General features: G+C 42.5%; 1 protein-coding gene and 2 pseudogenes across 3 annotated transcripts; 2 read left to right on the top strand and 1 right to left on the bottom strand.

Annotated features, from left to right (window-relative positions):
• Nucleotides 1-53,031: 53,031 nt before the first annotated feature.
• Nucleotides 53,032-228,997, top strand: PHLPP1 (PH domain and leucine rich repeat protein phosphatase 1). The gene is made up of 17 exons (XM_081150244.1): nt 53,032-54,761; nt 138,943-139,139; nt 144,912-145,037; nt 161,071-161,237; nt 184,355-184,501; nt 185,119-185,349; nt 190,593-190,795; nt 192,528-192,588; nt 195,107-195,202; nt 199,113-199,268; nt 207,661-207,861; nt 210,588-210,750; nt 213,922-214,052; nt 218,486-218,590; nt 221,532-221,726; nt 224,210-224,438; nt 226,845-228,997. The coding sequence occupies exons 1-17, from the start codon at nt 53,249-53,251 to the stop codon at nt 227,991-227,993; spliced, it is 5,070 nt and encodes a 1,689-aa protein (XP_081006370.1). The 5' UTR covers nt 53,032-53,248; the 3' UTR covers nt 227,994-228,997.
• Nucleotides 86,467-86,849, bottom strand: LOC308563302 (centrosomal protein 15 pseudogene; annotated as a pseudogene). Its single transcript has one exon. The product of its transcript is annotated as a centrosomal protein 15 pseudogene (transcript).
• LOC308562754 (cytochrome c pseudogene) lies at nt 129,411-129,723 on the top strand (annotated as a pseudogene). The gene has a single exon. The product of its transcript is annotated as a cytochrome c pseudogene (transcript).
• Nucleotides 228,998-288,358: the final 59,361 nt, after the last annotated feature.

The following is a 288,358-nucleotide window of genomic DNA, read 5'->3' as shown; positions in this document are numbered from 1 at the left end:
GAGAGCAAAGAGACAAGAAGAGGAAAAGAAAGGAGACCAGCAGAGAGCACCCCAAAGGTGAGTCAGAGGGAAGTGGGGGCCCTCAGGTGAGGGAGAGAAATTCCAGGGAGAAAAAGGGGAAATGAAGTGACAGTGGGGTGCTCGGTGCATGGACGGGGCTGATGGCCACAGTTGAGCTTTGTCTTAGTCCATTCGGGCTGTTAGAAGAAAATACCACAGACTGGGTGGCTTATAAACAACAGAAATTCATTTCTCTAGGAGGCTGGAAGTCAAAGATGAGAAAGCCAGCATGGGTGGGTTCTGGGGGGGCCCTCTTCTGGATTGTAGATAGCCGGCTGGCTTTTGGCTCCGAACTCACATGGTGGAAGGAAGGGGCAGGGGAGCTCGCTAGGTCTCCTCTTAGGAGGGCACTAATCCCATTCACAGGGCCTCCATCCTCATGACCTAGACACCCCCTAAAGGCCCCGCCTCCTAGAAACATCATATTGGGGGTTCGGATCTCAACGTTGGATTTTACGTCCCAGAAATCTCTACCGGAGACCCTGACTGAGAGTACGGCTCACTTGTTCAGCATATCCACTGAGCTGCTGCGTCGGCCGGACAAGACAGTGTCCTGGGCAAGGGAACACAGAAGTAAGACAAGTAAGGCTCCTGCTGTCATGGAAAAATCATTCTATGAAGGGGGGTTTTCAGTAGAGAGAGTCAGGATCGACTGCAAAACTTCACATTTATAGCTAGGCCCAGAACCCACGCGAGTCAGTGACTTCATTCTAAACCCTGCCAGATCACAACCCATGTTTTGCCTTTACCATACTTGGCTCAAGGACAAGATGGAGCTGTGTCTATGGGCAGAAGAGCATCTCTGGACACAGCTGAGAAAACTGGGACGAAGCCTCGTGGGCCTGTGCACACTCGTGTGCACAGCAGCATTATATATAGTAGTCAAAAGGAAGAAACAACCCAAATGGTATCAATGGATGGATGATAAATAATAAGAGTGGAATATTATTCAGTCTTAAAAAGGAAGGAGATTTTGACACGTGCTACAATATGAATGAACCTTGGGGATGTTAATCTAATTGGTAACATTAAAATGAGCTTAAAGCTGGCTTCCCCAGCTGCTCCTGGTGCAATGGGTTCTTTCCACGGACTAGTAAATGCTGCCCCGTGCCTGCTTACTTAGCCCTGAGGTTCCCAAAGTGTGGTCTGTGGGCCAGGAGCAGCAGCGTCACCTGGGTCCTAATTAGAGAACCAGAATCTCAGGCTCCACCCCAGACCTGCTGCATCAGATGCTCTGGGGGTGGGGCCCAGCAATCTGCTCTGACAGCCCTTGGGTAGTTCTAATTCACCCTGAAGTCTGAGAACCATGAGCGAGGTCTTTTGACAGCTCCTATTTTGCCGATGTGCTGATGTGCTGATGACTAAACCAGAGCTTTGGGACTATCGGATATGTCGTTTCCCTGTGCATGAGACCGACTACTGCAGAAAAGCATGATTTATTCTCTTCTTTGATGTTGGCCTGGACATGTGATTTGTATATTACTGGCGTTGGAAAAGTTAATGAAAAAAATTAGAAATACTCTGACCCCAGAGGCCATACGTAGCATAATTCCTAGAAACTTCAAGGAGGCAAATTTTGGCTTAGTAAAAGGAAAAACTTTCATCTGGTTGGAGGGCTCCGGCCACGGGAAGAGTTTTCTTGGACTGCAGTGATTGACCCTCACTGGAGATGTCCCATCTGGATGCCCTGAGTTTCCTAAGAATGAGCTGAACTGGGCTGAACTGGGCTGAGGGTTCCCACCTGCCTGTCTGACCAATGTCGAATCAGAGCCACCGGGGTTACTAAAAACAGATCCCAGAGTCCCACTCACAAACATGCTGACTTGCCGCAGCTGGGTGGGACTCCAGCATGGCGCTGACTCCTGGGTGGTTCTGAAATGCTGGCTCCGAGGATCACTAAACCAGGTATAGTTGATGTCGCTTTCCAATCCTACGACCATGTAAAGGGGATGGAAGGGTGAGCTTCTAAAGGTTGGAAAAGGAGAGAAGATACCAGGATTTTCTCCTTCAGGTAAGAAGTCTGCTTGAACAAGTAATATGGGTGGCGGTGTTTGCATCTCTACCAGGGGTACCCATAAGAAACAAACCTAAACTACAGAAAGGATTCAGTTTAAAGGAAGAAGAACTTCTTAGCCATGAGGACAAAGAAACATTGGGGTCAACTAAAGGAGCTGATTGTGGAAGATTCTTCTCGAGAGATTTCTCAAACCAGGGAGGCTTCTCATCTATCTGGAACGATGCCTGGGATGGTTTTAAACTCTCTTCCAGCCCTGATGCTGATGATCCAATTCACACCACAGCATAGAAAACGGATACATACTGTGTTCCTCACGCTCACAGAAGAGCCGTAATGAAAGCGTCCCGCATTATTAGGTTGCTAATAACACAACCAGCACGCGGTGAACAGGTAAAATATTCCTACGCTAATAAGACATGGTTTGAATGGGAGCCCAACCCAATTTCTTGCGGACCAAACTGGCACCTAATCCCCTGTGGAATGATTTTCAGGGGCATTGGCTTTTGTCTGAGCTTCCATCCATGAGCACTACGTGTCCGACATAGAAAATAGGAAAGAAACTTCTACCAGACCGCACCTTTCTGTGGTTCTGCCGTTGAGGTACAGTTGGAGTCAGACCTCAAGGCCAAGTGCTGGAAGGGATCTTAAAGTGAAAACGATGGCAGGAAGGAAGTCTCTGAACAAACACAGATAGAAATAGCCACTGGAGCGTGCAGGCTCCACCTTGGATGCAACATGAGGCGCTGACACCGAGCAGGGGCAGGGGACATGGGACCCTAAGGTGGCCCTGGCTGGGGGGCCAGGCCAGAGGAGATGCAGCCATTCACTGCATGTAAATCTCTTAAGTATTTCTGCTTCAGGGAAGAGTCCTAGGGAGGCCCTGGTATTTTTTCTCTCCCCTTGAGTTGGAGGCATAACCCAAACTGATGTAGCGCTTATGAAACCCTTCCAAGTTGTCCCGAAAGTCAGAAGAGCCGCTCTGTCCGGGACACGTCCAGGAAGCTCCGCGCAGTGGTTTACGACGCTGGCCCTGGAGCCAGGAGCCACGAGACCTGGATTAAAACCTCCCTCTCCCACTTGACCACGGACAAGTTTCTTAACACTTCCAGGCCTCAGTTTCCTTATTTGTAACACAAAGGCCATAGACAGACCCCCCCCAACCCCAGGCCGACGCCTGGCAGGGATGGGAAATGAGGACAACGACACGCGCGTGCACGTTGGCGTCCGGCTGCCTGTGAATTCTCTTCCTCTCGAGTGCAGGCCGCCCTTGGCTTCAGGCAGTAATGCGCATAACCGAGGGTCCTTTCAGCGTCCTGTTCCTTGCAGCTTTAAGTTCACGCTTATTTATTTATTTTCTGGTCTGAGAACCGCTCTTCTAAACGGCGTGAGGGCCTAGAAAGGGGTGGGGGGCTCTCACTCGGCCAACTGCCTGACGCTCGGGGGCATGAACTTGGAGCGGGCAGGTGCCCCTCTGCTTCTCGGACCAACGCAGGCCTCTCCTCATATTCTCATGGTCTTCCTCCCCTCGCCCCCGTTCCTCGCCTAATTTCTCCCTCTCTCTGAGCCTGTTCCTGGCCTTACTCTCTCTCTTGCCTTTGCTTCAGCCCCTGAAGGGCAGCAGAATATGCTCCCTGCCTCCGAAACATGCCCCTTGGCCCAGGATCATTTTGAGCTGAAGGCAACTGAGAAGCAGCAGATGCAAGGAAAGTCCCCTGCGACACTCGCCCCCATGCACCTAAAAGCAGGACATACGTTTGTAAAGGTGTCCCCCTCCCCCTACCAGAAAGCTCAGACGTTAATTGCAGGAGGTAAGGCTGGGCCCTCACTGAGACCTGCCACAGGAGCCTGGGGAACAGGCTTTACTAACCAGCCCTGCCCTGCCCTTAGCTCCCTGCTGTAGCTCCACCCTGGAAGCTCACAGACGGGTCCCTTTGTCCTGTTACTGCTGCCAACGGTTCTTTTTCTTTTTGTTAAGATGCTGTCTGAGCCCAAGTCCACCCGCCCCTTGAACCCCTCCTCGCTGGGCGCTCCCAGGTGCAGGCGCGGCGCACATGGAATAAACTCCCGTTTGAGCTTGTTCCTCTTGCTTAATCTTTTTGTCCGTCTAAATTACGGGGTTCAGCCAGTGGGCCAGGAGGGTAGGGGAGAAGACGTTATGTTTCCCTCTCCTACACTCTTTAGGCTGTTTCTCCCCTGCTCTTCCCTGGCCTTCTCCCTCCCCCCTGCCTCCTCCCGCTCACACGCTTCATGCCTGGTCCTGGTCCTGGTCCTGGTGCTGGTCCTGTTCCCGAGGTTTTCCTAGCCACAGGCGCTGCGCCCCCACGCGTGACTGTGCTGGAGGACACGCAGGGGCTGTGCGCGACGGGCAGACTGTGCCTGTCCCTTCCAGGTGGAGGTCGTGCTGGGAACGGGACAAACGAGGCGCTCCAGATTGATCTTCCCATCCTCAGGCAGTGACATGTCATTAATTGAGAAGCTCCCTCTTAGCACCAGAGTTTGGATCACTGCCCAGATCCCTTCCAACAACAGGGATACACTCTGGGCAACGAATCTGAGGGGGAGAGGCCGGGCTCTGCGCAGACTCTGAGCATCAGAGCTGAGGGACAGGTACAAATCCATGATTTTAGCAGCTCCCTGGACATGTGGGGGAGCCACGTCTCCTCTCTAGAGAGCCAGCCTGGCCAGTGAGTCCTGGTTTGAGACTTCCCTGGGTTCACACTGAAGGCCCCACATTCTGGGAAGCCCCTGGCTCACGGGGATTGTTGGTCCCCTTAGAGCCAGTCGTGACCAACCCTCTACTGGATTATTTGTCATTCAGCCCGAGTAGGTCTTATTCAGAGAATGAAACCAATCAGAAGAGATTAGGATCATTTAACCGAGAGAAGGCGACGGGGGCGGGGGTGGTTGGCTATTTTGGTGACATCCTTCACGAGTGTCCGGGTGAGCTAGAGTGTCCAGCTGCTGTCCCTCCATCTCCACCCAAGCTCAGAGCCTGAGGAAATGTGTGTGAGTGGAGCCTGAACTTACTCACCACGCCAAACTTCCTGACGGTGAGTATCTTAGACACTAGAATGAGTTTCTAAGACAGATGAGGTATTGTGCTCGGAGGTCTGCAGCCCCCTAAGTTCCTTAGGGCTTTCCGAGGTTAGGCGTGGCCCAAGAGCTGAGGGGATGGATGAAACACATTTCCAAGGCTCCTTCCAACCCTGGGGCTCTGTTTCCATCTACCCATCTGCTACGGCTCTGATTATTTTTCATGTCCTCTTTTGCCTGTAGTTAAACCTTATGACGACCAAGAAAAAGTGCTTGGATTATAGCCTCCTGTGGAGGCAGCCAAGCTTCCCCAAAGCGTGATGGAAAGGAAAGATTAGCATGCCTGTTTGTTTTCCCAAAGGACACTTAAATTTAGAAAAGGTTATTTATTGGTCAAATAACTTTGCAACAATATTAGAAATTTAAAACAGGAATAACAATTCCCTGTGATCCTACTACTCTACCAAGCTGAGTGACCCGGCTTCTCTGTCCTGAGAGTCCCCCAGGGTCTCACTAATGTTTAACCCAGCCTCCAACCTTACCAACTTAGGATTCTCACACATCATGGCAACTGAACCTTATTGAGTGAATAAAGTAAGAGAGTAAAACAAACTAAAAAAAATACCAAACCTATAGAATCTGAATTATTTCCAATTTTCAAAATCAGCTTATGTTCCTTCATGGAATCGTCTCACATTCTGGGAAATCAAGTTGAGCCATCTGGTGAATCGTTGTGGTTAAAAGCAGGGCTTTGGGGTTGTTGGTGGGTTCTTGTTGTTTTAGGGATGTTTTCTGCTTCATATAAACAGTTCTGTTAGTTGGAAATTGAGCACCGCCTACGCGAAATCTGAGCATCTTTTGCCAGGATGCTGTTCTGAAGTCATTGTTACTTATCACTGATCCCAACTCGCCAACCCTGAAGTCAGAAGCTGATGGCATAAACTCTTTGGCTTATATATATATTTTTCATCAGCTCCTTAGGGGATTTCCTTGGTCTATTAGGGTTTACTAGAGAAACAGAACCAATAGCATATGTGGAGAGAGGTTTATTTTAAGGAATTGGCTGGCAAGTGCAAAATCTGCAGGGTGGGCTGTCAGGTTAAAGAGCCAGTGTTGTGGTTCATGTACAAAGGCTGTCAGGCTGAAGAATTCTTATGCTCTGGGAGGTCAGTCCTTCAACTGATTGGATGTGGCCCACCCACATTATGGAGGGCAATCTGCTGCACTTAAAGCCCACTGATTTAAATGTTAATTTCATCTGAAAATATTCTCATGAAACATTCAGAATAATGTTTGACCGGATATGTGGGCACCATGGCCCAGCCACATCGACAAAATTAACCATCACGCTGGATTCCGTCTGCCCATGTGCTCAGTCCCCTGAAAAAATCATCTTGAGGTTTTGATTAAAATTGCATTGATTTGCAGATTAACTTAGGGGAAATTAACATCTATTCAGTGCTAGCTTGGCCAATCCATAAATATGGAACATATCTCCCTGTTTATTTAGTGGGCTTTATTAGAGTTTTAATTTCCCCCCATAATTTTATGTGATTTTTTTGGGTTAGGTTAATTCATAGATACTTTACAGTTTTTGATACTTTTTCAACAATATTGAACAATGTTATCTTTTTTCTCTGTATTTCACCAGACTTTAAATGTCATGGATGTGGCCTAATGAAATTGTTGAAATGTTGTAGTGAGGCTCTGGATCTGAGGAAAAAGCCTGTTGTCCAGGGTTATAACAATACTAATATTTGAGCTGACATCACTCATCATGCCTTCTAAAATGCACCAAATGATTAGTTTCCAAGCGAAACCAGTGTGTTGAAGTATTCACCCAAGAGATTTTAATAGACTTTTCTCTCCTGATAATGCAGGAGGTCAGTTCCCAGCACAACACACAAAGGCAGAAGGTCATGAACTGCTCTCTCCGAAACCTCTATTTCAACAGCTCCCGAGTGCTGGAGAGAATTAATTGCTGGACTGTAAAAACTGGGTCTCAGAGAAGTTTCAAAGCCAGCCAGATGGGAGAGACTTTCATGGCACACGTGGTCTTATACCCTAGCAACAAAAAGCTGGACGGGGGGAGGGAGCTTACATTTCCACCGTCAGCACAATGTCTATAATTTTCCTTTTTTGGGGGGATAGAAAGTGAGAGAGATGAAGGACAAAACATATATAGCTGAATTTTCATAATGCTGGATGCTACGGAGTATCATTACTTGCTCAGAAAAAAATTATAACCGCTTGTCATTTTTACATAGAAAAAAGAAAAAAAGAGAGAATATAATGAAACTTTTGAGAACCATGTTTAGGCAACTTGGGAATACTTTGTCTTATGGATGCACAGATGTGTTTAGCAGAATGACTACCTGGTTGGGAGAAGATGCCACATGCATTTTTTAAGACTTTCCCCCTTATTTTTGCATTTTTTGTTTTGGTTGCTTTCTATTACACCTTTAATCCTTTTTGCAATCATTTTTAAAATATCTGGATCCAGTGTAAGTACCTCTGTGCACAAGGAGGCTGATATAGTAGAACATGGGAAGCTCAGTTCCAAGTGCCAACAGTCTACTTAGAACTTAGGCAAGAGCCACTTCCCTGAGCCCCATTTTTCCATCTGACACAGAGGGGGTTTAGGTGACTCTACACGTCCTTTCAAACTCCAAGATTCTGGATATCTTCTTGGGCTCTTGGCCTTTGGAGATAATTTTTGATGTTTCTATAAGTAAAAGTGGAAACCAGCCACCTCTTTAAAACTGGTGAGAAGCATGGGGGACACAGTCATCACCGTGTGTCTGTAATCACTGAGGAACCGAGTCGGAAACTGCCAGGCTGGTGAGGCCTCCTGGTGACAGAGAGGAGCAAAGTGCCGACTTCGTGTATCTTTCCGAAGTCCACACATCTTCTTCCAGCAAGGTCCTGAATCACCATGAAAACTGGAGTGGATGAGAATTTTGGTTTGTCAACAAGATAAAAGGCTCACAGATAAAGTGAGTTATCTGCCTTTTGTTCTGACCGAAAGGTGGCTTCATGAGAAATTATGCTGAACACCTAAGGAATTAATCTGGATGAGTGAGCTCAGGCTGACATGAAGATGCTCTAATGCCCTTCTGAGCAATGATGCTGAAATAGCAACAGCGTTAGTTTGCTGAGGCAACACCAGCTGCCAGAAAAAAGAAAACAAATAAAAACAGAGAGAAACTGGAAATCAAAGCCATTGCAAAGGTATAAGGTACCGATTCAGAGGCTATCTTCTTGAGAGGCTTATGTAAGCAATCTATCAGCCAGGATCTATTGATTGCTTACTGATCAAGACATCACGTCTCCATTCTCTGCCTTCTAGGAGGTTCTGGCTTAATTCACAGCTCCCATCTCTTCTCCAGGCCCGTGAAGCCCAGGGCCTTACTTGGCCTTACTTTCTCAGGTGTCTTTACATCATGCACCTGTGAGTTTTCAACCCCTTTCAGTCCTTGGGTCCCCACATCGGAGTCCACCCACTTGGCTTTTAGCTGCCTGCTCCTGACGGATTTGGGGCTAGCCTTTTGTCACTCTTGGAATCCACCTCGGTTGCTGCTCTGTTGACGCTTCCAGCGTCATGCTATCTTTAGCCCCTGGTTCTGCTGAACTCTGCAGCCCACGACCTTTTCCCTGTCCTTCCAGGATGACGTGGAACTCGTGGGGTCATAGGCTCCCACTTCTGCGTCCTAACTGCCCTGGCAGAGTCTCGTCTGTCGACAGGAGTCACCCTGTAGAACTGTCCTCTCCTGGAACCTGACTTTTCCTTGGACCCACAACATGCCTGCTCACAGCCGATGTGGTTTAGGTCCCCTCCCCACTCTGTCAGGTCATCACCGGGGACGTGCCCGCCGCGGTGCCCGGGGCGGCCTGCCAGGCTGAGCAGAGGAGAGCGGCCGCAGCAGCATCGCCTTGGCCTAGGAAGCCTGCTCCCCCAAAGCCCCCGCTGAGGACTCGGATCGAGACTTTCCTTGAGTTAGAGCTGTCGAGACAAGGTCTTTAGAGATAAAGGGTCCCAGAAGGGAGAGGAATTGCCTTCCTCCGGAAGTAAACCGTTTCTCTGGAAGATGGGGCATGACAAGAAGAAACGTTCCTTCTTTGATGCCCAGCCAGCAAGAGGGCACAATTCCCCAAAGCCACCATCTGTGCAGGCCTGGGCCTTACAGAGTTTAGCTCTGGTAGAGTATTAGGGCAGACGCGGTAGATCAAAATGAACATCACCTTCCTACCCCGTTACCCCCTCTCCCCAGGCGGGTGACGTCATGACGCAGACAGTCACCAGATCCGAAAACCTCCTCCTCAGCCTATTAGAATGCTGCCGAGTGTATTTGTGTCACCTCTTTGACTCCTCCTTCTGTCACCTAGTTCGGGCCCTCATTATCTATCACCCGGACCCATGCAGTAACCTCTTCACTCTGAAATTTCCAACCCGCCCAGCCAGTGTGGCTCAGCGGTTGAGCGTCGACCTAGGATGCCGGAGATCGAGGTTTGATTCCCGGTCAGGGCACATGCCGGGGTTGTGGGCTCGATCTTCAGTGGGGGGCGTGCAGATGATCAGTGACTCCTCATTGATGTTTCTATCTCTCTCTCTCCCTCTCCCTTCCTTTCTCTGAAATCAATATATGTATATATATGTATATTTTTATATGTATAAAAAATGAAATTTCCAACCCAACGTTTGCCATTCCCCTTCGTCCCTCTAACATAGTGGCTTCCTTTGCCTTAAGGAAGCTCACATTTCTTAATACAATGGTCCAAGTTCTCCACAAGTTGGCCGTCTCCCATTATCCATGGCCACACACCCTATGACTTACAGTGAAGATGGCCAGGTATCTTCCTTCACCTGACCCGGTGCAGTAACTCTCCCGCTAACTGCTGCCCTGACGCAACAAATGACCCTATATTTCCATCTCTGGCCTGAGCTCATGCTATGCTTTTGCCTGAGTGCCCCCAGCACCCCCATCTCCTCTCCAGCTGATCTCAAATATCCCTGCCATCCCACAGATCAGAACAATGCCCCCTTCTTTGTGCTTTTATGGCATGTAGCATCTTTGACCTTGTGCTGCATAGGGTGGCTTATATGTCTAGATTTCTTATCAGCTTGTAAGCTTTTTGGGTCTAGAGAAATTAATACTCCCCTTCATGGATGTCACAGTCATTGGTCATTATAGGGACTCAAGGAATGCTTGTTGAAATGAATCTGTCCAAATATGTACCCAAATGCCTAGTTCCAGAGCTTAATATATACACACAAGCACACTTGCTTAGGCTCACCTATGCACATTCATGTTCAGACACACACATGTACACTCACATATGCATACATATATGCATAAGCACACACATGCATACCTACACTTGCACAACATTTATTCATGGTTGCTCACTCACACACATGCTCACAGGCACACTCACAATATATACATATGCACATGTGCACACACTTGCACCACTCATATACTCACTCATACACATGCAAACTCACACGTATATGCACATGAGAGAACACACATGCACAATCACACTTTGTCACACCCGTGGAAGAGGAGTTTCGTCAAGGGTGTTTGGATGTGGAATGGTGAAGCACCAGAGAGTGAGGTCCATAGAGAAGCTGAGGCATCAGAGTTGTATTTTGGGGTACACTTATTCCCCACATCTGATGGTTCTTTCAGGAGGAGGGGGCTCTATTTCTGTAACACCTGGCCTGTCTCTCCCTCTGCTCAGAGAAGACGAAGTGATTTGGCTGATAGGAAATTTGGAGAAAACAAACAAATGTGATTGGCTCAGCCCCTCCGTGATTTCCTCTTGGGGAGCTACCAGAGGGCATGGGTCAGGGGTGGGCTGTGGAAGGGTGGGGCCAGGGCCGGAGGCTGCCATGGTCCAGGCTGTGTGAAAGGAGTTCTGTACTGGAGTTATTTGCTCACAGATGCTAGCTACATCTTCAGTATCGGCTTAGGAAAGGTGAGGTGGCCTCCTGCTTTATTGCTTTGTTCCTCCATTGGCTCAAGTCAGGCGGGAAGAAGAGCGCTATCTTTTAGGACCCTTCACAGACCCTAACGGAAGTTGGAAACCAAGGCAGAGCTTGAATAATTCACCACCTGTCCACTCTGACCACATGTCTTCAAACTCCCAGAAGGAAAAGAGGCTGAGAAAATAGCCTCTTGTTATCAACTGGTGTGTCTAATACTGCTTGTGATGCATGAGACACCCCTGCAGGGATTTGCCATGTGTCTTCATACATGAAACTTCTGTGAGATATGATCCATATGTGATGCTTTCCCAGGGCCTAGAATCCCATTGAACAAAGGACTCATTCATATTTAGCTCTGTTTGTTTATACCTGGTTTTGCTGGCAAGGGCCCTCCCGCTCTGTTGGCCCATCTCCCTGGGGACTTGGTCTCGAGCCCCGAATGTTCAATGTCCTCCCCCGAGGATGACATTATTGTGTTGGTTGCTCCATGCCAGGCATCTCATTCAGGGTAATAAGACACCTCTGAAGATACAGTGGAGCAGCCGTTTTTCGCTGCCTGCGTAGTTCTGGGGTCACAGGGTCCCTTGCTCAGTCCCACCAGTACATTTAGTGCTGACTTCACCTCTGTCTTCTTGGGGGTGAGACAAATTCAGAGAAGAGTCTGAGATGAGGGTTAGGGTTAGAGCTCAGTTTTCACATAGGGCCAGTGAGGAAAGGTTAAAGGGACAAAGGTTATTGGAGGGAGCAGGCTGAGGAGCAGGTTAATAACTGTGGTGTCCTGCATCTTGGGAGTTATTTTACTGACATGGTGACCAGCTAATGTCCACTTCCACTAAGAAAGGAGAGGTCAGAGCTTTAGGTGCAGTAAAGGGACTGGGTCTGAAATGGATGACACAGGGCTCATGGAATGTCTTCTCTTGATTGGCTTGACAATTCAAATAGATTTTAATTTGCCTGGAACGTTTGGCATTAAACAAGTCTCAGAAAGAAAGAATAGACTGGCTGGTGTGGCTTAGTGTTTGAGAGTCGACCCATGAACCAGGAGGTCACAGTTCCATTCCCGGGTTTCGGGTTTGATCCCCAGTAGGGGGCATGCAGGAGGCAGCTGATAGATGATTCTCTCACATCATTGATGGGTCTCTCTCTCTCTCTCTCTCCCTCTCCCTTCCTCTCTCTGAAATCAATTAAAAAAAACCCACACGTTAAAAATAGAGAAATAATAAGTATTACAGTAAACACATTTCACTAACTCCACTCTCTCTCCGAAAGAGGGTTTTGTTGTTTATTTGGTTGGTTGGTTTTGGCCTGGGGGGCCCAGCAATTATTGTAGGCTGCCTTCTCCCCAGGATCCTCTCGAGTATCAGCCGTGCTGTGGAACCCATTGATGGGAATATTATAATTACTTACGCCTCCCACCTAAGAGTGCTGCCCATCATAGACGGAGCCCTGCAATTGCCAGCTTTGGAGAGGGCTGTTATACCAAAGTAAAACAAGTGTTTCTAGAATTATGTGCCATTTTTGAGATTTTTGAAGCTGAAACAAGAATGTCGAAATATAAAGGACTATACAGGTCATGCGGTCTAGACCCATTAGACATAAAGTCCTCTGATAACACTCCTAATGAGTCACTGTGACTCCTCCCCACCCCCACCCCCACCCCCACCCAGAGAGGTGAAGCCCTGCTCCTCACACCAGCTCAGAGTTTCCAAAAATGTGACGTGTGCCACTGCTGGTGTTCGGGGCAATTTCAGTGGTACGGAAGATGACCTTTTTTTACTATAATACTTATCTATGTATTTTCTTGTACATTAGATAAAAATATCCAAAGGGTAGACATTAAAAAAAAAAATGAGGAGAGGCTGAAGATGACATAACAAGGGAACACAATTCATCATGCATTTGGTGTTTGCAGACAAGAGAGAGAAGAGTATTGAAAAAGTGTGGTGGGGGGACCAGGTTAAGATATAGGAAGAATATTAGATGGAAAATGGGGAGTCTGTCCTTGGGAACTTGAAAGCAGTAATACATGCATTCAAAGGCTTCTTAGAAATAGCAAGAACATGAGAAAATAAGATGGAATTCTGAGGTCAAGTTGCTTAACTCTCTGACCTTTTTCTTTTCTTTTTTTGCTGGGATACTAGTGATCTGTAGGTCGTGGTGGCATCACAATTAATGAAATTATCACTGGTAATTGTCATGTTTCTGGCAATAGCTGAATAGGGGTGGGGTTTTTTTTTTTTGTATCAAACTTGTTTCTGAAAAATAAAAAAGCTGGACTAAGTATAAAAACATTTTTTAAGGCTTTGGAGAACTACCAAGGTACTGAGAATTTGCAGTACCAATTTTAGGATATTTTCTCTGACCACAGTGACTTGAAGCTAAAAATGAATTTAAAATTAAGGAGAAAATCCTCATATGTTCTGATTTAAGCAATATTCTTATAATATCCATGGGTCAGAGAAGAAATCACAATGGTGCAAATATTTTGAGCCATGATTAAATTTCTACATTTTAAAACTTGGGAGGTGCAGCTAAAGCCAAGTTTAGAAGGACATTTATAGCTTTAATTTTCACATATAGAAAAAATTTTAAAAGCTGAAAAACCAGTGATCTAAGAATCTATCTAAAGAATTTAAAAAACAAGCAGAAAATCAAATCTAACAGTAGGAAAGAAATAAAGAGAAAAAAGCAGAAATTAGTAAGATAGAAAATAAACCTGTAATCAATAAAGTCAACAATACCAAAAGTTAGTACTGTAAATTTTCCTCTAAGCACTGTCTTAGTTTCACTTCACACATTTTGATATGTTGTGTTTTAATTTTCATTCATTTCAAAGTATTTTAAAATATTTCTTGATATTTCTTTATAGATATTAGACTACATTAAAATCATTAAAGTTAAGAATTTTATTTGTCTAAAGATACCATTAGAAGAGTAAAAAGATAAACCACAAAGGGGGAGAAATTGTTTATCACACATATAAGTGACAGAGGTCTTGGATCCAGAATATATAAAGAGCTCCAACAGATCAATAAGAAAAAAGACAATCCAATAAAAAAATGGGCAAAAGATTAAAAAAACAATCATTAACAACAACAAAAACCCCAGACACTTTGTAAGAGAGGATATATGACTAATACATATATGAAAAGTTGTTCAACCTCAGTGGTCATCAAACATGTGCAAATAAAGACTACAAGATACCTCGATATACTCACAATGGTTAAATATCAGTACTAAGTATTAGAAAGAATGCGGGTCAACTGGAACTCTCATAAGCTGCTGGTAGGAATGTTACCTATTACCACTTTGGAAAGTCGTTTTGCGGAATCTAAAGGTGAATATATTCACACGCTATAACTCAGCAATTTCATTCTTAGGTATACACCCCCCAAAATGCAGAATGTACCCACCAAAAGACATGTCCATGAATATACATGGCAGGTTTATCCATAATGACCTGTGGTGGGCTAAATCATGCCCCCCCCCCCCAGTCAAAGACTTCCACAGCCTAGTCCCTGAAACCTGTGAATAAATAACAACCTCCATGGCAAGGGACTTTGCAGATGTGATAAAACTAAGGATGGCGAGATTCTTCTGAATTGTCCAGGTGGGCTCAGTGTAATCGCAGGATTGAAACCAGAGAGGATGAAACCAGAGAGAAGATATAAGGGGAACAGAGGCAGAGGAGGAAAGATGCTATGTTACTGGCTTTGAAGATGGCGACAGGGACCATGAGCCAAAGGGTATATGTGGTCTCTAGAAGGTATAAAATAAGGCAAGGAAATGGATTCTCACCTAGAGGCTCCAAAAGTGACCCAACCCTGTGGACCCATCTTAGACTTCTGACCTCCAGAACTGCAAGATAATAATTCTGTGTTGTTTTAAGCCATTAAATTAGTGGCAATTTGTTCCCGTAGCAATAGAAAACTAATGCATGCTCCAAACTGGAGACAGCCCAAATGCCCACCGTGAGCAGACTGGGTAAATAAATGGTGGTATATTGCTATAATGGAAGGCTATACAGAAATTAAAATGATCAATTATAGCTTCATACAACAACATGACAAGTCTTATGAACATCACCTTGAGCAAAGAAGCCAGACACGGAAGAATATACACAGTATGGTTACATCTTTATGATGTTTCAAGCTACTGCCCCATGGCCTACTTGGGTGTCCTGCAGATAGAGGTTCTTAAAGTGAATTAAATCACACGAGGCCTCAGTCGGGATGGTTCACGGTTGCTCAGGAACCGGCCAGCACCAGCCATGGGAATCAGGTCATTTGAACAAGTACTATCTGGAAGTTCTTGTTTACATTATGCTCTTGGCTTCTCTGACAGCAGCTATATTGAGAGGCCGGCCTCCATAAAATGGAACAATAGAATAATAGGAGGAAAGGCATTCCCTCTGAGTACCTTTCAGAGGTGAAGAATGGGTAAGGAAAGTTCACTCTGCTGCTTTCTTTCTAAATTGCCAAGCAGGAAGCAGGCCCGAGGGTGGAGTCTGCACTTCCCCACATAATAGGGGCCCTCCCAAGAAAGAATTTAAGGGAGTTTTGGCTGTTTTACAAAGTGTAGGTCCTAATAATCATTCCTTAGGTTGCTGTAACAGGAGGCTTTGCAAGTTAGGGGTCTTAGAACAAATCCTGCCAGGAAGAAAGCTGGGCACTGCTCCTGAGCGGAACCACACGGCCTACCTGGCTGACAATATTCCACCTGAGTCACCCATCGGAGAGGGACAAGGTGATTAAGAACCTGCATGTTCAGTCCTAACCATTTCAGAGAAAAGCAAGCTTGGAGAATGAAAAGTCGCTGGCCAATCTGTATTGTCTCTTTCATGCCCAAGGGGCAAACTGGTAAAACCCACACACTCAAGCGATGTAGGGGTTGGGCTCCCACCAAGCAGTCTCACCGAGTCAATACTGCCCTTGGCCGCAAGAAAGCACTTAAGTGCCCTGCTCAAGGGCTCCCTCTTTTGCTGCCCAGGCCTGATGGATTCTGGATGGTTCCATCTTAGAGCAACATCCTCTAAAGAGTGGGCCAGATGTTTCTCTGGGGCACTCAGTCATCTTCTCCCCATTTATATAGTCATCCTGCGGAATGTCATGTTGTTTTACATTTTTGCATAAAGACTTCAGATTTACCTGTTGTTTTTTTAAGATTTGTTGGTGTTTCTACAATGCTGGCCCTAGACCAGATTGGGCTGTGAGCCAGAGTTTTCTCCAGAGGCCCCCAACCTGTCACCAGGGACCCTCTCCCATATTTTGGGTCTTAAGCTCTTTCCCAATATGCCTCTTAAGACCAAATCTGAAACCAAGTCATACCAAATTCCAATTGCAGTCAACGACTTTCAGCTCAACTAGTTAACGTCTATCATTTTGAAAGAGATCAGGGTCTGAAAGCAAAGGAACCACTGGGCACCTTCATATTTTAGGGAACAGGAAACAAATGAGAGAGTGTGTTACTCAAAGAAGCCCCCTTGGTGCCCCCAAAACCACAGAAAATAAACAAATGACATTTGGAATGTTGCCTGCCTCCCTGTTTTCATGTCTCAGAATTGGAAAATGGGAATTTAAAACAATACTGACCATTAATTCACCAACTGACTCAACTCCAGGTTCTAGACACGGTCAGGTCAGGTCTCCCTCAGCCCTCAATATGACAACAGGCAATTTATATACCACCTCATCTGAACATCAAATCCTTCCGTATGGGAAAAAGTTATATTTAAAAATGGAAGTGATAGTTTCATTCTTCTTAATCCTCTGAAGTGCCAACCACAGCAAGCTGAGCACTGCAAGCATTCCAGGGCTGTTTGTTAGATGAATATCAGAATATTCCCCAAGAATGGGCCCTCAGTGATTGACTGGATGTCTGTCTCAGCCACATGTCAACATTCATCAGCTGAAATGTCACACATACTTATCTGAAAGCAGAGAAGAAGATTTCGAAAAAAAGATACTCACCATTCTTTAGTAAAATTTTGAATTTTTTCAGAAGCCTCAAATGCTTGTGTACTCGGACTGATCGAAAATGCAGCACTTTTAATACCGACTGGATCTATTTATGACCAGCTGTCCAAAATCGTGTTTAACTTTATTCTTAAATTGACCTCTACATCAGCAATTTTCCCCAAGTTCTTATTTTTAGCAATGCCATCTCCCTTGTTCTTGCTGTTTGGAAATGTTAATGATAATTAATACTAATAAATCTTTATACTTGAACCATAGTGCTTTTTTTCCAGCCTTATAAAGGTCTTCATGTATACCATTGATTTCATTTTCATACATAGCCATGAAATAGCAAGAAGGACAAATAGCTGAATGTTTATGACAAAGAAAACAGTGCAGAGCATAAGCTGCTTCCCCAAGAGACCTAGTTGGTGGAGTGGGGTGGGGTGGAGACAGAGGTGATAAATGTACAGCTAGGGAGAGGCACAATGTTTTTCTTTTCCTCCACTGGAAAGATTAAAAAAAATATATTGTTCTTTGTCAGTTAAATACCCTTATGCTTTTTGAGCCAAATCTGATTTTGAAGGAAAATATTTAAGAGATGAAGCAATCACAGTAAAAAAAAATTAGTGCTTTGTTGCATACTGGGCCTCCCTAATTCTTGCCAGTCTTACCAAATCCAGGAGCTTTGAGTTTCTGTGGACTTTCAACATTCACCCCTCCTGTTGTTCACATGCCCCCCTTTCCTCTGCTTTGGACCTGGGTCAGTTACAATGGAGATCTATACAGATATATCCAGCAACACCAATCTTCAGGGTAAAAATTAAGCCTGCAGTATTTTGGAAGTTGCCTGGGAACAGATGACACATTGTCATAGGTTTGCATACATCGTACCTGCACTTTGGCAGATCCTAAGTGGATATGAATGCAACATTCCTCAGTTCATAGATAGGGTGTGGCCCTCAGAAAGCCCTACCAGAGAACTCGGGCTTAATGGACCATTTCCTGGGTTGTTATGGGGCATCCTGACAATGTGATGTACAAATTTACCACAAACTGGTAACATCCCTCAGGACAGCTCTTTAGCCGTGGTATCAAGAACCATAAAAATGTTCATTTCTTTCCAGTAATTCCATTCACTCCTGGAAATTATCTCAAGAAATATTTTGTTAATGTTGAAATATTTTCATGTAAAGATTTTTTTTGTAGTGGGATGTATAAAAAAGGATAGATGTGAAAAGGGAGACATATATATTATTCAATATTTGTAGAACAGCAATATAAATTATCCAGTAGAATTTTATGCTGCAATTGAGTGTTGTAATTATGTGACACCACAGGAGAATGTTGATAATATAATATTCATTGAAAACAACAGAATACAAAATTGTCCTGGCCTATGATTAAGATTGTGTTAAAAAAGAAAATACTAATGTCTGAAGAACAGAGCTTGGAAGACAATATAGAAAATCAGAACAGACGTATTCAGATGCTGAAATTAAAGCAGGGTTTTTTCTTTTAAAATCTTTTATGTTATTTTAATAGAGGTTTTATAATAAGCAAAAATAAAGAGATAAAATGCAACATTGGAACTACTCCGGGGAGAGTCAAAATAAGAAGACAACAGATTGTCAGTCGCAGAATTTTTTGGCTTGAGTCAGTTTTGTGACATGATTGACTATAATGCGGTTTCCGTGCCATTTGTCATCCTGAGTCCTCCAGAGTGAGGGGTACAGGACATATGTAACTGTTTGCTGCGGGGGGGGGGAGGGGTATGAGCATTCCACGCTCTTTAATAACGATGCGCTCGCCATGCTTTTCCTTCCAGACCCATACTGTTTGCTGAGGACCTTTATGCCACCTTGTGTGGATTATAGTACCATCACCCACCATCCCTTCTTTTAAAAAATCTTCACCTGAGGATATGTTTTGCATTGATTTTTAGAGAGGGGAAGGGAGAGAGAAACGTCGATCGGTTGCCTCCTGTACGCATCCCAACTAGGGATGAACCAGCAACCCAGGTATGTCCCTGACCGGGAATCGAACCTGCAACCCTCTGGTATATGGTATGACGCGCCAACCAACTGAGCCACCCGGCCAGGGCCGCCAGGCCCTTTTTAACCCTTCAACTATGAAGGAGTTCAGGACATGCCATCCCAAACTGTGCCCCTTTGGCATGCTGATTACCTGGGAAAACAGCGGGTACAAGAAGGGCGCTCTGACCCCCTTCTCCCCCTGAAACCCGGAGAGAAACTCGCATGTGGAAGGCGCCAGCTCTGCGCCGGAGGGAGGCAGGCAGTCCTGTCGCCAAAGGCGGGGGCCTGGGCCGCGAATCTGTGCAAACACACCTTGTTGAACGAGCCCTGGTGTTCCCGGTTGCTGCTCCACAGCTTACTGCCCGGCCCAGCCCCCTGTTTCTGCGGTGCCCCCGTAAGTGCACCGTTCCTCGGGGACACTGCTCCTTAGCCGGCCTGCTGGGCCTGCTGTGGGTCCCTGTTCCCCGAGGTTTCTCCCGTGTGGGGGAGCTGCACACGTTCGTGACAAGTTCCCTCTGAAAAGCTACGATGGGCAGCGAAGTCCCGCCCCCTTACAGCCACAAATGAATTTTTGTGAGGAACTATTTCCCAAGGATCTGCCAGATGACAAATACCATGCGAAGCCACAGCAGTATCGGTATGAATGACTGTGACGCGTTGGATGGTGACAGGGACCACGATGAGCCCTGGGGAAGGGGAAAGGCGAAAGTAGGAAGGAGGCGATTTGGGGAACCTTGAAGCTGGGGCAGGACTTCAACAGAGCGAGATGCAGAGAACTTCCCAGGAGGAGAAAGCTCGGGTGAGACCCAAATGCCAGGGCAGTTCAGGGCCTGGTCCTCCGGGATGAGGCGCCCAGATCACTGCTTTGAAAAGAAGGGAGAGATGTCACCTTGTCCCCTGTGGTTCACTGTGTTTAGCACAATCTGCCGTGTCGTGAGCACTCGAGAGCTGACGCTGAGTGAATTCATGAGCAAGAGCTTGCACACAGGATAGACTGGCAAAGCGTGAAAGCAGGAGTCCCGGGGAAGACTTGCAGGGCCCTGAACCAGGGCGTGGGGGTGGCAGTGGAGGGAAGGAAAAAAGTCAGGGGAATAGAACCGGTAGATGGGAGGAGGCGATGGGAAATGGCTTCAAGGCTGAAAACCTGGGAAACTGGGGAAAAGGAAGGGAGGGGGCCGCTGGCGTTGTAGCTAAAATCTCCTAAAAAGCAGGCATGATTATTTCCATCACTGAAGCCTAGGTACCCCCTCAATTCAGTCTCTCAACTCATAAAATAAAATTAAAGAAATGTAAGCACACAAAAATTTATTACAAGGTATTATCATGGCCACATGAGACCAAGAGAAAATGAGATGATGGGAGACAATATCTCCAAGGTAAATAGCTAAAGTTGTTCAGGAAGGGGAGGGAGGGATCATTTTATGGAAATGAAGGGTCCCAGGCGTTCCCAAACACCCACAAATTGTATTGAGACACAACTCATGTTGCCCTTCTCCTCCTGGTCTGTCGTCATGGGCTACGAATCCTGGAGAGAAAAGTAGCTTCGAAATGACTGATTAAATAAATTTAATTAACTTGGAAAATATAAATGGGGCCTCATGGGACTTCTTTTTGTTTGGCCAGCTTTTAAGACACTGTCATGTGACTCTTCTTCTTTCCGAGCTGACGGAGACTCTGACTGTTGTATGAATTTCCTTGCAAGGCGCATACCTGGTCCTAAAAATCCATCCTTGTGCGCCTCGAGATTTCTTAGCCTGGGGGTTGTTCTTTTTTAAAATACTGACTCAGCTGCATGAAGAAGGTAAAGGCCAGGCATGGTGCTGAGGGAGTCCTGCTTTACGGGGTGGGAACCAGTCCATTTTTGGTCTCCACACACTCCAGTGTTCTTTTCTGTATCTTTAAATTTGAATTCAAGTGAAGGTTGGCTGTTGAATAAGCAGCCAGAGACCCCAGCCATGAGCTAGACCAGTGGTTCTCAAAGCGTGGCCCTGGACTGGCAGCATGAGCCTCCTCTGGGAATGTGATTGATAGAAATGCACATTCTCAGGCCCCACGCCAGACCCACCGTGTCTGGCTCTCTGCAGCCGGGGCTCAGCGACCTGTGTGGTAACAGCCCTCAGGGGATTCTGATACGGGCTAAAGTTGGAGAAGCACCGGGTTACAGTCTAGATAACTGTATTAGTCACGGTTTTCCTGAGAAACAGAACCAATAGTCTATTTATAGATATACATAAGGGGAGATTTATTATAGGAATTGGCTCAGCGGTTATGGAGGCTGAGAATCCCACGATCTGCCTTCTGCAAGCTGGAGAACCAAGAAAGCTGGCAGTATATAAATCAGCCAGAGTCCGAAGGCCTGAGAATCAGGGGGCTGATGGTGTAAGTTCTATCTGAGTCCAAAAACCCAAGAAGCGCCCTGGCCGGTGTGGCTCAGTGGTTAGAGCGTTGTCCCACCGACTGAAGGGTCTCCGGTTCGATTCCAGTCAAGGGCACGTACCTTAGTTGCAGGCTCGGTCCCTGGCTCTGGTCAGGGCGCATGCGGGAGGCAACCAATCGCTGTGTCTCTCTCACATCGATGTTTCTCTCTCTCCCTTCCACTCTCTGAAAAGTAACCGAAAAAATATCCTCAGCTGAGGATTAAAAAAAACACATAAAAACTCCCCGAGAAGCTGGCGTGCCCGTGTCCAAGGGCAGGAGAATGTGGATGTCTCAGCTCAAGGAGAGAGAGAACAAATTCACTCTCCTCCACCTTTTTCTTTTATTCAGGCCCCCGATGGATTGGACAATGCCCATGCGCATTGGGGAGGGTGGGTCTTCTTCACTCAGTTTATCAACTCAAATGCTAACCTCTTCAGGGTCACCCTCAGAGACACTCCCAGAAATAGTGTTTAACCAGCTATCTGGGTATCCCTCAGCCCATTGAAGTTGACATATAAAATCAACCATCGCAATAACCAGAACTAGTTTTTAAGTTGAACATCAAAGAAATTGAGGCCTTTATCTTCTTTCATTCCTTCAATCACTGTTTGTTTCAGCAATATTTAATGGGGTACCTGACATATATCAGACATCGCTGTAAGTGCCGGGTTGATAAGCAGTCAAGGTTTCAGCTCTTAGGGCTGCAGATAAAATACTGGATGCCCAGTTAAATCTGAATCTCAGATAAGTATTGAAATAACTTTTTAGTGTAAGTGTATCCCAAATAATGCATGGAACATAATTATACTAAAAATTATTCTTTGCTCATCTGAAATGTGAATGTAACTGGATGCCCTGTGTTTTTGTTTGCGAAATCTGGCAATCTTGTTCTTGTGGCACTTATATTCTAGTGGAGAAAAGAGAGGGGAAAAAAGTAAACTTATTTAATGAAGCAATGATGCCCTAGCCGGCGTGGCTCAGTTAGTTGGGCAAGAGTGGGAAGCAGGGAGGCAGGTCGGGAAGGACTTGTTGAGGTCCAGACAGGAGATGCAGTTGCCTGAGTAGGGATGTTGAGCATCTTTTCATGTACCTGTTGGCCGTGTGAATGCCATCTTTTAGGGAATGTTTATTCAAGTGCTTTGACCATTTTAAAAAATGGATTATTTCCAATCTTTGAGTCTTCCTTTCAATTACAACTTACATTCAATATTATTTTGTATTAGTTCCAGGTGTACAGCATGGTGGTTAGACTCATATACTTTACAAAGTGATCCCCCTAATATTTCTAGTACCCACATGGCACCATACATAGTTATTACAATATTATTGACTATATTCCCTATGCTGTACTTTACATCCCTGTGACTAAAATAAACTCCCAATCTGTACTTCTTAATCCCTTCTCTTTTTTTTTCATTTAGTATGGATGAACCTAGAGAGTATTACACTAAGTGAAATAAGTCAGAGAAAGACAAATACTATATGATTTCACTTATAGGTGGAATCTAAAGAACAGAATACGTGAACAAACAAAATAGGACCAGATTCATAGATAAAGAAAACAGACTGATGCTTTGCCCATTAAAATATTTTTTTGTCATTGAGTTATAGTTCATTATATATTTTAAATATTAAACCCCTTACCAGACTTATTGTTTGTAAATATTTTCTCCCATTCTGTAGGTTGCCTCTCCATTCTGTGGATTGTTTCCTTTGCTGCACAGAAGCTTTTTAGCTTGATGTGGTCCCACTCGTCTATTTTTTGCTTTTGTTGCCTCTGCTTTTGGTGTCATATTCAATAAATCATTGCCAAGACCGTTTGGCTCCTTAATAATGTTAAGAGTAAGTGTGTTATTTTCCCCACAGTGCAGTATTCCTCCAAAAAGTGTATTTACATTTTCCCTACAAAATCAAATCATTTTATTTTTAATAGTGACCTTTTAAATTGAATTTATAATAGAATTAGCAGTAAGGCAGACATTTCACCTGTAACAGAAGAAGGAAGCTCTAAAGTTTACCTTGATTCCATGAATTGCCTAAAACTCTTACAACAAATAAGAGCCATTATCATTGGCTGAATTGCTTTTCTTTTCGAACCATCTGATGACACCATATCAAACCACTCTCATTAACCATGTGCAAAGTCCTGCTGCTGATGGAGCCAACGCTAATAGGGATTGCTCATTTCTCATATCTGCAAGAAAATTTGAAATAAAAAGGAACAAAATTCACTTAAGAGAACAGTTATTTGATATCAACAAAAAGTCATGTTTCCCAGAGTGATATGCAAATGACAGGTACACATGGCAAATTGTAGCCTTTGGGAACAACTTCCTAAAATAACTTCTTAAAATAAATACTAACTTGAAAGAGATGCTGATGCTTCTTCAGCAGGTTTGTGCCTTCTGGTTTTTGTGGTCAGGGATACAAGTATAGCTCCCGTGGTGGATGGTCAATGTCAACAAACATTTGACCAAGCCATTTAAAGGGCCCACTTCCAGCACTGCTATTGAGACCAATGCTTCTTACTGATATCCTCTGTGTCACCTGCTTGTCCTCTCTGACAGCTTTTAGAATCTTTTAAAAAATCTCTGGTGTCTTCAATTTTACAGTGTTATGGTTTGTTGTGGGGTTTCCTTTATTCTAGGTGCTCAGAGGACCCTTTAAAGATGGGAAGCCATGTCTTTTAGTTCTAGAGAAAAATGTTTATGTCTGCAGTTGAGATTGCCAACTGCCTACCTAATACATCTTTCCTTTATTCTTATTAACAGAATGTCTATCCACAGGATGGCAACATGCCTAACTGGAGTGTCCCAGCCATCCTTTGGGGTAGCCCATCATGTGACACAGTTCTGTCCAATGAGATGTAAATTGGAATCACAGTTGGCATGAATGATTTTACGTCTTTTCTTCCTGCAAGAAACAGAGTTGCAAGGCTGGAGATGGGAAGAGGGTGGGCAGAAGCTAACAAATTCCCTCAGGGCCACCTCATTGCACAGCTCCAGGGAGGGCCATTCACCTTGCAGTTTATGGAATGATGGTTCCCTGGACCTGCAATACAGTGACTCTGCAGAGAAACCAGTGTGCAGGTCCCTGTCTCCGGGGGTAGGATGGGAAGTAGCCTGTCATATACGACTTCTGGGAGCCTTACTTTTTAAAATAAGGCTTTGCATTCTTTTCTTCTGCTATGCTTCATGTTCCCTGGATCAGAATATCTCTGGGTCACCCTCTTCAGATAGCGAATCTGTCATCTGCTGGATGATAGAGGAGCAATGGTTCCTTCCTGTGTCGGGCAAGGAAGGAGATCTGGGGGTCTAGCTCCTTCTACAGACTACGGGGGAATCTTCTTTCAGCCTTGTCCAGGCCCCTGCATTCAGAGATGTCTGGAGCTTCCAGGTTCTCAGCCTTTCGAGGATTCTTGGTGGATTCAATTTACGTTTTGTTGGCTCTCCAGGGATAGACATACAGCGGAATGGAGAAAGCTGAAACCAGATTAGATTCTCTTTGTCCAGACACTTCACATCTTCCCAAATTTTGTTGACTATTTTTGCATTTCCTCTCCCATTTGCTCCTCTGCGGCTATCTTAGAGGGCTGCAGCGGGATGGAGGTAAAGGCACACATCCTGCCTGCAGAGCTGACCAGAAGTTGACGGCTGCTGGTGAGAAGACGAGTCTAGGCGAGTCCTTCTCAGAATCTACAACCAAGAAGCCTCAGGCTTTCTGTTCACACCCACAGCCCTGTGGACGAACAGAAAAAAGATTAGGAAGTTATGAAGACAAACACTAAGCCACTTGGCAGTTTATCTAGAGGTGCCTAAGCCTAAATAAACAAATACCCAAAATAATTGCCAAGTTTCCTCTTGAATGACCAATAAAGCAGCTGTATACAGTTTCAATAGGAACCCCTGGCCGCACTCAGCCCTGTCAGACTCCCAGCCACTGTCTCCGTTCGACCACAGCGCCTCCCCCAGCACCGCTGCTGAAGATGAAGGACATGGGGACGAGAGCGGACGCTCACATGACACTTAGCGTGCACCAAGCACTTCCAATGTTCTCATCCTCGTAACCGTCATTTCCTGCAGTTCCTATGGTCCCTGGTAGGAGAGCGAGGCACAGAGCAGTTAAGTCATTGGCACACAATCACATAACTAGACCAGTACAAATAGGATGGACGGTCAGCACCTCAGGGCCTTGAGTAACACTGTTCGGTTCAACTTCGTTTCATTATAAGATTGATGAGAGGCCTTGGGAACTTGACACTTGTTTCTATCAATTATCCTACGGTGAAATTGGTTTTGTCATACTAAGCTATTTCACTTAAGTCACAAAAGCTACTGACAATGTTATGTGAGGATTTAGTGTGGTTCAAATCCTGGATGTGAACCAAGGAAACCCTGCTCTAGAGTCCTTGTTTGTACGAATGCACTCTAGGTCAAAATATTTGAATTTATATATTACCCCACAGCTTCCAAAGCCATTTCACATGATCCCATTTGGTCCTTGCGGTCCCATTTTATAGATGAGAAAACTGTCTTCAGATAGGAAGGTAACTGACTTTCACTGGTTCATTTTGATGATTATAAGCATTCATTTACACGAAACTCCAAGAAGAGGCATTATAAAGGCAATATAAATATTCCAGTGCAAGTCGTAAACGGTTGGTTTAAACCTCAGAAGTATTTTCCCATAGAAATAACGTGAGTCATGGTGAGTAGGTGCGTAGGCAAACCCACAAATGCCAGAAATGTACTTACTGTTACCACAGTAACCGCAGCACTCCGGGGCCGGGGTGGAGAGCAGCCCAGGCAGGAAGAGGAGCGGGGGGCAGTGACAGGCCCCTCGCTGCAGGGAAGAGGCATGGAGATGGAGAGGCATCTTTGAGAGGCTAATGCAAAGGCCAAATATAAGGTGAGTCTTTGTAAAGTGGGGCATATTTTGTACATACAGCTCCCCACAATCCCATGCCACGTAAGTTCTAGGGAATAAAATTTGCCAATTAATCGAAGAGCTTTCCTGGAACAGCAAACACTCCCCATAAGGAACTTGGGAATCTGAGTTTCCATGCTTAAAGAACCCAGGGTGGAGAAGGGTCAGTGATAAGCCCAAGGTCAGCTGAGAGCTCTTTGTAGAAGGAACATTATGTCCAAATACGACCAATTTCTGGAAAGAATTCTGCTTCTTTCCCTCTAATCTTGGCCCCTAATTTTACAATTAACCTACAGACCTTGTATAGTTAGAGGCTCTTTTCATTCCAGGGTGACATGAGAAGAATCTCATATTCCTAGCTGACACAATCAGTCATCATTAATGAAGCCTTCTGAGATGTTCAGGCTTCTCAATTAGGCAGCTTTTGGGGATAAAGCCTTTGTCAGCTTGACCCAGGGTAAGAGCTGGGCATTACCATGCTTTGACTGATGAATTATAATAATTACAACCATCGTAATCATTCATTCATTCAGTTATTCATCTATCTCCTTTGCCTTTGCTCATTCTAAAAGTTCTATGAGGCAACCAAATGTGATGATGATGATGGCGATTATAGTGATGATGGCAATGATGGTAGTGATGGTGATGATGATGATCTGAGCCCATGAATTCCTAGGAGCATCTGCAATTGTAGCAGAGTGAACATTTCTATGCAGAGGGTTGATTTTTCCTGTTGCGAGCACTCAGAGATTACTTCATTTTACTCTGTATTTTTTCCTGAGAGAAATTAAACAGGTCTTACAACCCAACCTAATCTTGGCCACAAAGTATCCCTCTTTATTATCAGGAGGGATCTAGTAAGAGAGTATCCACTTTAAATTCTAGAAGCTTTGTGATGACTTGACCAGAAGCTAGGCCAGGGCCCGAGGATCAGCAGAGGCTTCAAGGCCCTGCAGCTGCAATGTTGGGAAACTGTAGTACCTTCTAAGGCCTTAGAGTAAGCAAAATCCACTTGAGATTTTATCGTATTTTTTAGCTCAAAACAAACCACAAAAAACAGTTGCAATTTATATCATCTGTTCCTTGTTCAGGAACCAGTCAAACATGTTCAGCGACAAGTCATTATTGTGGTCCGGGCCATCCATCCATCCTCACAACAACACCAAAGGGAGACAAATTCTCTTTTTATTACTTGGTTGAGAAAATTGAGGCCATTATAAAAAAAATTTTCCTTTAGCTTCATACCCTTCCCAACTATGCAATGTTCTACACCTGAAGTCACAGATGGTAGCATCACCTGTCACTGGGTTAGAAACCTGAGTGTCATTCTAAACTTCTTCTTTCATCATCAACACTGAGATGATCACTAAGTATTTCTCAAGTTGGCCCAGTTTCCCTCATCTTCATTACCAGTGTCCCAATCCAGGCATCATTCCTTCTTGGATCATTACGCCAGCATCCTCAGCAGTCTCTCTTGCTCGGTCCTATCAGCCCATACTTCTTTCCCTCAGCTGCCAAAGAGATTATCCTTAAAAGAAAATGTAATCACATCCCTCTGCTTTGGGTCCCTGGTAGCTGCCTGTCTCCTATAACTTCTTCCTTGGTCAGGCCCTTACACACCTCACTTGTTGGCATCTCCTGCCTCTGACTTTGTTAGAGCAACTTTGGACTTCAGCCATCCCAGTGCACTCGCCATGCCTTTTCTCACTTCTGTACCTGCCCACCCTCTCCCACTCCATAAGTATTACATCATCTTTGAAGCCCCCTTCGCCCCAGCTTCAAGGTCCCTACTCTGCACTCCTGGTACAAGGTGAGCCCTTTCTTGTGTTTGCACCCTCACATAGCTCTGTAGTGATCTGTTTCCATGTCTTTCTCTTTCACTAGGTAAGAAGCTCCTTTTATACCCATCACCTGGCTCCATTCCTGCCACACTGTTGATTCTCAAAGTTAATGGAATGAATAAATGATGTACATATTTCCCCCCCTTTCTGTGAGAGGATTGACAAAAAAGAAATTAGAGTCAATGACTAGAAACAACCATGAGAAATGTTTCAAATAGAAAACATGATGCTGCTGGTTAATCGGATTTTTTAAGTCATGGTATGTAAAGTATTTTTAAGAATAGCATTTGAACTTTATGGAATTCTAAATTGGGAGGGATTATCAGAGGTCATCTGTCTTAACCTCCAGTTTCTAAAGTGCAATAATAGAAAAGAAAAAAGCGAATGGTCATTTTTTTAAAAATGCCTTTAAAATTAGTTTCCTATATCTTATCTTAAACCATGCTCAGTCGATGAGCCTCCCAATATCTAGACCAGCTGAACTAAAACCATAAACTCCAATACTAAAATAAATGCTCACTTCAGCAGCACATATACTAAACTGGGATGATACAGAGAAGATTAGCATGCCCTGTGCAAGGATGACATGAAAATTCCTGAAGCGCTCTGTAATTTTTAATTAAAATGGCAATAAATAAGTACCTATCAATAATAACCTTAAATGTAAAAGGATTAAATGCTCCAATCCAAGGACATAGGGTAGCTGAGTGGATTAGAAAACATGACCCAAATATATGCTGTCTACCAGAGACCCACCTCAGAACAAAAGACTCACACAGGCTGAGAGTGAAGGGATGGAAAAAAACTTTCCATGCAAATGGAAATGAAAAAAAAGCTGGGGTGGCAATACTCATATCGAACAAAATAGACTTCACAATGAAGACCATAACCAGAGACAAGAAAGGTCACTACATAATACTAAAGGGATCCACCCAACAAGAGGATATAACCCTGGTAAACATATATGCACCCAATATGGGAGCACCTACATATATATAAAAAACTTCTGGAGGACTTGAAAGGCAAGATCAACAGCAGTACAGTCACAGTAGGAGACTTTATTTTACTTATTTATTTTTTTAAAATATATCTTTATTGATTTCAGAGAGAGGAAGGGAGAGGGAGAGAGAGAGAGATAAAAACATCAATGATGAGAGAGTCATCGACCGGCTGCCTCCTGCACGCCCCCGACTGGGGATCAAGCCTGAAACCCAGGCACGTGCCCTGACCCGAATCGAACAGCGATCTCCTGGATCCAAGGCCAACGTTCAACCGCTGAGCCACGCCCGGCCGGGCCACAGTAGGAGACTTTAACACCCCACTGACTTCACCAGATAGGTCTTTCAGACAAAAAATCAACAAGGAAGCAGTGTCTTTAAATGATATACTGCATCAGGTGGATTTAATTGACATTTACATACGATTTCACCCCAAAGCTTCAGAATATACCTTTTCCTCAAGTGCACGTGGGTTATTCTCAAAGATAGACCACATGTTAGGACACAAAACAAGTCTCTACAAGTTCAAGAAGATTGAAATCATATCAAGCATCTGCTCAGAAGACAAAGGCATGAAATTAGAAATCAAGTACAGTAAAAACACTCAGAAACTTTCAGACACAGGGAGGATCACATCATCTCACTCATATGTGGAATCTAATGAACAAAATAAACTGATGAACAAAACAGATCCAGAGACACAGAAGCATGGAACAGACTGAGGAATCTCAGAGGGAAGGCGGGGGTGGGTGGGTGGGTGGGTGGGGAGAGATTAACCAAAGAATTTATATGCATATGTGCAGAACCCAGGGACACAGACAGTAGTGTGGGGAAGGCCGGGGGTGGGGTGGGTAAGGGGTGGAGGGGATCAATGGGGGGGGAGGGGACATCTGTAATACTTTCAACAATAAAGATGAATTTAAAAAAGAAAGAAAGGAATGGAGACGGCACAATCAAGTCCTCAGCTTTTAGAACGCCAACTTCTCCCTCAGGAACAGCACGCCTCAGACAAGTAACCCATCTGACAATGAGAGATTGGAACGTTGTCAACCGTATAGCTGATACTTGTAAATTTTAACTTTTCTAACTTTTAGACAATATAAATGGAAAATAAATTGTATTCCTACTTTGAAAACTACAACATTATGTGACATTTTGGCCTATATATTGATATGCTATGTTTTGCCCAACCACTTTTTGCCATAACAATTTTTTTTTTTCAGAGAGAAGAAGGGAGAGGGAGAGAGAGAGAGATAGAAACATCAATGATGAGAGAGTCCCTGATCGGCTGCCTCCTGCACACCCCCTACTGGGGATGGAGCCCGCAACCCGGGCATGGGCCCTGACCGGGAATCGAACCTTGATCTCCTGGATCCTAGGTAGATGCTCAACTGCTGAGCCATGCCCAGCCAGGCCATAACCATTTTTAAAAGTAGGACTTCTGAAGCATGAACTCAGTTTTCTAGCAAAAGAATAGCTATGTAAAATTTATATAAGGCTATAATTCTTACATACAAAAAGAGTGCATTAACTCTTTAAGTACAGGTAAATGTGTGGAAAATTTATCTAAGGTAATGATATTTTCCACTTTATTTTATGGACACCTGCAGCATTAGCACATGTAAGAATGATTAACCTAAAACCCAGAGATACTTGATTGATTGGTACCTACTATATGCAAGTTGATGAGCCTTGCCTAAGTAAACCTGTTACATTAGCATGTAAACTTGTACAGAGAGAGGCTGGAAATTAGTTATCTGGGGGGGGGGGGGGGATGTCAGATTGTTCTGTAGCTTTATGGTATGTTGAGTTTCAATATCTGACATATTGAACCTTTCTGACTTTGAAAAATTAGCTTTCCTCTTGAAAATTGTATTTGTTCATAATCTGTGGTTTGCGTCGGGCTAGAGACAAATATTCTATGTTTTCTTCATTAGGAGTTATTTGTATAAAACTGGCTTCGGTACTTTACTGTGTTACCATTTATTGAGTACATTTAGAATCTGAGCTGAGTACTTTACATACATTATTTCATTTAATCCCCCCGACAGCCCAATGAAATCGATAGCATCAGTACCTCTTCTTTACAGACAAAGAAACAGGTTTCAAGGTCCTATGGCTAGTTTAAAATAAACTGGACTCAAACCATAAAAAAACCCCACAATACTAAAATAAGCACAAAGGACAGGAACAGAGAAGGTCTGACGTAAAGAAGAGCCGTTGCCTAGTAACGTGTGGGCAGCACCCGGGGCTTGCCCCTTCCCCCCGGCCTTCCAGGCAGCCAGGAGCAAGAAACCTGACTTTCCAGGTACTGATGTCTCTGTCACCAGGCGGGTATCAAGTTCACTTGCCCTCCTCACTCTTGCTGTTTAATTGGTTAGGAATGATTTGAAAAGGTTAGAGGTTGGGAGAATCTTTCTCATTTTGTTCACTCAAGTCCATTTCCACCGGGCAAATGTACTTGCTAAGTACTATCAAATGTCTAACAAATTGGAAGGGCTTTTACGTTATTAGAGATAAAACTCCTCTGTTACTTTTTAAAGCAGAGGGCAGAAAAAGAGAGGGAGATTAGAGACATAAATCATTTTACTCCCTAGTGGTGACAGGAAAAGGAAGAGTGATGTCTAACCTTGGATGTCTAGGGACAGCTAAGAAAGAACAACGAGACCGTGACAGGGAGAAAGAGGCATGAGTTTATTTCCTCTGGGACCGAAATGCTAAGATCCACAGATAGTATCACCTTAAGGGACCAATCTCAAAACCCGTGGTCTAGGAGCATAAGAACATTTTAACAGGAAAATTTCCTAAAAAATTATTAGAGTAAGATCATTGAAAAAAGGGTTTTAAAAATGTTTTAATATAGAAAAGACCATAAAGAGACAAGTTTTCAAAGTGCTGATGGGTAGCAGTGTGGCTTCCAGTGTCACAGGAATTCAGGTGCCCACATCCAAATACAGCTCAGGACTCTGCCTGTCCTGTTCCCTGGAGAGAAGAGGCCAACCGGAGGTGGGGGTGAGCCACATAAAGTTTAGGGACAGTGAGAGGGTTTCTGTTGCATGCCACTCAGCATCTCCCTCCTTAAATTCCCCACTAGTCATCTGTTCCCTAGTTTCTCTGCTTGGCTTCCATCTACAGAGCCTTACTCTCTCTCTGTTGACTCTCCACGCCTGCAGCCAACCAGAGACCATGGCCACCGCCTTTTGCTTTGTGACGCTAAGCAGTTTAGCTCAGTGTCAGCTCCCTCAAGCCCAGCCACCAGCTGGCCCTGGCTCACAGAAGAGCATATAACCAAAGTAGGCCATTTGCAGAGGGATTTAATCAGAAGGGTCCTGGCAGGAACAGATGGGACACTCCGGTGGGGTAATTTAAGGAGAATTTAATTGAGGGCCCATTTACAAAGGCACAGGCAGGATTTCAGGAAAACAACTTCGGGCTAGGAGGAGTAGGCTGACTTACCACCCATGGCAGGTAGGATTCTGAGATGACCTCTAATGAGTCACAATCTTGAAGAAGCTCCGGGTCGTGAATGTGTGTGGACACTGTGTTTGCTTCTAGCCAATGGAACGCAGCAGAGGTGACGGAGGCCGCTCCTAGGACTAAATTATGTTGCGTGAGAGTCCATTATAGCAGGCTGCAGGTGAAATTCTCCCTCCAGCTTTGAGGAAGTATCGAGCTGCCGTGCTGTGTAAGGGCCACAAGCAGGGAAGTGTGGGTGACCTCTAAGAGCTGACAGCCGGCAAGAAACCCTAGACCTCAGTCCTACAACCACAGGAACTGAATTCTGTCAATACATCATGAGCTTGGAAGCTACAGAAAGGAACACAGTCCAGCCCGCACCTAAACTGGAGCCTTATGAGACCCTGAGCAGAAGACGCGTCTATGCCATGCCCAGACTCCTGAATCACAGGGACTCTGTGTTATAGATTGAGTGTGTCTCCTGCAAAACTTGTATGTTGAAACCTAACCCTCAGTGTCATGGTATTAGGAAATGGGGCCTTTGGGAGGTGATTAGGTAATGAGAGTAGAACCTTCATGAGTGGGATTAGTGCCCTTATAAAAGAGACCCCAGAGAACTCTCTTGCCCTGTTTCTGCCACGTGAGGACACAATGAGAGGGTGGCCATCTGAACCTAGAAGACAATCCTCATCAGAACCCCCCCCCCCATGCTGGCACCCTGGTCTCAGACATCCAGCCTCCAGAATTGTGAGAAATAAATTTCTGTTGTTTATAAGCCACCCAGTCCACGGCGCTTTGTTTTAGCTGTCTGAATGGCCTAAGGTGTGTAATAATAAATGGACATTGTTTTAAGCCACTAAGATTGTGGTAATTTGTTACACAGTGATAGATATCTATTACATGCCCCTAAGACTCCTGAGGCCAGGGAAAGGAGCAGTTACCTGAACCCAAAGAGAGGGTAGCCTGACCAGAGCTGAGGCCTTTCATCGGCACAGCCCACCTGTGATGGCCTGAGAGGGGGGAGCTGGAGAATGGGGGCCTTGGCCTTACACTCTGCCCTCTGGCCCCCTGACATAAGGCAGCAGGGAAGGAACCAATGGATATGGTGTCATTGGTCAGCTTCTTGGGTTCCAGAGCGGGGTGGAGAAGGGTGAGGAGCAGATTTCGAGGGGCAAATGGAATACACGTCCAGCACCAGGGGTGTTCTCAGGCCAGTTACTTGAAAAAGAAGAGTTTTCCTTTCGGTTGTTACCTATATAAATGGACAGCAAAAGGCAAAATAAGTGAGAGTTCAGGTTTGGGTTTCCATGATAGAATTAGAAAATAAAAGTATTCTAAGAACTAAAATGACTTAAATCCTGACTTATCATTAAGATAATTAATGTCATTGGGAGTGGCTGGGGAGGCCCTGTTTATATATTTGCACTTTTTTTTTTGGAGTACTTGCTAAGCCACAGTTAAAAGGGGAAAATAATATATAGGATGGGGCAAAAGTAGGTGTATAGGTGTGCGTGTGTGAAACACAGTCCCCTCTTATATTCTTTTCTATTAATTGGATTCTTTTCCATACAAACACCCGTAACCCCTCTTTTGCCCCACCTTGCATTCCACTACAGTACTCATTTTTCCTTTTAACAGTGTTGGCTGCTGTGTAGGATGCTTATGTTACTATCTATTGATCTCTCTTTTTTCCCTACTAGTCATGTCCCGAAAATTGAGAATTAGGTAAGTTTTTTTCTAAGACCAACAAAACGGCATCCTAGAAGAGATTCCTCTAATGAAGCTATTGGTTTCTAAAGAAAACAAGGGAGACTTAACGGCCATTCTTGGCATACATGAGAGACCCGAAAGCTATCAGGCACGCATTTTCCTATTCTTTCCAGTGGGCTGTGTGGTCCTGGTTCCTGTAGGCCCTTGCACAGGTCAGGCTCTTCTGCCAAAGCGATGCCCTGATCGCTCAGCCCTCCACGGCCTGAGAAAACTCACAAGTGCCATATTTGGGTAACTGTCTCTCCACCGCCAGCTCCTCATCACATCTGGCCAGTCGGCCGAGCAGACAATCAAAAAGCATTCAGGCCTTTGCAGGAACCTGCTGCAAGTGTGCTAATAGCAGAGTTTTTTAATTGGCTTGGGAATGGGATAGGGGAAGGGGATTATTATTTCCTCACAAATGTGTTTCTTTAATCCAGTGCTTTAGAAAAATGAGATCTTTATTCACATTCTTTGTAGCCAAAGGAAAGAAAATAAAGAGAAGTGTTCATTAATGACAAGGCTCCCCGCTGGTCCCCAGCAAGCCTGCTTTCAAAGCAGGCTGCATCGGATTGACCCAGCCACTGTGTGCCCCAGTCACGTTTACTAGGGGTTTTTAATTTGTTTAATGATGAGCTGTCACACAATTCTTATAGGCAGTCCCTCGAAAAGCAAAGGTGCTGCAACTTTTAATTTGCAACTCCAGTTTCTCCTTCATTACAGGGAACATGGAAAAACAGAGGACAGTAGACAATGACATCTAAGGTGGACCCTCGTAATTCCTAGTTAAGCAGCTTTCAACCCCTGAACTTAAAATCAAATGTTCCTCTGAAAATGTCATCCTCTCTCTCCTTGCTTCCCTTACTCTCCCAGCTCTACAACATTAATTACATTTAAAAATGCCTATCTGTGGGTTTGGTGTGACTGACTTCTTCAACTGAGAAGTTCTTTTCTATTTCAGTAGTCACTGGATAAAGGATCTGACACTTTCCATTGCGGAAGAGACTGCATTTCGGGGCTCGTATCAGATAAACCTCCAGCAAGTAACCTTTAATAAGGAGAATATGTGTTAAATGCACCAGGATACCTGCTGAGCAAGGCTGGCTACTTGGGTTGGAAATTAACCTCTTGCCCAACACTCTACACTCCTAGTCATCCCTGAAGACCCTCCGTCAACACTGGAAAAAACATGGCTAGATTCTAGAAAAGTCTCTCATGTCTTTTATTTCCAAAGTAGACCTATGATTGAGGTCAGTGGACTGACCTCACCATTGTACTTTTTTTGCTTGTTTGTTAATACTCACCTGAGGATATTTTTCCATTGATTTTTAGAGAGAATGGAAGAGAGGGAGAGAGGGAAGGAGAGAGAAAGGGAGGGAGAAACATCCATGTGAGAGAGGCACACCGATTGGTTGCCTCCTGCACGGAGCCGGACCGGAGCCAGGGATCAAACCTGCAACCCAGGTACATGCCCTTGACCAGGAATCCAACCTGAGACCCTTCTGTGCGAGGGCTGATGCTCTAACCAAAGAGCCACACCAGCCAGGGCTCATCATTGTCCTTTTTTTTTTTTTTAAAAAAAACCAAACATTTTAATGAGTGAAAGAAGTGTAAGCTCATGTTATGAATGAATACACTGCCTGCCAATGAATGCTCATTTGATCTCCAGGACTGACTCTCAAGCATCATAAATATTTGCATATTTCTAATTAATCTGTGTCCTTTTCATCATTCTCCCACTGGTATTCAAAATCTGCATTTTGGAATGACATTTCAGCTATTCGGTGCTTTACAGAAGTGAGCTCTTGAAAGTAACTGTGGTATCGTGGGGCCTCCCGAGGCTTCACTCGGAAACTCTGACCCTGCACTTGGGAACTACCGCTCCGCCCCAAGGCTATTCATTTGGCTGACACTTCAGGGGGAAACTGCTAAATAGACTGGCACAAAAAATGGTTGCTAACCAGGCTGTTTGGGGGTGTTAATGGCTTTGCGTGAGCTTTTTGAATTCCAAATGAATACCATTCTTTTAACCACGGGTCCCTCTGATGCGTCAGGAAGGCAGGCGCAGTCCAGTGTCAGGTGGCCTCTGAGACGCGGACTCGCTGCTGGCCTGGCACCTGTTGGCGCTGTGGCCGCGCAGTGCAAATCTATACGAGAAAATCGCTCGCGGAGACATTAGGTAACATTTGCTACCAATTACGCTTTCCGTCCCGAGGCCAAGTCCTGAATTCGACTCAGCAAAATAACAGAGTGAAATCTTTCACCAAGTTGGCTTTTATCTTAAGATGAGATTTAGCACGACATTTGGTATTTTGAACACAGCCTTCGACCTGCCAGCGAGGAGAAGCAGCCTCGATCTGTTTGTTTTCTTGCGCTTCTATCTTGTTTTGGGGTGTCGATAACGCAGTGGCCTGTGACAGGCAGCTGATGGCCCGGGAAACGCAGCCAAAGGGAAGATCCCAGCCAAGCCATGACCTTTAGTTCAAATGCTCATCTCTGACACAGACAATGCCATCCCTTGTGTGGGGGAAAAAAACCCAACGACAACAAAAACCAGGGACAGAGCTTTGTATGGGCATGGTACTGACAATATGCCCTAAGATTCACTTTCCTATTAATGCAGGGTTTGTGTGGCCGCACTGTGAGAGACAACTGTGTATTTACTGAAAACAAGGTCATAGTCATTGTGTGGTGTCCTGGAAAAATACAAGACCATCCTCAAAACAAAACCTTTTTTAAATTAAGGCTCACGAAAGGGTGTGAACTTGATCCTTAGATGAGGATACCCCCTTTAGAAATTTTTCATTGTTTATTTTAATGATCCGGGCTTCTTTGACTCCCCTGCGCACTTGACCTTGGTCACCCCTTCTGTCCCCTCTCTATTTTCCTTGGTTTTCTTGACAGCCCCCTGAATGGACTCCCTTTCTCCCCTGACACTCTAAATGGCACTTACAAAATATTTGTTTTCAAGCCCTCTTCTCTTATTTCTCAACACCATTTTTACTATAGAGCTAATTCCCTTCCAATCTAAATAATTACAAAATATCCGTTCCAAACCTCATCTTACATCCTGAGCTGTGGTCTCTTATTTCTGATTGCCTGAATATGTTGCTTCTACTGCAAAAGACACTTGGTTTATAAACCTGACTTATGTCCCGCCTTCCCTCCTACCATCAAAAAGTATGGTCCTTCTGATTTTTAAAATTCAATTTTTGGTTTCATCCATGTCATACATAATGAGTCAAACTGGCAGTTCCTTGCTCCCCACTTCCTTCTCCCAAAAGGCAAATACTTTCCATCCTTTTAGCATTTCCTCTTTATCGCAAAAGTAATCTGTCTGCATGTTCCCATTTAAGGCATTATCTCTCCCCAACGCCACACCGCCGCACTCTATGTCCGTGCATCCTCTCAAAAGAGTTAATTCACAGTTTGTGGCTAGATCATTTTGCAGCTCTTTTGACTATGTAACTCCACACAGCTGAATGATGTAGTATTTTTAAAACTACTTTCCTTTCTTCTAAAACTTTGTTTTTCCTGATGTTAATAATTGCCTTGGTTTTTTTCATTCACTTGGTTATCTGTTTAATTATCATTCATTAAACTCCAACCTTTTCACTGGAAGAGCAAATATCTTCTCCTCGTGTTGGAATCGTCGCAGATATTGTATCAATTTTGTCTTGTGGGAGCACCTCCTATGGAGCCTTCAGAACTGCCCCATCCCAGGCAAGCTGCCCTCCAGGCCCGTCCCACATCTTGGAGCCTTCCTTCACCATCAACCTGGGGATTCTTCTCCCCTCTCTTACATTGGGGCCTGTTTCCTGGGTTCCCTAAATTCCTAGTTCTTGGCAATTCTTTTATTTCTTTGGAGCATATACTCCAGTAGATTCTTGAGAAAGAGAAAGTGATAAAGTTTGCAGAACTTGGCATACCTGAGAAAGTATCTTAATTTTCCCTAACTCTTTTTTGTTCTGCGCATTCATTCATTCATTCATTCTTGAGTAGAACATCTTTTTTCTAGACAATGTGAGTCCATTCTCACTCTTTGGCTCCCTTCAGATCATAACAGTCCTTCTCCTAAAATGTCTCCTTGCAGGCGGATTACCACGCAGTTGGCAAGGTTGCAGGGCACCGCAATCACTTTGATCGAGCTGGGCCGTTTTCAGGTCTCCATAGCAATATATTTAGATCTCAGTATGGGCTATTTCGATGAATGTCTACTTTCCATAATTGTTTATTTTTGGAGACTTGGTCCTCACATTCTGTGGGGGGGACCACCTAATCAGAACTGCCTGCATCCTGATGACATTTGTCATTTGTGTACCTCATAGGCTCGCTGGGAGAACTGGGAGGTGATGTACAGACATGAAGACGCTTTGTCAGTAGGAATGTGCTTTAAAGATACGAGGTATTATTTTTACAATATGTCCTATTCTCTGCTTGTAGTTGAACTTGAAAAAAGTTTGTTGGATTAGAAAATAACCTTTAATCTGGAAAACATCTATAATTTAACGGGCTTTTAGATATAAATGTGATGTAAGCAGCTCGAGTTTTATTAGTTTTTCTTCCTTTTTTTTTTTTTTTTTGCAGTGGGCTTAAGATTTTTCACTTGAAAGTGCCTGTATTTATCCCCTAAAGTTATTAATAAACCAAGTTTGGTTGTGTTCAGTCCTATGTAAAAATTATGTTTATTTTTCAACTATAACTAATTTAAAATAGAACTGATGTGGACTGCAGATACCATAACATACTATAAATTAATTCATATTTAGCCTAGAAATTCTGTGTGGTTCTCAGAGTCTTTTAATTTTGGATTATTATTTAACCTTTAAAAAAAATTTAAATAGATTGACTAAAGCTTGTTTTTTTCTCCCTGTGTTTTGGTATCACCATTAATTATAAATCTTATCAATCAACTTTGACTGTAATAGTATTTATGTACTTACATTTGGGAAAAGAGAATATCAGCTTTCCCACACTCTTATCCTTCAGTGCCCTGTGCCTGATTTAAGTCTAACAAGCGTTCATTGCACAGTTAGGTTTTTGCACTTTTAAACACAAGAAGCAAAGTAGTCATAATTCTAGAAAATGCATGTTAACATTGAAGTATCAGCTTTCAGAATACGGAGCAGGTATAATTAGGAAATGTTCATTCTTTTCAACTTTATGGGGGCAAAAAAACTCTTCTATTGTCAGATCTTGAGTTTTTCCTATTTTTAATATTAAAAACTGTACATATAATATCCCAGCCCAATGGAATAGTCAACTCCTTCCTCCCTTCTTTTCTCCTTCCCTCCTGCCTTCAGTGTCCCCACCCTTCTCTGTGTTCCCAGCTTATGTGATTCTAAAGGACAGAACTGAAGTCCAGTTTGAGTTGGTTCCTGGTGCAGACATGAGCGCATCTATTTTTATAGGAGCAATGCTGGTTGGCAGGTGGGCATTTCCCCTTCCAAAGCTACGAGACCCAAGAGGAGAGGGTCTGCGGGTGACGCAGTCATCACTGTATCCTTTGTTCTTAGCCAAGCGCCTGGCACAGAGTAGATGCTCAAAGTTTTCTGAATGAGTTAATCTGCATAACTGGACCATCAAAATTTGGATCCTGATATTGTATTGCCCAAAGTCAATCAATATAACTCATTTTAAGTCCAGATATGTAGGTTCACCTGGAGCTCAAACAAAGGGAGACAGGTCCTGGTTCATGTGCTTTTGCACAGAACATTTATTTTACAGGAAAAATGTAGAAATTCAGGCCCATGGACAAGGCTGCAAGGTGTACGCCATTCCATTCCCTCTTCCAGATTTTGCTGCCTATTTTGGCATTGTCTTTATATATTCACCCCAGCTTTGCCCTGCCCCGCACCTGCCTACTCTACCCAACACTCTACCCATCTCCTGTCTCACAAGCCCAGAGTTTTATGTAATGATCGTGTTAAATAAATCCAATGTTTCCTGTCTTAATCAAACAAAGACAAAACCTCTTATTAAAGGATTATGCATAAGGAACTCATATCACACAGATCTATAAACTTTCACACCTCTAAGCTAAAATCCAGATTTAAAAAAATAGAATATTTACCAGAAGCCTAAAGCCCCCTCTAGTTACTGCCCCAGGCCAAAGTTAACTTCTATTCTGACTTCCATCAGATTAGTTTTATCTATGCTTTTCTAGAAGTTGTGTTAAAATATGCATAACATAAAATTTACCAACTTAACCATTTTTAAGTGCTAAATACATTGACACTGTTGTGTAACCAATCTCCAGAACTCTTTTTATCTTGCAAAACTCAAAACTCTCTATCCATTAAATAATTCCCTGTTTTCTCTTCCCCCAGCCCCTGGCAACCACAATTCTACTTTCTGTCTTTATAAAATCTGACTATTCTAGGTACCTCGTATGAGTGAAATCATATGGTATTTGTCTTTTTGTGACTGGCTTATATCAGTTTATGTTAGTTTTGCCTATCTTAGACTTCATTCATATATAGAGTCATATAATCTCTGCCCTTCTGTGTCTTTTTCTGTAAACATGAAGTCTTTAAGTTTCACCCATGTTACTGCATGTTTCAGCAGCATGTCCTTTTTTACTGTTGTGCAGCATTCCCATGTATAATTATCCCCTCTCCTGTTGATGGATATTTGGGTTGTTTTTCAGTTTTGACTACTTATGAATGAAGATGCTGTGCATATTCATATTTTTGTACTTACCGTTTGGTGGACACATTCATTCATTTCTCGGTGACCATGCCTGGGAGTGGAAGACGGCGTATGTTTAGTCATAACAGATATTGTCAAACAGTTTTCCAGAGTGGAATGTGGGAGAGTTCCAGTTGCTCTATAATCTTGCCATCACTTGGTGTTGTCACTCTTAATTTAAGCCTTTCTAAGGTGTGTCGCGGTATCTTACGTAGTTGTAGTCTGCATTTTCCCGATGTGTCGTGATGGTGAGCATCTTTTCACATGCTAGCTGGCTTTCTGATATCTTCTTTTGTGAAGCGCCTGTTTGAGCGCTAAATGGTTTTGCCTGTTATTTTGGAAAGGATTGCATTTTTCTTACTGATTTGTGGGAGTTCTTTATACATTCTAAATACAGGACCTTTGTCTTTCTGTGGTCTGCGACGTGCATTTTCACTCTCTTAATGATGTCTTTGGTGAGCAGAAGTTCTCATTATGAAAGAAGTCTAATTTACCATTTTTCTTTTATATTAGAGCTGTTGTGTCTTAAGGCCTTTACCTGTCCGCAGAAGTTTTGCAATTTTATCTTTCACATTTAGATCTAAGATCCATCTCAAATTAATTTTTTTGGTATAGTGTCCACAGCTTTTTAATTTTGACTTGGGAGTGGTGAGTTCTTTCTGTTGCCTTCAAAGACCTTGGTTCTCAGATCTGTTACTTTATCTGAATGTGGTCATTTCATGTCAAGCTAGGCTAGTGGCGAAGCTGTGGGGATGTTTTGGGGAAGGAAAACCTTTCTTCTCAAGTCACATCTCTGAAGTGTTCACTTTCGCAGCTTTGAATCTATGTCCAATTCTGTCCTAGGGCAATTCTAATTTACAAGCATGATGCAAAAATTATAATTTGTTTAAAAGTTAGGAAAATATCAGAAACTAGATTATTCCTTCCAAAGCAAAGATGCGCCAAAGTAAAACAGGCAAGGAAGACTTTATTTAAGGCTATAGCAATAAGGGAGGCAGACCGGAACTCAGTCTGAGCTTCATTCCACTGCATCAGGGGGCAGCAGGGTTTTTAAAGCCTGGGTGAGCAAGGGGCAAAGTACTGAGGATGTTTTGCCATCTCTGTTAGCTAACTGGCTTTATCCAAAGGAAAAATAAACTTCTCGTGTTTTTATGATAGGAGATAGTTTTGCAATTTGGATCTAGACGCCCACTGAAATTAGGCTCCTAATCTCCCTTGGCCACTGGGAGATAGCGAATCTACCTCCTTTGATGATAATACTTCACCACCTGGCTCCCAGGTCCTTGAGAAAGACATTTTTGGGCTATAAAACTGGCAAGAGGCTTTAAAAAAACTACAAACATCTCAGAGCAGATAGAGAATAGACAGCAATGAGTTTTCCAGAGAAAATGCTCTAAGTAAAGGGAGTCAGGGCCTACAGCGAGGAAGAAGCCTGTCTAAAGTTTAGTCCAGCTGAGAGAATCCTTAGGGTTGCCTTGGTCACCTTCCTCTCTGAGACATGTAATTAATAAACTCGCACTGGAGTTGCCACCTGCTTCCTGGCCAACTCCCTTGTCTGCCTGCACGTTGGTTGCCCTTTGCAAGTGTGCCAGTTTGGCCAGGATGCCAGGGCCCTGCTGCTTTGGGGCTGATGGGACAGAAGCCGGGGTTCCCAGGGCTTCAGAAGGGGAAGTATAGCTGCTAGTTGCTGCCACAGGCTGGGTGTGAGTCTGCCACCTGCTTCCCTCTGTGTGGAAGAGAGAGCCTCTGACCCTCTTTGGTACAGAGCTAGATGCCACTGGCCAGATCTGTTTTCCCGGAGTGAGGACTGGGAGCCTCGTGGGAGGCACCGTGGAGGTCTGTGTCCTCTAGGGCCCTACTACTTACCTCAGCTGGGCTTGCCAGAGAGCCACATCCATGGGGACCCCAGGAGCATAGTCAGGGCTTGGGACTTGGTCACCTTTCCCTGTTTCAGGTCCCCTTGGTATCCTGCACGCACTCACCTCCAATACGCACTTGCCTCCAATACCCAGTCCCCTCCTACACTCACTCACCTCCGATGCCCCTCGACACCCACTGCCCTCCGACACCCACTCCTCTCCGACACTGCTCCCTCCGGCACCTCCTTATTTCAAGGCCAAGGGAAGTTTCACCTTCTGCTCAAGAGAGGTGGTCAGTCTGTTTGCCAAATGGCGTGTCTGGAAATCATCTGCGTGTGGGGAAAGGAAGCAGTAGGCCAAAGGGATCAATGAAGAGAGACCATTGTGGTCGCTCCGGGAGCCCGGTTGGTGCCACGCTGCGGGCTGGGATGTGCCCAGTGAGGAAGATGAAGAGAGCTTAACTGTCATCCCGCTTCCTCCCAGGCTCCAGAGGAGCCAGCTTTGGAAGGTTCACCTTTTGTGTTATTTATTTTAATCAGAAACACGAAAAAAAATAATAAAAAGCCCATCAGAAGACAAATGCTCAAACACTCTTGGGCTCTTCAGGAGCCAGAGTCAAAACTGCCTCATTTGACTGTGATCAGAATGTGTGATGGGGGTGGGGAGGGTGTCAGAGCTGGTCTGTGTCAATGAAAAGCCTCTTTTCCTGGGCCTCATTTTCAAATCATGTTCAGTAGCTTGGTGCTGTCACTAGGGTATAGTAAGCATGTTTCTTATTTTACTTTATTTTCCATTAATACTTGTTTTTAATGTAACAACACTTGGGAGTGATAAGCAATTTTTAAAAGAAACAACGGCAGCAAATAAAAACCCAAAACACCTCCTGTCCCTGAGGGAGAGTTGGGTCCCTGTTACTCAAGCACTAGGGGGTGGGCCACCAAATTTGGAACCCTAATCTTAGTGCCAGACAAGCTTGGGTTTCTACCCTTGCTTTGCCCCTTTCAAGCTGTGTGACCTTAGAAAAGATGCTGAACCTTTCTGAGCTCTTCTTTACAATGGGAATCATCATATTTAACTCTCAAAGGGGTCAAAGGGATTAAGTTAGAAGACATATGACAAGCGTGGCAGTTCTCCGGGACTGGGCTGCCAGATAAAATACAGGACACCTGGTTAAATTCAAATCTCAGATAAACAGCAAATGATTTTTTTCATGTAAGTATGTCCAAATAGTTCAATTACTGGGTGCCCTGTATTTTTACTTGCTAAATCTGGCCACCGTACCCTGGCATGTTAGAGGCACTTGGTAAATAAATGTTTTCCCATTTCACTTCCCCATAAGCTCATCTACGAAGGGCTTTGGCACTGCCTGACATAAATGTTGCTAAATTGTGGTTGAAGGATGGGGAGATAAGGAAGGACGACTGTAGCAATATCAGCTATAACCATTTTCTTATTACCATAAATAGAACAGTACAAAAAATAGTATCAAAACACTGAGGGCCGGCAGAGCATCTTGCCTGATCAGTAGTTCACACCTTCTGGAGAGCTTGAATAAATTAGGGTTCTCCCAGATGATGCATATTTATCTAGAAATTTAAAATTATGTTTATGGTGAGTTGTTTTTTTTTAATAACATGGAAAAGTTTTTATACAATAGTTTTGAGTGAGAAGAGAGGATAGAAAATTGTAATTACATTCTGATCTCTACTACATTAAAATGCATAGAAAAAACCTGGGAGGAAATATGTGATAGTAACTCTGGGCTATTGGGTAAACGTTTTTTGTTCCTCCCTTGCATCTTTATAGAGTTTTCAGTATTGTCTAAACTTTCTCTAATGAATATATTTCTCTTAGCATTAAGGTAATGTTTAAAGTTCTCTCTTGAATTACATTAGATTCACAATTTATCAATTGTTTTAAATTATAAATAAAATTCTAAATGAATTAAACAAGTGGTGGGATGAACAGCATAACTTTATTGACAAAACATACAGTTTGTTCAGAGTGTAACAAAGCCATACAGTCGTTTTGTTTTGTTTTTTAAACAAAAAAGCTCTTTGTTATGAAGCAAAACGCAAACAGGAGAAAGCATATAAAATACAAGAGCACAGCCCAGCTGGGCGTGGCTCAGCAGTTGCGCGTTGGCCTAGGATCCAGGAGCTTGCAGGTTCGATTCCCGATCAGGGCACATGCCGGGTTGGGGGCTGGATCCCCAGCTGGGGGCGTGCAGGTGGCAGCCGATCAATGGCTTTCTCATCATTGATGTTTCTCTCTCTCTCCCTCTCCCTTCCTCTCTCTGAAAACAATAAAGATATATTTAAAAAAAATACAACTGTACATTATTTTTAAAACAGAGACCCAGGTAAGCACCTAGGTCAAGACACAGAACCCTGTCAGTGTCCCAGAAGGCTCCCGAGTCCCCTTCCCAGTCGTAACCCACTTTCTTCTACCTCGTTGGTTTGTGTGATTTACTTCCATTTCTTTTCATTTCAATTTTACCACCTAACTTGCATCCTGAAAAAATAGAGATTAGTTTGGCTTGTCCGTGAACTTGATATAAACAGAATTACGTGGTCAGCATTCAGTTGTGTCTGGCTTCTTTCACTAAGCACGCTTTTCAGACTCACTCATATTGCCTGGCATTGTAACCGTTCATTCACTTAGCTGCCTGGTATTCCAGCCTGGCTACGCCACCGCCCATTTGTCCAGTCTGCTGCTGATGGGCATCTGGGCCGACTCCAGTTACTGGCTGGTGAGCCCCGGCTGCCATCAGCATGCCCGCCCGTGTCGCCTCATACACGCGTCCTCGCTGGGGCTGGCGTTCTAGTTTCTGGGACCTTACGCTGTGCGAAGGAGCTTTCTACCCATCCGTGACCATAAAAGGGAAAACTGTTAAAGATCCTGGAGCTTGGGAATCTTGCTGTCGTGGATTGGTTCCTATTCATGACAAATTCATATTTCAAAGGACTGGAAACCCAGCAGTTGTCTTAAATGTCAGAATAAACCTGCTGTTACTTTAAATGCATTGAAAATTCTTTTAAATGGCAAGAAGCAGTCTTAAGAGCCTTTTTATTTCAAATGAATAGCATCTAAATGTGAAGGTCTCTGCTTTGTGACTAACAGAAACTTTTGCCAATATTCCAAATTAGACAATTTTGTTTTTAGCCAGAATCAGATTTTTTTTTTTTTTTTTTGAGCTGGAAGAGATTTTAGAGACACTACCTAGTTCAACCCCTTCATTTTGTAAATTAGTAACTGAAGCCTCCTTGAGGTCAAATATCTTCCCAAGGTCAGACTCAACTGGTCTAACACCAGGACTAGGATGAGAACTTCTACCTTCCAACTTTGTATATTATTAAACTCCCCCCAAATATTACACACAGCCACCTTTTAAACTATGGAACGTGCAGAAGACTGAGAATGTTATTCTGCCATTGTCACCATCATTACATCTGACATTAATACACCAACCTGAGCCCAAGCCCTTCTCCTTGATTTTCCTGGCATTTCGGTTTTATCACCCATATGCAAGATTATACATATGTTATGGCACTGGTCAGTGGTCATTTTTTGTAATATTTTGATCCATATGGTAACCTATGGTTGTAAATTGTTAAGTTCTCAAAAGTTTCAGCTCTGTATTTACTATAACCATTGAATGGAAGAGCACTGGAGACAGCAACTCTTTGCAAGCTCCGGTCCTGTGATTCCAAAACGTCTTTCTGAAATCTGGTACTGGTTTGGGATGGTATTTTTCTTGGTCTGTGGTTATATGAGAGAGAAAAAAAAGAAAGGACAAGGGAAGAAATTTTTCATAAAGTTAACTTTGTTCATTTAAAGGGACTACCTTTGATGCTAAGACTTGTCTTTCCTATTTTTGTGTGTGTTAAAATGCACTTCCTCTCATAGAATTTTTCATGATATTTGTAGTTTAAAAATATTTTTGAGAGTAATGCTTACAATTGTTTTATTCACTATCATATACTCAGTTCTTAACAGAGTGAGTGACATATGACAGAGAATATATATTTTAATGAATGAGTAAAATGTTAATAACCCTAGTTTGGTCACTAATTTTCTGGTGGGGGGAGGCAGGGAGAGAATTTTACTAATGCCTGAAATTCTGATAAATTTCAGATTGTCACTTCTGAAGAGCAATATAAAACACCTAGTGTACTGGAGTGTCCCCTGAAAATTCACATCTACCTGGAACCTCAGGATGTGACCTTATTTGGAAATAGGGTCTTTGCAGATGCAATCAAATGAAAATGAGATCATACTGGATTAGAGGACATTGTTCCAATGACTGGTATCCTTATAAGAAGATGGATATTTGGACACAGAGATACAGGGAGAAAGCCATGCAAGGACAGATCCCAGAAGGCAGGGACTGGAGTGATGCAGCTCTAAGCCAAGGAATGCTGGCAACTGCCAGAAGCTGGATGAGGCAAGAAAGGATCCACTTTGACCACCCACCCCACCACCACAAGCCCTCCCAAAAAGCATGATCCTGCTAGCACCTTGATTTTTGGACTTCCAGCCTCCAGACCTGTGAAAGAATACATTTCTGTTGTTTTAAGCTACCCAGTTCATGGCATTTTGTTAAAACAGCCTTAAGAAATAAATAGAGTACTGTGTACCTAGAAGTACAGACCAGTGGATGTTGTGGGAAATAGAAAAGGGCAAGATTTCTAAGGACTGTGTCCACTATAACCTCTCTCTTTTGGTGAAAAAAAAAAAAAAGAGAGAGAGAGAGAATAGCCACGCTGCTTCTTTGGGGTATAATTAATGACTTTAAGTATAAGGAAGCATTTTTGGAAGGATATATTTCTATTTTTAGTCATGGAAGATTCAGGGGAAATGCTTGTAGTGATGTAGGAAGGATTTTTGTTAGATGCGAATCTTGATGGAAAGGGGTATTAGGCACTTGTTAGAAGCCAAAATGGGTTTCTAAAAAGCTGGGTATACATCAATTTTTAAAAATTAATATATTTTAAATGTAGTAAGATTTTAGGAAGCCAGTATTTAAAGTAATTGTATGATAAAGTCATATATAAGAGAATGGATAAAGAATAGCTTGGGAAGAAATATTCATACCCTAATATATAATTTATATATCTAGATTTTCATATTTCCCATTTGCCTAAAACAAGAACTGTCTATACAAAAGAAGAGAGTAGGTCAATTTTAATTAAAGATTAAAAGAAAACGAAAATGCCTGCATATAAGCTTTCTTAGGGCAGGCATTTCTGTCCATTCTGTTTCGTGGGGGTAAATGGTGCCGACACACAGAAGTTTAGTACATAGTTGTTGACTATATTTTCCACTGTAATTTACATCGTTACTGGAAGTGCTGGGACTTCATAGTCTTTATGTGTTGGTCTAATACTTCGTTGTGACTACACGTGTAACACATGTTTATTTCTATGAGGCAGGATGTGAGAAATAATAAAAAACACCCAAAGGATTACGGGATTAAAAAGGGGACACTAAAAATCTGAAAAGCTGTCAAGCTGTATCTATAAAATGGACTACCTAAGGAGGTAGTGTTTAATCTAGGCTCTTGAAGAGTTCCTCTAAGGGCGGGGTAAGGCTTTCGAGAGCTCAGGAGGTCTCATCCTGCCAGTGAGCAGAAAACATATGAATTCAGTTTGGCCACCTGGGGCTCATTTAGTGCACCAGAGCAGTAATTTGCTAAATGGATCCCTCCTAGTAAAAAAAGAATGAATAAACAGTGGGCAATTTAGTCATGGTAAACCACTAGTAGCTCAAGGGATATAAAAATGTGAAACTATAATTAGATTCCTTGTTCATAATGTACTAACTAAATGTATTACATTGTATATTGCATCTTTCTGAGTTTATTTCTGGACACAGCTGAGTCCTTAGCAATTCAGACCGAAGGCATCCCAGCTATCAATTCATGCTTCCATTAAAATTCCAACTGCTTATGATAGAAAAAAAAATTCCAAAGATAGTTTCTTTTATCTTGGATCTGAGGATGCAAACAGGATTAACCTAGATGCAAAACACAGCAAGTCAGCAATAAATCACACGGCGTAAAATAAACTGTGGCAGTAAATTGAAAATCATGTTCTCTTCTTCTCTACTTAACTGTGAAAATATTTTAACATGTTGGCATCGGGGTTTGCAAAGTTTACATCTGTTATTTCTTTTCAGGATTATCTTTTAGTATTTTAAGATGTGATTCTTTGGAAAGTGCGGCTAGTCAGAAATGTGCTATTAGATTGTACGTTTGAAACCCTTGAAAGGTTGCGGGGGCCGTCATTCAGGAGTCGCGTGGTTTCAGGTACTGGCCTATTCCCCGCTCTGCTTTTAAGTAGGAGAAGCTCTTTCATGGGTGTCTGGAAAACATTTGTCCTGCACTGAAATCCTTTTCTTATTCAGAGAGACTGTACAGTGCGTGTTGGCTCAGATGCTCTGAGTGACATTTCACAACACTAGTAGGCTCGAAGTACAAGTTTCATGCCCCTTATCAATGTACTGTTTCCACTGCCAGGTTCCAATTGATCCGGTGTTAAGGGCACTGGCTATTCTTTACGAACTCTCATTTTCTCTCTGTCTCTCCTCTCACCTCCAAGTTGAGTAACTGTATGGAAGGTTTGGTGGTGGAACGAGGAATGAATCGCACTGTGGATCCTAACTCTTCTTTCCCCTCAACTCTGATTTTCATTATTCTGAGTACAAGGGAATACGGGGACTTTCAGATTATGAACACTATGCACGCAATAGTTTCTTTATGTAGAGATTGTATTCTACATTCTTTCCCCTGCCCCACGCTCCCATCATACACTGCTTTTTAAGGCTGAACTGCATTTCCTTTTTTTTCATGTTGAGATACTTTAATAGTATTCATTAGTCCCCTCCTCCCCCCAATTTAATAATTCCTCATACCAAGTCTGGCAGGTGTGTACGAGGAATCCCCTCCCCACCCTCTTCCAATATTTTGGATACTAAATTCTCTGGACAAGGCTTTTTCTTTAAAAATTCTCCCCTTGGAGGAGGTGTTTTGCTTATAAACACCTTCAAAGAGTGAACAAAATTCCTTGCGGATAAAAAGGCTAGGTGACTGTGTAAGGCTAAACGAAAAGAACCAGAGCTAGATTAAGTACACTGCTATAATTTCTTTTTGTGGTTAGACAATCATATACTTTACAAAGTGTTCTCCCTGATATTTCTAGCGCCCACCTGGCACCATTCATAGTTATTACAGTATTATTGACTATATTCCCTATGCTGTACTCTACATCCCTGTGACTATTTCGTAACTACCAATCTGTACTTATTCTTAATCCCTTTACCTCTTTCACCCAGTCCCCCTAACCCCCTCCCCTCTGGCAAGCACCAGTCTGCCCTGTCTATAAGTCTCTTTCAATTTTGTTTGTTCATTTATTTTTTTCTTTAGAGTCCACATATAAGTGAAATCATATGGTATTTATCTTTCTCCGCCTGACTTATTTCTCTCAGCATAATACCCTCTAGGTCTATCCATGCTGTCACAAATGATAAGATTTCATGCTTTTTTATGGCTGAGTAATATTCCATTGTATATGTGTACCACTCACCTATTGATGGGAACTTGAGTTGCTTCCATGTCTTGGCTATTGTAATAACTCTGCAATGAACATAGGGGTGCATATATTCTTTCTAATTCGTGGTTTGTGTTTCTTCAATTCCCAGAAGAGGAACTGCTGGGTCATAAAGCAGTTCCATTTTTAATTTTTTAAGGAAACTCCATATTGTTTATAATTTCTTAGGACATTGGGCCAAAGGTGGCTGTATTTATGATGAAAACAAACTTCCCTTGAGTTTGTTACATTAGCTAAAGAAATATAACTCTAGAAAGCAGATATATGGGAGCTAATATATACTTCTTAATAGAACAAAAATTAGAGGTTTGTAGGAAATCAACTACGGAATCAACAAATATAAATAGTCTCAGTACTGAAATTTAACATGCTCTTTGTTTTTTAGTCTTATTAAAGAGAGGCTAATTTAAAATACCATTCTTTTTAACTAATAGTTTGTGTTAGCAGCTGCTCAAAGCAACATATAGATTAGTGTAGTTAAAATTTAACGTCAATATCATTACCTCTTTCTCTGACTCTTTGCTTTATTTCAGAGATTGATTTTTCAGCAAGTACTCAGTTTCAGTCATTACAGAAAATTTCACCCAAAGATAGGTAGGTCTCTATTGTCTGACTTCCTAGACCAGGTCAGTTCTCCTGGTTTCATTTTTGTCTCTTCCTATGGTACCTGTCTTTTCCCCTTCCCTACATCCCTCTCACTTGTTGAATATCTTTCTTTCTTATCTATAAGCTCTATGAAAGCTAGGACAACGTCTGATTTATTCAGTTGCCACAATACAGTGATTGGTAGGTATACAATGTGCTTATTTTTTTTTGTTAAATTAATTGACTATCTCCTTTCTCTTGGGAGAATCTGCATTCTCCCTAATTTTAAAAATGGAACTCTGTGCTGTTGATCGAAATGAAATGGAATAAAACTAGTCTCATGAGGCCAGGAGATAAGACCTCAAAAGAAAAACACAGAAAATCATTTTCCTGAATTTCAAGAATCAAGAGAAATATTTATTTTTGTTCTGGTAGCTTCCTTCATTCCTCTTCAATGAAACTGTGCAGATAACTTAAGTACAACTTTCCTTGCCCTTAACCGTCATTTCAGCTACAAGTTCCCATTGATTTCTTGCTCTCTCCCTCCTCCCCCCCCCCCCCCCAAGTTTAGTAACTTTATTGAAGTTAAGACCCTGGATAGTATACAGCTGAAAAAGCCTCACATATGAAAATCAAGATTTATAAAGCAATGTGGGGGAATGATAATTCAATGAAAAAGGTTTACCAAATTCTTTTAAATAAAAGCTACCATAGTCTAGTCTACAATATTGTTTTAACCGACAAGAAAGTGCAACTTTTCAGATAACTAAACACTGCAGCGGTAGAAAATATTTCCCCAATGTTGAAAGGAAAAACAAGAAAAGACGTAAGAGTGCACACACAGGACCAGCTCATCTCAGATCCCATCGAGGTCTGCATTCCCCTGGGGCTGCTTCTTTCCGCTGCTGACCGTGTCATTTACTCCAAACTCAAGGTCAAGAGGAAGAATCTGAGACCCGTGCCCTGGGCCCTTCTCCTTCTCAGGTACAGGCGTGGGAGAAGACTGGCTCCGGGGTGCACGATTTCTACAGCACCTTTAACAATCGTCCAAGTTAATAACCAGACACTGTGTCCTCTGGCCTTGAAAAAGTGGGGGAAAAGTGAGCTTGGCTTAGTTTGTGTATTTGTAGCTCATTCAATGGGTGGAGGGGAGGACCTAGCACCGGAGACCTTTGTACCGTTTAGAGTCCCTCAAAGCCCTTATTTTCAATTAGTAGGGAAAACGAAAGTCTTCTAGAGAGCGAGACTGGGGAGGGTTATACACAAATTAATGAACACGAACACTCCCGGGCATACAGTTCAACAGCAGAGGGCACAATACCCACTGTCAATGGCCAGCAGCGGGCGGCGAGGTGGGGCATAACGTAAGGATCTCTGGGGTTTGTAGTTCTGCCCTTTCCCTCGGGCCTGCCCGTCCCTACACTGGCACTACAACTCCCAGGGTGCATCGCGCGCGTCTCTTCTAGGCCACACCCTCTTAGAGACCAGAGCAGGAACCTCCCGGGAAACAGCCCCCGTCCCGCCCCCTTACGCACGCGTCAGGTTGTTTACCCTGAAGCCCCGCCTCCCCTCCGTCCCCGTCTCTTCCACTTGTCCCAGGAATGCCGTCATGCTGGTGATGCATATTCATGAGGTTCCTGTGGAGCGCCGCCCAGCCCGCCTCCCGGCTTCCCGCTCCGGGCGCGTGATTAATATTCAATGAGCCTGGCTTCCCGGCTGGTTAGCCCGCAGGAGGTGGAAGAGCGGGTGGGGCCTGCGCGGCTAAGCCCGCGACCCGGGCGGGGAGGGCGTGTGTGGGGGGGCGGTGGCTGCGAGGCGGACGGGCGGGCGCGCGGGCGCACGAGATGGAACACCGAGACACCGACGGAATGCTCCGAATTGCCACATAATCCCCTGGAACGGCCGCGCCGAACGCCATTGGCTTCTCCGGTCTCCCCGCGCCGCGGTCTCCCACCTTCGCCGCACCGCCTCCCTCTCCCCCCGCTGCCTCTGGCGCTGGGGGGGAAGCGCGAAGCCCCACTGCAATGGAGCCCGCCGCCGCGGCTACGGCGCAGCTGCTGCCAGAGGCGAGCCGGGAGGACCGGGCTCCGGCGGCGGCGGCGGCAGCGGCGGCGGCAGCAGCTCTGGCGGCGGCCGGGGGCGGCCGGAGCCCGGAGCCCGCGCTGACCCGGGCGGCCCCGAGCGGCGGGGCGCGGGAAGAGGCCCCCGGCGAGGCGCAGCCCGGGCCGCTGCCCGGCCGGGCGGGAGGCGCGGGGCGCAGGAGGCGGCGCGGCGCGCTCCAGCCCACCGCCGGCGGGGCGGCCCCGGTGTCCGGGGCCGGCAGCGGCGCCAACTCCCTCCTGCTAAGGAGAGGGCGGTTGAAGAGGAATCTGTCCGCCGCCGCCGCCGCCTCGTCGTCCTCGTCGTCGTCGTCCTCCGCCGCTGCCGCCTCGCACTCCCCCGGCGCCGCCGGCCTCTCCGCCTCCTGCTCGGCCTCGGCGTCGCTGTGCACCCGGAGCCTGGACAGGAAGACGCTGCTCATGAAGCACCGGCAGATGCTGCAGCTGCAGCCGTCGGACCGGGACTGGGTGAGGCAGCAGCTGCGGCGGGGCTGCGTGCACGTCTTCGACCGCCACACGGCCTCGACCTACCTGCGCCCGGTGCTCTGCACGCTGGACACCACGGCCGGCGAGGTGGCCGCCCGCCTGCTGCAGGTGGGCCACAAAGGCGGCGGCGTGGTGAAGGTGCTGGGCAAGGGGCCCCCCGACGCCGGCCCCCGGCTCGAGCCGGCCGAGCCGCGGGACCTGGGGCCGCCCCCCGGCAAGAGCGCGCTGGCTGCCGTCGGGGCCGTGCCGCGCGCGCCTCCCGGCGACCTGCCGCTGCCCCGAGGTCCGAGCGGGTGGGCGCACTGCGCCTCGCGCGTCAGCCCCGCGCTCTCGGATTCCAGCCCCGGCGACCTCGGCGCCCCGCTGCCCCTGGACGGCGCGGCCGCGGGCCGGGCCTCCGACACCGAGAGCTTCAGCCTGAGCCCCAGCGCCGAGAGCGTGTCCGACCGGCTGGACCCCTACAGCAGCGGCGGCGGCTCCTCGTCGTCCGAAGAGCTCGAGGCCGACCCAGCCCCAGCCCCAGCCCCAGCGGGAGCTCCGGGCCAGCCCTGCCTGCCGGACCGCTCCGCACACATCCGGCCCGGAGCGGGCGCCTGGCCGCCTTCCCCGACGGCCTCCCCGCCTCTGCAGCACCCCAAAGCCCCGAGGGCGGGCGACGGCGCCGACGGGCCCACCCGCGATCCGCCTCGGGAGGAAAAGACGGCGGCAGCCGTGGCCCCTGGCCGCCCCCAGTCGATCCCGGGTGGGACCCGGGCGATGGCCGAGCAGGCGCCCCCGCCGCCCACTCTTTACGTGCAGCTCCACGGAGAGACCACCCGGCGCCTGGAGGCGGACGAGAAGCCTTTGCAGATCCAAAATGACTACCTCTTTCAGCTGGGATTTGGGGAGTTGTGGAGGGTGCAGGAGGAAGGCATGGACTCGGAGATTGGCTGCCTCATCCGCTTCTATGCAGGTAAGGGAACCACCTGCGCTTGGACCTGTGGGGTGTCAGCACTTCCAAGTCCCGAAAAAGTCGGCGTCTGTTGGCTGTACCCCAGTGAACGCAGGTCCTCGGCGGTCTTTGTTACTTCTGTACAGCCTTCACGGGAAACCTGTGTAATACTCAGTTGAGCAATGGGTCAGCCCACGGGTTTGGCCAATTTTGAGGGCTCAGGTGGGGAAGCCCTGTGGAGGTGGTGGCAGAGCCTCCAGGACGCAGCAGCCAGCGGACTCCCCAAAGAGGCGGGGGTAGTGCATTTAACAATGAACCTGTTGGGTGTTGTGGCCGTTTGGGATTTCAGGTAAACAGAAATGCTCTAGAATACTCGCTCTGCACTGGACTGTCCGCAGTTTGCATTTCTAGGCGTCCCAGACCCCCCAGGAGCTCCTTACTTGTCAACTGGCGCAGGGTCAGCTCTCTGCCATGCTTACTTGCCCACTTACTCCTCAGAAACCTCACAGATGGCATCTTGTCAGTGATACTTTTACCCAGTGCTTTTTGCTTTATTTCCGTTTCCTCTGCAAGTTTGATTCTTGCATGGAAAGTGATTTTGCCCATTTATTTCTCTCGCTTCTTACTTCCAGCCTTTATCGCCAGAGGTGACCATGGCAGGGTGACTTGCAACAGGGATCACAGGAAGACTTTAAGTCAGGGGTGGGGAACCTTTTTTCTGCCAAGGGCCATTTGGATATTTATATCATTCGAGGGGTATACAAAATTATCAACTTAAAAATTAGCTATGAAAAGAAAAACCACAACAACCTGCTAGATTTATTGAATTTTGAGCCCCGCCTACGGTTGCCTTGGCAGGGCCAGACCAAATGATTTCGCAGGCCGGACGTTCCCCACCCCCGCTGCTTTAAGTGGTTACTTTCTCTGGAGATGTTGTCTAAAATCCTCCTCACTCTTTTTTCAGTTCTAGATTAAATGAAAAAAAAATTTTTTCCCCCCAGCTTTATTGAGACATAATTGACATACCAAGTTCTTGGCTGGGGGTGACTAATATTTCTTCTTTGGTTAGAGACTTGACCAGCAGTCAGGGAGCTGTAGATCCTGGCTGTTATATTTGAGCTTTATGAGCTTTTTGTATCTTTTTCTCCTTCTGGTGTGAAGAATTATGTTCTTAGGGATAAGGAATTTTATAAAGTTAGCCTAACAAAATTAAATCAGGAGAGTTAAATCTTCCTCGGCTTTATTATTCTGTAGCCATTTGTACTATTGAATGTTCTTGGTCCAACTTGGCGCTGTTCAGACCATTTGAATGAAGAAATCTTTACTCCCACGTTGAAATATGCAAGAACGGTATCTTTCCTGGTGAGATGTTCCTGAGTTTCATTGAAGTTTTTCTGTCGTTCAAGTGGACTTCTGATGGATTTTTGCCTAATAAGGAAAACCGTATCACAATATAATAGTGTTTGCTGTTCCTAAAGAGAATATCGCAACTGGATGACATGCCTTTAAAAGTTTATGGCCTAGAAAATAGGCGATTTTATTTTTTATGTAGGAGCAACAATCATATCCTCACCTGTAGCTCATCTGGTTTGTAAAGTTACAGAAGTGTTAAATGGTAATCACACTTATCATGAGAATATTTTGTTAACATGAGAATGATAAATACCCATATAACCAAACTAATTACATTGAAGGAAATATGTGTGTATATGCAAGGAATATATTAAATATACAGTATTGAACATATTTTGTATGGAAAGAGCTCTGCTTCCCTTGTTTTCCTCATAGTTGGATATGCTGGTCGTGATAAATGTTCATGAGAAGGTTTTGGGTTTCATGTTCATGAAATTTAAATCTTGGATTTCCCCTAGATTGTCTCTTCAAGTGTGTCTAAAATATTCTAAGTGAATGATACACAGGTTTTTTTGGTGTTTTTTTTTTTAACATCTCAATAGAAAAGTGAAAAGTTATCTTTCTGGTTAGTTTTTGTGGTTTACCTTTTCTGTTTTGTTCATGAAAAGCACTAATTTTCACTTCAATTCTGAACTTACTTTATCTCTGTATATACGCCATAAATACATATATACCTCTGTGTATATGCTTGTAAAGATAACTTATAGAAAGCCACACACAGTACCCAACCTGTTCTAGAATATGAAGCCCGTGTACAGGTATCCTAGAAAGAAGATGCCAGATTGTTATAAAGATGTCTAATTGCCTTTTTTTAATATACAAAGTTGAGCTTATTTTAAGCCTACATTAATATTCCAAACATCTCTGAGTTCACACTCATTTGCTATAGAACAAAATTTAGCAAAACTGAGTCCACTTGAACTTTTGCAAGGAAGTTTAGTTATTGACAAACAAAAGGGGCTTGTTATAAGGTGGCCTATTATATATGGGAACATTGTCAGGACTTCACATGTAGCAAAAGTTTGCACCAAGCTGGAGGAGATTCCTAGAAATTACTCCTGTGTTGCAGAGGAGTGTAGAACACCCAACTAGAAAGTGTTACATTTTGGTAGTAATTCTTTTCATTAGGAAGAAGAGAATTAGTGTTTGTTTTAGATGACACCCTTTAAGAGGGTGTTGTGTACTGCATTTGCTTTTATAATTTTCCATGTAACTTACTCTTGAATTTATTGCTGCGTAGCTTTTTGTTTATACTTGTACTTGGAATTAAGAATAGATTAGGAAGTTATCTTTGAAGCCTTTTGAACATCTTCCTATATTTAAATTGAGCATGTTATCTTCTGTCTATCTGGTTTATTTAGTCAGCTGTGTTTTTTTGAGAAATTCATGTTTAGCAGAAAGCTTTCATTCTCTTGAGGGTTATCTTTCAATTAAATTTTAGTACTTATTACCTGACTCAAGTTATTTTTAAAAGGCTTTGAAAGCCATTTCTTGTTGCTTATTTATTTGGGTAAAGTAAAATGAAAGTCTTTGAGGAGCTAGAAGGTGTTGGGCAAAAAGTACTAATTACTAGGTTGCTAATGAAAATTTAGTTTGAAAATTGTTATTGTATCAAGCAACCACGTTTTTGTTGATTTAAAATATGAAAAATTTAAGTGGCTTGATCTGAAGTTACTTAAGTATGGTAAGTACATTAACATTTAATTTCGATTTAAAATCAGCTACCTTAAATTTTACCTTAAAGAGTAATTTTAGGTTAAAAAAATTCAAGAATTTAGGTTGTTTGACATATGCTATGAACTTCAAAACATTAATGAGCTTGTGATTTGGAGTCTGAGTTTTCAATGAAGTGCTGTATTAAACTATGTTTTTTCTATTTTTTACTTTCTATCACCTTTTAGATTTAAGTAGTCTATATTTCAGTTCAAATTTTAATAGTAGGAGAGGATGTTGACAGAATGGAGAACATATCCACTGTGCAGAGTGAATCTTGGACAAGATATTTTTATGTGTGACTTCTTAGGATTGCTGAGAATGATCTCCTTACCCCTCTCCTGTTTCTTCTCTTTTTCAATTCTGGGAATGATCAAACCTTACGTGGTTTCTTACATGGAAACCAAGAAGGGGCGGTTCAGCATTAAGCAGTAATATTGACGAGCAGGCTCTTATTACTATAATTACAGCAGTATTGAGTAACGTGGTATGAACATGTGACACCAGTGTGTGTGTGCCTGAACAGTCCTTTTAATTTTAAGAACAAAAGGTTTAACTTTGGTTTTGTTTTTTATATATTTAAGTTTTATATGTGTTGTTTTTCTGTAAAGTGCGTGATATATTTTCCTTCACAACTGGTTTGATGACGTGTTAATATGTTGGGTTCTTTTCTTCAAAAACCTTAAAGGGCTTTCACATAAATTGTCTTGTTTGTCCTTTCAGAAACATTAGGAGGGAGGAGTATATGTCAGTCCTCTTTTCAGATGGAGAGACTGAAGAACAGAGAGGTTCCACTCTTGCTTGTGGTTTTTCAGTCCTTGGCAGACCTGAGAAGAGAGAGAGAGCTTGGATATTCTGTTTTGCAATTCATATCACTTTCCATGAATCAATGCTGAATGTCATTTACACTTGAATTTTCGCTTTGTTGAAAAGCAGTCAGAATCTATGCTGTTTTTGTTGGTAACGAGGCGATATTGTCCTCTAGTCCAAAGTGGTATTCATTGTGAAATGTGGAGGGTTCTATTTTTATGATGCTGCCTTTAAAAACTTAAAAGAACCAAGACTGGCAAGTAAGTAGGCAGAATAGAAGGAATACTAAATTGTTCTACATATCCTGGTTGCAGATAGTCATACTTGCATTTAAGGGTATATGAGATCAAGTTTACCTAATGGTTCTCTGTTGTTCTTAGGCCAGCGTGCCTCATTTGTCAGACTGCAAGTCTTCACTGGGTGTAGAGAATTAGCACGTCACCTGGAAAGTGGATAACTTGAGGCCGGAGGTGTAGACAGTACAGTTCCTTTAAAATAGAGCTGTACTTACAAAGTACTGGAAAAAACTATCGTGGAAGGCTTTCTTAAACCTTCTATGTTAAAATAGAATTATTTGTACGTTAGTGGTCAGTACTGCTTTATTGGTATTACTGTGCCGTTGTACAGTTTTTATAATTTACATGTCATGTAGAGGTAGAGAGCCAGCTGTTTTCTCTGAATTTCATAGTTACCTAAAATGTGGTGCCCTTGTGCTCACCGAAATGCGTGTAAATAAGTTCGTAAAGTTTCTGCTTTGAAAGTTGTATCTTTTTGTTGCCATGAGATTGTTAAATCAACCTCCTTAAGTGATTGGTTATCGAAAGATTATTATTTTTAAAGAGTAAGGTGTTTTTTAGTCTCTTTCTCTTTAGCATCCTGAATTTGGCTTATCGGTAGCATGACATTCATTGACATTGTATGTGGCCCAAGCCTAGCATAATACTTGGCATTTTAGTTTAAACATTTGTTGAGTTGAGTTTGTGGAATTTTGTTAAGCAGCTGGTGGTGCATGCCCTGATTCTTCAGCCTTCCATGCTGTTTGGGTCCCTAGGGATGTGTTAAATACACATGCACTGAGGCATTTCTCCCATGGCAGGAGATTTTTAGATGTGCCACATACTATTAATATCTTCGATTTCTTGTGAGTGAAGCTCTGTGTGGACTTTGAGACAACAGTTCTCAAAGTTTTCTTAGGGTTAACAGGTGTTCCCCACCCCCCGTTTTCAAAGGCATATCTTACTTCAACTTTGAGATGAATTTAATGAGGCATCTGTCAAATGAGGCATCTTAGATTTAATGATTTTGTTGTGTGCCAGGGTTGAACACAGTTCCTCTCTCTGGACCAGAGAAGGGTTTAATTGTACTGTGAAAGTCGAGAGATCCTGAAGCGCTCAATAGAAACGCTTTTCCTTTACAGACGCCTGACATTTTGAAAAAGAGAAAGAGATGTTATCAAAATGTCCAAAACAGTCTGGGAAAATGAAGCCTTTAAAAAAAAAAATCCCACCTTCTAAAAGCTACTCCACCCCTTTAATCCCACGCATCTGGTACAACACTGGTAATGAGGGGTTTTGAATCTGGCCTCATGTTCCTGTGCTTCTAGGGCAAACCCCTTTTTTATACTTACCTTTGGTTTTCTAAAGATAGTATAATTAAAAGAAAACCAAAAAAATCGACCATGTGGATTCTTTAGACGTATAAGGTATTTATAACCTAAGTCTGTGTGACTGCTTGTGTTTGGGTTTGTATGAAACTTCAACTGTGGGCTTTGGAAAATTTTGATTAATTGAAACTCAGGAATCTGAGAAGGATAGACTTTAGTGATACTTTGATTGAAGAACATTTGGATATTTGGTTAACTATGAAATAGCAGCTTTTTCAAGTAGTGTGATACTGTGTTTCAGAATCAAGCACAGTAACAGTTACTGGATTACTGAAGTGTTACTACACTTTGATTTAGAGATGGGATGGATTTGTTATGTATTATATCTACATATAGGATGGGGCAAAAGTAGATTTACAGTTGTGAGTAGAAAAAGAGTTTATTCTTGTATTATTATTTATTAGTTTTTGTATTAATTCCCATATAAACAACTGTAAACCTACTTTTGACCCATCCTGTGTAATAAATATGCCTGGTACCATATTTTGAGTTTGTAAATGTCAATACTTTTACCAAAACACAATAAATTAAAAAATCCAGAATTTTTGTCACATGCTTATGTGAAAGCATTCAGTTGAAGACTGAATAAAATTTGAAATGTGGAATTTATTGAAAAAAATCTGCATGTGAGTGGCCCCCCTGCAGTTCAAACCTGTGTTGTTCAAGGGTCAGTTGTAATTTGGTTTTGGAACATTTCAATGATGAGTGAAAAACCTGATTAGAAATTCGAACTTTGAAATAATTTGAATTGGTTGATTTTTCTCCCCCCGCCCCCCCCCCTCATTCTTTTCAAGCAGGAAGAGTTTTGCATTTGTTGCTCTCTATTTCTACTGATTCATACAGCTGATGAAGAGCCCTTAGAAAATGAATCTTTTCCTTTATCTGCTTCCATTAATAATATATTCATGTTTGGGCTTTCTTTTCAAATATGAGGCACGTTTTAAAATACAGCAAAATAACATATGATCTATACTTGTTTTCAATGTGTATTTAATAATTATTTGGATTTTAGAATTGGTGCACTCTGACAATGGTCTAAAGAACAAAGTTTTATGCACAGAACCATTTTTTTTTACCTTTATTGTCAATTATGAGAAATATATTCCTAAGGGAATTCTGTCTTTGTTTCCATCCATATACAGGGTGTATAGACACTTTGAATGATTATAAAGTCAGTGTTTATTAACATACAGTTCATTTTCAAAATTGAGTGTGTCGTCAGCTGTTAGTGTGTATACATTTTTTTGGACACCCTATATTTTGAGAGCTTGTCCTGCTGAATGGGTGCTACGTTACGGTTCTTGAGTTTGGCTGCCGTGTCCCAGGGTCAGGTGAAAGTAACCTTGTTCTTTTCAAAGAGCAACTTTGGGGAAGAATTTGTGCCATTTAATCTCCTACTGACAGAGAGAAAATGGTCTCATTTGAAGAGACTAGTCTGAGAGTTGGGAAATTTGGTATGACTTTGGCCATTTATTTTAACCTATGCTGGGCTTTGTTTTTCTCCTCAGTAGAATGTTATAAGCTTGAAGTAGAAGGAATCTCTTCCAACTCGTAACATCTGGGGCTCCGTTGGATAGCCTGCTTGCTCTTCAAATGAGAACGGCAATTTTCAACATTTTTCATCTCATGGCACATAAACCGATTACTAAAATTCTGCGGCACGCCAAAAAACATACTTTTTGCCTCTCTGAACAAAAAAAGGAATAATTTGTATTCATTCACACCAGATGGCTATTGTGTTGGCTGTTGTCGGTTTTGTGTGTGTTTTTTTAATTTGACAATCTAAGGGAAAAGAGGTCAGTGCCCCTGACTCAGTAGTCAGATATCACATGTTTTAAAAGTTCTTGCCGTACAGGGGTTGAAAATTGCCGAATTAGACGGACTAAAAGTTGTAGTTTTAAGTTCTGTAAGACCTGTCTGTGGGTTTAAGACAGTCAAATCTGTCCTTTCTCAGGACAAAGAAGGGTGCTTGGACTTAATATTATACCAGACAGCCTGAGGTTGCTGACCAAAGCAGGACACTTCTTTGGTGTGGATCAGGACCAGTGACAGAGTAATGTTCGATTCACCCTCCCCGCCAGCCTTTACTCCTCAAAGTAGAGTTCTGCCTGCTAGAGATGAACTTCAGGAAATGCATCCCCTTAAAGTAAGATTGTTTCCTTAAGTTGACTTATAGAGCAAGACACTTTCATAATCCAGTTTATAAAGTTTACTGTAATGCTGACTCTATTTGAGGGATCCAGATGTGTAAAACTTACTGGTTTGTTAACTTTAATTCATAGCGAGCTGTGTGCCTGTCTACTGTGCCCTAGAGTCGGTAGGAGAAAAAGCACTTAAAGAAAATGACATTTTTGTATTGTAATTTTGACTATATTAGAGAATTTAGGATCCCGTGAGATTCTAATATCTGCATATTTTGTAGATTAGGAGAAAGCAAACCCATAGAACAAGTGTCAGGTCCAAGGTCAAATCAGTCTCAGAATTAGGAATGGTGCCCAGGGTTTGGATTATCAATCCTTTGTTCTTTCTCTCTCCCACACTTGAACCTCTATACTTACTGTCTTTGGATCCTCATTATATTTAGTATTCACAGTGAAAGTTTTAAAAAATGGAGCTTGTTTCACAGATTTGTGGTTTCTCTATTCAAAGTGTTTTTAGTTTTTTCATGCTAATCAGTGCTTTTGAGGGGTTACGTGTCACTTTGACAGATTACAAAGGAGGGCTTCTAATGGAACAGTTGGGTTTTTTAAAAGAATGGAAATGTTGGAAAAAGAAATAATTGAATATTTAAAAATATTTGGGAGAAAAATTTAAGAATAGATTTTGAAAAAAAATCCCATTCAGACATATATTCATTAGAAAGATCCAGTATTCCTGATATTCTTTATTTTAATTTTTATTTAAAGGGAAAAAGGTTGTCATCTTACAATTAAATGCACATAAGATTGTTCAGGTATACATATATAGTTCTACTTTTGTGTGATATAAAAAATCAGAACAATTCAGTTCAGTAGTTTCTGGGCTTTTGTTTTCTGGGTTTGGAAGTCTTTACCATGAAATCTGCTACTTCTTTGAATGTCTGTTCTCTCTCTAAAAAAAGAAAGGGGGGTGGGGGGAGAGAAAGAAACATCCTGCTCTTATTAGCAAAAATACAGTATGTGAATTTTTTTAGGGGCGAAAGAGATTCCCTTTTATATCAAGTCCCATTTTAATTTAATCATTTACCTTAAGTGAAAATTGTAGCTTCCCTTATCTACTGAGTCAAGTCTTCAAAGATGACTGTTCATTTTTTTAAATTTAAATATAGTTGGTATACAGTGTTATATTAGTTTCAGGTGTAGTGATTCAACCTTTATGTACCTTATATTGTGGTCACCACACTAAGTCTAGCAGTCATCTGTCACCATACAACTTATCACAATACTATTGACTATATTTCCCTTTACCTCTTTCCCCCATCCCCCTACTCCACTCCCCTCTGGCAACCATCAGTTTGATCTGTTTCTTTTTTCAAAAATTTTTATTTATTGACTTTAGAGAGAGAGAAGAAGGGAGAGAGAAGAGACAAGGAGAGACAGAGACTTCAGTTTGTTGTTCCACTTATGCATTCATTGGTTGATTTTTGTATGTGCTCTGACTGGGGATTGAACCCACAGCCTTGGTGTATTGGGACGACACTCCACCCATCTGAGCTACCAGGCCAGGGCCTCAGTCTCTGTTTCTGTGAGTCTGTTTTTGTTTTATGTGTTCTTTTGTTTTTGTTTTGTTTCATTTTGTTTTAGAATCCATGCATAAGTTAAACCATATGGTATTTGTATTTTTCTGTCTGACTTATTTTGGTTAGCATAATACTCTCTAGGTCCATCCATGTTGTTGCAAACGTTAAGATTTCATTCTTTTTTAATGCTGAGTTAAATGTATGTAACATCTTCTTTACCCATCTATTGATGGAAACCTAGGTTGCTTCCATATCTTGGCTATTGTAAATAATGCTGCAATGAACATAGGGGTGTATATGTCTTTTCGTACTCGTGTTTTTGTTTTCATGGGATAAATACCCAGAAGTGGAATTGCTGGGCTGTATGGTAGATCTATTTTTAGCTTTTCGAGCAATCTCCCTACCGTTTTCAATAGTTCCTGCACCAATTTGCACTCCCACCAACAGTGCACGTGGCTTCCCTTTCCTCCACATCCTCACCAACACGTTATTTGTTGACTTTTTGATGACAGCCATTCTGATTGATGTGAGGTGGTTTTGATTTGCATTTCCCTTATGACTAGTGATGTTGAGCATCTTTTCATGTGAGATGACTGTGTATTTTTAATCTGAGGAAGGGAACTTTTTAAAGTGCAGAAGTACAAAGGGTAAAATGCATTGCATCTGGCATATAGAATATGTACTCCAGATGCTGAAGCAGAGGAGAAATTTCTCTTGATGGTCTAGAGAGGGGGTGTGGCTGGGGGCAGCTGACGTTCAGTCTTATGTAATAAGGGCCTCTCCTTTTGGGAGGAGTAAACGCTCTAATTGGAGCAGACTTGTTCTCTTCCTTACACAGACCCCACTCGCTTTATTGAGACGCCCACCTGATTGTGGTGGTCTAGAACCGGACCGGCATTCCCTCTGAGGTATACTTGTATTTGATGTGAGTCTTTGACCTTCTTGAGGCTCGTTTGTTAGAGAGCGGGGGGGGGGGGGGGGGGGGGGGAAGGTAATAAAAATATCTGTCTCAAAGAACTTGTGAGGTTCAGATTCGGTGATATATGTGGAAGTGCTTTGTAAACTGTCAGATGTTAAAGAAATGTAGTGTGGTTTTATTATTTTTAGCAATAGTGGATTGCCACAAATGTTAATTAGAGTTAATTAGGGCTCATTAGGGAAGATGGGATATACTGCTGCTCAGTGACACTGGCAGACTATCCACTTTCACTCACTTCATTCATTCATTCCTTTTTCTAGTAATTACTGTATATACTAGGTCAAAGGAGCTTTCGGTTTAGAGGTGATTAATATGAATTTTCTAGGATCCCTTGAAATACAGATTTGAGGGCATGCTTGTGGAAACAAACAAGCAAGCCAACATTTATAATAAACAGGTGGGAAATGTTCTATATAGAGGTGCACTGTTCACAGATTTCTGTAGCAGCAGTAAAGCCGAGAGTGGTCTGACTCCACTGTGTGCATCCCCACGAGGCCCTTGAACTGTTTTGAAGAACCAGAAGGGGTATCCAGAAGGTGGAGGCTGTAGCCATAGTTCTGGCAACTGAATTGTTTGAGGAGCAACCATAAATTACTAGTCCAATTCTAGTCAAACTGAGTTTAGGATTAGTAATTCCAGTTTAATGCTTTAAGGTTCACCATGTACCTTTCTACCTAGGCATCTAGGCCTTTTTATCTCCCTGAATCATCGGGCTCCATTTGCTATCATGGTCTGTGAGGATCTAAGTTCTAGGTAAGCAGATATTAATTTCACTTTTTTGAAAAGAAAACGCAAGTGCTCATATCCTCCAAGTTGCCCTGGATCCTGGCAAGGGGCATACAGTTCACTTGAAAGACGTTCTCTTAAATCATTTTTTAAGGCCTGTGAGAATTTTGCTTTCCTTGGATTTATGAGATTTATAGGAAAAGCTGTGTTTATCTCCTGGAGGCAGGTACTTTCTTTTAGTTTAGTGTCATACGTAAACCATGTTAATGTAAAATTTGGAAGTTGATGAATTGGCAATAATCCGAGGGTATTATTTTTAACTTTGCCCATCTACTGCCTGGCTCTTTGCTGATGAAGGAAAAATTTTTAAACCTCTTGTGTAGAACAGGAGAAAACACAACTCTTAAGTGTTCATATAAGCAGAAATAACTCTTTTATCTATGGCTGTAAAACCTGTACTACATTTATCGCAAGTTATGTCTTTACTAATGGCCTGTGATAATTTTTTTGTTGTTGGAAGGCAAATGTCTGACATATTGTCTCATATAGTAATGTGAATGACAAGATTGGAAAAAAATCTTCATTTTGCTTTTTATGTTAGTTTTTAAATTATGACAAACACCATGGTAGAAAACAGTTATTCATATTCTGTCTGACTAAAATAAGTCATGCTTCTAATCAAATGAAAATACTTCTAATTTAAACTAACCAACATTCAGGTTAATTACCTGCCAAAGTGTATTTTCCACTGTCATTAGCACCTTTTTGCCCTCTGTGACAAATTTTTACAGAGACCTCGGTTAACTCACTAAGAGCAGTATCAACACCAGAGAAGTCGATTTTTATGAGGATATTAACAGAGATGTTAGCATCAATATAATAATGACAGTAGTTCCTGGCCCTTGTGATAATAAAGTAGACAATCAAAATCCATTGCTCTGTAACCAAGTTATAAGAGGGACTTGGTGTTTTAACCAAAATCTGAATGATATTGTCTCATTGATAAATACATGATAACAGAAGTTCTGTAAACATAAATCTTGGAGCTGCTAAGAAAATAATGTCATTCTGAAGATACCACACAAAAGTCTACTTCTGAGAGGAGGGATCACGTAGCAGTTAGTACACTTGGGATACTTGTTTTATATCCCGAGTTGGCTTGCAGCTGCTAATGGAGTTCACTGCTTCCTGCTTTGTACAGTTTTGAGTAAGATTCCCCATCATCACCCCCACCAAACAACACAACACAACACAACACAACACAACACAACACAACACAACAACGGTTAACAGCCCTCTTAGTTCTAAGAAACTGATAGATTAACCCAAGTTGCCTTAATCTCCAGGTAATACAGCTGGATAAAGGGAGGTAGTGGTGTCCAGTTATCTTTAAGGTACTGTCATCAGCACAACTCTACTTAGCCCCTTGCACAGTTTCCTTTTTGTCTTTTAAAAATGCTTGTAATGTTGGAATTGATAACCAGAGTTGTCTGTAGGAACCTGCTAAAAGTAATAATTGAAGTAATACTTGCTAAGATGTAGCTTTGCCAGACTTTGGGTGAATGGGTGAAAACGTCATGGATATCCCAGGGAGGGCATAGGATCTGAGCAAAGGAGGGGACCAGGGGCCATCTAGACCAATTTCTTACCTAGTCTAGAAGTGCATGCTGATTCATACGTTCCTGGTGCATGGTCATCTGGCCTCTGCTTGTTGACTGCAGCATTGAGTGGATCTATGGACCTGCATCATCAGCATCTCCTTGGGAGCATGTTAGAAGGGCAGAGTCTCAGGCTCTGCTCAGACTTACTGAAGAATCTGCATTTCAGCAAGATCCCCAGGTGATTCATCTACACAGTACAGTTTAACAAGTGCTAGCTTTGGACAAGCAGGAATTGGGGCAGTTGGAATTGATGGAGGGAAACTTAAATTAGGAGCTTGTGTGGTTCAGTGAAATACTGAGGGCCTGATTAAAGCAGTGGAGGGAGAAAAGTAGACAGATTAGACGTCATCCTAGGACTCAGTAGCTAATTGGCTGTTTTGGTGATAGAAGCTCAAATATGGCAAGTTTGCAGTTTGAGTGATGGGAGAATTGTAGATTCATGAAAGTAGGAAGCAAGAGGTAGTACAGGGGATATCACTAATTAATTCAGTAAAACTTGCGGACCAGGCACTAAGGAGTTGGTGATATGAGAATGAATGAAGGCGTGTCTCCTGCTCTTGGTGTTTAGAATTATTTAGCAGTTGAGGATGGATTTTACTGAGGATGAGTTTGAAATGGTAATACATGTTAAACTGAGTGTAGCCATCCATTTAACTGGTAAATGGACCTGGTTCACCACCCAGCCTCCAGATCTCAGTGGGCCTTTTTGCTTTCTATTGCTTACCATATGTGTGGTTACTCTCAGGAAGGTGATGTAAACATTATTTATTTACTTGGTTTTCTTATAAGAGCCTTTTTTTCATACTGAGAATAAATGCTGGTGCTGGTTGTGGCCATGGATAGAAGTGAAGAGGTCTGAAAAGAATGTTTATATAAAATTTATGAAACTCTCAGGATGAATGCCTTTTGAATGTGAAGGCTTTCCTATCTGGTATGTGTGTGGGGGGAAATTTACATAAACAATTATAATAAAACTTGAAGTGCCTTAATGAAGGCATTTACAGAGTGCCAAGGGAACCCAGAAGCCCAACAAACCGACTCTCCCTGGAAGTGGAATGCTTTGGAAAGGCTTCCTGGGAAGGATTCCCTATGTGAATGGGGGACTAGCATTGCATGAACTGGGCATGAATGAAAGGGCATGGTGTGTGTAGGGAATGGTGGTAGCTCTAGTGGTGAAGTGTCAGGAGATGAAACTTAGAAGGAAGTTGGATCCAGCTGATGAAAGACCTCATGTGGTAAGGACTTGATTTGATAAGCAGTGGGAGCTACTGAGCTTTTTAAAGTGGGGAGTGACATGATTAGATTTGTATTATAGGGCATTAATTGGCAGCCAGCTGGAAGATGGATGAGAAGAGGGAGGGAGCTACTAGAGATTTGGAGACTGCCCTAGAGGAGGCCTTTAATAAATATTTAAAACACTCTTAGGAGCTGGCATTCTAAAGAAAGAATGGCCTTGCCTCAAGGAGTTCAGCCTAGTAGCAGAAATAGAAATACTTGTACAGAGTACACTGCTTCTGAGGTTTGTACAATGTGGTGGTTGTACCAAACAGGGAATTAATCAGCTCTGCTCCAGTTGGGGTAGATAGATGGTTTTGAATATTTAAAAGAGTAGACCAGGCATAGTAGTGGATGGGATAGGGCATTGCTGGTAGGGGGACCGAGGGGCCCCCTAGGGTCTACATGAGGAAGATCTAGACTAGGTCCGTACAGATGAAGAACTGAGGACATATGGGAATTGTTCAGAGTGTGGAGTTCCCGGGTCTTACTGAATGATGACATGTTGGGGGAGAGGGTGTAGTTCAGGGTTTACTGTTCACTCCTGAGTATGTCTTCCATGTCATATGTAGTGTGAACAAGACTGACAGTGTTTTGATGTCGGGATGACTTGGAGGTCTCTAGTTTGGTTGACTGTTATCACATGAGCCAACAGGCAGAATACAGGCATTGGCTTTAGGATGAGGGGAGAGATGGTGAATATATTTTGGATGTGTTAAAGTTAAGGTGCCTGAAGGACATCCAGGTATGTCTGAAGAGCTCGGGGATCATCTAGGTTAGGTAGTAGTTGAAGTCTTTTGGTGGAATGAAATTGCTAGAGTGGGTGGAGTGAAGAGAGGGCTCTGAGGAATGCCTGTATTTAAAAAGTGGTAATAGATTATGATGAGTGAAAGAAGTCAGATATAAAAGAGATATACTCTTTGACTATATTCATATAAAGGTCAGTTAACAGGCAAAACTAATTTTTGGTGATCATAATAGTTGTTACTTTTCAATAAATGAGAAGGGGTTTGAGCCATCTGCTGTTGATAATATTCTTTGTAGTTTTCTGGGCCTCAGTTTCCTGGGTATATACATATATGAAAACTTATTGCATGCACCCTTATGGTTTGTGTGTTTTATTGGATGTAAGTTATACTTCAGTAGAAAGAAGGGAAGTGGTTCTGAAGAACCTTGAACATTGTTTCTATCCTGAAGGGAAAGAGAGAGGCTAAGGATGACAGATGAATGGAGAGAGAAAAATAAAGGAAAGTTTTGGAAGAAATTAGAGGAGGTGGAATCATGAACACCCATGAAGGAGTGTTCTTTGGGTGGGAAGAGGGGCATCTGTTTCTTTGAGGCAACATGTTGGAAGGCTGGATAGAGATAAAGATTCATTTAAGTGACAGTTCATGAAGTTGAGTCTCAATTTTCTTAGTGAATTGGAAGGTAAGGAAAAGCTAAGTCTCAATATTTATTGTAATGTGCATTTTCTTGAGTGAACCAACGAACTAATCATAGTTTGTATCCTCTTTGGGGAATTTACGACTGATTTCAACCTTTGCTGAATTTTCTGTAAGGTGATCCTATCTTCGACTGTTCTAAACAGCTTTCTGCATTGGACAGGGAGGGTGATAGTAAACTGGAGGTGGAGAAATGATTGTCAAACTCTGGGAAGGTTTGTTTTGCAGTTTTTTTTAGGGAGGAAGGGAGTAGGGAGAGAGAGACAGGGAGAGACAGAAACAGAGAGAGAGAAACAGAAACATCCATGTGAGAGAGAAACATCGATGATTGCCTTCTGTATGCTTCTGACTGGGGATCGAACCTGCAACCCAGGTATGTGTCCTAACCAGGAATACAACCGGCAACCTTTCAGTGCACAGGATGACAGTCAACCAACTGAGCCACTCTCGCAGGGCATGTTTTGCAGTTTTGATAATAGGGTTTGGGTTCCCTTTTCCCAGTCTCTAATTGTCTGGTTGTTTTTTGGGGGTTGGGGGGCAGTAGGTGCGGAGACATGATTGTCAAAAAACCTTTGGAAAAATTGCAACTAACAAATGACAAAGCTGGGATTGTACCTTCCATTATATCCTGTTTCCCTGCTTATAAAATCACTTGTGGAGTAATAAAACTTCTGAGATAGTTTGATTTTTTTTTTTCCTCCTCGTGACCTATTGATTATACTTGCAGAGATAAGACCTGGTTCTGAAAAACTGGTTTCCATTCCTAGATTGTCAAAGTGACTTGTTGCTTGAATCTATTTATAAAATGAGCGTGAAAACATGATAAATTGTAAGTTTAGATCGATATAAATCAGGTTGTATAGGGGACAGTTTATTGTTAAATAATAAACACTGTTAAGAAACCATGTTAAACTTATTATTCTTCCTCTTAATTGTAGTAAGCATTACATTTCTGTTTTGTGCTCATTCCAGGGCGAGATGCTGAGATTTCAAATTGTGATTATGGAAACAAATGAAAAACTAGCAGTTGGGTTGCTCTTGAGACTATAGTTACCCAAATATTTCCTGAGGTATCTAGATCATCTTGTTATTTTATATTCCAGTTGCAAAGTTGTTTTCTGTAAATTTTTTATAAAGATGTTTTGGGGAATAGGGTAGAAACTTTTTTTAAAAAATTTATTTTAAATATATCTTTATTGATTTCAGAGAGAGGAAAGGAGATGGAGAGAGAGATATAGAAACATCAATGAGAGTCATTGATTGGCAGCAGCCCACAACCCGGGCATGTGCCCTGACCGGGAATGGAACCCTAATCACCTGGATTCAGGGTCAACGCTCAACCGCTGAGCCACGCCCGGCCGGGCGGGTAGAAACTCTTGGAAAAGAACCATAATTGTTAATTCTTCATTGATCAAGCATGTTGAGTTGCCAAACAGCAGTTGCTTTGACTTGGAGATCCTGGTGGGACGGCAGTAGAATTGTTTTTATGTTTTTGTTGTTGCTTTACTTGCTTAGGAACTTCATATTTATTGGGCAAACAGTTGGCACAAAATTTTGTTTATGTTCAAAGTCACTGATCATTGTAACAGAAACTGTTTTTATATGGGATACTGTCTCTTTTTTCTTCTTGTTTCTCATCTACTGAGTCAATTCAAACAGTTGTGAAGTGTTTGCTTCCCAAGGTGTAAGGTACTTTGAAGGTTGGGGGGAAAGATGACTCAGACAGATCTGTGTTTCAGAAGCTTAAGCCAAATTGCAGAAGGACACAGATGATCAGAGAATAGAGCAGAGAGGACGGTACAGGGAGAGTTCTCCCTACTTTTTTTAACAGAGTTCTGGAACCTTGTGCCTACTACATGCCAGTCTTGAACAAGACAGACAGGGTCCCTGATGACTTCACAGCAGGGAGAAGACTTGTCAAACACAATTATATAATCATTTAATTGTAATTATAATGTGTGCCACTAAGGAAAAAACAATATATTATATATATACATTTATACATATATGTGTGTATACATATACATATACATATACATATACATATACATATACATATACATATACATATACATATACATATATATATATATAAAAAACAGTGAATCCTTGTTGTTTAAGCTGAGACCTGAGGGATAAATAGTGGGTCTGGGGGATTGGGGTAGAGGGTACATGGAAGAGTGTTCCAGTTGGGGGAACAGTATGTGTGAAGACCCTGAGGTGAGGAGCCCAGCATGTTTATGGACCCACAGGAAGGACCACTGTGAGCGCAGTGTAGTGAATGAAAGAGAGAGCATCGTGAAGCCCGGCTGGAGAAATAGCGATGGGTGTGCGTGGCGTGCGTGTGGTCTGAAGCCACATTCTCTTATGTTTAGAGTGCTTTGGTCACCATTGTTTTTTTCTCCCTTAAATTACATACAGAATAGGTGGATCTGCACTTTAGGTGATATCTGGCTGCAAGGGCCTAATATTGCCTCAGTTAGGGTTTTGGAAATGATTTTAAGAATAATAGGAAACTATTCCATTGAGTTGTCAAACGTCATTTAGATTTGTCTCTTTCAAGGCCAGGTGCCATGACTGTCATTTTCAAACTTCCTTTCATCTTATCAGTAGGAGGGGTACAGGGAGGGTAACAGTAACTCATCTCTTCTATATTTGCTAAGCCTTCTATTCCAAACACACTAAGAACAGCAGCTTTTCTGTCCTTCCTGCGTCCACTCCCTGTATGGGCCTTCATCTCTCTAGCATTCCCCAGCCATCTAGCTCCTTACCCAGCCGCAGCTGCTCTGCACTGGCAACCCAAGATGCTCCCAGATTACATAGGTCATAGTTGGATAATAAAGGCACAGCCTTTTTAAATGGCCTCATGTTATTTTTTACAGAAAGCATTATTTTACCCTCTTTTGCCCCACCCCAGCTGCTCATTTTCCCTTTCTTATAAAAGAAAGATTAGTACCTCTCGTTGAACGAGTATCTAAATATTCCCTGTAGTACATCCCAGCTCTCCCTAACTCACCCCAGCAATAATAAGCTGTGCTGAACATCAAGCATGTTTGATTGAGGAAATTAAAAAAAGACCAGTTCGGTGTGTTCTCTTGGCACTTTTGCAGCCGACTTTCATTTTAATGAAGTCGGAATGCAGCATTACAGTTTTTATATCCTGTTAGGGAGACATTCAGTGAGATTATACCTAGTTAGGATATCTTCCTTTGTACACTTTTTATCCATAAACAAGAGAGGTTCCAGGGCCATTTGTGCACAAAGTCAATTATTTTTCAATTGAGGGCAGTTTAATTTGTTTCTCTATAGTCACTGTTGAAGCGATTGCTCTGATTGCTCTCTGCTCTCCCTTCTCCCTCTCTTGGTCTTTTATTGTTTGAGTCATTTTCTTGGATGAGATCAAGTGATAGTAAACAGGAAAGAGATAGAGAGTTTTTATTGTAGGATTTGCTTAAGTGGAAACTTTAAAAACATTTTAAAAAGTAGACAAAATAGCATCACGAACTCCCGTGTACTCATTGCCCAGCATCAACAATTCCCTATTCTCGGCCAGTCCTGTTTTATTTCGAGCCATTTCTTCTGCCTAGATTACTTTGAAGCAGATCCTTGACAGCTTACCATTTTATCTATAAATTTCTCTAAACTTAAAGTATCTCTAAAACATAAGCATTCTTTTTTTTCAAAAACAACCATCATGACATCATTATTTTGTTTAAAGAAAATGACACTAATTCTTATTTTTCAACAAATATCTAGTCAGTGTGCAAATTTCCAATCGTCTTTAAATTTGTAGTTTGACTTATGATGCAGATGTGGTCCATACCTTGTGACTGGTTTTTCTGTCTTCTAAATTTTTTAAATTTTAAGTTCCCCCTTTTCTTCCCTTCCCTTCCCCCCTTTCCATTTCTGCGCTCACCCTTCCCCTCTCTTTCCCTGGCAATTTATTTGTTGAATAAAACAGATGATTTGTTCTGTAGGGTTTCCTACAGTCTGGATTTTTTGTGACTATAACCCTGTGGTGTTAACAGTACATTGAAAGTTTGGGTATATTCTTTTGGAATTTCTTTTTCTTTGGAGTTTTGCTTAACTTTCACTATCTTGATCGAGAGATTGGATCATCTTTTGGAGGACTTGGAACAGAGGTCTGGAACTAGTACCCATGTGCCACATGTGGTGGCTCACAGACCTGTTTTGTTTTGTGGACACCTTTTGAAATATTTTAAAATTAATTGCCATCAGTTAAACATTGTCAAGTTTCCTGTAAAAAAAATCAAGATTTCTGTTCCTTTTTCTCTTCTCTTCTTCTTCTTTTTTTTTTTTTTTAAATCAGAAGATCTGGACATACTGGGATTCTGTGGTGATGCCCACAGGCTTAGCTAATGCGTGGTGCCTGTCCTTTCCAGGTTACCCCAACGCGTCGCTCCTGTGGATTTGCTGCCTGGTCCCAAAGGGTTGATGGGTTTGTCAGCCCTGACTAAGAGCAACAAAAATTACTTTTATATCTGTGTGGTGTCACTTAAATGTTATGCATGAGAGTTTACTTCTTATTTTCTGGTACATCTTTTATTCCAAGCTGGTGTTTGTTCTGCTGTTTGACAATTGACGTTTATTCATATAAAGGTCTGAGTGCCAGCTGATGTTCCTGTGCTTTGTATCTATCATAAGATTTATTCAGTGCATTTCAATGGAATCTATCAAGGAGTACAACTCGAAGGTACCTCTGAATTTGACCTCTAGGTAGAAATAATTTATACTTCTTAAGAAGGGTGGGTTAAATTATTATATCTTGCCAACTTCCTTCTGAAATGTTTGTCTAAGAGTAAGAACAACATCCTCTCAAGCAGAGAAATGGGGAGCCTGTAGGGAGAGTCATCTGGCCTTGTTAGTGCAGTCCAGCTCCTTGGGAAAGGCTTTCATTTGTATGCTGCCTAATTATACTGTAAAATAAAAGACTGAATATATTAAGTTGCCAGGCCCTTTGTGTAGCTCCTGAATTCCTTTAATTTAGTGGCTGCATAGAAGCTTTATTCAGAGCATTCAGAGTCCTGTGCTATCTTTCCTGTCTAGATGCCAGGTCCTATTCATGGTGTTCTCCCTGCAGGAAGTTCTCACATTCATTTGGGGGTGGATCAAGGGGGGAGGGGAAAACTGGAGGGGGAGGGGACTGTGTCAACGCCCCCCCCTCCATTTCCTGCTCTGTTCCTCCTTAAAAACAAAACAAAACCCCAAACAAAATGCAAACTCAAGAAGATAACTCTAAAAAAATTCTCAAGTGACTCAGCGGATTGCTAACTGGTGGAAAAATCACAGAAAAGTTGTGTCTGCCTCTGGTATCTAATCTCAAATAGTACTAAAACACCCAGAAACAGCATTTCAGGTCAGATGAGGGTAGGAGGCATTGGAAAATAGATGGTAATGTGTGCCAAAGGAGTTATTTCTTTTAACAGAATGTATTTTAAAGGACTCATTTTTTGGGGGGGGGGGGCAAGGAATAGTTCTTCCAGTTGTATTAGCAGTCAGGTTGGGAGTTGACAGAGAAGCAGGAGTTGAAGTGAACATCTTAAACAGGGGAGTATAAAGAGGGCAAGGAATGCTTTTTATCCCTTCTTCCCACAGAGTTTTTATTATTTTAGGTCTGATTTTGAATGTGACTTTTTTTTTTTTTTTTTAAACCAGTAGATGCTGAATTGTGCTTATGTTTCCAACTTTTTTCATAGGTATGCCTATAAAGAAGGGGACCAGAATGATTTGAGTTTTGTTTTGTTTTGTTTTGAGAGGCTGATGGTGGTGGAAAATAAAGGAATGATGCATACAGGTGGCCTCTTGAGAATAAATAAATAGTGCACCAGTTTTGAATTGCTAGGATGTTGTCCTTGTTAATGGTAGTTCTGTAACCCCAGGAAAGTTCAATCTTGTTGAGTTTTGTTTGCCTAGAAATCTTGGTAAGTGAAATGGAGAAGTTCTCAGGCGTTGATCAAGGTTAGATTCAATTGTTGTTACATATTTTGCAGCTTTTTCAGGACTTTGGGTATGTAGTATTTTAATTTTCTGATCTGTTATTGTCTCAGTTGATTCTTTTTGAAGTTGGCCATGCGATTAAAAAAAAAAATAAAATCAAACAATCCCTCATGTTTGTAAAATCTTTCATAGAAAACAGGAGTGAATAATTGGATGAACACTAAAGGAAAGTGAAGAATGTCCTTGTACTGTAAAGTAAATCTTCAAAAATTATAATTACAGAAAACACTAGCTATTTAAGGAATATGACAGGAAGACTTTCTGACATGTGGAGTCCTTGACTGGATGCATAGGAAACCAAGTAATAGAATGGGATGAAGACAACGGGATACTCAATAGTTTTCATGGAGAGAAGTAAGCAGAAGTTTTGTTTTGGTTTCTGGTGAAGTGGGAATGGTAATGTGTTGTAACCTCTTATTACATTTAAGCCTATAATTAGGTAAAGTTGTCCTTTTCACTATGAAAAGCCTATAGCAGAAATGTTTCTAGTTAAATTTGAAATAAATGTTGCACCAGAGAGTGTCCAGCATATTACTAAATAGGATTAAATTAATTTACAAAAGAGAAACCTATTCCCAAGCATTTTTGTTTTCATGCCTTGGGAAAATAATTTCCGAGATAAAACTGTAATGTTTAAATTAGCCTCCCCCTTTTTTGCATTACCTTTTTCTTTACTGTTAGTTATATATGCTAGTAAGTGTTATGATTAATGAGAAACTAGATCTCAGCTAATACGTAACGTATATCCTTTATAGCTCTTCATGGAGTGATGTTTTTCTGGTAGGATGTGTGCTTGTATGAATGACAGCGCCTAATTTTCAGATCGCACCCTCATAAAGTATGGTTTTCCTAGTACTAGTCAGTGGAGTGGGCACTGGACTACTAATGCTTCCTGTTGGCTTTCCAGTCTGATGATGATGGATGGGCCGTGGGGCCAGAAGCCCTGCCTGCCTTATCCACTCTTGTATCCTCGATGCCTGGTGTAGGCACTCCACACGAAGGAATGGTGATGTTCTTACGCTCATTTTTACTCACCGTTTGTTTTAAATCTAGTGAAATTAAACTAAAGCTTAATGGTAAAAATTAAAAACAAACTTTTATCGTTAAACTTAAGTTGTCTTGCTAAGAGATTTTGCATGAGACCCTTGCTTCTAAAGACACCTACAATTCAGTTTAAATTGTTAAGAACCTGTGAGCCTGGCACTTGGGGAGACAGAAGTGAAAGAGAAAATGGCCTCTTCCATTTTGAGTGGAATGTTTTCATATTAATTCCAGGATTTTTGAAAAAGATTTATTTCACTGATGTAATTTTCATCACAATGAATTAAATTATTCAATTTCAAATGTAAAATGGGAATATTTTGTCATTTCCAGGAATAATTGTCTAGAACAGTGGTCCTCAACCAGGGTCCAGTTTGACTCCCAGGGGACATTTGACAGTGTCTGGAGATGTATTGGTTGCCATGACTTGGTGGGCGAGGGTGGGAGTGGTAACTACTGGCATCTAGGAAGAGAGGTTGGGGATGCTGCCAAACATCCTATAATGCACAGGACAGCCCCCACAGCAAGGAATGATCTGGCTCTAATATGTCAGTACTGCTGAAGTTCAAAAGCCCTCATCTAGAAAATGCCTAAGTAGTGAAAATGAAGGTCTTTGATTTAATAGTGATCTAATCCCTTAGAATATACCTGCCTGCTAAGAACTTTAAAGGTAGAGGCTCTTATGGGAAGAACACTAAGATTCCCAAGACTTAATTTTTTAATTTTTTTTGGAAAAATAGTGCCATGTGAGGTACTTACATTAAACTAAACAACCTGCAGAGCTGGAGCCTGTTTTTCTTAGTTTCTCGTACACATAGGTACTGTCCGTGATGTTCCAGGTGTTGTCAGGCACTACGGAGAGGATACAGACTGTAAAAGACTGGGCCGTGCTGCTCCAGACCTCCCGCTGACAGCGCATGGTGCCCGGGCTGTAAGAGGTGTACGTGCCAGGTGCTGTGGGAGCACACAGGAGGGCGCATTACCCAGTCTGGCATGAACTTAAACTAAGGGAGAGATGTGAAGTTAAACTTCGAGAGGGTGTCCTGAAGATAGTGGGATTTTGCCAGATGAAGGGAGTGCAGAGGGAGTGCGGACACCAGCATCATTTTGGGTGGAGGGGAAAACTCATACAGTGGCCCTGAGACATTGAAAGCCTGTGTGGATTTTGGGAAGGGTGCTCAGTGTTGTGTCAGTGGAATGAAGACCGCGTGGGAGGGAATGGAAAGAGATGAGGCTGGGGTCTGTTTGGCAGAAGTAGGATAAGGACTCTGTCTGCCAGACTGTGGAGAGCGTGGACTTTATTTTGTAGGCATGGGGAAACCTGGTAGGTGGGTATTCATTTTTGAAACATTAGGACAGTGTGAGAGGGACAGAAGCAAGGAGACCAACCAGCTAGAAGGCTGGCTGTTTAAGTTCACTGGAGAGAGGAGGCAGTGGGGATGGAGAGAGGGGACAGAGGTGATCAAGAGCACAACTGCTTAGAGAAAGAACCTTCTATGGGTTTTGGTGAAGATAGGACAAGAGCTTAAGAGAAAAGACCAAAGAAAATGGAAACTGAATTCTAGTTCCTGTGGAAGTGAAGAATATAAAAGAAGCAGTTTGCGGGAGGGGGGGCGGTGAAGGGGGGGATGAGGGGAGTGCCTGGTTTAAGATGCCTGTTTCCACTTAAAGCTGAGGCCCAGAAAGGTCAGGAATCTTACTCAGCACCATGCAGGTAGGTGTGAGGCAGGGTAGGCATACAACTCTGGTCTTTTCTCCGAATATGCTGCTGAGTATGTCTTGAAGGGCTGTGCGCTGCTCAGCAGCAGGGGCGCCAGTCACAGGCATGAGGACATAAACGCTAGAGCTGGGCCGTTCCAGCAGTGCTGCCTCCTTATGCCTAAAGCAGAAGAGGTATAGATATGTTCAACAAAATTACAGTAAAAGACTCTTTCATTTAATCCTTTACAGTATCACATTCAGGTGGGTGTAATTAAAGAAACTGAGATCTTAGAGGAGTCAGTGGGTTCCATTTTGGATATGTTGAGCTTGTTGACCATAATAGTATATTTGGAGTCGATCTCTTACTGAAGAAGAGAAAATACATCATTAGGGACTAGACTACATATTTTATCATTTTAACTGGTCCATAGAGATATTATTTTGGATTAAGGAAGAACCTCTTAGCAGATTTACTCTCAGATGAAGGAAGGTTTGTTTTATGGTAGAAGCTCTCTTAATTGACCTCACTGTCTACTCCCTGTAACACTGTCTCTCGAGAGTGTTCGAGGCGGGGAGGCTATTTTCTGGTATTCCTGTATAGTCCTCCCTCACCAGTTGAGTTGAATGTTATATTGGTTCTATCTTCAAAATACATCCAGGATTTGGCTTATCTCCACTGCCAACTCCTCAGTTCAAGTCGCATCATGTCTCTCCTGGATTTTTTATTACCATAGCCTCTTAACATCCTCTCTCCCTGCTCCCTCCCAACCAGAATGATCCTGATAAAATCAGAGTCAGATCATGTCACTCTTCCAAACCCCTTCAGTGGTTTCTCTCCCTGAATAAAAGCCAGAGCCTTTACTCTTGATTCCTAGAGCAGTGCTTGGCTTGTAGTGGGCACTCAACATTTGTTGAACAAATGAACGGCTCCCACTTTAAAGAAACAGAAACTGAATGTTTTAGAGAATGCATTATAAATGTGGTTTATGCAAGAACCATGAGCTCATACTTGGCTCTGCATCAAAAGATTGATAAATGAATACACATTTATGTTTTATGTTAAAATGCAATTGTTTAAGGTATTTATGTTCACATTATTCTAAACGTTTTATTATTTTAATAGACTTTTTTTCTATTCTGAATCCACTGAGTCTATATAAGTCATATAAGAAGATTTTTACAATATGGTATTTATGGAGCATTTGATTAGAGGAAAATAACAGAGGGCTTGTTCTAATAATAGTAATTATAATAACTATCATTTATTGAACCCATGCAGTGTCCTATAGGCTGCATAAGCACTTGGCATGCGTTGCTCGCGTCTGGTCCTGTTCCCTGACAGATGTCTGAGTCCTCTCCTCACTGCCACTCACTATTGGATTGGTTCTCTATCAGGAAACATGCATAGCTGCATCCAGGTGCCCTGCGAGGTTACTGATTGCAGCATAAACATTGAAACGAGACCTGCCTTACCTGTGTTACAGACTCTCTGGATGAACTTCACCTTAGGTTATGACATGGTGTGACTGTTATTTATATACCTTCCAAACAATTAGATAAATGAAAGAGGAGTTTCCTCAACATAATGACTTTAAAAGTTCGGCTTTTTTTCTCTCTGCAACTTTGTTTAGAGAAATTGACTGTTTTGTAAAAATGGGCCCAAGAAGAAGACACTGCGGTGATTTTTGACTATGGGATTGAGGCTTTTTCTTCTTGAAGTCAGCTCTTTTGGAGTTAGGTTAATTTCTGTGAGCTCTCACGTACACCTGATTCCCAATGAGGGCTGTGTGGTAGAAGCTTTTTGTTAGTCATGTAACTAGCCCTTCAGCCTGTGGGTCCTACCCCTCCTGCCCTAACCCCTGCAGCTGCTCGTCTAACCTTTTCTAGGGGAGAGCGTGCCCATTGTGCTCTGCCTCAGATACAGCCTCCCACTTGTGCCCGAGTGGCTTGCTCAGCTGCTCCTGCTCTGCTGTGGAATTCCTTTCATCCCTGTGCAACAGGCATTCTCCATCGCTCTGGCAGACCAGAGCCAGGCGGTTGTCCTTGGGTCTAAGTGTTGGGGTAGCAATAGGGTATGTCTGTGCATGCAGGAATTTGTGCATGGTTCTGTCTGCAAGTTTGGCCACTCCTAGAGGTGTGGAGGCTGCTGCCTCCATACTTTTGTATCGTGAGCTGTTTTTATGCTAGATGTTGGTGTACAATGGCCATCAAAGAAGGCTTTGGGAAGAGGGATGAGTAAATTGAGTTTTGCAGTGATGCTGAGTGAGGGGCATGGTGCTTCAGGGGGGTAATGGTAGCATGAACTAATAGGTGTCTGAGAAACCTTTGACTACTTGGTTGGGATGGACAGTGTCAAAAATAGGGCCCTCCTGACAAATGTCAGAAGGCAGGGCGGCTCCACTATTGTGTCCAAGGATAAGGGAAGTTACCAGTTCCCCTCTAATTTGTTGTAAGGGTAACTTAATGACATATGCAATGTACTATAACAGCATTGTGAAGTAACTGATGTAGTCCATTGAGCTAGTCATTCTGTTTTGTAGGCTGTAGACGTTTTGACAGTTTTTTGTTGCCCTCTCAATAGATAGTCATCATTATAACCCTTTGATTCTGTGTGGATATGGAAAAGTTAAAAAGTATTTCACTTTGTCACTAGCTAGAATGTCCAGAATCCGATCCAGTCATGCTTTGTCAGCCTGTGGGCCCATTCTTTCCCTTTCTTCAGGTTCTCATAGCACCAGTCTTTTCATAAATAACTCCTTTCTGTGGGGAATGAAGAGGGAACCATTTAGATAGGGAAATGCTTTATATTGTGCTAGTAAGATAATTTGTAACTACTTTTGTCTGTTTGAACTGGGCATTTACTACTGGGGGTTTCTTAGAAGGTATTCTTTCTTCAGGTGCAATCTTCTCTTATTTTTCCTTAGCAAATTCTTTCCCACCTCCATTTATTTACATCTGGGTAGGACAAACAGAAACATGATGTATGAGAATGTATTTTTCCTTATATTTGTGTTAGAAACTCGGATTAATGTTTTCATTTGTTTTTATTATTTAATGAAGTGTGGGGGTGAGGGGGAATCTGAACACCCTTGTTACTCAGGGATCCAGGCTGATGGAGCAAACACTGTCTTGAGTGTTGCTAATTGCCATGCCAAAGGGAAAGAGAGCAATCGAGGGGGCTTCAGCTCATGCAGCTGAAGTGATGTGATCCCACCTGACCACGAGGGAGTCCTTTCTGTTTCAGTTCTGCCATCCTTGACCTGGACGGAGCTTTGCTCTCAGGCAGGCTTCCCTCTTGGTCAGAAGGTACTTTAGCAGGTCCACGTAGCACTTCCAGAAATGATGATAGAGAGCAAAAGGGCATAAGAAGAAATGGGTATTTTTTCTTAGGAAATTTTTCCCAGAAGCCCCCATTAGGTTTCTCCTGTTTTGCTGGGAAGAATTGTCACATGCCCATTCTAAGCCAGGCACCACAGTTGGTTTAGAGACCACAGTCTGCTTGTTGGAGCTAGGAGTAGGGTCTACCTCCTCCTGAAGCACATGGCTGTAGGCAGGAGAGGTGGATACCTAAAATTAAGACTGGGGCCCTAGCCAAGGTGGCTCAGTTGGTTGGGCATTGTCTGTGCACTGAAGAGTTGCTAGTTCTGTTCCAAGTCAGGGTACATGCCTGGGTTGGGGGCTTGATCCCTGGTTGGGGCAGCAGGGGGGAAGGGCAATGGGGAGGCAGCTGATCGATGGTTTCCTCTCACACTGATGTTTCTCTCTCACTCTCCCTCTCTCTTCCTCTCCCTCTAAAAAAATAAAAAATCTTTAAAAAGTTTTAAGACTGGGAATGTAGGATGAGCCTTCTTCAGCATCAGCCACACGCTTTGCAGCATGTATATGTATGGTTGAAGCTTTTGTCTCTGGAGGTGATGAGAGAGATTCATTTCTTACGGTGTCAGATGGTACATAAAAAGGAGACTTAAGTGGACAAGGGGTAACCCTAACTTTAAAACCTCTTTTTCAGACAGCTCAGCAGATAGAGAATATGATTGTGATTACGAAGGTCAACATCATACACACAGCACTGCCGTAGGTGCCAGGTACTGCATTAGAGGAGAGGCCAGGCCTGAATGTGTCACCTGTCACTAGTTAATAGAACTTCTACCTAAACAAACAGAAACCTATCTGAAGCAAACCGGAAATGGGCTATTGCTTCTAGCATCTCCTAAACAGCTCAGGTTTTACTTGGATGAGAAAACAACTCTGGCGAGAATTTAGTTTTTATTTCATTTCTTGCTTTCTAGTAGAGATGCACTAATAATATTATAATGATTTGTCCTGCTGTGCTTCAAATCCAGCTTGGTGTGTCTTTGAGGTCTTAAAAAAGGTGTGCTCCATGTTCTCCTTATCTCTAGTGCAGGCGAGACTGGTGATATGTCTGCCCATTTGTATGGAGTGGCCCCATTTTAACTTCTGAAACCCTGTTTCTTTCTGTTCTCACAGAGTTGAGCTTCCCTCTTCCATCTAGCACCTGAGGTACCTGGAAAGGGTACTATCCCTAAAACCGGCAGTGTGCTGGTGGAGATGTGCTCTTTCTCTCTGTAGCTTTATCTTTTTTGTTTTTCTTTCTAATTCTTTAGCAGGACTACTGGGGCCAGCCCCACAGTTTGTGTGCTGGCAGAGAATACCCGATTGCCTTGGCACTTGCCCTGGGCCCCAGCTTTGCTGTTAGCTTTCAGCCCTCTTCCCTGGCTTGCTCTTTCACCTGCTTACAGACCTGTGGGAGCAGATCAGCCTCTCAGTACTTTCTGCAGGAACCTTTTCATCTTGCCTATTTGGCTCTGGACCCTTAAGGTATTTTTTTTTCTTTTTCTTTTTAATGATCAAGGCCTTTTTCATTTGTGTGTTTAGGGTTTGAAAGAAATGTGTTTGATTAGTTTTCATCTGTGAAAGTTTCATATTATGGACACTTATAAATAAAACCTCAGAGATTACAGAATGGTAGAGACAGCTCACATTGCGACCCCGTGAGCTGGTTTCCACATGTGTAAAATGCCTTTTTCTTCAAGTACTTGAAAAATATTCTACAAATTTAAAGTAACAGTCTGTTATTATTATCAGAAAATTAGAAATCACTTCTTCTTATTCAAAGAAAATGCATTATGCTTTGGATGGTAAAATTACTTGATTGTGGTGGTGAACTTTTTTTTTTTTCTCCCCATTAGTGTATGTTTACCAAAGTAAGTCATACCCTTGGCATCCAGGTATTCATAACATAGTTTAAAAAAAAAAGACAAAATGGAAGGTCTTCTTCAGGGCCAATAAACTGACATCTCGAAGGTGAGGAAATGGGCACAGGGAGGTAAGGTAACTCGGTCAAGGTTATGCACCCCTGTGCTCGACCCTGCTGTCGATAATCAGTCGCTTCATCTTTTCCATTAGCTTTTTTTTTTTTTTGTTCTTTACTCTTTTGGTACAGTTTATATCCTGTTTAAAAAAGTGAGAGGGAGGTCAGAACTATATATTCTACATTTTTATTCTTTTAGGCAAGTGACCATTAGAACTTTTTTAAAAAAAATATAAACCCAAAGCAAAACCCTTATGCCACAGTATATTTTGGGATATTTACAGAAGCCCATAATTACCAAACAAAGAAAAAAATCTATTTTCTTTTTGCTGAGGTACGGAGCCTATGGCATCTTTCTAGGTGTTATTTAGTGACTTGGCCTAAGACAGGCGTGAAACATCTTACTAAGTTTATTATTTTCCTCAGTAAACCCATTGCAGAAAAGAAAATTTTGGTTAATGACCACACTTGCATTTTGCGTGTAAAAGCCCTAGAACTATTTCTTTAAGAGTTTAAAAAAAAAAAAAATCTCTCCATCTCTGAAAATTCTTGCCTTTTAAGGGTAATGAAATCTTATTAGTTTTACATGAAACAGAATGCAAATTAATTTCTTTTCACATGGTTCTTTCAGTGATGGGAGGGAGTATTGTGAGGTGAAGTCCTTGTGGAGAATAGAGGCTCTTGTTGAATCCAAATCTTTCTAAACCAAGAAAAAGGAAAATTTTTGTGTCTGATAACCTATGTAATGTTTATAGAACTACAGTGTTTGAGTTAAAAACAGGATTTATATGGAAATGTTTGATGATTACATTTGTGAGTCTACTTTGTGGGAAATAGAGGGAGAGAATAGTCCTTCAAATAATTTAGAGCTACTATTTAAAAATCACATAAATAGGATAGAAAGTGATTTAGTAGATGTGGTAGGGCCCACCCACATCAGGGGTCTGAGTGTTTGCAACGCTGTGGAGCATATCAGGTGGCCATGCTGGTCAGTGAGAAGATTGCCATAGAAGCACAGGTAAAAAGAATTGTCTTGAGACTGCAAGTAAAGTTTGGAGAAATGTTTCCTTTGAAAGCTTAAAAAAATCGCCATTCACTTGTCAAATGAAAACACTTTTCACTCTTAGGCCACTTTCTACTTTCTGAGAGTCTGTTGTGTTTGCAGCTGGAATGTTTTAAATTTATTCACAAGCATATTTCTTTGACGATGCAACAGATTGAGAATACATAGAGAGATGGGAAGAAGAGTTAGCTATCCTGGGTATGTTCTCATTTTTATCTTCATCTTAATATTTGTTAAAATCTCTTGAGCATATGAAAACTTTCTGTTTTAATTTCAAGATATTGATTGAAATATAACACACTGATATGCTTATTTTCCCTTGGTTAGTCTTTGTTGGCTGAGATCGAGAACTGATCAAACACTACCAATTCTGCCCTTGGTTGGCAAAGCCACAGTGTAGTGTACTGGTTTTGGAGATCAGTTTCTTTCACCCTTATATGTGGACCTCATTGATCATTGTTGGTTACTGGGTCTTTTATGGCTTTTACCCCCATTTACTTCTTTATAAATCCCAGAACTACTTTCCTTTTGGAATCTACAGGAAGAATGGGTTGAACTCTAGTGATTTTCCCATTTTGGTTTTAAAAAATGAACCACTTCAGGTACATGTGTTCAAAGCGAACAGCCTTCAAAATAGTAAAATAATTGGGAAATACCTGAATTTAATTAAGAATTTCTCTACTCCCCCCTTTTTTTTCTCATTTAGCAATTTCTTTAATAAACAGTCCACCTTTCTAAAATTCTTTTTTTTTTTTTAAATATATCTTTATTGATTTCAGAGAGAGGAAAGGAGAGGGAGAGAGAGAGATAGAAACATCAGTGATGAGAGAGTCATTGATCGAACCTGCAACCTGGGCATGTGCCCTGACCGGGAATCGAACCCCGATCGCCTGGATCCTAGGTCGACACTCAACCGCTGAGCCACGCCTGGCTGGGCAGCCCACCTTTCGATATTAGTTTTTCCTACTTGCATGGGTTTGGTAGAAAGCAAATTGATGACCTTGAGATAGTAGTAGGTCTAAGGGATAACTAGATTGTCATGTCTTTACTGTCTTCGAGGAGGTAATGGGGCAATAAGAATATGTTCGATTCTTAAATTCCTTTAACGGCCTGCATATTCTTTACTATTCAGCTTTAGTAAACATGGTTTTTGAACTAGTATGTGAAGAAGCTATCTCTGTGCCTTGTTTTGAATGGTATTTTCTGCTTCATTTTGATTTTCAACACCAATGGGATATGGTGCTCTTCCTAAAAAAAACTGTTCCCATTTGGGAATATATTCTACTGATGCCCAGTAAAGAGTCTTAAGAGAAACCACCTCAGGGGGTGGAAGGGGGTGATTCCGGGTCTACAGAGACTTTTCTGCGGCTTCTATATCCTTTAAAAGGCTAAGGTTCCTTTTAAAAGCAGTCTCAGTTGCTAGAATCTGAGATACCTTTTTTTTGTTTTGATCTCCAAATTTACTCTTTATTTGTTGAAATAAGTTTAATCTTTATGATACTATTTCTTCATGTTTTTTAGAAAGGTGAATTCTTGAGCCATCAAGGAAGTCATCTTTAGTTAAATCTGCCTTATAAGCTTTCTGCTTGGCTGAAGAGCCTGGACCAGTACGGACAGAGGTCTCGGGAAGTGCTCTGAAGGACTTGGGGCCTGAAGGCCAATCATCTGATTGGGTACAGAGATTGAGGATGCCCAGCCCTGGCCATTCTCTGACCTCTTCCAGGAAAGCTCTCTACCCTTTATGATGTTTTCACCCAGCCTGGTAATTAGTTTTTTACGCTATCAACATTCTAGCCTCCCAAATATCTAAATGTAAATTATAAAATAATTTTTCCCATTTTGGAAATTGCATCTTTATCTTCCTTTACCATCTTTGTTGTTGTTTCAGATCTATTGCGTCTATATTTGTATGTATTTTTTCAGGAATGTCACTGTAATTCTGAAACACATTATAAACTCATTGGGAAGGCAGTATGAGCCTGGGATTTCCCACCACTACCGAAATGAATTTTAACTGAGTCAGAGTTGGTGATGCTGCAGTTTCAAAACAGGTGGCTTGACTGACTCGTTCAAGAGTAGGTTTTGCCTGCGTATTAAAATCGTTATTATACAGATTGCCTGTCCTCCCTCCCTCCCCTTTTCTCTTTTGTTCTCTTTTTTTAACTTTGGGAAATTGAAAACCAAAATATTGAGAATGAAACATATTGCCAATAAATTTCAGTGTAGGTTAAACAGATGCAGTAATCCATCTAACTTGATAGTCTTCCAGCTGTTTGAGACCTGTGCCTCTTTGCCTCGTGGGTTCCACACTTGGCTATTTCTACTTCTATTAGAAACGATCGTAGTGCCTCCAGATAGTAGATGCAATCTGGCAGTTCCAGGGGCTGGTGCTAGTGGTCCACAGATTTATATTGTTTGAGCAGTATAGTCTTTAATGTTTAAAAATTAGGTCTCAGAATTTTTTTAAATGAGATTATTTCTGGTGTGTCTCAAAAAGAAGCAGAAAGTGTGGCAATGCCTGTGCATGAAGTAACTTTCTTTAGATGAGACACACAGTCTCCTGTTCCCCAATTCCATTTTATTCCCTTCATTTGCTATTACTTGCCTGACCCCATAGGCATTTTCAACCTGCCAGACCTACTCTAGAAGAATTTTAGCTACAGATGCTTCCCCGTTTTTATGGCATTGCATTTTATACCTTGATTGCTGCTCATTCTGTGCTTACTATGGCTTGTGAACTGGTGGGGAAGAAAAAGTATGATATTGGAAGCCAAGTTTTGAATCTATCTTTTGCCATTTACTTAGCTGGGTGTCTTTGGACCAGTTTTTTAGTACCTCCCTAAGCTCCAGATTGCTCTTGTGTGTAATGAGCATAATCTCCACCTCCAGGATTTGCATGAGCTCTCAGCTACTTAGAGAAGCGCTTAGGTGTAGCCAACCTGTTTGACTCAAGTGGTTGTAGTAACTTGTTTGCCACCCTCCTTTACTGCTCTCTGAGTGTTCTTGTCTTTCTATAACTCTGTATGCTTCTTAATAATTATAGCGCATGGCCTGTAACCATGCTCTCTGACCTTCTCTGGAATTCAGGGGGAAGCAGGTCTATACCAAAGAGAGGAGGAAGACCGTGAGTGATTTCCATGTAGGTTATAAGTAGGCCCCTCCCTGGACATAAACTGCCCTCCTCAGCCCGGTTTCTGCCCTTTGTTGGGTACACACATCTCACCTGCAGGAAGTCATAGGCAGGCTTCCCCTTGGAGTCTGTACTGAACCAGTGCTGTCCACCCCATCCAAGTGCTGGGGCAGAAGGAAGACAGACTACCCCCTAGCTGCCATTTCTGTCCCATCCCCTCTCAGATCTTACCGCTTCTCAGTCCTTCCTTTATAGTTTCTCTGTTTGCAGAGTCATCCAGGCCGTGGCACTGTGACACTGTTGGGTTTGGTAGTGCTGTGCTGTTCTCCTGTGTGCCCTTTCCTACCTGCCACCTGGACTCTTGGTAGCATGCCCCTGTCTTCTCTACATGTGACTTTTCCCAGTGGCACTAGGGTATTTTTCCTATTGGGCAGGCATAAATTCTGTCACTTCAGTTGATAAACATTTAAAGGTTCAAATAGCCTCCAGCTTAAAAATTAAAAAAAAAAAAAAAAGTTAAATTAAAAAAATTAAATAAAAAGCCCCAAACAAAAACATATTCACCCCCATCTACTGCTCTGTCTTCTATCCCTCTGTCCTTTCACAAGCAAACCTTTTTAAAAAACTTTTCTTTCACGTCTCTCATTTGTTCTCTCAACCCCATCCAATCTAGGTTTTGCTTCTACCTTATTATGGAAGTAATTTTCTTAATGATCACCAAAATGGGGATGATAATAATATTTACCTCATAAGATTGGAAGGGTGAAATGAATTCATACTGTAAAGCTTTTGGAGCTCTGTGCCGGGCACGTGGTAAGCACTCCGTAGGTGTTAGCTTTCGTGATTATTATTTGCCACATCCACTTCTGTGCTCATCTCTGGTCTGCTTTAATTAGTGACAATGTTTGACACAGATCATCTCATCCTTTTAAAATGCTTCTCTCTTCCCTTGGCTGCTGTGACATGCTACTGTCCTCTGTTCCTTTCCAGTGGTGTTGACCATTTTCAGCTTCTTCATTAGTCTCTGTTCTACTTGTCCTTTAAATGTGAGTATTTCTTAAGGATCTCTCAATCATCTAAGTGTCCTTCCCTTTTAATTTTGTTTGTTTGTTTTGTTAATGCTATTTCATCCTCTGAGTCACTCAGGATTTTTACCTTGAAATTCTTCTAAAATTCTGTCTTCTCCTTCACTTCCTTTCTCCAAACCATCCCCAAATCTAACCTTTCCCCAAATCCTGTTGACTGATTGCACTTCTATCATTGCATGCATAGCCTCGTCTTGTTCATTGCCACTGTCCTAGTTTAGGTGTTGGGTCTTTCAACTTTTTTCTCTCTACATTGCCACCAGAGTTATTAAAGCTCAGCCCCAGTGTCACTCCTCTGCTCGTGTCCTAGGGAGTATGCCAGTAGATACTTTTGGATGTGAAGAAAATATGAAACCTTGTATTTATGCTTAAATTAAGCTTTACTGATATTTGAGGTGTGCCTTCATCCTGTCCTTGAATCTATAAATCATTTGATCCTGTGTCTTTAGATATCCCAGGGAAAGAATGCAAGATGGGTTAGTTAACAGCCCCTTCATTGTTTGTTGCTCTTCAGCATATTGTGATGTGTTACCTTTACATGTGCCTGCTGAAGTGGATTTATAGAGTGTGACAGTTTTTAATAAGCAAATGCTCTCAAAATGGGTAAGTGACTTATAAAGGCTCCTACAAAAAAGGAGGTTGAAGACAATATTAATATGTAAGATGAGTAGGATTTAGATAGCAGAAGAGGAAAGGTGTTCCACTTAGAACAGCATGTGAGAACCTGGGAATGTCCTCTGGGCTTGGGGGGCAGCTTGAGGTCCCTTTGGTGCTAAGTGTTGGGTGAGAGCCTCCTTTCTTCTGGTTTTGTGTTTGCTTGTATGGGATTGGTATTTATTAAGGTGCTGCTCCTCTTTAGGAACCCTCACTTACTCTTCCCCAGGGCAGGGAAGTGACTTATCGTTCTGGAGTTTGGAAAAAGGAATTGGGCATGTCTAGTTCAGCTTACTATTTGCTGCCGAGAGCCTGCGTTCCGCCTGCCCATTCATGCTGTAAGTTTAATAGGGGCAGCTGTGGCTGGTGCAGCTGTATCTGTGACTGGGTAGATAAGTTGGCCTAATTCTGGGCTGAAGTATTAGCAAGACCACTTGACTAACTGACCTAAGCTACCTTTTCTAACTTAGGCTTTATTAGTAATAAAGCTGCTGTTTTATCTGCCTGTCTGGCTTCCCTGCGTGTGTCTCACTGGTTCTAAAGTTGGGGGGGTGGGAATTTCCATGTAAACACCAAAACCTCCATCTCTAAAATCAAGTTACTAATCACTGACTTTGAGAGTTTGTTATTTGAGGATAAAAGGTATAGAATAAAGTGTTTGAAAAATAAACTGTCTACAAATGTATAGATTTATAAATATTCCTGGGAGAGTGGGAAGTAGAAACAAGCTGGGACCTGTTACTTTTATAATTAACTGCCATCCAGAGATTAAAGCCTAGCTCCTGCCAGCTACTCCCTGCCAAATCCTTGGATTTCCTACTGGAAGTGGTAGTGGTGGGAGGCGGGGGTGAGTCAAAATAGCAAATAAAAAGATCTCACTTTGAAGGTAACCTGGGTATCAGGCTCTAAATGATAATATTATGATATCAAGAGTATGGGAATAAGGAAATATAAGGTCAAGAAAATTAATATTCCAACAGGAATGGGGAGACTTAAAATAAATATTTTAAAAGGAGAGCACTAAAGCAGAGATTGCCTAGGCTTTTCAAAAGTGCCACCATGTTATTTGGCCCTAAAGTTAATGTATTGTGGGAAATGTGCTTGCATTGGATTATGGTAGCAAAACCATAGTTCCTACTCTCACTTGAGAAAGTCCTAGAATTTGGGAGTATACACCTGTTACTGTGTAAGACTAGAAACAATTATTTGCAGTTTTTGTTGGGTTTGATCCTTTCCTCCATCCAAGAAAAATACAGCCCATACATGGCAAAACCCAGTTCAGTTTTTGAGAGTTTTAAATGCAGTGATTTAATGGTTTAGAGCATTTATGGTTTGGAGCACAGGTGAGTCATACCTATGGCATAGGCATGAAATCCTAACTAATGACTCATGAGAATTGCTGCTGCCACTGAGTTTTAGAACATAGGAACTGAACTCTCTCTGAAAATGTTTATATTTAATTGCATTTCTAAGTAGGTAAATAGGTAACAGCTGCTTGAATCTGGCAGTATGGAGGAGAAGATAGAGTGTACTGCATTTATGTTAGACCTAAGTTGTGTCCCCCTTCCCCAGTCTGGTTTAATGAGTACAGTAGCAAAAAACTAATCAGTTCAGGGAGTGGCCCATTTAAATCATCCTTCTTTATCCACAAAGTGGTTTGGAAGGAAAGTCGCTAAGATGCATATTTGGTTGGCACTAGTTAACCACATAGAATGTAGAAAAGCGAGTTGATGTGAGGCTTAAGTCATCTTAGGATCCAGGAGAGGGATGATAACCCACTTGTGCCTCTCGGTCTGGGAAAGGGGGTGTTGCTGAGAAGCCCTGTTTTGTAAAATTGTTTAACTTCTATTTTAGAAAGAAACTAGAGAAGTGTACAGTTAAAAGCTATACATTATACATTATAGTAGTAAAGAAACCACAGCTTGGATGAAAAAAATTCAGCTGCTGTGATTCAAGAAAAGCAAGAACCCGAAAAGAAATTACGAAAAAACATTCTCTCCCGTTCTTCAAGCCCCAAATCTGTGAGTAGGCACCTTGAGAACCAACGAGATGGAATACAATGGAGAAGTCCAAGAGCAGAACCAGGCATGACCTGTAAGGCAGGAAGTACCACCTGAGCCTCTGTTGAAAACAGCTCAACAATAATATCATTGACTGGGGATGGAGGAGCTGTTTTATAACTCTTTGGAATATGAGTTTAATAATTAAATTGCTCTGTAAACCACAGGAAGAGCACAACTACTAAAAGCTCTGTAACACCTCCTGTCTAGAATACAGGCAAAAATAGGAAAGTAAGGCAGAAAATTTCTCTGAATATCCCAAATGATATCACTAAACCTTGCCTGGCTTAGATTTCATTCTATTTAAATATGATTCTGCTAAGCTTGGTTATGCAATTATATTAGAAATGTGCCATTGGGAAGGGGGCTGCTATAGGTGCTCACAGTGATAGTATCAAGCAAGTATGTGGGTGGAGATAAAAAATTATATGATTACCTAACAATGAAAAGGAGATTAAAAAAACACAAAACTATAGAGCAAATATAAGGAAATAAAATCTCAGAAGCTGTGTTCTAATTAGGATAAAAGCAAAAAATTTATATCTTAGTAAGCCTTTAGAGATTGGAATTACAATTAAGTTATTTTGTAGACATCAAGACAACGGTTTATGTGCTGGTTCTCTAGGGTGGTGGGAGGGGGGTTGCCAGTGATGTCTGACACACTCATTCATCATCAGGCCTGAATAAGGGATAAACTTTTGAAAGTTTAATGCATCACGGATAAGACGATTGCTAATGATAATGATAAAGACTGAGTCTTAAAAGGATAACTGATGTGCAGAAAATTATTAAGAACTGCTCATTCTCTTAGCATTTTATGTGCAAAGTTTCAGAGATGATTATTTAATTGAAAGAAGCAAATAGTCAAGTGTGGTTTGAAGTTGTAGCTTAGAAATGCATTGTAATGGACTGTTGGATATAAATCTTGACTAAAATTTTTTTGTATTTTGCCATGAGAAGTCTAGGGGTAGGAAGGGCTTAACCAGGTTTTCAGATAATCCCTGGTTTCTGCCAGGCTGTTTTGTCGGTTTTAAATCCCATCATGTTAAAGGTAAAAAATTATTGACATGTTGAAAAAAATGATTTCTGATTTTGAAATGAGCAGAATAATTATCTGTGATTGCTGTGGGAGAGAAGGTAAACAACCATAATTTAAAACAAACTCTTGTTTAGTCATTCCAGGATTCAAAAGTATGTGTCCTGTCTTTCCAAAAAGCATCTTTTAAACTTTGACGGAAATGTCTCAAAGCTGCGTTATCTTCCATATACTAAGAAAAATAGTCTGTTACCTTTTACTATCTGGGTTCAATGGTTCCTTAAACATTTTTTGATGTGTTTTTAAGCCAGTTTACAATAATTTACGGAACAATAAAGGGTTAGTGAGAAATAGCTTTATTAGGACTTTTTAAGAAGAATTTAAAATAGCAAATCCAAATTCTTATTCCCTGTTTCGTAGGTTTTTAAGGTATGTACGTCCAAAATGAGTAGCTGCCTCTGAGTAAACTGCTCATCAGTTGTTTTGCATGACCCTAGAAAGATCTAGACTTCAAATATATCTCTAATAGCTTATCATTACTCTACTTGCTCTTACATCATCACATGTCATGCTTGAAGAATTTTTAAAATCTTGGATAGTTCATAGTTCTGTTGAAGAGAAGAAGGCCATCATCTTTGCCCCATAATTGCAAGACTTTTTTATTCCTGAGTTTGTGTGTGCCAGTTAGCATGGGCAATCTAATTAACATTTTCCATTTCTGTATCATGTATATCCTTTCATTACCCTGTCTTCAACATGTCAATTTGCAATCTACTAATGAACCATATGAAGTACATTTTGACATATAAACATCATAATAGATGAACGAATACTGTCACAGACTCTTTTAGAAAAATGGTGTGGTGCACAGTATTGTCAGAAAATATTGCATGAGGCAGTCCTTCCTGTTGAATGATTTATTGGGTGAGAATACCACACTTTTTGTACTTAGCAATATATTGTTCATGCATCAATTCTTGACTTTGAGAAAAATCCATCTAGACTTTCTTCATTTGAAGACTTGTAGTCTGAGATTTTGCTTATATGATTAATTTCATCATCATTAGAGTCTAGAGTGCTGTCATCTGTTTCTTTGCATTCATCTTCTGATGTATGTAATTGTAACATGTCTTCACTTGTCAGCTTTCTTCTCTTAGCCATTAAGGGCAGAACATGAAAAATTCTGAATTCTCAACTGTGTTCAGTAAATGCTAAAAGCAGACAACAAAGTTAGTGTATTCAAGTCTAAAACTTTCTTGAAAGATCATGTAATGCTTTTGGCAATGCAATGAGACAACTGAAGGATGACACAATAGTAACAGTTTATTTTATTATTATATCATCTTTCTCAAGATGATTCCTCCATTCTCTTTATTTTAGTATTTTTTAAAGCACAGTTGGGAATAATTGATTAATATTAATAAAATAATCTTAGGGTGATTTGTAAGGGTGAAACACCTCGTAAATAGCAAAGTGTTTCGAGATACATGAAAAGTAAGATCACTAAGATCCCATAACATATCTCACATTTACAGAATGGTCCATTGGACCCATCTTATAATTGTAAGATATGATGAATTTTGTTCTGTTTTCAAAAATAGTAAGTAGAGCCCAGCCAGGTGGCTCAGTTGGTTGAGTGTTGTCCCAGAAAGGTGGCGGGTTTGATTCCCTGTCAGGGCACACACATACTTAGGTTGTGAGTTCCGTCCCTGGTTGGGGCGTGTATGGGAGGCGGCCGAACCATGTTTCTCTCTCCCTCTCCCTCTCCCTCTCCGTCTCACCCCCTTCCTCTCTCTAAAATCAATGGGGAATATCCTTGGGTGAGGATTAAAAATAATAATAATAATAATAGATTTTTTCTTTGTTCTTGAGAATACCTCTTAGGATAAGTAAGAAATATATTCCTTACAAATAGTTAGGACTGCTTGAAAAAGAAACTCAAAAACTAAAATTGGGTACAGCAGACCCTAACGGTATGATGAGGGCCAGTGGAGATGGTAAGGGTGCGATGTTTTATGGAAGCAGAAGAGAAGATGGATGCCGAAAAGACCGCGAGCGAGAAAGGCCTGGGTTTGCTCCCTTGGGTTTTGAGAGCACCTCTTCAGCTTCAGCTTCTGTGATACTGCTTGCCGAGGGGGATTTACTGAGATTCCCCATCACGCTTTTGTGTGTGTGTCTGAGGTTTTAGCTCCTGGGAAACTTCAAGAAATGCAACGGGACATATGTGTTAGCTAGTCCAAGTCTCTGAGTTCGGTGGAAGGTGAGACAGTGTCAGAGCCCTTCAAGACCTGGAGCTTTTTGTATGAGCAAATTGTGTTTTGGGTTTTTGGGGGCACTTTTATCTGCCTTGATTTAATTTGCCTTCATTGTCTCAGAGACCAGTGTTGGTAAGAACTTGATACTGTGTAAAGTTTCCTTGTTAATTCAGTTGTGTGTCCTCTTTAGTTATGCTCTTTTATTACCACAAGTTGCCATATTTGGGGGGAAGGACTATTAAAAATTTTTGGGGGGTAGGACATGGGTATTCTATTTGCTTGTTCTTAACCCAAACTTAGAGTATATTAACTTCAAGGAAGCTCAGAGTAATGAAGAACCTTACTCAGTGCTGCAGTGAATTTGGTAGAAAATGTCATAGCCTTCTTGTGAAATCTGTGTTAATTCATTGGCTGATTGTGCCTGTTGTCCAAAATCTGATGAGCTTGGCTAGATTCCAGGTCTTGTAAGGCGTGTTCCAGCAGTCTTTCCTCTTCCTACACACTCACTGCAGCTGAATCAACAGGTCTTGTTCCTATGATACTTCCACACTGTTAGGCACAGAACACTGCATGGGGAAGTGCCCGGGGATTGGAGTCAGACCAGCTTCATTTTGAGCCTTGTTCTGCTGCCAGCTAGATTTTTGATCTTGGGAAAGTCAGTAGACTTCTCTGGGCCTCTCATTCATCTACAAATGGATTGCAAAGTTGTGATGTTTACATGCCTATAAATCTGAAAGCCTGTGACAGATCACTTAGTAAATTTTCTCTTCCCTTAGCTTGACTGAGCTAATGTCCTAATGATCCCTAGCTCTTCTTTTAAGAGGCATCACACACATACTAACTCACTTTAAAATTGCAGTAAATTTGAAAGTTGTCTTGAGAATGTGTGGTGCCCGTTGTTGAGATGAATATTTAAGGTAACATTTCTTCCTGTGTTCGTGATCTCCCATTTAGAAACCTTGGCTTTCTCTTTTGTGTGACCAGTCTACCCTACATCGTGGGCTAATTCAGACTATAAAAGCATTCAAGTTGCTTTTCTGTGGATAAGCAAAACAAAGTAATATGTCCGTTCAATTGAATAGCAAAAGCAGAGTTCAAACAAAGCAAAAATACCTCCCCATAAAAAACCAACCCTATTTATCAACCTCTTTTTAAAAAAAATAGAGGTAGCTTCTTGATAAAATCACCCATAGCACTATTGTCATGTAAAAAATTTTCCCTTCCTTTCCGAAACGTACTTAATTCAACGTTCTCCCTTACCACTCTACTGAAGCTTGCTCTCCCTAAGCTAAGGTCACAAAACGCCCAGCAGCGTGCTCCACGGGACACCGAGGGGCGTTCCTTTCCCTCACGCTATCTTGTTCTCCAGTCTGTCCTTAGCCATTCTTACTGCTTTTGTGCAGACAACTCCTATAGCTGCTTTCAGTTCAGATTTATCTTGGAAGCCTAGACTCATTCTCACTGGCTCTTTTGCATGACCACAGAACATCCTAGCAGAACCATAGCTTAACGTGATTATAACTAAATCCACTTCAGCATGTACTTCTTATTATTCTTGATCTCAGCTAATGGCACCAACATTCACCTGGTTGCCCAGCGGAGGTATAATTTATTGAGGTGTCATTTAAGTACAGTAGACTATACTCATTTAAAGTATACAATTCAATCAGTCTTGACATATAAACACCTTTGAAACCACCACCATAGTCAAGATCCAAAACATTTCTATCACCCTGAAACGTTTTCCCACAGCGCTTGGCAGTTAATTCACCCTTCTTCTGTCCTTGGCCCTAGGAAACCAGTGATCTACTTTCAGTCTCTATAGATTGGTTTGCATTGTCTGTATTTTAGATAAATGGACTCATGAGCTATATCAGTCAGGGTTCTCCAGAGAAATAGAACCTAATGCTATATATATGTATGTGCTATATATATTTATAGCTATATAAAGAAATTTATTTTAAGGAATTGGCTCACATGACTGTAGGGACTGTCAAGTCCAAAGTTTTTTAGGCCAGGCTGGCAGGCTGGAAACTCAGAAGAGTTGATGTTGCAGTCTTGAGTTTGAAGTCTGTAGGGCAGGCCAGTAGGCTGGAAACTCAGGAGTTGATGATAATAGTTATTATTGTAAATCTCACTCTGTTTATGTTCCTCCCTGCTGAAAAATCCTCAAGAACTGTTCATTTCTCCAGAGTTGCCTAAGTCTAGATGATGTCACCTGATGGAATTTCCATGTTAGAGTATGTGGCAAATCAGCCAGTTTTCTGTGTAAAGGAGTTTGGACTTGGAGGGTGTAGGCATGAGTTCTGTTATTATGTTTATCACATATTGTGTCATTATTTATTTTATTAGCCTAAACTTTTTAATACATTGCCTTTGATCTCTCTAACACTTAATACAGACTACTGTGACATGAAAGGCTTTCGTACCTTTTTAAAAAAGGGTATAATTAGAAAAAATAGTGATGGAAGAGAGGTATGGGCAGCCAATAATTTTTGGATGCTATATTATTCTTTAAAAATCTTGTAGTTTTACAGTTAGAGGCCCTAATTTAAAGAGAGTAATCTGGTAGACTAAATACAGGCTTCAGTTTAATTGGTCAGTAACTTTTGTCGAACTGGCAGGGAAGATGTGTTGAAGAAAATGGTGAGTATCACTGATTCATTATTCTGAATTTTCTTTGACATATTGGATAATGTGGCTCTTCTTTTAGGGCCTTGCTGTTTTGGTTTTAGATAAAGATTTCTAAGCAGCAAGATTACATGTTTTATGTATTTTTAGAGATATAGAAGCATGTGTTCAAGTTGAGCTTGTTCTTTGGAGGATTTTTTTATGGAGGTAGCATTACAGTTCTAAAAGACATCTCATAAAACTATTTTATGACTGCTATTCTAGATATACCCTGGCTAAGTATCCAGGAGATAAAATAATTTGGCCCATGGACAAACTATGTTAGTGTATTGATTTAATGTTTAGAGCTTGATGATACGGTATAGATTTTGAGTCATTTTTTAGCATGATGGCTGAAACTGTGCTTTGGAAATATTTTAAATTAAACCTTCTGACTCTTACAGTCCCATGAGCTTAGTTGTGGGTTTGTACATTTTTAATTCAGGGAATGAGAGTTGCTGGGGGTGATAAACTCAAAGGCGTGTTTAGAATTTGTAATGATTCTCTTCTATTCATAAGTAATCAGATCCTGTTGTGCTCCTATTAAAAACCTTCCAGGAGTTTCCCATTGCACTCTAGAATGAAATCCAAACACCCTACCAGGCCTGCAAGCTCCTGCCTGCCTTTCAGCCTTATCTCCTATCCCTCTTCCCCTCATTAGCCTGACTTCAGTGCTATGCCCTCTGAGCATGCAAGTTCATTCCCTCCTTGGGCCTTTGTACTTGGAGTCACCTCTGTCTGTAATCTTCTTCCTTCTAACCTTCAAATGCCTTTTTCAGGTCTCAGATCAAATGTCACCTCCTCAGAGAGGTCTTTACCTGTATCTCCCTTCCCCACTCGCCATATTCAATTACACTATTCTTATTGTCTTCATAATACTCGTCACCTTCCCTCTAATTGTCAGTAATCCTCAGGAGAGCCCTTTTCTGTTTGGTTCCCTTGCTGCTGTAACCCTGTGAGTGGAGACAGGTATCGGGAGCTTTGTAAGTGTTCAGAGGGATAAATGTAATCCTTATAATCATCCTCACTGAAATAAGGCCAGCCGTAAGTTAAAAACAACATGTGACTAAACAGGTACTAATTCCTATGATTGCCTGTTTACTCAGTAATTGATCTTTTCATTACATAGTACAGAATCCAATTATGGTAGAAACAGATACTGTCTCTTGTGGCTGGAGCTGGTATGCAAATACAAGATCCTATCTTTTATTTAATTTGTCAGGTCATGAGGTTTGTGTGTGTTTTTTTCCAGTTCTTTCCGAGAGATAGCTGAATAATAATTTCCTATTTTTAAGTTTATATTCTAGACACTTTTTGGAAATTGCTGAAATGTCATTAGGTCATGTGTTCTGTTTTTTGTGTTTTTTTTTTAATTTTTTTTTATTGCATGGCTTAAGCAGGGTGTTGGACTGAGAGCATTCTGGTCTGGAGGTCAGGAGGCCCAGGCTCTGGTTTTAATCTCTGCCAGAAGCCAGCTCTCCACATGCGTCTTTTGGCCCTCAGTTCCCTAATTTATAAAATAGTAGGGTTGAGTGAAATGATCTTAAATGTCTATCTTCTTTTAACAGTGTATAATTATGTAATCCCAGGCATGAACTGGTCATTTTTTCACTTCTGGGAATTTTTATAGGTTGTATGGGTGGGTATGTGATATACCTGATAGCTGTCTAGGTATCTTTACGTTTTTCCAAGAATGGAAAGTGTCAAGTTTGTTTAATTTAGTGGAACATTAAAACATCTGAAAGATTCAGAAGTGGTCTGGTTTGTTTCACTTGAGTTTTTTTGTGGTTTTTTTTGGTATCAGTTGTCGTAAGATACTGTACATTGGAGGTATTGATTTTTAAATTGACAGTATTATTTAAGTAGATAATTAAGGTTTATCTTAGGATACTAATTTTAGCCTTATCACTATTTCAAGGATCCAGTCTTTCTCTTACTTTAGCATACCAGATTTACCTAGAGTTCATATAAGTCTTCATTGACATTCAAGACATAATAGTTTTGAGAAATACTGTAGAATACTGTATATCCCACTCTGAATTCTGTAGTTCACTGGTCTTCAAACTTTAGCATGGGCATCAAAGTTGCTTCTAGGATGTGTTAAAGCACAGATTGCTGCCCTATCCCAAGTTTCTGATTCAGCAGGTCTGGGATGGGGCTGGAGAACTTGCATTTCTCAACAGTTCCCAGGTGATGCTGCTGCTGCTGGTCTGAGACTCCCACTTTGAGAACCACTGCTGTAATTTGTCAGGTTCTTTATTTGCACTTGCTGACAACATCTTGATCCAGAGTATCCTTGATTCCTCCGTATTATATAGTGATGCATCTCAGCAGTACCGGACCCCTCCCCCTCTTTACCTTGAGGTCATTGGGCTCCCAGGTATTATATGGTATCTTAAATCCTTCCCAGTCTCTTGGTAAGAGTGAAACATAACAAACGGTTAAATTCAGCTGGAACCCTTAACTACAGCATGCTGCCTATAACCTTTTGGATCGTGCGTTTAAATGGGGAAAACATGCATTTAGAGGTGACAGGCAACTTATTTTTGTCATTTTGACAACACGGGCCTTAGAATCAGTAAGACTTTGACTCAGAGGGTAGCTCTACTACTAATTGGCTCTTTTGAGTTGGAGAAAATTATGTAACTTTTCTGAATCTTAGTTTCCTTATTTCTAAAATGAGGTGGATAATATGTGCCTCATAGGACTATTGTGAGGACCTAATCAAATTAGATTAGGTACAGAAAGTACTTCGTAGGTACTCAATAATTGGTGGTTTTGTAAAAGGTCACATACAGTCTAATCTGCTTGCAGGAGCCTAGCCACAGGCAATAGGCAGTTAGGTGTCTACTGTGTATGCACAGATAGATCCTACTTCTCTTGTCTGGAAATACTCTGTATTGTCCTTGTCTAACCTGGCTCTGGATCACTGGCACTTAGTCCAGATTCTGGTGCCTGTATCAGGCTCTTCCTGCTCTGCAGACTTGTTGCAGCCTGTTTCTCTGACTCTGATTCTCACGGTGTTCTGGGGTGATTTATGCTCCTTTTTCTGGCTCCACATGAAAACCAATTTGGAGGTATGTAGCCCCATCTCCCGCCTGGAATGGGACGATTTTTGTGTCACAGTATTCACCATTCTAATCTTTAAATGTCTTTCAAATGTATGTGATTTAAATTTTATTCAATTTAAAGAAGAAACTTTTCATGTGCCTTTTAAGTTCCAGTTTTAATACTGGATATTCATTAGACACATAGCCCAGTGAAAAGAACTTTGATTTACTTTGTATCCCCTTAAAAAGTACCTGTATTCACCAGATTTTAGTTAGCCTGGAATACACTGGGGAACATTTTCAATGACGAATTATGTTGACTGGGATGGAGATTCCGTAAGAAACTGTTTTGGCCACTCACAAGTGTTTGTGAGAAAGTGCCAGTTGCTCCCATCACAGATTATGCCTCATGGCAGTGTTGGGATGGGGGATGGACTTTTCATTGTTGTTTTACATCCTTCCTTTGGGTATGACCATGACTTCTCTGTTGTCCTAAGGCCTATTGTCATGATGCATTTTCAGCCATATTTATGATTTCATGCTTTTCAGAAGCAGAGGAGGTATTTATACAAACACTTTGCTTCCTATTTCCTTTGCAGTGTACCAGTCCTTCTCTGGCTCAGCTGTGTATGTGAAGGGTGAGGGGTGTCTCAGCTAATACATATGAGTCCAACGGAGCAATCATCTCCTAAGTGTGATTTTTGCTTGCATTTGAGAGCACATGGCAAGCCTCATGCACTGGACCAAGTGAGGCTCACGGAGGGAGAACAGAGGCAGACCACCATGTATTCACAGAATTATGAAAACTATATGATGGGTGTAAGGAACGAGATGTAGTAGTTTTACTTGGTTGAATTAGAATATTTGAATACTGGTAGAATAATTCAGGCTTGGGACACAATATTATTGCCTAAACGATATGACTTAGTATGAAAGATTGAATAATACATAATGGAGCTCTCTCTGCCATTTACATATTCTTGCTTAACACTGTTCCGTTATAGTGAAAGACATATATACGACTTTTAATTTACATGGATTAGCTATATGCTCTCTATCTTTTGTATACACTATAAATGTTGTACAAGTCAAAGAATTTACAAATGGGAGAACTTACAAGGATAATTTCCATAATATGTAATATTTATCCTGTTCTTCAGACTTTAATAGCAATACTTGACTAAGATGTAACTGAGAGTAGAATTAACAGGGATAAAGACTTTTAGTGTTGTTAAAGATGGTATAGCAAAGAGCAAGGTGTAGTGGATTTTTGACAGACCAAAATCAGATGTTTTGGGAGTGAAGTGCTATTTGTTTTTTGACTTCCAGTGGTCTGCTTTTTGGCATCTCTGCTGGAGAAAAATGCATTTATTTGCTTTTATAACATTTGAATACTTACATGGTTTGTGTTGATTTCAGCTCTCATAAGTAAGCAGCTTTGGTGAAAGTTTGTGAGAATCTCTTAAATAGTTTAGGGACCAATAATACATTATTCTTGCCAGAAGATGGAAATGGTGTGGAAATAGTACCCATCAATGATTCCTGCTATAACTTGATGAGTTAGAATACTTGTTTTAAGAGTTAAAAAAAATAAAGGTAAAGTGAGTCACCTGTAGTTACTATATTTTGTTACTACTCCCACAAGCCTTAAGAATAGTGCTGTATTGTAATGATTATTGCAAACAAGCTATTGCGCTGCACTCATGAAATGAGTGTCTTTTCTGATCCATGAATGCTACTGTTATCAAGGGACACTTGAAGCCTTGAAGAAAAGCTTTTCTTTAGTCCTTTCTTCTTGATGCATTTTTTTTCTCTTAGAGCAGCTACCAATTTGTGTTTTAGAATACAGCTTAATAACTTGTCTTAACCTAATTAAATTGTAAATTGTCTTTCAGATAGGGTGAAATGAGTGACTGTAGGCCTGGAAAGAAAAAGGGAATATTTATACTTGTCTTTTAGGAAAGCCATACTTCTCAAAATGTAGGTCTGACCTCTCCTTCGAGGTCCCGAGAATGAGAAGAAATATGGGCACAGTGAGGAGGGGCTGCCTGTCTGTCTCCTGCCTAGTCAGAGCCTGAGCAGTGGGTGCACTAGGAACCCCAGGGCCAGGTTCATGGTCTTCAAGGTTTTTAATATTTTAAATGTGAGATTATGGGAAGAATCTTGAAGTTATTTTCATTCTTTGTTTTCACTCCCTTCTCCTAGACTTTATATAGAAGCAGACGACAGTGGGATATCTCTAACGCAGTGATTCTCATTTGGGGCAGTGTTGCCTTCCAGGGGACATTTGGCAACATCTGGAGGCATTTTTGGTTGTCACACCAGGGAGATTGCTCCTGGCATCTATTGTCAGTGGACAGTGGAACATCCTACAGTACACAGAACAGCATCTCTAGAAAGAATTACCTAGCCCAGAATGTCAACACTGTAGTTCCATCGCTGAGAAACCTACCTAGCGTTATCTGCCAGAGAGAAAAGTTTCTAGAGTGATAGGCTCACCCTGAAGGGTGGTTCTGGGAAAGAAAGCAGGCACAAATTCCAGTTTTAGCTCCTGCCTTCGGATGAGTGTAATAGAAATTGGTATACTGTGGTAAGTCGTGGCACAGGTTTTGTGTCCTAGCCCACAAGTCTTTTAGAAAGAAGTGAAGTTTGTGGGCTAAGTTAGTTCCAGTGCAGGCCATCTTGCATGTAAGTGAGTGGTGCAGATTCAGAGATGACTAAAGCCACAAATTTGTTTGTGTGCTCAAGAAATGAGGGACTCGTCACCAAGTAACCTCATGTGGTTTACAAAATGATATATAGTCTGATTTGGTATGTGGCACATTAGTGGTCCTACACTTGACTGTCATTTCGTTTAGTCTTAATTGGACTTTCTCAGAGTGAACTCAGAGCATAGATCTACTTTCACTGACACTTAAATCAACAGAAGATTATAGGGATCTTTTTTTGGAATTTAGTAATTGTGGTTTCTTTTTTGACGTAGTTACCCTAATCGAGAAATTGAAGCATGGCCTGTTCAGGGCAAAATGAGTCATGAAGTCAGAAAATGTATTTGTGGGAAAAGATTAATATGATATAAGTGCTAGAGGAGGAGAGAATAATTTGAAAACTCATTATTTATAACAAGGCAAATTAATCATAGTTCCAAAATTGTGTTTGTAAAACATGGAAAACCATATAATTGGTATGTTTTCCTGTTTGACTCTCAATTTTAAAGGACTCTAATTGATGTATTGTTTATATTGTTCAGTAAATACAGTGTTTGGAATGATAGGGAGGGAGTGGAGAGTACATGTGATGGCAGCTCAGAGATGTGCAATGCTTCTCCCCGAAACAATTACAGTGTAGCTGCTGCCAGCAGTGATGTCACACTCAGCAGATAAAGAGCCATCTAAGACTCTATAGCTATCATTAGGACAGTGAGAACTGGTCCAAAATCTGAAGCAGATTCCTACTGTGTTTCTCTGTTTTGTTGCCTTAAATGATAATGTTCTCAACATTTAATTACTTATATAATTTAAAAATTATATTTAGCATCATCCAGGAAAAGAAAGACTACTGTTTGTAAGGAGCAAAACGGTAGTTCTGTTTGTTTAAGCAGAAGCAGAAACTCAAAGCAATACTTTGGGATGGAGATAGAGAAAATAATGCTGGTTTTTAACTTGGTAATGTGGCTATTGGAGATGGTGTTGGGCAGAATTGACGTACCTAGATTGTAAATTTTAATACTGTTTATAGATAAGTAACATCCCTTTGGGGAGAGGAACATGGCATTAGACTTAAATTGTGTAAAAAAGTAAAAGACACCTTACAGGAAGGAAGAACCTAACTTAAAGCTAATTTTCCAAACACCAAAGGCCTTTGCCATCAGCTGTGTACTGTGCTATTTTGCTAAGACTTTGACATGTTTTTTTCCTGAGGTATTACCACTTGTGCTGGATTTGGAGCTGATGTTAGAAGGGAGTATGCTTTCTAACACATTTTAAAGAGGAGGAAACTGCTATCATTTGGCATAACAGGAGCAGGCAGCGAGAGTAGGGGGAAGGGTAGTGAGTGATGAGTCTGGAGAAGTGGGGAAGTTAACCCTTGAATTTTATCTCCATATTTTCAGTCCATAGTTTAGTGCCTGATCTATAAGTGCTTAACTAGTAAGTACAATAATTTATACGGAGGTTTCTAACCTAGATATATCTTTTATCACCCTCTTTAAAAAAAAAAAATCTTTATTGTTGAAAATATAACAAATGCGCCCCCCCCACCCCACTGATCCCCCCCCTCAGGCCTTCTCTACACTATTGTCTGTGTCCAAGGGTTATGCATATATGCATATAAGTTCTTTGATTAATCTTTCCCCACCTATCCCCCCAACCCTGCTTTCCCTGAGATTCATCAGTCTGTTCCATGCTTCTTTGTTTCTGGATCTATTTTGTTCATCAGTTTTTTTGTTCATTAGATTCCACTTATGAATGAAATTGTGTGATACTTGTCTTTCTCTGACTGACTTATTTTGCTTAGCATAATACTCTCCAGGTCCATTCATGCTGTCCCAAAGCGTAAGAGATCCTTTTTCACAGCTGCATAGTATTCCATGGCTATCACTCTCTTTTCTCTGGCTTTCTGCCCCCGTCTTAGCTCAGACCATCAATTTGAGAGGGAGAGACAGAGACCAAGAGAAATAGACACACACAGAGAGAGAAAGAAAATGAATACCAGTATAGCAGAAAGAAAACCTAAAGCACAATGGGCTATATAGTTTATTTCACTTAATCTTCACAACCACGTTGTGATTTAAATAGTAGTACTCACATTTTATGGATGAGAAAACTACGGTTCACAGATGTTACTCCGTTTATAGTAAATAACAGCTGAGATTTCATCCCAAGTCTGGAGGATTCCAAAGCAGCCCTCTGTTTTATAGCATTCGGTACCTGTGGCACTTAGGAATTCTACTAACGACAAGGGTTGTTACTGGTCTCTGTAACTCCATAACTCAGGTTTAGTTATAGAGAAATGCCAAGAAAGTGTTGAAGGATCTGTTTTAGTCTACAAACTTGCATTTTCTTTGGAGGGACAGATAAAAAATTTAAAAAAAGGGAAGAGTTAGGGTTACACTGAGAGATAAGATGAAGAGAAGTTAGCACTTGTGGTATGTCCACTGAGTGCCTGGTAGTGGTGATTTCCCACCAGAAGGGAACCATGGATTCATGATTTAGGCCATGAGTGAAGAAAGCAGGGGCACTGTGCACCTGCTGGTCTCGGGTGCAGTCTGTGCTGGGGCCTCCTGCTAGAGTTGTGCGCTATGCAGTGGGCCGCTCTGTTGCATGGTGAATATCCAGGTGTGTGCCACAATGGGAAGAACAAGCACCTGGTAGGTGTAGCTGTTCTTTTTGGAAAAAAGGAGGAAATGCCTGGAAGCTTAAAAGTCAGAGTTACTAAACAAACAAAAAATAAACTCAATGAAAAATGAGCAAAGGACTTGAATACACATTTCTCCAAAGAAGATATACAAATGCACAGTATCACTAATCACTAGGGAAATGAAAATCAAGACACAATAATATACTATCTCACACTCATTAGGATGGCTGTTCTAAAAAGTGTTGGTAAGGATGTGGGAAAAATTGTAACCCATGTGCAGTGTTGGTGGGAATGTAAAATGGTGCAGTTGCTATGGGAAAAAATGGCTATTACCCCCAAAATTTTAAATACAATTACCATATGGCTCCACATTTCACTTCTGGGTACATGCCCCAAAGAATTCAAAGCAGGGGTCTCAAAGAGATAGTTGTACACCACTGTTCATAGCAGCATTATTCACAGCAGCCAAAAGGTGGAAGCAGCCTGCCTGTCGGAGGATGATAGATAACCAAAATGCCATACATACATACAATAGAATATTACTCAGCCTTAAAAAAGAAGGAAATTCTGGCACAGGCTACACCATGGGTGAACCTTAAGGACATTATGTTAAGTGAAGTAAGCCAGTTACAAAAGGACAAATGCTCTATGATTCTAATTATACGAGGTACAGAGTAGTCAAACTCATAGAGACAAAAAGTAGAATGGTGATTCTAGGGGCCTGGGGAGGAGAGAATGGGAGTTGGTATTTAATGGGTATGGAGTTTTAGTTTGGGATGAATAAAGTTTTGCAGATGAGTAGTGATGGTTGCACAACAGTGTGATTATACTCAATGCCACAGAGCAGTGCACTTAAAAGTGGCCAAGACGGTAAATTTTATGTTATTTTCCCACAATTAAAAAGAGTAACTGTTCCTATAAGCTTTACTGTCTTCTCTTTTTGCCACAAGCTTTTCATGTAAACATGTAATTTTCTTGATCAATAAATATTAAGGGAAAAAAGTCATCTGTCATTTAAGAATGCTATTTACCAGGCAGAGGAATAAAGTGTTGACTGCTCCTACATCCACGCTTAAAGAATGTCTGAAGCTGTTGCCCTACAAGTAGCCACATTGGGTAGAAATAATTTGGAAAAATGGTGCTGGCAGCCTTTGCATTCAGTCTACTCTGACTTCTCCTTGCTAAACAGCCCCCTCTGAAATTTCTGCAGCTGCTGACTGTGTCAAACCTGTAATGACATTTGTCTTTGTGCTGTTGGATTGTTTGTGTTAAGGTTACTTAGTATAAAACCTCTTATTTTATAAGGTTGGAACTAGCATTTGGTCATTTAATTGAAGAAGTTGGTTAAAGCGAGCATAAAATGTTTTAAGGTAATTTTTAGCGCTTTCCTCATGCTGGATTTTGGGTAGCGGCAGGGAGGGAGAATACGGCGGAAGCATTGCTTCCAAGAAAGGATCTGAGAGGAGCGAAGGGCAGCAGTTTCCAGCATAATATTCTGAGGCCGCTTAAATCATGAACAGCACTGGTATTATAGTTCTTGCCTCAGAACCAGGCTACTAGAGTTTTATCAGCGTCCCTCCCCCCATTTAATACTGTTTTATTAATTAATTTACTTTATCGAAAGTATTCAATTTCGTTGTCATGGGAGTAACTTTTTCTTTTGTGTTCATATGTTCCTGGTCTATATAAAAGGTAATATAATTTCAGCAAGTACAGTTGGCATTACAGTTGTAATGTTTCACTGTGGTTTGAACCCACCACTCAGCAGGTGGGGTTAGCGATGTGCTGCTATGCTGTTGGGGACCTCACAGTACCCTGGACGTCACTGGTGTATTTTACAGAAGGAATGGAGATGTTTGGGAGAATGTTTCTGGTTTTATCATACCTTGGTGGCTTAGTATTCATTAAGTACTCTCCTGTCATAAACGTTTGTTCTGCTTCCTGTTATTTGCTGCTTTTCAGTAGTTTATCAAAGAAGATGTTATGCCAGTAGCCTTTTCTGTTTGAGGCTGTGGTCTCCTGAGGTCGGCCGAGAGGCCTGTTTATGGTTTCCTTTAAGTTCCTTCACTTGAATCGGTTGTTGCAGAGAACTCTGGGCCTCATCCCTGGGAGATGGATTATCTTTCACTGCCCCAGTGCTGTGAAGTAGGCACAATTGTATTTTTCTGGGTGAGCTAAATACTGGGAGTGCAGGAAGCCAAGATGGTAAAGCAGGAACAGGAAAAGTGGGAAGAGGGAGGGATGACTATTGTCAGAGACAGCCAGGACTAGACAGGACCCGCAGTGGGTGTGTAATCCCGCTGTAATTACCACAGCCAGCCTAACATGAAACCATCCCTCCCCTTCTCACTTTATATTGGAATTGTGCCTTCTGGCAAAAGGTAAAAGCTCTTTCCTTTTGTATGCTATTTATAACAGAGCATCATATGTGATTCGAGCGGACCTTCAAAAATAGATGGGTAGTAGTTAAGAGGTGATTTTGTTTTTTGTTTTTGTTTTTTTAACCTAGGGGCTGTTCTTGCTCAGTCTGCTCTGGTATGTCCCCATAAATTGTAATTAAAACTTGTTATATCTTATGTGTTTAAAAACATCAATCTTGAGTTTAAAATTACGATGCCAAACTTTGATAAGTCACAGCTTCTATTTTTGATATTAGATGCATAAACTTAAAACATTTATGTGTAAAGAGTATTCTGATTCCAGAGAAAAGACCCCTCCTTCCCCTCCTTCCTTCTTTCCTTTCCCTCCCTCCCTCCCTCCCTCCCTCCCTTCCTTCCTTCCTTCCTTCCTTCCTTTCTTTTTCCCCTCTCTCTCTCTCTCTCTCTCTCTCTCTCTTGTTTTTGCTTGGCAAGTTGCTCAATTTTTAAAGTATGGTACCCAGTTACCTTTATATGGAATATTAGGAAAGTGGAAACTTCCAGAATATCTTGGCCAGTCCCCTACACACAGACAAACACACACACACACACACACACTCTCTCTCTCTTTCCTTACTATCTTTCCTCTTGCAGCTATTAGATGTTACATATGTTCATGGGGTATAAACTAATATTAAATTTGGCCTAAGCTTCAGAAAAATCACAATGCATTAACAAGTAATTTTCTTGGAATGTCCAAAATTTTACATGCCATTCTTTCCTTCTGTTAGCATGTTTGATTGATTGTATGAAGAAACTTCTTATGTCTTACCTTACTTTTTTCTACCTGTATCCTTACATCTGTTTCTGTATTATGCAGAGGGAACCAGTTCTTCCAGGCCCTTCCACCTTGGTGTTAGCAGATGTGGAGAGAGTACAGAACCTGCTTTAACCTGCTTTGAGGTGGCTGGCTTTCTTTCCCATCACTGGAAGGTTGATGTGGCAGGGAAGCCCATAAAGCTAAATTAAACAAGGCCACATCAAGGCTGTGTCAGGGCAATAAACTAGACAGGGAGGGCTGCTGGGTGCCATGTCAGATGAGCACACGTGGGCCTGTGGGAGAGGAAGAGTAACTAAAATACTTGAGGAGTCTGAACTATGCTGTATAATTTTCCATGAGCATAAGTGACTATATGTAAGACTGTTGTTTATTTTCACAGAATACAAGTGTGCCACCAGTTCTGTATTAGTAGGTGGCATTTCTGTCCTCTTGAGAGAGTCATTGCTTGAAAAGCCTGACATGGGTGTGTGTGTGTGTCTGTTGATCAAATAATAAACTAGTTGTTTTTGAGTGAAAGCAAACACAGTGCCTTTGTTTTTGAAGACAGTAACACACAAGTATATCTCAGATTTTATAAAATACTGAATTTTTACCAGAATTTCCTAGGCTGTTGTGTTTTTTTTGGTGTGTGTGTGTGTGTTTTTTTTATTATTGACATGCAGAAGTGAAATACTGATCTTGCTCTGCCATGACTGGTGTAGGTGAAGTAGAAACACCAGCAGCATGAGGGAGCCCAGGCCCTCCACTCTTGCTTAGTCTCCTTGCTCTGCATCCGACCTTCTGCACCTCTCATATCTGGTCTCTGGGTACCATGATCTTGCTGTCGGCTTCTGTTTCTTTATGCTGTACATCCCTTAGGCCCACGCAGAGCTTCACTTTCTTTTCTGAGGCTTCAGAAATTCTGACTGACAAAAGTAAATAGTTCTAGGCTGTACTTGAGGCCAGTTATATGTGTGTGTGTGGGGGGGGGGGGGTATGAGTATGAGAGAGAAAGAGAGAACTAAATGAACAAGTCTTTGATGCTTTTCTTAGGAGAATTTTAAGTACTCTGGCTGTTTCTCCTCTTGTAATGCAAAGGCTGTAGTCCTATGTGTAAGTACACTTGTTTTCCAGCTAATTGTTAGAGAAAGTCTGTGTGAGGCTAGGGATTTAATCAGCTGTAGGATGATAAAACAGTGAGGGATAGCAGGAAACAGATTGCATAATATGGAGGCATTGCCTTTGTAATTTTCCAAAGAATTTGGAAAGGCAAGCCTTTATAAATAAGAAAGTTGAATATGGGTAGTTTAGTGTTTGGGTATGAAGCAGTGTTACTAATTGCACATACAACCTTGAGCCAGGAGGCTAGCAAAAAAGGCCTCTGAGCAGCCCAAATGGACATACAGAATTTCAGTGTAAGCACTTGGGATATGTGAGAAGAGCAGTCATAAAGTGGGAGCCAGCAGTCTGCGACTGCATTAGTCCTTGAGGACATCTTTATGAATATCATTTATTATACTCTCGCCTAGCTTTTAATGACAATGACTCAAGGCCATCAAGCAGAATATTCACTGTTTATTTGATTTTTGACAAGGCAGGGCAAGTTATGGTATATTCAGAAGTATTAAAATGAAAGTTATTGCCCAAAGAATAAGTTAGAATAAGTTCTGAAGCTGAGTAATCCAGAATATCACGTGATCCTCAGGTTTAAGAATGCCAGGATATTATTGTTAACAGCGACAGGATTTAAAATGTTCCAGGAAATGCCACAGGCTCTAAGTGGGACAAGAGAAGGTACCCACAGTAAGTCCTAGTGGTGGTGAGTGTGCCGGTGGTGTGCCTCAGGGAGAAAGTGGGGGCAGAAAATAGTCAGGTGGCTGCTGTCGTAGTTAAGGGGGAAGCAGGAAGTTAAGGTCAAGAACCTGAACCTAGGTAGTGACATGAGGCATGGAGAGGAAGGGATGGATGCAGGAGAGATACTGTGAAGCCTGCAGGGTGAAGTGATTAACTGGACATGGTTGATAAGAGGGAGGGAAGATTTAAAAGTGACTCCAGGTTTTGCAGTTTTTCAGTCTGGGAGAATTGTGGTTTACTACCACGGAAACGGGCCAGGCCAGCCGATTCTGCAGGGAAGGAGGCTTTGTTTCCGGGATGCTGAGTTGAGGAGCTGACGAGAGACCTAGCAGGCCTTTGGACGTGAGGGCCTGGAGCCCTAAGAGGCTCTTTTCAGCAAAGACAGGCATGCTTTCATTGTTGCCCTGGAAAGTGTTTAATAATCATTGGTTGGTTTGTAGCTCTTTTAAGATTTGTGGGATGATTAGGTTTGCTTGAAAACAAACAAAGTGAAAAGTCAGTAATTAGACCTATTTATGCACTTGGAGAGTGGGAACAGAAGCTGAGGCAGGCATGCTTGCCCGACATCACTGTAAAGTCTCTGGTTTTCTCTTGAAATAATATCATGTAAAATCTACATTCTACTCCATGATGTTTATTTTCATATAATTTTTATAAAACTATTCATGATTGCCATCAATCCAAAATGAAGAGTTTCCTACCATGTTTGTCTTGTGGTTTTGCTGGGCTCTTCTTGGTTCTGTGTAGGTGTGCTTTGCTCTTGACTGAGCTGCAAAGGGAAATCTAATTTCCTGCCAGCAATATGACAGCTCTTTTGGTACATCATTGAATGCTTTTGCAGTTATTTCCATGATCTTTAAACAAATAACCTAAATTATCAGAGCATTATGAAATGCTCTTAGGAAAGCAAGATAGTATAGCTCATGTTATTAGGACTTTTTTTGTGGCTGGGTTTGTAATAGGACAATAGGGAATGTCTAAAGTGACTAGTTAAGTCTTCCATTTTTATAGAAAATAGTGCTTTTTATCAAAATGGCTAATGAATAATTGCAGATACTGTCATTTAAGGGTTTAAGAGTCCAAATGCTTAAATTGGTGGATGTGAAGGAAGTCAAACCTTAGGTGACTTGAAATGGGGGGGACATCTGTTACTGTAAACAATAAATAAAAGTAAAAAATAATTACTACCCTGCTAATTAATAAGCACACTGCTTTTTCCTGGAGTGAGACATTTTCTTTCTCAGTAAAGAAATTATAAAAATAACAACCCCCCCCCCCCCCGTCTGGATATAATCAGCTTGGATTCCTATAGCCAAGGGGAAGATTTTGTTATTATAAACTTAAGCATACGTTTTTCTAATCAGTGTGATTAAATCAGACCCGTCTTTTCTGTGCTGCAACTTTGTTTCCAGTGAATGCTGCAGAAACAGGAAACTGAACGCAAGGGGAGTGTACAGTACTGGCTAAACTTTCTTTCCAGACTTGGAGAGTTTCCCATCTTTCAAAGTGCTGGAGCCTGAAGGCAGTTTAGAGAAGAAGCATTTTCTCAGGCATAACTTACTGCATCTCTAATGATTATTTTTCAGAGAAAAACTGTAATTTACTATTGCATTTGTGCTCCATGGACATTGATGTGTTACAGTTGATTTATTGCTGATGTTCTGTTAGTATAAATGATTTTTCATAATTTTTTCAGATCACATCACTTTTTTTCCTTGGGAAACTAAATTACAGTTTGCTGTCCTTTCCTAAGTGACTTACATTTGCCCCTTCTCACTTTCTTCTAACCTACGCCCCCCACCTTTTTATTGGTGTATTCTGATGACTTCTGTAAACATTGGCTTCCCCAAACCTAAAGTAAAGGAGCACCCATTCATAAAAAAGTTTTAAAAAATGCCTTTCCTTTTACTGTCAAGTTCTGAGTTTAATTTTTTTAAAATAATTCAACAACCCCAATAAGGCTTTTTCTCTTTCTCCTTTTTTTAACCTCTCTTTTAAAAGTAGGTTTTTCCCTGTATTTAATGCTTTGTGAAGGTCACACAAAGAAATTCCCTGCCATTAAGAATAGAATGAGCCATTGGAATAATGGTGACGGGAGCGCAGTTCCATTAGAAAAGCTGTGTAAAGCCTCTCCAGTGAATGTAGATTGTGAGGGGTTCTGCCATGACCCGAGAGCCAGCTAGATTTTTGCATAGAGAAATCAGTTCTGAAAAATTATTTAATGAGAAGTTAACTGGATGAGATTTTGTGAACTAAGAATTATGGCTTTTAGCTACTTTGAAGGCACTTACAAAGAACAAGATACACTTTAAAATTTTTCCTCTGTGACATGGAGATGTTAGCATCTGCCTATGACACAGCGTTGATAGTAAATCACATTTGTTCACTAAGTAGGGCGGATGCAGAGATGGTGGGACATTTCTGTCCTGGAGAGCATCCTCAATCCTGTGTCTCAGCTGATAAGAAGGGTAGTTCACCTGGGGAAGGAGGTAAGGAAGAATATTCCAAGCAGGGAGCGGACATCGGCCAGACGTGAGAGGGTGCTGGTGTGTTTGGAGTCCTGCACGTGGGTCCAGCGTGACTAGAGGGATAGAAAGTTGAAATAGAGCGTGCAGAAAGGTGATGCCACGAAGGTCGGCAGGGATGGGGTCCTGAGCTGCCTTTGCCGCGCTCGGAGTTTAGGTGAGGCAGTATTGCCCAGTGGTTGAGAGGGTGGCTCCTGGCTTTGTCCCTACTCCTAACTTGCTCTGTACTTGGGGTGACTCCCTTGGTCTCTGTTGCCTCATTGGTAAATCATAGCTAATAATTGTACCTACTTCATAGGAATGTTACGATGATTAAACTAGATCAACACCTGAGATCGAGTGCCCAGTAAATGTTAGTTTCTGTTATTGTTGATGATGTAATTATTGATGTTCTGAAGGCTGTGGGGCAATCATTAAAGGATATTAGACAGGAGACTAATGGGCAATAGGCGACATTAGCATTTTAGAAAATTTTCTGGCAAGCAGGGTGGAGGGATGAGGCATGTTGGATTAAGTGTAATGAATAGGTACATTACCACAGTAGTCATCTAGGTAAGACAAATTGGGGGCCTCACTAAAGCAGCTGCAGGGAGAGTGGAGGGAGGAAACGATGGATGGATTAGAGAGATTGAGAATAGACGTTTGGCAGGTGATTAATTTGATATGAAAAAACTAAGTGTCCAGATAACTGCAGGCTTTAGATTTGAGTAACAAATGGGAAAACCAGAGAGGAGCAGCACCTTGTAGGATATAAAAAGATGGTGAGCTTAATTTGGATTTCATGTGTTTGTGAGTCTTCCCCATAGAGAGGTCCAGCGGCCTGTGGGGTCCTGGTTTATGGTTCAGGAGCAATCCGGGCTGATCTTGAGATGTGGAAGACGTGAGTGAATTTATGGAAGTGAGTAGCTGAGATAACAGAGGAGCCCGAGAAGCCAGACCTGGAAACCACCACATTAATAGATGCCCCCCCCTCTCCCCGCAATTTACAGAACTTGTTGTTGGGGCTTCTACAAGAAGAAACCCCATAAAGAAGATTGAAAAGAGTCTGGAAAAGTAGAAGAGAAAACCAGGGGAGAGGAATGCTACAGAAATTGGAATGGAGTTGGGTGGGGCAGGGAAGAGTGGTTCAAGAGTGAGTGTGTTATGGAATAGCGGGGGCCAGTACATGGGGGGTAACGGACAGAGTCAGCGGGGGCCAGTACATGGGGGGTAACGGACAGAGTCAGCGGGGGCCAGTACATGGGGGGTAACGGACAGAGTCAGCGGGGGCCAGTACATGGGAGGTAACGGACAGAGTCAGCGGGGGCCAGTACATGGGGGGTAATGGACAGAGTCAGCGGGGGCCAGTACATGGGAGGTAACGGACAGAGTCAGGTGCTCTTCAAGGAAACTTGGCTCTGAGGGGAAGGAGAGACTCTCATTTATCAACTTGGTTCCCAGGACCCTACCCACAGTTTATAAAGCAAAGGTATAACTTGTGATTACTTTTGTGACAAACCTAAAGTAATGGATTTTGTTAAACTGCATCATTAAAAGTAAACTCCAAGTTTGTAAAATATTCAGAGAACCCTAATAATAATGCTAAATGCAAAGTGCCAGTCACTGCGCTTTACAGCACACTAATGAGGGCAGGGAAGACACTGAGACAAGAGGTCAGTGGAGGAAGTGAGAGGCAGTCAGGATTCTGGGCTGCCTGGCTCCAGAATCCATGCTTTTGAAGCATTGTGCTGTGTTGCTTCCATACTGAATTCATAGTTAAAAGAAGGACTTTGAACCTAGTAGAGAAAAGGAAGGAATCTTTCAAGCATAGCTTTAACCTTCATTCCTTTCCCTGGCAAGGTCCTGGCTCTCTTTGTGTTGTGTTGTTTTGCCAGATAGCTTGTGAACTTGGCTGAACTTTGTAGATGGAAGTATTTGAATGTTGGAAAATAGGGAAGAGTTGAAGGTTATCAGAACAGAAAAAGTGCAGCTCTTTTTTCTGGAGCACCATCAGGTGCCTTTAGGTAGAATGTGCCAGGGACTCTGTCCATAAGCAAGGAGAAGAGAAAGCCTTTGAACATGATTATACGTTGTGAAAATTTGTTAAAAACATCAACAAAGCGCTGTTTTGGTCAGCCATCACTGGAAGCTAGGCATGAACTTGTTAAGAATTTGCAGAACACTGTTGGTTACTGTTTGTGTATGGATTACGTATTGTCATCTGGATTGTTATTTGCTCGGGAAGAGAAGTCCTGTTTTCAGTTTCTTTTGTAATCCAAGCTCCAGTTGCCGTTTTTTAGACTTCTGTATATGTGCAGGTGGTCTGTGAATGTTGACCAAGTGGGATACAAGGTAAAGAAAGCTAATACGTACAGTTAGTACTTTCCAGTCTGCTTTTGTGCAACTGAGACCGTTTCATCATCACAAAACATGTCTTCAAGGTTACCCAGCCATTCATTGTGTGACCTATTCTTGAGGCCGCCATGTGTCACGTGTTGGACTTCTCTGCTGCAGATGCTGTCGTTGGTGCTCAGGATTCCGCAAAGGACAAAACAAAGGTCTGTGTCCCCACAAAGCTTACATCCCTGTGGGGCCAGGAGACAATCAGTATCATGCAGAAGTAAATGATATGCTGTAATAAGTGATGGGTGCTGTGGAAAAAAGCAAAAGTAGGGCAGGGTAAAGGGTGTCATCACACAGGGGGAAGACAGGTTGTGGTGTTAGAAGTAGGGTGGTCAGGGCAGGCCTCGTTGCTATTTGAACAAAGACCTGCAGGAGCCAAGGGGAGAAGCCAAGTGGCTAATTAACTGTGATGCTTGTCACCCCCTCTTCTTTTATTACCACTCTTCATCCTGTTGTAGGTAGACCGTGATTAATTCGCGTCCCTGTTTGACTCCACCAGTTACAAGTTGCAGTCTGATGGCTTATTGAGCATGCATTGTGGAATTTCGAAGTATCCCCCTCTATCCTCTCTCTGCCACCACAATCAGAGCACATAAATTAAAGCTTTAGCAGCATTTGTATTAAGTAATGTAATTTATTTGAGCCAACTCTATAGTTTTTGTGCTTTATTTTTAGTAAGCGCAGTTTTCATGTTTTAAAACTTGCTCTAAAGTTATTAATATTAGAGAACGTACAGTAGTGGCATCAACTTATTTTTTGCCTGAAGACTGATTATGCGTAGTGCATGCAAACTCTCACATCTTTCATTACAGCATCTTTCATTATATGCAGTTACAGTTGTTCTCGTGGGGGTGGTGAAGTGCGGGTGGCTGGAGAATGAGGGATTCCTCCAGGGAAGCATGTAAGAAGAGGGAAAGGTCTCTATTGTGAAAGACCCTCTCGGTTTTGATATTTGTCTTCTTTCCAATTATTTGCTTTATTGTTTAGAGAATCTGTCTTATTTCCTTATGATCCTAGTAATAACGTACTGAGATATAGGGCCTACCTTTCTAGAGTGCCTTGAAGGTATTGGGTACTGAGCTGTCTTCTCTAGCTGCATTCTTTGCCTGACTTAGTAGTGGGTCTTTGTAAACACTAGTAACAGAGTTAAGGATCTCTTGTCACTGGTGGTAGTAGATGTGCGAACAGAGAGAAATTCAGCTGGAGTTTATTTTATAAAGTCTTTTTATTGTCTATTTTCACTTAACCAAAAATTTCCCTTCTTGGTATTTGTGCATAGTAAGCTGAATAAAGAGAGTTGAATTAAAGCTAATTTCTAATACAATTATCCAGAGCAATTAATCTTAACTGTAGGTTTGCCAGTGTGACATGTTTCACATGGTAGGTTTGGTTTGGAGCCAAAGAGATGCATGAACAAAAACTGTTTTTATGTAACATACAGCTTCACTACCAAAATTACTCATTTGGACAAGTGAGACAAATGTGTCAAAAGGTAATTATAAAGTACTTGGATAATTTAGTGTTTGGGATCAGCTACTTGGGTAAGTGTGCCAATGTTTATTTTAAAAATGGGATCCCAGGTCTCTGGAGTCAGCTGACTTGTGCAGTCTGTTGTAAAACTGCAGAATGAACCTAAAGGATTACACCGTAGTTCTTACTTTTCTAAAACAATTAGTAAAATGAAGATCTGCTGTTTGTATCGATGATCATATTTACTAAGCCTAAGAGCTTAGTAAATTTCAAAATATTTATGTTAGTTTTATATCCTGATTTAAAAAATTTGACAGCACTATACTTTGTAAAATAAATTATGTAAAAATTATGTTGTTGCTAATTTTGCTTATAGCAGGCTGATGGGAGGAGTACATTTCTGTGGTGCGCTCAGATATCTTTAGTTATTATAGCTTACTGTCTAATAAAAAGCTCACTTTATTGAATGCTTGCTGTGCTGCCTGACATTGTTCTAAATGCTTTACATGTGTCTCATTTCATTCTCACAACAATCTGGTTTGATGTAATCTTCCTTTTACAGTTAAGGAAATTGAGTCACAGAGAGGTTAAGTCTATTCATTCATTTTATTCAGTAACTACGCTTTGAGTTTATACTATGTGCCAACCATTGTTCTAGGTGCTGTGACTACCGCATTGACAAAGACATTAAAACAAAGCAGGACAAAAAAATTCTATCGGTAGGGAGTTGTGAAGGAACCTGCCCAGAGTTGCACGGTTCCCAAGGACAGAGCTGGGATTTGGATAGTCTGACCCCACAGCCCATGCTCTTCACCCCTAAGCTGGGGGGATGTCCTGTGCATTTTTAGGTCTATACTTTCGATTCTTTCTTACCAAGTCCTGGGTATTTGCCTTCTTTCAGCATGTTAACACATTTTTCTCACCTGTTTCTTGGCTTTTCCCATAGTCCATCTCTTCTGTTTACCTTTCATCTCACACTCACATTCGTGTACACGGGCCATCATTCCTAGCCTCCAGGACACTGTTTTCTGTGTGGTGGTGTGCTTTATGTTTGTGCCCTTTATATTTTTATTCCCTCGCTCGCTCCTCCCCTTCTTTTCCTCTCACCTCCCTTTTCCTTCATTCCCCCGACTGCCTTCCTGCCTTGCCAGAGTGGGCGCTAGCATCGAGAGCTAAGGACGGGCCAGGGGATCGAGCAGGAGGAGATGGGAGCTGCGCTCCTCCAGTTGTTGATGGGAACAGACACCCAGAGAAAAGAATGGCAAACTCACCATGGTTAGGGGAGGGCGGACTGCGTGCCCAGGCAGAGGCTGAGTGGTGGGTCTGCTGGACTGAGGAGTGAGTCTCAATAGCAGGAGAGCTGCTGAGCTAACCCAGCAAGCAAGTGAGAGCAGACCCCAAGTCTCCTTGGAGGGGGCACATTGGGGAAGGGGGCAGATTAGATTACATAGAAGGCAGGAAGAGTGGAGCCAGCGCGGGGGAATTAATCCCCTCCCAAAAAGGACAGGACTCTACTTAATTTGGGTGCTTGAAACTGTTCTTACCATTGCAGTTACAGTATTTGTGGCTCTAGAGCATCATACAGCAAACTTAAATAGGTGGAGAGAGCAGCAAGACATGGACTACAAAATGCAGCTGAATTCAAATAACTGTTTCTAATCTCTTAATTAGGGCTCAGTATCTTAGATAAAGTTAGCACTGAAATGCTGGTTGAATTGAAAGTAATTTGGCCTTGTTCTGTAACTTAAAAAAAATGCACATGTGAATGTTTCATCCATCTCTCTACTGTGGGCCAGTGCACGGGAGTGTAAATGAAGATTCGAGACAATGCCCTCTGTAGGGGGAACTTAGGCAGACAATTGAGAAATTCTAAAGTTGTCTACGGAGTATAAACCAAGTAGAAACCTACCAATTATGCCTTATATTTCTACCAGCAGTGTCTAAGAGTTTGTGTTCCTCCACATCCTTGCCAACACTTTGTGTTGGTCTTAAGTTCAGCCATTCTGGTTGGGGAGTCCAGTCTTATAGAATCCAAATGAAAAATTGGATTGAGATAGGAGTTCAGAAAAGGCATTTCAGGCAGGAAGAATAGCAGGGTTGAAGGCAGGGCAAGTGTGGGAAGGATCTAAGTGTAGAGAAAAGAGACCCAGTGAGGATTGGATATAAGGTGAGTCTCAGAAGGTGAATTTGCAGAGTATGCTGAAGAATGGAGAATGCATACTCCCTGAGCCTTAATAATTTATAATTCTGTTTTTATTTATTTTATGCCTTAAAACTGTTTCTTAAATAGAGTCAGATTTAAAAGTAATGTCCAAATGTTTAGGTTTGGAAGAGTATGTTCTCTGATATACTAAGGATTCACATTGCTGTTAACACTTTGCATACTAGAAATTTTAATTTTAAAAATTTGTCTGCTCATCGTTAGTTTTCTAAATCAAGTTGTGTTTCCATTGTTTTTCTAATTGCAATGAATGCTGCCACAAACATTTTTGTGCAACTTTTAGTGCACTACCACGTGTATTTTTGTTGGGTAAATCTCTAGGAATGGAATGGGTGAGTCCTAGTATGTTCATGTTTTAACTTCAGTAGATCTTGCCAACAGTTCCACAGAGGTTGTTTATGTTTCTGCCAGCAATGTATAAGGGTTTATATTGCTCCACAACCTTGCCAACACTTCGTATTGGTCTTAAGTTCAGCCATTCTGGTTGGTGTATAGTATGATCTCATTGTGATTTTAATTTGTATTTCCCAATAACTAAGGTTGAGTACTTTTCATATGTTTATTGGCTCTGTAGATATATGTGTGAGAAACATGAGGGGAGGGGGTTGTTTTTTTACATAGTTGTTTTTTAAAAAATGTTGTTTTTAGTAATTTATATAAGTTCTTTTAATATATTCTGGATATGAGCCCTTAGCTAGTTAGATATGTTACATTTATCTTTTTTCATTCTGTGTCTTGCTTTTTTCACTCTCTTAATGGTGTCTTTTGATGGCAGACATTCTGAGTTTTGACGTGTTCTAATATGTCCACTTTTTCTTTGTGATGGCTCCTTTTGGTGTCCTATTTGAGAAATCTTTGCCTATGTTAAGGTCATAGAGGTATTCTCCAATGTTAATGTCTACTTATGGTGTGAGGTAGAGATTAAGATTCTTCTTTTCATCTCCCTTCAAATGGATAGCCAGAATTGCTTTTTTTTAAAGTTTCAAATCATAGGAAATAAAATATTTCAAAATGTTTTATCTAATTCAGCCTCTCCTGCAAATCATTTTAAATGACTTTAAACTTTCTTAATAGAAATAATGATGGCTCTATTTCTGCTAGTTTATAGTATCCTGAATTACAAACAAACTGGCTTTTCTGCACAAGCATCCTTTCTTTCATCTGTCTGTGGAGAAAACAAAACAAAAACTTAAGCTCAAGAGTTTTACTTAGTGTCTTTACCCTCAGCAGTCATGTCTTTTTGTTGAACACAAGAAATATCCTCTACCTTTGAGGTCATCATTGGGTCTGTTTCTGCATACATAGAAGAATGGAGGGTTGGTAGATAAAATTTACATATGTCTACCAGGAAAACCAGTAATTTTTTTTACCTGACTCCTTTCTATTTCTCCCTTCTAGACTGCTTTCTCATAGTGACTCCAAAAAGGATTTATTGATAGATTCAGAAAGCAAGTTATTTCATGTGATTTCTTTCTAGTATTTGTTTATACTTCTTTCTGCTTTCCCCAATTTTAGGAATAAGGTATAAAAATGGTTTTAGCAGTGGGACTGGTGAGCAAGCATATTATACCCTCAGAATAGCCTCTTATTTGGTTAATTGATACTTTAGGAGAGCGTGGTCATTTGAATTGGTGGTAAGATTTTGAGGAAACCCCTTTCTTCTGAAAGATAGATAATATTTCCAAGGCAAACATTCAGTAGGGCAATAAAAAGATGATAAAAATTTCAAAGTGTGTTGTGTGTACACTACTTCTGTCTGTAGTTGGACTATCTAACTGTTTGCAATGTTGAATCTATGAGGATTAGCTTAACATCTGTTTTGAAATTCATAATTTCCTATTTATCTAAACAGAGCTTTGCCTTCAGATCTTAGTATGAGATTATATTCTTTAACTCTAAAGCTCTTAAGTATAGTTTTATTTTCCCTATAAATTTGTTGGGATTATGTGAGCTGAAGTGTTGTCTAAAGGAGATAAGATAAAGATAGAAGCTCTTTGAGGAAACTGCAAGAAATAAAAACCTTGAACACTCAATTCATCAGGAATTAGTTTAAATCAGTATGTTATTTTCCCAAAAGTTGTTAGCTTTTAGTTTAAAATCCTTTTTCTTAATAAAATTGCCCTCACTCCCTTTCATAATGAAATCTTCTGGTTTAGTGAAAGATGAATATGTTAATCAGGTTTTCTTTCTTCAAATTAATAATCTTTAGGATTTTATTATAGTATGTAACCACAAAATTATTTTCTTTGTTATTATATGAAAAGGAAACTCTCACATCTTTATAACATAGTAATTGGCAAAATATAAGAGAGAGTGACGATCCAGGAGAGTCCTTATTAATCATAATCAATCTTAGTGTGTCTAGGAAGCTATATTTCCCATTGATTATACTATTTACTCTAAAACTTGAGGACACAAAATTAAAGGGTGAGGTTAACATTTTATGTCAATTTCAATTGTATGCATTAAGCATTTGTTCTAAGGCTTATGATTTCTGGGGTAGAATCATTAATAAGAAGATGCCATCGTTGCACCCACATAGTTTATAAACCAAAGTGGAATTAAGACGTTTGTATCTGGACTGTTCTAAGGTGAGCATCTAGAAATAACTGATTGAGTGGTGTGTTCTAGAATTCTATTTCTGCTGTGTGGGAGGATGGGAGAGTCCCAGGAGAGTCTCGTGTATAAGGTGACAGACATACTAGGATGACTCCAGCGTGCGCGCACTTTCAGAAGTGAGCAACATTTGTCCTTCTGTCAGGACTGGAGAAGTTTCCTCTCTGGTTTAACCTGCAAACCCAGATGCAGATAGTCAGAGGCTGATCAACGGGAGCTGAGTGAGCGAAAAACACTCATTCTTCTAAACCTGGGGTAAAAAAAAGCTAGTTATATGACTAAAAAGTTAATAATGCCACCCTAAAGGAGTCTGTCATTGTTAATAGTGACAAATGTAGAATGAAAGGTTTTATGGAATTCATCATAAAATATGGATGGATTTTGTCCTATTTGTAGTCTCTTAGATCATTTTATGCTTGTCTTTGATCACTGTAGTATATAATTTGATATTTATAACTAGTTTTTCTGTGCTCCTAAAAGTACAAAAAGTGTTAAACTTAATATTTTGTGTGAATGATGGACAAGTTATGTAATAGGCTTGATTGGTTGTGTATCCACACTTCTTTCTGAAAAGTCTTTCAGCTAAACTCTTCTTCAGCTTATATTGCCTTTATATCTTAGGTAATTGGGGAAGTTTTTAAAATATCCAGCTTATTATTAGAAAATACCATATATAAATTGAATTTTACCCATCCCTAGAAATGGTTGTTATTTTCTTATCTCCAGTTGTTTCAGTTAATTTGTTTAGACTTTATTGAATGTCTGCCATGTGCGGTCTAGGTCCTCTGATAATACAGAGGTGAATGGCACCATTTTTGCTCTTGAACTAACAAAAGATAGGTTAATAATAATGAAAGTGTATGCTAAATAAGTATGTTCTGTTTACTGTTTCACAGCTAATGTGCAAATTGTTTGTACATGTGTTGGCATTTTAGTTCCTCATCCAGTGGTTTATTTAATTGATGAATGCTAGCTTTACTTGGAGGTAGCAAAAATATGTAAAATTGTCGAAAAAATACGTAAGACTGTGATAGTCTGCAGGGTTAATCTTCACAGTTTTTCAGTCCTCTTCAAGTGTTAAGAGCTTCTCTTGAAGACAGTTAAGTAAATACTGAGGTTTGTTTAACTTAGAGAGCAGTGAAGTGCTAACACTAGTTAGTCTCCTAACGTACCAATTATTGGACTTGAGCCAAGTCATCGGCCTACTACAGACAAATCACGGACTGCTTTGTGTATCTTTAGTAGTTTGAATTTCCAGATACAGTGCTTAGAGACATGATACTTTTGTCTGCTAGGGCATTGGGCTTTAACATTTAAAAGCCAAAATGTCATATGGTACGTAGCAATATTTTTAGAGCTCTGCTAGCAGGAATTGCTTGATTTTTGTCATGGTGATAATTCACAATTAAGTTTTGTTGTAAACTTAATATACTCACTGCATTGTATTGAAAATACATTATGACAATACTGAAGAAAGTACTGTAAATATTTAATTATCAAATTTTAAAAAAAACAACCTTTAAGACTAAAGAAAATCAGACTTGTTTAGATCAGAGATTAATAGTGTGGCAGGTTCCATCCCAAAATTCTTGTCCACCTAGAACAGGGGTGGGGAACGTCCCATATAGGGCCCTCGAAATCATTTGGTCTGGCCCTGCCAACGCAACTGTAGGTGGGACTCAAAATTCAGTAAATCTAGGAGCTTTTTTCATAGCTAATTTTTAAGTTGATAGTTTTATATGGCCCAAGAATAATATTATAAATACCCAAATGGCCCTTGGCAGAAAAAAGGTTCCCCACCCCTGACTAGAACCTCAGAATGCGATCTTAGCCTCTTTGCAGATGTAATTAGGACGAGGTCCTTATAAGATACAAAGAGATACACACAGAGAAGAAGGTAATATGACAACAGGCAAAGATTCAAATCACGCTGCCACAAGCTAGGGATTACCAAGGATTGCCTACAACCACCAAAAGCCAGGAGAGAGGCATGCGACAGCTTGCCTCTCCTCAGAGCCTCCAGAAGGAACCGGCTTACTGACACCTTGATTTCAAACCTTTAGACTCCAGAACGTGAGAAGATAAGTTTCTTTTGCTTTAAGCTACCCACTTTCTAGTAGTTTGTTATGGCAGATGTAGGCAGCTAATACACATAGTTTACAATTCCAAAACTAATTTTCAGTAAAAGATGCATCATATGCTACTCAGAGCCACTCTATCTGCTTTTCCAACTGTTGCTCAGAGTTACTCCTCTTGAGAACTGGCTGCCAGTGGTATCAGTAAGAGGGGTCCTAGCATCACGTAGCCCTGTCCCTCCCTTGTGACAGAGAGCAGGACCCATCACCGGCCTTTCCTCTTGTATGTCAGAAGGATGGGAAGTTTGGTGCCCTACCAATGCATATTGGTGTTTCCAGTTGTAGAAGTTTGCTCATGGAATATGATAGCAGTTTATTTCAGCTCCAATTAGGGTGATATTTTGACTTGGATATAACGGTGTTAGGGAAATATTTATTAGCCACTGTAACAACCAACCACGCCAATCTTATACTTGAACATAATACATGTTTCCTTTGTTCTCATGATAAAGTCAGTCAGCTCCATTCCAGGTGACTCAGGAACCTGGGCTCCTCTGTCTTGTGGCTTAGCATCCCCTTGAGCATCCTCAGAGAGTTCTCCTGGACCATCTTCATCCCACTGGTCAGTGGAGGAGGAGCCTATAGAGGAGCACGTGTGGTACAGGCATATCTGGAAGTGGCATATATATTTCTGCCCACATTTTGTTGACCAGAATTAGTTGCATGGCTCCAGCTGAATTTTAAGAGAGGCTGAGAAATGTAGTTATTGTGTGTATCCAGGAAGACAAAGTGGGATTGTTGAACATCCTGCCAGTCTCTACCAAAATAGTATATTTAATATATGTTGTTACATATAATGCACAAAGTTTCGGTGCATTCATATTAAAAAATAACTTTTAAAGAATACGTGTTTATTGATTTTAGAGAGAGAGGAAGGGGGAGAGAGAGAAAGAAAGAGAGGCAATCTGTTGGTTGCCTCCCACACACACCCTGACCAGGGATTGAACCAGTGACCTTTTGGTCCAGGGGCCGATGCTCCAACCAAGCCACACCAGCCAGGGCTAAAAAAATCATTTTCGTGTATTTTGGAGTCATGAAGCTTTTATTTTGTTTTCTTATTTTGGATGTAGGATTTAGGTTTTCTGGTGTGTATCCTGAGTCATTCCTCTCAAATTCCCCTGTATTGTTTTGAGTAATGACATTTTATAATTTGTTGCCCTACTAAAATTACAACTTCTCTTTGATAATTGAGGATTGAGAAGTACAGCCTGGAATCATGTTCCATTACAGTACAACACACTGCTTTTATACAGCATAGTGAAAAGGAGGAGCTGGCTTTTAGATTTCTGATACAAGGATCCACAGTACCTGGAAATTCATGTTTCTTGAAAGTTTTTGTTCTTGTCACTTTATTTATAGCAAATATTCTTTTTCTACTGTCAGCAAGTTTCAGAGATGTATTTTGTTCTCTAATTTCCAGGGGCACTAAAAGTGATAAATGGACATTATTCCTGTTGTAAATACAAGTCTCTCATTTATCCTGCTCTCTGATTTCTCATGGTGGGATCTTTGTTACCCTTTTGTCATATTACTTTGAGCATGTGTGTGTGTGTAAATTATACACCTGTTACACTTTATGATGAAAATAGAGACAGGTTATTTTTTCAAAGCTCTATCCATACTATAATTAATTCACCTGAATGACTTTCATTTGTCCATTGAAAATACCCCCTTTCCTTTCCTTAAAAAACAAAAAGTATTCCCTATGTTTCTATAAAAGAAGCTTGAAGTATTTGATCCATAGTTTTAGACAAATGTTTTCCTTAATAATTAATATAAACTAAAGATGGTTAATAGCTAGAAAGTTTGTTTTGAGCCACATGTTTTCTCTCCTACCCTATCTGTTTTCCAAACACGTGGCTGTAGATGGTATAGTTTTAGTAATTTGCTGTGTATGCTGAGAAGTGCCTGTTTTCTTTGGCCCAGACATAGCAGTGCATTCATTCCTGTAACAGATACTTGGTGAGCACTTAGTCTGCTCCGGATACTGTGCTGGGCTTTGGACCTGCACATTGGAAAGAACCCTACCTAGTAGAACTTGTTTGGCCTACTCTGCAATCTCTAAGAAGGGGTGGGGTCTGTTGGAGGAATTCCAAAGCCCAGGAAGACTGGAGTTTGGGGTTCTAGAACCCCCTGAAGATCAAAAGACTTGTTGTGAATAAGTGATTTGGTCGCCAAGGACTAAAATCAGTATCCTAGATTTGAAAGACTAATTAAATATGCTTTCATGATAGCAAACACTTAAAATCCATTATAGTCTGTTACAGCTATTTTCATTATATTTGTTTGGATTTTTTTTTTTTTTTTTTAATTCATTGCTAAGTGTTTTGCTACTCCTTATAGTTACAATCAGTTAGTGACTAATGACAGAGTAACCTCTCCCTTTCCTCATTTGGTGCAAGCTGTTCTTGGGGGAGGAGAGGGATGTTGGGAGCAGAGAGGAAAAACAGTATAGAATACTGGACAAAATTAGAATGCTGTTTGTTTATGCACAAATACAAACGTTTTCACCAGAAAAATTACAGAATTTTTTCCTTTTTAAAACTTTTTTAGTCCATTTTCTTTTAATCGGTCTTTAAAAAGTAGTGATTTCACATGTCTTATTCAAACACAGCTACTGGCATCAACCATATGAAGCCTATTTCCATCATGGGTCGAGAATGTGTGTTCATTTTTATGACTAATATAGCTTATTGTGCTATTTTTTTCTTTCACATGTTCTTAGGATGTCTGGAAAGGCTACTCATTCCTCTGGGGAAAGTATTCAGTAGTAGAAACATGCTTATTTTGGCTTATTTTAATTAATAGCTGATTTAGAAGTGCTGGCTAGAAAGAACTGGTAATATTAAAGAGGGATCAGGAGTTGTTTTAAAAAAGCCATGCGCTTTGGTTTAGCAGTTTATAGAATGAGAATTATGAGGAGTTGCGTAAACAAATGATAGCTTATGCAGTATTTTCTGAGTCTTTAAGCTACGAAGACTGACAACTTGGAAAACCGTGTATGATATAGTTTGGAGAGGTTAAAGCAGGGTATAAAATGGTGTGTATGCTGTGATTACAAGGATGTAAATGATTTGTAAATTTAAAAAAATGAAAAAGTTCACTGAAATTATTTAAATACTAGAAAAAAAGTAGGATGGATTATGGTTATTTTGTTGTTTTTTACTTCCTTTCCCTTTAATCTTTGAATAATGGGGCTGTATTTAAAATAACAATTGAAAATAATTTAAGTGGGAACTTTGTGGATTTTGTGTGTGCTTCTGAGGAAGTTTAAAATGAATATACTGAAGTTTCCTATAGGTAAATAAATCATAAGAATGGGCTAGTAATGGGAAGTTTTGTAATTTTTTTTAGAGATTTCCTAATAAGTTGAGATAACCATCTCTTTGGAATGGGTGAGTTGTAGATATTTCTGAGGTGATGGTTGTACAAGATAGTTGAATCTAGACTCAACCTCTTTAATGGAATCAACCTCTTAGGGAACAGGGTTGTCCCCTGAATATTGTCTCATGCAGGAGAGATGAGTGGGAAATAATGTTCTTGGGAAATTGTTTTGCTCTTGAAATCTTTGTTTTTGTTTTGTAAAAGTCAAAATTTAAACACAATCAGTATGTATTATAAAGAGGAAAGTAACCCCCAACCCTGTCTTAAAAAGAAAACTACTGTGGAAAAGAATTTTGGATCAGATTGTGTCCTGTGTAATTGTGTAGACATTGTAACCTTCTCAGGTCATCTTGGCTGAAGTGTTCTTCACAGCAAAGGAAAATGAAATGTAGTTGTTTTTATTGTTGTGTTGTTTGTTTTACTATGTCTTAGGAGAGAGAAATAGTGGTGTGGATTATCCAGAAACCATTCATGCTTGACTGGAATTTTTATTTTGCTATTTACTTATGAATGTGTGTGTGCCTGGCTGGACATCACAACACTCCGAATGAAAGCATCTCACAGCGAAGACTTGACTCAGCTGGAGCTTTGGAGCTGTCTAGCTTCATCACCCTGATTTTCACACCCACCGCGGTGTGTATCACCCCCGACACTTCCGTCTTCATCTGAAGGCAGGAGTGTGTATGCTATTTTGAGAGTAAGTTAGAGTGAGTAGGGGTATACTGGACCTTAGGCATTTTTGGATTTAAGGTTTAGTCATTCCTGAGGCCTGTGACCCAGCATCACTTCAGCAAAGTTCATCTGTGACACCTCACTCCTGGTGGTTTATGCTTTAATGCTCGTGCCTTGGTGACATTATTCTTTGTGGAGAAATACCACAAAATAAAGCCATCTGGGAAAGCAGGTGATGAAAACTCTGACATCTACCAAAGTGATGGTTTTTAGCTAGAAAGTAGGAGTTGTAGGTAACTTAAGAATGTTGAGAGAGACTGAGGACGTCCAGCTTGCCAGTGGGCACTTCTGTATCGCATGTGACTAAAGAGCAATTTTAAAATGGGTGACGTTGAGAAGGACAAGATTTTTGTTTAGAAGTGTGCCCAGTGCCATACTGTGGAAAAGGGAGGCAAGCACAAGGCTGGGTGAAATCTCCATGGTCTATTTGGCGAAAGACAGGTCAGGCCTCTGGATTTTCTTACACGGATGCCAACGAGAAAAAAGGCATCACTTGGGGAGTGGCTACGCTGATGGAGTATTTGGAGAATCCCAAGAAGGACACCCCTGGGACAGAAATGATCTTTGCTGTCATGAAGAAGAGCACAGAAAGGGCAGACTTGATAGCTTATCTCAAAAAGCTACTAATGAGTAATAGTTGGCCACCGCCTTATTACAAATGACTTTTATAATGTGTACCATATTTAAATTGATCTCATACACCAGAATGATTTAAATAGATTGGCTTGTGGTTAAATGAATGTGACCAGCTTTTTGAACTTTGATGATAATTTGCTTTGAGCAAGTGTTATCACTGATTTCCCCTTCTAAAGATATGATTGGACTTGATTCGTAATGTTCAACTTTTTGCAGAGCTGGTGAGTTGCCATCTTAAAACCTGTGGGAGATTGGTTTTACATTTAGATTTATATAACTGGCTGTAGTAATATGTTTAAATACGGAGGGAATCCCTTCACTCTCCTAGACCAGAAGGCCTCGCCCGTTCTTCACGTTGTGTTCATTAGCCTGTGAAAAGGCAAAGGATGGAGATGAGCTGGCAGTGCCCACTTTATCTTTTTGGTCCTAACTATGTCAACTTAATTAAAATTCCCTGTACTTAAACTTTTACTTAATGAAAGGCATTTTAGTGTGGTTTATGTATAATATCAAATAAAGAATATTGAACAATTCTCAAAAAAAAAAAAGTTGAATATTTCAGAAGTTTAACAAACCTGTGGATCTGAAGAAGTCCACCGTCCGTTATAACAGAAATGACAGCAGAAAGTTAGTGAAACTGTTTCAGTGGTTTTTCTAGCCAAGGAAAAGTTTGCTCATCTAATGAGAAAGAAAATTCAAGAGAACGTTGAAAAGGCTCTTACAGTGTGGTCTGAAGTTATGCACAAGAGAAAGGAGACTGTCGTTTCTGAGATGTAGCAGATGGAGAAGTGACCAGACCAGTGAAGGGTGATTTGACATTTTTCAAATGTTTTCTTTGCCAAGTACGAAGTTAAGAAGGGGAGGCCACACCAGCTAACTACATATTGCTCCTGGAAGTGAGCTGAAGGAGCTCGTAAAGCCGGGGAGGTTTATGGTGTCCATGGGTGCACAATGATAAAGAAGCCCACATTCGAAAAAAATACCTTCTCTAAATACACACCAAGAAGAGATGTGAGCATCAGAGAGTCAGACAACTAAGAATTTATTTTGATGATGGAGTCGGGGGGGAACTTTAAAGATGCCTGAGAAATGAATCTAGTTCCTTATGAGGACTGGGGATGAGGGAAGGAAGGAGAAATAAAAAGGTTAGCAACCTGCTTGCTCTTAAGTTCATTCCCAGTTGCCTCTCTCATTTTCTCTCCAACTTGATTCACTTGCTTCTTTGGTCAAGGTTAATCAACCAAATGCTGATATCCCATCTGGTCAAAAAGACATTGTTAATCTAATACTGTAACTCAGTGGGTCTCAAATTGTGGTCCTTGGACCTGCAGCATCAGCAAAATCTCAAGCCCCCACTCAAAATGACTGAATCAGAAACCCTGGGTGGTGGAGCCTACAGTCTGTCTTTAGCAAGCCTTCCAGGTGATTTTGGTGCATGCTAAAGTTGAAGGCCCTCTGCTGTAATTTGTCTTCATTCAGCATTTCCTTTAAGCATTTTGATTTATTATGGTTTACTGTATATTAACACATACTGTCCAGTCATGATAATTGTCTTCATTACTGTGATTTTTCAGATTTGTTAAGTTCATGGCTAATTTTACTATAGTTTATATTACGTTAGCAGTAGTTTTATTGCTAAAATTAATAATACATTGATTTGGTTGATTTTTTTTTTTTTTCCCTTTTAAATTATTTGGACCCTGTAAGAGCCTGAAGGGGTAGCTCACATTTTCCAGGTACTGTTTTAATGAATATTGTAAGGGAAATTATAAGCTCTGGTGGTATGTATTCAAGAATTTAGAGATTAGAGAAAGGTGACATTTCTCGGAGATTAGAGTCTACGGTAAATTGTGAGATATAAATAAACCTAATCAAATTGAGTAGCTGTCAGAAGCAAGATTTACTGGACAGTTGACTATATATTTTTTGATCTGATGCATAAATTAACCCTCCCCAAATCTACTTAGCAGCTGGCTGTCATTTCCATTAGCTAAAAGGGACTAGTCTGAAATCTGTTTCAAAGCTCCTGCCAGCACGCCTTGCTGAGCTTGTTCAGCCTTTCAGCTCTGAGACAAGATTCCCAGGTGCCAGTTCAGTGCTCAGGTCTGTAGGCCTTGTTACGGGGTCATTGAAATCCTTCTGCCAGCTCTTCAAATGACCCTCGGCAAGTAATTTAATTCAGTCTGTCACTGGAGGTAGCCAAGAAGGATTTAAGGATATATGTGCAATCAGAAACATGCTTTAGAGTGTTAGCAGCCTAAGCTCTAAAGGTAGAGGAGGTGAGGTGAGAGTTGAGTATTTTCACTCATTTCTGACAATTTTTAGCTCCAGGGACGTGGTAAATTCTTTCATCAACATTTATGTAGTGATCAGACTTTCTTAGTTGCCATATCATCATGAATATTTTCATTCTCTAAATTTTTGGAAATTGCAAATGCTTAATGCGCTGCTCTCACTCTTGTTTTGACTATTTCTGATGATAATAGACCTTCACTAGTTTATACAAAGCCCTGTAAATACTTTCATAGATTATTTTAGGGAAAAGTAGGTTATTAACATTTTATCATGTTCAGGTAACTAGAACTAAGTGAAATCCACCTAGTAAAGTTGTACTAGTTATTGCACCAAAACTTAGTGGCTTAAAACATCACACATTTATTATCTTACAGTTTCTGTAAGTCAGGAATTCAGGAATGGCTTAGCTGGGTAGTTCCAGCTGGAGACTGTGATGAAGTTCTAGGGGCCAAGTTCTCTGGGTTGGGCCAGCGCCGGAGGATCTGCATCATGTACGGCTTGCGCACTTGGCTGCTGAAAAGAGGACTCAGTTCCTTGCAAGCTGTTCGCAGAAAGATTTGGTTTCTCTCCTTGTTGGCCTTTTCATAGGGTTTCCAGAATGTCATGGTCACATGGCAGCTGGCTTCCCCAGAGGGGGAGTGATCCTAGAGAGAGCAAAGGAGGAAGCTTTGTGACCTTTCCCACCTGGTTTCAGAAGTCCAAGGCAGCCTTCCAGGCTGACACATTGTGCTTGTTAGAAGCAACTCAGCGCAGTCCACGTACAAGGGGAGTGGCATTAGGCTCCACCTCTTGAGGGGAAGAAATTAAAGGAATTTGTAGACCTATTTTTAAACTACTGCAGTGATAGACACTAGGGTATATTTAGCAAAGACATGTAATTGGCACCAACCAAATTTGTACATATTTCTATGTTTTTTCAGCAGTCTTCTAGGTAAAACAGGTGTTTCTGCTACTATATATATGTTCCTGAAAATTCTGAAAAGGTTTTATGAGAAAATGGAGTTGGGGAAGGACAGGACTAAGGAAAATACTAATGGGTACTTCAGGAGATAACTTGGACAGCCTAGGCAGGCAGCATAGTGTGGCTGAAAGTTGAGTTGCCTTAGGAAATACTAAAAATGCTCAATAAAAGAGGAGTGGAAATACTGGCTTAAGGGCATTGAAACAATGCATATACTGTCCTACAGGGCCTCTCTGAATTTCTGACTATATTAATATATTGATATTCAGCGCTTTGAAGGAAAAAATAAGTGAAGAGTAGGTATTAGAAACTGAGTTAAATTAAAAATAACAGCACCTTGTTCCAGCCAAGATGGAGTCCCGGGCTGCATATACTCTCTCACCCGAAACTGCTAAAAATCAGGTGAAACAGCTTTTAGATGCTGGGCATCAGGCAGCACCAACTAACAGATGAGAGAGCGTTCCAGGCCTCAGTGGCAGACGAAGGAGCCCAGACAGAGCCTGGATCCATGGAGGCTGAGCAACTTGAGTTCACAGAGCAGAGTGCTGGGGAAGAAAGAGCTGCTCAGAGAGACAGGGCCCTGGAGTGGGCAAGGGGTCCTCAGTGAGCCTTCAGCTGAGCCATGATCAGTGCGTGTGTGTGAGGAAACTACCTAAGGCTGGGGGGGAAGAAAAGCACAGAAAAGGAGCAGAGGGGACAAACCTTGAAGCTCACGCAGGGCCAGGAATAGTTCATGTTCCCACCAGCAGCAATAGGAGATCTTATTATTTACAGGGTATCAGAGGACTCAGCTTGCTAATATGACTATTAGCTCTAGGCTTAAGGCCACTCTTGTCTTATATGGCCAGTCTTAGAAAGCAAACCTTGTTAGAACTGAACTATTTCCAACTAACTTAGCTGTGTCGCAGAACAAAACTCCATAATATTTATAGAAATATAAAAATAGCCAGCACTCAACAAGATAAAAGTCACAATGACTGGCATTCAACAAGTTACCAGGTGTGCAAAGAAGCAAGAAAATAGGACCTAAATGAGGAAAAAACTCAGTGAAACGAAACTGACACAGAAATGATACCAATGATAGAATTGGTTGACAGGGACCTTTAAGCAACCATTATAATATGTTTCATTGTGTGTGTGTGTATATAAGTGTATGTGTGTCACACACATATACCCCAGTTGAACTTCTAGAGATGAAAAGTACACTGGATGGAATTAACAGCAGATTCTACACTGCAAAATAAAAGATTTGTGATCCTGAAACCATAGTATACCAGAAATTGTGGAATGCAGCTAAAGCAGTGCTTAGAAGGAAGTTTATGGCACTTAAATGCCTGTATTAGCAAAAAAGAAAAGCCTCAAGTCAGTGACCCTAGTTTACACCTCAGGAAACTAGAAAAAATTAGCCTAAATTAATCCCAAAATTAATAAAAGAAGCAATAAGGGTAAGAACAGAAATAAATGAAACCATAAACAGAAAAACAATAGAAACCAAAAAAACAACAACAAAAAAACCCTAATAGAAACCAATGGAACTTTATTAAGTCCTTTGAGAAGCTTAATAAAATTGGTAATCCTCTAACTAGACTCACCAAGGAAAGGGGAAAGAGTCAGGTTACCAATATCGGGAATGACAGAGGTGACATCACGATAGATAGAGTCTATGGATATTAAAAGGACAAGAAGGGAATATTGTAAACAACTTTACGCCAACTATATGACATCTTAAATGAAATAGACTTTCTCTCTCACATACACACACACACACACACACACACACCCAGGAAATAACAAGACTCCGGGTCCAGTGGCTTTACTGAGGTGTCTAACAAATGTTTGAGGAAGAAATAATATTCATTTTATCCAAACTCTTTCAGAAAAGTGAAGAGGAAAGAATATTTCAACCCAGACACCAAAGCCAGAAAAAGACATGAAAAAAGAAAAGTATAACCTGAAATCTCTCATGAACATAGATGTAATAATTAGTGAAGTTCTAGCAGATCGAATTCAACATACGTAAAAATGATGTCATGACGAATGCAGTTTATCCTGGGAATGCAAGACTAGTTCATCACTTAAGAAGCAATTGAATTGATCCCAATCGCTTCAATAGATGGCAGAAGCAGCATTTGAATAATTTCAACGTGCCCTCCTGATTAAGAAAGAAAATTTATCAAGTTAGGAATAGGAGAGGACTTCCTCAGTTTAATCAAAGGCACCTATGAAAAACACACAGATCATAGTGTTTTTAGTGGTGAAAAACTGAATGCTACCCCATTAAGATTAGGAAAAAGGAAAGGATGTCTGCTTCCACTACTTTTGTTCAGTATGGTATGGAAGGTTCTAGCTAGTGCAGTAGAGCAAGAAAAACAAATAAAAGGCACATAGATTGCAACCGGAGAAGTAAAACGGCCACTCTTCACAGAGGAGGACTCATGCCACCTGATTTCAAGGCTACTTATAAAGATTCAGTAATCAAGTTAGTGTTTTCTTGCTATGTATAAAAAATTAACTTAAAATTTATTATAGACCTAAATGTAAGAAATAAAACTACAAAATTTCTAGAAAAAAGCACAGGAGAAACTCTTAGTAACCTTGAGTTTGTCACAGAGTCCTTAAATACAACACAAGAAGTATTAATTATAAAAGATAAATAATTGGACTTCATTAACATTGAAATTTTGCTTTCCCAAAGTACTGTCAAGATAATGGAACAGCAAGCCAGACTGAGGGGAAACATTCACAAGTCATATATCTGACAAAGGACTTGTATTCAGAATATATGAGGGACTCAATCCAGTTAAAATCGGACAAAAGATTTGGATTAGTCACCTCAGCAAAGAAGGTATGTAGAACGCAGATAAGCTTTTGCGAAGAGATGATCAGCATCATTAGTGATTAGGGGAAGGCAAATTAAATCTATAATGAGATACCACCACCTATGTTCTGGAAGTGTTGACAAAGAGGTAGAACAACTGGAACTCCGGCCCCTGTGATGGGGCTGTAAAATGGTACAACCCAGCCATTCCTGTCCTTCATGTTTACCCAAGAAAAATAAAAGCATATGCTCACCCAAGAACTCCTACACCAGTGCTCTCAGTCAAACTAGGCAACCACAAAAAAAGGGAAACAGCTTCAATGTCCATCAGCAGCTGAATAGTTAGACAACGTGGTATATTCATACAGTGGAATACTATTCAGAAAAAAGAGAGAACTCCTGGCATACTGAACAGTGTGGACAAAAAGTGGCAGAAAGCAGATCAGGGGTTGCCTGCACATGGGAGGCACTCAGGGGGAGTGAAGGGGCAGGGAGAGGTCACAGTAGGCACGAGGAAACCGTTGGCAGTGATCAGCGAGCTCATTTCCAGCAGTGGTTTTATGGGTGTGTGTAGGTCTTTCTTATCAAATTACCATGTGCCAACTGAATAAGAAAGACAGTGTATGTTTTAAGTCACCTTCTGTTGTGGTCAGGTCTCTATCTCAGTTTGAAATATTTGCCTTTGTTGTCTTCTGTCTTCCTGGATCACGTGAGAAATGCCTTAAACCTGTATGGAATTAGAGTAACGTTTCTGAAATAAAAGTTTCAACAATTGATCCAGCTTCACGCTGGCAGGCATTGGTCACTTGGTGGTGATATTTGTTAGAGCGTAGGACAGTTGGAGTTCCTCTGAACTGAGGGGCTTGAGAGTGGGCAGGGAGCTCAGGTGACTCCTATGGCTTAGAATAAGGGGGTCCCCCAGGTGTGTGTCGCTTGTCCCTCTCCACATTCCCGGTGCCCAGTTGGAGCTCACCGAGCCCTCAGGGAGTGTGTCTCATCTGGGACACGAGGGAGGCAGCAGACAACACGGATATTGAAATTCTGTCAGAACAAAACAAGAGCGATTTGATTCAGACTGGGATGTTCAGGGCTTTCCAAGGACAGGCTGATCTTACCGTTAGGCTCCAGGACTATTCAGGCCCCTTGGGAATTTTTGTTGGTGTCTCCCTACTTTTCTGTCATATATCCCCTTCCAGCCTTAGTCCACTCCATCTGGGGATTTGCTCTGGGGCTTTCTCTGGGATTTTGTGGAGACAGAGAATTGAAGGGCTGTTCCTTATGCATTCCTGTTGTCTTTTGCTTCAGTTTCAAGTTACTCACAATGTGACAGGTTAATAAAAGTGACAGTTTAACAAATAAGTATTCTTTCTGATGTGGCTGAATAAAACACTTGTTTCCCCCCCATATACATTAGTGTGTGTGTGTACACATACTTAGATCAGATTCCTTGTTAGAGAATGTTAGTCGTGGAAATTGGATTTTGGAAATCCAATTGCCCATTGTCCATCATTTTTAGTCTGGCACTTATCTATCATTTTTTCCTGGGAGTCTCTTGTCTCCCCTTCATCCCTACAGGAATAGCATCTGTCATGTAGAAAGGAGTTCTTCCACTAGCTGCCTGGGCATCTTCGGCTCGGGTGTAAGTGGGACAAGTGAGTGACTGTGGTCTGATCCGTCACTGGCAGCTTTGGCACGTCACATCTGTTTTGAAGTCTCCTGGGCTTCCTGCCGCTTTGTGGGAGCGTTAGCATTTGGTGGACAAACAGCTCAGTGGGGCTCCCAGGTCCACTAGAGCGCTAGCTGTGTGGTGGTTGCTGGGCGCCAGGTTCAAGTGGGTGGACCACTGTTTCACTTCACTCTGGCCCAGCCCCAGCAAAATTATGTTTTGTGCAGTGTTCGTTGTATAAGACATTCCAATATACTGGGAGAAAGAGGAAGCGAAATGCAAACCTGCTGGTTTTGTTAGTTGCTGACATTTCTGCCCAGAGGTATGTATTGGGAGGGTTCACCCTTTGGATCTTTTCGAGATCTATTTTTGGTGCTGCTGCTCTTCTTGTTTCCTTCTCCAGTAGCTATTAGACATATACCAAAAATGCTTGGTATTTGTGTTAATTTTAATATTCATAAGAACGTAATTTCTCTTGAATCTGTTTTTTCTGCCAGCCCTTGGCAACGAGGCAAACCTCAAATAAATATCACATTTCTGGCTTGGGTCCTGTTCGTGGACACGTGTCCCCCGTTTATTTCTGAGCGTGGGCTTCAGTACACTTTTACATTATATATTCATTGTCTGCAACTGGGAAATATGTTTCTCCTTGTTGATAAAATTCCATCCCATGTTAATCACAGTAGTTCTCCCATTCAGTTGGTGGGACTTGTCTAATGTTACTCTGCCACATTCATTTTCAGCTGGGAAACGGAGACTCTTCTTTCTCAGCTCTCTCTCTGTTTCTGTGTTCCCTTCATGAGTCTCAAGCACCACAGCACACCATCCTTCAAAGATAGGTGTGAGGTTTATCTTTGAGGACATAGCTTATGGTTATAGAGAAGTGTTTTCTTATTAGAAACGTTGTTTTTAAATTATCTCCTAAATAGTACATCAGGGTGGGGCAAAAGTAGATATTCTTTTAATACAAGAGTAAACTCTGTGTTTTGTGTACTCACAATTATAAACCTACATTTGCCCCACCCTGTATACATTGAGTATCTGTAGAAGGAAAAAATATATCAGCAGTTAATTACGTTAAAACTGATTAGTTTCATTAAGTGCTAGATCTTGAATGTTATTTTCCTATCTTCAATCTGTAGTATTTTAACTCCAGCCATTCATAAAAATATGAAGTCATCTCTTTTTTTAAATGTAAAATTAAATTCTGAAGGATGTAGAAGAAATAAAACTTAGGTTACAACAGAGGAGTTAAAATGGTCATTTCCTAGACTTTTAAGGAAAAAGCTGTTTTTCACCTAAGATTGAAATGTATATGTGGAGGTGTGTTAGTTCTTACTATAATTGCATTACTTCAGGTTTCAGATTCTCTCAATTACAAGTTATATTATTTCCCTATTCTCTGTTGTCCATGTAATTTATAGTAGATGAAGGATTATTTCTTTAAGACTAAAATGTTTGCTTGCATTTGTTCCAGGAAAACCTCACAGCACTGGTAGTTCTGAACGGATTCAGCTCTCAGGAATGTATAATGTCCGGAAAGGCAAAATGCAGTTGCCAGTGAACCGATGGACCAGACGCCAAGTCATCCTGTGCGGGACCTGCCTAATAGTATCATCTGTGAAGGACAGTTTGACTGGAAAGATGCATGTTCTGCCACTGATTGGTGGAAAAGTAAGTTTAAAACAAATGAAATACTAGCAGGTTTCCCAGTGTCATAAAGGCGCTTACTTTGATCCAATAATGGGTGGATGGTTTTCAGCTCATCTAAGGTCTTCCTCAGTCCCTGCTGTTCTGCACCAGTGGGCATTGTTGGCTGGTGATGTTGTGGAAAATACCAATGCCATTGGTTCAGGTGAGGCTGTGGTGATCCTCGCTTCAGTAGTGATGCATCTTACCTACAGGGCTGAAAATAGAGCAACTGGAATTTCAGTGTTATAGTTTAGGCTGTAGGTGATGTTATTACTTATGAGTAGACATCTTTTGATACTTTGGGCATATATTTTGTAGTATAACACAGTGACCCTTACGTCCATGACCTTAGGATCATTCAAGTGTTATTGGAGGTTAGACTCTAGCTTGAATCTTTGATCCCACTTTGCCATACCTCTCTGTGTTTAGTGACCGGTGCAGTTAGCATTTTTAGTTTGTCACTATAGTTAGTCATAATTTTTGAACCTGAAATGTTATTCATTTTGGAGAAAACTCATAATACAGCTGATAGATATTTCTGACACTTACTGGCTGCTTTTCTTTGAGTATGTTAACTAGTTTATTCCTATCATTTGTAAAATAAAAAGAACTAGATTGCTTGGGAAAATGTTACATACTTTTTTTTGCCAGATTTATTTATAAACTCTAAGTGTTGGTAGGGGCATCACTACCAAATTCTATGTATTTCCTGATTTTTAAATGACACGACAATCTATTTATAAATGGGGAATCCAATGTGGGTGAAGAAACGGGTTTTTGGAAATCGGGCATATTAAAGAAATGTTTTCCTCACCATTTCCCCCCGCTGAATAAGCATGGGAAAGAAAGCAAGATGTGGAGAATATAAAGAGAGGAAAGATAAGAAACTAACTTTTGTTAATGTGAACATTTTTCCGTTGGCAGATTTGATCTGCTGGTTCTAGGGATTAGAAATGAAGCAGGTAAGACAGGATGTGTTCAGTAGTAAATGGCTTCTTGTTCCCCTGCTATGAAGCAAGTTCATTTTTCATTCATTGGTTTACACTAGTTTTTCCCTTAAGAGTAAATAGCTCATGTCAGGCTTTATTATCCTCCTCTGCTATTCTACAGTCTAGTCCTAAGAAGACTAATACTTGATCAGTTTTTAAAATATATTTTGGCCAGGCTGCAAGGAATATTTAGATCTATTTCAGTCATTTATTTCGAAACCATTGCTTCTTAACTTTTGTCTGAACATTGAAGAATTAGTGTTATTTTATGACTGAAGATTTTGCCCTTTGGATGGATTACTGAAAATTGGGTCAATGGTAGTACTCCCATAGGTCATCATTAAAAATGCATATTTAATGTTTGATGCCCTGTTAGGTCAACAATCTTTTTCTTCTGTATGATGTTAAGGATTTGCATAGGCAAATTTAATATAACTATTTATTAAATACTCTCTATGGGGAAGCTGCTTTGTTTGGTGTCCCAGAAATACCAAGATGGGTAAGCCTCCATCCTTGCCTTTGAATAGTTTGTAACTTACTCTCCAGAGGTGAAGGATGGGCATAACAATATCTGCTCTAAGAGAGGTGCAGAAAAGTAGGACAGAAGATGAGTGGAAGGAATACTGCATTCTGTGGGACGAATCGGAATTTTTGTGGTGAAGGTAACAGCAAGTATGGTAGAACTTGAAAGGTGAAAAATCTATTGGTATATGAAGGAGATGGTCATGATTATTGTGCTCAGAGAAGCAGAGGCAGGAAAGCAGTGGAATGTTCAGATAAGGTCAGAAGATTCAATTATAATTAGCATTTTCATTCACAGCTAGAGACTTGTCCTGTTTCCCAGGCCTGTTATTGGATGTACTTCTACCATTGAAAGAATTGAAAGTTAATAGCTTTCTTTTCTCCCAGACAAACCTTGTAAATCCTGTTTTGCACTATGCCTCTAAAAATAATTGAGTATATTGAAAAATAAAGTCTTTTAAAACCCATTGACTGAGTTAGGAAAAATCTCTCTTTACAATCCAAGTTTTCATTAATGTGTGTCTGTTCTTGTTTTCATTCTTTTATGTTCTTAAAGGAAAAACTGAGAGTAAATGGAAGGGGTTTTTACATTAAGTTTTAAAATTTGTAAAAAAAGGTCTTGTAATGAGGTGTTAAATAGATTGGTCATAACCTAGACATAATTGCTGTGATAATCAAATTTGGAGTACCACTTGAGCCATGATCATTTGTTTACATTTTGAAATGTAGAATTCCAAATATGAAGTTAAATAAAGCTCTCTTAAAATTAGTTTAAAAACACTTGTGCAGAAGAGAAATTTTTATTCATTGTATAATTATTATGTTATATTTAAATTTTTCTTTGGAATTTAACATAGATTATTTTAGCTACCTTATTTTAATTAAAACTTTATTTAATATTCAAATTATGCATAATAAATTGAATAACTGATAACCTGTTACTCAGTTAAGAAAAATAGCAGGATCAATACCAGTGTTTCTGCTTGTGTTCTCTTTACATCTGTCTCATTGCCTCCCCTACCAGTATCCACTGTCCCAGAATATATATCTATCATTTTCTTAATTTTATTAAGTTTTATCATGTAACTGTGTTGTGCTTGCTTTTGATCTGAATAAAAATGGTACCGTATTGGGTGTGGTCTTATGAGTGAATTTTTTCACTCAGTATTATGTTTTATAATGAGAGTCTATGTTGCTTGCTCTATGTGTTTTTTATTTCTGTATAATGTTCCACTCTGTAAATGTTCTAAATTCACATAATTTCTTAAGTAATTTTCCTGTTGATGGATATTTGGGTTGCTTCTAGTTTTTTATTATTATAAATAATGCTGCTGAAATAGTCTTATGCTAATATGCCTCCTAGTATGCAAAGGAGTTTTTCTAGGGCAGTAGTTCTCAACTAGATTACTGTGCCCAAAGGGGACATTTGGTAATAGGTGCGTGTGTTTTGTCAGATGATTGAACAGTCAACATATCAGTTGATGTAAGCTAAGCTGTGCTGTGGTAACAAAATCCCCCACATCTCAGTGACTTATCATAATAGTTGTTTCTCACACCATATATCCATTGTGGATTTGTGGGGATTTCTTTTTTTCACATAATTGTATAGGGATCCAGCCTGATGGAGGCCCTGCTCTATTATTTTTTAAAAATATGTTTCTATTGATTTTTAGACAGAGAGGAAGGGAGAGGGAGAGAGCGAGAAACACCAACCAGCTGCCTCCTGCATGCCCCTCCTGGGGATGGAGCCTGCAACCCATGCACATGCCCTGACCGGGAATCAAATCGGTGACCTCTTAGTGCATGGGATGTTGCTCAACCAGCTGAGCCACATGACCAGGACTCTGCTCTCTTATAATTACAACATTTGGAACATGCAGCCTTCCTTTGTTGCTTAGGGAAAGAGGTAACTGGAAGATCATTAATCAGCTCATGTATATTTGGCTGCAGAAGTGATACATGCCATTTCTGCTCACAGCTCATTTGCCAGAACCAGTCACAGGACTCCACCTTAATTGCAAGGGGTCTAGGAAATGGAGAAGTAGATGAGTGTATGGTTAATACCAATATATTTTCTGCAAGGGGGCATTATCGGCACTTATAAGACAGGGACTCAGAGTAAAACGTTATGCAAAGTATTAGTCCTTCACAATGTACAATGAAGAATTGTTCAACCCAAAATTCCTATAGGAACTTTGTAACCTGTAGGAATTTTGACCTCCTTGAGAAATATTGCTCTTGGCGCATACTTAGGAGTGCAGTTATTGGGCTATAGGGCATATGCACATTCACTTTTACAAAGTTATATCAGATTATTTTCCATAGTTATTGTACCAGTTTACACTCATATCAGTGTTCAAGTCTTCTGGTTTCTTTACCTCTTCACCCGACTCGATTGAGGTGTAATTGACATACAATAAACTGTACATTTTGATGACCATTTTATAACTGTATACTCCCATGATTGCAGTTTGATAGCTATATACAACCATTAAACCATCACCACAATCAAGAGAGTGATTGTATCACCCCTAAAAGTTTTCTTGTGCTCCTTTGCACCTCTTTTTCCTCCCCCTCTTTTCCTCTCACTTTTCCCCATCCCCAAGATACTGCTGGCCTGATTTCTATCAATATAGATTAGTTTAAATGGCATTTAAAAGAAACATTTTCTCTGTAGTGTATAGAAATAGTTTATTTTTGAGTACTGATCTTATTATATCTGGCCACCTTGCTAGATTTTCTTATTTTTTCTAATATAATGTTTATAGAGTCTTGAATTTACTATGTAGCTAATCATGACTTATTCAAATAATGATAATTTTATTTCTTCCTTAATACATTTCTTTGTGTTATTGTAATCGCCAGGACTCTAGTATGCTATTGAAAAGAAATGGTAGATACTTGTCTAATCAATGATTTTAAAGAGATTGATATCTTGTTAACATTGAAGTTTGCCTTAGATGTTTGATAAATACCCTTTGTCAGCTTAAGGGAGTTATTTGTTCTTAGTTTACTAAGAGCTTTTATTATGAATGATGAATGGGTGGTGAATGTTACCCCTTTTTTTTTTGTAACTGTGGGCATGACCATAGGGTTTTCTTCTTTAATCTGTTAATGTGATTAATAATTTTATAGTTCCAATAATAATGTTAAATCATCTTTCCTTTCCTGAGCTAATTGCAACTTGTTCGTGATTCCTTTTTCTATATTACTGAATTCTGATGCAACATTTTTTTTCAAGATAAGTGTTCATGACTGAGATTGGCCTGTAATTTTCCTTTCTTTTACTGTTCTGATCTGTTTTTAGTTGTATATAGTGGCCTTAGAATAGGTTAGAGTGTTTTTCTTCATTTTTTGTTTGGTGGATGAGTTTGCACAAATTTGAAATGATCTGTTCCTTGTAACTTCGGTAGAACTCAACTATAAATCCATGTGGACCTGATATTTTAAGAGTTTAAAAAAATATTAAGTTTACACAGTGACAGATGATTCTTAGAATTAGTAGGGTGATCACATTGTAGGGTAGAAAAATGTTGAATCACTATATTGTACACCAGAAACTAATATAACCAATATAAGGTTGTGTATCAACTATACTTAAATAAAAAATAAATATAATTTATAAAAGCATTCATTCAGTTTCTTAAATGGTTATAGGACTATATAGGCCTCCTGGTGTTTTTTTTTTTCTTGACTTATGGTAGTAAAACATGTTTTTCTAAAAATTTGTCAGAGAATTGCTCATAAATTTGTTTGGAAATTTGATCTGACTTTATCACTGCATTATTAGGACTTGAACATTCTCAACAGTAGAGTTTTATTTTAGGTTAATCTCAATTTCACATCAAATTTTAAAAAACCGATATAACATGCTTGAGTAGCTCTTTTTTAAAACGGTTGTAATTCAGAATAATACAAAAGTTTCTTAAGTAAAAATCCACCCGAAGTAAAAATTCTTAAGTAGAAATCCCCCAAGAGGAAGTAAGAACCCCAGCATCCTATGAGGATATGGAAAGATAAGTAAAGGAGCCTGTTCCAATATTAAACAGGAAGAAAAATTTCACTATTATGGGGAAATCTAATGAAGATAAAGCTCCCCTTTTCTGGTGTCCTCATGACTCAGATTGGTTTATCAGACATGTGTTCACAAATATGTGCAGGCTCACCCGTCTAAGGTATAGTTAATGAAACATGTAGATGATTCTGCTTTCTGACCTGTTTTTGTGTCTGTTTGTTTTTACAGGTAGAAGAAGTGAAAAAGCACCAGCACTGTTTAGCATTTAGCTCCTCTGGACCCCAAAGCCAGACTTACTACATTTGTTTTGATACTTTCACAGAGTATTTAAGGTGGCTTCGACAAGTCTCTAAGGTAAGCACTTACCCAGGAACTCTGTTCTGCTTCTTGTTGGCTAAAGAGTTGCTTTCTTTTGGCTTTGCCCAGTTCCAGAATATAGTTATACCCTCAAGAAATTTTTTTTTCAGATACTGCCAGTAGTTAGCAATTTTTAGTTTTTTAAAAGCTCATGTTGGCTGAAAAGTAGCTTTTAAAAATTGTGTTTTGTTTGCCAGGTTTTGTTTGTACTTTAAAAAAGAATTCAGTGGGTAGACTGGCATTACTACTATATTCATGTTATAGATGAGGAACATGAGATTGAGTCTATTTAAAAGACACTGGGGAGGACAGCTGCAAAACCACAAAATACCCAGAGAACCGTCACAAATTTCCCCTTGTCTTCTGACTGTTTTTTCTTATAAGAGCCTAATCGTGTGCTATCTCCCTTTTTCTTTTTCAGCTTCTGCCTTTTGAATAGTTTAGTGTCTTTTGTCATCTTAATTATTTTGACCATTTTATATAGTCCCCTAAAAATAAAATCACCATGACCTATGAAACAATATATACTTCTGTGTGTGTCTGTATGACAGACACCAGAATAGCATGATAAATAAGATAGATAAATGTTAGTATCACAGGTACCGTGTGTGAGGATGTTTTTATATCACATTTATAAAATTTCTGTAAAATGGATGGATCACTGTGTTTGTGCCTTGGTTTTGGGTGTGTTTATGAAATGATGAAACCTCTCTACGGTGCAAAAGCATGGAATTTGCTTTCATATTTTAAAATTTATAATCCAATTTCTTATCCAAGTTCAGTATGATTCAGACTGCAGTATGATGTAATTATTTGTCAACTGAGTGAATCCCTAACTTTGTAAAGCGGTTAACAGAAAGTTAGAGAATTATGCCTAGAAAATCTTTTTGAAATACTAGTTGCATTTGAATGATCAGGTAAAGACTGTTCTCTGATGAGGTGATAGCCTTAGGAACAGTAGTTTCTGCTCCTTTTAGAGAAGAAGCAGTGGGCAGAGTTTAGCTTGATAGGACTTACAAGATTCTGCCAACCTAGTAGGCAGATGGAGTTTCTAAATGACAGGGCAGCACCCCCACTAGAGAAAACGGGAACAATGGCAGGCCTCCTTCAACCTGCATGTAGAACTAAGGTAATATTAGAAGCAATGAGCACATCTGTCTGATTGTTTTAATGTTACTCTTGTGGTTGCAAGTGCAAGTAAGTAAGTGTTAAATAATATTGTGCTTTTAAATTTAAGTGCTTATATAGGCAGTAAGTCAGTGGCCCACTCTGCTTTATTCAGAAAAAATGCCAAACTATGGTCAAAGTGCAGTAAATTTCTTTGTATGTGGAGATGTTGATTTTTTAATATAACCTTTTTATTTTGGAATAATTTTCTGTTTACAGAAAGGCCTCAAAGATAATACAGAGAGTTTCCATATACCTTTCACCAGGTTTCCCAAACATACTGTGCTTTTGTCAAATCTAAGAAAGCAACATTGGTCCATTTTTCTGAAGTAAACTCTGTAATGTATTTGGATTTCACAAGTTTTTCCATTCTTCTCTTGTCCCAGCATCTAATCCAGGGCCTCACACTGCATTTGGTTGTCACATCTCCTTTGTCTACCCTGGTCTGGGGCAGTTTTTCAGTCTTTGTATTTTCATGACCTTGATGGTTTTGAGGAGTACTGGTCAGGTATTTTATAGAATGTCCTATATAGAGGTGTTTTGATCGTTCAGACTAAAGGCAGTGTAATAGTCAGCTGCCTCACATTCTTTTTGGAACAAGTCAGAGGCATAAATTCTTAAACAAACATGGATAGGATGTAAATAAAAGTGTATGTAAATTATCAAGTTCACCAACCACGGATTATTTTGATTTAAATAATAATGGCAAAAAGATTACTAGGTATTGAGTTTAATAGTGGTGTATATTAAACATCCACACAAATGGTAAGTCACTGTTCAGAAGCCAGCAAGCATTTATTAAGCATGTTCTGTATGTCAGGTATGTTTTGTGCATCAGGATACAGCAGAGGACAAGTCCAGTTCTCCTTTCTTGGTAGGGCTTACATTGGGTAGACAGACAATAAATAAGTAAACAGACAAAAAAGAAAATGCCAAATAATCATACTTCTGTACTACAAGGTCATATTACAAAGAATGATGGAGGAGGAATAGCTCTTCTGAGGAGGGGACTTGAAACTGAAACTTCCATGAAAGAAGAATCTGATTATTTGAAGATCTGGTAGGAGGAGCTTTCTAGGCACTGGGAAAAGATCCTATGAAAACTCTAAAACTGGAAGGAGGGATGTGAAGGCAGGGAAGGCAGGTATCTTATCTTATAGAACAGGCTAAAGAGGCTGGATTTTATTATTGACATAATGGCAAGGCATTAAAGAGTTTTCTTTCAGAAAGTTACTGACCTGACATCAGCTGTTGTGCGCAGAGTGGATGTGTGGTGGGCAAAGATGGAAGCGGGAGGCCTGACCGACAGGAGGCTCTTGTGTGTGCTGGGAGGGAGGAGCGGGCAGAAATGGAGAGAAGTGAATAGATGTATTTTGAGACATGTTTTAGAGATTGAGTGACAGGATTACTGATAAATTACGTATGGAGCATGAGGAAAATGGAGAAATAAGAGCGGCTTCTAGGCTCTCACTTTGAATTACTGGGTAAATTGTAGCCTCAGTCAGAAATCATAGCATAATCAGACTCTTTGTATTTGAACCTTTAAAACTATGGCAAAATACAGGTCTTAACTTCAGAGAGCTTTCTGGAGAGGCAGCAGAGAAGGGAAGTGCTAGGGATAGAATATAAAATATCTCTTAAAAGGGTGTGGGAAATGTTGATTTTGAATTTGTTGCTGGTGATTGTAAATGTCTCATGTTACCTGGGTTAATACTCCTTTCTCTTGCTGGCTGGCCAAAATGAATCTCCATGGTCTAATAGGATAGTGTATCTATAATGAGGCTCTCACTCTGATTATCCAAACCTCTCAATAGGAGGGTGGAGTATGGGGAAGAATTGTGAGGCAGGAGAATGTGACTGTGGCAGGACGGGGGAGAGGAATGTTGGTGTGAGTTTCCCATTTCCCTGGTTATTGTCATTAGAAGGTGTTTGATATGTATGTGCTGAAATGTAATATAGCAGATGCAGATCGTTCACACACATAGGCATACAGGAGATTACAGCTTACACTTAACGCTTACAAGTGTGGGTGAGCGCTTCCAGGAGAGGGGAGCGACTTTGTGTTAATGGCTTTAGGTTACTAATAATAACAATAGTTAACTAGTAGTTATGAATTCAAATTAGAACCTTAACCTCCTTTCCCTACAGAAAGTCTCTGGATACTTAGGGAAGCAGAATTGTGTGGGGGGTCAAGCATTTGGGTTTCAAAGTAAGGCAGGCATGGGCTCTACCATTCGCTGGTCATGTGACTGTCCAAGTTTGTAAATGTTAAGCTTTTTCATTTGATAAAGAGAATAATAATAGTACTTACCTCTTAGGACTTGTATGAAATATGCGTGTAATGGACTTACACTGGTTCATTGTGTGTGTGTTGCATGCACACTTGAGAGTGACCAGCAAAATCAATACGTAAATAAATTAATTTTATGACCATCACCAGTGATTTGCCAGCCAGTCTTTTTTTAAAGCATTATGTTTTTATGTTTATTTTAAGCAGATAAAGACACAAATATGTTTAGTTCATCTGAACAAGGGATCTGCTTCTGCTCTTAACAACCACAGCAGCCATTTGGGATCAAGTCATTAAGCATGGCAGACACTGGGGAGAAAGGATATTTCTTCCTGAAAAGTCAGGAATGCGGGACTAAGGGCAAAACATTTTAGTAAAAGCAGGTTTTAGATACAGTATCTTCCCTTTCTCCAATCTTAAAAACCAGATACACAAAAATTATGGTTAGTGAATTAAAGGGGAAGTGAGTTGTAACAGGTTGATTAAAGAGGTTAGATATTATAGAAGAAATAAGTGAAAGAATGCCCTATTTGGATGTGATCCCTACGTGAAATATGGCCACACTCTTCTTTAAACTTTGTATATTGCAGATAATCCCAGGAGAGTCTTTTTTCTCTAACCCAGCATCCGGGGAGAGTAGGTTGGGGTGCTGGGAGAGAATGGGAACCTCGTTCCCTCTGGGAATATGCGCTGATGGGAAGTTTAGGGTGGCAAAGCCTGACGAGACTAAACCACTTCTTCTTCCAGCTTCCCCTTTCCATTGCCCTCTGTTCTTCCTCATATGGAGGTACCTAGTTTAGTCACACTCAGGGTTACTATGGAAATAGTTTCTTTTTCTTCTGGTTGAGAAACAAAAGTGCACAGAATGAATTGTCTTTACATCCTGATGGTTATATGAGGAGCCATTCATTTCGATAAGGATCTAAACAGAAGACAAACCGACAACAGAAAGAGATACCTGAATTCTGATTTTTAATGACGTCCCCAATCCAGCCAGGGTGGGAGGGCAAACAGAACCAAATTTCAATATTTTTACGATTAAGATGAATTAGATAATTAATTTGAAAGCACACTTTGTTATTTTCAGTTTATGCATTTGGATCTTAGCTACAAGAGATGCTAATCTTTGTTTCATTTGATTTTGGGGGAGGTTTATAAGAGGTTGTTAATTAGATATTTTCTGTCAAGAGGGTTCTTATATACTTATTATTTTTTAAACTTAATCTTAGCATTTAGTATTGCTTGCCAAAATAATACCCAAAGCAGTCCCTTTAGAGTTTTTATCTTGGGTGGATGTTAGTGGTAGATATTGTGTAAATAGCTCCTTTGAGAGGATTACAATATTGATTGTAAAGTCATCCCTAAAATATTTATGCACGGCATGCTTCAAAAATTCAGTAAACATCCTATTACTTGCAGTGTCTAAAAGGGCTCTGTTTGCTCAACATGGGTACAAGTATCCAGCATGTTTTCAAAGTGGTTGGAGGGGCAATGATGTATGAGGCCGAGGGTGGTAGCCATATAGATGTTATGTAGCTCAGCATTCTAAATGTGTGCTTCATGAGGCCACTTAGCTTGCCCACGTGTCTTTCCTCCTTATTGACTGGCGGCTGACTTGCTGGCAGTTGCTGGTGACTGTGGTTATCGCAGTGGTTATCTTCCTGGGGTCTTTCAGTATTAACCATAGTATTTTAATTTCAGGCCTTTTTTTTTTTTTAAAGTCACTGCAATGGACTTTTAGTTGTCATGATATAGTCACCCTTAAAATGCATAATGTAGGCAAATCAGGGCCATATTTCATGCTGAGTTAAAGATCATGTGAAATGATGAGTAAACATCACCCTTTAAATAAGATATATGGTGAGTCAAAGGTGAACTTTTGCTTTCGTGTGCTTAAGAAAAAAAGTATCTTACTGTTCAGATTTTATGCAAAGAATACTTCACTAACCACTTCAGTCAGCTCATTCTGGTGGAATAGAATTGAGGTTTTTAACATGTTAGGTTTGTGTCATTAGATGTAGTTGCAGGGAACCCTTTAAGATTAGTCATCTTTTACACGTATTTTGCCTCTTAATTTAAAGTGTAGTCTAGGGAGTATGCTGCTTTTTGCCAGCATGATTTGTCACCGTTCTCTTAGGGACTGTTTTATAGTTGGTTACATCGGGGTTATAGTGATAAAGAAACTTTGCTCTCAGTACTGTTCGCCTGAGGGGTCCAGGGCTTTTTGGGAAAACCCTCACTTCACATTTCATACCCATTCTTTAGATAAAGAATCAAGGGCCTTTTGACCAAGGACAATCTAGCAGGTCTGGTAGAATCTGAAGTAGAACTGAAGGTCTGAGCGACATGTATTTTAGCTTATAAAATGTCACCCCATCCCAAGAAGATTGCTCCACCAATTCTTTAGTGAAGCTGTGAGAAAAGTTTGGAAATTCAGTATATGAGACATTTGGGTACCGGAAGACTTCAAGGAAGTAAAGGGCTAGCCGACTCTTGAAGGCTGAATAGGAGTTCACCAGAGAGACAAGAGGGGAAAGGATGTTTCAAGGAGAGGTCAAGTGTGCATAAAGGCATTACTGTGTAAGATATAAAAATGTAATCTTACCACAGATGTCTGAGAAGTGTGAAAAACAGGAAAAAAAAAATAGAAGCTAGGTAAAATTAAAAATGCTGGCCAGTCTAGACTGTGTCCTGCTAGTTCTGCTTCATTTTCTTGGGGGAAATTTGACTGTAAGTTACCAAATACTATAACTAACTTCCCAATATAGTAATGGATTTGTTACATTAAAGAAAATCATATTATGAAATCTTTCCTTATTACATATATAAAGAATAGGTTATGAAATTCAAATTCTGCTTTGAATTTAAGCTAAAGATGAAATATTTTGGTTGCACTTGAAATTTTGTTTTTGTAATACATAAAATGGTGATTAAGTTACGTAGTGAAAATATTAAAATGATCTCTTTGCAGTTATAATTATGCATCATCTTATTTTCACATTGCTAATCCCTTCTATTTTCTTCCCGTAGTAACTACTGGTTCTGAAATCCTAGTTAATATAGTCCTAAAGAAGGGGTTTTCCCTTCAGTGCTAAGTCATTGTAGTTTAAAACTATTTTATTTAATTTTCTTTGTTTTTTTAATCCAGTATCATACAAATAAAAAAAGATACTTAATTTGCTTAACCTATGGTAACAAAAGAAGCATGCTTTTGTGAAACAGGGCCGACTCCTGTGTTTACCATTTTTAACTCACCCATGCATCTCCATCTTTCCTCCTGTCTCCTCCCTTCCTCCCCCTTTCTCCAGCTCTGCTGGAGTTACAGCGACATTGCCTCCCTCCCACCCCCCAGCAGGAGAGCCCAGGAGAGCGAGAGAGGAATGACAGGATCCGTATCCCACCCTTCCTTTGTGCTAGGCATTCTTTAGGCTCCATTTCTAGGGTCAGGACCTCAGCCAATGAAAGAAATGTGTTCTTCATGTGGATTTTATTTGTAGATTATTACTTTTAATAAAATACATTTTAGATTTCAAGTGAGGAACTTACAGTTATGTTTTAAAGTGACAACATGCTATTTTAAGATTGGGAAGGGCCCTGGTAAGGTATTCACCAAAAAGGTAACATTACTGGAATAATTTCTGGAATAATTGCCTTAACAATTATTTGGTAAATTCTTTGAAGTGTTCTTTAGTTTAACCTTAAATCTTTGTCATCATCTTAGTTCAGAAACTTATTTAAGATTTGGAAAGGGCCTTGTGGACTCCCAGACTTCCTTTCCTCCTAAAAACACATCTATAACGTTTCAGACCCTATGGTCAGACAAGACAGTTCTTCCTTGTGAGTGAGCTGAAGTCTCTATCCATGTAGTTTAGATTCATTGGGCCTCATTTTGCTCTCTGGTTTAACACAGAGAATTCTCCTCCCTCTCCTGTTTGATACCCGATAAATATTGAAGACTTACTGTGATTTCTGGGCCCTCCCCCACTCGTTAGCAGTCTATTTTCTTTGGGGAGAAACATTTCTGGTAATTCCCACAATTCTCTTATCACTTGGCTCCCAGACCCCTTCTCTAGCCTTTTTTCTGGGTGCTCTCAGGTTTCTTGATGCACTTGCACATGCCATCCATGAGCAGAGTGTGTGACCATTGTTTTTATCGCTTTAGGCATTATGTCTATAGTGAATTAGTTACTCATCCATGAGGTCAACACCAAAACAAAAAGACTTTTTGTTTTGTTTCCCCCACCCCCAGTTAGTTGATAGATACTAAAATATTTTCACCTGCAAAACTGATCCAGTAAGGACAGCAATAATGCAGATAGTAATCACTAACATCTTAGTGACTTTTTCTATGCACCAAGCACTGCTCTCGATGCCTTACAGGCTCGGTGATGTAGGTGCTCATAACAACTTTGGTCAGGCTTTACAACAAAAGATAACTTCTTGTGGGGAGATAATGTCATCTCCATTTTGCAGATGAGGAAACTGAGGTATAAAGTATTCAGCACTGCTTTATACAGGTAGTTCTGCTTCTCTCTTTTTGTTTAATTGTACTTCTAATATTTATAGTGACTTGAAGGGACAGAACAAACCAATATTCAAATAATAGCTGAAATTTACTGAAAATGCCAGAGAAGTACTTCATATACGCAGTTGTCAGCAGAATCCAGCAGCTCAGTTATTAGAATGAAAGGTGGTTTTATTCAAGCAATCCATTGAGTGGATTATGCTGCTATGGACACTGAGCATAGCCACTGTGCACCAACCACTGATCTTCTTAAATGATGACCAAGAGGTATTTCAGGAATCTGAGATGCCTTCTGAGGCATCCAAGGCAGATTAGATTAGTTTCAGTGTTGGGGTGGACCACTGTGTCTAATTCTTTAAAAACTGGTCAGCCCTGGCTGGTGTGGCTGTGTTGATTGGGCGTCGTCCTGTGCGCTGAAAGGCTGCCAGTTCGATTCTTGGTCAAAGCACATGCCCTGGTTGCGAGTTCGATCCTCAGTAGGGGGCATGCAGGAGTCAGCCAGTCAATGTTTCTTTCTCACATCATTGTTTCTCTCTCTCCCTCTCCCTTCCCTATCTCTAAAAATCTATTAAAAATTAATTAATTAATTAATTAACTGGTCAGGTATTCTAGCATATGTGATTAACCAGATCTCTGTGTCTGGTTATGTTATATTTTCCTTAAGAATTCATTTTCCATGATATATTTACTTATCTTGAAAGATCCCTGTATGTATAATCCAGAGTACTAAATTTTCTGCAGCCGCTCTGGAGTTAAATTCTTCCACTTACCTTGTTTATAATTTTATAAAGAATGGAATGATGGAATAATTTTAAAAATATCAATGAAGTCTCCGTTAAACTTACCAATCTTGTATGTTAGACTTGGAACTTGAGCACTGAGGTTTTTGTATTTTAGATACAAAACAAGTGGCTTATTTCTAATGGTGGAATCATTTAAGTATGTATTTACATTACTTCTTTTAATAGAAAGAATATAGGTTTTTTGTGGTTAGCTGTCTCTCCTCTTCTCCTTTGTTAAGGAGACACCACCTTTGGGGAACTCTGTGTGATGGACCTTGGAGACACTCTCAGGTGGCCACTTTCTAAAAAGGTTGTTTACACACATTTTGCCAATAAGGAAATGAAGGAACTCTGAGTTCAGATTTGATTTCCACACAAGGCAAGCTCTATTTTTCTGTTGTTACTGAGAAACACAATGGGGTTTGTGTGTGTGGAGGGGAGATAACTGTCAGGGTGACACAGTTAATGATTCTGGAAGGCCGTTGGTCCCATCTCCTCGGAGCCTTTTATAGCTGCTCTGACTCAGAGAGAGGGAGTGCCAGGCCTACATTTCCAGTTCAGGCTGTGCAGCCAGCTCACTGGACAAATACTACAGCGAGGCCCACTCTCCTTTGTGAAGAGCAGGTCCTTGCACAAGTGCCTGGGAATGCCCGCTCATTTTGTCAAATGAGGGGCTGTAATGTCACTGGGAGCTCGGAGGTTTGTTTTCTGCTCTCTGTGCTCTCAATGCACCGCTGCACACAGGCTCTTATAAATTACTGTTGTTTAGGTGTCTGTGTCCTCAAGAAACCAGGCTTTTGAAGACAAGGCACTCATCTCACCAGCACCAAGTACAGTGCCTGGTTCATAAAGGCAAACGCTAAATATATGTTGAAAGAGTCACTCTTCCCTGTCCCTTCCACCTCCCCAAGGAGGAGCTCTTGTTCTAAATGTCTCTGTATCATTTTGACTACATTGTTTTGGCTGGTGCTTTACCAGTGAGCCAGGTGTTTGTGTGTTTGTTTTCTTCTCCAGCCTGTAGCTCTCTATACGCTTTTATTCTTGGGTCCCTTAACTATGTTTTAACCTGGTACCTTAGAGTCTTAATAAACCTAATCTTAAAATCACAGTCCTCTCTCCTCTTCAGGTGCTTTTGCCCTCCTAGACTCCCACCTCTCATTTTTGCCTTCTAATGTTAGCCTCTCCAGATCTTCCCATTGTTTGTCTTCATCAGTTTGCCATTTTATTACCTCTAGTGGTTTGGAATGGTGTAAATTTGTACATTTTATTTCTTGGTGGTTCCCCCCCCATATCATTTAAGGCCAAGAAATGGTAAGATGCTAGAATTTCAAGCAGGATTTACTGAGTCCAAAATTGGCAGCTTGATAGGTTCCTGTTGGGACATTATTAATGTATATAATTTTATAGGAATGTTTTCTGCATCTGTCGTTAAACAGATTTTATAAATTGGTAATTAGTAAAGGATCAAGAAATGAGATGTCATTATGAAAAGGTCTGGGGTCAAGTTAAGGCATTTTTTATATTTGTAGAATTTTTCAAAAGAAATCACATGTGGAGCAGTGAGAATTTAAGTTTTATTAAAATTGGAAATTTTTGTTTTATATAAAATATAAAACTTTCTTGATGAGGGTGAAATTGAAAATAAGTAAAGTTATTAGAATGCTTAGCTAATAAAGATTAATGACTGTTCTAAATTTATATTTTCATTCCCCTTGCCTTCCCAAATCATTTGGAGGGGGTGAGAATGAAAATTAGGTCAGTTGAGGTCAATAATTTTTTACAGAAGTCTAGTAAACTCCACAGAGACTACCCCTGTAGCCAGGGGATAATTTCCCAAGCCACGGAAGGCCAGGCCAGAGCAATTAATGACTCATAATGCCAGTTTACGACAATCCTTTACTTTATACAAGCAGAATTATTTGTGCTATTTCAGCGGCTTTAACCAAGTCTTTCAGAATCATTTTGCTTCATTTGAACAGGTCATACACATAATAAGGATAAATACCACTTTACTAAAGTATAGTGGGGACAGAAATCACATGAGTGTTACTCTGAATGCTCCCTTGCCTGTGACAGACGAGTGTCTGTGCAGAGAATGATGGGAATAGTGCAGAATGCACTCCTGTTGCAGGGGGGATGTTAGTTTTGAAAGCATGGTGGAAACAGGTTAGGGATAGCACAGAAAAATGGGTTTAGAAATGCAGCTCAGCTAGAGTCAGAGCAGACATTCTTTAACATAAATGTCCTGAAGATTGGCAAAGAAACCACTGAGGAAAGCACTAAGCTGAGTAGCATGTTAGAAATGTGGGGAAGCCCTGTAGGTAACGTGAAAAGTTCCTTGTTCGTATTGTTATTTTTATTTTTACCCTGCCATGTTCCTTGGGGGAATTATTTTGAGGGCCCAATGAACTTTTTTCATACATGTTTACAAGTCATTTGGAAAAGAAGATAACCTGATTCGTGGTTGGGATTCATGCTCATTTTAATGTATCTCCCAGCATATGTAGGTTCATGGAGGAAAATAAAAGCATCCCAGTTAATTTACTAACTCTAAATTATCAGCCTTAAAATATGTTTTGCTGTTAATACAGACTAGCACTGATTTCTTTCCCTGAGCCACAGTTACCTTGAACTTAATCCTTTCGTGTGTCGTTCACTAACAGTCTGTGGGCTGCCTGGTAAGACAGTGTTCTGCCTTAGTCTGAGTGAGCTTGGCCTGTGTGACTGCTCGGTGGCAGCAGCAGTGGCCTGCACTGTGGTCTTTTCTTGTCTTATAGATCTCAGTGGCTTGCAGCTGTGGGCATTGGTCTGGGAACCCTTGGTCTGCAGAGCCTCTCCCGAGTTTCTAAATGAGAGCATTGTATTTACAGCAGCTTGGTCAGGGCGAGTACTATTTATTCCACTTTAGAGATGAAGAAACTGAAGGACAGATAGGTGAAGGGACTTATCCAGGGCCATGTGTGGCTAGGAAGTGGTAGAGCTATCTCTACATGCCCTACTCATTGTTACACCTGTGCCCTCTCTCCTGTATGTCCAGCTGCTCGGGATCAACTGTGTCTTCCACTTTCTTGATGTTTGGGGGTATAATAGAAGTAGAGTAGCTTTAGTCAAAAGGACTATATATTCTAATGTGAGGTCCTTTAGAAGTTCCTTTCTGTAACCAAGATTTGAGGCAATTTCTGCCTGTGTCTGTTTCTTTAATTTTCTTGCCAAATTTCTGTAGCCTCCTTTTAAATTTTTCCTGTAACCTTTTAAAGTTTAATAAGTGCTCACCAGGTAGCATCATCACTGCCCAGGTGGACAAGCTGTGTGAGGTAGGAGTGGGCCCAGCCAATGGTGCCCCCCCACCCATGGGACTTCACCCATTCCCTGAAGCCTGTATGTGGTCAGCAGATGGTCTCCTCTGCTTCTCTCCAGGAGGACTCCTGCCATTACAGCCGTCTTCACTCCTCATCTTCATTCCTGAGGCTAAGCTTATACTAAGGATGACATCTCATTGTCTTTGCTCTGCTCTGAGGGGTTATGTCGTTGTTTTATTGTGGAAGTTAGAGGATCCTCCCTTTGGGTAAGATCTGAACTGCATCCAGGCCCTGACCGGATGGCGTGGCATTAACAGCACAGGCTCTTGTTCATATTTGAGTTCTGCTATTGGTGTCATGTGACCTTGGGCACTCTGTGTGACTCAGTTCAGCCTTTATCTTTGAAACAAGAAGTCCTTACCACACAGAGTCGTTGTGAAAATTAAACTAAGTATTATGTTTCAGGCACTTAGAAGTGTGCCTATCACAAGTGAAACATCCCCTAGATGTTAGCTTTTATTGCTATTATTATTGCTACTTGAAAAAAAGCTAGAATAATAAAAGGCTACTTGCTGTGAGCTGTCTATATATACAAGTAGCTTTCTGATATATTTTTATTACTCATCTAGGCCTTTTTTATCTTGAGAAGGACCTTAATTTTAATAGGTGCTATGCAGGTAACCCAGCTGGTAGTCTTTTCACTTGGAATCAAGCCAGTCCTCTTTGAGATGGCGCCCTGGGTGCCCAGGCGGGTCTGGGGGAAAGCACTTAAGCCTCCCCTTGTTGCAGGAACAGGACCAGGCAGAGGTGCAGCCAGTGGTCACCTTTGTGGTCACCCTGGCAGCTCACTGCCCCGCTGCCATCATGACTGTTTAATTTCTGTTCTCTCCGTGGATGTGCCCGGTGCTGCCACGATTCCCACAGACTGCTCTTGCTCAGTGTAGCTTTGTTACTGTGGTTTCCTACCCGCCATTTCCAGCAGGAACAGCTTGCGGTCCAGAATGAGGAAGGGATCAAATACAATGTGATATTTAATCATTGTCTTTCAGTTGTCCAAAGAGAGTATTTAGTGCGATGCTTCAGTCGAAATAGAATTTGTCTTCTCCTAGGTAATCTCCATGTGAAAGAATATACGGGCGGGATGGGTCCGGTGCACACTGGTGAGAAGGGAGGGGTTGCAAAGTAGGGCACTGGCCATCCTTCCAACAAATATTTTCTGAGGATCGTAGCAAGTGCTGAGCATGGGGTATTTCAGTGAGCAAATAGGCAGAAATCTTGCCCTTTGGAGCTTCCGGTCTAGAGATGGACTCTTCTCAGAACCTCTCCACACCTCTCATGTGCTCACACAAAATGCCAGTCTTTACAGTGACCTAAAAGGCTCTGCAGGATCTGCTGCCCACCCCAGCCTTACCTTTCTAACCTCATTACAGGTCACTGCCCTTACCTGAAACTCTCCATGATGTTTCTCACGTAGTTTCCCTTTCTTTGCTGACATTTTTATCACAATTACATTATTTTTTCCTAATTAAACACATACACACACACCCCACAAAGGATACTACAGTTTCGATGTACCACCTCTTGGTTCTCAACATATTGACATAGTTCTTTCATATCGTCTATTTTTCTTATATGGAAACAAACATTACAGATAAACTCCAGATCTCCTATCTTCCCATCCCTGTTTCCATGCCCCTCCTTGCCTGTCTAGAGGTAGTCCTTATCATTAATTAGGTATATGACCAATGTATGGTTTATAGCTTCATTGCCCATATAACCATATATAATATGTGGAGTTGTGTGTTTGTGTTAAAATGTTTTCATAAATGGCATACTGTATAATTATACTGTGTATAACATTCTGCAGCTTGCTTTTTTTAATTTGTTCAAGTTGATGCGTATGAATCTAGTTTATTCATCTTAACTGCAGCTCTCTCGCTCTCTCTGTCTTTCTCTTTCTCTCTCTCCTGGATTCAGACTATACACATCCCAGAGAAGGCCTTTCATCAGCCTAGCTTGGGTCAGTCTGTGGGTTCAGCAGGTGGGGTACTCTGATTGCTCAACCCTAGAGTACAAGCCTACGCCTGTAGCCAGTGGGTCAGCATACTTTGTTTGCAGCTTTCACCAGGATCACATGCGTTTGAAGGATTGTTACAGGAAGGAAGAAGTGGAGAAAGGGTTTGGGGCAGATAAAAGCATTTCCACTCAAGTTTCAAACTTGAGTTTGGATATCAAGCCGTCCGGGACCCCTTCCTGACTCCTTAAATCGTGCTCCTGGTAACCATTGTCATGTACTGTACCATAACTGCCCTCTCCTCCTCATGAGGAGTACTCACTCGGAGCAGAGACACTCGTGTCTTGGACTGCTGTACCTCAGGAAACAGAAGGCCTGTCACAACATTGCATGCTTAACACACAGTTTTGAATGAATGATTTCACCACTTGCAACGCTCAGCCTTACTTCCTGTGAACAGGCTCCTGCCAGGGAACTTGTGTGGCTGTGGCATGTTTGCACCTGCCCTTCAGGCCCATTAAATTCTGGTGCTTTTCACATCTTATGGTTTATTTGCATGATTTGGCTCTGTTTGAGATTTCCTTTTTCTTATTTAATAGTGAAAATTCAAGGAAAGATGAAATTGTAACAATGTAAACTCTGACTTCCTTTGTAAAGTCTTTTGAGTTGGACCCTGTGTGCACAGTAATTTCTTTCCAACCTAAAATATGCCATCAGCTGATATGTTTTATGCAGATTTAATTCTGAATACCCTCTTAGCATTGGGAGAATTTGAATTGCAATGGATGTAAAATGGGAACCATCCTCTTTGGAAGTAGTCGTGGTAGTGATAACAGCAAACACCATTTATTGAATGCTTTTTCTGGGCCAGGTATGTAGGTACAGGTGTCACCTTTATGTCTGTTGTACAGATGAGAACACTGGAGCTTGCAGAGCCCAGTGATCTCTGCTCAAGTCCGGTCACCTCCTAAGTGGGGAGCTAGGCTATGATCCACACTGACCAGGGTCACACTCCTAAGACCGTGTTCTGCTGCCTTCTCTAATTAGGAAAAAGAAAGCTGGGGTTTGGTAATAGAAAAGGACATCAAATTGATCATATATAAAGCTTTGGTGAAGATCAAGGGCAGGAGGGAGAATCAACCAGATCTTAGAGCTATATTCCCACAGCTCTGTCAGGAGAGAAGGTACCAAGGTGTGTGTAAGAGGGGCTGAAGCCGTGCCCTGTGGCCTGAGCTGGTGCCGCATTACCTGGAACATTTACTGTCTCCAATATGCCCGTTGGTCTTTACCCCTGGGATTCTGACAATGGGAGGCGCCATCTAACCAGGAAGACCTGGACTATGTGGATAAACATTTAGACATAAAATAAATTTTACTTAGAATACCTACATGAAGCATCTCACTGAAACTTCGGAGGAAAGGCAACTAAGAAGTTTATAGCAGGCAATGGAATCTGAGTACATGCCGCCACTATTATTAAAGATACGTGCAAGGCCACTGATAGCACTTTTCTTTATTTGTGCTGTTTTAAATAAAAATATACAAGGACTTGCATAGATTCAGTCTAGATCTTAATGTCTATCTCCCAACTCTGTATTTACTCTTGAGTCTTGTATTATTTAGCTCTGACTTCTCTTACTGTGGATGTTCTCAGGAACATAACCCCTCCAGTTGGAGGTGGTTACTGATATCACTAAACTTGATAGGATAATCTGTGCTCTTTGTAACCTGTCTCCTCTACTAGGTTACTATAAGGACCTTCCAGGCAGGAACATTGTTTTCTGCTTTTGTAGTATGTACTTGACTCTCTTCTATACTAAGTGAATACTCTATTGGTTTATATTTGGTTGTGTTTGTGTTCCCAAATAGGGTTATCTTATTTCTATCCATAGAAAGAAGTGATCAGGTACGTGGATGGAATTAAAGTGGAATTGTGTTTTTATCGCCCTCTAGGTTGCATCACAGCGTATTAGCTCAGTGGACCTCTCCTGTTGTAGCCTGGAGCACCTGCCTGCCAACCTCTTCTACAGCCAAGACCTCACTCATCTCAACTTAAAACAGAACTTCCTAAGGCAAAACCCCAGTCTACCCACTGCCAGGGGGCTCAGTGAACTGCAAAGGTGAGCAGGCAGATACGGGTTATTTGAAAGGGGAGGGGTGTCCGCTTCTGGTTGTTTCTTGAATATTCTGACTTAGAGCTACAGCTTGTAACTTTCAGAGGGCAGGGTAATAGGACTTTATTTATGAAGACATCAGTTCTTATTCTGAAATTTTTATCAAGGTTCTTGCCTTTGAAATGAAGATCAAGACCTTGCCTAGGTCTTACTCTAGGCAAGACCTTGCTTTATGATATTCACTAACAGGATAGATTTGTATGAGAAGAACATTTCTCCTTAAATCACTTCTATTTCTTACCCGATCTACAAATGGGTCAGTGAAAAGCTAATGCTCTTTGGTGTGTTACTTCTGAACTACAGGGGTTTGTTCAGATTGAATTATTTCTTTTGAAATTTACAAAAGGTCAAGGTTTTTCCATGAAAAGACGTTTCCTTAGAAATTTAAGAGCTCACATTTAAATCCATTAACATCATCCTGGTCATCCACTTGATTAGCGTTTAGATTTCAAGAGTCAATGTTAAATGAATAGGGTCTGCTCCTTTGTCACTCGAGAAAAGGGACTTTGTTTGTATGTATCTAAAACAGATTTAAGAATTTACCATATCCATATCCATTCTCTTTTTTGGACCAATGATCAGTCTTAATTCTGTGGTAAATGAAGCCTCTGATACGTATATATTGGTTGTAAATTTATGAGACTGTAACTGCAGAAGAATATAACTTAAATAAATAATGAAAGGTTCATTTGTTCCTAAATGACTGCTAGTGATCAGAGATTAAACTATGGTAATTAATCATTGTGATTATGTGTTTTTGTTTTTTGACATCCAGGAAGAATAATTCAGTAAGTGTTTGTTGTAGAGTTTATGCAGATATGTAGGAAAAGGGAAGAGCGTTTCAGTGTTCTTTTCTGATCATTGTGAATATTCTTTTGATATTGTCCCAAAACTTGACAAGCAACCATTTCTTAAATATTAGCTCCAATGTGGAATCTAAGACCCTATTAATGAACTTTTAAAATTGTTATAGGATCCATTGGTTTTTCTCGCACTTTGAATGGGTCTGTGCCCGTGCATCATTTCACTGCATTATGTATTGGTCACTTGGAAAACACTGGTTCGTAGGATATTACAGATATTCCAAATGTTAACACATTTCATTATGCAATTTCAAGAAATCACAGTTGTTAATATCACCACTCATTTCATCAGAAAAATATTTATGTGTTGGAATGTTGTCAAGCTCACGGTGGAAACGTTTTCCAAATTTTAAATTTTCAATTGAAAGCTGGAAGGCTGTCCCTTGGCAGCAAATACTCTCAGTTGTTTTTCCTGAATTGACCTTTTCCCTTCATTGTAGAGAAAATGCCTGCCAGATACCCAAGTCTAAATAACGAGTTTGTCAGTTGTCCTTTCAAGTAAAAGTGGTATTCCGTAAACACTGTGACTTGCTTGGCTCACAGCTCGAATAATTGTACAGGCGTTCTCCTTGAGATGACCTTCATACTCTAGTATACAGCAGGGGTGCTTTATGCTTCCTTCCCATTTTATCACCCAGAGAATAAAGATATGGACTCACAGGTTGAGATGTAATACAGATAACTTTATTGCATCATCAAGGACATTTTTAAGTAAAACTGGCATTACAAAATCTTTTTGTTGTGATTACCTGCTAGAGAACAAGACAGTGACAGCTGGGACAGTTTGGTGCTACATCAAATTAGTTACACAGGCTGTCCCAACTCCAGTAAGGGTGTTATGTTCAAGCACTTCCTTATTGTTCCCTGGAGCTGATAGGTACGATGAAAGGAGAGCCCAAGTCTTGAACAAAGGTTCTCATGTGCCGTATGCATTGATAATATTTACAAACACTACTGTAATAAAGTTACTATGATTGTTTTGCCAAAGGATCACATTATGATTTGGTCTGTTTTTGAGGTTTGAATTTATTTTGAAATGTTTTTGTGTGTTTCATGGCAGTACAGGCTTCTGCACTTACATTGCAGAACATCAAGAACTTGATCTGATACTACTCACTCTTGATGTCTTAGAACAGAATTCATCCAAACCACTGCTCTCATTTTAGAGGTGAGGTAGATGGAGATTGTTAAATGCCAAATTCAGCTTAATGGTTATCTTCTGGGAGGCCGTTAGGGTGATGGGATTAGGGAATAGTTTGAATAGGGTTTCAACAATATCCATGTTTTTTTCTTTAAAAAAAATTAGCAGCAAATATGAAAGAAATTAACAGCAAGTATGACAAAAATATTAGTATTTGAAAAAGCTGAATAGTTGGTCCTTGGATTATCATTCCTATTTTCTTTATTTTTCTATTTGTATATTTCATAATAACCCCAACATTTAAACCTAAACAAGAAGAAAATTGCAATGCTTCTATATTCATAGGGGGGGGATATGATGCTCCCAGAGAGCCAGCATTTGTGGGCTAATTAAGTAAATAACCAGATGGATGGATATTTGTGGCATTGCCTTGCCTGTTCTTTCAGCCTTCCCTGATTGGTCTCCCATATCTATTGATTCTCCATCTGTAAATATCTTTTCAACCCATCCTCTTTTCTCCTCTGTTTTCCACCCCTCGGTGCACACCCCCTCCTCGCACTGTCCGAGGAAGCACGTCCCTGCTGTCACCTAGAACACTGTAGGAACCTGGAGAACTGGCTGTCTTACTGTCATTTTCCCTCTGCAGTTCATGCTCTCTAGTTTTCTTGCCTACTGTTCTGTACATTTATTGGTTTGGTTTTGTTCTGTATTTTAAAATTTTTTAACATTTTTCCCGCCAAGCTAATAGCCTATGTAGATTTCAGAAAAATTTAACAAGCAACAAGACTTATAATAAGAATAGGTGTGTAGAACCCTAGCCCATCCTTACACCCAAGTTCTGCTTCCAGGCAACCACCTTTGAGTCTTTTTGCTGTTTTCCTCCATCTTCTGAAATATCATGTATATACTACTATTTAAAACTTGTTCAATATTGGACATTATATACTGACTTATTACACTGGAAGAGAGGCTTTAACTCTTTTACACATGTCACACCCCCCCCGTCCCTCCCCACAGGCACAAAGTGCTGCTTCCCCATGCTGTGTGTATAGGTATGAACTTTTGGTTGAGTTGGTCTTGAGGGTTGACACGCTTTTGAGCACGGAACCATGCTTCGCAGCTAAGGCTCTTAGATGCAGTGGTCACGTTTCCTTGGTTGTGCTGCTTCTCCTTCCCTCTGGTGTTCCTAAGCTTTCTGACAGCGCTCTGCTGCTCTCCTTAGCACCGTTTTCAGGGGCACTCTTTCCTCGGGGAGCTGGAGCCGGTGTCCAGCCTTGCTCTGCAGGCCTGCTGCACAGCTGTTGCCCTGGGATTACCTTTGTCATTTTTTTCCTAATTCCCTGTTGTCTTTCCCATGTTGGACCCCTAACTTTTCTGCCTTGTGACTTATTTCTTGGTTTACTCCCTCTTTTTAACAGAATATCTTCTAGGGTTTTCCTGAGAAAGGGGATGTGGGAGCAAATTTCTTAGACACTGTGTATCTGAAAATAGTTCTCCTTTCACACTTGATGGGTAATTTGGCTGGCTTCTCGATAGGAAAACATATTTTCTCAGAATTCTGAAGCGAGTGCACCACTGTTTTCTAGCTTCTACAGTTGCTATTGAAACGTGTTGTAGGTCACCTGTTCGTTTTTCATTTTTCTGTTTTTTACAATCCCCCCAAAAAGATTTTAGGATCTTTTTTTATGACACTCCTTATTTAAGCCACTATGGTGAACATTTGATCTGAAAAAACTGCCCTTCAGTTCTAGAAAACTTTTTCACTGTGTGTTGGTGATTTCCTCTCCCTTGGTTTTCTCGGTTCCTCCTCTGAATTCCTCTTAGTTAGGTGGGGCCTCCTTGTCTGTCCTCTAATTCTCTGGTTTTCCTCTCCCTCTGTCTTAATTCCCTACCTACTTCTTGACAGGTTTTCTCTACTTTGTCTTAACCTTTCTGAATCTCTGCTGTCTTTATTTTTCAAGAGCTCTTTCTTGTTTGATTTAATTTGTTTGCATTTCAGTAGCATTCTGTTCTTTTTTTATGGGTGCAATTTTTTCTCTTTCTGAGGACATTGTATTTACTCATTTACTTTCTTTTTGCACTGTGTTGATTTTTTTCTTCCTGTTTGTATAGGTGTCTGTCTTTTATGTTAGAAATTTGAGCTCACCGCTTGGTGATCCTTAGCTCTTCGCTCCTCTTTAACGGTGAGTCACTGAAAAGTGAATGGGGCACCTTGGACTGTGGGCAGGGCTTCTCCACTTTGTAGCTTCCTTGCTAGGCTGTCGGCGGCGAGCCTTGTGGTTTCATTGGGAAACTTCCGTTCACAGTGTCTGTGGATCTTTTCCCTAGGGTGTGTCGGTTTTACTGGAGAGGAATCCTTTGGTCTCCTGCCTGGGCAGTGCATGCCAAGACTCAGGGAGCTGAACAGGGAAGAGAGGTGGAATCTCAAGGCTTAGAGTATGGATTTTTATTTGATCCCCTTATTTGCAGAACAATATTTTCTACAATGCCTAACATCTTTGAGCCCAAACTCTCTGGTTCAGTTTCTTCTGGGGAATAAACTGTCTCCTTCTAGAATTGGGGAGAGGACACAGGGTCTGACACCTCTTTATATAACCTTTTGAAAGTTTTTTGCTAGAAGTATAACAAAAACATACAAATGGCACAAATATGAGTGTACAATTTGGGTTTACAAAGAGAACATATCAATTTAACCAGTACCTGTATTGACAGGTAGAATATTACTGCACCAAAGGTTTCTGTTTTGTTTCTGTTGCTTTAAGCATGGGGGGAGATAAGCTGAGGGGACTTGGGATGTGGGGGCTGAGCAGCTGGTAAAGCTGACTATTGTACAGCCCTTTGGAAAAAATGATGCTTTAAACCAGTATCTTTTTTACCACATACGACTGTGAGATTTTTGTCCCCCACCCCCATTATCCAAGAAAGATTTTCTTGCTAAGTTTTCAGAGTAATAAGTGTGCAAGTGTGCGTGAGCATGCGCAGACACATACACACACACAGATCCAATGCTAGGAACTGAAATTTTGTATTTTAAACACTCATGTTTATACTCCAAAAAGCATTACTGTAGTTTTTATGTTTATACAGTTAGTATGTAGTTTTGAGAACATGCTGTTTATCTGATTGCTTATTTTTATTTGTATGTTTAAGGAATTAGTGCTAATTTCTAGTGTACATTTCACAGGGAACAGGTTAGCGAGGTCCCAAAGGATAATTTATTTTCATGTTTTTACCTAAGTCTCAAGGAATGAATATTTAGATTACAGTGTTAGGGCAGATATCCAGGGAGAAACTTTTTAAGTACAATGCATTGATAATAGGTAGGAGTTTTGAGACTTTCTCTCTTAACCACATATCCCCTGAGTTTTGCTTCCTATGGCAAATTCTCACTTTAAACAAATGAGCTATTTTCACAGAACATTTAAACTGGCATTTGCAGCAGCATTCTAAATCTGGAAAGATGCCTTGCTGATGTACACACACAGGTCAGCGGTTTCAGAGGGAAAACATTGTCCTTGGAACCACCACTGTTTGTTTTTCCTTTATTGGCATTGGAGCTCTTCAAGTTAGTTTTCAAAATAGAGGAGAGGCAAAATCAGTAATTTTTGTTAGTTTTAATGGGTTCTTTCCTGATTATGTCACTAATAATTATAATACATTATTTATCTCTCTTTTATTAGTACTTTACTTATATTAATTCTATCTCCATTTAGATGACCCAGATGGCATTAGTACTAAGATTGTTATTATTTGCAATGGAGAATTATTTCTAATGAAAGTTTCTTTGTAAAGTCAACGAAGACAACAACTTTTTGCTGGTGTAAATTCAAGGAATATAACTGTCCTTTTTGTGTATTAAATTGATTTTAATACTGTATTAAAGCAGTGTGAACTTACTCATACTAAATTATATTGGTGTTGCAAACATTTTGCTGTACTGACAGATATAGCTCTCTTACATTGATTGTTAATTAAAGTGTCATGGGTGGTAATACTGCATTGAAGGTCCTAGAGTTTTAAGTCTTCAGATCAGAGCTCTCTCATGGTGATACCCAGTGCAATGTTGCCAAGAGCAATATAGAGAACAAACTCAAAAGCAACGTTTGATAGTAATAATTTGTATGTCTGCATTCCTGGTAGCTTCGTCCATGGTATTTGGAAAGTTTGCCACTTAAGTTTCACTTAGATGTCTTTATTTTAGGTAATTTTAATATACTCATCAATTCTACCTACCGCTTTTAGAGGTAAGCCTATATTTTAGTAAGTATTTGACAAATTGATGAAAATTAAAACACACACACTTAATATTGCTTAATTCTATGTGTTGGAAATTATAAAATCATTACTCTCAGAAACCAGTTACGCTTCCATTGTGTTTGATGGCTGCTGGTTACTCATCACTTTCATCCAATAATGCAGAAGGTGAATCTGCCTTCCAGCTCTTGCTATTTGTGAGTGAACTGGTGTTGAGAAACAAAGCTAGCTCAGCGAGAGGGCCCCAGCAAGAAGGATTACTGGCTTTGATAAGTAGAAGTTGATATTTCAAGTTACTTAGAAAATTGTGTGTCTGTATGTCTATAGAATTATTAATGTGCTTTTATCATAAGTGATTCTGAAATAGGCCAAAAGGGGGGTGGGGAAGATGTACCACCATCAGCTTTTATTTTTTAATTTTATTTTTTACATTCTCCTTTGGATGCTGAATTTTGTGGTTTTGTTACTATTGACCCCTCACGGTTTCACAATATTTTAGGCAATAGTTTAAAAAGCCAGTTTTAATAAGTACATATACTGCTTAGGAAAATAGCACTGTTGCCTCAACTTTAACTATTTGAGGTTACACTTAATTTTTGCCCATAAGTGAAGAGTTGACTTCAGCCTGTCCCCTTTTTTACTTCTCTGTCTTCTGTATTCATGTTTGCTCTGCCTGGCTTTGAGTTCCTAGGGGGAAGGAGTCAGTTCTTCCTCAGAGGGAGGACCTGTGGCCAGGTCTTGGCACATAAACATATATGTGCATGCGTGGTGGTGGGAATTGTCTTCTCCAGCTCTCTGTTACGTATACCCCACTTCTTTGCAAAAGATATTTGTAGCAGCTTGTTGAAGGAAGTGAGACTGGTAATTTATCACTTATTATAGTTCTCTCTGGATGAAGGTAGGGTGAGAAGACAGCCTGCATAGTGACATGATTCAGAAAACATTACAGAGGAAAAGACTCATAAGAAAGGATTTCAAGTTAGAAAAGGAGACAATAGGTTTTAAAAAAAAACCCCTGTGGGTCTATTCGCCATTCTCTAAACATACCTCCCTTTCACCCTGCAAGGAAGGTGCCCTTCCTAACTTTTCATCTGCCAAACCCAGGCTCCACCCGGTGAACCCTGCCTACCCTTCAGGGCATGTCTGTAATGACTTTTGTTTCTTGAAGCTTTTTGGTTTCAATTCCATGTGACCTTTTTCTCTTCTGAATTGTTAGCTTTCTTTCTTTGTACCTAATGTACTTAATGCTCTGAACAGGGGGACCACTTCATATATTTAGTGCTTGAGGTGACTATTTTAAAAGGACAGTAGTCATTTAGAATGATTGGCCCCCAGAGATCAATTTCCAGGAATTTAGAAGAAAGTGCCTGATTGTGCTTTACAGGCTATGGTGTAAAATGAGTATAATGAAACCTAAAATAAGGTAAAGATTACCTTTGGGTCAAGGAGAGAATGAATTAAAGACTTGGAGGAAAGCAGTGATTTGAGCTCTGATTAAATGTGAAATTTGCTTTAGCTGAAAAGCATAAGGGAGATGAAAAGGGGCGTGGAGTTTTCAGATGGGAGAACTGGGAGAGAAGGAATGAGGTTGAGTTAGGTGTGCAAGTATGTGGGTGTAGTAGAATGAAGGTTATGGAGAAATGAGCACTGAGAAACTCATAATTATGCCTGGCATTTCTTAAGTACCTTTCTTCTTAGAAAGCTTGATTTTCCACATTTTTAATCCCCACGGAGTGGAAAACACGACCTTATTTCCTAGTCTGTTCTTTTGGGGATCTGGCATTCCAGAGCTGTGGAGTTACTCATGTAATTACTTACCCTCACCAAAAGTTCACATTCCCAGGTTTTTCTAGAAAGAGATTTTAATCTTTGTTTTTGTCAGTAATTCCTGAAAACTCACGTTAAATGGAAATGGGGATGCTGCATTAACATAGGGAGTCAGGATGAGCATGCTGGAATGTTTTTGCAGCTCATTTGCCAGACTTAAACTGCAGTACTTAGAACAATTTCAGCTTCTTTGAAGATGCTCTGCCATATTAAAAAAAAATTACAAGCAAACAAGAGCTGCCAACTTCTGAAAGAAGAAACACTTAGCACAAGGGCTGCTCAGGAGTAGAGAGAACTTGGGAAGGAATTTCACTGCTGGGGCGGGGATGGAGGGTTGCCAAATGTTTAAGGAATGTCATGGACTGTGTGGAATGCCCTTCTTTCACTTCACTCCTCCCCACACTGGAAGTTCCTTTCTTATACAGCTTTGCTTTCAGATGGAATTTTGATCCTCTTGGGAAGCTTTCCGTTTCACACAATTTCCATTTTCCTTCCCTGAGCATTTGATCAAAGGAAAGCCTTTACTTGGTGCTCGGGGCGCTGAGGTTGTGTAGCCTTTGGTTCTCTCCTTGGAGGCTCCTAACCTCATTTCTGGCAATAATGGCCCATTTTCTTCTTCCCTCATACAGTGCATTTAGAAGGGGGAGCTCAGAAGGAGACAAAAGATTTATTTATCAGCCAGACTGGACTAAATTACAGTTTGCCCCGTTGACTTCTTGGGGTCTTTTATGCTGTTCTTGAACATTTTTTCCCCTCTTAAATAAAAAGCAGGGAGGGATCTCCAGAAGCCTTGGCTTAATTCCAGTGAGGTTATTGTATTCTGGCCAGTGCCATTCTTCTATTTGTTTTAGTTGAGCTCTTTGCTGTACTCTCTCAGCTTTAACTTCACTGCAAGAGTTTAATGTTAAACATAGTATTTGTAGCTATTTGCTATTCTGCCCGGTAACCGACTTTTCGCTCTGCGTAGGTCCTAGGAGACAGGAATAAGCATGCAGGGAGAGGGCCGGCAGATGCTTGTTGTGCGGTTATTGATGGCGCAGTGTCATCATAACTTGGGACTGGGGAGCGTGGTAGCATCATTACCTGTGACTTCTGAAATAGCGCTTTGGTTGCCGGTGTGAGAACACTGGTGGGGAGCAGTAATGTGCCTCTTTTTCCCTTCCTCCGAGCATCGTTTCCTGTGACTTCTGAAATAGCGCTTCGGTTGCCGGTGTGAGAACACTGGTGGGGAGCAGTAATGTGCCTCTTTTCCCCTCCCTCCTCTGCCTCATCAGACACGGCTCACTGTGGAGCTCATTCTGCACCGCCTTGTGCAACTCCTGAAAGTTAAAGACCCCCGAGAGTTTCGGTTTTTCCTAAGAGTGCCGATAATTTTGATTTCACTCACCATGCTCTCCATAGTAATAGAGCTTTGAACGGGAGGAGTCACATGCCTGTGGTCATTTCCCACGGGTGGGTTAGGGTGATGATGCTAGAGCTGGCGGGATATTTCACTGACCTCTCGAAAGGAGGGCACACCCTTCCCTCCCTAATGTGTCTTTGGGACAGATAATTAACAAGAGAACCTTAGGGAAAGTCTGACTTTCCAAATAGTTATTAAAATTTTCTGTCAGAATGCACACTTTCACCCAATAGAGAGGTATGTATGTGTGTGTGTGTGTGTGTGTGTGTGTGTGTGTGTGTGTAGGAAGTGCAACAAGGGAAGAGGAGATGTTATTTGATTTATGAGATGTACAAATCCATGGATGGTGGGAAAGATCATTTCACTCCCCTATTCAATTTTTATTTCACTCCCCTATTCAAATTTTTTCACAGGTAAATATCAGTGTCTTCATCTGCAATTTGAAGTGCTCTGTGATTAGTTTCTAAGCATCCTTGATAACCACAGGAGCTCTTTGCTTAACAATATAGTTTGCTTACTGTTTCCCAAATACACCTGGAGTTTTTGCCCTCTGAATCAGTGTATCTGACAATATGATTCATGAAATGCTTGCATCCTAATGACTTGGGGTGTTTAGGAAACAGAGGTACTTGGTTTTTCATCCTAGACCTGTGAATCAGAACCCCCCTGGTCATGGGGCCCAGGGCTCTGCATTTTTAATGGTGCATGCTCAAGTTTGAGAAACAGTCACGCCACCCAATTCTCTTTGAATGCTCCTCTCTTCCAGTCCCCATCTGCCTATTGAACTCTGTTCATATCCCTTAGATAAAAGTGAGTTTTCTCTTCTGGAAGCACTCATGATATTTTTTTCCCAGTAAGTTTCATCTTCTGCTTTATATTATAGCAGCTTTGCTTCTAAACTGTTTCAAGTCCTTGGAGGATGGAAACCATGCCTAGTTCATGTTTGCATGCTTCACACACCTTTGTACACAATAAGAACTCAGGAAGTGTTTGGTGAATGAACGGTTCAGTCCTAGGATCAGACTTTTTTATACCTAGTAAACTTTTGGGTGTTGGGACTTTTTTCTGTTTAGCTAACAGATATGCCTGGGCTATTCCTGATATGAACTTAAGCTACGCGCATTTCCATGAAATAAGTACTCTCCCTGGCTTTAGCTTATGCTTGCTTTCTCCTTTGATAATCTGATACCCTTGATAGAGATGTTGTCCGGTTTTCATTTTTTATCTCCTTGTATGACTCAGCTGGGATTTTATCCAAGTACACCGTGTGGATCTCCTTTCCTTTTCTTTGAAAAGAGGAGTGGAAATAGCAACCTGCCTCCTTCCTTCTACTGAAATCTTCTTTTTACATTTTTGTTATTTGTCCTACTAGTGTGGTGGTTAATTTGAAACATCTCTTGAGTAGAATTGCAATTAAATTGGCCAACTATGGCAGATCTGTTGGTGAGAAAATGAAAAAAGGGTAAACTGAGTAAAGAATTCATTTCATAAGAGAGAGATGTTTAACTGTAACGTGATGACATGTTTCTTATTTGTCTTTTTCATCATTATTATATTTCCAGTTTATCAAAGAGTCCGAAAATGACAGATTGATCTGTTTATGACTCATTGTTTTGTTTGTTTGTTTTTGTTTTTAGTGTTTTTTTTTGGTTTTTAAATATACGTTTATTGACTTCAGAGAGAGGAAGGGAGAGAGAGAGAGAAACATTAATGATGAGAGAGAGTCATTGATCGGCTGCCTCCTGCACACCCTCAACCGGAGATGGAGCCCGCAACCCAGCATGTGCCCTGACCGGGAATCGAACCCCGATCGCTTGGATCCTAGGTTGACGCTCAACTGCTGAACCACGCCCGGCATGACTCATTGTTTTCATGAACTAGATCATGCAGGGTTATTGTGCTTCTAGTGACTGCTGTTTCCACGTGCTTGCTGCCTCATGATTTGGGGTGGCTTTCTATAGAATGTACTTACTTGATTCATGGGAACTGCTTCTGCACGACCCCTCCCTCTCCTGCGTTGACTGTTGTATCCATAGGACTCATTTAGCTTCGGGTCTGGTACAAGTAGGGAACCAATAACTGCCTCCTGCTTGAATTGTTTTAAAAGAGGGATTAGAATAAAATGTCCTCTCTTTAGGGAATGGTTTAATTTCCGTTTACAGCAGTATGTCCATTGTAATTATTGCCAACACTGAGTGTTCTCGATTTCCGTGATTATTATTTTGGGAAATTCATGTCTATCATTTGTAGGTTTGGTATACTTATTCTGCTTTTTAACATCTGCAGCAATTATGAAAATTTTGCTCAAATCTTTTTGTGGCTGTAAATTTTCATTTTTTATCCAAGTAAAATATGAATGTGTTTATTTTTGTTTCTAGTCCTGCGAGAAGGTTTTATGCTTGTTTTGCTTGTATGGAGAGTCATTTATGGTGGTTAGACTTAAGATGGGATGGTTTCTGTTTATTTTGGCTCCAGTATTGAGAAGCTGGTCATGGGTCGCATTAGTATTTGTGCGGGCAGAACCTCCCAGAAGACCCTGGCAGGTGCTCACTGGGAAAGAGACTGGTGGACTGCTCGGGCCCTCGACCAGAATGGCAGACATAAGTTCATGTGGATTCATTTCAGAAGTCAAGGGACAGAAGGAAAAAATGCTGCGCTAAGAAACGGAGAAGTCGGCGATGAGAGTTCAGTCCCAGGGCAATGGGGGTGTGGCCAGCAGTGTGACCGCTGAACGGAGTTGAGTCATGCCTTCTGAAACGTAGGTGTTCCCAGCAGTTCTGAAGCAGACCCAGCCGTTCACATGCTTCTCATGCCACCGCAGCCACAGACAAGTCCAAGAGGAACACAGGGCAGAAGACATTCTTTCCTTCCTTCTGAATCCACGAGACAGCCTTTTAAGTCTTGCGCAAATTGTTTTGCTTTCTTACGTAGCTGTGATAGCACGTACAGGTTGCCCTATCTCATACCTGGATCAGGGCAAAACTATCGAAACATGTTAGCTGTAGGACTAAGTTCACAAGCCAGTGAGGCTCCACACTTCAGGAATCAGAATTCGAGGACTTCAAGGAAGATAAGTCAGGCAAGTTACTGACTGTGTCTCGTTCATTCATCGACTTAACTGAGGCTTCTTGAGAGTAAGTGCATTCAGTACACATTTTTATAAGCACTTTCATCTCCGTCCCAAGATTTGTCTGTCTAAAGATAAAAAGCACTGCTCTGTCTAAGTAATCTTTATATTAAAGTATTTTGCTGGCTCAAAACCACAAGGTGGGCTCGCTCCTAGGAAGAACAAAAACACAGGCACTTGATTTTATAAATTCTCTTGGAAAAGAAAGGGAAAACAAAAGTAAATGTAACTTGTTTTTTACCCAAACTTTTTTCTTTGTTTTGTTTGTGCAGCACCAAGCTTTCTCTTTTTGTTTTCTCTTCTGCTAGTGTATGAAATTTATTTAAATTGAATGGATTTTGAAAAGGATGCTTTTTGTGATAAATGGTGTTGGCATAATTAGCAACCAGAAAAAAAATAATTAGGCCTCTCTACCTAACATTCTATGTAAATATAAATGTCAGGTGAAATAAAGATTGAAATGTAAAAAAATAGAATACATAATAAGGAAATACAGGAGAACATCTGTACCACTTTGGGGTAGAATAAGAGGACCTTCTCAAGCAAGATGAAAAACGTAGACTCCATAAAGAAAAAGATTGCCAAATTTGAGCAGATAAAAATTAGTGTGTGGCAAAAATCCATTAACAGAAACAGTGGGAAACAGTAGCTGGGAGTGTCATGTGACATATGTGCACCGTAGGACCCTGCGTATGGCACACCGTATTCAGGGAGTTCCTACAAACTGGTAAATACAAGACAAGCAACCCAGTAGAAAAATGGGGAAAGTGTATGAATGTGTATTTCAAAGAAGATGAACTTCACATAAAGACGAACTTCACTAAGAAATAGAAATAGAAATTGAAATGACCTGAGACCTGCCAGCTTTTGCCCCTCAGATAAGCAGTGATGGTAAGGATGCTAACATGAAATGCTAGTTAATGAAGGTAACATGGAAAGTAACCCTCTTTTACATTTATGCAATTTTTGGTAATTTTTAAGGACATATTAAAATTTAAATAGCACATGCTCTTGGACCAATCAGTTTATACTTTGACAAATACAGGTTCACAATCCCTTATCCAAAATTCTAGAGGCTGCTTGTGTTTTAGAATTCAGAGATTTGCAGATTATTGAAGATAATATGATGTCTGTACTGCATGTTTTGTTTTGTTTTTTTAAGATTTTTAAATTGATTTTCTAGAGAAAGAGGAATGGGGGAGAGAGAGAGAGACATTGATGTGAGAGCTAAACATTGATTGGCTGCCTCCTGCATGCCCCCCACCAGGGATCGAACCCACAACCCAGGCATGTGCCCTCACTGAGAATCAAACTGGTAACTATTGAGTGCACGAGACGACACCCAACCAACTGAGCCACATGGGCCAGGGCTATATTGCATGTTTTATATGACACCTCCAGCAGGGTTTGGGATAGCACTCCATGAGCAAACACATTCTTATTTCTAAAGAGAAAAAATGAATATTTACATCAGTCCAGGTCAGGTTTTGCCAATACATGAATCAACGAAAGGTCTTTGAATTTTCAGAACCTCTTGGATTTCAGAATTATGGATAAGGCACTGGCACTCATAAATATTGCAGAGTGAAATCATTGCTGCACAAATAGAGATGCTGAATTCTTTCTAATAGCATAATGTCATTGCTCCTAATGTCAGTCAGCAGAAGGATGGGATAAATTCTGAACATTTTTACTCTGTATCCTGCAGCTGTCAAAGAGTGAGTTAGATTTTTATGTCCTGACTCAGGAAGATGAACTGTTTGTATTAGATGAGAAAACAAGTTATAGAAAAAAATGTGTGTGATGTAATCCCACTCAGAAAACAGAGGGAGGTTATCTCCTATTTATGCACGTCTGTGTTTTATATGGAGGAAAAGCTTTGGAAGGATGCATACCTCACTCTTGTCACTGATTATCTCAGGAGGATGGGATTTGGAAGGAAGTTGGAGAGACTGTTAACGTTTCCTTTATCTGCTTCTATAGTTTGACTTGTTAGAATGAACGTTTGATATTTTGATAATCAAATAAAAGCAATCTGTCTCTTGAAAGTTAATATAGTGAGTATTAAAGAGCACTGGCAGCCTGGCCACACTCCACTAAGGTGCGGCCTCTCTGAACCACTATTAGGGAGCCTGCTTTTCATAATTAATGGAAAGCGGGGTACTAAGCTCAGAGCTAGGCTTACAGCTCCAGTAGTTCCTTCATTACTTAATACTGAAGCCTAATATTTCCCAAAGTGTATTAGCATGTCCCCCCACAGGGACAAACACATAGACTGTTACTATGAAACGGAAATGCAGTCACCCAGGGGACCTCTTTTAATTGACCTACTTGTAGTGAATGATAACTCCAGAAAAAAATATTAATTTTTTTCCCTCTGACTCACTGAGTAAAACAAGTATGGTTCCCTCTTCATGAGTGTAATGTGTGACACTCATTTTAAGCATATTTGGAATATGTTTTAAAATAGAACTACTTCTACCATACTGCTATTTTATTTTACTGTCAAATTTTACTAGTATACCCTTAGTTCCTGAAAGGAAAATTACTAAAGATTTAGATGGATCTAAAAGCCAGTTAGTGTTATGTTTCCCAGTAGTCATCATGCTATTTACTTGGTTTTTTGTCCTAGATATATACAGGTATATATAGCCATTCCCTTTAGCTCACATGCAATAAGAATTTTGTACATACATTTCTGGGTGTGTAGATGGAGTGGATAAATGCTGAGAAAGGAGGAAAGATTCAGCACTTCTGTGATCCTGATAAAAGGAGCTCAGGAGGGGGAGTTATATGAGAAACAGCAGCCTTTGCGCATCTGCTAAATTTTCTTAAGTTTGATATAGTAGAACCTTTGCCTCATCTTTGCTGCCCTGGAAAACATGGCTCCTCTTCATTTTCTAAGTAGCTTTTTGTGTTGTTGTTGTTTTTAAAGCCAGAATGAAATAAGCTTGTAGAGCTGTGGTTGATCTGTTTTAAAAACCTATGTATCTTCCTGTTAAAGACAGGGAAATCGGGTGCATGGATGTGATGCATTTTAACCTTTTGATTTAATGTAAGAAGTTAAGCACTTCCCTGTTGCAGCCTTAAATAATTTGCTCGAGGGAGTAGTTTGGAATATTATACCTGGCAACTTAGTGACGAAGAGAAAAACCCATTTAAAGCTAAGTGAAGACTATAAAATACATTAACATGGTGTACTGCCGTCCAGATTCAAAGGGAAGCAAGACAAGTGCAGGGACAAAGTAATGATTGCTCTTTTCCTGCAGCGGCGGCTTTAAGGTATGTGCTATTCCTGCTTTGCTGTTAATTAGTTATGGCTGTGAAGTTGGAGAAAAAAAGGAAAAGGTAAGAACATTAGATCAAAACCCCGGATACTTTAGCACATTCTGTGTCTTGATACAGAATCATTGTTACTCTACTTTTGTTTTATAATATAAAGACAGTAAGAAATGCAGATGAAAGAAATGTCATCAGTTTGGCAAAGCAGTGATTCTATCGGCTCTGTTCTACCGTCTTCCCTGCGTTTTGTTGTTATATGCCCCTTAGGATACCTAGTTTGAAAGGAACTTCGTTGGTTCTTTGTGAACACACCCAATTAGAGTAGTTCCTGTCTGTGGAGATTATCAAGTGTGTTTGGTTGATTGTACTTTTCTCTGACACTTGTTATTAAAAAACACAGTGTGCTTGGAACTTCACATTAAGTCGGACCTGAGTTCTGCGGGTACACACAGTTCTCATTGCCGTTTGCTAACGTAATACTGTAATACTGTACTGTGTAACTTCATTTTAGGAATTAACTAAGATTACTCATTAGACTCTGGGTAAATGTTAACTTGATTTCTTTTCCCTACTCTGAGCTGGGTTATAGAGCAAATGCACATGAGTTCGATCTCTTTCCTTAAAGCATGTGGCTTGCTCTGGAAAGCGAAGTCAGTCTTTCCTGGTTGTTGGGTGGGTTGGAAGCCCTAGGCTGTGCCGGAATGGGTTTGAATGTGTGTGTGCGGCGCAGTGTTCAAAATATCCATTGTCCTCCATCACCTGGAAGGCTGCCCTCTGGGGGAAAAGGGGAAAGACCTGCTTTCCAGACATTACTCTGAGGCCACTCTTTGACCTGTGACTTAGAATTATTAGTAATTGATACCTGTTTCCATTCAAATCTTTAATACGACACAGTAAAAAAGAGCAGGAGTGATGAGAGGCAGTACTGATGTTGAAAGGCAGTGGATTCAGGTTGTATGCGGTAGGCACACAGTTTCTCCCAGCCTGGTTTTTTAATCTCTGAGCTTGGGACATGAAAGAAAGTAATTTCAAAGGCTTTCTCTTCTCACGTTTGATAACCCTGAGAAATGAGGAAGATCTGTTGGTTTCAAGTACCTCTCTCTAGCCTTGGTCCTGTGTGTGTGCATATACATGTATAACAGATGTTTTTTAAAAAACAAACTACAGTTTCATGTCCTTCTAGTTTCTAAAGCATCAGAAAGACTCATTCCCTTGTTATTGCTAAACTGACCACTATAGTTGTTACAGTCATCTTTAAAATAATTTTTATTGATCTTAAATTTTGTGATGCTCTTGATTCTGCCCTGCTCGCCTACATTGAACAGCTCTGAGGAAATAACTGTAGCCTGAGAGAATATAATGTAATTTCATTTTAAGGATTTATTTTTAAGGTTTAAGAACTGTAATATTAGTTTAAAATAAAATTATTTAAAGTATTTCACCAAATATGTATTTTTTTTGAAGCCGTCCAGTGTTATTTTAGAATCTGGGTCTGTGCACATTTGGTAACGTATCTGGCTCACTGTTAGCATGACAGCGAAAAGTCTTTATTTTTAGGATTTTTAGGAGGCATAAAGATTTCGAGTCTTTTCCTCCATGAGTGTGTTGTCTGTCACCTTGCTCTCTCCTCTGCATTCTTTCTGAAGGAAGGTAAAAGGAGGAAAATCATCCACTCCCCATTTTCATGTCTTATCTTTCAACTTAACGTTGCCTCCAGGTATCTCTTTCATCCATTTTGAGACCAGAGGGAAGTAGATTCTGGGTGGACCTCCCCTCTTACCTTTCTCTGGAGAGGTTTTTGAATTGGCAGACGCCTTTCCATATCTATTAAGAAAAAGTAGGACTCTAAGAAGGCTAAGGGCTAGAGTTTCCAAAACAGATGAGCTTTAATGTGTTCTGATCGAGAACTTGAGCTCTCAGAAACAATCAGTGCTTTGTTAGCTAAACAAGCCTGTTGAACACTGTGTTCTTTTTCTGAGGAGAGTTTGGGGGATGGGCTGCACAGAGAGGAGTGTGAGGGAGGTGGGGGATGTGGTGAGACGGAGTGAGAGAAATTTAAGATACTTATAAATCAGAACCAGCCCTTAAAATATACAGGTGTAGGGAAAGAGTATAAATGGAGGCCCCATTCCATATATCTAAATATTTAAGTTATAACCAAGCTAACGAACTGTTAAATAAAATACAATCTCTCCTCCTATCTTGGCAAATGTACTTATATTATGACTTGTGTAGGGGAGGCAGAAACTTACCTCTACCCTCAAGGTTCTTACAGCTGGTTTAATCAAATAGAAACAAGACAGATTAGCAAGAGGACATAACCAAATTCAACACACATGGGTATGGGAGACCGCATCCTGGAGAGGTTCAGAAACAGAAAGAGAAAATAGGTATGTGTGACATTCTGAACTAGGGCTGAGGTAAGGTGTCTCAAGGGCTTTGAAAGGTCATTGCAGGATGGTAAGAAGAGTAGATGCTTAATAAATAGAAGTTCGTCGTGCTCTACAGACAGGTCAAAAGATATTATCTCTGATATCCTCTTATTATGGGCAAGACCCCTAATTCAGGTTCTTCTAGGGCTCTAATAGTTAAGGGAGGGGCAGAACAATCTGCACACCACAGAGGCACACCTTGAGGTGACTTGTTCTGAACCCCCACACCTGCACGTATAGATTCCAATGTTAATATTCTCAGATCCCTTGGGATTCTGCTCTGACTATGGCAGCATAGGGAGAGCTGGCTCAGTGGCCCAGATCTCTTCTCTTCCCTCCAGCCTTCACCCTGCAGGGGTGTGGTTGGACACACAGCCCACGCTTCCAAGCTCTGTCCACTCCTAGGGTCTATTACGGGGATGTGGGCCCAGGGAAGAGGCCTACACAAGCCCTGAAAACAGATTTGGTGTCATTTGGGTAGGGAATTCCGGGGTCCTGCTTACTGTTAGTATCAAGAGAAAACTTCTCCAATGGAAATGTAATGGGAACCATGTAAGTAAGTTTAAACTTTCTGGTAGCCACATCCGAAAAAGTAAGAAAAAAGGTGAAATTGATTTTAATAATATATGTAACTTAATTCACTATATCAAAATTACCAGTTCTAAGAAATTATTGAGTTGACATTCTTTTTGTATTAAGTCTTGTTGTACTCAGCAGCCACCTAATTAATGCCTATGGTATTCTACTTGACAGAGCAGATTTAGGGGAAGGGAGCTCAGGCTCCTTGTTCCATAGGGGTCGCTTAGCCCCTGGGACTGTGGGCAGCTCTCTTCACCTTAAAGTCTGATAGTGCTTTTGTCCTTGAATCGATGCAAAGAATAATTGCATTTTTTTAATATTTAGAGCTAGTAGCCATTTTATTTTATTATTTTAAAATATGTTTTATTGATTTTGGAGAGAGGAAGAGAGAGAGAGATAGAAACATCAATGATGAGAGTCATCGATTGGCTGCCTCCTGCACGCCCCCTACTGGAGATCAAGCCCACAGCCCGGGCATGTGTCCTGACCAGGAATCAAACCATGATCTCCTGGTTCGTGGGTTGACGCTCAACCAGTGAGCCGCGCTGCGGGGCGCTGGTGGCCATTTTTAAAGAACTAATGGAGGGTACTTGTTAAGAGTTCATTTGCTTTTTTTTCTCTCTCTCATTTAAGCTTGTCAGTTGCCTTTTACTCATAAAACTCATTACTACTCTCCTTGGTTCTCAGGAGTGGTGTGGTCCTAGTAAATTGGTTTGCAAGGATGAATATACACCCCCCTCTCCCCCCCCGTTGTTGGCAGATACTTTTCCAAAAGTCAGTGCTTCCATTTCCCATCTGGAGTAATTACTGGAATTGTCATCCTTCCATTCTTCACTTTCTGAAAAGTCTTTGTACATGTAGACATAAGAAACGTCCTGACCTGTAGAGAATTTTTATAAGAGTTTATTTGAGCCAAATTGATGACAGTGTCAGGAAGCAAAGATCTCAGATGCTGTGGAGAAGGACAGTTGCAGTTTCTTTCATGCATTTGGAATTAAGGAGGATGCCATGAAGGTGGGAGAAGGCAAGGCAGGGACTGGATTACAGGGTAGTGAACAAGATTGTGTCCTCTGGAGAGTGGCTGTGCTTCCAAGGGGTCTGAAAAATGGGCTTTTCAAAGGCGTATTAACCTAGATGGTCAAAAACAATGGACAGGGCTTACTTAAGGCAAAGATAAACCTTTCAGTGAAGAAGTTATATTCCTGAGGGGTGACTACCCACCATCTCTTGCCCAGTAAGGAATTGATGGTCAGTTGACCCTGTGAGGTTACTTTCTATAGTATCCCCTTTTTGTCTACATACTGTATGTGTTGGATAATGTCTATTGTCTTTCCTTCCTTGAGGAGCTTTAAAATTTTTTTTCAGCTTAATTGCATGCATGTTTTAAAACCATGACTAGTTCTACCAAATGAGGAAACATATCTATAAAGTAGGATACTGTCCGGTTGGCGTGGCTCAGTGGTTGAGCGTTGACCGATGAACCAGGAGGTCACAGTTCGATTCCCCGTCAGTCAGGGCACATACCCCGATTGTGGGCTCCATCCCCAGTGGGAGGCATTCGGGAGGCAGCCAATCAGTGACTCATCATTGATGTTTCTATCTCTCTCTCCCTCTCCCTCCCTTTCCCTGAAATCAATAAAAACATTTAGAGGAAAAAAACCCAAGATGCTGTTTTTGTTTGTACTGTACTAGGATAGCAGTTCCATCTATTTCAGGATAGAGTTGCTGGATTTAGAGAGAAAAAGACAGCCAGTTAAACTTGAACTTCAGAAAAACAAATACTTTTTTTTTTTTTTTTAGTGTAAGTATGTGCCATGCAATATTTAGGACATACTTTTATACTAAGAAATCATTTATCAGAAATTCAAATTTAACTGGATGTTCTATATTCTGTCTGGTAACACTATTTCAGAACTCCTTTACCCTCTCAAAAATCCAGGACCCTAACCAGCTTTTATTTAGCAGTAAATCTTCTGATTTTTACTGTATTAGAAATTTAAATTGAGAAATATTTTAATATATTCATTTAGAAAAATAACAAACCCATTCTTGTTAACATAGGTATATTTATGAAAAACAACTATTTTCTAAAACAAAAAATTGGGATAAGAGTGTTTTTGTTTTACATTTTAAAAATGTCTGGCTTATTAGAAGATAGTTAGATTTTCAGGTCTGTTTCTGTATCCAATCAAGTGTGCTGTCACAAAAGCGGGTTCTTTCTGGAAATCTCTGATCCAGTCAGGTGTGCTGTTACAAAGGCAGTTCCTTCTGAAATTCCCCTCTGGACACTTGGATGAAAATGAGTGACAAAAGGCAGATGACATCTTAGATATCTTAGTATTGTTATGAAAATAAATTTGGACTTGGGACTCTCCTGTAAAGGCCTCCTGTAAAGGGGACCTCTTCTGGGGTCCCCAGCAATACTTGAACCCCTCCACTAGGAGTAGCAGACCTTGTAATTCTAGCTTGTGTTGTGTAGGTGATAGACAATCAGAATAGACTATAAGCATTGTTTGTGTCAGGAAGGCCTAATGAATCAAATTGTAAAATATAAAGCAAATTAAAAAGTGACTATTCAGGTTTAGCAGTAATTCTTAAGGTTTTTTTTCTTTAAAATACTGTTAGGTCTACACTCTACCATCTAAGAAAATGGCTATTATAAAAAAAAAATCAAGGTAACACTTTCAACCTATAAAACCATGACCCTCCAGGTTCATGGGTTGACCCTCAACCACTGAGCCGCACCAGCTGGGCTTAACACTTTTCATTATAGAATTCAACAAATAGGTTGGCCCTGGCCAGGTAGCTCAGTTGGTTAGAACGTCGTGCCTATACTCCAAGGTTGCAGGTTGGATCCCCAGTCAGGGCACTTACAAGAAACAACCAATGAATGCATAAATAAGTAGAACAATAAATTGATTGATGTTTGTCTTCTCCCTCTGTCCCTCTAGAGTCAATTTATTTTATTTATTTTATTTTTTTATTAAATTTATTGGGGTATTTAACATCAATTTTAAAACAACAAATAAGTCACATGACAGTTTCTTTAAAATGCTGATTGGATTGATTCAGGTTTATTTTTAAGATATGTGTGTCTGTTCTAGGTATAGTACATACTGCCTAGTATTTAGGCTTGGGCAGTTTTAAAAATAATTAGCATACTGAAATAACTCATTTAAGTCTCATCTTAAATAGAAAAAGTATGGAAGTTGGCAATGGGTCAAATATAGGAATGCACAGACCAGTAAAACTTAACATTTATTGGACAACTGAGAAAATGAAAGAGCCATTAGCAAAACTAGAACAGGAGAAAGTGCTGGTCTGGGGTGAGGATGGTAAGTTCTGTTTTGGACTAGAATAGAGGGTGGCTCTGGAGAGAAGGGGTGACGGGTGATGGTTAAAGAGAGATGTTCACAGGGCAGGGAAATGATTTCCAAGGAAGACGGGGTAGGGACAGGAAAGAAACTGACAAAGAACTGACTTGTAAGGAATACCTCATTGATGGGGGGGGGGGGGGATGAAGGAAAACACAGGAGAAAAGGTTTGGAGAGTGCTGGGAAGAGGCTAGAGGAGGAAAATGTCCTGAAAGGGAGGTGACAGGACCTTTCCAAGGGTGTGTGGTTAGCAGTACCAAGCGTTGCATTGACACTGAGGAATGATAATTGGTGCTTAAATTTGGGACTACAAGCTTGCTTGTCTTAGAGAGAGAGTAGTTTTTTATTAGTTTGGATTTGGATTTGAGAGGAGTAAAGCAGAGAAGAGTTTGACTTGTCTGGGATAACCCAGAAATTCAGACAGCCTCATGTTCTTTTCTTCCCTCTCTGTTACCATTTACATGTGTGAATTAAGATGGATGAGGGAAAGTTAAAAAAAAGTACTCCAGCAGAAGTCACCTCCTCAAATATTCAACTGTAGAGCTATGTTTGTTTTTTTAATATAATGTTTATGTTTTAGATAAAATGCTGGCCTTCGAGCCCAAAGCTGTGCATTCCAGCTCTGCTGCTTGCCTAACCTCTGGGGGCTCCGTTTCCTCCTCAGCTGAGTTAGAGGTGGGCTGGATTAGCTCTAAGGCTGTGCGAAAATTACGTGAGGTTGTGCATCACGTAATTATGTGAGGTTATGACATTTGTCTTTTTCTTTCCTTTTGTTGTCATAGGTTCACCAAGTTGAAGAGTCTTAACCTTTCCAATAATCATTTAGGGGACTTCCCATTAGCGGTCTGCAATATTCCCACCCTGACGGAGCTCAACGTGTCCTGCAACGCTCTTCGAGCAGTCCCGGCAGACGTCGGGGTCATGCACAAGTGCGTATTTGAAACCCCACTGTGGAGTGTCCCTCAGAGCCCCATGGGGAGCTGTGTAGGGGCCACAGCCCATGAGATCACTTAACTTCTGCTGGTCGTATAAGTCTTGGCCCCAATCAAGGCTCTTGTGTAGAGTTCATTTGTTAGCTTTTATACTTGTTAGTATCTTGTAGAGAAGAAAATATCCCTGTTTAGAACAGGATCCCTACAGATAAGTGTGTTTAAACATGGGAGGAGGGGTTACTTGCTCATTTTCTGGGTTCTGTTGAATTCTAAGACTTAGAAGTTAATTTTTTAAAATAACAATCAAAGACGAGTATCTGGGCTGATTCCATCTATGGCAGTCACGCTGTAATTAGCTCGTGTTGTTCCCATTTATGCCTATCCAAGTTGGGAAAATTGGTCATAATTTTTGTTTTCAAAAAACGTTTAAGATGTTTATCTCTGACCTTTTCTCTCTGCTGTATCATTGCCTCAACCCTCCCCTCAGACATTTTGCCAGGGAAAGTACATTTTCTTTTTCTAGTAATACCATCAAACTTATGGAACTTTTATGTTGATGATAAAGATGTAAAATGTGCACATTCTCTTTATAACTCTTATGTTTTCTTTAATAGCTTACAGACATTTTTGTTGGATGGAAACTTTCTGCAGAGCCTTCCTGCTGAGTTGGAGAACATGCATCAGCTTAGTTATCTCGGTCTTTCTTTCAATGAATTCACTGACATTCCAGAGGTATTGGAGAAACTGACTGCTGTGGATAAACTCTGTATGTCTGGAAACTGTATGGAGACCCTTAGGCTACAGGCCTTACGAAAAATGCCTCACATTAAACATGTGGATCTAAGGTAACCATTTTTAAGAAATATATCCCATTTGAGTGGTTGGTTTATATTTGGGAGTTAGGTTATGTCCCTTTGGGTGACATTTTCCTGCCAAGGGGATCAGGCTGCATAGTTGCAATTAGCGCCCATTTTTCTATTTCTGCCCGGAGAGAAGAATGATTAATAGTAGGGTGTGATCGTACCTGACACTTGCTTTTAAAATTTTTTCATTAATGAAGGAACAGATGTCTTGAAGGCTTTGCTTTGTTTTGTAGGTGTGAGCCCAGTTTTAATTGACACAAATAGATAGGGGCTGTTGAGCCAGGGAGAGTTATTTATGGGGAATGAAACCGTATCACTGGCAGCAAAATGGATGTTTTCCTCTTAGCCCTCCTCTGTGGCTTGAGGCAGTTAACATCACTGAGCATATCTCCTTTCTTAAATTGTTTTCCTTCCTTGGCTTCCCTAAGTTAATATAATACATTCATCAAATTAGATTTATTTTTTTATGTAACTTACATATTTTAATTTTCTATCTCTCCATCCAGGTGGTTCTGCCTAGTTTACTGGTCTTTACAAAAATATAGCACCTCATAATGTCTTATTTGGCCCAAGTTTAGCTAGATCTGCCACTCTCACCCCTTATAAGAGCAGGGAACCTGCAGTTTGAATCCTGATCACACTAAACTCAGCTGGAAACCACTAGCCCAACCCTTGCTGCATCAGAGATGCTCCATAACCATCCCGTAGTGCGTAAAGTTCAGTGTTGTTTCTCATGCAGAAAGAACCAGTCCACAAGGAGGAAGCTATTCTCAGTTTCTCTATTTTAAGGAAAAACAAGCCTGTTATGGGATTGAATTACTGCAAAAAACAACACGTGGGGCTTAGGCTTTCCTACTGACTTGCCCAATTCGATACTTTTTCAACCAAACTAACTCCTGTACCAGGTAGGAGTTGATGACCATGTGTTAGCCATGTTCATTCTTTGGTGAGAGATTTGATGTCTCTGTGCAACTGTTCTCGTCTCTAAAGTATAGTTAATAGAACCTAATTCGTAGAGTTTTAGAAGGAATTGAGGTACAAACCTCACTTTGAGCAAATGTGATTACATTACTGTTATTACCTGATTGAGGATGTTTCTCTACTCACGGAACCTGCTCTGCTGTCATTCTTGGCATCTTTACACCTTTCCGTGTGTCAAAGGTGGTTCTTTCCCTGCTTTACTACCAACTCTCTCTCTCTAGATAGCCCAGACCCTCCCTCAGACCTGTCGCGTTCCATCAGTATAAAGTCGCATCATCTCGTTCCCTGTTCCTCTGTGTTCATGGCATCTGGCCTAGGAAACCCATTCATTCGGGCCTCACAGCGAGTTGCTTGGCTTAACCCATCCTCAGACTAAAGGAATAGTCAAGCCTGTCGCGCCTGGGAAAGTGATAGCAGTTTTGGGGACCTAGAATTCTTGATTCGGGAGATGCAAGTGGTCATAATTTATCTGGCTTTGAGAACTTTTTGGAACGTGACAAGTGAGGGAAATGAACGCTTTGTCTTGTTAACTTTCTTTCTAAATTGTTAACATTATTTGCCCCTGAATCACCTGGATTGAAAAACCCTTCATATTCAGAAAAGACTTTGGACATTGTAAATGTTGAATGATTGTGAATAGATAACTGCTTCCTGCAAGGCCACCGGTCAAAATCTGTTCAGATTTGTTTATAATTCTGCCTTAATATTTTAAATCGAAAGTAGTGGAATGATTTAAGAGGAGATTCACTTAGTTTCTGCAAGCAAAGGGCTAATTTTATTGATTCATTTTTTTATTCCTTCAGATGGAAATGTTACATCAGATTAAAAGTGATCACTTTTCTTTTAATCTTACTCTTTTTCTCGTATTGCTGTTGAGTGATATCATTTCTTCTGTGACACCATTAATAATTCCCCTGTCTCTTCTCTGTTCAAAATGTAGATGTTACCCACGCCTCTCCCCTTGGTCACTTCTCTTTCTGTGTTCTGCCTTGCCAGTTCCCTGTACTCTTGGGGCTTCATCATTCACCTTTCATCTCCTTGTTAATCATTCCCCAGTCTTTCTCTAACCCTTATTTCTCTTTTTGGAACTAATTCCACTTCAGCTGCCAACTAGATAATTTCACCTTGGTTTCCCCTGCTGATACACTTAATCAAATACATGTGAAACAGAGTTTAGTTTCTTTCTTTATTCAACCAGTTCTTCCTCCTGGATTCCTGTTTGCTGATAGCAACACCACGTCATTGGTTATCCAGACACAAACTTTGACTCTGTTTCTAGTTTACCCCCAGATTCTATCAGTTCTTCTTTCACTCTAGTTTCTCCCTGGTCCCTTCCTTTTCCTTCTCACGGCTGCTGTTGTCTCCTCGCTGAGCAAGCACAGTCTTGCTCAGAGCCTTCAGTTCTCCAGTTCAAGGTATTCAAGCTCTTATATCTGGTTTCCACCCACCAGGCTGTGAGTCCCTTGAGGTTGAGGCTATAGCTCAGAGCTGCTCAAAGTGTGCTCCTCTGACCTGTGCTGGCGAGCCAACTATTTGCTACTTTTCCACAAGATATGTAAAGAAATTGAGACTTAATACTTTAGAAACATACAGTGATTATTTGGGTGTTACCCACGTCTCTTATTGCCACAATATCCAAGTAGGCTCATAAAAGAAGACTCATCTCATTGCACGGGGAATAGACCTGTTTGGTGTTGGTGAACTCACATGATGAGCCGCTCACCGTTGTGAGTTGTCGTGTGCAGTATGACTACACATCAGTCTGTGACATCCAAAGTTTAGAAAATAGGCCCTTCACCATAGGTAACCTGGGAAGCACTGCTCTGGCTGATCCTTGATCCCCCAGTGTTAGCTCTTAGGAGATGCAGTACTTGATGACTATTAATTGACCAGCCCATCTTCGCATCCATCTTCTCAGTCTTCTCACATACCCTGCACTGTTCACGCATGTTGTTCACGCATAATGTTCACCCCGTGCCCTTCTGTTCAGTCCAGAGGCCGTCCTGCTGCTTCCTCAGGACGGTTTTCTTCTCTCATTTACATCTTTTCAGTTCTGCCTCCCCTTGGGATTCAGATGAGATGTTTCCTTTTCCATCGCATGTTTTTTGACCATTCTCTGTATTTTATACATCATTTATGGCACTTATCACTCACTTATAGTCCTTATACTTTATATATGAAAGCATATGTGATTTTTCTTCACTAAATTTCAGAAGCTGTTGAAAGACACCTCATTTTATTCATTTCTTATGAGCACAAAGCCATAGTTCATGGTCATCGTTATCACCATGGCCTTTCACTATTGGCAGAGTAATGCTCAGTGAACATTTATGAAATGGGTAAAATGGTGGTGTTGAGGGGATTGTTTGAAGGAAATTTTAACCATATTTTGCCTCTTTAAAAGTTCATCCTAAATAGTTGTATTATTGTGTGAACCTGAAAACTTTTGATGTTTGAATCCTGGTAAGACTTGACAATTTAAACCAAAGAGTGGGAAAGTTATCTTCCTTTTCATTACAGTTTTTCTCTTGTCTCCTCATTAAACCAACCCTTTATTTTAGTGTTAGTGCAGTGAAATTGTGGGGGTAGTTATTTCAAATGAAGATGATAATGCCACATCATGAAGGTAATATAAAGTGTAGAACAGGGAGACCATGGGACATGTTTTCAATTCTTGCAGTCTTTTATTTCCAAAATGAGGTTCGTTTCTTCTTTTTATTCTGCATACATATTCTGGAATCTAGCGAGCATTTGGAAATAGTCGGATAGCTGGGATGAGGCCAGTTTTTTAATCTTACAACCTGGAATAAAAAAGAGAAGGAGCCAGAAAAAACCTCTCGGGACATTTGAAGAGGCCATATGCTGTACTTGCAGGTTGACGAATCCTTGCTCTGTGCTGTCACTCATCCTTGTATCAGTGGCTTTATGCTCTTGCTATTAATAATTCAGTCCATTTTATTTAAGTTTTGAAAGGTCAGAAATTCATAACAGAGAGCGTTGGACATTTTCCTAAGCTCCAGCCTTCATATTAATGCTCTTCTAACCCAAGTCTCAGTGTTCTGTCGTCTATATAATGAGAAGTAGAGGCTCTTGTTTGTTTGTAAAGATGTTGGGCATAGCTTAGCAAACTAGGAGCTGGGATTTTCATCTGTTTTTCTCCCCTTCGAAGCTAAATGTGTCTTTGTTATATCGATTTCCAGTCCCCATTCCTCCTTACTTACCTTGGCAGCTCATCCCCAGCCACTTTAGCTCATTAGCTGTTTGGTTCTCAGGCCAAGGCTCTGCCTGCTTTCCCTGCGCCCTGCTCAGTCCTAGACTCATTGCTCCCCATCGAGGTTCTTCATTTTATAATTTCTCAGTGAATCCTAGATGCCAGTTCTCGTATTTTCTGCACTCTGCTCTTTCAAACAATATATTAAAGATGATGATAGTTTTGGTAATCGGCTCTCAGTTCTGATATTTGCATTCCTATCTCTGGTGCATATGTCATTCCCATTCATTATTTTTCTTTTTCTTTTTTTTATATATATATATATATATATATATCTTTAATGATTTCAGAGAGTGAGGAAGGGAGAGGGGGAGAGAGAGAGAGGTACATCAATGATGAGAGAGTCATTGATCGGCTGCCTCCTGCACGCCCCCGACTGGGGATCGAGCCTGCCACCCGGGCATGTGCCCTGACCGGGAATCAAACCCCGATCTCCTGGATCCTAGGTCGACTCTCAACTGCTGAGCCACACCCGGCCGGGCCATTCATTATTTTTCTTTCCAAGTTCACCCTTTAATTCTGTTCGGTATGGCCACTCGTCTACCTGCTCACTTATCCTCTCTCCTTTCTTAAACTCAGTGCAGTCATAATGTGCTTATTGGGCTGCTCTGAGTTTTGTTTCTTGCGTTCTTTCAACTAAAGTCTTTGGAAATAAATGTTTAAGTGGATTTTTTTTCTCCTCTTGAAATGAATTAAGGTAAAATCAATACTCGTGCTTCTCTTCTAGCCTTAGGGGTCTAAATCGTGTTTCAGAATATATTGCCAAGGTTAAGACCTTGTGGAGTTGTAGCTAAAAATAACCAGAGAATCTGGCCCGTTAAGGAAGGCCAGATGCCGAGATTAAAGAATCATGGAGGACTGGAATACAGTGAGACTCGAGTCCCTTCTCATCTCACCATGTTAGGGTGTAGCTATTTATTTATTTACAGCACTGCAGTTAATTATATTCTCTGCTTGTGTCCTTTTTCTCAAGACTGAACATTATTAGGAAGCTAATAGCAGATGAAGTGGACTTTCTCCAGCATGTCACTCAGCTTGATCTGCGCGACAATAAGCTTGGTGATCTAGATGCCATGATTTTCAACAACATTGAAGTTTTACACTGTGAAAGGAATCAGCTGGTGACATTGAACATCTGTGGCTACTTCCTCAAAGCACTCTATGCCTCTTCCAATGGTATGTAGCATAGACCACATCAAAGTTGCTCAGTTGGTTCCAAGAATTCACTCAGTGCCATCATCTCGGCCTTGCTTTGATATTTCTTTCCTCGTTTAGTAAAATAAGTGTCAAATTTTGCTAAGATAGAACTCATAAAAGAAGAACTCTAGTTTGGTACTTAAAGGAATCAAAAAGGAAGGTTTTATAGTTTCTAACTTGTTATCCCCTTATTGTGATATTTGGATGTTACTCCCACTTTTGATTTGGCAATTCTGCTTGAAAGGGAGTGGGGGGAGGGTGACTGTTTCTTGGGCGACCTTGTTAATAACAGTAAATCTGGAACTTTGGTTTAATCCCGGAGAATGAAAGCGAAGGGATCCATTGTGGATTCCATTCAGGGGCTCAGATTTTGTGCTCCACTGACAAAGGAACTCACCTCAAGAGGAACCTAAATTATATGCCCACAGGGACACCACAAAGCAAGAGTCTTGCTCATTTAGTAAGCTGTCTTTCTTGGAATTTGTCAATGATGGCCATTCTGATCAAGAAAAGGTCATCTGGGTATATGTTTGTTAACGTGAAGACTTTAGTTCCTGCCAGCATGAATGAAAACAAGTATTTACTACTACTAGTTAAACAGATGTTTAACAAGCACTTGTTTTGTGCGTAGTGTAGTGTATGAGTTCTAAAGGATAAGGGATTTTTAAAAATGTGTTTGCTGTCATCACACTGGGGAAATAAACCAAACCTTAAACAGCTCTAGGTCACGGAACGGTTACAGGATTTGGATAGCTGTAGGTTCAAAATGGGTGTTGAAGAAGAAAGAATGTGAATGGGGTGTGCTTGGGAGATGGGAGAAGACCAGGGATTCTGAACTCTTAGGTGCCTGCTGGGGAGTGGTAAGAAGTAATTATGGGATGCATGGCTTGGAGTCCTGGTGAAGAGGCATGTGATGGAAGTGACACTATAAGACTGTTAATAGGAAAGCACTGTGCAGAGTACACCTGTGGGAAAAGAGTGGAGTCACCCTCCCCTCTGCTAATCCAGGTTTAGTAATGATCTTCTCGGAAGCTGATAGGAATTTATAGTCAGGACTATAGATGTTGATTTGAGACTCAGAGGTGGTGCCTGAAACCATGCAAGTAGGGTAACTGGGAAAGAGAAGATGGCAAAGTAGACTTATAAACCCTCCCAGGTAGCTGGTGCCAGAGTGGACTGCCAGGAAAGAGCTGACCCTGTGATGAGAAACTACTGGGTCGCAAAAAAAAATAAAAAAGCCTTAGGTGGACAGTAGTGTCATGTTTCATACAATTTTGAGGAAGGGTTCTCAGTTCGAGTAGTGGAAGTCATTTGTGACCCTCAGGAGTGCTGTTTCAGGAGAGAGAAAAAGGCAAAAGCCAGGATGCATTTGGTTCATGGAAGGAACGCTGAATGTTAAAAAAAAGTCAGCATTCATACATTTCATCTTCCAATAAAATTTAGTATGCCTAACAAGAGGAGAGCCACAGTAAGTGGATGGAAAGAGGTAGAAAGTAGAACGAGTGATTTATTTTAAACCTTGAGTAAGATCTTGTGATTAAATTAGAAGTTCTCTGTCCTTTCCTGTACTTTCAAAGTAGAACAGATGGACGTATTGTACTTCCTAGTTAAACAAACAACAGAGAATACAGCACAGTAATGATATTCTACACACAAAGAGGCTCTGTGTCACTTGAATGGTAACGCTTTTGTGTTTCTTTCCCCCTCCTAGAGCTTGTTCAACTTGATGTTTACCCAGTTCCGAATTATCTGACCTACATGGACGTTTCCAGGTAAGGAGCCAAGTCCTAGAGTGCTCTACAATCCGCGTGAAAATTACTTAGAGAATTCTGTCTGAGCATATGCATAAGAACTTTATATACATTTTGAAGGTAAATAATACAAATTAAATTCAGTAGTTTTTACTTACCCTCTGAAAATGTACATAAATATCTGTCCATTAAAACACTACATTTGTATACTGTAGTTCAAACCAGAAGAATTAAGGTGTTGTGTTGCTGTGGACACCAATTTGAACACCAGGCTTGGGTTTGGAAGATTAGTGAGTTCAGGTCATGTGGCTGGACCATCCAGTAGTTTTTTAATTATATTAACCATATTTTCATATCTTTCTCCCAAATGATGTCGATTTCATGACAAAAACATTGTGCTGTATTTCTTTGACTTTTTCCCCGTTTCTCTGTATTATTTTGTACACTTATCTCCTTGCTAAGAACCCTTCGAATAGGTGGCCCATCTCACCTTTCATACAAATGCACTGCTGTAGTGTGTCTTATTTACTCCAGTTCCCAAAAATATTATAGTAGACTTTTTCCCGAAGACGTAAAGCATGTATTTATACAAATTAAACTTTAGTAATCTTAACACACTAAAATTGAAAACTCACTTTTAACGTAATTCCAAATGAAATACCCCTAAATTTTCTGAACAGCCACAGTACTTGGGAGGATGTGTTCCTCTCAGCTTGTCACTACCTCGTCTCAGTGTGTAAATTGGATATGTTAATAGTATTCTCAATCATAGTCATGTAAGCATTTGTCAGAATTTAGCTACTGTGAGAATTATTATAATTACAGTTTTCTTAGAAATTTATAATTATAAAATCCCTTATGAGTAGTAGTGCTTCATGCATTTCTTAGTAAATTTATGTCAGACAGTTTAGGTACTTGAAGTCCAGTACTACCTGATTATTTTATTTCCTATCAGCCTTGGTTGTTATCTTCATCTTTTAAATAAGGCCAGTACTGGAGTGGGGGTTGCATACATGAGTGTATATAAATATCTTGAAAAGATTTATTTTAGAGCATTGGCACACAGAGTGAATCTGCTTTCCATTTATTTATAGTATGTAATTGGCAAATGGTTCCCATTGAAACCCCTCAGTGAGACAGAATTGGAAACTCGTATATCACGCTTGTTCCTGAATTCTGCCACTTAAATGCTGCTTGCCTTCTTTTGTAACTCTCATGTCCAGAATCTTCAGTATAACTTGCTGTGCCTCATTCACCTCCCAAACCATAGGACTTGGTGTTAGAAAAATCTCTGATTCCCCCCAGACAGCTCTGAGTATTTCACCCCCCTCCTTTTATGTGAGTATTTATGTTATCTAAAGGAACTGAGCCATCATCCGTCCTGGTGTTTACTAGGTCTTTAGAGTTCCTCAAGTTCAGAGTTCCACACTTGCAGGAGTTTTATTGCTATATTGAGGTTACTTATACTGAGAAGTACTTCTACTCTCTTATCTTACTGAGAGGTGTTAGGAGTTAATTACTATAAAATAAAACCATTAAGTGTATCAGTCTTTAGGGCTCCAAGGCCAGAACTGTATGTGCCTATATAGACACTAAGCAGAAAATAGTGCATTGTTTTTTGTATTTTAATTGAAAAGTTGATATAATAGCAAAAATAAAGAACATGACTTTTAAACCACACATAATGCCACCATCCTAATATCATAGCTATTTTCACTTTTGCTCTGATATAATCCTTGTCCCAACCATTATATTTTTATAGAATTGTGGTTCTTTTTTAAAGAATTATAGTCATAACATACATACTATTTTAGATTCTTTGTGCCTCGTCATTTTACATATTAAAAAAAACAAACGTAAAAGGCTAACCGCCTGTGATTAGGGAGACATTCAAATATAGTAGATTTGTGTAAGAACCGGTCAATTCATTTTAATAATTAAAGTCACGATTAGTTTAGTTCACTTGTTTCTGGTAATTATAATTACCACCTAATGCCTAAGTAAATGTTTTCAGATAATTAATTCTGAGTGTTAAGGGCCCGTGTACTTGCCCTGCTGCCATTTTTTCCATTTCTCTCATTTCTCTTGCTATGCTTTCGTGATGCCCATTGGCATTGAGAATTATTTCAATGTTAAGGGTAAAAATGTAAATTGGAAAATAAAACCGTATTATGTCATTTGACTGTTTGACTTAACTGGCAGTGTATGTTTGTTTGTTTCCAATCTAAGACCTGCTCTTCCTAAGCTTGTGTGAATTTATAGACTTTTTAGGATAGCAAATCTGGGAGCCAGACTTTTAAAAAAACAGACTTTAGCGATGATGTAACTATGTCCTTTCCTACTTTTTTCTTTATTTCTCATTCCTTATCACAATATTGCTTCTAGATTAAGTTGAATACACATATCCTTTTCATTTATACTCTCTGTACTTTGGTATTTCATTTGATGTTTTATTTATTCTATGTAATTATTTTGAATTTCAAGCTATATTTTAGGCCACATTCCGATCAAAGAAAAACTTGTGTATTCTTGTATTTAGGAACCGCTTGGAAAATGTGCCTGAGTGGGTATGTGAAAGCCGAAAGCTGGAAGTTTTAGATATTGGCCATAATCAAATATGTGAACTTCCTGCACGGTGAGTGTGACAGATCGAGTTAGGGATCTCGACTCAGATAAGCAACTGTAAAAATTGCTGATTCAGTGTTCAGCTGTTATTAGGAACCCCTAAAAGAGAGTGTGTGTGTGTGTGTGTGTGTGTGTGTGTGTGTGTGTGTGTATTTTTTTTCCCTTTTTATAAAATGTATTGGGGTGATACCGGTTAACAAAATTATACAGGTTTCAGGTGCACAATTCCAAACACATCATCTGTGCACTGTATTGTGTGTTCACCTCCCCGAGTGAAGTCTCCTCCATCACCATTTATCCCCCCTATACCCTCTTTCACCTCCCCGTAAAAGAGTTTTTTTAAACCTTATTTTTTAAACTTAATATTTAGTGTCTTTACCTCATGTGGTGTCTTCAAGTTATAAACTTCCCTCATGAAGAGCAAACTGAGGCTTTGACTCTCCGCCAGACTTTTCACAAAGTCATGCAGTGGGTGGTTCCTGGTGGGGGATTTTAAATTAAGCCAAAAGAGACGTTGAGAGACTCAGCCAACAGTATGATTAGTGACTCTGTCATCTCCACTCTTTCAGAATCCTCCCCTTCAGTCCATTTACTTGACATGTCTGCCTTACCCACAGACAATGTTTGGTTTTCCTCGAACATAACTTTGGGGGAGAAAAGATTATTAGATCATTAAACCTAGAAAGAGCAAAGAACATTCTTTTTTATTTATCTCAGAATTTTCACTTTAATATCACGATTTCTAAAACAGCCATGTGGTGATGTCTAATACCCATAGACACAGACATCTTCCAGTTAACTAATTGTGACTCAGAGTACCTTTGAACTGTTAGCGACTAGCCTCGCAGTTAATAACCGAAGAGCACTCTGTCCTCGTGCTGGACTTTCTGTGATGGTTGCGATGGTCTCTACCTGTGCTGTCCGCTAGCCACATGTGACTATTGAGCACTTGAAATGTGGCTACTGTGACTGTGGAACTGAGTTTTAAATTGTATTTCATTTTAATTTATTTAAATAGCCATTTGTGACTAGTGGCTGCCACAACTCAAGTCTAACTATTTGCACTATTCTCGGCCAGTCACTGAACAAAGGAAGTCAGTTATTGTATAGCCAAAAATATCAATGAAAATACTCTAGAAATATGTCATCATTTTGGAGTTAAGATTTACTTTAGGTACATGATCTTTAAAGGTATGTCATCAGTATTCCTGTATTCTCTTGTAAAGAACAAAGATTGTGAAATATACATGCTTGGTAAGCATAATAAATGTGTTCAGCTGTTTAATATCATAGCCACTAGCCATTAGCCCAGGGTTTGTTGAGCAATTGAAATGTGATTGGTCCTAATTGAGAAGTGTTGAAGTAGAAAATATACGCTGGATGCAAAATATCTCAATAGCCCAGCCGGGCGTGGCTCAGCAGTTGAGCGTCAACCTGGGATCCAGGCGATCAGGGTTCGATTCCCGGTCAGGGCACATGCGCGGGTTGCGGGCTCGATCAATGACCCTCTCATCATTGATGTTTCTATCTCTCTCTCTCCCTCTCCTTTCCTCTCTCTGAAGTCAATAAAGATATATTTTTTTTTAAAAAAATCTCACTAATGTTGTATACCAATTATATGTTAAAATAATATTTTAGGCATATTGGGTCAAATAAAAAGTACTATGAGAATTAATTTACCTATTCTCACTTCTAATTTTAAATTACATATGTGGCTTGCATTATATTTCTGTTGGATAACAGTGTTTTAGAATCTAGTTCTCATAAAGAAAATCTGGGTTCACATTTTCAGTCCCTGGAAAGCTTGTTTTATTTTACTTTCTCAGCCATACATTATACCCATAAATTCAATCCACTTGAAAATGCTTTCTGCCTTCCAGTTTTATGCTGACTGAGCGTTTAGGTGACTCGATGAAGCTCATCACCATTATCAGCAGAAGATTTGGTGATGTGCCCCAGGGACAGCATTGGGGGAGGTGCTTTTAGGAGACAAACAGCAAAAATGAAAACAGGCTACTACTAGATAGGAAAAAAAATAATTTGTTGAAAAAATCTTTTCTAATCTTCTGTTTTCTCTGTTCCCCCCTCCAACTCCCCAATTCAGTAGATATAAGGCATTGGAGTCTAAGGCCTTTGTTTCAGTGTAGGCTACAACAAAGATATATACATAAACCAACAATTAAATAAATGCAGGATAACTGATAATTTACCAAATTTTCCCCAAAAGTTAGTCTTCGATTTGCTCTATGTTATTAGTACAAGCCTTTGAGGGGATCTAAACAAGTGCTTATTCAAAGCAAATCCCAAATGCTCTATTGTCAGGGAATTTGAACAGTGTTTGTTTTTGTGTGTTTCTGTTTTTAACCATAGGACAAACACAGTATGTATTGTTTTCTCATTTATGGTGGTGTTTAGCTGCAAACTTTGTATTAGCCCTATCATTGATCTAACATTTCAGACAAGACAGTGATTCATTAGAAGTTGATGTACAATTCAAGCTTTGTTTTTCTTTTTTTCTTTTTTTTAAACTATATCTTTATTGATTTCAGAGAGAGGAAAGGAGAGGGAGAGAGAGAGAGAGAAGCATCAATGATGAGGGAGTCATTGATCGGCTGCCTCCTGCGCACCCCCTGCTGGGGATCGAGCCCGCAACCCGGGCATGTGCCCTGACCGGGAATCGAACCCCTGTCATCTGGATCCTAGGTCAACGCTCAACCACTGAGCCACACTCGGCCGGGCAAGCTTTGTTTTTCTAAATGGTGTGTGTGAAGGGTTTGACAAAACAAATTAATGTTTAGAAGTAGAAATGTACTAAAAAGAAAGTATTTTACTGCGTAGTATCCAAAAGAATTGAACTAAATCCAATAATTAGCATTTAATACTCATCCTATAATTATCAAATCTGCATTTTTATTTGGAAGAATTGGAATAAAGATTTTGTCACCTGTCTTTCAGTTTTCCATCTGTTTAAGGGTAAAGTGTGTGTGTAAATAATGAATAAACTAGTTCTAAATTCTACCGCAAGGCAGTAAAATCGGTGAAACAGATCTTGAATCATTGGGTTGAGTGACCATGACAGAGACCCTGTGTTACCAGTGACTGATGACAGTCCTGGATAACCTGTCTTGTCACATTGATATCTAAACCTGCCAAGTCAGGCATGTTAGACGTCATTAATGTTGATCTGTGTTGTCACAGCATTGAAACAGGCTCTAGCATCTTTGTGAGCAAAGAATCTGGTTTTGATATTTAAAGTGGGATCCTGATGCACATTGTGATCTCACTTTCCCACAGCCCCCAGATTTCTGTATTGAAACCCAGGGTTTGTTTTACTCTCTGCAACTGTTGTCATAGAGCGGACTTCCATTAGATTATCAATATTCATCATTTATTGCAGTTTTGATAACTCACAGAAGAAACACACACAGCCAAACTTCCAAAGAGCTCTTTATGGCTCATCAGAAAACGGTGGATTAAGTGCATTCTGTTCTCTTTAGGAGGGAGTGTCTACTTCGGTCTAGGATTCAACCAAAGAGGAAACAAAAATATACAGACTTAGGGAAGTGAGGACAGGGAGAAATAATTATGATTGTGAAATGCAGCCGAGGAAAAAAAATGTAACATTTTCTCAGTTGACATTTGTAAAAGATTAATTGGAAAGAAGGATCCTTTACTGAATGTTGATCCTGTAGGTAAAAATTGCTTGATCGTATTTACTTAGAACCTGCTGTAAAGTATGGAAAATAATAACATATAAACAGCTCCAAGTTTGAGCTTCTATTAAAGTGAATTTGCAGTTGCTCTGAATGAATTTATGTTTTGGAGAGACCATTTTAAGTATTCTCCTACTCCTGTTCACTTTTCATCTTTATCCCATGTTAGCTCTGAGTAAGCTTCCTTCTGTCTGTCCCTTTGCACAGCTTACTCTGTAACAGCAGTCTCCGGAAGCTGCTGGCGGGACACAACCAGCTGACGAGGCTTCCTGAACGGCTGGAAAGGACCTCCGTGGAGGTCTTAGATGTGCAGCACAACCAGCTCCTGGAGCTGCCGCCCAGCCTGCTGATGAAGGCCGACAGGTAACGCGCTGGAACTCCCCATAACCAACAATCATTCTTTATTCAATTTTGAGGATTTGATTTGAAAGGGACAGTTCTGTGTATTTTGTATTCCCCAGAGGCAGTCAGTAGGCAGTCGTTGAGTGCCAGGGCAGATCTGAAAACAGGTCCTTGCAGGCCCTCATCGTGTAGTCAAGGAGATTGTTGTTTTCATGTGTGATGTGTTTAAACGAGGAGTTGAGTGGGGCAACACTAATTCAGATTGTTCCACAGGTGATTCTGACTCCCAGGGTCGAGAACCATTGCATGAACTGCCTTGTGACCCCGTGCAGGTCACTCTGAGTCTCGGTTTTCCCACGTTGCCTATTTTGTACAGTTCCCAAATGGCATCTGTGAGTTGGAAAAGGGAGGGTTGTGTGAATTGGCATATTTCTAGTAATGCAACATGGAAAATTCAGGACCTGAATTGGCCACTGGAAGACACAGTTGCTGTCATGGGGAGCAGAAGAGCTGAGCCTTTAGTGTAAGCTAAAGGTATTTAGGCAGACTTCCCATAGTCTGAATAGTCAGGCCTTTCCAGAGCCAGCTGCATTTTGGAAAATAGGGGCTGTTGTGGGGGAAATGGCCAGCCTCTGTAGGTCTTGGTGGGAGGGCAGCCAGGCTAAGTGCCTCTCTGGTATAGGAAGGTTTTTGAGTAAGGGGTCTGGCAAATTAGAGCAAGCATCCTCCTGCTTTATTTTATGAGAGGAAAGCAGATGACAAAAAAGACTGAAATAAGGAACTTTCTCAAGCAGGCGATGTGTAGTGCCTTTATTTTCCAACCAATATAATAGCCACATCTCCAGCCCAGTGTGGCGCTAATCTTATCCATCAGGACTCAGGGTCAGAAAAGGTAAGAGGTTTGGTTCTCGCAGCCAGATAGGGTTGTAAAGAGGATGGGGTAAACCCATTAGCTTTTTTTTTAACAGAATTCTTATGTCACTTGTTAGAAGACAAGAAAAGCAACATTTTATAATGATTCTCACCAAACTATTGATGGCTTCTTAAAGGGTTAATACTCCTACTTATCCCCTCTTCAGAACATAAATATTTGAGGTTTTATCTACCTAAATTTAAAAAATATATATATATATATATATATATATATATATATATATATATATATATATATATAAAAAATATATATACACACACACACACATATATATATATACACACATATACATAGGCATAATTTACATTCTGGAAAATGTAGAGATACTGTATATTTGGTTTGATGAACTTGGGGGAAGGAAGGAATAAACTAGTACTGAGAATTGTGGGAGCGGGTCAACCCAGAAACCAGGGAGTTTAAAATATTGAAGAGGGTTTTTCAGGAGAGAATCTGTGGCCAGCTTCTTGCAAGTGGTTTCCACTGGGATTGTTTTCATTCACAGGGTTTGAGGCAGCCAGCATCTTACTGACCAGGCATGTTGAAGTCACTGTGCTGAGTGATGCAGGGGTTGAAATGACTAGTATAGATAGGCATTACCCTCCAGGAGCTTACAGTCTAACATAGAGTTTAAAGTAACTGCACAATAAACCATAATAAAAGGGGGGTTGAGAGGGGAAAGAAGAAGGAATGATACGGGTGGTTTTAATTTGGCTCCTGGCGTGAAAATGAGCACTTCATATTAGCTGTGTGCTTGGCAAGTAGCTCCAGGCCGTGATGAAACTTTGCTTCTTTCTCCTTCCATTCATTTTGCTCCATAATTCAGATCTTAAAACTACATAGATCATCTTTTTTTATATTTTTCTGTGGTGATAAATTAGCGTTACCAGTTCTGTTGGGTGATCCATGACTGAAGAAAGGGCCCGAATACGAGTCTTTGGAAGTTATAAACGGTTTAGTTTGGGTTCTAAGCAGAATGTGTGTTTGGAAGTCTCAAGAGAACCGTCAGAAAAACAGGCGCTGTTGGACACGAAGCAAAAGATTCTTTCTTGGGAGTTTTTCTTTACTCTGCATCTTGGCTGCTAAAGCCAGTATCGTGGTTTTAGTTCTGTGATGTTGTCTGTTAAATACTACATCTTTAGAATGATACACTTTAATGTGCTTTAACCTGGTAGGGGAAGGTGTTTGGTAACCAAGTCAGAAAGGGGATTCTGCTCTAAATTAGATGACATTTGCTCTTATCTTCATCTTCCCCTGAAAACTTTGGACTAGTTCCATTAAAATTCGTATGACTTGAATCAGGAATTTCTGTTTAGGAGTTTGCTCTCCACGTTCATCTCTTAAGTTTTATTTGTTTTGCTCACTTTTCACTGGCAGCTTAAAAACTGTACATCGATGTGAAATACGATGGACCTTATGTTGCTGAAAAATTGACTGGGATTTTGATCTTAGGATAGTTCAGGATCTGGTTTTATAGGTGAATTTGCAGATATTCTAATCAGGCTCTTCCTGGCTTAGATCTCTCCTCTTCTTTTTGCTTAGAGCTGAGGATTTTCTTGATGGAAACCCCCAAAAGAATTTCAGATCATCAGTTTTCATAAACAGATGGGGAAGGGTGGGGGCTGATATTCCCCATGGGTCATCAGAGTGGGATGAGGCATTGCCACCCTGCTGTTCTTCCTGAGATCTTGGCGATGCCTGACTCCCCATCCATCTCGCATCTGCAAGATGATGGCCAGAGAGCTGCTCCTGATGAGATCACTCAAATTAACAATGCCCCAAGGGACCCTTTAAAGGAGAGTTATAGATTCCTGTTGTGGGTGGACATTGGGGTCTGTTTTTATCCTTGGTTAGAACAGTACAGGCATTTTCAGGGGTGGGAATGGGGAGAGTGTATATACAAATGAAGTACATGGTAATAAATATCCCCAGAGTATTAGTCACATTACAGACCATAAGTTTTAGTGACTCAGAACATGTTTAAATATCAAGGGGGCTAAAAGGGAACAGCAAATTGGGGAGAGCATAATCGATTGACCATGACAACTGGTGCCTTCTGGCAAAGACAGATAACTTCTGGCATTTTGAAGAGCTAAGTTGCCTACACATTTTTTTTTTTTTTTTTTTTTTTTAAGTGAAGAGAGCTATCTTGTGAAGTTCTAGAACCATAGTGGAATAAAACAGTATTTCTCAAAAGTGTGTCTTTAAAATCCCCTAGATTGATGAAATCAAAGCAGTGTTGGCCTATTCAGGTTTTCTGATTCTCCCTGATTTCAGTTTTACATGATCTCACTCATATGTGGAATCTAATGAACAAAATAAACTGATAAACAAAATAGATTCAGAGAGACAGAAGCAAGGAACAGACTGACGACTCTCAGAGGGAAGGCAGGGGTGGGTGGGTGGGTGGGGAGAGATTAATCAAAGAACTTATATGCATATATGCATAACCCATGGACACAGACAGTAGTGTGGTGAAGGCTGGGGGTGGGAGGATGCGAGGTGGAGGGATCAATGGGGGAAAAAGGGGACATCTGTAATACTTTCCACAATAAAGATAATTTTTTGAAAAATCCCCTAGATTACTTATTAAACGTGCAGATTCCTGGTGCTCTTAATCTCAATTCCACTGACTTAACTGGCCAGTCATCAGAATTTTTAATTCTATAGATTTTGAGGACTTCCTCTGACCCACTTAATAAGAATATCTCGCTGTTGAAGTTGAGACGCATGTACCTTCTGATATTAGGGCACAGTGTCACTTCTGTGTGCTTTTGCCAAAATGCACCTTATTCTAGTGATGGTAAAACCTAAATTGAAAGATGTTCTACAAAGTAATTGTCTACTGCTTTTCAAAAGTGTCAAGGTCATTTGAGACAGATATGGCTGATTAGAGGAGACTAAGTGTGATAATGACATGCAGCTTGGGATCCTGGGTTGGGTCTCTGACCAGAAATAGGACGTCACTGGGACAATTGATGAAATTAGGATAAGGTCTGTGGATTAATTTATAATGTGTCAATGTTAATGAATTAATTATACTTTTAAGATTAATTCTTTTCAAGTACTTATTTAACAAGTCTTATATATATATAACTTTCGTTCCTTTACACTATAGGCTTACGATCTGCCCAAACAAGGCAGATTTTCCGACCTTCCAAAATAAGTGTGTGAATTCTGTTGGACTTGTACGCACTTTTTCTTCACTTGCAACCCCACTATTAGGTGATGTTGCCAAATGATTAGTAGTGGCTTTTTTTTTTCTTCAAACTGATTAGTAGGGTATAATATTAATTTAGTGAGTTTCTACCAGCACTTAAAAAAGTTAAATAGGATAGAAAATACCAGTGTAAGAGTGAGGTTAAATATGGTTTTTTGAAACTTTTGTTTGTTACACATATATATTTTGCATGTGTACTCTGCTGGGTAGTCATGTAAAATGTATTTTGTACTCTTGGTTACCATCATAAAAATTTTGAAAGCCCTTGCTTTAAGAGCTATCCGCCTTGCCCTAGCAGTGTGGCTCGGTGGTTGGAGTGTCGGTCCTCGGACTGAAGGGTTCCAGGTTTGATTCTGGCACGTACCTTGGTTGCAGGCTCAGTCTCCTGCCCGGGTTGGGCGTGTACGGGAGGGAACCAATTGATGTGTCTCTCACATCGATGTTTCTAAACTCTCTCTCCCTTCCACTCTCTCTGAAAAGCAATGGAAAAAATATCCTCAAGTGAGGATGAAAAAAAAAAGGAGCTATCGGCCTTATGAAGATGGATGAAATTGTCAGAAGTGCTGTGTTGTAAAAATAAATGATAAGGCATTTAGATGGTTTTGTTTGCCATTTCTGGAACATTTTAGAGCCAGAAATCAGGGGGGTGTCTAAAAGTAGGAGAGTTTTGCTGGGCTTAGAGTCTTAACCTTTTGCATTTTTAAGAAACTGTAAGTCCCAGTACCGATCTTCAGGAAAAATATTTAAATGCAGGCTGCCTAGTGTGCCTACAAATAGGTAAATCTGTTGTACCAAATCCTGCCCTTTGTCTCAAGGACAGTTTGGCTGTAAAATTTAAGAGTACACTGGAAATTACTAAAAAGCAGTTTAAAACAAAACTAAACCAAAAAAAAAAAAATTAGATGAGCCAGCGAGATGGACAGAATGTGCCGAGGAAGAACAGCAGTTGCTCAGGAAGCAAGAAGTAGATTCATCTCCTGCTGTTGTGGGCAGCTTTCCAAATGCGTTAGGGTAGGAGCCATACATGGGTGTCTTTTTTCTACAACTTTTGCACTTTTGCTAAGGAAAGTTTTTGAGTACTGTGCTACTTATTAAGTTATTTTAAGAATTGAGTTTAAAGTGCTGTGCACGTGTGGTCTTCCTGCTACCCAGCAGGTGCCCTACTTGACCTCCAGCTCCTTTGGAGAGAAGTGCCTATGAAAATGTCCTCAGGAAATGTTTTATTATTACTATTTTTTACCATTTGAAATTTGGAGAGATCTGTTAGGGAATAGTACACTCTTAAGATTGACAAGGTCTGTGTTTTATTTCTGGCTCTGCCTCTAATTACTATTTAACTATTGCCAAGTAATTGGACTTTTCTCAGCTTCAGTTTCTGTCTTCTGTGAAATATGAGGGGGGCATCTCTGGGATGATGGGAGAATCCAGTGAAATAGAAAAATAGGAACCAGCTGTGGTCTCTACAAAGCACTTTCCAAATGAAAAGAAAGCAGTGATATGTTACTGCTTTTTTTCTAATTAGTAGAGGAGGGTTGCATAGTAAGGAGGGTTGTATGGGTGAAACATCTCTTGGCACATTAAACAGTATTTTATACAAAAATCTGTAAGGAAGAAGCTTGATGAGGTTATCACATCCCATTGAGACTGAGACCAAACTCAGTGCTTTAGGAATTTAGCTCAAAAGCAGGAGGTAGGGTTATATACCCTCTTTATTGAGTGAAACTGTTGAATTCTGCAAAATTAAAGTAGTTGTCCATTCTGGTGGAAATACACCACCTACATTAAACCAATTTAATTTGTGTCCTGAAACATTGTGAGGTTGTGGGACAAGTGTTTTCTGTTTAAGAGGGTAGGTGCTGAATTTAATTTTCCTGAGACCCCTATAAGAGAAAATCTTTCTAGTCCAATTGTTTGCTCTCTGCCAATTTGCCTAACAAGGGCATTTAGTCAGGCTTTGTTCAGTGCAAATGAAATCCTTTGGAACCAGCCAGTGTAGTTTCAACTCAGTTTTATTTCCTGGAGGGGTAGGGTGTGGGCTCCCCCCCCCCCCCTTAATTTCCCATAAAGAGCATGTATGTAGCTCCTTCAGCACAGGCAGATTTCAGCAAGGTGAGAGAACAAGGCTTTGGAAGTCACTGTCTCACCTTCATTCAGATGGTATGAGTGGTTTTAAAGTCCCCTCTGCAGCTTTCTACGTGAGTATTCACTTTTCAGTCTTTTCTCCTTTCAAAACGATGTTCCCTCTCTTTCTGGCCTAATGGTGTGCAAACATTTTTATGAATTAAGTTCTCTCTCTTTTCTCCTCCTGTATCTATAGCTACGTATTTCCTGGAGAATTGTGTTTTAATGAGATTGTCAGATAGTTTCCCTGCCAACCGAAGTCCATGATATGTTGGGGCAATACATTTTAATTTTTTCTAATCCTACACTGAAGAAATTCTTAACAGGGCATATTTAAGTTAGGTGATATAAATGGGGCCTAAAGAGACAGACTCTTCGTAAAATGCTTTAAAGAACCGTGGTGCTGACACTGGTTTCCTTCCTAGTTCAAAACCATTTCAGAACCTGCATGAGTGACCTTTATTTTCCTCTCTGCAGCACACACGACTATAATTTCCCATGACTATTTATGGTCTGTACAGCCCTTTTCTAACTTCCTTTTTTAAAAAATGTCAACAGAATACGTGTTTCTTTAATGGAAAATGTTCTATTTTGGGGAAGCTGCTTTTCCTCGGATAAGTAGTAGAGTTGTGTGTGTGTGTGTGTGAGCATGTGAGAGTTGCAAGATTGGGGAGTATTAAATTAATGGATTGAGAGCTTGGAATGACAGTCCTGGCAATGACTCCTGAATGCAAAGCTTTTCTTTTTATCCAAGATTAAAAATAACTGTACCTGGTATTCCTTTTTTTTTTTTAAAAGGAAGATTTTATTCTCTTTTTCCAAAGATATGGCAGAACAGCCCTGAATTCAGTGCTGAAAGCTTCAGACCCAGCTGATTTTAAAATGAGAGAATGGAGGTTCATTAACAGGGTGGTAGTAGGGGAGGAGGCAGGGCAGCTTTGCCTTGCACCGTAGCAGGTGAGTCCTGAGGGCTAAGCACGCTCCATGTTCCAGCTGCTGCAGCTTCACCATGGAGCACACACCACGGAGCTCCATGGTGAAGCGAGGGTTTGTCTGGCTCGTGAGCTGCGCACAGTTCCTGCTCTGTCCTTTCCTTCCCTGCCGAATGGTTTGGAACCTGATCACAGCAAGGATTCTGTTCCAATGCTGCAGCTTTGCGTTTTGTGTTTATCTACATCTCTCAATAACGGTAGGATCCCTGACAGTTTGAGTTGTCTTAGGTACAAAAACATCCTTCATATTTTAGCCATTGCTCACTCTGTCATTTGGATAACCACATATATATGGTATTTATTTGTTTTAACGTAAAATCCTTTGAAGGGTAATATAAATTCAGAAAAGGGGCCAAATCATAAGTGTAGCACGTGACGAATTTTCTCAAAGTGAGCAAGCACATAGGTGTAACCAGCACCAGGTCGAGAACCATGTCGTTACCCTATCAGAGAAGCAGGAGCCCTCTCCTAGACGCCGCTTTCCCCTTACTTCTAATACTACAGGTTCGTTTTGCCTGATTTTGAGCCCTGTAGTTATGGACTCACATGTACCTCTGTTCTCCAGCTTCTTTCACTCACCATTACATGTGTGAGATTTGTCCTGTGGCCCAAGTTGTAATTCTTCATTTTCCCGGCTTTATAGTGTTTTATTATAGAGCAAATCAGTTCCTGCAGTTGTGAATCTATGTCAGTAAAATGTGGTTTTGACAACATACTGACAAGGACTTAGTCACTGTGTGATTTAGTTGTGTTGTGATCTAATGCCTAATTGCTTTATTACTATAAGAGCTCTTTTAAAAAAAATAGGCCATTGATTTTCTCTTCCTAAAGACAAAATATTTATTTTGTCACTCCCCCTTCCACTCCCCATCAGCTGTACAGTTAGTCACTTCCTCTTACCTTTGTGCTTCCATAAAAATGGATATCTCTCTCTCTAGATTTAACACACATCGATAGCCGTTGTGTTCATCATAGATAGCAGGGGCGGGTATCCATATGGCTGCTACAGCCAGGTCCTGTCTTTAAATCCTTGTTTCTAAACCCAGTGTCTAATATGGTAGGTATCCATCAGAAAACTGGGCTTTTTGAGGATTCCGGACTAGAGCTCTGGCTTATCAGCAGGATTTTTGTTGCATCTTGTCCTTGCAGCCTGAGATTCCTGAATGCATCTGCAAACAACCTGGAAACCCTTCCTGCAGCCACACTTTCCGAAGAGACGAGCAGCATCTTACAGGAGTTATATTTGACGAACAACAACCTCACAGACAAGTGCGTGCCCTTGTTAACAGGACACCCCCATCTGAAGATCCTGCACATGGCCTACAACCGCCTCCAGAGCTTCCCAGCAAGGTAAAAGAAGGTCATTAAGGGATGCTTTCTATTGTGTTTCTAAACACCCATTCACAGATGGAAAGGCAAAAGCTAAAATGTTCCTTTCCCAGGTAACTGTAAAGTTTGTTTCTCCCTGATTCTTCCTCCTGGTTGTCTTTTATATAAGCCACAGTCAGCATTCCCCTAAAGAGAAACATGTTGGTTTTTCTACTATGAATGTATCCACAGGCCCAATCACTAGAACATTCTTAGGATTTTTAAAATAAGGTATGTTAGTTAGCAGATGCTTTTCTTTTGCTTCTTTTTAACCAGTCAAATTAATTTTGAAAGAAATTAACCTAATGTGGTGTGTGGTAATTAGAACATCAACTAAGGAGCCTGAAAGTTCTTAATTAGCTGCCAACTTTTGTGTTTGTGCTTATGGTATAAGAAGTCGTGGTGGCCTTTGCAACCACAGACACTGTATGACATTACGAAGACTGCCTGGCCCTCAGAAGATTCTGTTTCTAATAATATTTTGGTGTTGATTTTTTATTTTTACGAGCAGTGGCACTGTGTCTAACTCTGAGTGAATCCACACACCGAGCCTGCCCTGAGGGATTCACTCTCTGTCCATCTCCATGTCGTTGGCATTCATCCATCTCACAAGTTGGGACTTGGAGCACATGCCCGCACATCAAAGAAGCAAACACTAACCCCTCTGGTATTCTGCTAACTGCCACTGAGCCCTCGGCCAAAGCAAAACACTGGCACAGCCTCCCTCTGCTGCCCTCGGGACTGCCCATTTGTTTAAACCCTCACAGAAGGAGGAAGCCCAAATATGCATCGACTTAAAGTATTGCTCTTTTTTTTGTAGTGTATATTTATTTCTGCAGTTTTTCCCTTAGTTTGAGGATATAGATTCAGATTTTTTTTTTTTAACTTGTGTGTACTGTGGAATGAGGAGATGATATTTTGGGAAGAGAACCTGGTAATCACATAAGATAATATATCTGAAAGGGCTCATTGTCCTATTTCAGATGGTGAGTGCCTGAGCCCTGCCCGAGAAATGATTATCATACTCAGATTCTGAGGGTATCCGCCAGCAACCTACGTCATTTGTAATCACCCAAGTACAGAGAATTTTTTATGTACCCCATCAAGACCCGCCTTGGTATCACTTCTCTCTTCTTGGGGATTGTGATGTGGCACAGTAGCTTCCCTAAAAGACAGGACTGGCATTCACCTGTCTCCTTGAGCCTCACACCTCACACGAGGCCTGGCCTAGGGTAGACTCAGCAGATGGTTGCTGAATTAAAGAACGTGCTTCCACGGTCAAGGCTGTCCATGGCCGCCACCTTTCCATGCCGAAGGATATGAACTTCTTTAACTTTTCCTCTCGGGCCTGATTGCTATACTTTCAATCATTTCTCATGCCCCATTACCCGTAGTCTTACAAATTTAGGCTACTGTAAGTGGATTACTTCACAATCTGTGTAGGTAGTGTTGTTTGTAGCATATCCTGATACCATGTTGGATATTGATGGGATTGAAAGATCTGATTTCATAAGACAAAAACTTAGTTCCATCTTAGGCATGTATTTGTTTTCAAGATGAGCAGATGATATAACTTTTATATGTGAGAGATGACAGAAAGAAAAATAATAAAAGGTATCTTGCTAAATTTTTTAAAGATTTATTCTGACAAAACCACAGCAAGCGGAGAAGATACCAATAGCTGTAAACTAAGTGATCCAAATTACACATTTGAGTTCCACTTACTGGGAATCTTGAGCTTCTCGGAACCCAGCATCACCAGTGGTAGAAAAAGGGAGGAATGGCTGAGTGTCAGGTGGCCTGTATATCATAGGATTGTAGGGGTAGAGGGGTTTTTCCTCCATATTTACAGAAAATACAAGGCACCCTAACTCAGAAATGTTCCTTTACTTGGTTGCTGTAATTATTGATTAATATTATTAAGACTAATTATAGAGTAAGATTGAATAATAGTAAAAGACATTGTTAAACAAAAGTATTGGATTACATTAGGACACGTTATTAAGGTAAGGTCAGAGAGAGTCCTTTTTGTGGATTTTTAGGAGGCATTGAGAGAAATTTCTTTGGAGCAGAGCTTAACTTTGGGCCCTGCTAGCAAGTGGAGAGAGATGATGCAGATGACCTTTTAGTACCACCCCCCCCCCCCCCCCCCGGCTCCTCACATGACCTGTGTTCACCGTGATGTCAGGAATTGGGGAGTGCAGTTTTAGGAGAAAGCGTACCTTCCTATGACCTGCAACCCTCTTCTCTGTACCCCTTGAATTTTCAATGCCATTACAAAGGAAATCAGACTCTCCAACGATAAGCTCTTTTAAAGCACTGATATTGGACTAATGCTAACTTTTGACCTATTTGAGCAGTATTTTCGTTGGAGTTTAGACTAAGCTCCATAGCAAGGTGATTATTGCCAGGATAACTTAATTCACACACCGTTTTCAGAGGAAAAGGACATCTGTTTTCCTTCTTCTCACCAATTTGAAGAGTTCAGGTTAATAGTTTTTGTTTTGTAGTAGGAAAGGAGACATTAAAATACTTTGATACTTGAAAACAGTAGTGAAAAGATAGTCTTGTTTGTTAACATGACTAGTACAAGTGAATCTCTAGTCATTGTCAATTCCCCCTTTGATTTTCATTTTATATTATTTTCCTTTTAACTTTGCCTTATAATTATCCTATGACTCCCTGTGCCGTGGATTTTCTCATTTTAGTAAAATGGCAAAACTGGAGGAACTTGAAGAAGTTGATATAAGTGGGAACAAACTGAAAGCCATCCCAACCACCATCACCAACTGCCGGCGCATGCACACGGTGATCGCCCACTCCAACTGCATCGAGGTCTTTCCCGAGGTCATGCAGCTCCCAGAAATCAAGGTGCGTGGTTTCACTCCATAAACTGCAGGCAGCAAGCCCTCGAAGAGAACCGTCTCTCATTTTATTCATTCGGGCGTTTGCACCATTGTTGGACTCTCTCACATTGAGACTCAGTTGTCTTGACTCCATCCTTTCTAACCACTGAGCTACACTGTTGAGTCAGCAGAGGGGGGAAAAAACACTAGACTGAGATTGGGAAAACTGTATTCTAGGCCCTGCCCGGACCAGTTGCATGACATGAGGCTAGCCACATAGCCACCGAACGTTTCCCATCTACCTAATATAATGTCCTACTTATTTCCAGGCTCAGAGACTGACACAGGTGTGATGACAAACTTAGTGGTACCAATGTACCCCTCCCCACCCGCTCCCCTAATTAAATACCATCCACCAGCACAGCACCCAACTTATAATAATTCTCTGTATAGGTACAGCATCATTAGTCACCAAACATTCATTTCAATTTAATGAAATGGGCAAAACAGATACTCCCATTTGGTAGGTGAGGAAACTGAGGTGCTAAAAGAGGAAGTGATCTATGTAAATGAAGACAGCAAATTAGTGTGGCTCCTGACTCCACACAGGCTTATGGGATGAAACTATTCCCTGGGGTGACACTCATCTTACAGCTTTTTATTCATGTGTGTTTGTGTGTGTGTGCGCGCGCAAAGGTAAGAATTCTTTATAGATATAAAATGTAGTTTTTCATTTGCAGCGTAGCATTTCTGCTTATCCTCAGTTTCATGCTTAATAAAAAATAGCTCAGTGGTTATAGACTCTGGAGGATCTTCTGGTCTAATAAGGAACTAAAGCTGTCCTACTTAGCCATTCCTCACTTTTCAGGCACTTGCTGATACAAGCTTGATATAACAGACATTTGAAGACACTATAAATAGCATATGTAATTTTTTTATGACAGTGGTTTTTATACATTTACCTGGTTGACATGTGCCTTGACATCCCGAGGAGTTGGGTGGCAGATTGAAGGGCAGGAGGAGTGTGAAGCTGGAGTGTGATTGGATGGAATAAACCGAGTCAGAGAATCACCCTGACAGCAGCATTGTGGGGAGTGGGTCAGAGAGGAGACCAGAATCAGAGCTAGGGAGGGTCCTCGTCCCCCAGGGGAGGCGTGATGGACAGGGTAACAGATACTTGGAAGGGAACTGGCTGCAGTGAATTAAAGACGTGGTGGTGACCACACAGGCCTGGGAAGGGCTTAGTGCATAAGCACCATCTCTAAAAAGATCTCCTTTACCATCACCAGTTGTTATCTTTATGAATAAATACCCTACTGAGCTCATTTTATAGTTTGGTGATTTAAAGAATGAGCAGTTTTACATTGGCAGAACTCTGAAAGTTTAAATCTTTAGGTCACATTATAAAACATTGCTCACCAATTTTATAAAATTCAGTAATGTTCTAAAATGTCTTTAATCTTTTCCCATAATGCATACTCTGACCTCTGAATTTATTTCTGTCAACCACGTATGTTCTAAGTTACCCACACCTGCCAGTCCTAAAGCTCATGTTTCAGAATTAGCCAGGAGATTATATTTATACCATTTGTTGTCTTATCTGTGATGTATACCGACTCTACTGACTGAATAAACCATTATTAACCAGTATTATCAATTTTCCATTGAAGTCCAGTTGACTATTCATGCACCCGTTATTTATAATTGGAAAAACAAAATGAAAAGGCGATGGCCATTTCCCTACTATGAATGTCTAGGTTAAGCGGAGTATTGTACTTATACTCAGATTATTAAGGCTGTTAAAGGTGCTGAGAGTGAAGATATGGAGTAGATGAAATTGTACTTACATTTATGATTTTTTTAGAGTTTTATATTAATAATAAGCCTACAAGAAAAAAAATTGAATGCTAACACTGGTAGTGTTAGGGTGCTAAATTTAAGGGTAAGTTTTCTAAGCTTTTCTTTTTGTCCAACTTTTTGTAATGGGGTTGTAATGCTCTTTCAATAAAAAGTAATTTTTTAAAATTGTAATACAATTTTATATCATTGCTGTAGTTTGGGAGCAAGAGTATGAAACAATTTGTATGAAACATTGTATTGTTTTAAGTCAGTTAAAAATATACTTCTCCAAAAATTTAGGTTCTCATTTTACCCAGTCTATAGCTCTCCCCAATCCATTATAGATTTAAATTCTTTTAAGAATTTTTCCAAATAAAGATGATTTGGACCACTTTTAAGATTCTGAAATTCTTGGATACAATTTGCTTTCAAACTATCTTAATATTTTTAAATAGGCTCCTTAGGCGTTTTTAAAAATTATAGTCAGATACCAACTCAAGCCAGATAATTGAATACTTTCCACCCCATCCTGCTGAATTGTGGGTCCATGTTCTCTTAGCCAGAAAAGTTACCAGTTACTCTCGTTCTCACCTGTGCATGGAGAGCCTTCTGCCCTGGTTCCCTGCCCCCAGAGCAGCAGAGCACCTGGTGGTGGGCTTACCTCCTTTAAGCCTTCCATCAGTTTTGTGGGAAAGGGGGTGTGATCCCCATTCACAGATAACACAATTTCTCTTCTAGTCAGTGTGCTGACCCTTCTTGTGCTTGTTTTCTAAGTACAAAGATTAGGTGGGAGCTGCTGGGAGGGTTAAGGTATTCGAGGCCTGGAGGGCAGAATCCCTATTTGACTCAAGCCTTTTTCTATTGTGTATAGTAAACGGCTCATCTGCTAGTCTATCTTTTACCAATTTCTTATTTAGCTTCTTTTGAAGTATCTTCTCATTTTGAATATTTGTTCCCTGCCTTTTCCTCGGTTTGCATGGTTTTTTTTGGTTTGTTTTTAAGAAGTTCCATTTTGATGTTGTAACTATAACCCTCTTGGGCACAGCAGGTGCAGAGATTTTGTCAGCAATAAGAGAAACTATCCTTAGGATTTTTCAGTTAACGCTTAATTTTTAAATAGAGAGATAAACTTAGAAGCGTAAAGATGGGGAGAATAAAGAGCATGGATTTTTTGTGTGTGTTACTCAAAGAGAGTACAAATTTAAACTGTGTTTAGCAAAATCCGTTTTCAATGTCTACGGCGGAGTAGCAGCCAAACGTACTTTTCTGCGTTTGAAGCGAACGGTCCGCTGGTTGTACTGCGAAGCGTGGGAGCGTCGAGCCCTGACCGTCTCCTTGTTTGCGCTTGTTCCCCCAGTGTGTGGACCTGAGCTGCAATGAGCTAAGCGAAGTCACTTTACCAGAAAACCTGCCTCCAAAACTGCAAGAACTAGACCTGACTGGAAACCCCCGGCTGGCCCTCGATCACAAAACCCTGGAACTGCTGAAGTAAGTGTTTTGTGAAGCACTGACGACAGGCTGACACCTGAGTAAAAACGTCAGTCTGGCATCCATTGACATCCTAGTGGTGTCTGCCAGGGTTGAGGTGATTTGCAAGTCCATAGTTCACCAAAATGGGGGGCCAAAAAAGCCTAATCGTTGGGCACTCATGTCCTTCTGGAAATTTTTTTAGAAAATGTCCAAACAAAAAGGAACAAGAATACTGAATTCAAAGAGGAAAATGGGAGATAAAGACACGGGAGAGCAACAGATGACCAAGACGTGAACTTCCACCTCAGTTACCAACAGCGTGGGTGACATTTGGTGCAGATGTTTCAGTAGGACTTTGAGAGGGATGAATAATGTGGGAAAATTAACAATGTGGAAGTAAAATCCAGATTATTTAAACAGAACTGGGAGTGTGGGGTAGTTAGGCCCTGTGACATTCTCCCCGTGTTTTGGGAAAGTTCACTGATCCTGTCTCATTCTTGAAGTTGCTGGGGAATTCTAGGTTCAGGCTCTCCATGTTAAGTACTAAAGGGTAACCTCATTAGAAAAGATGTCTTTATAGGAATGTTATCTCAGGACTCTACATATCTATCCATAGAATTAAATAAATTATGCTCCACAGTTGAATATTATACAGCCATGAAAAATGATGACGTGTAGTTATATTACTAACTTGAAAAGTCTCCTCAGTGTAATAGTAAGTGAAAAGGAAGTTAATGAAGGAATTTGTATAGTATACCTCCACTTTTTGTTAAAGTAAATTTCTGTGCATTGGGTGGTATGTGTGCATGTGTGTACTCATGTGCAGCCAGAAAAATGCCTGAAAGGACATTTTAAAATGTTAAAATAGTGTTATTCTCAGGATTATAGGGCTATGGGTGGCCTTAATTTTCTTCTTTAAACTTTTCTGAATTTTTGGACTTTTTTGACAACCGTTAGTCATTATGTATGCTTAAACCCTGTTGTAATTATCTGTTGCTGAAAGTCATCTTCTGTTATCCTAGGAAAAGACAAAAAAGAAGAGTAGAGTTTTGAAAAGTAATATTAATACTACTTTTGGTCCATTAATACTATCCTAATCTTTTAGTGCAAACTAAAATTTGAAAAGCATTTAAGGTGATTCCTGGGTGGAATTGGCCTAATTCATGCCTGTTTGATGGTATTTTAAGTACTGAATGAGCACATTGATTTCAATATATAATTAAAGAATACTGCCTAAGTAGAGTGTTGTAAGGAAGTCGCAGAGACATAGGCTCTCTCCACTGTTCATCAGTCAGTATGGGAAGCCTTGGCCCAAATCCTTCAGTCTGCGCAGACCTCAGTTTTCTCCTCTGTAGTATGGGGAGGATGGCCAACATGTTCTCCAGGCTGCTTCTCAGAACTTAAGAGTCCATGAGTTATCAAAATATAATTCATGTGTATACAGATAACTTTTGAGTAGTTTTATAAATATGATATGAAATTTTGTGTTAAAATAATTATATCAAAATTTGTTAATAAATGCAAGTAGCTGTTTGGAGAAAAATAAAAGTTGAATTCTTATCTCACATCAAAATAAATTCCAGCTAAATTAAATCTATAAAATAAAATAATTTTTAAAAGTAAGAAGAAATCATATGAATATATTTACAAGCCAGAAAAGAACTTTTTAGGCCAAAAAAAGGGGGATGGGTATCACAAAAAAAGAAATCAATATCTATAGTTTGGTTTTGATGTTTATGTTATATGTATTTATAAATAAAAATTCATTTTATGCATAAAAGGTTAAATACCTATTCCAAAAGCTATCACGTGTATATCTGAAAGGAATGACAAACTAAGAAGAAACATTGGCAAAAATATGAAAATAAAATATTTAATATTTAGTATAAAATGTTCTTAAAAGTCAGTAAGAAAAGTCCCAAACAAAATAAGTGAAGGACATTAACATTTAACAAAAGAAATACAGATAGTTACATGGAAAAATCAGGTTCAACTTTATTAGTACGTCAAGGAAATATTAAATATTTAAATGATAATGATTTTCTCCCTCTAATTGGTGTTCCAGGAGGCCTATAAATGGATATAACTTTTAAAAGCTACTAGCCCTGTGTATCAGGCCTCTAAAAATATCTCCATACTTAGACCAAGGTTTTCTCTGGAAAAAAAATATTCTAAAAAATAATCAGAAATGGTGTTTATTTTGGGTACAGAAATATTCATCAAGATTATTTCTAATTTTATTTAGGATCAATGTAAAATGATGGGAAATGTCCATGATTAAATCAGGAAAAAAACAATGCAAAGCCGTAGGTAGGTAGGTAGAAAGAAAGAATGACCCACTGCTATATATGCATAAGAGAAAATCTACTTGTTAAATTCTCTACAAATGAGCATATGTCACTGGATTGGCCAGAGCTGCTGTAGTGAAGCACATGTGTGCCCTCAGGTTTAAAAAACAGTAAGACAATGAAATCATAACACTCTTACGTAAAAACATTACCTTCTGTTTAAATCTAGATGATTGTGGCCTTTTAGTAACTCTGGAGAGTTTCCATGTCTAATGTGTTACTTGCAGTTTTAGAGGGTTGGCCTGTTTGTTCTACATGAGCAGGGTGAGTGCCTCTGGTGACCCTCCCGTGTGACCGAGCAAGACTGTCAGGCTCACTTAAAGATGTACGAGAGTCAAAATTCAGGTCACTTCCAGACAGCTGCTCCGCCACACTGTGTTCAGCTAGGCAGAGAAGGAGAACTTGCTGCTTCCCTGGAAAGGATTATGGGAGAGTTTAAGGATTTATGTATTCTTTAGTAATCAGGCTAGGAAATGGGATTATTTCTTTGAAGGCTTTATGTTCTGCCTGTAAAAAGTATAAATGTCTTTAGAAATATGCCTTCAGTTTTCCTCTAGAATTCGGAAAGGTAGCAGAGGTGTAGAGAGAGCCTTAGCATGCCTCAGTGGACCATTGCACCCCTTAGCATTGCACATGGCGCAGGCCATATGGAGCGCAGATAATGGTAGCCTGTCTTTTGTAGTGCTCCTCTCTTACTGGTAGGATGGAAAACTTTGAAAAGAGGCTATGTATATATATAGTCCTGCTGTAAAATGAGGTATTAATTTGATTTGGGGATTTTCTGTTGGCACCATTTGTGCTTTTTATTTTTTCCAGCTTTTTAGGGTAAAGGGACAAGTAAATGTTTGCTGGTAATTGTGAGTAGAAACTTTGCTTTAATGAAGTGTTTTTAATTTCAAAGAAATTGCCAGCACCTATTTCTAGAATTAAAGTGAATACTATTTTATTGGAATTTGGGATCATAACAAGTGTTGAGGTGTTGTTTAAGAGATGATACATATGCTTTTTCTCCTGTTTAAGTAATGGGGGGGTAGGGCTAGTGGTAATTTACAAGTAAAAAGGAATTATTTCGCCATATGGCAGCCAGCCTTTTCAAAAACCTGCTTCACATCTGTGTGACTTCCTGTTTGGGGGCCGCTGAATGCTTCCTAGTAGACTGGTTTTCAATAAACGCCATTTGAGAGTTTACCCCTTTACTATTTCTGTTGTGGGTCCTATTGGACCAATTATGGCCTGTGGGAGCAGGGGTGAGATGAGAACTTGTCTCCCAGTTTAAACATACGTAGTTAACATGTAATTTATTGAAGTACTCATTTACTTCATAATTTTATTATATTAATCTTAGCATGGAAGGCTGTGCAAGTGAGGAAAGAATTAGAAGCTTTGGGGGATGGCAGGTCCTCAATAATCTTTGTGAAATAGCTTAAGGAGTGACGGGGCCAGAAGTTGGCTTTGGAGATGAATGTTGCAGGATTCTCTCACATCACCCAAACAAATGTAATTGTGACTTAGGTTTTGATCTTTTCAAACCCGGGCGTTCATGTTGTAAGAATATACCCAATTTAATGGTTTAATTTCCTTCTCTAACGCCAAGGTTGAGAGCTGTCTTTTTCATTCCCAGGAGAGAGCAGCCATCTAGCGTTGTGGGTGTGAAAGTCTCTAATAAATGACATAGAATGCTGATAAAAACTAATTTTCATACTCTGGATATCTGACCCTTTGTTTTCATTATGAATAAGTAGCTAGTTATTGTTGTTGATAAATATTTCAGAAACTTTAGGCCCTGGCCAGTTAGCTCAGTTGGTTAGAGCATCTTCCCGATATGCCAAGGTTGCAGATTCGATCTCCAGTCAGCACATGCGAGAAGCAACCAGTGAATGCATAAATAAGTGGAACAACAAATCAGCGTCTCTCTCTCTTCCACTCTCTCTCTAAGAAAAATCAATAAATAAAAGTTAAAAAAATATATTTCAGACACTTTAAACGCAGTAAGAAATGGTAAGTACAGAGTTCTTAGCAAGTGTTTTTCATTTCTCGGATAAAGGTAGCAACATGTCCATGTTTGGTTTTCCTGATTCCTGTCCCTTCTGTTTCTCTTGTTAGTAACATCCGCTGTTTCAAGATTGATCAGCCTTCGGCAGGAGATGCATCCGGAGCCCCAGCTGTGTGGAGCCATGGCTACACTGAAGCTTCAGGGGTGAAAAACAAGTGAGTGGGTGAAGCTTAGGAATGAGAGCCCTCCCGCCCGCCTTCCTTCTTTACTGGAGTAGGAAGAAACGCAGTGTCGGCACACACTGGCCTCATGTGATGTTTCTTTGAGCATGTTTCCCCAGAGTGAGGCCACCTCCTCACTTAGGTTTGAACATTAAGCCAAGCCCTGCTCGGCATCACATACTCTCTCTTTGTGAGAGGTGTTGCTAGGAAACGGTGTAACTGACACATTGTATCTGGGTGAGACTCCAGGGTTTGAAGAAGGCATAAGTATTGAAATGCATCCCTGCTCTTTTTAAAAAGCTCCTTTCTCTTTCTCTGAAGCCTGTTTACCCAGCAAAACAGGATCGTGTTAAAGAAGTTCCCTGGCCATATTGATGGTCCATATTCGAGATCACTTACATTATTGACCAGGGAGTGGTTCTGTGGAGCTATTTCTACAATCAAAATGAGCTTGGCAGGAGTTCAGTATCTCTATAATGCCAGCTGGTTGTTTTGCCACCAGGACCTGTCCCTCTGAATTTCTCTTTCTTCCCTATTTTCACTAACTTTCCCTGTCTTATATGCAAATGTTGATTTTCCTGAGAATTGTAATCTAGCTCTTGGGGCTTGTTCGCTTTTTGTCAACAGGTGCTAATAATTAGCACTAGAAAAGCAAAGAATCCTATAAATTGGAATAATCGTAATTTAATTAGGTAAGGGACAAGGATGTAACATTTCAAAGGAGGGGAAGAACAGAAAATAATAGCTAACATTAGTATTCAACTCTGGGTGCACGTGAGAATCAGTCAGAAGACAAACTTTAAAAAAACTCTCCAACCAAGGCCCATTAAATCAGACTGTTTGAAAACCTCCCCAGGTGATTCTCATGTGCACCCACGTCTGAGAACCACCATCTCACTGAATACCCCCCGTGGAAAATGGAAGGTGGAATTGTGGTTGCTGCTGACTGCCGCTCTTTGGGATGGAAAACAGAATCAGTTCAAGTTCTGACGCGCAGCCCCTTCCTCTTTAAGCGTGTGGCTTGGCATTGTGCTGACAAGAGGAGAGGTGTCCCCACTTAAGCACCCCTGTTCCATGTGCCCCCAGTGGGGCCTGGGCTCTGGTGGTCACATTGTTTCTATGTACTTTGCACTGTATGACATTGTATTTTGGTTTGTTTTTGTTTTTAATCCTCACTTGAGGATATTTTTCCATTGCTTTTCAGGGAGAAAGGGAGGGAGGGAGAGAGGGACATTGATGTGAGAGGGACACATCAATTGGTTGCCTACTACACAAGCCCCGATCAGGGCCGAGGATCGAGCCTGCAACCAAGGTACATGCCTTTGGCTGGAATCAAACCCAGGACCCTTTAGGCAACGGGCTGATGCTCTAACCACTGAGCAAAACTGGCTAGGGCTGTCATTGTATTTGGGGGAGAGGGGAAGACATTACACATTCTTTGGAGCACTCGAAGTTCCTTCCTAGAGATTTTTCTTTTTAGATTAAAAGACATTATGTGTTACTTGGAAACACCAGCATGTGAAACTGCTTTCAAATTCACGAACATCTCTGGATATTAAAATGCATTATCCACTCATATATATTAATGAAGCAATGACCAATTAATCTCCTTTTTGCATAATCCCTCCTTCCGTAATTGTTGAAAAACTTAGTTATTGAAGTATAGCGTAGGTACAGAAGCGATAAGCGTACAGCTTAGGGATCGTCCTAGGGTGAATCCACCTGCAAACCACTGCCTCCATCAACAACTGCAACATCTCCAGCACCTCAGAAGTCCCAAGCCGCCCCTCCCTCACTTTATGTCCCTTCACCTTTTTACCTTTGGTTTTGCCAGCAGAAGCTTCTCAAATGTTTTCTTTTAGACTTGTAGGTAGAGTGTTAAGTAAACAAGGAGCTTGCTTGCAAGAACTGTGGTTGTCCCTGCTTCCAAATCTCAGGAGGTATCTGTGTTCTCTTCTCTCCTTCCCTCCTGCCCCTGGGGTTGCTGGGTTGCCTCCAGTGTCTGGTCATTGCAGATCCTTCAGGGAAACCCAAGCTTGGAGCTTCATTTGGATAAGTTAGGTTCTTCCTCAGACTAAAAAACAAACAGGAAGCTTCAGCAGAAGAGAAACATCACTACTGTACTTTAAAAAAAAAAAACAAAAACTTTTTTTTTTTTAATACCCTTCCCCCATTTTGACTAGCAAGGGGAGTTTACAGAAGGAAGACAGAATTATAAGATGATTTAATATTATTGTTAAATTTTACTTTGCTACTAATTGCCATATAACTTGGAATGGCTTATTTTTCATAATAAATGGAGGCAGGAATTTGACAGCACTGACCTGAGAGCTGGGCTGCCTAGCTTTGCATCTGGTCTCTGTGCTTATTTGCTGTATGGCCTTGGACAGTTACTCAACCTCCCTTTGGCTTAATTTTCCTATCTGTAAAATGGCACTAAAAATACTATATGTCCTTATATGGTTGTTGTCAGGATCCCCTGAGTTATGTATGTGAAGTGCTTAGGATTTGAGACCATACATATGGTTTTATATTCTTTTCCTACATTTTTCCAGTGCTTTAGTTGTTACTCCATTTTTGCCCAATGTGGAATTTCTCCTTAATATCTTTATGCGAATGAATATGGACATACAGATTCATAATTGTGTTATTTCCCATGTCTCTTACTCTCTTTTCACTGCCATTTAAAAATAATGTCATCAGGAGATAAGGGCCCGGGAAGCCACTTGTGAGGCATGAGCACGCATCGGTCCTTCTTTGCTTACAGCCCTTAGTCTCTGTAAGTTAGCTGAGGTTCACTGACCTATTCTTACTCTGTCTGGAGCCATGAAGGAAGAGACAAGAGTGGGATAGACAAATCGAAAAGAAAACAGAGTTGGGTTGGGCATGGAGAAGGAAAGGTCAGACTTAACAGAAAAGCGTTCTTGCCTTGCAGGTTGTGCGTTGCGGCCCTGTCGGTGAATAACTTCTGTGACAACCGGGAGGCCCTGTATGGTGTATTTGACGGAGACCGTAATGTGGAGGTGCCCTACCTCCTCCAGTGTACGATGAGTGACATTTTGGCGGAAGAGCTGCAGAAAACAAAAAATGAAGAAGAATACATGGTCAACACGTTTATTGTTATGCAAAGGTAAAACTGAGTCTGCTGTGTGTTTTCTTGCTCTCCTTTGAGTGTTTGCCCTCCGGCTAGAAAATTAGGCGCCCAGTAATCTCAGAGCACTACTGTTGAATATGGGTGTACAAGATGCATTTGGGCCATTTGGTTTTGCCCGGGCATCGCGGACAGACTGTGTTCCACCTGAGACTTATTGATGTCTTGACAGCTTTGTAGGGGGCCACGTCAGTGACAGGAATTGAGTTTCTCTTAGGACTGGACCTCACAGGCGCGTCATGATTCCAGGTTTTCATGCTCCTTTACAACACACTTCCTCTTCCCCCCTCCCCCAAATCATGCGAGCTCCAGAGGCTCCTGACACCTTTTGGTGTGCGGACTTCTCTTTGAAATGGACTGTTCCTGTCTCAGGTTGTTCACGTTAGGAACTGTTGTCGCTGGTTCACTACAGTGCAACCCTTGTAAACTTGAGATGGTCATGTTTTAAGCCGGAAGTTAAATCATTCTTTATGTTGTTTTTCCTCCTAGTTAAATGTTCAGGTCAGTGTTACTAGCAAAATCCTAGGCCATTGTCTAGAGCTTACAGTCACCACAGAAACTTTGGAATGTTTGTAACTCTTAGGGCTGAATGGAATATTCAGAGGATTGCTCGTCTTTTGTCACGGTAATGGCTTTGTAGGTTGTAAACACGTTGCCTGTGTATTAATATTGTACTGCAAACACGTGCCTTTGTGGGACCAGGAAGTGGAGAGTGCGCTAAAGGTCATGGGAACAATGACTATCTTTTCTCTCCCTTGATCATCTGCCAAAGGAAGTATCTCTGTAATGGGTAGAAAAAGTATCTGCTAAGGAGCACTGGTTTGGGAAAGCCTTTTGCGTTCCCCTGAGTCATGAATAGTTAGTTCCTCTTTAAGAGCTCAGCAGAGGCTGCTAGACTCACCTCTCTCTCACTTTCTCAGTGGGCATGTTTAGTTAAATACTGCTCATAGCTAATATATCATGAGTCTTTTATTTGTACTAGTCATTATTCCAAATACCTTAATACCATAAATTGTACCCAGTGGGATAGGTAGTGTTACTGTTCTTATTTTACTGTTGGGAAACTGAGGCGCAGGGAGGTGAAGCACATAGCTCTGAGAGCTAGTAGAGGGTACAGCTGTAATTCGACCTTAGGTAGTAAGACTCCAGAGAATATTCTGACTACTGGGGACATCTGTCTACTTTTCTCTTTTCATCCCCAGCTTCTCCTAACAAAAAAGCAAATAGATAACACACACACATCCCCACCCCCAACACACACACCCTTCACATACCCCCCACAAGGACTGCTTGTTGTAGGCCCTCCATCACTGGGTAAGAATTAAAAATGTAAGAACCTCGAACTCTGGTTATTAGCTGTACTTGCCACAGATGCCACCCTATTTCTCAGCAATCACTGTGCCTTTGAAAGGAAGATAGTGCTGCATGTGGGGCCTAGAGCCGAATCTGGTTTGAGACCCAAATTGCTGGCCTGTCTTTAGGGTCATTTGTAGGCCTCTTATTTCCCATTTGTTAATAGGACATGAGACGTGTGGTGATCTTTTCGGTCCTTGGGAGAAATGCACATTTTTCGTGTGTGACATGCTAATACCCTGGCTTTCATTGCTACTGTTTTCATTTGCCTAACCTAGACAGGAGGCAGGAGCTGACAGCACCTGAGGGTCTGCCCTCGTAAACAGGTTTCTGTCCGTCTGACCTTGTGCTCCTGCACACTCAGGATCAGCGGGGCCTGATTGGCACCTCCCTCTGTGGGACTCGAGATAGGAGTTCTAGGCCCCCCTTGATTGTTAGGACTGGCAGGGGCTTTGTGTGTTCAGTAAGCCAGTGGGTTGATGGTCACACATACAAGCTCTGTGGAGCTTGATTACCAGAATGTTCTTTCTGTGAATGTTCTAGAATTGGCATTACTGGCCCAGCAAGTCTTCGCCGTCTAGAGCAAAGAACATGGACGGTCCAATACGTCAGAGTTCCTCCAGCAAACATCCGTATTGCAGGGGGAGAGGGTGGTCAGATGATTTTGAGGTCTGCATGCAGTGTGAGTGGTGTTTGCACCTGCTCCTATTGAACCTGCTGGGTTCCCCTCCTGGAGTAGAGGGGATTTGGAGAGGGGTGGGGAGAGCTTTCAGTGGTCACTTGGCCGCTGTCTCGAGTGTGCAGACATGGGGGTAGCAGGCTAGGCACAGAAGCACAGGGCTCTTTTACTGCACATCAGCGCCTGGGCTTTTAGTGTAGAGTGGGGCTGCCCCAGTTGTGAGCAGACCCCTCTCTGAGCATGTCTGTCAGATTCCATGGCTCTTTCACTCTGAGGAGTTGAGCAGTGCCTGCTTTGATGAGAGGCTGGCTTGAGCCTTCTGGTTCTGTTTCGCCCTTGCCCTGCCCGGGGCTGCAGTGTTCTGTCGAATTAGCAGAACTGACGCGGGGAGGGCTGTGTTGGGTTTTAATGCTCTCTCTTTGGATTCCAGGAAACTTGGAACTGCTGGCCAGAAGCTTGGAGGTGCTGCTGTCCTTTGTCACATCAAACATGACCCTGTAGACCCGGGAGGATCCTTCACCTTGACCTCTGCCAATGTGGGCAGGTGCCAGACGGTTCTCTGTCGGAACGGGAAGCCACTGCCTCTGTCCAGGTCGTACGTCATGAGCTGTGAGGAAGAACTGAGGAGAATTAAGCAGCACAAGGCCATTGTCACTGAGGTGAGGAGAGAGCCATTTTCCTGGGAGGGTGGGAGGACAGGGCCAGGGTCCTATAGAAACCAGCTAGGGAGCCTTCCCTCCAAAGAATGTTCTTTAAAGTGGTTTAAAATTACAATTCTAAACCCCTGGTGTCACAGAACAAATTCTTTGTATGATAGGTGTGAAGACATTACACAGTACAGAATAATAAACCATTTATTGATGGCCTCTCTGTGTCAGGCTGCACCAGATGTTCTGTGGCATTGTCCCATCTGCTCCTCACCTGCTGCTGGTAGCTGTGACCTTTAATCCTTCAAGCCTCAGTTTCCTCATCTATAAAGTGGGAACAGGAGTAATATATCTGTCCTCTTGGCTACTGTACCAGTGGAAATGACCGAGCTATTACTTTGGGTCATACGTCCTGTTCCATCTGAGTAAGGCAGTGAGTGCTCTATGGCCAGGGGTGATTTGGGCCTGACAGGACATTTCGCAATGCCTGGACACATTTTTGTTGTCACAAGTGGGGCAGAGAGTACTTTGGGCATGTAGAGGCAGGGATGCTGCTAAAAATCCTAAAATGCACAGGACAGCCCCCACAACAAAGAATTACTTGGCCCAACTTGTCACTAGTGCCCCTGTTGAGAAAGGCTGGAGTAAGTCAGTCTGCATTATCACAAGAGTCGGTACAGCGCAACTTCCACGTGGGGGCTGCACTCATCATACAGCATTTCCACCTGCCGGGTACTGACAAATGACAGGGGGATACAGAAGTGACCCCGCAGACACACATCTGCCACAGGAGGTGTCCAGTTTTGTATTGTCAAGAAAACCCACAGGCCTTGGGCAGCCAGGTAGATGGTGGTGAAAGTTTGCAGTTCAGTAGGGAAAAACAGGCCCTGATAAGGACCATGAGGAAGACAGAAAAGACTTGGGATCCACTGGGAGAGTCTGGAAATGAGTCTGTAGGTTGGTTTTATTTCCCTGCCTACCTGTTCCAGGAGCAGAGAGGATTAAAATAGATAGTAGACACTCTTGGAGTAGAGGCAGGCTAAGATGGGACAGATGCATTGAAGTAAAAACTCAACATTACATGATGCAAAGGTTAACAATTTCTGCTGCGTTAATGCATCACAGCTTGTGCTCGGAACGTTTCTCCTGTTTTCTCTGCCTCTCCTCCTCCTCACTTTTGGCTGCATCGCTGAATTCTCAACGCTTTTTGGTTTTGTTACTTCTCTGCCTTGAGGCATGCCCCCCAAACACACACATGCACGCACAGATGCACACAGACACACAACCATGGGTTTTGATGGGGCAAGATCTCAAGGGTTGGGCAGAACAGCAAGAGTAATTTCTAGCAAATTCCATACTTTGGGGAGCAACAGTTCCATCAGTAGAATTGAGGGAGCTGAAAATTGTGCTCGAAGCCCCATTTTACTAATTTTCCTTCTAAAGACTCTGCCTGCTTGTGAGGGTGTCATGGCAGGATTGTGTGCGGAGTTGCAGAGGGCACCCCTTGAACACCCAGAAATCACCTCCCAAAATTCCACATGAAGGAAGGAGGTGGGGTTGGAAAGGAAGTGGTCCTTCTCTGGAAGAAACACCAGCTGTAAGGGAGACAGTGAGACCATCTCTGTTACTTCCTCCTAGACACACACTGAGGCTGCATTGGAGCCTGGACAAGTGGTTAAAAATAGGGGCATGGAGAGGCACGTTATGGACCTGAGACCCTCAAACTTGATTAAACAACCAAGCGGGTACACAGGTCACCCCCTCCCCTCCAGCTTCAGAATAAAGGTCTTTTACCTGCAAATGGTCTGAAACTTTGGCTTGTGATTAAAATGGCACGAACCCAACTGAACTGAAGCCGAGGGACTTTGTCTTCTCCCTTTGTCATCAGCAGAGTGAGTTCTCGGAAGTGATGAGAACTGGCCCTACTCCCCAGCATCTGCCTCTCCAATGTGGGCATTCTGACCCAGTGAGTCACACCACGATTCTCCCCACCAGTTATTTTTTTACCTACTTAAATTTAAAACAGCGTCTCCTCTGGACCTGTGGTTGATGGCCTGTCCGAGAGTAGTGTAAGATGTGGGGCATTCATTTGCCTCAGTGTCTGCAGGACTGGCTTGTTTCAGAAAGGCCCTTCCTCTCTGTGGGCTACAGGAGACACCGGTGCCCGCATTGCTGTGCCAGGCTAGGTGATGGTCTGCTTTAGAGCCCAGGGTGAGCAAGCTCCTTCTTGGCCCTCCTGTTCCCTACCTGCCCAGGCCCCTGCCCCGGGCTTCTGCTACTAGATGGACATCGACCCCTCATCAGAGGGTGAGGGGTCCTTCCCTTTGTGGCCCACAAGCACTCTCCCCAGGGCCCCCAGCAGGGAAGTTGCCACGTGTGCTCCGTGTTAACCTCTGCTTGGAAACCCCCTTCCTCCAGGACGGCAAGGTGAACGGAGTGACCGAGTCCACGCGCATCCTGGGCTACACCTTCCTGCACCCCAGCGTGGTGCCGCGCCCCCACGTGCAGTCCGTGACCCTGACGCCCCAGGACGAGTTCTTCATCCTGGGCAGTAAGGGCCTGTGGGACAGCCTGTCCATCGAGGAGGCGGTGGGCGCCGTGCGCAACGTGCCCGACGCCCTGGCGGCGGCCAAGAAGCTGTGCACCCTGGCGCAGAGCTACGGCTGCCGCGACAGCCTCAGCGCCGTGGTGGTGCAGCTCAGCGTCACCGAGGACAGCTTCTGCTGCTGCGACCTGGGCGCGGGCGGCGCCGTGCCGCCGCCCAGCCCGGGCATCTTCCCGCCCTCGGTGAGCATGGTGATCAAGGACCGGCCGGCGGACGGGCTGGGCGTGCCGTCCTCCAGCAGCGGCATGGCCTCGGAGATCAGCAGCGAGCTGTCCACCTCGGAGATGAGCAGCGAGGTGGGCTCCACGGCCTCGGACGAGCCCGCGCCCGGGGCCCTGAGCGAGAACGGCCCCGCCTACCCCGGCGAGCAGCGCTGCCTGCTGCACCCCGCCTGCCTGTCGGGCGCCTTCCAGCGCCAGCTGTCCAGCGCCACTTTCTCCAGCGCCTTCTCCGACAACGGCCTGGACAGCGACGACGAGGAACCGATCGAGGGCGTCTTCAGCAACGGCAGCCGCGTGGAGGTGGAGGTGGACATCCACTGCGGCCGCGCCAAGGACAGGGACAAGCAGCACCCGCCGCACGCGCCGGAAACCAGCGACGAGGGCATCGTCATCAGCGCCAACGAGGACGAGCCGGGGCTGCCCAGGAAGGTGGACTTCGCCTCCGTGGGGACCATCGGGCGCCGGCGCGCCAACGGCTCTGTGGCGCCCCAGGAGCGGAGCCACAACGTGATCGAGGTGGCCGCGGACGCGCCTCTCCGGAAGCCGGGAGGCTACTTCGCGGCGCCGGCGCAGCCGGACCCTGAGGACCAGTTCATCATCCCCCCCGAGCTGGAGGAAGAGGTCAAGGAGATCATGAAGCACCACCAGCAGCAGCAGCCGCCCTCGCAGCTCCCCCTGCAGCCGCCGCCCCGGCAGTGCCCCGTGGACCCGCTGCCCGACTACTGCGACACGCCCCTATGACCCCTGGCACCGCTTAAACAATAAACTAACCGAGGCAGACGAGTTGCCAGAGTCTCCCAGGCTCGCATTAAACCAGGGGTTTACTCCACGCCCTTCCCCCAGACTCTCCCCTCAACCTGTCTTTGCAGCTAGTCTGTAGGTTCTTCCTGTTGGTGATTTTTAAAATAATTACCACTTTTCTTCTAGTGATGCTTTACCGATATGATTTAAACCGTTAACTTCTTTTCCTAACATATCAGATGTGTAAAGACAAAGAACAAAAGGTTTAATATATTACAGAGAAGCAGTTAATGATAATGTAATATTTTTTAAAATGGCTTTTTATTGTTTTGTTTGTTTGGCAGGCAGGGCAGGTTGCCAGTGCTAAATGATTTAATAATATTGTAATTCTGGGGGAAAGGCTTTTTCTTTTTTCTTTTTTTTTTGTCTTGAAAATGATAGACATTTGTAGAATATGGAGACTAACTCCTAGGAGTTGCTTTACTCTGTCAGGTGACTTAAGTCACTGGGATTCACTAATTTTCTCTGAGAGAACAGTTGATTGAGAAATTTCTATTGTAAATAGCTACGTGTTGTATAGTGATGCTTCAGATGTTTTGTAGTTTTGGCATAAGGACACAGTCTAAACAACTGACTTCCCTCCCCCTCTGAGGATCCTTCCCCCAGCCCACCTCCCCCTCCTAACCCACCCCTAGTTCATTCAGTGATGAAGCCGAGCGTCAGAGAGCATTTCTGTCGGAATAAGGTGCCCCTTAGGCCACTGGAAGGGGGTGTGCACCCAAGGAGCCTCTGAACCTTTTTCCTTCCTCTCCGGCCCCCACCTAGCCTCTTGACTTTTGCAGACACTTTCTAATTTGTGTTCCTTACTGCTGCCACAATCCGCATGATTGTATAGAGTCCAGTTAGATCATTTACATACCCAGAGTTATATTAAAGCAGAATGCACAGATGAACATGTCATAATTTTTGTTATAATAAATTCAAAATTTACAAGTATTGCACCCATCTGCTTTTGTCTCAGCATCCAGATGTGTCTTGCAGACAGTGCCAACAACTTGGGTTTGGGGTGAATGGGTGGTGTTATCAGATATTTCTGACTTCGATTGGTTTTTTTTTGGAAGGGGAGAAACACCCAACAGGTTACCCTACATTGAATGAGGTAGCGACACGGACCTCGTGACTGCAATAGAAATGGTCTTGCAGCCCTTCTGTTGTTATGTAGGCGAGGGGGTGTGGGGAGCAGACAGAGGCTGCATGGGGAGGCTGGACAACATCTCCCACAAAGCCACGCCCATTTTAAATTCTCTCAGGGGCCCCTAAGCACAAGAACAGGTTAGCATACCTTTAATGGACCAGTGCAAACCAGCAGCTGGCTGGCTCACTCCAGCACTAAGACCCATAACGCCAGCCCAGTGGAGCTGGTTCACTAGGAGACCCAGCACCCCCAGCTGACGGCTGCACCGTGTGAACCACGAGTTGAAGATGCTGTTGGTCTTCTCTGTCTCACATGGACCAGCTTCCTAGGTAGACTGTCTCCTCTCGCCCTTCAGGTCTGCCCTCGGTGGTACCTGGGTAGTTCAGTGACAGGACAATTAGTTTTTCCCAACTTGTGGACTCGGTGGTGGGCTGTCTGTCCCTTTGCCTGGTGGCCAGATCAGCGGACTGGCCTTGTCTTGGTAATGTCCTTACTTCGTTACATGTCGGGCTACTTGCACGCCGTGCTCTTTGAAAACTGTTAAGGCCGCAGAAGAGGCTCATCTCAGCCCAGTAAGGGATCAGTGACCGATGGACTAGACTGTTCAAGCCCAGGCCGAGCTCTCTGCTCTAGAATGAGCACAAAACCGTCTCAGGATTCCTGTGCCCAGCCCCTCACCGCACCTTGGCTTCCTCTGTCTTTGCCCTGCTCCAAGTGGGTCCGAGCAGGCTTGGAAGGCACCGGTTCTCCGACGTCCAAGTTTTAAATCCCCTGTCGCTGGGTTCACCTGTGGCCTTAGGGGAGGCATATCCAGACCAGCACTGGATTTCTCTGCAGCTCCCTCCCAGAGCGGTCAGCACTTGCTGCCCTGAGGCAGTCAACTGAGGCAGCAGTCATTCGAGGAGTCCATGATGGGTTCCTGAGCTGCTTGTGCTGGGGGCAGCCAGTGGGACCGTCAGGTGTCCCGTGGAGACCTCCCTCATTTCCTAACTTCTGTGGCTGAGGTGGGAGACCGGGCACAGCTGGGTGCTGGTGTTTTCCGCAGCCCAGCAGTTCAGTCAGTGCCTGCTTCTGTGTGTCATTGTCACTGAGCACACTTACGTACAGGGTACTGTGGAGGTAAAGAATAAAAGTTCGCCCTTGGGGAACTTGGGGTAAATAGGCATCTGAATGAAAAGATAACAGGAGCGTGTTAGGTGGCCAGAAAGGCAGACATACTAAGAGTCGGCTTGCTCCTGTGTGGGAGACTCCAGTCATTTTCTGGGGAGGACTTTCTTAGCACTTCTCGTCACAGCAGCATCTGATAATACATGTAAACTGTGACGTGGTTAATATTTAAAGGTCCCCGAAGCCAAGGGATCGCCAGAGAATATGAGCCTGAAGGGCATCCCCGCCTGCTGGGAAGACCAGGTGATTGGGAAAGGGCCGGGAGAGGGGAAGGAAGAGGTAGGAGCAGCAGCTTGTAGAAGCTCGGAGGCGGCTTGCAGCCTTGCCAGGAGACTCAGCTCCCCGTTGAAGACCCTAGAAGCCGCTTGGTGTCCCATCAGCCACGTGTGTGCCTGTGGAAAACTGACTTTGAAGATGGTGCCGGGGCCAGTGCGGGAGCCAGGACTCCCGACCCGCCTGACCCGGTTTCTCTTGATTTCCTTTGTCGCAGCACCACCTGCTGGTGAGGTTGGACTCGGTGGAAATGGCCTGACGCTTGTTGGCTTGTTCTTGCTTCATCCTTCCTGCAGACTCCCAGAAGAAACGCTCCTTCCTCACTTTCCTAGGCACGCGAAGGCAGCCCCAGCACAGGAAGGAGGCAGAGAATCCTGACTAAACCGTGCTGTTGCTGCGCCCGAGGAGGCTGCTTCGTCAGGTGGGACAGTGGACGGCCACTGCGCCCTGCAATGGACACTTTTCCCACGGGAAGTTGACCCGCAGACATATGAAGAGGTGGAACCAGAGGCCTAGCACTGACCTGGGAGAGAGGAAGTCAGTATCCTCAACATTCATCCAATTCCCCATTCCCCGTGGGGAAAAGTAAATACGTGAAAGTCCGTAATGAGCTTTGGATCTTACAGGACAACATCTGAGAGTCAGCTCGTTGCTGGCACTGCCCAGTGAACAGTTCCCATTTGATGGTGTGACTCCCACGTGAACACTCGTAGAGGGCATTGTGAATTCACCCCGACCCACCAGGGGTAGTGGTATCCGCCCTACCTACCCCCCCAATGACCAAAGCAGGTCATGCCTTTGAGGTCATTTGTAGACAGGAAAGCCTTATGTAAGTGGAAGTATTGTTGTCATTATTGTAAGTGAAGCATTCAGGATGGCCAGAAAGAAAATAATTGGGAACACAGCAAAAGTACTGTTTTAAATTAAAAACTCTTGGAGAAATATCTATTAAATTGTTATGAGAGAGAGAGATACGGTAATGGTAGAGAAAACAGGCTTTTCTCATTTCTTGCCATTGAGTTTCTTTTTTTTTCATCCCCCAACATACCTTTTGTGCAAATGAATCTCTGCAACCTTTGTTCTATTTCACTGTTGTCATCTATTTGTCACGAACTCTTCCTATTGTGTGTGTGAAAGATGGCTCTAAATTTTTTTAATCACTGCCACCAAAATGCCAAAGTTGCAGCAAAGGTCAGACTTACCTTGACAAGTCCATTGCCCTGGTCACTAAGTGAAAGGTCCCGGGGGTGATGGGGGGGGGGTCATAGTGTTTCCTTCCTTCTAGAAGATAAGGTTGAACACTTGACGGGAGGAGATGGGCAAATGGATCCCCAAGGCTGACTCCCATCTTCTGGGCCGTGTAATAAAGTAGGGAGTCAAGGTGTCCCCTGCCCAGGATTGAAGTGACCAGAAGCAAATCCTGCATTTGTTGGGCTCCAGTTCCTTAGTGGCCTTCATTTTGTTCCAGACCAGAAACACAATGTTCTGTCCTATTCAAAGGGAACAGCAGAGCACTTGGAGAATTTTCTCACATCTGCTTAAGACTAGAACTCCTCCCGTTACCTACCTCTCCTTTTCTAAAGACGTGGCAGTAAAACTGAATGATTCCTTAGGTCTTATTCCAACGAACTTGCACTTTCCCCTAATTGCTAATCTTATCTATCAAAAGAGCGTTGAAATAGCAACTGAGGTAAATTTTCCAAATGCTGCACCTCCAGATGTTGACTTCTCTTGAGCTCACTTGGAGGTCATTTGCTTTTCTGAGTCTAAGAAAACTGTTCCACGATTAACATCTAGAAGCTCTTAAATCAGTAGAAATTGCCCTGTGAGCCAGGAATAGACCATGCACACAAAATATTTTGTTTTATGATCTATAATCCATTTTAAGAGCTGCTTGAATATTCCCTTTCCTAGAACGTGTCAGTGTGTTAAAAATAGCTCATCGGAATGAGTGTCACCCCCTGCCTCCCTAAGCACAACCAGCCATACGGTTTCTACCACCTCCCAGGTAAAGCCATTAGGACGTTTTTTTCCTAGAAACTGTATTAGGTATGCATAATATTTGCATATAACTGCATATCATTTGCATATACTTCATGTGTCAACATTTCTGACTCCTCCGCACATCTTAGGACATTTCCCGGGTTGCAGCGTGTTGAGGTTTGTCCTGTTCCCTCTGCATCCCTGACACGCCCGAAGGGAGGAGCCGGGGCGAGTAAGGGGCAGTGGCAGGAACGGTGAGCCGCCCGCGTGACCCCGCTCGCTGCCTCTGCTGTCGCCTCGCTCTGGTCTAAGCATGGGGGGTGGACATGCCCTCGGAGGCCGCTGAGGGCCCGCTCCTAGGCAGACTCCAGCCTGTTGCTCTGCCGAGTGGTTTTTCCGTCTCTTCCTCCTGGAGCTCCGAAGATCGAGGCCCCTGGGCCCCCTTCACAAACTGCCGGGCGCCTGCGTGAGTAAGTTGGGTGCCACCCTGCGGAAGCGCTGGGAGAGCAGTGAGACGAACAATAAACCGCATTTCAAACGATGACCCTCCACCGTGGAGGGATTATCCGAATACACATATGACCAAGCATGTGGGGGCTGGGGGGAGGCTCGGGGTATAGACTTGCCCCCGGTTTGAGATGGCCCACGGGCCAACCCCGAGTTCAGAATTCTAAGCCCCAGCCCTGCAGTGGGGGCGCTGAGAATCAGGCCTGTGTGAAGTTCTCCTGTCGCCCAGTGGCCTTCAAGCCTGTCTCTCTGGGACTTCCTGAGGGACAACACTGGCTTCACCCTCCAATGAGCAAAAGCTGAGAAACACCCACATCCCACGAGCTGCTCCTCATTAATGCCCAGAGCGGCTCCCTTCCCGCAGGGGAGAGCCACTAGCCGTTGCTGCTCACTCAGGACTCATCACGGGGGCACCTACCGTCCCCCAAAGTGGGCCGCTCCCCACTGCCTCCTGGCCACCTCCCTCCCAGGACTCCTGCAAGCCTGACGCTGGCAGAACCTGTCACCTGCCACCAAGCCCTGTCAATTCTACCTCCTGAGCCTTCCTAATGGAGCGTAGAGACAATGAATAATTTTTTTTTTTAAAAGATCACGATTATTTCAGGTGTGAAGAAAATAGAAAGCGGGTTATGGGATCAAGAGTGATGCTTGAGAAGCCAGGAAGAGAATCTCAAGCAGGGGGCCTGCAAGGGCACAGCGGGGAGGGGGTAGTGTTGGGACATTGTGGGGAAGTGGGCATTGGGAACACCCCTCTTCTTGCCCCTGGCTCTGAACCAATGGAGAAATACGACAGAGATCAGGGGCCAAAAGGTGACCTTTATTACTTAGAGCCGACAGTGAAAGAGTAAGTGGGCTTCCCCATCATCAGACCTTCTCCTTGCTCTGGAGCGGAGAGCGCCCCCTGGAGGTGCGGCTGAGAACTGGGGCTGCCCAGAGTTAGAGGGGCGGCCGGGGCTGGGCAGGCGCAGGCTCCTGCCCCTCTCTCCTCCCTGGGAGGGGCTCCAGGGCCCATCCGCAGCTGCAGGGGGACCCTCCCGCCGCGAGCTCCGCAAACCCGGGGAGGCCGGCGAGGCTGCAGCTCGGAGATCCAGGGCAAGAGGCTGTGAGCTGAGCTGCTGCGGCAGGTGTAGGCCCGGGCCCTTGGGCTCGGGCTGGGGCGAGGCGGGTGCTTACTAAACTTTTTTTTAATGTTTCCTCTCCCCTCTTCGTCCCTCCGTGGCTCTCACCATGGCATCTCTACCCCGTTCATATAACAAATGCACCATAAATATCTACCCAACAGTGGATGGAAACACCAGTCCAGCCTCATTTCAAATATTTGATAAGCCTCTCACACCTGTCAAACTGAGTGTCCAGGTTTTTTATTTGGAGTCTGTGGCTGTGGCAGAGGCTGGAGGCCCAATGTTGCCTGCACCTGAGTTGGGACTGGCCTAGGTGGCTTCTGAGCAGCATATGGCCTCCTGTGTTTAATGTACAGAGTCACTGTTCCCCAGGCTCCTGAGCTGCACTGCGGGCAGGGGTGGGAGGTGGTTCTCCCCGGCTGGGAGGTTGGGATTGTCACTGACAGTCCAAGAGACCAAGCATGGATTGGCCGTCCTCTGCGTCAGTCATTAATTTCAGCTCACCCTATGACAAAGAAAAGGGGGGTTTTAAGACAGGACTGGAATCCAGGCTTCTTCAGGGAGTTTTTGACTCATGAATTCATTTATTTCCTTCCTCTCTTTCCATTTTGCTCTGGTTTGACCAGCGGGCTTATGTCATAAGGAATTTAAGCCAGCCATGTGCTAACTGATGTGAAGACCTCAATGACAGAGTTATAACCAGAACTATTAGTTTCAAAATGTCTCATATTCAACAAAATATCAGTTTCCTCCCTGGGTTGACTAATGATTTGTTTTAATCCGGCTATTGGCAGTAGCTGAAAGACAGCATGGGGAACTGCGGTGCCACATGTCTGCGGCGATTACCTTCCCTTCTCCATGGAGATTTCCTTCCTTTGCTGTTGGAGTCCTGCAGTTGGAACCCCATCCAACACTGGTACAGGTGGGTGATTGAGTCATTTTCAGTTGTTGTCTAGGTAGACTAAAAATTGATTGCATATCCACAATTTCCTATATGGTTCAGCTTAATAAATATAGTTCTTTGGAGCTGTGGAAAATGTCCTATTAAGTTAGCCCCCGTCCTGGACTTCATCTTGTGCTCCAGGATATATACTAATGACTGTGAATGACTTTGACTGTGGTTAGGCTTTTCACTATATTTCTCTTTTAAATCGCTTATCGGGCCCAGGACAGGCCATTCGTTTCAGGTCCTCCATGATCAATAAGTATCAAGTAAATGTGGGGGAGGAAGAACCTTTTCTCAACCTTCAAAGTGCTATTGGCCGGCCTAATAATTAACTCTATAGGAGACCGATTAACAGGAGAAAATAACCAAACTTAATCACATATGTGCATATGAGAACCCCACATACATGAGTGGTTCAGAGGCAGAAGGAGTGTGGCTATATCTGACATCCTGAGCTAGGGGTGAGTCATGCACCTTGGGGGCTTCAGAGGGTGGTTGCAGGATGTTAAGAGCAAATGTTCAGAAATTAAAAAGTTTTCTCTGCCATAGAGATGGGTCCAGAAAGGTTCTCTCTGATGATTCTTATTGTGAGGCCCCTAATTCAGGTTCTTCCAGGGGTGAGGGTCAGGGCAGGCCTCAGCTGCCTTTAGCTCAAATTCCCCACATAGCACAGAGGTACATCTGGGTGACTGGTTCAGAACCCCCCAAAAGGATCCAACAACAAGTGGAAACTGCGGTCCAGATAAGTAGCTGATTCGTGCCTTTACAGAATCTGTGCCGTGGACCCTGCAGCGGCCAGGCACCCGGAGCACACAGCTTTCATCTCTTTCTTCACCGAGCCAAGGACAAATTGGAGCAGGCACCCTGCAGGGGTTTTCTCTGCGAGGAGGACTCTTCTCAGCAAATGAATAGGCCTGTCCTGATTGGATGAGTTTCCAGGAAGACCTGTTGCAGGCCCCAGGGGAAGGTGAGTGGACAAAGCTGGCGCCAGCGGTGCCCGGAGCGCCACCAGCACAGAGCCTCGTGAGGAGGCCAGTGCGGCCTCTGCTGGCCCAGGAGGAGGGGAGACGCTGTGGTCACCAGGGCTCCTCCCCACAGGACAACCGGAGGAAACGAGGATGTGGAAGGGGAACATCAGAGCCCCCCCCTTACGTTTGTCTGCGTCCTGAAAATGCTAAGAGTTAAGACTCTCTCACCGCTTTGAGTGTCAGGCACGGCCCCAGGTGCTTACCGAGAGCAGTGAGTCCCTTCATCGTGATAACAGCAGAGGAGCTGAAGACTTATCCTGATTCACACAGGAAGCGCCCGGGGCTCAGAAGTTCCAGTGATCAACCCAAGGTCACTGCCAGGAAGTGTCAGAGCAGGGGTTGGGCCCAGACTGGTGGCTCCAGTCTCTTATCACCCTTTTTTAACCATTTCATGATGAAACCATCTTTGCCACGTGGAACATGTGTGTAATGTATTAATTCACACACACACACACACACACACACACACGTGCGCGCTGCAGACTCCAGCTTTGTTTTTCATGCAAGTAGAGGCTCTCGACTCCTGGGACAGAGCCTCCATGAGAACAGGAGCTGGTCGGTGCCAGCTCCCGGGCACTGGGAATGTGGGCGGGTCCCTTGAGCCCTGTGGACACAGCAGCCCTGGCTTGGTCCCAGCTCTCATGCTCCCGGGACAGCACTGTGGCAGGAGATAACCCCCCACCCCCAGTTACTCTCGACTCAGAGCTTGAGTTTAGGGTGCGTCCCGGCCTCTCCCTGCCTGTCTCACCAGCACGGTGCGTCCGGGGTTAAGGCAGCCCTTGGGATAGTTGGGGACCTTTCATTCTAGATGATGTGATTTCCAAAACTGAGCTTTACAGAAAGAAAGAAGGCTCTGGGATTTGTTGTTGTTGTTTTGACATCTGTGGCTCTATCGCTAGTGACAGGATTATGGCCTGGCTGCCCGGGTAAAGTCCAGGGAACGGGAGGCTCCCAGGACAGCAAGTGCATGGGGCGGGAGCGGAAGGGGGGGGGGGCTGCTTGGTACTTGGGGAGGAGCCGGGATGTCACAAGCAGATTATAGGGGACTGCAGAGGTCTCAGCTGCAGAAGGAGAAATCTGTCCAGTGCAATGCAATTTACAGACAGGGACCTGCTTTTTTATAAAGGGAGGAAATCTAACTCTAGGCAGGGGTCCAGCGCAGCCATTTGGGGGAAGTTCTGGTATGTTCCCGGACCCTCAGTGGAGGGTATTAGAGAGGGAGGGGATTGCAGACAGGGGGACCCCACTTAGTTACCACTCTCTTACAGTTGGTTGATTGTTTAGTCCTGAGAAAGGCTTAAAAGTGGTGATAAGAGGAAAGTATTCATCTTTAAGGATGTGGGCCCACCCTGTTCACATCTTATTTTCTCATTTCAAGATTTTATTTTATTTTTTTAGGTTAGTTTTTTTTTTAAAGACCCCACACAATTAAACCTTACATTTATTTTTAACAGTGGCTTAGTGAGAGTGAGACTGAGTTATTCTATATAACACAGGTTTGTTGTATCTTGTAATATTAAATATTAATACAACCTCCACCCACCCCACCCCACAATCACCACACTGTTGTTCAGGTCCATGAGTTTTCTCTCTTTTTTTTGCTCAATCCCTCCACACCCCCCCCAAAAACCCTCCCTTCCCCCCAGCTGTCTGCCTGCTCTCTATCTATGAGTCTGTCTCTATTTTGCTTGGTAGTTCAGTTTGTTCATTAAATTCCACATAGATCAATGGAACAGAATAGAGAGCCCAAAAATAAATCCTTGACTTTATAGTCAATTAATATTTGACAAAGGAGCCAGAAACATACAATAGACTAAAGATAGTCTATTCAATAAATGGTGTTGGGAAAATTGGACAGCTACTTGCAAAAAAAGTGAAACTAAATCACCTTCTTACACCGCACACAAGAATAAACTCAGAATTGATTAAAGACTTAAATGTTAGACTCGAAATCATCAAAATCCTAGAAGTAAACACAGGCAGTAAAATCTCAGACATTTCTCACAGCAATATTTTTTTCTGATGTATCTCCTCAGCAATGGAAACAAAAGAAAAAATAAACAAATGGGACTACATAAAACGAAAGCGCTTTTGCACAGCAAAGGAAACCATCGACAAAATGAAAAGACAACCCACTGAATGGGAGAACATATTCATCAATTTTTACATCTGATAAAGGGGTTAATATCCAAAATTTATAAAGGACTTATAAAACTCAATACCAAAAAAAAAAAAAAATCCAATTTTAAAAAGAGCCTGGCTGGCGTGGCTCAGTGGTTGAGTGTCGACGTGTGACCCAGGAGATTGCCCTTCGATTCCCGGTCAGGGCACAGGCCCGGGTTGGGGGCTCGATCCCCAGCAGGGGCGTGCGGGAGGCAGCCGATCAATGACTCTCTCATCATGGATGTTTCTGTCTCTCTCTCCCTCTCCCTTCCTCTCTTTGAAATCAATAAAGATATATATTTTTAAAAAAAATCAAAAGACCTGAATAGACACTTCTCCAAAGAGGTCATACAGATGGCCAACAGACATATGAAAAGATGCTCAACATCACTGATCATCAGAGATGCAAATTAAAACCATAATGAGATATCACCTCACACCTGTCGCAATGGCTGCCATCAATAAATCAACAAACAACAAGTGTTGGCGAGGGTGTGGAGAAAGGGGAATCATTTTAAGATTTTAAATGGGCAGCTCTCATCTGGTAGCTCCTTGAAGCAGAGGCCTTGCCTCACTGATTCTGTATCTCAGGGGCTAACCCTGTGCCTGACTCATTATAAGCTTCCAACCTATTTTTTATATAAAAGAATTCACCAGCTTTGCAAGCACCATGACTCTGTTGGCATTTTAATTGGTACTATTCTTATTTAGCACCAGACAGGCTAACCATGTTTACAAAGGTCCTGGACATGGGACAAAGCCGCCTTTGCTCCAGAAACTTCGGACACATTCTAGAATAGAACCAGCATTGTCTTTTCTGACTATAAAATAATGCACACACAAAAGTTGGAAAGGATAAGAACATTAATGGTGCAAGAAGACAACCCATGATCTCACTGACACATTAACATTGCTTTATTTCCTTCCAATCTTTTTTCTAAGCACCATTTTTTAATACATAATTGGAATTATGCTATATTCAATATCATTTTTCCACATTATGTTTTGCATATCTTTCCTGGTTACTAAACATTCTTAGTACACATTTTTAAAAGCTGGTAATATTTTATGAGGTGAATGTATCATAATTTGATAAAATAGATCAATAATGGTCATTGAGATGGTTTCTAGCTGTTTGCTATTGCAAATAACACTGCAGTGAACTTCTTTGCTCTCATTGATTAAATAATTGCAAACATTAATTTAATCACAATATTGATTAAAGTTTATGAACAGTTGGAGCAAGAGGTAGGGAGCTAAGCTGTGACTGAGTGATGTAGGAGGGTGTGGCCCTGGTTCCCAGATGCGGAGCAGATGCTCTCTGTACCAGGGTCCTAGGTGGGCCGTGTTGCCTGAGGGGTCAAAGCATCAACCACAACATGGAAAAGTACCCTGAGTGTTTTGTTTTTTTCCTACAAAAAGAAAGGAATTTCAGTAAAGAAAAAATTCTGATATAGCTCTGGGCCGATTCTTAAAGAGTTAAACATCTCAGCTTTGAGGAGGGAAATCAAGATTTTCATTTTCCTCTCTGCGAAACAGTCCTTCAAGTGGCTAGTGGTTGACAGCAGGTTTCAACAGCACGGGTTTTGAATTCCTAAAGACCGAAATCCAGCACCTGTGATTTCATGGCCAGATTTTCAATGTCAGGACTAGTTCCAGATACATGGTACTCTGCAGACAAACCGAGGACGCTTGGTGCTCCCCGTGAACCCAGCCTGGCGTATTTTGTCCCTCAAAGACTTCACAGGCTAGTAGAGGAGAAAGTCATTGAAAAAATAGTAGGAGCAGGACTTCTGCAGCAGAGAGCCCCGAGTTCAAATCCTGGGTCTGCCTCTGATCAGCCGGGTGACCTTGGCAATTTAATTACCCAGGGCTTTAGTTACTTGGTCTGCCAAGTGGAGTTCACAGGACATACTCATAAGATTCAAGAGGATTTGGTGATGGTAGGCATTGGCTCGTGAGAAGGGCTTAACTTCAAGGGTCTCGAAGGTTCAGAAAAGAGGAGCCGCCCAGGTCAGGAGCAAAGACAGGGTCACAGAGGGGTGCTTTCTGCAGTGGTCCTCAGGGGCTGCTGGGGAGCTGGCCCCTGGAGAAGTGGGGTAACAGCATCCCCGCCGGGGGAGCGATTGCTTGGCCCATGTCAAGTTGGGCCACCAGCAGAAGTTCAAGTTCTCCGAGCCCTGAGGCGTCCCCGCTGCTGCTGCGTCGTCTGTATTTGTTGACATCTTCTTAGAACGCACTGCTCTCCTGCCTCTTTGAAAAAACTTCTTCTTCTAAGACTCACAGATTATTGGAGCGTAGCCAGCTTTTTCTAGGCGAGCGGAATGGTGTTGAGTTTGGCATTGCTGTGCAAGTAGCCTGGTAAGAACGGGCACACTGCCGGGGGCTCAGCGTCTCTCATCTACTTTAAATACCAAATCTACAGCGACAGCCGGCTGGCTGCCGTGTATGTGTATGTGGGTATTTGTTGCATGTCCAAAGCTCATCCCATCCAAGGCAGAACTCTGGTTTCCTTCCCCAAATGGATCCTCTCTTAGTCTTTCTCGTGACAAAAGGTCGCAAGGGACCCTCCCCTTGCTCCAGCCAAAATGCCAGGGGTCGTCCTTGGTTCCTCTTTCCCTCACCACTCCACACAGCCACTTCATCGACTGCTCTTCATCCCGAACACATGTCCCCGCCGTCCACGTCTGCCCATCTCCCCTGCTTGTCCGAGCCACACTCCCTCCCATCCGGGCTTCCGGGCGAGGTTCCATTAAGGCACCACCCGCATCCATCAGCTTCCCACCAGACCCATCATTTCAGACGCAGAGGACCACACCGGGCTCCCCAGGAGAAGTCTCCAGGCGGCTCTGGCACCCCAGAGTGCACCCCAACTCCTCACGAGGGCTCCCCCGCGGGGCCCTGTCCGCCCCGCCCCCCATGAGCACCATCTCATCCGGGCCTCTCAGCCTCAGCACCGGACACCCCCTGGTCCAGATCACTCTTCCTCATGGGCGGCTGCTCTGCACGTCGGAGGATGTGTGGAGCCATCGCCAGCCCCACCCGCCACCCGCCAGCTGCCTTCTCCCGCACTTGTGGCAACAAAAATGTCTCCAGACATTGCCAAGCATCCCCCGGGAGCAAAGCCGGTGCTATTGGAACTCACCAGTCCCCTCACGCCGCTTCCTTCCCACGAACAAGCCCGCGCATCCCGATCGAGACCCGCGGGCCGCGCCTGCCCACCGATGCCGCGTCTGCCTCCCCCTCTGCTCTGTCTCAGCTCAGGCATCGCCTCCTCAGGAGGGTTTTCTTAACCATCCAGACGAAGGCGGCCCCTTCAAAGCCCCCTGCACTGGCTGCCTCGCGGCGGCTCGGTGTCTTCATACCCTCCGTCAGTGTCGGAAAGGACCCTGCTGCTTTCTCCGGTCGCTGGTCTGTCCTGGTGAAGTGTCCCAGATACGGCCAACAGGCCCGGGCCCGGGCCCAGGCCCGCAGCAGGCGCGTGACACACAGCGATGTCCAATGGACACCTAAGCGGCTTCCTGCTCCTTGACTGAGAGCTTCTGAAGGCCGAGGAGCAGTGGCATGAGGGAATGACAGAATACTTGCGGCGGTTCCAGGGCATGGCCCGGAAGGCCTGTGGAGATCTCGTTTGGCAGCACCTTCTAGACCCAGCTTTCTCAGTCTGGGGAACTAAATGCTGAGGTGCCGGGGGAGCCATCCCACGGACCCAGTCTTCTTATCGAGGAGGTGCCACACGGTCTTCCTGGCTCCGACAGGTCACTTTGGAGCAAGCCAAGCAGGGGCATAGAGGGTCAAGGACAGCCAGGTCTCGGAGAGGTTATCGACTTAAAGGGAACGCCGGCTGTTACGTCTGGGGTAGGCACTGCTCCAGGAAAGGGAAGGTGCCCTGTGGGAGCCAAGGTGTGGGATGTGGGAGGCTGGGAGCACCCCTGCTCCCTAGGTAGCGTGGCCCCCAGCCCCATCCTCCTGACCACCCCGTGGTCACGCAGGATGCGTTTCCGGGGGCCTCCAGCCAACCTCTTGACTCTCTTCTCATTGCTGAACACAGGGCCCAGTCTGTCTCTTCCGACCTCCCTGAAGCTGCTGATTCGGCGAATCACCCTCTATCCTCACTGTCCTCCTCGGTCTTGGCAGGCTGCCTAGCAGGAAAAACAAAACTCCTCTGCAAGATTAATATTGACCACAAAGGACATGTTTCTCCACGTGCTGTGTTTTTTTTTTAACATCTCATTTTTCAATCTCAATTGATTCAACTTTTTGCAACTCGAATACATGACAATTAAACATTAGAGGCAGGAACTGGGGACCAAAGGCAATATGAATAGACTGTTTGTCAAATATTGACATTTTCAACATGAAAATGAATCACTTTATTATTTCCTACAGACGTGCAACTGCTCAAAACAGCACACTCCTGGGCTGCAAAACCATCAGTTAGCACATAACATATGCCTATAGGACCTGAGCTCAGCGTCCAGGACTCTGAGGCTTGTATACCCTGGCGGGGAGGGGGGCGCGGGGGGGACTCAAGCAAGAGTCTCTGGTTCTCTCTCCAACAGCATCTGTGCGCACAAGGCTGGGAGATCGGGTGTCTGCACTCATGAGAATATGCCGTTTTATGGCTCTGCAGTAAGATAATGTTGAGGAATGCTCTGACTCCAGCTGCCTTCCCACCTGGATAGATCTTGGTGACAGTGCTCAAGAAATAAATAAGAAAAAGAATTAGAGAAGTGCTGCTGGAGGGCAAAATTCCATACTATTCAACCAGAGGCTTGTCTCCCACACTCACACTTTCTTAGGGCTGCCATAACAAAGTACCAACAACCGGGCGGCTTCAAACAACAGGATTTATTCTCTCGTAGTTCTGGAGCCTAGAAGTCTGATTCAGGTGTTGGCAGGGCCAGCTCCCTCTAAATCCAGCAGGGGTGGATCCTTCCTGCCCCTTCTAGCTGCTGTGGCTCCTGGCAAGTCTCGGCGTTCCTTGGCTTGCAGCCGCGTCCCTCCAATCTCTGCCTCTCTTGTCCCATGGCTTTATCCCTGTGTGCCTGCATCTCTGAGTCCAAGGTCCCTCCTGTTATAAGGACACCCATCGTACTGGATTTAGGGCCCATCTAATTCACTGTGATTTCATCTTAACCAGTTACCTCTGCAACAACCCCGCTTCCGTGTAAGATCACGTTCTGAAGTACTAAGGGCTGGTGCTTGGGCATATGAACTTGGTGGGGGAGGGGACACAATTCAACCCATACAGGGCCTTTCCAAGGATCTCCTGTGACAGCACTCTCAGTCTCAGCTGGAGGGCCCTCAGTGGGGACCAGGGACCCCACCATTGCAGTGTGTACTCGGGGCGGTGATGCCCCAATGGATTAGTTACGTGTCAGGGGCTCCTGTGACGCACCTGCACCACGGGCTGACTACTGTCCTAGAGCTTGTGCTGATTCGAGTGGGCATCACTGGCAGTGACAACAGAGCCGAGGAGCCCAGGGATGAACTGGGCTGTTGGCATGAGGCCATAACAACAGCTCCGTCCCCTGGAACAGCTGCGACATGCCAGCGCCCGTGGTTGAGATTGGGAAGGAGCAGAGGTGCCAGTGGGCAAAGGTGATGAGGCCGAGGCCCCACCCTGTGGCTCCTTTGTGTTCCTCAAGCCAACAGGGCTCAGCATTCCTGCAGACATGGGGTGCTGGGAACCCCAGCCGGCACGTCCACACTGTCAGTGAGTGTGGGGACAGTGTGTGTCTGTGTTTAGCCTGGAGACCCCATCACAAAGGGTGAGTTGGAGAGATAGGACATGGCTTTGTCTTGAGAGGCTCCAGGAACCAAAGCATAAGGACAGGAGGCGGGGCCGGGCGATGAGCATTTGGGCTGAGACTCAGGGGACTGGGGCTGGATCACCTGCAGGGAGGGTCAGAGGTCCGGTGGCTTAGGGAGCATGAGGCAGTGACAGTGGCTTAGAATAGCCACTCCAGAAATGAAGGGTCATTGGGAGGAGTCCCGGGCAGCACAGCAGGCGGGCAGCTAGGATGGGTGGAGTTTCCCAGGGGGCTCTGTGTGCCTGGGCTGTTGGGGTGTCTGCCCCGCAGTGTTTCTCGGCCCTGGCTGCACAGGAGAATCGCTTGGGGAACCATTAAAGAATACGAATGGTAGGGTGGGCCCGGGAAATCTGGTGGAATGGGCCTGGGGTGGGCCCCACGTTAGCAGAGTCTATTGCGCTGCCAGGGTGGAAACTCCCAGCTGTCGAAGGCCAAGAGGAGAAAACGGAGAGTGCTTTTCCCAACTCTGGGTAAGGAAAGGACTCAAGCACCACATCTGACACTAAACTAAAAACCAGAGCACTCAGGACTCACAGAAGACAAGTTCTGACAGATTTCCTCACCTCTGGAACCTCCTGTGGAGCAGAGAGAACGGATCCTGGCATGGCCACCGTGTCACTGAGCCAGCTGGCCTGGAGCTGAGGCCACGTCACCAGTGAGCAGGTCGCTCGGCTCAGAATGTCTGTGTCTGTCAGACCCACGGGAAGGAAAGACCAGCCCAGAGTGTCCCCACCTACGTCACCAGCAGGAGAACAGATTGGCCCTGGGGCAGGGTCCAGAAGGTGCCCCTGGCAGAACATCACAGAGGTGCCCTTGGGTGTGACATGGGGATGAGGGCAGAGGGTGGGAGCCTCTCTCTGAGCTCTGCCCCTGTGGGTGGCTGATGCCCACGGAGAGAGCATCGCCCATTCAACTCCTGCTCGGGAGGTAAGGAAGTGGGACATCCAGCCAGCGCTTCTAAACTTTAGGCCTGGCTCTATTTCCAGGGCAGACGAATCCACCTTTCAGCTTCAAGTGGTGGGAAGATACCAAGTCACCTCGCAGGCTTCCCAAAGGCTCATGATTTCACACCCGAGCAGCACCGCGGTCCCTCCTCACTGTGTCCTCGCCGCCGATTCCTTCTGTCTGCACTCTGCCCTGCAGGCGCACTGTCATGTTCCCACAAGGGCAGAGCCAGCTTGAAGGTGAGAGTGACATTAGGAAAACACCGGCGTGTTTATTCTCGCTAGTTTCTCTCACCACACTGGGAGGCCAGGGCATCTTACAACAGGGGCGCCCTGAAGTTGATGAAGCGCTTACACACTTACCGTCTCACCAAACCATTCAGTTCTACTGGGACCCCGAGGTGCTCATCTCTGAGCCCCTCACCGTGGGAGACTTTTGGTGCTCAAGGACCTAACTCCTCTTGATGGAATTCAAGTCAGAGGCACCCTGTTGTGGACTGAGACTGAGGAATAGCGCTGGAGCCAGGCTGCCCTGTCCTAGTCCAGCTCTGTGGCCTTGCTCCTCGATGGCCGCCAGCATCACCCGGGAGCCATGCCAGCTTTGAGGGCATATGACCTGAGCAATCCCACGGGTCCCCGTGCCCACGACTCTGCACTTAGAAGGGTAACCTGTCAGTTCAGCGCTCTACTCTTGTCATCCTGAAATTCTTAATCATTTTTAAACAAGGGGCCTTGCATTTTCATTTCGTACAGAGCCCTGTACATTTTGTAGCTGGTCCTGCTTGGACACTTCTTTAAAATGCAGAATCTCAGGTCCTACCCTGCACCCTCTAAACCAGAGCCTGCAGCTTAACAAGATCCCAGCCCTGGCTGGAGTTGCTCAGTGGTTAGAGCGTCGGCCTGGGCACTGGAATGTCGTGGGTTCAATTCCTGGTCCAGGGCCCATACCTGGGTTCAGGTCCGATCCCCCTGGTCAGGCATGTGTGGGAGGCAAACAATCTATGTGTGTCTGTCACATCGATGTTTCTCTCTCTCTCCCCCCTCACTCTCTCTAAAAATCAATAGAAAAAATATCCTCACTCCTTAGATGAGCATCAAAAAAATAAAGATCCCTGGGAGCTCCGCACAGCCGTGAGTGTGAGAAGCCCTCTTTATACCACTTTGGAGTTGTTTCCCTGGAAGTTAGTACCAACGATGTTATTGAGAGGACATAAAACATTTTGAAAAATACATGTAGGACAATGAAAATTTGGCAGCCTACAGATTCTGTCCCGTCGTTTCTGAAGGCTCACACCAGCAGAGATCTTGTCAGGACGCCAGCAAGGGGCAGGAACGCAGCCCTGCTTCCACCCGATTCCTTCATTCGGGAAGGGAGCCAAACATTCCTAGTCCGTGTCCTGGCCAGACAGTGGGGGAATTCCTTAGTGGGGGTGGGGTCCATCCTTGGGTTCAGTTTCAGCAGATACCACCAACAGGTTTCCTGGTGCGCTGACTCCTCTGGGGCCACGTGCCTATGCATTTTGGAAGCGACAGTGATCGCCCATGTGGTCCCACCACACCTGAGGGGCACAGCTCTCCCACCAGGGCCTCTAAGCAGGGGTGATGTCCTCAGTGGCTGCTCAAGGGCACACAGAGTCAGAAAAAGCTCCACCCAGCAATGACCCAGCTGAGGATCACTGATGGAAGAGACTTCTGTGATCAATATTTTCTAGACTTGAGATCTTTGGGTGGAGGTGTCTTTTGGTGGAACAGTCCCAGGGCAAATAAGGAGATGCATAAATGCCGTGGAGCCACCTGCAGGACATAACCGTGCCCTGCCAGTCGCCATGTCAGTTGAAAGGGACTCTCACCCCCTCATCTCAGATCTCCACACTCCGCTGTGTCACACAGTCTCTAGGACGGCTCACCCTGAACACAGCCACAGAAACCAAGGAGCAACAATGCCCATTCGGGGTGGGTGCCCTCTCCACCCACCCACAGAGGAATTCACACAGATTTATTCTGCTGGGAATTCCTGTAGAAAATGATAAATATTCCTGTAATGCAAAGGAACGCTCATGCATAAGGATACCAAAAAAGTTAACTCACTGAGATTCACTTCGTTTTAAATCTTCAAATTAAATCCTAAGTAGAACGGAGGTTGCTAGGGTCTGGCCGAGGGGGAACGGGAGTTAGCATTTAACGGGGACAGAGATTCAGTTGGGGAAGATGGGAGAAGTTCTGGAGATGCTGGTCACAGTTGCACAATGCGAATGTATTTAATGCCACTGAGCCAGACACATAAGTGGTTAAAATGGTAAGTTTTATGTAAATGTGAGTCCCTGTAGCTAACTTGTAGAGTGAGCTTGGTGGGGGGGATGAATAATGCTAAGTGTGCTAAAGTCCCGAAAAGCGACCAGAAGGCGGGTGAGACCCTTCAGGGGAAGCGCGCACTATGTCCTGAGCTCCAGGTTTGTGAGCCGAGCTTCCCATTAGCTGGTGGCCGGGTGCCGACTTCCTGCAACGCCCTGCGGTTTCAGGGGGGGTCTCAGGAATGGAATCGTATCCTTCAGGGCCCACTCGAGGCTGTGAGAGGAGGCTCCCTCCTCCCTGGAAGGCCTGTCCCCTCCTTGACTCCTCACTAGAGTGTGGGGAGGTCAATTCCACGTCCCGATGAGGAGCCTGGCACCAGGGAAGGTCACGGCTTTGGATGGTTGGGCCCAGGGACTCTCTCCTCTGGGGTCAAAATCCTTCAGGTTGGGATTTCTCTTTATGCTCAAATTATGATCCAGTCTCCAGGCAAAAACAAAACAAAACAAAACCTAACAAAAAGCAGGGATGAAAATAAAGTTCCCGTGACTCTAATGAGAAAAGAAGCCACTGTTGTGAGGATAGAATGGGAGAGGCCTGCTCGGCCACTGCAGGTGTGAAGGGGACGAGGGGTGGGGGCTGTCGGGAGGCAGCAAACTTGGCAGGAGCCAGTCAGAGTCTGTGTTTGGTGAGGAACTAACACAGACTTAGTGGCATAAATAAAGACGCGGTCTGCATGGTCTCTGGTTGGTGCTGGTCAGACCACACACCACCTTCAGGTCTAGGACCCAGTTCTCTTAGGGCTCCCTCACACCAGTGTTCCGTTGAGGACTCAGGTGGAGGGGGTGGCTAGGGGCAAGGCATGTGAGGGAGGGGCTGTTGGAGGTGTGGCCAGGAGGCCAGGACCTGGGTGCCACATCACACGAAGGCAGGCCGAGGTCTGATCTGGGAAGCTCCGGGTGGCAAAATGCAGCTGGGGAGGCAGTGACCATCTTTCGTGCCGGATCAGAGGAGCTGTCACCAAGGGGTCCCAGGGTGGTGAACAGCTGTCCCAGGAAGTGTCTGCACCCGGCCTGGGTGGCCACAGTGACGCCTGCAGGAGTATCAGGGGCCATCTCTCTCTAAATTCCAGCTTCTCTCTGTGCAGGACGATGCCTCTGACTGCACACATATTTTCTAGTAAAAGTACACTTCATTCACGTCATTTTTAGCATTAGGGAGCTTTGAGGTTGTGACAAGTTTACGAAAATCTTTTTTCATGAACAATCATCAAAACAGCAGGAACAGAAGCAAGGAGGAAAATGGAGACGAAATGTGGTTCTGACAATTTGTCATGAGGCCACTAGGGGGCAGGGGAAGATAGGTATTTGGAGCCACCAAGACCCGCTGCAATCCCAGTCCTTCTTCCCTCACCACAAAATGCCAGAGTTAAAGAGAAAATGTGTAGCACAAACCAAAAATGGCTTTCAAGAGAGAATAGAGAGAATAAGAGGGTGGCTGTCCTCAAAGACATAATGGCTGAGATTTGCGGGGGTTTGTTTGGAGTTAATAGAAGACATGATTCTTCAGATTCAAGGTGTAGGGAATCTGAGCAATATAAATAAAAATAGAAGCACACCGAGACAGGTGAAAATAAGGCTGCAGACCCCCAGGGAGGAAAAAGGGAAATTAAATACCTCTGGATGAAGAAACCAGAGATTTAAAACAAACAAACAACAAACAAACAGGTTTACATGCAAAACAGCAGCCTCATCGACAAAAGCCTTCCCAGTATCAACAAGAGAAAATAGAAGGCAATGCCCATGCTGACAGAAAATAATTTCCGGTGTAGACTTCAGATCTAGCTAAACTGTCACTCAAAAGTGAGGGCAGAATACAGACAGCTTCAACCCAGTAAATAGGAAGCGTTTACCCCTAGCAGACCCTTCCTGGAAGAAATATTTACAAATATATTTCAGAGGGGAGAAAAATAAGTTGAACCTAAAGGGAATGAGTGAGATGCAGGAAGACCTGCGTTCCCTGTCCGCCTTCTCTATCCCGGTCCCTCTCTCTGCTGCCTGTCACCTCCGAGCTGCTCCCAGTTAGGAGGGACCAACCAGGAGGATGCCCACAGACGGCGATGGCGGGAGAACGTGGCAGGTCCTTCCATTCCACCAGCGTCCAACATCGCATGGATCTGTCCTCCTGCGCGTGTTCTGAACGCCTCTGGCTCGGCTCCCCTATCAGCTCACCACTCCTGGGACAGGAGATGGCAGCCAGAGGGGCCACAAAGCTCATCAGGGGGCCCCCTAACTGTACACCGTAGCTCAGGCTGTAGAAGTGGCCACACTTTGTGATCTTGGGAGGGAAGCTCCCAGGTGTCCACTCTCCCCTAGCAATAGTGTCCACCGGTGGAGGTCGTTGCTTGCGTTCTCTCTGACAAAGAATCTAGGGAGAGTAGTTGACTTGGAAGATAATCCTAGGAGATGCTGGCAGGGGGCCTGGGTGGCACCAGGCCAGGTACCACCGTGGGTGACTGAAGCTTAATTCTGTTTGGAAAACTCTGGAGGAGTGTGGGAGACACACCTCAGAGCTATCCCGAGGGACCAGGGAGCCAGGTATTCGTGTATCAACACCTGCCCACCATTGTCGGGAGGCTGCTCAAGTCCCTGGCACCTTGGCCTGCTGTCCAGGTGGCAAAGGGGCTCCAGGTCAAAAGAATGTCCTCAGGCCAGGAAATGAGGTGCTGGCTGTGGACATTTGAGCCTGTCAGTGCTGAGGGCGAAAGACAAAGGTGTGGGCAGGGCTCAGTCAGCACCTGCCATAGCATCTTGATTCAATGCCTTTGGGAAAATGCACTTTTTTTTTTTACAGGTGAAAATAAAAAGACCCCAACAAACTCAAGGCCATGACTGGCTGTCTTCCTCAGAGGTCAAAGGTACTTTAGACCTTCCTGTGGCTCACTGGCATTTTCTAAATGAACCCGCCTCCAGCTCCCAGTTCTCTCGGAAGCCTTGTGAGGGGTTGCGGGCAGCCTAGAGCCTTTCGCTGTCATCAGAGTGACAGAATCGAAGCACACCAGGTGTGTGGTTCTCCCTCCACTGGCCTCGCCGCTGGCCTGGCAGATAGTCCAGCAGGGGGACTTGTGCTTGGAGCACCGTGCAGGGGCAGCCGGCCCTGTGGACGGATGGAGGGACGGGGCGCCCGGGGGACTTGACCTTCTGGCTGACTTGAAATACAAAAGAGGATGCACTTGTGTATTACTGGTTTTTGCCCAGGTTTGAGTCCTATAAAAAGAACTAGAGAGGACTAGAATTAGAAGCACACCTTGGCACTCCTAAAATAAAGTGGGATAAAAAGCTTTCCGGAGCGACAGGAGGACGCCAGGGCAATTTAGCCTTGGCAGAACCCGCGTGGGTGACCTGTCCCATCCCACTGAATACTTTAAGGGCCTCATTCCTTCTCTTCTTTTGTTCATTTCTATGGTCTACAGCTTTATTTTAGGTGCCTGGCATTTTAAACGGTCTCCAGCAGCTTGGACACTCATTATTTGCAGGGGGGTTCAGTTAGATGCCTTATCTGTAAAAGAACAGCGCTCCTTTCCCTTCTCTTTCTTTGCTTTTCTCTTTCTAGGAGCTCTTTGTAATTAGGAAGATTTAGGCCTTTTTTGTCATATGAATTGCAAAAACATTTTTTTTCCATTTGCCATTTTTAAAAACTTAGCATATGGTGCTTGTTTTTTCCTTTCCATGCAAAACGTTTTAAAAATATACGTGTCTTACCTTTCATGCCTCTGGATCTTGAGTCCTAAGTTGGAAAGTGTGGGAACAGGGATGCTGTTGAGGAGAGAGCAGACCGGAGGCCTCCAGGCCTACCCCCAGGTGAGCGCAGCAGCTCCCTGGGCCATGGGGGGCTGGCTGCCTTTTTCTTTGAAGCCTCATTTCATGGGAACTGGGATGCTGGCAGGACCTCACAGAGCCATTCGGAGAGAACAGAGAGCGAGCACAGGGCACAGAGGCAGGAGTCAGGGGAAGCACTGTGCACCCAGGTCTCTGCGTGGCCCCGCCCCCTACACGCCCCGCCCTCCGCACGGCCCCGCCCCTCCAGCCCCTTCCCTCCGCTTGGCCCCGCCCACACGCCCCGCCCCCCGTACAGCCCCGCCCCTCAGGCCCCTCCCTTCTGCTTGGCTCCGCCCATACTCCCGCCCCTCCGCGTGGCCCCGCCCCCAGCTCCTCCCGTCGGGTGGGCGCGGAGAGCGGCTGCCCCCTAAGCGAGAGGAGGTGCGCTCAGCCGGGGGCACCTGGGTCACCCCCCCTGCGTTCAGGCTGCGCTGATGCTGGCGGCCCAGCCGGGATCCTTCGGCATCGCTGTGCCAGGGCGTGCGGGGCGGCGCGGTTCACGTGCACCTTGGCGGTTCTCCCCGCGGACGATGGAACTTTCCAGAGGGGTCCCTGGTGGTAAGAGTTGAGCGGGGCTGAATGCGAGCAGCCGAGCGCCCCTCAGGCAGACCTCTCAGCCCTGCGTCCTTAGCAATGGAAACACCCCACCCCCCCCCCGGCACTTAGGGGGCCAGGTTCTGCTCCAAGCACCTGCCACGTGTCCCCTCACTTACCTCCCCAACCACCGGCCAGGTGGACACTGCTGTCGTCCCTTCTCACGGGTGGGAAAGTGGAGGGACAGAGAGCTCAACACACTTGCCTAAGACCACCCCCCACCCCCCCCACCCCCCCACCCCCCCACCCCCGTCAGTGGCAGAGTGGGGATTTGAACCCAGGGCACCTGCGCCCAGCCAGCGCACAGAGAGGCCTCAGCCCCAGACCCAAGGAAGAGAAAATATGATTTAAAGGGAAACACAGTTACAAAGAAATAGAGGTGGAAGAAACCCTCATGAGCAACGGATGGTTGGAGGGAAGGAGGGGAGGGACGGTTGCTGGGTTCCCGGGATGCTGCCAAGAATGTCACTGCCAACCACTGTGAGGGCCACGGTTTCTCCCGCGGGAGAGCTGGGCACGGGTGCAGGAGCAGGTCCCCGGGGTCCTCGGCTCAGCACCTCAACTTCCTCGCTCTATGACCTGGGGCAAATTAATTTTTATTAATTTATTTTTGATGGTGATAAAACATACATAACATAAAATTTACTTTTTTTTTTCTACTTTAAAGTGTACAGTTCAGGGGCACTAAGGGCATTCACCGTGCTGTGCAACTGTTGTCCGTCTCCAGAACTTTTCCATCATTGCAAACAGAAACTCGGTACCAATCAAACAACAACTCCCCCCCCCCTTGTGTCTTTATGAACTCAACTACTCTCCACGCCCCTGTATACGTGGAATGGGGCCGTCTCTGCACTTCGGTGTCCGGCTAACTTCATTTAGCGTAACGTCTTCAAGGTTCTTCCACGTCGAGCGTGAGTGAGGCTCTCATTTCTTTGTTTCCGGCTCAGTAATGCTCTTTTGTTCGCATGGACCACGTCTTGCTGTCCAGCCACCTGCCGATGGACGTGGGCAGCTGTGAACAGGGCTGCTCTCACTGGTGCTCAAGGACCGGCTGCAGTCCTTCGGAGTCTCCAGGCCCCCCCACAGCGCCCTATCTTAGTTTGCTCAGCTGCCCTAACACGTCGCCACAGACTGGGCAGCTTTAAAAACAGAACTTGATTCTCTCACGGTCCTGGAGGCTGGAGGTCCAAGATCAAGGTGCCCGCACAGTCGGTGCCTTCTGGGGCCTCTCCCCTTGGCTAGCAGGTGGCTGTCTTCTCTCTGTGTCCCCACATGGTCCTCCCTCGTGTCTGTGACCTAATCTGTTCTGATGACACCAGTCAGATTGGATCAGGGTCCACCCTAATCACCTCATTTAACCTAATCACCTCTTTAAAAACCCTATTTCCAAATATAGTCACACTCTGAGGTGCTGCGGGTTAGGACTTCAGATGTGGATTTGGGGCGGGGATACAGTTCAGCCCGTAACAGCGCGGCCAGAGGAGCCCATGTCTCCTCTTTCCTGGGAGTACACGCTTTCGCTCCAAGCCGCAGTCATCTCCTCGACCTCTCCTGTTCAGTGGCTCCTACCGAGTGGGGGAAACTCTCCAGCCACATAGTTAAGTGTAAAAGACAGTGAGTGTCTGCTGGGCCGATGGCCTAAAAGGGCCCACCAAACTACAAAGCTGCGAAATTCTGTATTTCAAACTATTTCCAGAGAATACAAGTTATGAGATGATGTGGGAGGGGGTAATGGGGTAGGGTCAAGAGATGGATACTGGAAACAGAAACAGATCCTCAGTCTGGGATTCTGCTCCTTCTGAAGCCAAAGGCCCTCACCTTGATCCTGCAGACAAAGCTGTTGCCTCCTGCGAGAGTGACATGCCTCCTCTACACGGATCGCGTGGGCGTGGGCCACAAAGCACAGTTTCTTCCCCTCCTGGAAGCATAAATTAAGTCTGTTTTGCACTCATCTGCTCGCCAGGTCTTGGCAGCCTTCTCTGGACCTTGGGGCTCTTTGAGTACTTACAGTCTTTGTTCAAATAAGCAGCCTCCCAATGGCTGGCCCAGATGTGAGGCCCACATCTGGAAACTATCCCTGGTCTTGGCCCAGGCGTTCAGGCTCAGGAGATGTGTGTGCGTCAGGTATAGCCACACCCCGCCTGGCCATCCCCACACAAGGCCCCGTGCGGGGCACAGGTCTTGGGGGCTGGTGGCCGGGTTAGGAGGCAGTGTGTTGGTGAAATCCTAACGGGCCACCTGCCAACAGCGGCAGGTCTGTGCCCTATCCCGTCCACCTTCCTTAGGTTTCTCAGCAGGGTCCCCATGCCAGGCCTGCCTCAAGCAGCCAGCACACAGCCAGGCATCTCACTGTGTCTTGCTGATGCCCCCACTGTGGCTTGGCCCACAGGTGGAAACGGTCATCCAAGCCTGCGACTTGGTCTCCCCGTTTGGAGATTTGTACTTGAGACTCACTGAGGGTGGATTATTTCTACATCATCAAGTGCTTAATTCAGAGGGGGCTCCTATTCTTAAAGAAAACCCTGGGCTACAGCTAAAAATACAGAACAACCCCTTTGGACCAGTGGCAGCTACCCGAGGAAGGCAGTGCTCTGACTGCCATCCCTAAGGAGCAGTGAGTGCCACTGAGTGGCCTGTGTGCAGGAAGGGAGGTGGCATTTCTGGTAGAACCAGAGTTTGAGCAAATGCTTGAACCGGGCTCTTGTGTCGAGCATCCGGCCCCTAGGGACAGATTTGAGGTCTGACAGATCCTATGAGCCAAGAAGGATCCTCACTGATGTGCTTACTTGGCTTGACTATTGTTTGTTTGTTTGTTTTCTAATTCCTTGAATGCTTTTAAAAAATTTCTTGAGTGGATCAGAGGGAACACTTTGTAACCTCTATAGATGTCTATCCGAGATGCTGTACACCTGAAACTAATACAAAAAAGTGTTGAATGCAAACTATATTGAAAAAAATAAAACTAAAAAGAAATTTGAGTGGAAAAAATTTTAAATACAAATAAAAGAAATATTATTTCTCGAAACTCAGTTTCAGAGATAAGCACTGTTCACGCTTTGGTTTATATATTGCTAACCCTTTTCTCATGTGTCGCATGTGTAAGTCCTCTCTAAAACAGCGGAGGCCACCATTCTTCAATGCTATCCTGCTTTTCATCCAATATCTCGTAATATTTCCACGTTGCAAATACACATGCACATCAGTGGCCTTCACAGGAGCGTGCAAGTGACATTTAAAGGCAAGGGACCAGAAAGTTAGGTGTCCTACAACGTTTAGTCCAGCTCAAATTTTGAATGTCCTGATGGATATTCATGAAAGTGGAAAAAAACCACAAACCTGTTTAGAATGATTTCAGCCCAAAACCTAACTCGGTTTTACATATAAACACAAAGCTTTTTGGCTTGGTTTTAGTATACGCTGAGTTTTATAACAATGCAACTAATGAGTTTTATTTTATTTACACTCTACTATGAATTGTCAACTCAGCCATTTGGAAAATCTCATCAGCCGCGGCACAGCCACTCGCAGCCACCTGGCTGGGCCTGTACTGGAGCCTCCGCATTCACAGCGACGGCACACACATGGCAACGCGTTTGTCCGCCTTCCTTCCCAAACGCCAGAGACAGAAAGTGTCCGCAGACGTTCAGTGGGACACTGTCTCACTTGTATTGAGTCCCATTTTACTCAGATTCAAGCACCTGGCTTCTTCAGTATGCCTTCAAGTGTAGCTGTGTCTACAAGTTTGCAAATTGAATCTTACCTGTCAGCTCTGTACGCCTCTCCTAAGCCCTGCTCTCCACCTCCGGGCTGGGACCCTCCAAGTTACAGCTTCCAGATTCCTTCCCCTCCGCCTTCCCTGAGGGTCTGCAAGGGGAGGCCCTGGGGAGGTTGGAAGAGGTCAGGGAGACGCCATTTCCCGCTGGCTTGGGGTTGTGTGGTGTGTATGGTGTGAGGTGTGCACAGTGTGAGGTGTGCACAGTGTGTGGTTTGTGCAGTGTGAGGTGTGCACAGTGTGTGGTTTGTGCAGTGTGAGGTGTGCACAGTGTGTGGTATGCACACTGTGTGGTGTATACAGTGTGAGGTGTGCACAGTGTGGTGTGCACAGTGTGTGGTGTGTACAGTGGGAGGTGTGCACAGTGTGAAGTGTGCACAGTGTGTGGTGTGCACAGTGTGAAGTGTGAGTGGAGGCATCTGCAGAAGCCTGGCCACTAGAGGCCGTTGATTCTCTGGTTCCAAGGAGTCCCTGCCGTCCTGTACGTGCCCTTCAGCCCTTCCCAGACCCTTTTAACCCAGTCCTGAGACTAATTTGCCTTTGTGTGAAACACTTAGAGTGGCTTGTTTCCCTGAGTGAGCAGGAATGGATTTTAAAATGCTTAAAATTGTGTTCTGTTAGACCTGTTTATATAGTCATGGAATTATATCCTTTTAAAAATGTACGCATTTGGAGGGTCAAAAGGTGCAAACTTTTGGTTATAAAATATATGTCATGAGGATGTAATGTACAGCACGGGGACTGCAGTTAATCACACAGCAAGTTCTCACCTGGGGTCATCGACAGGGTCATGGATTTGGTGAAACCGCGCACAATGAAGCCAGGTTTCCTGTAGGCCAATTGACACAAAGGAGGAAAGCGCCTGCGGCAGCTCATCAGTAACAGCCTGTGGTGCTGAGGGAATGTACGCAGTGAAGGGAGCAGGTCTTAAAAGTTCTCATCACGAGAAAGAAAATTTTTTGTAGCTGTGTGGTGACAGATGTTAACTAGACTTATTGTAGTGATCACCCGCAATATATACAAATATTGAATCATTACGTTGTATACCTGAAACTAATTTAATGTTATGTGTCAATGATACCTCAATTTTAAAAATTACACACTTGGATAGATATATTACCTATAAATTTAACTTTGGGATAAAAGGGGGTAGTGCAAAATATTTATCACTATAAAAAAGTGGTGTTGGGCGTGATAGAGTTGAAACTCATCTATGTCACTGTGGTAGTGACCTCATCTTTCCCACATCCCCTATTGTTTGACATTGAGAATTATTTCAAGCTTTTCATGATGACAATGCCCCTTGGATGAATATCCTGGTACTTGTTTCTAGTGCATTTAAAAACCTCGAAGGGCAACCTCTTCTAATAAAAGTTGTTTTACTGTCTCATCTCCTTCCTGGATGTGAGTTTTCATGAAGAAAGACCAACAGAAATTGCACCTGCAGAATGCGCCAGGGTGCGGGAGGCAGCGGGTGCTGTGGGCGGGGGTGGGCACGGGTCAGGGGGAGCAGGACGGCCACGCACACAACATGTGCTGTTTAAAAGAGATACTTCTTCAACCTAAAAATAAAGGAAGATTGAAAGTCAAAGGATGGAAAAAATCATATACTAAGGAAATACTAACTAAAAGAAAAATCAAGTAGTAATACTAACATTAGCCTAAGTAAACTTTCAGATCAAAAGCATTACTAAAGATAAAGATCATGACTTAGTGAGTGATATAAAGTCTAATTTTCCAGAAATGTAAAATGGTTCTAAATTTGAATACAACTAATAATAGAACCTCAAACATACATGAGACGAAAACTGACAGCTCTACAGGAGAAACTGACAAATTCACCACGTCCCTGGGAAATTTTAATGTACCTGTTTCAAAAGATTGGTATTATACAGACCATAATCTTTAATCACAATTTAAATTAGAAGTAAAAAAGATAACTCAAAACTCCCATGCATTTGGAAACATATATAAAACATTTAAAATTTATTCACATATTAAAAACAAAATCACAATCAAAATGAGAAAACATTCAAAACTAAACAGTAATTAAAAATTATGTAACAAAATTTCTCAGAGGCAGCTAAAGTGGTACTTAGAGAACAATTTTAGTTTTAAATGTTTATATTAGAAAAAAAGAAAATCTAAAACTTAATAAACTAAAGCGCCAACTTAAGAATTAGAAAATAAATAACAGCATAAGCCCCAAGAAAGAAGAAAAATAATAAAAGTAAAAGCAGAGTCCTGGCTGGCAAGGCTCAATGGTTAGAGCGTTGGCCCGTGGACGGAAGGGTAGTGGGTTCAATTCCCAGGCAAGGCCATGTACCTGGGTTGCTGGCGTGGTCCCTGGCCCTAGTCGGGGTGTGTTCGGGTGGCAACCAATCAATGTGTCTCTCACATTAATGTTTCTCTCTCTCCCTCCCCCTCCCTCCCTCCCACTCTCTAAACGAAAAAAAATTAATGGAAAAAATATCCTCAGGTGAAGATTAACAACAACAAAGTAAAAGCAGAAATGAATGAAACAAAATACATATTAAAGAGGGTCAACAAAGCCAAAGGTTTTTTGTTGTTTTTTTTAAAAAAAAGTCTTTATTGATTTCAGAGGGAAGAAGGAAGAGGGCAGGGAGAGAGAGAGAAACATCAATGATGAGAGTCATTGATTGGCTGCCTCCTGTGCTCCCCCTACTGGGGATCGAGCTCGCAACCCGGGCATGTGCCCTGACCGGGAATCGAATCCTGACCTCTTGGTTCATAGGTCAACACTCAACAGTGCGTGGTCATGTTGCCAATCGGTGACTTTGGATAAGTTCATTCCTTCTTTCATAAAATGTTTGAATTAGCTGATCTCAAAGATTCCATAAAGCACTGATTCTCACACGTTAATAGGGATTTCATTGCAATGCAGATCCTGACTCAGTGGGTGTGGGTGGCACCTGAGAATCTGCATTTCTAACAAGAGCCTCCCCACCAAGGGCTGGTCCCAATTTGAGTCGCAAGGCCTTTCGGCATTGTCATCCTACACGGTGGCGTCACTGTCTTTTTAGACAGCCTACCCTGCGCCCTGAGCTGCTTTTTTTCAGCACTCACTCCCGAACTTCCCAGTCCTTCCTGTGCCACCCAGATATAGTGAAGCTAAGGCTCAGCCCAGTCAAAACCTGAAACAACCCTAAAAGAAGCGGGAAATGAAACCACAAAACAGGCCCGATATGCTCTAATTTCACTACAAGTTGCAACTAAAAGGACATCATTTCTAAAAGAGGACACCCACAATTAAGCTCCCTTTTTTCTGTTTTTGGTTTTGTTCTGTTTCGATGAGCCAATTTCCTCTATATTATGGGAAATGGGTGAAAAGTGCTATGTAGGCAAAACGCGTGCCAATAATTTACCGAATAATGACATACAATTGCATAACACACCCACTGACAATAAACACTGTAAAAATTTCTCTTTTAACTATGTAAGTGGAACTTCTGTTTGTCTTCCTGCAACGTTTCAGAGCTTATCTTGATTACCCCAGTATCCTTCACGGTTGAATAAAAAGTCAGTCTGATGTGCGATGTGGGAGAAAAAAGCCTCCTCTGTGCGTAATGCCTTCTAAAGCCTGAACTTGAACTTCGAATTCCCTGCGTGTGAGTCAGGGAGAAACTGACTAAGTCATTTTGCTTGAGTACACAAAATGAGAATTTTTTTTCTTTTTTACTTACAGTTTCTAACAATAATAACGACGGTCAGCTTTCATATTTAAGCTCAAGGCGGGAGGGGAAACAATATTTACGCACATATGTGTACAACCTGGCAAATGTTCGTCATCCATCCCCAGATACCTGAAACCAAAGTAGAAACATAAATAAATTAAAAAAATAAAGCAGGCTGTTCCGGGTATCCTAGAAAGTGCGTAAGTTTTTTACTATAGTGTGACAGTCACTGGTGTGATTGCCACCCTGGGCATCCCTCTTCTCGTTGCGGCTGGCACTGTCCTCGGTGTCCTCTCTCCAGCCTCGGGCCAGGGCTGAGTGACCTCCTTGGACGCAGGTCAGAACTATCACTGGAACGTTCAAGCAATGGGCCTACGGGCTTGCTGTCACTCACGCCGTCTTCAGCTCAGTTCTAATTAGCTCTGGAGAGATGAAGGTGTACCCCAAGACAGAGGGAGAGCCAGGATCCTGAAGGAGCAATGCTCCCCAGGAAAGTGATGAAGAGAAGTATCAGAAAGACAGAAGAGCAGAGGGCTGACCTGGAGCAGGAAGGCGGAGCGTCCAGGGAGAGAAGGTGCTGGAAAAAAGGGGGACTCCCTAGGATATCTGAGATGGCAGTCACTAGGGCAAGCTGCATGGCAGAACTGATGGGGCGTTTTAAACAGAATAAGTCCTATTCACAGTCATACTTACATGACTTAATTTAAACTAGTGATCCATCATAACGGGTAATAGATACCATCGAAAACAGATAAATCAGGAACTATCCAGACAATCACACTGCACAGTGGTGTGAGGGCTGTTGCTGGAAGCAATAGCTCAGAGTTCAAAGTGGTTGCCTCCAGCTATTAACTAGAGTGTAGGGGAGGGGCAAGGAGGGGTTGAGGACTGCTGTGGTCTATTAACCAGGCTTTGAGCACTGTTTGATTTCTAACTCTATATATCTATGACTTTGATGAGAAATTTAAACTAAACGAAAACCGCTACAGTGAGGCAAGTGCTACAGGGTGGAATGGAGTGGAAGACGCTCTAAGTCTTGAGTGACGTGTCGGAGGGAAGCCTTCCCGGGAGAGGCAGGTCACACGGGCGTGAGGCCAGACTTGAACCCGCCTGTTTCACTCGTCTGCCATCCTCCACACCCTGTCCTAAGTTCTGGGACGGTAGCAGTGAATAAAGAGACCCGAGAGTTCATGCCGGTGGCAGTGAGCCACTTACACTCATGTGTTCTCATATATCCCACGTAGCACATTAAATGATGCTGTATTGGCATGGCCAACCGATCCTGGGGAAAGAGTGAATGAATGAATGAATGAATGATGTAACCTGTAGAATCCACAGCCACATGAACAGACAAGTAGTCGTGAGAATAAAGAGCATTTTTAAATTTTGATTTAAAGTGTAAAGTAATTTCTTTTCTCATCAAATGGCAACAAGTTTAGAGAAAATTTAGAAATCCAACATCCCAGACAGAAGGGTCCTGGATCTTCTCTTAGCTCAGTAACTGCATAGCCTTGGTTTTCAATTTAATTCTCAATATTACAAAAGCTTCATTTGTAAAATGGGACCAGGGATGATACCTCAGCATTGTCATAGGAACCAATGGAGCTCTGTAAACTGTAGAACTCTGTAAACACCCTAATTACTTTATCCTTGGGATTATGAGTAGACTTTGCCTCTTACTTTCAAAATGAATGATGGAAACTTAAAACCTTGGAATTCATGGGATCCATCTTCTCACTTGATATAAGTGGAAACTGAGGCCCAGAGTGGGGCAGGGGGCTGCTCGAGGCCACACAGCCAGGCCGCGCCTTGTTGAGTCGGGCACCCGCGTTTCCTGCGTCTGGCGTTCCTTCCTGTGGGACAGCCTCATTGTCCCGTGTGGGTTCTGAGATTTCAATTCAGAATCTTTTGGGAGCCAGTAATTTAAAAGTGAAATTCTGTCACTGAAAAGTGAAAAAAACAAGTAATCAAGCATGAAAGAATTCAAGATTTTGCATATCAGAAAGTCCTAAGGCCCTCATGAGCAAGGGTAGCTCTTGAGTTCAGCAGACTCTTCTGTCTTATTTTAAGTGATGTATCCATCCCTTATTTCTTAAGAGCAGAGCTGACAGCTCCTGTGACTGCTTTATGAATTATTATGCTATGGTAAGCCTGCTGCTCTGGTTTCTGGAGACTGTGCAGGAATGTGTGTGTATAATACCACACTGTGTTCTGGAAGGACTCAGGAAGAAGCTATAGAAAGGGGATTACATTTTATGAAGGCTCTGGAAATCCCACTCAAAGCCATGAGTGAATTTATATTTTAGTAGAAAATATAGCTCTTACTCATTAAGTACTTCTAGGCCAGGCAGGCATTGCGCTAAAAATCTTATGCAAGTAGCTCACTCGATCCCTTCAACAACCATTTTTAAAAAGAGAAAGCTAAGGCTCATGAAGGTTAACTGATCTTCTCAAGCCAGAGAGTAAATAAGTCAGTCTCAAGGGTGAGATTTAAATCAGAGCAACGTAGTTCCAAGGTCCGCGTGTTTATCCTTAGACCACGTGGCACAGAAGAAGGGTTGTTGCTGACGCGCACGACTTAGACCTTGATAACGGAGCTGGAAGAATGCTAAGGGTGTAGAGATATTGATGGTTCAAAATACACTAAGGGCTGAGAAATTGCGGGGCAGACATGATTCTACTTAAGAAGGTGTTGGTTATATTTTACTTCCAATTAGATGGCATCATACGTCTTTAAGAGAAAATCCTCTGCTAACAAGGAAAATATATATTAATCAAAGTCTTGGGGTAAGGATGGAGAAGGGCCCGACAGGCTCTCCTTTCTCCATGGAGAACCTGGCCACGGCTGCCGCCTGCCATGGGGACAGTGCAGGGAAATGTGCAAAACATCCAGAGACTTAGAATCCCACCAGGATTAGGAAGGGTGGTTCCAGTCTCCACCGGCCCCCTCTAAAACCACTCGACCGAAACACACAATCTGAAAAAACACAAAACACACAGTCTAAGTGTGTCTGCTGACCTTAGAGCCTTTAAGGTGAGCTTGCCAGAGTCCCACCCCTCCCCAATGTTTCTCTGTATTTTAATTTTATATTTACACAGTTATAATACAATTTTATATACTATGTGATATGTAACATGTTCTATATAAGTCACATATGCTATTTCTATTATCTTGTATTTAGTTTCTTATGTAGATATATGGGAGGCTCTTAGGGACCACAGCAACCTGCTTGCAGAGGGTCCAGTTGGGATGGACAGAGCCCATGAGCCCAGGTAACCTGTTCTTGGGGTGTCGAAACAAAGGGTATTGAAACAAAGGGCATCACCAGAGGCCCACCCTGGGTGACTTAAGAACCTGGATCCTTTATTCAAGTCATTTAAACAAATGATCTCGTGCTCACAAGAGCCGGCCACTGTGCCAGTGTCTCAGAGTGGATCCGACGGAAAGAAGGTCCCCGAGCGCTTTCCATGTCATCCAACATGTCACCTTCGACCTGCCTGGCTGGTGAGGTCCGCGCCGCGCCGGTTGCAGGTGGCAGCCGAGACTGTGGTGCTGGCGTCTCAAGCTGGGATCTGCCAAACTCCAAGGGTCAGAAGATGCAACGGGGGCCCGCAGGTTTTCTACAGTGGGTATGTTTAAAATTCCCTATTTTCATTTTGTTGCTAACTTAAAAAAAATCTTAATGGAAGTGAATTCAGGGTCATTTGATAAGCACTTTAAAACTGAATCCACTGGGATCTGCTAAAGGAGGGTTCTCGCCAGGTGAGGCCTGTCGACACCACCCAGCGGCATCACCCGTGCTGACTGTCCACAGAGGTGTCACAGGAGTTACCCAGAGAAAAGGGGAGGCACTCAGTGAGTCGCTCTGTGGCCCCTAGGAATATGGGCACGTAGAATGAAAACAAAATAGTGGGCCCCAAAACACTGCCAAACAAGAGCAACGATTTAGCTGTAGCAAGCAACCTGAGCAGCTGCATTAACTAAAATTTTAATTATGCTGGTTTTTCGGTTTATTTTTAATTTGTCATTTTTTAAAATAACTCAATGTATAAGGACTGTGAGCATAAACAGTGAAATACGGAGTTTCCTATTTGTAAGTAAAATAACCATAGAAATAATTGAAGCCAACAGTAGGGATCCGCACGACATTTTCTCTGTAACAGGAGCCCCAGAGTAGCTCAAGCTTAAACACACCCAGGTAGCGGGAAAGGGGCATTTCCTCAACCACGTGGCCCAGGAGGCTGTGGCTCGTTAACAGAAGCGCAGGGAAGGAGAGAGAAAAGTTGTCCTGCGTGATATCAATGAGCCTGAGTCTCCTGGGGCAGTGATTGCAAAATGTTCCGTGGTAACTTATGTAATAATGAAAACAAAACAGAGCTAGATACCCCCTCACACATTTTTTAGTTGACATTGAAATGTTTTGCTCTAAGTCATGATAGTCGCAAAAGATATATGTTCCAGTGTGCTGAAAATACTGGCATTTATTTCCAAGACAAACTGGTACAGGATTCTTTGAAATATATATAATGAGGTTGAAATACCATAGGAGTTGAAAAGGTCCATTGTTCACTTGGAAAGGATGGGAACCACTCTTGTTTACCTCTCGGAACGTTTGGATCATTCCTTTCTCTTCCTGAACACACACATCCATTCAGCGTTTTATCTGTGTGTTTCAAAGCGGTAGCTATCACCCTCTCGTGCCTCCTGCCACAGTTTTCTGCATAGAAATTTAAAAAAAAAAATTTTTGGCTTATGAACAACAGAAATTTATTTCTCACAGATATAAATTTTAAACTGTTGAAATCTTCAGTGACCATAAGACACTAAGCATTCCTTTCTTTGACGGGGGGTGGGGGTTGAGTTATTGCTACAATTATTATTAGTTCGCAACTGATCAAAACAACATAAATATATTTCAGATGTGGATATATAGTGATTGCACGCAGAAGTAAAATGGGATTGGCACTCCCTCTCTCAAAGGGGTGGGTTGGTGCGAGGTGAGCGTTCCTGATTGCTGCGGGACACGGGCTCTGCTCTGGTCTCTTCCCGGCCTCATTCATATGCATGTAAGTTCTACACGCAGGTTCCCAGAAATAAATAGCAGGCATTTGTTACAGGAACGGCACTCAGTTCTTTGAACTCCTTCCAAGGGATATTTCGAAAATCACATACTAATCCATCTTCAAAAGTTATTTTTATTAATCTATCAGCTGACTAATCAACTAAGTCCTTCAATTATATTAAAAGCCAAAAAAAAAAGGGAAACCATCGGCTTTACAAAAAGATTTGTTATTCAGGCATCAGAGTCATTCTTTAGTTTCTTAATTTGGGGAAAATATAACCAAACAAACTCTCCTAAGATTTAGTAAATTATAATCAAGTGTATATATCTATCCCTTAGGCATTTTATTCCACATAATATTGACAGAAGGGTTTAGGAAATTCTAAATACTGTTTATTTCAATATGCCTTCACCAATAGAATATTTTAGATAACATGCTTTTACCTTAGCCTTGGACCATGTGGTTCAATGGTTAGAGCACTGGCCCTCGAACTCAAGGGTCACAGGTTTGATTCCTGGTCAAGGGCACTGGGTTGCAAGTTCGACCCCCAGCCCGGATCAGGGTGTGCGGATGTGTCTCTCTCACATCGATGTTTCTCTTCTCTCTCTCTCTGCCCCTCCCTCCCTTCCACACTTTCTAAAAATCAGTGGAAAAAATATCCTCAGATGAGTATTAACAAAAAAATAAATAAATAAAAATGCTTTTACCTTATCAAGGGCTTTACATCTATTTTATCCAAGACATCAGAGCAGCCATTTAGCACATCTAACTTATGGAAAAAGTCTGTGATCTAAATGAATTGACAAAGTCAGTCCTCAAACTTGTCCAATCAATTGGCCAAATTTGACCTAGGCTTTCAGTTGGAAAGAATCCGCCTTCTTTTTTCAGTTCAAATGCGTTAAGATATGTCTCAACATCTCAGTTCAAGGAGAGCAGCGGGAGGAAGCCTAGAGCCCTGCCCCCGCTGCCCAAGTTTCCCTCCTGAAGCCGGAGCTCTGCCAGGAGTTCGAGAATAAAGGAGAGAGATGTTTAAAATCGTCTGCACAGCTAACTAGGACAGCAACCCCAGCTCTGAAGCTGTGTTCCCCCTTAACAGAAATATGTGGCGACAGCTCATGCCTGTCTGATTGCCCTTGGCTTGGCACTCCCGTTTTCACATCCTGGGCACCCTCAGAAGCACGCTTTCCTTCTGTAAATTACAGGGGGCGAGGAGTGCCAGGCAGATCAGTGCCAGGAAGCTTCTAGAGGAAGTTGGGGACCTGGGAATACATCTGTGTTTACTGAGCTCTGACATGTCTGGTGCTGTAGGGATTTCCGGGGAAGGTAGGAAGAGTTGGGTGAACAGAGGTATATTCCCAGACCCCCAACTTTTGGGGGAGTATTTTGATATCCATCTGCCTTGACAGTTCCTAACACCACCCAGAGGGTTAGATGGCGGCCCTTCTGTCATCCTACCCTGCTTCTGGATGAGACCCAGAGGCTCAGACCCTCTCCCCAGGCCCACCCGCTGGCCCTGCATCCCCTCCACCCACATGTCAGGGCTGGGACCAGTCAGGTCGGTGTAGGTGACTTAGAATGCATTGAGGGCTGCCAGTTGGGGCCAAAATGATTTAAAACATGCTTCTGATTCTAGAAGACAATGAATCTTCTGAAATAGTACTGCAAATTTTGTTCAGCCTAAAAAAAGATGAAAATAATTACTGGTCCAGGTTCTAATTCAAATTGTGGGGAAAGACTCTTTGCTAGATTCACAGTCAGTGGTTTTGTAACTAGACACAAAAACTCAGCAATTGAGAAAAGGGAGCCCCAATGAAGTAACATTGGGAAGCCTTTGCTCAGCCCACTTCCAGCGGTCTTTAAAAACAGAAACAAGGAGGCAACTGACCCACAACGCACCCACCTCTCCTAGAGCGAAGGTGAGGGAGCTTCCCCTAGGAGGGCTTTGCTGGAGGTTTATTTCCGAGGCAGTAAGAAGGCCCAGGCATTGTCCAGGCGACAGCGAAGGCCGTCAGGTGGTCCTGCCGTGCTCGGACCATGGGGATGTGGGGAGGCAGGGGGGCCCGTAGGAGGCAGGAGAAAAGTATGTGCTTGTCAAGTTTCCGTGTCTCATCGCTTCTGGAATAGGTGGAAATCACAGCTCAGTGCCTTCACCATGGGAACACCTGGGACAGAAGTACTCTATGCATATTAAGAGGACTATTTATAGTTTTCTACAAATGTTAGGGAAGGCAATTATGTAAAGTACTACTGTATTATTAGGTATCTGAAAAATCCCAGGCTTGCGATCACTATTTGCAAAGCTCTAGAAGCAATTCAGATTTCCTTGGCTCTGCTCACACGGAGTAGAAAAGTCCTGGTCTGTTCGCAGCAATGCCACCAGACTCCAGCTCACATCTCTGCGGACACCAATGAATGACGCCACCTGGCATGTCCACCCTACTGAAGTCTTGCTGGTGCTGGTCCCACACTCCTGCCGAGCCAGAGGGAAATATAAAGCCAAGTCACTTCTGAGATCGTTTGGAAAATCCCCGAGCACATAAGCGTGGGCTTGTATGAGAAGCCGTGTGCCCCCAGGAAGAAGCCAGCAACAGGGCTTGATGGTCACACACTGCCTGATGCTGAAGACCTGTGGGGGGCTGTCAGAAACTTCCTGACTCCCCGCTTCTGAACTTCCTAAACACTGGCAGCATTTCCATTATGTGAGAGTGTCATCCTGGGCCTCAAAGCACATCTATGTGGTTGTTACAGCCTGTGAGCCAGGGACGACAATATTAAAGACAACGACATTCGTGAGAAGCCACAAAGGTTTGGCTTTTTCATTGCTTGCTGGCATTTGGACAGACTCTTGTTGTAGCATCTTCTCATGTGTCCCAAGAATTGATGGGAGGGCCGGAGGGAAGTCAGGCAGGAGGTCTGAGCCTGGGCTCCAGTGGGACTGCATTGCCTTTAACGCTCAGTCTCTTTGTAGTACCTGGAGACGCGGGGTTCTGGGGCTGGCAGGTGCCTGGACCTCTGTCTCACCTGGGAAATTTTCAGGCACATGAATGGTAAGTCTAGAATTATCCCATCTTATGTTACAGTAGTGAGATCTGGTTTAAAAGAATAGCTTACAATGCAACTGTAAATTACATTTAGTTCTTCCTGAGCTAGACTATCTATGTGTGTATGTATGTTAGGAAAGAAGAAATTAAATTCCAAAGTAAAATAGTAGAGCCGTGAGAAGAAAAATAAGCATAGGAGAAAGGTAAGGTTGTCTAAATCCTGTTGATTTAATAATGAAATAGAAAAATGTAGGTGGGGAAGGATTACAGGGCTTTCAGGGGATCGGTCATCAGAATGGCAATGAAACCCCTGGCTTCCGTGGCTGCAGGAGGAAACTAGAAACTGGACAGTCGAGAGTGCAGCCCGGAGCCGGCTTACAATGCAGCTACCCAAGCATGTGATTCAATTTCACCTTGAACCACCCAGTCCTCTCCTGTATATTAGGTTCCACTGCCTGGCATTGTTTGTGGAATTCTTGTCTTGGTCCATGAAAGAAGAGCAAAATTGCAAAGGCCAAAAGTAATCCCATTTTAAATAAACTGAAGCCACCAATTCTCAAATGGGCCTTCTTCATTTCAATGCACAATTTTATAAATATGTGACCATTAGCCTTCCCAATTCAATTTCTCTATTTTCGCAGTTGAGGGTTAAGCGGCCAGTCAGGTATTATTCTTTTTGCAGATCAGAAATATGATTTAAAACATTTAAAATACAGCCACATCCTAAATGCAAGTCAGACGCCTTAGAGAAACAGTGTCTGATGTTCACAACTTCATAATGAACCTGAGCGCCCGGGTTCTAGTCTGACCCTTTGGGAAACTGACAAATAAGCCCGGATGATTGTGGGGGTCAAACCCTGCTGATCCGGTGCCCAGACAGAGGGTGCCCTTCAAGGGTGTCTCCTCACTGTTCCCATGAATGGATAACGCCTCCTCATGCCGGGAACACAAGTCCCGACTGTCCACCTCCCAAACCTGGAGCCTGGACGCTCCCCTTTTGGGCACATAAACAGGGAGTGACAAGAAAATAGAGAAGCTTGTTGATGGCCACGTCGTGAAGGGGTCTCCCAATGAAAAGACCACTCCCCAGGAAAAAGTCACCCCAAAGGTCCCACTGAAGAGTAAATTATTGCTTTAGTGTATTAAATCGTACCCTAGAGACCTAAAGGAATTACAGAAAACGGCCTGATTTACAAAGTGATTTACACACGGGGGTGTCGTCTGTCTCAGTAAATCTGAAGTCTGCACAACAAGCTACTCCTGAGATAAAACAAAACAAGACGATTTCAATTATGTAGTTATTTCTCTCCACTCCATTCAGAGGATAAACACGGGCCTCTTTAATTCATTCTGTCGCATGAGGACCATTTCCTCATGTGGTATAAGAAAACAGAGGAAACGCAGTTAAAAAAAAAAAAGATCAATCTCTCTTCTCCCTTCCCCTCCCCTCCCCGCCCTGCTCCTCTTTCCCCCTCTCCCTGGCCACGGTCCTGAGACTCTCAGACCTGTGGGTTCTCAGACACTGCAGGGAGATAGACAAAGGATGGGAAGCTCCTTTGGCCACAAGTGACAGGCCCAAGTATGTCCGGCTTTCTACATGACCGGTCAGTGTTTCCCTTTCCCTGCCTGTCCTTTGGTTCTGCAACTTGATTCACCATTGAAAGCAGAATCTCAAGTTCAAGGAGTAGGACAGTTTATCACCTTGAAAATGGAAATGACAGCTGAAAACAGGTTTTAAATAAGGTCTGTCTTCTGTGACACTGAGTTCACCAAACTCTTTTTAAATGTAATATTTATTGAGGGCATTTCCCAAAAGAGCATTTGCTAAAGTTGCTGCTGCCAGGAGCTGGAAATATAGTCACTTAAAAGCAGTTTTATTTATACACCTGAGAATTATCTATGTAACTATTATTGATGGAATGTCCAGCCCATTTTCCTATCAGCAGAGCATCTCCCCAAAATGAGAAGGGTCATTCAGAGGCCTTGGGGGCTGGAATACCCATGAAGTGTGCCATGACTGGTCTGTGTTTAGGAAAAGAGGCTGAGAGGCTGGACATGGCTGCCTGAACAGAGAACATCCCCTCTATCTGGTCAATCATAATAAACTCCTATCAAATCCCAAATCATAAGACACACACTCAAACCTGTTCAGGCAATTACTGCTCTTCCTGAAAATCATGGTGTGTGTTTTTAAGTCTGAAATTTCAGCAAGGAAAGGATGCTAGCCATTTCAAAGTATATATTTTAATATGTTTTTATTGATTTCAGAGAGAGGAAGGGAGAAGGAGAGAGAGAGAGAGAGAGAGAAACATCAACGATGAGAGAGTCATTGATCGGCTGCCTCCTGCACGCCCCCTACTGGGGATCAAGCCCTCAACCCGGGCATGTGTTCTGACGGGGAATCAAACCTCCATCTCCTGGATCCTAGGTTGATGCTCAACCTCTGAGCCACACCAGTTGGGCTCAAAATATATTTTAAAAATCTCCTTTCCATGCCTTGCCGGTGTGGCTCAGTGGTTGAGTGTTGACCTATGAACCAGGAGAACACGGTTCGATTCCTGGTCAGGGGACATGCCCGGGTTGGGGGCTCGATCTCCAGTAGGGGGTGTGCAGGAGGCAGCCAGTCAATGATTCTCTCTCATCACTGATGTTTCTATCTCTCTCCATCTCCCTTCCTCTCTCTGAAATCATATATATTTTTTTAAATCTCCTTTCTTCCCCCATTTCCAATTCTTCTTAATACAAAGATGAAACCCCAGCAAGACTGAGATGATGAAGCAGGAGACCCCAGTCTCTGTCCCCACACAAATATAAGTTAGACAGCTACCCACAATGACAGGTCTGGGGAGCTCAGGGATCCACTTCAGAAACTTCAGCAACACAACACTTGAGAAAAACCGCGCAAAATGGAAAGGAAGAAAGTGTCATTGTGCTTGTGTCATCTGTCCCTGGGCCGGCCATGCTCTGTGCTGGGAGGAAACTCCCTACTAGAAAGGGTCCCCTTGCTGGGACAGGAGAGTGAGTGAGGGGCCGGCTTCCCCAGCAGTTCAAGGAACCGCACACATGGAAACCAGCAAAGCTGACATGCAGACAGTGAGGATCAAGTGACCCACAGCTTTTGTCACTGAAGAAACTGAGTGTGCACAGCTGTGGAGGACCCTCTGTAGATGTCACCCACTTGGGTCTCACAAGTATTCGCATTTGCAGACACCAGACACCTGAATCGCTCCCTGTTCCCCTCCCAGCCTGCCCCTGCCTGAGCTCGGGATCTGCACCAGCAGCCAGCCCGGGCCTCTGCGGCTGCATCAGTGCAAGACACCAACCTCTACCCCAACGGCTGCCTCCCCCATGGTGTGCCCGCTTGGGTCCAGCCCCTCCAACTGTGCACCAGCCCCCACCGTCCCGGCCCCATCTCTGGTCCCCACTGCCCTGTACGCACCGTGGGAAGACCCGGGAGCCACAGGAGGGCATCAGAGTCCCCACAGCTGCTTGGGGTCCAGATCTGGCCCTGTCTCCTGTCACTGGCCTGCACCACTGTACCCACCAGCAGCTAGCCCCTCCATCTGTGCACTCGCATGCCCCTGGCCCAACCCCCGTCGGTGGCACCCGCTGTCATGCACCTGTGGGAAGACCCTGCAGCCACAGGTGTACATGCCAACAGCCAGCGTCCCTGCAACTGCTGATGGCCAGCTCAGGCCCTGTGACCTATCACTGGTCTGCATGACTTGACCCTCCAGAGATGTACCTGCACCTTGCTGGCCTCACTGCCATCATCAGCCTCCACTGCTGTGCACACACCTGTGGCAGCCACCCGAGGGCACGCAGACAGCCAGGGCCCTCAATGCTGCCAGTGAGCCCACAGATGGCCCTGGCCCTGGCTCCCACCACTACGTGTGTGTCTGTAACTGGCCCCTGCCAGTGCACAGACACCCACAGCTGGACCCTGCAACGAAGTGTGTGCACACCATCGACTCTGGTCACCGCAGCTGCCAGCCCTGGTCCCTAACCACTGGACCTGGAGGTGCTGCTGAGGACCCCCTGCCTGAGGGTGCTGGGGTTAGCAGGGGGCCTAGCATATAGTTGGTGCTTAATAGGCAGGTATTTGACACAGATTATATCAACTTGCCCAGGGAGGTGACTCAAGGGCCATAACACAGCCCTGGGGATGCTATCAAGAAGGGTGCCCCAGCGTGGAATTTATGGTCCCCAGGTGCCCCTAGAGGCTCTCACGTGCTCCTCTGACCACCTGGCACATCAGGTAAATGGCTTCTCAGGGGCAGTCAGGTTGTAACAGGGCTCTTGACTCGGATGGAGCACAAAACCAGAGTTTTCTGCAGCTCAGCCAACAGGAAAGATCTGAAAAGCCATTTCCAGGCCCAGAAATAACGCCATGCAGAAGGTTCAAACTGGGGTGATCAACAAGTCCATCTCAAGCCCCAGGGCTATACCAGGTGACCTGCCTTGCTCTGGGGATGCCAAGGTAAGTAAAACTCTGTGCCAGCCCGCAGCCAGTTTTGGGGCGGAGGCCGACTGTTACTCAGCTGGCAGGAGTGATGTTTGTTAATGTGATTTCCCAAATCTGAGCAGCCTGGGCGAGGTGACCAGTGACCATTCCGGGAAGGACAGAGGCCACATTTGCAACCCCACCACTTCCTGTCCTTAGCAACCTGTCTCTGTTTGGAACTCAGCTTAAACACTCAGAGCCTATGAGGCTTGGGTTTTCCTGTTTGCAAGGTGCTGTTGGGCTTGGTGTTGGTCTTTATAGAAGAAATTCCAGAGTCTCTAAAAGAACCAATATTAGTGCACAGGCCCCTGAGACACCCCTGCACAGCAATGGAGAAGCTCGTCCTTTATGGTGGATTAAGTCACAAAGCTGCTGTTCATGAAGACTGTAAGACACAGCGGGCTTTCATCGCACACAGAGGCAATCAGAACCTATAGGTTTGTTCTCTGTGCGGTTTGTTAACTTTATTTTATTTTTTTTAAATAAAGTGGATACAGAGTGATTAAACTTTGCATTGGAACAGCCTAACATTCCCTGCTTTCTGATGGGATGCAATGAGTTGTACGGCATTCTGGCCCATTGTCATCATCAGACGATCTAGGATGCGGGAGAGTGTCATGATGCCTGAAACTTACTTTCATCTGGTTCAGCGAACGCATCTTATATGAAATAGAAAGAATATGCTGTCCAGTGACGCGGCAAAGCAGGGTACAGGTTTCCTATAGCACAGAGTGTGTCCTAAGGAATTCACCTGGGCTGGGCTCTCACCTTTGGTCCTGGCGGTAGAGATAAAGAATGCTTGATGGTTTCATTCATACCTGGGAGTGAATTTAGTGCCGCAACGCTAACGAACCTGCTCAGCGACTTTGGGTGCCAGAAGTGAATGAGCCCTCCTTGGAAATGAGAATTCTACTTGCGGCTTTAAGGACAAATATGCTGCTCCGTCTTGTGATTCCTCCGTCTAAACCGAGAGTCGGTCCTGTTTCAGAGGATGAAGAACACAGGTGAAGGCTGGTCAAGGTCAAGACCAATGTATGAATGTTTGACAATGGCCCCTGGCTGCTGTGACTACTTCTATTTGAAAAATATAAAGCATCCTTTTACTATTTCGAGGGTGGATTCAGAGCAGGAGAAAACAAATTACGTCCAAGAATGGCTCTCCATTTCTCTTATGTGCCAGGCAAGTTTTGGATGCCGGAGCCCAGGTCATCTTTCAGGCCCTGTTTAATGAAAACAGTCTATAATCCAGTGGACTCTCGAATGTCCTCCTTTAGAATCTGGTGCTTAAAGGTCTCTCATCTGATTTCCACACCAGGGCCTAAGCCCCTCCTATGGGTTGACCAGCCCCTCCTCTTCCCTGAGTGACACTATCAATTTCTTCAAATTCAAAATGTTGACTTTTCTTGCCCTTTGCCCTTTGACTCTAGGCTCCTTAACTTACTCCCTTTTAACTTCAAATTCTCCTTCATTACACCTGAGCCTTCCAAGGGGGGAGATCATGATTCCGAACAGTATTGGGCCCAAAATAGGTGATTAGTGCATTAAGTTGGCTGAAAAACAAGACTGCTGGGGAAGCAGAGTAAATAGATGGGGAAGGAAAGAGAGGAAATTTATCAATGATAAGGGAGCCGGAGAGCGAGATCTAGGAGGTGCTTTGATACACCGAGATGTTAATTAGCGCCTAGGGTACCGTGACTTTGCCTCACCCTGTTCCATGGGAGCCAGCGTGGGGGTGGGAAGGTGGGGTCTCCTGCAAGGCAGCCCCCTCCCAAGCTTGCACTCTCCAGGAGGGCTTTGTGCTGGAAGAGAGAAACACAAGTAGGTGCTATGAGGGAAAGAAGAGAGGTACCCCTGGTTTGGGAAGGGCAGAGGCTGCCGGGCTGCCAGGTCGTGGAATATACTGGTCAGGGCTCCTCACTGCGAGTGCAGCTCCCATGGCTCACACACATGGGGGCCAGCTCCAGGCAGGGCGGGGGCTAAGAAGGCCTTGGTCTCTTTAGATCTCTCTTGTGGCTCGGTTGCCCACCAAGGTGGCTTCATTCTTAGTCAGATGCTCTCCACATAGGATGGCCCCCTAGGAATGGAGTCTACAGCGGGCCAAGAGGAAGCCCAGCAGACAGAACTTCCCAGACAGGAATCCCAGGCACTGACCTTCATTGCTTCGGATGGGCTTCAAACTTGGGTCAGGAGCTCACATATTCGGGTGGGGCTGGTGCTTTCCAAAAAAGAAATGGAAGTGCTGTTGCTGGAAGAAGGGGAAATATATTGGAGGGGCAAAACTATCAGATACCCTCTTCCATAGTCAAGGACTTGATCTGCCCCTGAGCAGAATGGGGGCGGGGGCAGCCTACACGGACTTAGGCCACTGTGAGTCCCCACCTGGGACCTTGCCAAAAATGCCTGACTCACCTAGAACACCACTTCCCCGAAGGTCCAGTGCGAGTGTTAACACGAAATGATGTTTTACAGTTGTTAAAGATAATCTCACTCACCCAGCTGCTGGCTGACAGGTATTTCTTCTTAAAATATTTATTGTTGCTCTTCCTTAACTAATTTTAGTTTTTCACCATTTTTTTTTTTTTTTGGTAGAGCATTTTCCTGTTTTTAGAGTGTTTTCATGAACTTCAGTTCCCCAGAGCTCTGCAGCATCTCTCCTTCAAGGAGGGTGGTTGGAGGTTGTCAGAGGCAAGGTGAGCCACGGAACAGGTCACATGACTGACACTCTGGGATGAAGACCCAAGCCTGCGTGGACCTTGACCTTGGTCACAGTCTTCTGTTCTCCTTGGATATGAACTTGCTGATATTTTTCATGCTGAATTGTGTTTAGCAGCCCACATCAAGGGCACTGGTGCCATGTTGTAAAATGGTAATGGCTCGAGTTGATAAGACCAGCCATAATTTATTGGTGCTTTAACCTCTCTGTTGCTGGGGCAACCAGTATCCTGAATTCAGACTCGGGCTATTTTAGTTAAGTTAAAAAATTTATTACCTTACCACCACTCAGCCCATGGCTTTGCTCATGTCCTACTCTTATGAGTCATGCTGACCCCTAAGAGTCGCCTCTAACTCTAAATTAACTAAGACCTGTGGCTTGGGTGCATGTGACCAGCCGGGACACATACATCGGGACTCATACGCCCAGAGCGGCCTGCTCACCTTGCTGAGGACTCTGAAGAGAATGGACCTGGGGGCTCCACGTTGATCTTTCAGGGAGCCTGCCCTTTATTGTGGGATCCAAATTCACTGCCGAACAGGGCAGTTCAGTTCACAATAACCAGGCCGGCCCACGGTTAATTTGGTGACATGGAAGGGTGGCCAGTGGGAAGGGTTAGGAAAGGAAACCAGCACACAAACCAACCCGCCTCCTAAAGCCGTCCTGGCGTAGGTTTTGGCTTCGCCCCGTTCCTCACTGCTTGTGGGAACACCAAATCCTTTTGCTCTCTCGTCTTCTTGGTTAGCTGGCCCTGGTCTGCCGTCACCACTTGCATCACTCTAATCGGAGCTCCTGGGGCCCCTTGGCTGGACAACTGTGCTAACTTCCGATCATCCTGCTTCATCCTGGTGCGTCTTTCATTTCACCGACATGGGGACACTGCACAGCTCATAGTCCCATGGAAGGCAGAGATGGGCAAGCAAATAGCTGCAATGCATTTATTAGAGCGTAAGTTCCAGGGACAGGGGCCAAGCTGGTTGTATTCTTTGTGCCTAGTAGTTGTTGAATAAGTAAATGAGCACTATTTGAGAGTTATAACTAAACACATGTTCCAAGAACTAGGAAATTCTTCAGAAGTCAGGGTCTGACGAGCCGGCAAGGAAAGGGGCTGGCTTACCCTGGCCACGTGGAAGGCAGGGGGACTCTCCAGGAGGCAGCCGTGTGCCTGCAGGCTCGCCTCCTCCAAGGCCTCTCCCGGCTGCTCCAGGCCTCAGGGACTCTCCTCCTCTGAACTGGGCACCTCATATTCCTAATGGCATTGTGCTTTTATATGGATGTGTCATGTGTCCCTAATTCGACTACAGGGTCTTTGAGAGACTACAATTTATTTTAGACCGGATGTTCATAACTATAGCCACTTTTTAATAGGACATATTCTACTTTGGGAACACTTTTCTGTACATTTTATTTACTCATGAGCCATAAGGGATGCTCCCCTTCGAACTAGCTTCTCTGGGATCTATAATTGTTAATTTATAAACTTTTAATTACTTGCTCAAGTCTGGGACAGGATCAGAAAGAAATTTCAAAGGGCCAAGTGTAACTATCAGTTGCGATTCAATCAGAAATGCACATGAAGTATCTTTGGGTAAATCAAAGGAAAACCATAATTTGATTTACCCAACACTTTGATTTCAAAACTACATTGGCCCTATTAAAAAACAAGTTTAGCCCTGGCCAGTGTGGCTCAGCTGGTTGGGCGTCCTCCCATGCACCGAAAAGTTGCTGGTTTGATTCCCAATCAGGGCACATGTCCCGGGTTGCAGGCTCCATCCCCAGTAGGGGGCACGCAGGAGGGAGCAGATTGATGTCACATTCTCACATCAATGTTTCTCTCTTCTCCCTTCTTCTATCTCTAAAAATCAATACATTATTATTTTTTTTTAAATTTTTAATAGGTTTAAATACTAGTGAATATATTACTTAGTTTAGCAATACTACACCACAGAGATCTCAAGTCTGTACGTCTAGCAATCGACTTCAAGTAGCTGGCACCGAAACCACTTTTGAGAATGTAACTGTCAGAGGGCTTTGTTCTAAGCATTTGTGGGTGCTCACATTTTTTAACAGTTCTAAAAGAATTTGCTTTGGTTTGATTCTGGAATGTAATTAATTAAAGACTCATATCATTTCAACATGTGATGCTGGAAATCCAATTTAAAGGGATTTAAAAAATTAGTCAGAACTCGAAAGATAAGGTTTGAATCTTAAACCTTAAATAGCCGTCATGTATCCATTTATAGCGATGGGATTTTCTGTTTTTCCCTCTCTTCCTGCACCTCGGCTTAAGTCAAGTAGATCATAGCACAAATGCAACAGTGGCATCCTGTGGCTTGGCCTGTGAATGACAAGTGTGTGTCACAGCCGTGGCCCGGGGAGGCTGGGAGTCAAGGCTACACAGAGACACAGAATCATTGTGGAGAATGTGGCAACGCCAGCAGAAAATACAACCATTTGTTATATTTTTAAGACCTGAAATCATTACCAATGAATCCTCATGGTTTTCTACCTTTAATGAAATGCGTGTATCATTTAAAATTGAATTGCACATAAAGCTGCAGAAATTAATTTTTGTGGAATCCAGTATGGAGTTTCCCTACGTATTTTTATACAGAGACCATGCCATTGTTTCTCTCACAATGATATTACAACATCCTATAATGTATGGATTAAATGGTGAGTTTTGTCTTTCTCACATTTTATAAAAGAGGAGAGAAATGAGGGAAACATTTTAAAAACTGTAATTCTTACGGAAGTGTGGGAAATGGAGTAGAAGAATCCATAGCAAACTAACAACTGCCAACCTTTTATCTTTTTAAAAAAAATTAATCCTTCCCCCGAGGATATGTTTTTATTGATTTTGAGAAAGAGAGAGAGAAATATCAATGTGAGAGAGGAACATCAATTGGTTGCCTCCCGTATGTGCCCCAATTGGGGATCAAACCCGTAACCAAGGTATGTGCCCTGGCCGGGAATCGAACCTGCAGCCTTCTGCTGTATGGGACAGCGATCCAACCAATGAACCACCCACCCAGGGCCAACTGTTTATCTTTTTATTCCCAGAAATAAACTGCAACTAAATCTTTGGTGCTCTTTGCTTGTCACCCTCAGTGGCCTTTCTCTCTGCCCTTGAAGGACATTACTGTCACAGCTTACTGTGCAAGCTTTCAGCTTTTTAACTTTTTTTTTTTTTTTTTGCATTTCTAATATCTTCATAAATAACATAGTATTGCTTTATCTTAAACATTTTATATAGAATTATGCTATTCATATTCAATTAATTTTTGCACTCAAGAGGCAGTTGAACTCTCATAAATGCTAATCTTGAGTGAAAAAATGTATAGAGTAAGAATACCATAGTTCTGCCCTGGTCGGTGTTCTCAGTGGTTAGAGCGTCAGCCTATGGACTGAAGGGTCAAGGTTAGATTCTGGTCAAGGGCATGTACCTGGGTTGCGGGCTTGGTCCCCGGCCCCAGCTGGGGCACTTGTGGGAGGCAACCAATTGATGTGTCTCTCTCACATCAATGTTTCTTTCTTTCTGCCTCTCCCCTTCCCTTCCACTCTCTCTTAAAGAAAAAAAAAAAATGGAAAAAATATCCTCATGTAGGATTAAAAAACACACATCATAATTCTATTTATGCAATTTATAAAATAAGAAAAAATACATATGAAGGCATTTGGATTTCCTTTCTATCAGGGTGCATCCATTCTTGTGTTTATTTATTTGTTTACTGATTCATGTTCTTTCTCTATTAAATATAAATTCCCTGATAAAACAAATATGTATTTATCAATTTCTTTGTTATAGGTCCTGCAAATATCTAAAACCCCCCAAAATTCTGCAGGGATTTTGTTTGGAATTTAGTTAAATTTATAGATAATTTAGGCAGAATTGACACCTTTATGCTTTTGAATCTCCTTACCCATTTTTCAGATCTTCTTTTAGGTTCTTTAGTAAAATTTTATAATTTTTTTTCCATAAAGCTCCTAAACATTTTACGTGATGTGTATTTCTTACGGGCTTTACAGTTTGTGCTGCTATTGTGAATTGGCTAATTTTTTTCAATTTTATTTCCTAAACTATTGTTGCTGACATATAAGCAAAGATTATATTGTTGATGCCTCTGCATTTTCTATGCCTAGAAATATTTTTTCATTTCCTTTCCAAACCTCACACATTCTTGCCTTTTCTTCCTTCCTTTCTTTTCAGTGCATTTGCTAGTGTTTCCTGTGTAATGTTGAATTGTGGCCACAATAGCTGCCTCCTTGCCTTGTTCTTGCTTTGAATGGGAATATTCCAGAAGGAAGCGATATGACGGCTCGAGGTAGGTTTTTGGTAAAAATCCTTCATTTGATTAAGGCAGTTCTCTTCTATTTCTACTTTTTCCTAAGAGTTTTTCTTTGAGATAAGTGAATGTTGAATTTATAGAATAAGATGTGTTATTCTGTTTTTCTGATGTTCCCACAGTCCTGGGATAAGCCATAATTGGTAATGATCATTTAAAAAACATATATACTGCCTGGATTTAATTTGCTAATATTTGTTTAGGATTTCTCACCTACATTTATAAGTGCGATTACGCTGTATTTTTCTCTCTCTCGCACAGTCCTTGTTTCATGCTTGTGCCAAGCTTGTAAATTAAGAGGCCTGCTGTCGTTTTCTACCGTCTGTAAGTATATAGACGATAGAGATGATCTTTTCCTTGAAGGTTTGGTACAATTCACTGCTAAAATCTTCTAAGACTAACGTCTCTTTTGAGAGGTGTTGACATTTGATTGTCAAATCAATTTTTTATTGCTAAAATTGTTTTTTTTCGGTTTTTCTGTATCTTCAGTCAGTTTCAGAAAGTTAGAATTTTTTCTATAAAAGGAGGAATTTCATTTATATTTCCAAATTTACTGACATAAAATCACGCAGCAAGCAGCTCCCTAACAATTTTTTTCATTTCTATTGCATCTGGGATACAGCGTACTCTTCTGTTGCTAATGTACTTCATTTTGATTGCTGAATAATATTCTGTTGTATGGATAGCGAAATTTATTCATTCAGTTGATGGATACTTGAGCTGTTTCCATTTTTGGCTAGTATGAGCAATGCTGCTATGAACATGAGTGTACAGGTTTTTATAGACATATGTTTTCATTTTGGGGGGCATGTCCTGCGGGGTGTAGCTTCTACCTAAACACTAAAACGGGAGGAAATTGTTACGCACTAGCAACATGCAGGGAAATACTGGCGGAGGTGTCAGTTGCTTTCTGCAGCTGGGCATAAGATGGAGGTTGGTTGAATAACTACCCAAACTACCCCACACTTCCCTTGCCTCTTACCACCACCTCAGTTGGTTGAGAATCTTTGCTTGATCAGGTGGCCCAAACTTTTAGTCTTGAGGAGTGTGAATCCTTGGTGACCCTGTCCACATGGAGCTGAGGCGGTTCTTTGTAACTTTGACCATGGGGCAAGCAGTACAGACACCCTACGGGGTAAGCCCCAGCTTCCAGGAACACTGTCCTGGCTCCTGATAGTGCCAACCCTTCAGCCTTCACTGCAACCTCCCTTTTTCCTTACTCCCTTCATGGCCTCAGGACATTGGAATGCCAGGTAGCAGTTTTTTTAAAAGCATATGTTTGTATTGATTTCAGAGAGAGGAAGGGAGAGGGAGAGGGAGGGGGAGAAGGAGGGGAAGGGAGAGGGAAACGTGAATGTGACATGAGAAACATCAATCCGCTGCCTCCTACACACCCACTACTGGGGCTTGATCCCGAAACCCAGGCATGTGCCCTGGCCGGGAATCAAACCAATGACCTCCTGGTGCATGAGATGATGCTCAGCCAACTGAGCCCCCCCGGCTGGGCCCAGGTAGCAGTTTTAATTTCAGTTCAGGGCAACTGGTGATGGGTTCACTGGTGGAAAACCAAGGGAATCCACAGCTATGAGGATTGTTACCTCCATGTGTGATGGTGTTGGGGAAAAATGGGCATATGCAGAGTAGAGCTACAGCTCTTTCTAGCATCAAATGGTCTCTAACAGTTCCACTCCTATGTATATACCTCAACGAACTGAAAATAGGTGTTTAGATAAATACACACATACACACGTGTATGTAGCTGCACTATTCACAATAGTCAAAAGGTGGAAACAGCCCAAATTTCCATCAAAGGGTGAATGGGTGAATAAATGTGATGTGGACATATAATGGAATATTATTCAGCTATAAAAAGTATTGATACATGTTGCAATGCAGATGACCCTTAAACATATTATGTTAAGTGAAAGAAACCAGACACAAAAGGTCATTTATTGTATGCCATTGACATGACATCCAGAACAGGTAAATCCAAAGAAACAGAAAGCAGATTTGTGGTTGCCAGGGGCAGGGGAGAGGAAGGATTAAAGAGCAACTCCTTAATGGATATGGGTTTCTTTCGGGGGTAATGAAAATGGTGTGCAAATAGACAGAGGTGGTTGCACCACATTGTGAATGTACTAAATGCCACTGAATTGTTCACTAAAATGGTTTATTTTGTGTTATGTGAATGTCACTTCAATAAAAACAAACAGAACCCTCTAGGGTCTTCCATTCATTCATTGCACAGCAATTCAGAGACAGCTCGACTTAGCACTCCTCTTTGATGTCATATATGTTACAGAACCCCCTTCGAGAGAGCTATGTTTTCAGTGAGAAAACATACAGGAAATCATTTTTTCTTGTAAGTCTGGAGCCCTGTGAGACATCTATACCTGTGCAGAATCACTTCACGTAATGAGTGACTTAAAGCAAAAGTAACAACCTAAATTTTGGATGCTTACAATTGGTCCATTGGAAGAGATTAAGCCCCGTAGGTGGGAGCAGCCCCCCAGGAGAGCACAGGTGCCCTTTCCTTTATGAGACCCCCTTAAGGACCATAATACAGACCAATTAGGTAGAGGCAGAGCCAGACGTGCCTCAATTTGTCAGGAGCCTTACCCTGTTTCCCCACATGGTTGGGGTCTGGTCAAATCCCATACACAGTTTGGCCCGGCACATTTTTCTCAGTATTTACATCCCAAGGGGAGTTTTAAGGGACATTTAATCCTCATGTTTCTGGTTCATTTTCCCTTAACTCATCAAAACCAGGTTCTGAAAGATTGCTTTGATCTCTAGCAGGACTTGTTCACGAGAGACATGAGGCCATTACGCTCGGAACAGAAAGCTGTTCTCTGCCAAGAGTTCGGGACTTCACAGCATGACGTCCGAGCTTCATTCGAGGCTCCCGACCTCTGAGACCCAACTGGGGCCTGAACGTGGCTCGGGGAGGCCTCCCGCCCTGCAGCCTAATAAAGCCCATTAATTAACTGTCAGACCAGCTGGGTAACAAGTGAACTTTTAGTGGCCATGCCATTTTCTTGGTTCCAGGCCAGAAACGATAGGTATAAAACTTACACCATTAGCGAGACATTTCAGAGGGAAATTGGTATTTGCATAATGAAGGGCTGCCTTCCAAATAACATGTGCATTGCAAGACACATATTTTTTAAGAATTAAAATGTCAATCAATCTGTTCACAGCAGCTTTCTTTGGGTTCCTCGAGGCTCCATATGCTCTTGAGAGTGAGCTACTACGAGGCACATGTCGGATTCTCTGCTCTATTGCTCTAATGCTTGTGTAATTCAGTGTCCAAGGTATGAGCGTGGGGAATAAGCATATTATCAAATTATGACCAAAATTCCTGCTTAAATGGACTTGCCCTATCTTCTGGTGAGATAAAGTTGTCAAAGGTGCTAGACTGAGGTCGTAGTTTAAGGTCTTCACTTTGTCAGGAATAGAAACTGAGTCATGACAGTTTGAAAAAAACAAAAGAGGAATTTGTGGAAAGCTATGGAGGCACGTGGCCCGTTAAAGAATGAGCTGGTGTGAGCCTTGGGATGGGCAGGAGCCGGCGGCGGGCAGCGAGGGGCCTTGGTGGCCGCAGCGCCCAGTGTTCCATGTTCAGACCCAACTGAGAGTGAGAGGCAGAAAGGTCATGGAGGGTGGGGTGTGGGAGAGGATTCTGTGAAATGCGCAGAGGACAGGCTGGCTGATCCCAGCGATCGTGCCCCCAAAGGAGGTAGTTCAGCACTGAAATGACCAGAAAAATCTGAGAATCTGAGCTGAAAGCGTCCTTTGATGTCACCCCTGCTCCTTTCGCCTCGACCCTGGGGCGTTTGGCGCCTGTCTGAACACTTCCCATGACGGGACACTTCCTGCTGAAGGGCAACGTATCCCATCCCTGGGCCACATGAAATAGAAAAAGGTCTTATGTGGAAGTGAAACGTGACTTCCAGTCTTTGGTTCACTCTCTAGACTTCAAGCACACAGAGCAAGTCTCGCACAACATACACACGACAACCCTTTATACGCTGAAAACAAATCAGTACCCCGCCCTCCTAGGGGTTTCTCCTGTTCTAGCTAAGGGTAGTTAACGGCTCCAAATAGTTTTCACATAATGGGATTTTTTACCCTGTTATTTAGTCTCAAATGGTCCCCTAGGATGGACTGTATACTCCAGATGTGAGCTTCTGGACAGTAAGCGCCCAGTGCCGTGGCTTTGGATTGAATCCGCAGCCCCATGTTGGCTCAGATTGTGCCTTGGGCCGTGCCTGAACTGTTGCTGAATCGGGTCTCCCCCAAGACTCTTGTGCCTTTGATTCTTTCAGCATAAATGCCGATGGTATAGGGTTCAAGTCAAAAAAGGAACAAGTAGTCATTGTTTAGATTATTTGGATTTTTTTACCCTGCCTTCCATTATATTAACTGTCTTCCCACCACCAACTGGTAGGCACGGATTCTATCCTTTACACCAAGTCATTGATTTTTTTAAAAAAACAGCGTTGCACTGACCAGGGCCAAATCCAGAGCCTTTTGATCAGGTCTAGAAATATCCCCACAAATGGGCACTGGACTGTAGTCTTTAAGTGCAGTTCTTCAGCCAACTGTGAATCAGCCCAAAAGCGGGGGTCTTCGGAATGTGTCTCCTGGAGGAACAGTTTCTCTAAATATTGAGAAGATTTACTTCTAAAAAATGTTCTCAGAGTCTCTATTATTGTGCCCAGTGAATCGTTAAGAACGTGGAGTCCTCCGTCCTGAGTGTCTGTGTGAGGAATTCCATACAGCACTCTTGGGAAGCACTGCTGGCCTCCTTTTATTATCACGCAGCGGGCAGGTCTCCTGGCATTTCTCCTGAGATTCAAATGAGAGGCTTGATGGAGGGCTCCACGCCAACCAAGATGCACTCTGCCCACAGCGTGCCTCTGCTCTTGTCACCTGTTAGCTCTGCCAGTGAGGAAACAAGGAGAGAGAGTTAAGAGCTGAGCCGAAGGGGTGGAGAGTAGGGAAGGTGCATGTTGTCCAGGAGGCTTCAGAGACGTGACAGCCCAGATCCTGAAGTGGCCAAAGCATTCGGTAGAGGAGAGACAAAGCTAGAAGCAAAGGCTGAGCCAGTTTACCAGCTAAGATCCAGGAGAGCCCAAGCACTGAGGTCAGGACAGTTAGCCGGTGTCCTGAGCGGTGGCAGCTGGGTCTTGAGTCAGAGTCCTGTGGCACCTGGCTTCTTCCTTTGGGGTCAAGATCCTGCCAAGGAGACAGTGGTCCTGTTCCCGACAGCGGAGAGTTAAGAGACTGTTTCTTTCTCTGCTACTTCTAATACCCGGCTGCCTGCCCAGCAGGGCCTAGCCTTTTTGTGTTCTTCTAGATGAGGGATGGAAACATAAACTCCTTTCGTTGTCTTTTGGGAAATCCCACAAGCCTTGATTTCTTCGGGGCTCTAACCTTCCTGACCTTCCTCCTCCTTTCCTTTCCTAGTCATCCTTGGTTCTTTGTCACACTTTTCATCTTTAATATATTTCTACAGTTTAGTCTTTCTCAAGTTCTATAGGCTCATTAGCACCGACATCTGCTCCTGGACCGTTTCGACGTAGTTAAATAGCATTATCCTAAAGCTGGATTTATTTGTAGAGTTGATGTGTTCCTGAGAATATGAATTTCGGTGAATAGAATTATATTTTTAACACCCATGGGGAGCTTGAAATTTACAGATGCTTCCAATGGATCTTGTTCTGTAAAGTTGAAGAATGCTTTTGTAAGTCACATAATCTCTAACTTGCCAATTTTGTAAGTCTGTAAATTTCATTTTCTTAAGTCATGGTTAATCTAAATCAATAAACACTGCGTTTTAAAATTCATCAAGTAGCAAAGGATCTGGTCAGTTGACCAGAACTAATTGATGTGATTTCATGACCGTGTTCAGCTTTGCAGTATGATTTAAGGTTCACACTTAGTAAATTAAATGAGATCATTTTATAACTACTCACAGCACTGGGCTGACTCCACGTGTGACGTGCGCGATGAAATAATGAATCCACGCTGGCCCAGGTAGCACCTTCCGTTGTCGCCCTTCATGTCACTTATTCACTCACCAAACATTACTGAGTGCCTAGAATATTCTGGAAACTTGGAATAAAAATGCCCCTGGTTTAATTCACATTAGACAATTACGAAGAGTGATCCACTGCCAGGCATCCAACCCTAAATCCCTACAAATGTGTTAATTACTAATTAGATTGGGGATTGATACATTCCAAGGAAGGGAGCGTTCTGGGACCTTTCCAGATGTTGGAACACACCCAGAGGCTCTTTCCTTGGATGTGGAAGGGCCAAAGATCAGTGGTGAGACCATGGGAAAGTGACAAGCTGAAGTCCAATCCTGGCCATGTCTCAGTAGCCAGGGGCAGAGTAAAAGGGAGAACAGGTAAGGTTTCTATTAGAATCTGCTCCCATTGCGCCTGACACTACCCTAAGTGCTTTGCTTGCATTGATTCATCTAGCCCTTCCAGCACCCCCGTGATGTAGGTTCTATTATCATTCCTATTTTATAAATGAGGCCGCTGAAGCACAGAGAGGCTAAGTGTCCTATTCAAGGTTGCACAGCCTGTAAATGGCAGGGCTTCGGTCTATCCATGCAGTCCGACCCGGGAGCCCATGCCTTGGTGGTCACAGGACTCGAGTGAGGTGGCAGCTGGTGGAGGCCTTCGGCTCCGTGACGCTGCCCAAGTGAAGATACTGCGATTAGTGCTGCAGACCGCCGGCACCAGACATCAGCCTCTCACCCACGCAGATGCTCTTGATTTACCCTGCAATAACGTAATCCCATGATTTATACACTTCCTCTCCTGTCGGAACAAGTACACAGCAACCTAGTTCTGCCGTGTTATGAAACAGAGATTTTAAAAATCCAAATGACCTGTGGAGAAATTAGCCTTTACCCCGGGACGAGGGGTTCAGAGGGAACTCCAGGCCCCTGCTCAGAATTCTCCCCACTCCCACCGTTCGCTGACTGTCTCCCACACCCCTGTCCCTGGCGTCTGGATAACGAATTAGAGATGGGTATTGATGGATAGCATTCGAGACAAGACCTGTAAAAAGTGATTCATTAACCTAGGCAACCTTTTATAGCAAAAAATATCAAAGCCGGGGGTTATCTTTCCCAAACACAGGTGTCTTCTTTCCCTAACCATGTGTCTTCTCTGCGGGAAACATGAACGGCCCCTCTTCACCCCAGGTGAGTCCCCGGCGCTGAGCTCCAGGCCCTCCAAGCCTTGACCCCTGTGCACTGCCCCCCAGCAGGCCCTGCGAGGCCTGCATTCCAGAAAGCTCCCCATACTCTCTTGCCTCGCCCCCCTTAGCTGCCCCGGTTCCTGCTCAGATGTGCTCGTGGGGGAAACCTCTCCCAGACAGAGCGCAGCTGGAGAGCAGCAGGCCCACACAGGCCTCGGCCTGGAAACTCCCCTGATCCGGAACATTAGGAGCAGGTCGGAGGGGCCCAGAGGAAACGAGGAGGCTTCCTGAGGCCTTGGCCTTGGGGGTATCTGGAGGAAGAGCCAGCCCCCCATTGTTACTCTGGGTAGGGGGGCCTCTGTGGAGTGGCGTCACGAGGTTGTCTCCAAACCCTGCTGAGTGGGGGAGGAAACCCCAGGTCCTCACTTGTTCTAGAGCCAATTCTGCAGAAACAGCTGGGATGGGACTGGAGAGGCAGGGGCCCCACAAACCCAAAACGGTAGGGAACCTGCTGGCACCTTGGAGGAACAGCCCCCCCGCAGACATTTCTGGACTCCTGGTGTGGCCACCCACGCGGAGAGCCCACTGAACCATCCTTAGGAACACAGGAGATGACAGTGAATTGAAGAACACGGGCGATGGGGGTGGATGTCCTCCCTGGGGCGCCCTCTCGGTGAGTCCTTCTCTTTCATTCGCCCAGCGGGGGGTTGGGTCCAGGTGGGGAGGGCGGAGGGCTGCTCCAGGTCCAGGGAGCAGGCGGCCACATGTGGGACCTTGCTGTCTTCCCTCCCCAGACTGGCTCTTCTCCCAGTCCCTCCTGATCGGGTTCTACTTCCTTTCGGGTCCACCTCAGGCTCCATCTCCTGCGTGAAGCATTTTTTCCTCGGGCTTCCAGCCCTTCCCCACTCTACCCCCACCTTCCCTAAATGTCTACAGCCCCAAGTTCCCTGTGGCATAGAGTTAAGTGCTTAAAGAAATTGTGTGTGGGCTTTCCCCACCCTCTTTTGACTACACTGGAAACTACTTGAGCCATAAGGGTTATATCACGGACTTTGTTTTGTTCTCAACAATGATTAGCACAGTCAGTGCCCACACATATCTGTGCTTGGAAAAAAACAATGCAAAGGGATTCTCTCCCTCCCTCCCTCCCTCTCTCTCCGCCTCTCTCCCTCCCTACTCTCCCTCTCCCTCTTTCCCTTTCCCTCCCTCCCTCTTTTTCTCTCTCTCTCCCTCTGTCTCCCTCTCTCTCTCTCTCTCTCCCCCTCTCCCTCTCTCCCACATCTCAGCAGGAGGAGCGCTGACCCAGCTGGCCCGCAGTGAGCCCTTTCTGCGGCGTGTCCAGGAAAGCCCCATCGGGGGACTCGCTTTGCAGGACAGCAGCAGTTTGCAGATGGAGAGCAAAATCAGGCTGCGGGCTTTGGGAGGAAGCAAAATTATCATTTGCATTTCTCTGCGGAGTGAGAACTCTGTAATTTAGGATTTGCCTAATTGCTGTTTAGGGTTCCCAGGGACGGTTTCTCCTCAGGCAGTCCTGTGTGGGTTGGAGAGGTGCACCGGGAAAGAAGCGCCATCCAGCTGCGGCTGGGAGGCGAGATGACTCCGATAGGGAGCTTGGCTGTGTTTCTGGAGCCCTGACTGGTGCAGAGGTTGGAGACCGGGGAGCGGCACCGTCAGGGTTGCGAGCACATGTTTGCAGGCAGCATCTTTGGTCTGTGGCTGCTCCAGTTTCAGCTCAGAGCAGCTGGTAGCCAGAAGCGAGGGGACCCCGAGGCAGGCACACCCCTGTTCTCTCTGCAGCTGGGTTCTCCTTGCGTATGCGTGGGAGGCTGCCGCCTTGCCGTTTCTCATTCATGCTGCAGACGTTTTGGAAAGTTACCTACGGCCTTGGAAAATTATGTTTGAGTGTCCCTATGTGGTTGTGAGAATGACAGGTGGCTCCCTTGAGAACCCAGGAAGGAGTCGGGGGCTGCAGGCTCTCCTTCCCTGGGATCCCCACACAGATTCAACCCAAACCTGTATTGTCTCCCTCCGTCTGAGTTTGGGGGTGTCACCAGCAATCAATTTCTTTTTTTTTTTTTTTAAAAGAAGGGCACATCAAAAGA

Source organism: Miniopterus schreibersii, assembly GCF_964146895.1.
Source record: "Miniopterus schreibersii genome assembly, chromosome: 10".
Classification (NCBI taxonomy): Eukaryota; Metazoa; Chordata; class Mammalia; order Chiroptera; family Miniopteridae; genus Miniopterus; species Miniopterus schreibersii.
This window is presented reverse-complemented; position numbering and strand designations above follow the sequence as displayed.

Excerpts from the sequence above, each read along its gene's own strand:
- PHLPP1 (XM_081150244.1), top strand. The coding sequence starts at position 53,249 with ATGGAGCCCGCCGCCGCGGCTACGGCGCAGCTGCTGCCAGAGGCGAGC. Across the intron at positions 185,350-190,592 it reads ATTAAACATGTGGATCTAAG|ACTGAACATTATTAGGAAGC; the intron begins GTAACCATTTTT and ends CTTTTTCTCAAG. Across the intron at positions 210,751-213,921 it reads TGCAGCTCCCAGAAATCAAG|TGTGTGGACCTGAGCTGCAA; the intron begins GTGCGTGGTTTC and ends TTGTTCCCCCAG.